General features: G+C 44.0%; 9 protein-coding genes, 1 non-coding gene and 1 gene segment (V, D, J or C); 5 read left to right on the forward strand and 6 right to left on the reverse strand.

Moving 5' to 3' along the window:
• Window positions 1–4,139: 4,139 nt before the first annotated feature.
• Window positions 4,140–36,479, reverse strand: POLR1A (RNA polymerase I subunit A). The gene is made up of 34 exons (XM_051798663.1): window positions 36,315–36,479; window positions 35,467–35,671; window positions 33,674–33,823; window positions 33,476–33,583; window positions 32,452–32,537; window positions 32,232–32,341; window positions 30,575–30,661; window positions 29,832–29,934; window positions 29,242–29,401; window positions 27,878–28,051; window positions 27,561–27,683; window positions 26,747–26,974; window positions 24,558–24,812; window positions 24,023–24,214; window positions 23,143–23,286; window positions 22,491–22,674; window positions 21,217–21,299; window positions 20,946–21,104; window positions 20,532–20,630; window positions 19,498–19,650; window positions 19,227–19,309; window positions 18,315–18,480; window positions 17,581–17,802; window positions 16,136–16,350; window positions 15,329–15,496; window positions 14,520–14,655; window positions 13,384–13,541; window positions 12,326–12,440; window positions 11,602–11,718; window positions 10,617–10,898; window positions 9,815–10,015; window positions 8,951–9,068; window positions 7,611–7,775; window positions 4,140–5,179 (listed from the first exon to the last, which is right to left on the reverse strand). The coding sequence occupies exons 1-34, from the start codon at window positions 36,389–36,391 to the stop codon at window positions 5,079–5,081; spliced, it is 5,127 nt and encodes a 1,708-aa protein (XP_051654623.1). The 5' UTR covers window positions 36,392–36,479; the 3' UTR covers window positions 4,140–5,078.
• Window positions 36,480–36,572: 93 nt separating this feature from the next.
• Window positions 36,573–53,369, forward strand: PTCD3 (pentatricopeptide repeat domain 3). The gene is made up of 24 exons (XM_051798575.1): window positions 36,573–36,690; window positions 38,095–38,144; window positions 38,801–38,840; window positions 39,515–39,560; window positions 40,283–40,351; window positions 40,764–40,868; window positions 41,262–41,385; window positions 42,069–42,187; window positions 42,931–43,004; window positions 43,302–43,389; window positions 43,478–43,538; window positions 43,824–43,906; window positions 44,578–44,722; window positions 45,319–45,369; window positions 46,211–46,294; window positions 47,083–47,111; window positions 47,407–47,510; window positions 48,206–48,284; window positions 48,378–48,468; window positions 49,125–49,210; window positions 49,889–50,037; window positions 50,893–50,934; window positions 51,823–51,981; window positions 52,698–53,369. Exons 1-24 carry the CDS (start codon window positions 36,599–36,601, stop codon window positions 52,774–52,776), a joined length of 2,049 nt encoding a protein of 682 aa, XP_051654535.1. The 5' UTR covers window positions 36,573–36,598; the 3' UTR covers window positions 52,777–53,369.
• On the forward strand, window positions 43,611–43,752 carry LOC127476152 (small nucleolar RNA SNORD94). Its single transcript, XR_007906488.1, has one exon. It is a non-coding gene; the product is annotated as a small nucleolar RNA SNORD94 (small nucleolar RNA).
• An 859-nt stretch (window positions 53,370–54,228) lies between the features above and the next one.
• IMMT (inner membrane mitochondrial protein) lies at window positions 54,229–74,863 on the reverse strand. Of its 3 annotated transcripts, none has more exons than XM_051798569.1 (15): window positions 74,714–74,863; window positions 69,447–69,523; window positions 69,152–69,341; window positions 68,585–68,705; window positions 65,861–65,938; window positions 64,709–64,810; window positions 64,020–64,156; window positions 62,941–63,044; window positions 60,958–61,093; window positions 60,259–60,388; window positions 58,526–58,540; window positions 57,276–57,499; window positions 55,854–55,985; window positions 55,514–55,643; window positions 54,229–55,185 (listed from the first exon to the last, which is right to left on the reverse strand). In XM_051798569.1, the coding sequence occupies exons 1-15, from the start codon at window positions 74,756–74,758 to the stop codon at window positions 54,560–54,562; spliced, it is 2,247 nt and encodes a 748-aa protein (XP_051654529.1). In that variant the 5' UTR covers window positions 74,759–74,863; the 3' UTR covers window positions 54,229–54,559. The 3 variants fall into 3 exon arrangements, with proteins under 3 accessions (XP_051654529.1, XP_051654528.1, XP_051654530.1); XM_051798568.1 differs by having other exon boundaries at window positions 65,861–65,941; XM_051798570.1 differs by lacking the exon at window positions 65,861–65,938.
• On the forward strand, window positions 74,334–78,767 carry MRPL35 (mitochondrial ribosomal protein L35). 2 transcript variants are annotated; one of them, XM_051798657.1, is made up of 5 exons: window positions 74,334–74,339; window positions 75,718–75,749; window positions 75,848–76,010; window positions 78,014–78,158; window positions 78,399–78,767. In XM_051798657.1, coding segments are annotated over exons 1-5 (531 nt in total). In that variant the 5' UTR covers window positions 74,334–74,337; the 3' UTR covers window positions 78,588–78,767. The 2 variants fall into 2 exon arrangements, with proteins under 2 accessions (XP_051654617.1, XP_051654616.1); XM_051798656.1 differs by lacking the exon at window positions 74,334–74,339 and having other exon boundaries at window positions 75,690–75,749.
• Window positions 78,768–79,565: 798 nt separating this feature from the next.
• On the reverse strand, window positions 79,566–154,992 carry REEP1 (receptor accessory protein 1). 6 transcript variants are annotated; one of them, XM_051798628.1, is made up of 11 exons: window positions 154,822–154,992; window positions 127,881–127,953; window positions 124,950–125,026; window positions 123,007–123,127; window positions 121,303–121,416; window positions 114,400–114,450; window positions 108,329–108,497; window positions 99,888–99,923; window positions 84,809–84,948; window positions 83,326–83,393; window positions 79,566–81,065 (listed from the first exon to the last, which is right to left on the reverse strand). In XM_051798628.1, exons 1-11 carry the CDS (start codon window positions 154,851–154,853, stop codon window positions 80,723–80,725), a joined length of 1,224 nt encoding a protein of 407 aa, XP_051654588.1. In that variant the 5' UTR covers window positions 154,854–154,992; the 3' UTR covers window positions 79,566–80,722. The 6 variants fall into 6 exon arrangements, with proteins under 6 accessions (XP_051654588.1, XP_051654590.1, XP_051654591.1 ...); XM_051798630.1 differs by lacking the exon at window positions 114,400–114,450 and having other exon boundaries at window positions 121,297–121,416; XM_051798631.1 differs by lacking the exon at window positions 114,400–114,450 and having other exon boundaries at window positions 154,822–154,991.
• A 15,402-nt stretch (window positions 154,993–170,394) lies between these two features.
• On the forward strand, window positions 170,395–200,860 carry KDM3A (lysine demethylase 3A). 3 transcript variants are annotated; one of them, XM_051798545.1, is made up of 26 exons: window positions 170,395–170,620; window positions 171,320–171,508; window positions 174,070–174,219; window positions 176,332–176,442; window positions 177,953–178,055; window positions 178,918–179,042; window positions 179,504–179,576; window positions 179,661–179,749; window positions 181,922–182,073; window positions 183,066–183,637; window positions 184,854–185,055; window positions 187,155–187,369; window positions 190,368–190,520; window positions 190,739–190,834; window positions 191,165–191,292; window positions 192,585–192,771; window positions 193,266–193,435; window positions 194,233–194,469; window positions 194,875–195,046; window positions 195,565–195,655; window positions 196,224–196,354; window positions 197,144–197,263; window positions 197,352–197,491; window positions 199,241–199,417; window positions 199,518–199,652; window positions 200,116–200,860. In XM_051798545.1, the coding sequence occupies exons 2-26, from the start codon at window positions 171,338–171,340 to the stop codon at window positions 200,194–200,196; spliced, it is 3,981 nt and encodes a 1,326-aa protein (XP_051654505.1). In that variant the 5' UTR covers window positions 170,395–170,620; window positions 171,320–171,337; the 3' UTR covers window positions 200,197–200,860. The 3 variants fall into 3 exon arrangements, with proteins under 3 accessions (XP_051654505.1, XP_051654506.1, XP_051654504.1); XM_051798546.1 differs by lacking the exon at window positions 170,395–170,620 and adding an exon at window positions 170,772–170,796; XM_051798544.1 differs by lacking the exon at window positions 170,395–170,620 and adding an exon at window positions 170,824–170,936.
• A 1,895-nt stretch (window positions 200,861–202,755) lies between these two features.
• On the reverse strand, window positions 202,756–235,680 carry LOC127476098 (charged multivesicular body protein 3). 4 transcript variants are annotated; one of them, XM_051798574.1, is made up of 7 exons: window positions 235,314–235,642; window positions 233,059–233,198; window positions 211,414–211,474; window positions 207,248–207,427; window positions 205,052–205,173; window positions 204,173–204,287; window positions 202,756–203,286 (listed from the first exon to the last, which is right to left on the reverse strand). In XM_051798574.1, exons 1-7 carry the CDS (start codon window positions 235,537–235,539, stop codon window positions 203,153–203,155), a joined length of 978 nt encoding a protein of 325 aa, XP_051654534.1. In that variant the 5' UTR covers window positions 235,540–235,642; the 3' UTR covers window positions 202,756–203,152. The 4 variants fall into 4 exon arrangements, with proteins under 4 accessions (XP_051654534.1, XP_051654532.1, XP_051654533.1 ...); XM_051798572.1 differs by lacking the exons at window positions 233,059–233,198; window positions 235,314–235,642 and adding an exon at window positions 215,578–215,699; XM_051798573.1 differs by lacking the exons at window positions 233,059–233,198; window positions 235,314–235,642 and adding an exon at window positions 215,522–215,635.
• Window positions 235,681–240,978: 5,298 nt separating this feature from the next.
• On the forward strand, window positions 240,979–266,114 carry RMND5A (required for meiotic nuclear division 5 homolog A). Its single transcript, XM_051798635.1, has 9 exons — window positions 240,979–241,278; window positions 245,712–245,854; window positions 252,213–252,347; window positions 252,523–252,623; window positions 256,948–257,114; window positions 257,800–257,965; window positions 260,601–260,703; window positions 262,756–262,910; window positions 264,365–266,114. Exons 1-9 carry the CDS (start codon window positions 241,137–241,139, stop codon window positions 264,426–264,428), a joined length of 1,176 nt encoding a protein of 391 aa, XP_051654595.1. The 5' UTR covers window positions 240,979–241,136; the 3' UTR covers window positions 264,429–266,114.
• A 4,581-nt stretch (window positions 266,115–270,695) lies between these two features.
• On the reverse strand, window positions 270,696–274,234 carry LOC127476129 (T-cell surface glycoprotein CD8 alpha chain-like). Its single transcript, XM_051798654.1, has 4 exons — window positions 274,189–274,234; window positions 273,273–273,638; window positions 272,590–272,679; window positions 270,696–272,084 (listed from the first exon to the last, which is right to left on the reverse strand). Exons 1-4 carry the CDS (start codon window positions 274,232–274,234, stop codon window positions 271,885–271,887), a joined length of 702 nt encoding a protein of 233 aa, XP_051654614.1. The 3' UTR covers window positions 270,696–271,884.
• Window positions 274,235–278,700: 4,466 nt separating this feature from the next.
• Window positions 278,701–284,706, reverse strand: LOC127476131 (T-cell surface glycoprotein CD8 alpha chain-like). The segment is given in 6 exon segments: window positions 278,701–278,761; window positions 280,807–280,837; window positions 282,386–282,502; window positions 283,064–283,138; window positions 283,717–284,082; window positions 284,648–284,706. Coding segments are annotated over 5 exon segments (618 nt in total).
• Window positions 284,707–285,361: the final 655 nt, after the last annotated feature.

Below are 285,361 nucleotides of genomic sequence, written 5' to 3' on the forward strand. Positions count from 1 at the left end.
CCTGCAGCCAGCAGAGTTCTATAAGTACCTTCATTTCCCACCCTACAGCCCTCTGAGTACCCCATTATACCCCTGCATGCCTCCAACTCAGCATCCAGGCTTGGACGTTGCAGTACTGGTGTCCACTTCCCACTGGGAGCATCCTCAGGCCTCACCAAACCTGTACTGCACTGTAAATCAGAATGGATATAGAAAGGCAAGGCTGAAGGAGCTGGGTGGTTGCTTCACTAGGGGGTCACAGTGCTCACAGAGCTTCATAACCCTCTTTTCCCTGAGGACTTAGAACACTTGTCTTTCCCATCACAGGAAAATGCCTTAAATTCTGAAAAAGAGCTGGCTGAAATACTGTTTTGAGGCAGGATTTCTCTCCGCCCTGCTGGATGAGGCTGCACAAACACTAGGAGAAAGGTTTCTCTGGTCTTCCAAGTAAGCCCTAGTTTCCCCTCCCTTCCCCTGGGATCAGAGCTGACCTCCTCCTGCCCTTGTCTCTGTGAACAGCATGTTACTTCCAGAAGCAGCAAGGAGTTTCAGAGCAGGAAAACTGAAGTTTTCCTCTCCTGGGCTGGCGGTTAGTGCACTCAGGAGGTGTATTTGAAGCCCCCAGGGCACTGCAGAGAGCCCAAAGCAGGTCTCCTGTGCCCTCAGTGACTGCCCTCAGCACTGGGCTCATGGGCTTGACTGGCCATGGGTCACTGCCTCTTCCCTGGGTGCATTGTCAAAGAAGTCACATTTGCTCTCTTTTAGTTACATTATCTACAAAACAAAACAAAACAAAACTCAGGAGTCTCCAGGGTGAAGCATCATCCACGCAACATAAACAGCAAGGTAAATCAGGGTCTGAGGATGTACAAAATTCCCGCTGTTCCCTTCAGGCTGAGGTAGCTGGTTGCCATGCAGGAAGCTGTGGGATGCAGATCTCATTCTCCCCCACCTCATACCAGTCATCTAAACACCCCTAGACCCCAGCCTTCACGTGCACCCCAAAGATGAAGACTGCCATGTTCAGCACCGAAACTTCCAGATTACATTTTGGATCTCAGCCCTCATGGGTGATGCTCACAAGTTCTCTCATCTGAACTAACCCCAGAGAAAGGTTTTTGTTTTGGCTTGATCCGCCTGCTGCCAGACAGATCCAGGAGCATGATCTGGTCACCACAATCTGACTTTGTGGGAAGTGTCACTGAGGTCTCACATGCCCTCCCACTTGCCAAATTCCTCAGCAGATGAGGTCGCTTCCAGATTCCAGTACTTACTGGCAAACTTCAAGTGGTTTGTCCAGAAAGGCTCCAAATGATTAAAGGTCTCTTGGACCTGTGTTGTGGCCACTGCCTGGTTACTGACCTACACAAGCATAGCAACATGGGAACCAGCAATCTGGGAAAACAAACATTTCTGCTCCCTTGTCTTCTAATATTTAGTTTTGCTTTGGAGGTGAAAGAAGAACTAATTCCTACTTGTATCCATTCTCATTGCCCAATTTCAGATTTTTTTTATCATTTACTGACAAAAACAAGCCTTCCCTTATGATTTATTAAGCTTGAACATAGCTCACATTCCAACTGCTGTGTGAATAAAATGTGATTCACCATTACCAACACACTGAAAATATTTGCTATCCCTGTCTTACAGATAACAAATCTGGTTCAGAAGTGGGTGTTTTGTACTGTAGAATCATAGAATGGTTTGGGTTGGAAGGAACCTTAAAAATTATCTAGTTCCAACCCCTTGCCATGGGCAGGGACACCTTCCACTAGACCAGGTCGCTCAAAGCCCCATCCAACCTGGCCTTGAATACTTCCAGGGATGGGGCAGCCTCTCTGAGTAACTTGGTCCAGTGTCTCATCACCCTCCCAGTAAAGAATTTATTCCTAACATCTAATCTAAATCTCTTTTAATTCAAGACTTTTTCCCGTTGTCCTATCACTATTTGCCTTGTGCAAAAAGTCACTGTCCCTCTTTTATAAGTCCCCTTTAAGTAACAGACAGATTGCTGTTATTAGTGGAGATAAAGAAAGTGCAGCAGACAGTTAAGAGAAGGGATGGTTACCAGGGAAGAAGCATTAAGAGCGTGGCCAGTGCCAGCACAGCACCTGACTTCTAAACCACCTGCAAATGGAAATGCTGCAGACATACACCAACTAGAGGAAACCACCTCAAGATTTGACTGTTCAGTGTTAGTTTTGCATTATTTCTGACAGTTTTCAAAATAGCATCAAAAGTATTTGAAGAAAGACTTGTAAATAGTGTGGAATCGAAAAGAACCTGCAGAAAGCAGCCAAAAAGAGCATGAAGAGTTTTCAGGGCCATCTGATGTGTTTCTTCACTTCTGACTAGTTGAGCTTGGTCTGCCACCAGAGAGAACCAGGAGGTTTCCTCAGCAGCAAAAAAACACACTGAAATCTTTATTCAGAGCAGTAAGATACTTACTAGAAAAAAAAAAAAACGAAGTCCCAGTTATTAATTTCCACCTTAAAATATTTGCAGAGCTCCATTCTCACCATCCAAAGGGGCTTTCTAGCCCATTCTTCTGGCCTTTCAATTATTATCTCCTTCTCTCTACAAAATCACATTACTGCCAGCTCTTTGGGGTCCTTTATGCCAAAACTGATTCCCATTTGTCTTTTTTACATAATGACAAAGCAGCAAGAGCCCAATCCATTACTGCAGACTTCTCCCAGACCCTGCTTGAGGATAAGTAGCTCACACTTCCTCACAAAACACCGTACAGTGACAGCAATCAGTGCAAGGGGAAGAAATTCACTTTAAAATAGAAGATCTAGATGCACAGAGGTTCATGGCACATGAAAAGAAAGAGAAGTCTTCTAGACACAGGGAGCAGGACTTTTTTCTACTTCAATTTCCTGCACACAAGTGAATTTTAAGCAAATCAAAACTTCTCCTGCCTCAGAAAGGGCAGTTTAGATCTAGATTCCCAAGCCAACCTGCTCACACTAGGGATTAAGAGCAATTGCTACCTCAGCTGCTTCTCCTTCACAGTATAAACTAAAGCCATTTATATGCCAAAACACCTGCCTTTCTCCAGCCTGAAAGGCATGGACTTTCATCTGAGGTTGTGTCTCTCCCCTATCACTTCTGTCCATGAACAGGAGAAGCCACCTACTTCTTTTTCCTGGCTAAGATCTGAATTGTGTTCAGGACTTTCCTACCATGCCAGTTCTTTCAGTACAATCAGAATTGGGTTTTGGATCCTGACCTGTGCCAAAATTTTAAAGGCAACTCAACACAGAAAGGGTAGATTGGCTCATCCTGCCGCAGCCTGAGCACATTTTCCAAACAGCTCTACTTAAAGAATCACCAGTATTAGAGAACCTGGGAGCAGGAGTGACTAACCACCTACTCAGATGAATGAGTTATTTAGGCCAAACTCTTCTGAGAACTAAAGGATGCCACATCTCCAGATAGGAAGTGTAGCACTGATGCTCTTCACTGGGGGATGGTGAACACCTCTTGGGGATTTTTCTCAACCAGAAGGTCTGTACTGGACTCACCAGTACAGACCAGCAGCCTGAAAGCAGAAGTCTTTCTGTACAATGTTTGTTCATCCCCATCTAACCATCTGCCAAACTGTATCCAACTAATTCTCTTACGATCGTCTGCAGAATGACATGTTTTTGAGAAATACATAGCAGGTGCTAAGACTGGAGAAAGACACAAGGAAATCTTTTATGAAGATTTGCAAAGTGAAACCATACCTCTGCTGAGCCAACGCATTTGTTCAGCTTCAGTGCAACTGGCAGGACATGTGACACAGTTTTAAGGGGCTGAGGCAGAACAGTTCATCAAGAGTCTCCACAGAGGCTCTTTCACAGTCCCAAGCCAACGTCTCCCACTCTCTGTTCTGATCCCCTCTGGAAGTGGCCCTTCTCAGCTGGCTAAGGGAGCTCTGGTGCTTTCCCACTGAGGTACCAGTGGGAACGATCAGGCATTGAAAACTCTTAAGAGAACTTGCCTAGATGGTAGTGATCAAACTCTCAAGAATTCATCTACTTGTGCACAGTGCATTCTGATTAAAGTTGAATGCATAAACAAGTCTGATTTCCAAGGAGTGGCTAACAGCTCTGGGTTACACGATTTTAACAGCAACCAGAGTCCAAGTGGTGGCTCCCCTTGGTAACACAGCCACATAACAGGGCATTCAGGATATTTCTTTGCAATGTCCTTTATTAAATATTCTTTTTGATACAGAAGATGTAAGCAAAAATAGTTTACAACCTCTGTTTTGGTAATTCTTACAGGAGTCTTCTGTGTAGTCACTGCCACAGCAGCTCATGTTGGCATTTAAGGAATTAATCCTTAGCAAAAGTCAGGTCTCTCACTGTGTGAGATCTGTTCATCTGTTCCATACAAAGAAGTTATAAGAGTAGGCACTGGAAAATGCCTATAGAAACCATGAAAACTCTGAATTCCAGTGTTCAGGTAATACAGAAATTTAACAACTGTGTCACAGACACATTATTCTTACTAAATGAAGTAGAAGAATAGGAAAATGCATCCTCCAAAGCTTATACAAGTCATGGCAGTGCACCCCAGTGCAGTAAAAGATGAGGAAATCAACACTCAAGCACAGATGCTCCAATACAGTGTAGCAGGTGAAGCACAGCACTGCCCAGCTACACCTGCCAGTTTGGAATGCTATTTCCAGTGCTGGAAATTTGTCATGTTAATGACCATGAGGCAACTGGCACCACCCACCCTGATGGGATTCTGCCCCACAAAAATTAAGACAGCATAAATAGATTCTACTTTGACTTCTGCCTGCCACAGCTGCTGCATGGCCTCTCTGAGATCCAGACAGACTCCTGCATTTTATTCTTTTCTATGTAAACCAATAATCTCGTTTTTTACATTGATGAACAGTAAATAAATGTTTCTTTGGATCAAAGGGTAACTCCTGTACTCATTCAATAGATAAGGCTCACTGGGTATCCAGATTGAGAAGCCTTCTGGCACAGGGAAGATGACTGGGGACACAGCCACGTGCCCTCACTGTGTAGCTGTAGAGCACACATAGCTCTTATGAACATTTCAGTCAGAATCCTTAAGTTATCACCAAAACACTATGTCAGGGGCTGCTTGAGGTCAAACAAGCCAGTCCCTCCTTTGACAACTTTTCCAACCACCAGGCAGGCCGAAGGGGAGCGCAGCTCATCGTGGGTACCTGCAATGGAATTCAGACAAAATCTGTTAGGAGGTGCCCAAAGGTTTTTCGAAGGTCAGTGCTGGAAAGAAAGCACTTCGGTTTACATGCAAGAAGCCATCTGGTCCAGAGAGGCTCTGCCACCTGCTGTTCACACTGACTTGGGATTTCTGGGAGCAGGAGTCCAAAACTCTTCCTACCCCTCCTACAACAACTATTATCTCATCCCGATCATTTTTGTCCAAGCAAAGAATTAGGCCACACATTACTAAATTCTCCCTATTCAGCGTGGAAAGACAACACGTTCTGAGTTCTAAGAGAACACAGATTTGACTTTCCAGTGAACACATTTTGCTGATTAAATAGATCACTAAAAAAAATACATGTGAGGCAAAACCAGAAAGATTCTCTTGTCATTGCTGCCTTTTCCCTTTGTTAGAGTGAATCGTTTTGATGTGGATTTTAAATCCTTCTGGCTAGATAGGAAGAGAACTTTTCACTGGAGAGACATTCCATGAATTCCTTCGATTTTGTGGTTGCTCACTGTAGCGAAATAATGTCACAGAAATTTGGAAGCATTCAGATGACATGTCTGGCTGGGATTGTTTTGCTTCCACTGTTTTTCTAAGCAACCAGGCTGTTTTTCATTCATCCTGACTACAGCAAGCGGGAATTTTATCGTTAGAACAGTTAGAATATTGGAAATAAAACCGTTAAACTTTTAATAAGTTTGGTTCTTTTTATTCTACTGAGCAAAATGTGCTGAACTTTCTATCATGCAGAGGATGTGGGGAAGAGCTGCACCACAGCACAGTGTGCTTGCTGCTATGATCTCAGCCACAGCTGGATAACCAAGTGGCTGCTCCTAAATGTGTGTCAGTTGAAGGAAAAACAGCTCCTTTGTAAGGTCCTTAAACAGGACAGTCGTAACTGCCCTGTTTGCTCACGTGATGCTAACAAAGAGTTGTTCTCCAAGCACACAGCCCAAGGGATCTCACTTGTGCTGCCATGTGCTCCCTGCACACCAAGCCCTGATCAGCAACCTGTGCACAGCAGCCACAAACCTTCCTCTTTCCTTCTTACTGCTCAGGGCCATCTGCCCCGAGGCTCCCTTGCAGTGTCTCTTTAACTGTACAGTCAAGTTATTAGTTACACTACAGCAGATTAGATCCAGGCTGCTGCAATCCCCATTATGACTTTGATTTCCAGTGTGGTGAAATCATTAACTCCCTCTGCTTTGTAATCAGTGCAGCATTCCTGCCAAGTCACCGTGCCCTGCTGTCAGTATGCACTGCATGTCTTTATTTGTAATATTATCCAAAAACTACATTTCACTTGGCAAAAAAGCTCATGGGATTTCATTTCCAAGTCAGTGTGTGATATGACATAAATCCAGGGAGTGCAACTGCACAAGAACATCCTCTTCTCCTCAAATTCACCCTGGATTTACACTTTCCTTTTATGATTTTCAGATGAATTAAGTCAATTGTAACCAACACTGTTCATTAAAACCCAAATTACCTTCCCAGAAAAGGTATAAAGCAGCATTAACCACAAGGAATTCAGTGATAAAAGCACCTCTGGCACCTGTGCAAGGCAGTTTAAGGCACAAGCTGAGGAGATGAGGGCTTTCCCCATCTGTAACTGGGAGGAAAGGAGGCAGAACAGTAGCATCCAAGGGGAGCATCCAACTGGCAAGTGACAGACACCAAGTCTATTTGCAAAAGGGAGATGTAATTAGCATCCAAAGCATGAGATCACATAATCTAATGACAGACTTAAAGTATAAGTTTTATTTTGATAGAAGGCCTTAAATGTGGATGGCTAGTGGTGTTCCAAATGTCCTAAATGATCCACACACCCATGTGATATCTGCACGTTCCAGAGAGGCAACTAGAGGGCAGAAGGATACTCTTGGGAATCTCAAATGGCACACAGAAACCTACCATTAGACAAAGGAGCCTGACCCTTTGTCTGTGTTTGAGGAAAAATGCAAAGATAGTAAAGTGGTAAATCAAAGTAACAACCAAGAGGTCTGTTCTCACAATAAAATGCTGAATAGCAAGTCTAGAGAAGATATGGAAGTTATAAGAGAGGCACAGAAACAGAGCAGAGATGATAATAGCAGAGACAGAAAAAGACAGATTTAGTAGCTTGTTATAAAGCTTTGCTATAACAAACCTTAACAACCTAAATAACAATGCCTATCTAATTCTTAAAGAAAGGAGTCGCAGACCCCACAAATTACATGTGGGAGCTGACTTCATTTAAGCTGACAGAATTTTATTAAAAACACCTGGAACATTTTCCTGGACAAGGGCTTAATTAAAATTTTAGCCTCTGGCATTTTTTTCTAATGCAATTGTGCTTTACTCAAAACAGTGGAAAGTTAGGACGAAAACCAAGCACATGTGAAACGCTGCAGCAAGAGATCTCGAACTAAACCACCTACCCATCATTGTTGCTTCCTTCAAGAACTTGTAGCTGGTTTCAAATGTCATCTGCTGCAGAGGGGAGGAGTTGGACTGAATTCCAAAACGATTCAGCGGTTTATAAATTCCTTCAAAACACATGTAATCTGCCACAAGTGAAAGGTGCCGAGGGTCTACCACAATCCCTTAGAACACAAGAAAGAGCAATCATCAGAGCATTCAAGGGCTAAGTGTGTGGGTTTTTTAAGTAAATCAGATGTAAATTAAACCCCTTGAACCAATCAACATGGAGAACATCTCCATTAACATTCTTCTGGCAGTGTGTGTTTGCCTTAACTGCTCCCCTCAAATATCCAAGAGAGGCAGACCTATCATACAAAACAATATCTCTCCAGGGAAACTGAAATGTCAAGAATGGTGTAAGGCAGGGGAGTTTCTCTACATAAAATCAGTAGGGCCTGGACCATCTCTGTTTATGCAGAGGGGGATCACACATCCATCCATCTGGAATGGACAGAGCTCTATCCTCTCACTCGATGGCCTGGGCTCTGGAGTCAGAAAGGTTCTGATGTTCTCTGTGCATCCACAGAAAAAAATCCTGTTTAGGCTAAAAAGAAATAGCACTGATTTCTAAATAACTGTGTAATGGGGGATCATTAACAGCTCTGTCAACATTTACCAAGCAGTTCTTGAACAACTTGAAGGTGAGACCGTTCTGGGCTGCCAGCTGGCAAATCCGTTTGATATAACTGCTTGCTAAAATTCCCACTGTATTAATCTTCCCTCTTTTCAATAGTTTAATTCACAGCAAGACTCAGCTCACTGAAGGGCAATTCAACATGCCTAACTTGAGCAGCCTAAGTCAGGCAGCCTCCCCAGGCTGAACCCTCTGAATAATCTACGCAGAGAGAACATTCAGACAATGCAGTGCAGCTATTTTAGGGAAGATATAAAATCTCTGGTGCCTAGATTCCCATCATTAAAAAGCCAGAATGAGGCAATATTGATCCTGTTCTCAGGGCCACTATACAAGTCTAACAGTTAGCTTCCTCAGACATCAATAATTAATTCGTTTGGACCTTACAGCTTGCAAAAAATATACCAGAATAGAAAAACTCTGTGAAAGGGGGATAAATTCAAACTCATCTCGTGTATTTTCTGTTGATTAAAAGAAACCTAATAATTAACTAACAAGGTCTGTGCAGAAGACACTGGAATGATTAAAATGATGAAAACCTGCAATTTAAAAATATGCACATAAATGGAATGATCATGCAAAACCACAACTGTAAGCACTGTGGCTGCATTTTCCAATCTAATGGTATTAAAGACTACCTTTAAAAATACAAAGAAATCTTACCATATACAGCAAATACATCTTTTATTTCCTTTATAATCACCCTCAGGGCTGATTCAATTCCATAATTCTTAGCCATGGCATGAATATCATTGGAATAAAGTCTGTTCAGGTCCAAAATCTAAAGGCAGAAAAAAATAGAGATGCAAATTAGGACAGCAGTTGCTCTGTATTTCCAAATAACTTAAGCTAAGCTAAGATAGCTTTTTTCCTCCATTTTTCATGAGCTTAAGCAGCATCAACAGTTACAGAACAACTATGAAGCAGCTCAGAGTCAAACACAGACAAAAATGATTCCAGGGATTTATGTTTAAGCAGTATTATACACATGAATAGGAGTACTGGAATCAAAACTCACCACAGGAGAAAATTAACTGAAATTACAAAAAGCAAACTAACAAACCATCCCAAGAAGCAGAGGAATGTGTTAAAGTCTTCCAAACAACACAATGCAACACCCAGTGTCTCAGACAGCCAGAACTTTTAGCGAAAGAGAAGATATATCTTAAACCAATCCTGTATTTGTTGTGTTATGGGCCAGATGGGGTAACAGAACTATTCATTTCCAAGCACTGCAATTCATTTAGATGGAAGAACTCCCTTGGGTAACATTTAGAGACTCAGTAAGCAGCATGGTGTGAAATCATCTGTCATTAGGCACTGGCTGCTGCACAAACACTGATTTGCAAGATGCCCTTGAGAAAAGGCTCTACTGAGCTCTGAACAGATCTGGGGGTAAAAAGGAGGAGGAAGAGAGTTTAAGAGCTGAAAAGGCTACAGATCAGCCCTGATAAATTGAAATGGCATCCATCATCCCCTAGAACACAAAAGATCATTCAAGTCTGGGATTATAAATAGATTACACACGTCAGAGTATCTGAACAGCTCCACCATGTTTATCCCTTCAGTGTGCAGAACAAATTCCTTCTCTCCTTCCTTATTGGTGCTTTCATTCAACAGGCACCTTGTGATCCCCTTCACCTCATGGATCACTGTGCTGCGTGCCAGGGAGGCGAGCAAGGAGGAGAGATCGAAGTACACCTTCGTCAGCGGCAGCGCCAGAGAAACCTGGCAGGAAAAAACCAACACAGTGTGAGGAAGTTTGAATACCAGGCTCAATAAACAACCCACTTCTTTTGAGGCAAAAAGCAGACAACTGGAATCACCCAAGTTGTGTGTTTAGGAACATAAACATCTGACTGGAATCCGAGCCGAACGATGCCAGTACAAACTCCCCATGCCAAGATCAGTCATGCACATTGCTTTCAAGATCTCTGAACTTACATTCACTGCTTATTTGGGGTGGCTTTCTTTGGGGAGAGAGGATGGGTATCTGTTTGTTAGGGGCTTTATTTGGTTTTTTAAAGTGCTGAGATTTTTTTCAACAGTCCAGCCATCACTTTTGTTCATCAAGAGCTGCACAGCAGTCCATTGCATATTTAAAGATTAAAAACATGATAAACCTGTCAAAAACTTGCTTTTAAAAAGAAGTTTCATCAGGCATTCTGAAAATTAGAAATTACTGAAAATTGTGTCGAGAAGCACATTTGTAGTGCCACTTTCTGCATTCATATGGGATTGCTGAGATAAAACAGCAGCACTGCACTGAAAAGATCCATTTGTTATGGGAGCTGCATGCAACCACCCACAGATGATCCAGGCACCTTACCTCACACCAAAGTTCATTTTCAGTGTCAAATGTGTAATCCTGTATGGATGGGTGGCTGGCCAGAACAGCATTTACTCGCACCTCTACTGCCTGAAGTAATTGATCTTTCCCTTTTTTAGTCTGAGACACGAATGAAAGAGGTTGAGATTCTTCACCCTCTGCTCCATTCTGATCTTCTTCAGCACCAGGAGCCTTTTCTTCGTTTTCTGATTCAGCCTCTTCATCTTCTGGAGTCTCATCAACATTTTCTTCCCCATTCTCTTCTTCGCTCTCATAGTCGACCTGCAAAGAAACAAAGTTGTATTTATTTGAGCCAGAACCTGGACAGAAACAAAGCAGACCATGAACAGTTTAATTCAGGAATACTCTTCACTGCTGATTTGCAAGTACCTCGCCTATGGTACAAGGAAAATGCAATTCTGTTGTAAAGAAAATAATACAACAGATTCAGTTCAGTCTCTATTCCTTTATAATCTTGCCATTATTCCTCAGCACAGTCTGGGATGCTACAAGCTATTGGAACTGTAACAGAATTTAGTTTTCTCCCCCTGCAAAAGTCTCATCTCTTCCCATAATCCAACCCTGAAGATGGGATTCCCTCAGGATTTTCAATTACTCCACCCTCTTGCTGAAGTTAAAGCAACCCATCTTTTAAGCAGTAATTATGAAGTACTGAACCCAGAGAAACATGCAGAGCCAGGGAGAATATTTATTAAGAACAGTAAAGTTTTAAAAACAATTAATGGCATGAAATTAGCAAGAGGTGAAGTTAAGACACATCTACCCAATGCCTGAAGAAAAAAGCTTCCAAGGAGGTCCAAATGAAAACTGATCAGCACAAAGCAGAGATTTTCCTATCTCCTCTCAAGAGGGGTTTGAGCTTTTTCAGCATTTTGCTTCAATGGAAGTTTTCCTTCCCAACTCAATCCCAGGCAGAAGAAAGAGACAATTGAAGAACAGTGCTGAGCACCTATAAAGTCATTACCTCTTCTTCCTGGTTCTTCCTCCGTTTACTTTCTGTAGCATCACCATCCCCTTCATCAGCTTCTGCATCAACAATGTTCTCTTCTTCCTCTGCTACAGCTTCCTCATTACTCTGTCTCTAGAAACCCATGACAGATCAGATAATGAGGCTGTTAGGAAGCATCAAGAGCATCAAAAGGCTTTATATCATTATCTGGAATTTAACAATCCCTCGTTCAGTGTTCTATCTTTAAGGACAAATTAATTTCTATAAGCCCACTACTATACAGAAATGAACTTACAATAACTTCAGCACTAAAAAAGATGAGTATCTACAAGATGGATAAGCTATCAGACTGCTAATGACAGTCCTTGATGGAAGACCAGTGGCAGAAGGAACATGCAAAAGAACAAACAAAGGACCTTTACAAAAGTTTTGACAAGCACTGCTACAACAGGACATTGATCTGGGAGCAAACAGAGTAATATGCTTTTGTCTCAGTGAAGCTAAAATAAACTGGCATTTTCAGAGTACAGTGAATTAGGATTTAATACACAAAAACTTTAATTTCCTTGTTAATTTTATGTGAATGCAAAGACAGTTTATGCATGAAGAAAATATTTAAGTAGCAATTTAGACTTGACACACTTTGTGTACACTGAAACATGCTACACTTTTCCAAACGCTGGTTCTGATAAACAGGTAAAGGAAGGGGTGTTTTTTTTCAGGAAGTGTTTTTCTGTACCTTGTCCTGGTCATCATCTAAATCCTTCCGAGTTGTCTTCCGAGTGCTGACTTCAATAAAAGATGCCATCTTTGCACTCTTCCTTCTAATTGCTTCCAGAAAAATTTTGAAGAACCTGACAGAAGAAGCAACCCAGAATATCAAAGTTCAGCAGCACCACAGTCAATCTGAAGTTGTCAGAAAAATAATTTATTTTGGTTAAAAAGCCAGTCAACTCAAAAGAGGAAATATTCCCTGATGGATGCAAAAGTACTTCTAGGATAAGGCAAATAATTTTTCTTCTCATCCCTTTTCCATTTCTTTAGGAATCAAAGGTTGGTATCAGCTCTCTTACTATCACAGATGTAGCCATGAGTCCAAAGCTTAAAATGATATGCTCATCTGGATATAAAATCTGCACACTAAATTGACCTTCAGAAGAGATGGTTCATTACTGGACTTTTTTTCTTTTTTAGACCAACAAGCACATACAAAATAAAGTAACCTCGCTTGAACTCAAGGAGGAAGAAATCAACGAAGGCTTTCTACAAAACAAAAATAGCTTTCCATAGACCCTTATTAAATATTCTACTTTTAACTAGACAAATTTGGTCAGACATGGGAATAGAAACAGGGGCTAAAAAACAAAGGGGGAAAAATAAGCCAGCATTTTCCGATTGATTTATTTTTTAAAATACTAAAAAAAAAAAAAGAAAAAAAATTAAAATGTTTAGTTCTGTTTAATGAAAGCACCAAGGGATACCTAAAGTATTCCAACATTTCTGCTGGTAATAAGTGCTTAAGCATCCAAAGATAAGGAATGAAATGTTGCTTATTTGGCTCTTCTCTGACTATATCAGAGACATGTGAAAGGTCTGCCCTGATACAATTCTACACTGTCACTGTGCCACAGATCCACAGTTTATTCAAGACATAAACACAACTGTGTAAATGCTCCTGTTAGCACATCCACAGGAAGCTGGTGCTCTGAAAGCCATATCAGCTGTAATAAACAACATACAGAGCTCATAAAAAGACAAAAGAAGAGCAAATATTAAAATACCTGAAAGCAAACCCACCTTGTTTCCATGAAGTGCAAGATCTGCCTGGGCCTCACACACTTCTCCTCTCGGTAATATTCATGGGGCAAGAAATGGAATTTGATTTTGTAGAGGCGATGCTTGTTCTGCTTGTGCTTCACATGCAGGGATTCCTCTATGTCCACTTTCTGCAGGACCTACGAAAGCCCCAAGTGAAAATGTTACTTCTTTGATGAAGACACTTCATTCACTCCCTGCAATTCCACTATTTTCCACTGGAGACCAGAATTATACAAGGCAAACTTTTCTGGAGGTTTTGTGGCAGCTCCCGAGGAACAGGACTCTACCCAATTGCATTGTTTTTGGCTTAAACTCTTCTCAAAAATTAGCTTAAGACAACAGTGGGAGAACAGCCTCACCTCCCACCTGACTTCTTCACAAGACACTACCCTTCTTAGTGGGTCAACAGCTGCATTTTATGACCCCAGCTCATTGAACAGGACAGTATTTCAGCACACAGCTGAGTCTTAACTTTATCCTTGCTGCTTTCAACTTGCAAGAGTAAGACAGAATTGGGTGCAGCATGTAGGAGAGCACAGGACTGCACTCCCAGGAAGAGAGGGAACACAGAACACATCACACTTCAGTATATGGAGTCTCCAGGGAGCCACACATTTTGAGCACAGCCACTTGTTTGAGACTGAGAAGGGGTGGGGGGCAAACAGAAAGGTCTCTATTATGCCAGTCACAGCCAGGTTAGCTTGTTTCAAAGACAAAACAGAACCCCTCCAATTCTAAGACTGTCAAAAATGAGCTTGACAAAAAGCCAGGCAAGACTATGGCAGCAAACATAAATCCTCTCTGCCGTTATACTACTGCTTTCTCTGAACTATTTCCCTTCCTTTACATTTCAGAGTTTGCAGCCTAGGACAGGGTTCTACAGGTTAAATTGAATTTAAGTTTTACACAGCCACAGTCACTGCAATTCCTTCCAACACTCCACTTCCTAGCAGGTATTACAGGTTCAGTAGGTAAAGAGAAAGGACCCTCTCATCTTGCATTCACAGTTAAACCTTCAAATGTGGAAACTCCTACTAAGCCAGAGCTACTGATGAGCTCAAACAGGAGATTTTGTTTTGCCAGTTTTCAAAGGATGCACTGGATAGGAGGCTCACCTCAGCTAAGCAGACTCTTGTGAGCTGTTTCTTAAGATGTTTCACCTTCTTGAGGGCTTTCTTGGTATTGAACACAGGAACACTCATCATTGGCGTTTTAATATTTGCACTGGCCACCATCAGTATTTCCCGCAACCTTTAAACAAAGAATGATCTTTCAAATTAAGCCAAAAAAGCACTTTTTAATCAGATGAATGCCTAGTTCATTCTATTAGGCAGCATGCAGCAGCTGCCAGTTCTGCCAAAGCTGTGTGCACCAAGAGCTGTGTGGTTACCACTGCACTGCTCCTTTTCACTGCTCTGGTTCCCCACCAGGCACAGCACAACAGCAGCTCCACTGCCTCAATGAGATTATTCCCCCCCAGTTGTGGGAAAAGAATAGAAATTATAATAAATGGTTCGAAGAACAGAAGAACTAATGAAGTCCGTTTCCTACAGATGCATAATGGATGCTTCCTCATGTTCTCCCCCTTCCCTGCTTCTCTGAAGTAACACAATGACCTCCCACCTAAGGCATCACACACCCACACGAGGCCAGGTCAGCACCCACGTTATTCAGAACAAACTGATGATTTGCTGTATATCAGATAAAAGTAAGGGGCCTTCACAGATATTTTGGTTCATTTTCCAGATAAAAAGTAACTGTAAAACTTGAAAGCATTAAACTAGTTCTTAACAGGCACAATTTTCTATTAAACTGAAGGATCATTCACCCTCAAGATTACACATATACCTGCCAGTGAGATTAAGCACAATTGTATATCCAAGTGCCTGAAATAAAGGACCCATTGAGGACACAGTTTTCTCACCTTGGAATACCCAATGTGACGTTCATTTCACCTCTGCCAGCAAAGTGAAAGGTGTTCAGAGTCATCTGTGTGGAAGGTTCCCCAATACTCTGAGCTGCAAGAAGACCCACAGCTTCTCCTGGGTCACAAAGAGATCGCTGCCACTTTAAATACAACAAATCCTTTAATCTGAAGACAGGAAATAAGAGGTTTAGCTCAATGTACAAAATTAAGAACTCAGACAAGACCGAAACATTGCTCAGTTCAATAAAGTTACATCTTTCAGCCAATTTCTCCTGGTAACTTATGCATAAATATGCTCCAGAAACTGTAAAATTCTCTATCCCAATTGGATCTGACAAACACAGACCATTAACCCAGAACTGGGGCCTTGGCCAAACCATATTTTATTTCTGCTGCCAATTCCCAGAATGTCAGAAGAGAGTCCATTTACTCCCACTTGCTCTTCTTAACTGCCTTGATGACTCCAAGGTGTGTCAAGAGCATATTTTGGGTTTTAAGGTTACTGTAAAGTATTATTTTATATGTACAGGGACAGTAATACACTGCTGTTGTTCCAGAAGGCCTTTGCCAAAGCCCTCAGCAGCATGGAAAATTCAGGTTTGGAAGAAACAGATAACCAGGGCCTCCCACTGCACACTAAGCACACTTGGCTTTCAGGAACCATTCTGAAACCCACTGCTTTATTTCACAAAGGCCACAACAAAAACAACATGTGGTAAAGGTTTTTCAGTTTTAGCAAACTCAGTTGAAAAATGTATTTCAATTTTTGGCTCAGTTGAGAGAAGTAGAGACAGAAGTTTTTACCTATCAGAAGAAAGTGCTGGGTGCATATAACTTTGGCTGTTCTCAGATTCCCATTTATTGATATAACCTTCGACTCCATTTTCAAATGTTTCTGAAACAGATGCAAAATGAGTATCCGGACGCCAAACACCAAGGCTTGGGTCAGGACACTTATTTGTCTTCTTCAGATACTTTCTTCGTTTCTTCTCATCCAGCTCATACCACATCTTCAATAACTGAAAAGGAGAGGAGATTTTTAAGCAGACTGGTTTCTCCACAACCACCTAACACTGCTTCCAGGAGCAGCAGTGAAGGAGAAAAAGATAATCTGTGTAAAATGTAAGGGTGAACGTAACACAGCAAACAGCTCAGCTACAAATAATGGTGTTCTCCTTTATCTGATGCTTAACACTTTTGAAGCCAAATGACTTCAAGATTCTTTTCAAGCCTGAAATAGTCTGACATATAACCACAGTAACTACTCCAGAAACCAGTGAAATGCAGCCTCTAGGAATGATTTTAACTTGGGAGTGAACCCCCTTGACATACTTAAATCTTTACTTCTAGCTGACTATCACCTTGCCTATCCAAAGCTGGCATGAAAAAGGAGCTTCTCTGATTTTCAGTTCTCAACATTCAAGTCCAATAGTCCAGCAGAGCTCTTATTACGCATGTTGACAGGTTTTATTTCTCTTCTTCAGTCTGTTAGTTATTAAAGTAACATTTCAACTGTCACGTTTGATAAAAGAAATAGCTAATACCAGCTTAAAAACAAAAATCAATTCAGAAAATGAGCTAAACTGATCTTTTACAAGCCTTGCTGTTTCATGAAGGAGGAATTGGCTTGTGACATGGAGATCTGTCCACCGAGCTTTCTAATATACTGAGACAAACAAGTATCTGCATCTACCTATCTACTGAAAGCAAAAAGCAGGACCTGTTTGCATTTTGTGTCCATACATACAATCGTCATTAGAAGCCACACCATATAGATCAGTGCCATGATGTACAAGAGGCTTAAGCCAGAGTATTTTTTGGAAACGCTAGGCAGGGCTGGCTCAGCCCTCTGATCTTTGGTATTTAAACAGGCTCTCATCCAGCTAGCAGATATCTGTCCATGCAAGGGAGACTTACTCTTTGTATATGAAAAAAACCCTATATAACCCACCAGCAAAAAACCAACCAAACAAGAACAATCCCCCCAAACCATCCATGAACATGAGCTGTTTTCTAAAACTAGATTTACCTCAGAGTTTTTAGCTCCTGACCCAGTACTAGGGCCCACAGACTTTAATAAATAATTCTCAGCTTCATCACCCACAGCTGACATATGATTCCTTCAAAAGGTAACTTCTTTAAGTAGACCGTGAAACACTTCAGGACATACAAAGCAATTAAAAAAAAAAAAAACTGAATTCTGAAACTTTTTTTGAACGGTTTGGTCATTTCAGCTGCTTCTGTGTTACCTGTAAAGTAGCAGGATCTCTTCCATTTTTTATTTCACCTGCTGGAATCTGTGCTTTCACACTTGCCCTTTTCTTTTGGGAAAACAACAGAAAACCTCCTTCTCTTTGCACAGAGCTTTGGTGCCTGGCTCGCCACTTTTTGATGGCTTTGAACTGCCGGTTAGCTTGGTGAGACTCCATCCTTGCTAAAGCTTCATCCAGATGGTTTGTCTTCTGGATTACCTACAAGCAAGTTGTGTGTGTGATTATTCTTCTCTCTATGCTCACTGTGGCAGAAAAGGCAAAGCAAACTGAAATGGTCTGCTGCTGCTACCCAAAATGCTCAGTTGCTGTAAAACAACTTACAAAACTGGTTTTCAACTCAACTGAGACAAAACTCCTTATAACTTTATGTTATTATCACCATTCTGTAATAAGCAGTGATGACACTGATAAAAGGAAGTTAATCAAACTTGACAGACTGTAAAGTAATTTTTGCTGAATTCAAGCGCAGAGTTGAAACACAGTGCTTGGTGGTTTGCTGAAACTGAGACTTAAATCATGCTGAAGACTTTAGATCTGCTTCCATCTTTTGAATACAATGATACAGTGGCAAAAAGGAAAATGTAGATTAGTCTGAGAATGACTGAGAGAAACAACTGTTGCCACTGGATCCCTGACAGATAGGCCAGATGTTAACCATGCATATCAGTCTCCCCTTTACCCCAGATAAACACAAGATTTAGGTGTTCTACCTCGTAGTTTTCTGCAATGAAAGGAAACTGCTCTGGCTGTAAGAACTGAGTTTTAGGGATATCAAGCCCATCTTCTCCATACAGAAACTGCACCACGCTGCCATCGCTGTCCCGTACAGTCAGGTCATACTGAACCACCAGTCCTTCCAAGTGTTTTATGATACACCTATTGCAGAGGAAAAAAGACATTAAAAAAAAAAAAAACAAGAAAAGGAAAATGCTATTAAGAGGCTACAAAGCAACACTGATGATATAACTCCAACACAAAAAATACTGTTTTCATTAACCTCTTAAGTGTACTTAAGGGCTGAATGGGAATTCTGGAAGCCAAAAATCCTACAGACACAACAACCAAGTGAAATGCATAATGATATTGGCGAAGCTTTCAGCTTGTTGCTCCCTCCAGTTTCCTTGGACCGACCCGACTTAAAATGAAACAGTAAATTACTATTTCTGCTGTCACTCTTTAACAGTTGTCTGAAAGAAGGGGACATCCCTCTGAAACAATTACAAGCTTCCATCTTCTTCCATATACTGGAGGTGTTGCTTGACTAAAGATGAGGGTCACGCAACGTGGCCAAGAAAAACTAGAGTTGCCTGGAGTTTCTACATCTGTACTTGTACCAGCAAAAGGAGAAGCTGCTGCTGCTATGTGCCAGAGATAAGCTAGAGATAATAAAGTTCCACTTGATCTAGTCCTGTAGAAAATTGGACTTAGAACACACATTCAACATTCAGACAGTAAACAGTTTTGTAAAAGTCAAGTACAGTGAAGTTAGTCTAAGCACTACAGGCAATTCTGGTCTACATCATTCTCCAAAAAATAACCCCCCAAAAAACCAAAAAGAGAAAAATCAACCAACCAAACAAAAGGACCTTTTAAAGGCTCCAGTTCTAAACCAAGCCTCTTACCTTTGCAGGTACCCAGAGCGGCTGGTTTTGACAGCTGTATCCACAAGACCTTCCCTGCCAGCCATGCAGTGAAAGAAGAATTCCTAAATACAAGCACAATACCATCATCATTCTGCTGAGAAGTACACCAAGACTGGAAATTTAAGCTATTCCTCAAAAGCTACATATGAAACTGGGGTGAACAAGTTTATCTATAATTGCAGATACTCGATATTAAAATAACCAAGACTTAAATAAACTTCAGTATCAATACAAGCAGTATTAAACTTACAGAAGGTTTGATCCCAGTGAGAAATCTGCCAGTCACAAATCCTCCTGAGCTGGGGGAAAAATCATAAGGCTGGAAACAGGGCAGTGATTTGCCAGATGCCATCAGTGGGGGTCTCCGACCTTCCAACTCGATCTGGCCCAGCAAACATGAAATCTAAATGTGGACAGGAAAAAAAGGAAACATAACTTTTCCATCCAACTTTTTTGCTCACATAAGCTTAATAAATGTTCTTGAAAAATACAGTAAAAAAAAAAAAGTAAAATGTTCACTACATGCTCAGTGTCTAAATGTTAACTTTTTCATGAAATGTTCATGCTACTGAGAGACAGAAAAGGAATGAAGATTTCATCTGGTCTTATTAGTTATGCTAGCCCTCTGACTTATCCTCAACATTTTCATTCTCATTGTGTATGTTTATTTTAATACAAAGAGATGTGAAACTAAAAATATCATAAATAATTTTTTGAGGGTCCCTACATGATCCTTACCACCTCTCAGAAAGAGAACAAAAATCTCAAACCAAAACACTTCCCCTCTTGAGCTTTGGTCATTCTCTCTCATCAGAGGCAGAAATTTAGATGGTATTTTTATATAGTGTTTTTTGCTTGGTATCTGTGTTGCAGAAAGCAAAATGAAGAAGCATCCTTGCCATTTCCATCAAAATCAAAGATTTCATTGTTCCTATTCAGTAGTGGAAGAAGGATAAAAGGGTCAGTCTCCAACAGAGGCCAGGAAAAATCCTTTCTCCTACAGTTTGCATGAACTGCAGCATTCCTTCTGAAAAGCAGGTCTGCTGCTGCAATAAATCCTCATGTACTAAGAAGTGATTCAAAAATAGATTATAATAAACACTGACTCTCCTCCATCACCCACTGAGGTCTTTATTACATTCTTCTAAAATTTTTCCATGCCACAGTCCAGAATAAAAATCTTGCTTTGGTATTAGATATCCCCACAAGAGCTTCCCAAGAGCTCACATTCTAGTTCAAATCACATCAACATATGTAGTTGCTGAGTATCCTGGCTGTGATTACCTGCATTGTGTTTACAGTGGATCCTTTGGCTCCTGACTGTACCATCAACTGTAAATTGTTCTCTGGAAAGCTCCTGTGGAGACCAAGGGGCATACAGACCTAAAGAGTTGTGGTGGAGGGAAGGGAAGAAAACCAAACATTAATAATAAAATAATGAACCAAAGCAATTCCCGTTGAAGGCTTTAACGAAGTGAAAAAACAATCACAAATATTTCTATTTATAATTTTAAAAGCATCTTGAACATTAGGCCATCTCGCTCAGGGAGGACAAGGCTGAGGTGGAGAGGCAGTGTGTGAAGCCTTATGCTGGGACAGATGGAAAGCTTCAGCCTTCAGAAGAGTCAGGAACCCCTCACCAACTTAATAAGAAAGTCTCCAAACAAGATTAGTATGCACAGATGCCTCGATGCCAACCTTGTTAACTTCGTTGTTGTAATTGTTTACTTCCTCCTTGAATTTCATATCAACCATGTTAAAATCCCTCTGGTCTTTGCAGAGATGGGCATCCTGCCATTTCCCTTGGACCTCTTCACATGATGCTGTTTCTGGCAAATTAAGAGCGGCTCTAACAGCCTGAAAGTAAAATATGGGGGTTTATAGGTGTCAAGCAGTCATGATTAAACAGGGCATGGTTTCAAAAATTTTTAATTATGGGAAAAAAAAACCACCTGCAAAACAGACTTACTTCAATACCACTCTGCTTTGACTTCTCAATGATTTTTTTTCTTTTGTGGTCTGCGTCAGGTTTAACCAAAATATCTTCAATCCCTGTTAAAGAAGAGACCCAGAACACAATGATCTAAACTGAAAGAGAATTGAGGAAGGAACCACATTTGCTGTCAGGGATTTTGAGAGCAAAGAGCTGGAAAAGAAAGTCACAATTAAAGTTATAATTCTGCAGCTTGACAAGAAAAAAAATTGAGTGGCTTTTTCATGGAGGTGTAGGCCATCAAAAAAAAAACATGCAACATCAACTAAGCATTAAGGGTGCAAAATCAACTTCAGAAGTCTTAATTCAACAGTCTCTAAAAATTTTTAATTGGTGCACTTGCACAAACAAATGTTTTATGGGCCACATCAATCTAGTTTTCCTCTTCCATCCACATCAAAATTCCTGTTAGCTGAACGTTGCTCAATCTGGCATTTCTTAGCTTTTTTAAAAAAAGGTAAATTAAAAACGCAGACCCCTCTGATGACAGGACAAGGAGAACAACAGGACAAATTAAAGACTGGAATCCTAACTGCTCTAAGCTATTTGTAAGGAGTCACTAAAATGGTCACTCCTGCTCCAGTCCCACTTCTCATTTTCTATTGTTTTAACTACCTAGTGATCCCAGGTTTGTTACCTTTTCCTAACTAGTTTTTGCACCCTGGCTCTCCTGACACGTGTTCTGTATCTTACAGTCAACAAATCACCTTCCTCACTCCAAAGATATCCTTCCCTTTTCCTTGGCTCACAGCAGTCTCTTGGTTCCTCACTATTGCTGTCTAATAGTGGACTGTGCCTCCACAACTCTTGCATGAGTTTGCAAAGCTGTAATGAAAGTCAGACATTTACCAAAAGTTTTACAGTAGAGTGGTGCAAGACCTGATTAACAACCCCTCAAAGTTCTTCCATCTTGCTTCATCAGTTGTTCTGCTTTCTGTGCAGCAATTCTTTTTCAAAAAAGATAACAGAGATTCATAGGAGGTTTTGATCTAAACAAAATTTCAACACGGGGCATTTAGACTGTGTACACTTTGACTAGGATGGACAGAAGAGAGAACTTGTTGGACATACTCAACATTGTACTTTATGTTTATGCACCAACCAGGAAGAGGAAAGAAAAAGTTCAAAAAAAGGCTGGCAAGCAGCTATACCACTCTAGGGCAGTCTTGCTAAATTTTCTTTACAGAATTAGCACGTATTATGCCCAACAATGTCTGCTTTATATCTCAGGAGGTGCTGCAGTTACTCACCCATTGTAAACCCCCTGTACAACTGCAGGTAAGCAGTGAAGAGGCGTCCCAGGCACGTCAGCACTTTCCCACTGGTTTCACCCCCATAGATTTCATAGCAACAATGGACCAGGCCATAGGCAGAGCTGCCAAAGTGAGCTTTGTCCAAGACTCCACACAGTAACTCCCCATTTCTAATAATAACCTGAAAAATAAAACACAGCCATTCAGGAAAATGGAAATTTTGATCTTACTATGACCTCTACAGGTTTTTCTGCGTAATCCATGTGAAAATAGGTTTAAGTTTAAAAAGTTCACATAACAGTTAAATATGGTCAGATTATCTGTACTTCCAGAATTTATAGCAGAAATAAAACTTCTAACACCATCTGTGTTTTTCCACCCATAAAGTCCAAAAATGAAGACACATGGCCTAACAAAAACAGATGGAATCTGCATCAGTCAGGACCAGATGAGAGTTTTTCCTGACCCCCAGGCCTATCTTTTAATCACCCGCTTCTGGCAGTAACTTTTGCTAAATATCTGCTTTTAACTTTGTCATCCGTCCACCGCCCTTCCCATTCCTCTACTGTATACACAATTTTAGTACAACACAGCCCACCCCAACCTCCAGAGCTGCCCCCTTCTCTGCTGTCCCAGACTTGCTGCATACCTGAGATTCACACATTGAATCAAGATTTAGACATCTGCTTGCAGGTCCCTTCACCCAGGCTCTCCCACCAATCTTGGCTTTCCCAGTCAAATTCAGTGGAATGTGGTTGTCTGGGATGACGTTTATTAGCAACGTAGAAACAACCTATAAAGAAGCAGGAAGAGTGGCAGGAACTATTTATTTCCTATATTCCCTTCTCAACGTATAGAATTTGGCATGGAGGAGACAAGCAACTTCCTGTATGTATTTTCTCCACTGACAGCAAAGTTTTAAAAGCCTGGAAATCTGACAAGACAGAAATATCCTTATGCTACTCTAGCCTGTGAAAGATCAATGAGCTGAGACACATAATTATTTAGAAACGTATGGAAGCAAAGACTTTTCCAATAACTAGATAGATTAAAATTAACAACAACAAAAAAGAGCTGTCTGTTGGGTTTTACATGAAAAACTGGCAGAGAACTTCCTCTACTCTGCTATAAAACATGATACTTGGGCTGAATGTTAAGCTCTCTTAAATAGCACAAAATGGAGCACTCACTTAGGTTTCCCAGATATTACATCAATCTAATGATGATCTCAAAAAATACCAGAATATTTACCTATAGCCTTTAAGTTTAGGCATAACCTAGTTTACTATGACCTTCCTTGCTCCCATGCCTGTCACCTGCACCACTACACTTTTATCTGCAACACCTATTCTAATTCTGCCATTTTAAATGAAAGATGACTCTCCCAGCTCAAGAACATACACCAGGATCTATGTGGTGTGGATCAGATGATGGGATCTGGCTTTTTAGAGCAGCCCTGGTTTTAGCATCAGCATTCTGCTTACTATGGAACCATTGGCATTCTTCAACCCAGTAAATTAATAAACCACCTGCTTTCCTGTCCATAATCGCTGTGGTTTCATAATGGCAGGAGGAAAGGTTTTAATTCTTCCTTTCTTGTCTGTCAGTCCTCGGTAAACAAGCTCCATATATTGCTCTCTGGTGAAAAAGCAGCCCCGGATTGTCATGCTGACTCCAGAAACCATGTGATCCTGGATCAAGCCAGGAAGTGGCTTCCCATCCTAAAGAGATAACAAGAAAAAGGGTTGGGGGTGTTAATAAGCCTCCAGCTCCCAAAACTATTCCCCCTGGATAAAAGCACTAAAGTAATTTGTAAAGAACTCATCATTACAGCACAACTCTACTAAAGCTCTTCTGGACACTGACATTCAAAGGAACAAGACTGGACATGCTGGGCTTCCTTCAGATGAACAAACCACAGATGGAGAAAGAAGAGAAACCAGGAATAAATCTCAGAAGTAAATAAATAGATTTGTTTCAATATTCTCTCATTTATCATTAGAAAAAACAAACAAACCAAAGTGCTTTCAGGTAGGAGTACATTTATCTGACAGTTTCACTTGCCTTTGGCACCAGATACTGTTCATCAGTACAGGCTAAGGTGTAGGCTTCTGCCCTACCCAGCTCGCTCTGTGGAAAATGGGCATTCATCTCATCTCCATCAAAATCAGCATTGTAAGCCTTGCAGTTGGCATAGTGAAGCCTCAGCACTTTTTCTCCAGGCAGGATTCGGGCCCGGTGAGCTTGGATGGAAGGTCTGTGAAGGGTGGGCTGGCGGTTCAGTAACAGGACATCTCCATTTTTAATATGTCGACACACCTGCAAGGGAAATTTGGTTGCTGCCTACATGGCATTTCCATGCATGGTTCAAAAAGGACTGCACCTTTAAAGATACACACACCCAAACCATTTTATTTCTAGTATGCACAAAACTGTGCAGTTCTGCACAAAACTCAGAGAGAATCGAGACTGCTTGCCCCTGAACACCCTCTGCTCTCCACCAAATCACACATTAACTCCTACAAACCACAGTGATCGAATCAATAAGCTATTTATCCAAAGCCCACTGGGTAAATTGATACCTGCCACAATACACCCAGCCCTGGACATCCTAGAATAAGGCAATAATACCACTCAGTAGGTGGAGCAGAGGATTTCTGAGTTATAATTTCAGGTTTGAGTACAACACAATATATTCTTATTTAGAACAGGGTCTATCAAAACAGTCTCATTTTAATTTTTCTGTCAGTAACACCCATATATCCACTAAAGTGATTATCGACAGGAGTATGACAAGTTGTTTGTACAATCTAAATATTGTCATGTTTACCTCTGTGACAGGTTCTGAGAGGACTGACATCACAGCAATACTCAAGTCTTAAATATCGAATCCACTATACCTCTCTTACAGACAGGGTAATACATAACAGACAATGTGAAAAGATTATTCAACACCAAAACCTCTGCCCTAGCAGTTAAATAGTAAGTTCCTAATTCTTGAAATGGAGGGAGATAGAGTTAAGAAGTTTCAAAGGTTGATTAAGCTGAAGCAAAGAGAAGAAACGACGGACATAGCATCAATTAGGTTGGAAAAAACCTCTAAGATCATCTAGTCCAACTCTTAACCCAGCCCTGTCAAGGCCACCACTAAACCATGTCCCTAAATGTCACATCTACATGTCTTGTACAAATCTCCAGGGATGATGATTCCACCACTGCCCTGGGTAGCCTATTCCAATGCTTCACCACCCTTTTGATGAAGAAGTTGTTCCTAAATCCAATCCAAATCTCCCCTGGCACAACCCTTGTTCTGCCGCTTGTTACTTGGGAAAAGAGACCAACTCACACCTCGCTACAACCTCCTCAGGTAGTTCAGGCTCTGCCCTGAGCCTCCTTTTCTCCAGGTTAAACATCCCCAGCTCCCTCAGATGCTCCTCATCAGACTTGTGCTCCAGACCCTTCCACAGCTCCACTGCCCTTCTCTGGACACACTCCAGCACCTCAGTGTCTTTCCTGTAGTAAGGGGCCCAAAACTGAACACAGGATTCAAAGTGTGGCTTCACCAGTGCCCCACATAGGGGAGAGCATTGCCCAGGTCCCACTGTCAACACTATTTCTAATACAGGTCAGGATGCCATTGGCATTCTTGGCCACCTGGGCACACTCCTGGCTCATGTTCAGCCCCTGTCAACCAGCACCCCCAGGTCCTTTCCCTCTGGGCAGCTTTCTTCCCCTAGCCTGGAGCTCTGCATGGGGTTGTTGCAACCCAAGTGCAGGACCCACACTTGGCCTTGTTGAACCTCATTCCACTGGTCTCAGCCCATCTCTCCAGCCTGTCCAGATCCCCCTGCAAAAACTGACTGAGGGTGCACTTCCAATTGCTGAGAACTTGCTGTGAAGGACAGGGAGGAAGGAGGATGTAAAAGCATGAAATGAAAGCAATATTTTATCTTCCATGCTGCTAAACTTCTCAAGAACAGTTAGCTGCAAAAGACTACTCTGCATCTTACCAAGGTGCATATTAAAAGAAAGAGTAATATTCAGAATGGAAAAATGGGGTTTAGAATTTGAAAAAAGATCATGTTTTCCTTCCCACCCCACAACTTTTTCTCAGCCATGAGAACAAGCTGTCTCAAAAAGACGAGACAACCCTGCCCTGGCAGTCTTGGTGAGCAGGACAGTAAGTATTACTATGTAAAAAAAATAGCACCACAGGTGCAGGAGGGCTCTGACAATCCCTTTGTCATACTTACAATCTTCAGTCCTGACTGGGGGGCTCCAGAAGAAGGAGTGAGGAGCTGCTTGGCGATGGCCTCCCTCTGGGTCAGGCTGGTCGCGCTCAGCATCGTGCGAGATCCGTCCTCGTTAATGACCATGGAGGCCCCAGGGTGAACCTTTGGGCCATTTATGACAGCCTGCCTCAGCTCTTTGACATTCCAGGGAGTGACTGGCTGAGGGTAAGTCAGTTTGGTAGCAAATACCTGGACAGGAGGGAAAAGAGATGAGAAATAACATGTTGTTCAACTTCAGCTTGAAACCGAAAAAGCCACTGATAAAACAGTGTCAAATGTTAACTCACACAATGCAAACATGAATTACTTTAAGCTCCTGGAGGCATCTCCTCCTCAGTCTACTCTACTGTCAGATAAATATATTTCTGTTTTAAAAACCTCTACCATTAGAATAGAAAGGATGTTGTTTTTACAATTTCCAATAGGCAACCAGAAGAGATGATAAAATGAAAAGATCAAATTCAGGCTCTGTGTGGTTAAAAATCATTAAGGATGGATGAAGCTAGTGTTGTTATTGTGGTCTTTCTTAAAGGCCACAGCTGTGCAAAATACACTGCACAAAGACCACAGGAGAAACAGGATCTACTTATAAAGTTTGCACCAATTCTTAACCCCGTGAAGCTTTTTCCTTTTTTTTTTTTTTTTTTTTTTTTTTAAATGCTCTTTCTCAGATGTGGTGGTCAGTGTAACTGCTCCTTATTAACACACAGTAGCAACACACAGTAATTCAGTCCCCAGCTGCACCAGAAGGAAACACTCTTTTATCTGTTCTCACCATGGGAATGCCAATCTCATTGGTACCAATGTACATATCGGGGCAAATGACTGATCGAGCAGCAAAATCCACGCGCTTGCCCATCATGTGCTTCCGGAACAGCCCCTCCTTCTTCTCCAACAGCTTTGAAAACAGGAGGTAACGATTAAAATGTGAAAGTATGCAACATCAGACATATTCTCCAGACACTACAGTGATGAATATCATGAAAATGCCCACAAGTAATTCACTTTATTCTTACTCCATCAGGTTCTCTAAATTTAACTGTCTGTGACACACAAAACCCCAGAGTTTTTAAGGTTCTGCCTGCTACCCACCTGACGAATACCAGGGTATTTTTCTTTTATCAGTTTGTCCATGTCACTGTCAAATACAATGTTGACATGGCTCTGAAGACGTATCCAGCTGTTGTACAGCTTATCTGCAATGCTCTGTCCTGGAATCGCTGTCAGCACAGAACGGTCCAGAGGTTCATTATCCCCTCCTATCTCCTGCAGAAACAGAAATTAGAAACTTGGACTTTACAGAAAATATCTTCTATTTACTAGGCTGAAATTACAGTATCAATTAGAGTGTTAAATATAGCAAATAAAACATTCACCATTATTTTGCACCTCCTTAAAGAAACTAGTTTAAAAAAAAAAAAACACAACAAAGAATTAACAGTGTAAACTTAACTTTCAAGTTATTGCAACCAAGAGCCTCAGACAGGTCTGCTGTCAAGCTTTAAAAACTGACTTGGATGGGAGATCTCTAAAAACCACAGTTACATATACCAGTGGGACTTTAAAAGATGATTGCTAATTGATCATCTGCTGTTAAGTGACAGTCCTCTTTCTAAATTAGATGTTACTGGTTAGTCAGTCTGTGCTATGAATCACTGTAACTAGAAAATTCTGTTCTTAGATAAAAATAATGTAAATCCAAGTGCTTTTATCACCTACATCACTTTGTTTTCAGTCTAAATGTCTGTATAGCAGTCACATGGAAATGCATTAACCTCCTGTCAGTCACACACTTAAGAATGGATCTCCACCTAGTGGCTACATTCTGAGTAACTAAGAATGTTTTCAAAATGTTTTACACTTAAAATATAAGCCAAATTCAGCTGAAATGAAGTCCAGTATCAAAGAACTCTCAGTGATACAACGGATGCACAAATAAGGCAAACGGACCTACATTATGATTTGCCATTATACAACCACGTGAACTGGTCAGCAGCAGACAAGCATTGTTACTAACTAAAGTTATCTGGTTCTATTTAGACATCAATGGTCAAAAATAACCACAATCACAACTGGCTCTACTAGGTTCAGAAGCTAAAGGGGTTTTCCCCCCACCCCATTCATTTTTCATGTGATGAGATACTGGCAAAGTTTTATGGTGAGCTGTTTGTGCTGTACATATTTCCTTGTCCAGAAACAGGAGCCCGTTATGTCTCATGTACAGTCATCCAACACCAAAACCCACGACTAAAAGAGCATGAGCAAAATGTTTGTTTCCTTTGCACCAGGCAGATGAAAGAGGGGAGGGGGAAAAAAATAAAACAGCTATGGAGAACATCTCCACCAGCACATGCTCCAACAGCTCAGGCAAAAACTGGGACAGTTTAAACAGGAGCCAACCCGAACGCGACGCTCACAACCAAAAAGCAAAGAATAAGACAGCCAGCAGCTCTTACTGTTTGAATTTCTTCTGCAAATTTTATTGGCTGACATTGTTCTTTTGCCATGAAAACCAAGAGTTTCCGTATCGTTTGGGCATCTTTCATCACAGCCTGCAGGTTCACAGTCTGGCCGTTCGTGAACAGTCGATCTCCAAGGCGATTTACGGGACGGTACCTACAGCAGGTCAAAATCACTTGAGAAGATTAAAGCCACTGAACAGCAGCATAATAAACCTCTAACATTCTAAGCTAAGTCTTCAATGCATGAAAAATAATCCCTGTAAACTAACGGTGAGCATTTAAAAATTCACACGTTCTACTGCGACAGTCATAAAAGAGGAGTGATCCTTAACAATTCTACCAGTACTACAGTTATAATATTCTAAAATAATTTAAAATACTAATACTGGGTTTTTTTCCATAATTAATATTTCAATCTTCTAACAAACTCAGAAAAGTTATGATCAGTTACTGATACAACTTTTTTTTTTTTTAACACTCCACTGACACTTCAGCAGATCAGTGTAATTGTTTGCTAACTCCTGCAAAAAGCATATGTGCTAAACCCTGTGATTTCTACAAAAGCTTTTTGGGGAAAATTTTACCTTGAAGGAGGAACCACAAGTAGATCTAAAAAAAACATGTCTGGACTGAATCCTGAACTCTCGTGGGGATCCATCCCAGGGAAGAGATAACGCAAAAAGAAACCTAAGAAGACACAACAGAAATATAAACTCATTCTCATTGTTTGGGAATCCAAATTCCCAGATGCATTTGGTCAATCAAGTCAAAAGAATCTGCTAAGTTAAACACTACTGAGCTTGTTTAAAATAAAAACTTTCAGGCTTTAGAAAGAATTGCCACTCTGTTTTTGGTTACATACATGGTATTTTAGAAACAACTGTAAACAGAAATACAGATTATAGCAAAAGGAAAACGGCAGGAGGAAAGCTCACAGCAACTAACTGCCAGTGATTCATGAAACTGCTGTTTTTTCCTGGCAACTGCAGACAGATGAAGAGTACAGGCAACTCAAGAGACTGATAAAAACATTCCTGGTCTTTATCTGTGAGGAATTGCAGCACCATACAAAAACCACACTCTCTGTAAACAACAGTCATGATTCGTGGGGAGCCACAACTTGAGAACAGTGGATCAAACTATTCCTTAAATCCAGGACCCTGCACTGACCAGCTACCAGTCCTCCTATCACAAAACCTATCTTGCAGCCACGAGCCCTTAAGGTAAAAGGCAAAGATTTGATAAGGAATTAATACTGGAACATTTGCAGACATTGTCCACCAAATGGTACAGAAAACAAAGTAACACTGCTATTAACAATTATTACCTTCATTCTTCCACAGAGCCAGGATGTACTCTTTGGCAGTCATTGGTGTCAGGTATCCTCTCTTCCCTAACTGGTTTTCATCAATAACTGAAAAACAAAAAATGAAATAAAAATAAAATATTTATTTAAAAAAAAGAAAATCTCAAGAGGTTAATCTGAAAGGGTTTTTTTGCTTACAATGGTAAGTGCTTCTAGCTAAGAGAAGGAATGGAAATACATACAAAGTATACTGGCTGACATTTACATCAAAATTATCATTTAAATGTTTGCTTTGGGAACATGAAATTAACCAAAGAAAGAGCCTTCTCAGAATGGGAAAAAAAGGAGCCATGTCTGTGATGAATGGATATCTATATAAGCAAATGAAACAAGACTCATCCTTAACATCTAAAGTGTATGTTTTATTTGACTAACGGTGAGCTGCACCCTTTCTCATGATGATCTCATCCACTGCCCAAAACACAAACCAGGAGTCAGCCTGCAGCTGGGGAACATTTAAGTGGGCTTCAGGTACTACCAGTGAGATCAAGGTTCCCATGAAATAGCTGCAGCAGACAATAGCACCAGTCAGCAACCCATCCATACTGTAAGTGAGAGTCTGGCTGGCTGTACTTCAGAAAGGAAAGAAAGCACATGGTTTTGCCACTGAAAAGCAAAAAGGTCATTTTTTCAAAAACACAGCCAGAGATTTTAGATCTCAACTTCCACTTCTCTTGCAGGCCAGCCCCTTGTGTCTCAGGAAAGTCAGAGTACACAACTTGATGAAAGGTAATTCTTTCATGACCTCAGATAAAGGTTTCCTATTCTTCTTTTGGCTACGGTCCAGAAAACCAGATTTTTCCACACTGAAACTTCAATTCCCCATTCACCTAGAAAAACTTTCCATCCCTTAGACAGAAATGCATCAACATCAAGGTTAAAAGCACTCCCTCTGAGATTAAACTGTGACACAGGCTATGGAGAATGCACATAACTGTGTGATCCATCCCATTTCAGAAGATAAGACACTTCAGATTGTGCTTCTTCAGCCACAACTCCAGAGATTTAATCTAGTATTTAAACCACAGAGTAGCAAACAAAATAAACTCTCTATGTAGACCTTTTCTAAGGGCTGAATAACACACAAAAATCTGCTTCAATTCTATCTCATTGTGTAAATGATCAAGGATACAAGAGGAAAAAAGTAAGTTTAAATTGATTCAACACTAAATAATTAAACCCAAAAAGTGTCACCTACTTTCTTTTCCTCTTTAAGAGGATATTCTTTCATAAGAGTTAGTATTGTCTGATTTTCTTTCTGAAGTAAGATTGGTCATCTTCCTCCTAGGTAATTTTTTATCTAGTTTCTCTGTTTCAAAAATCTAACAGAAAATCATCTACCTGCCAAAAATGAGGTGCCCCAAAACCACCCTAAAGCTGACACAGCTTATGCTTTTGTACTTCTTTTCCTGACACACAGACACTTGCAGGTGCAAAGCATAGAAGACTTGTCAAGAGAAATTTAATGGAATAAGGTACTCCCCAACCTCTGAGCTTACTCCTTTATTTACGTTTTTTATAAATGAGTCACAAGTGCACAGTCACTGCTAGGAACCTGTTCCCCTTCAATGCAGGAAAAAAAGTGCAAACATGTTTAAGTAGGAGACAAATATTTTACCTGCTGTTTCATCCAGAATGCCTCCCTCTCCTGACTTATGGTACACTGTAGAAGGATAGGTTACTGTCAGCTTGCTGTTATGCTCCTTTCTCACCAGTGATCTCCTGGATCTTAAAGGTAAAAAACAAAAAAATCAAACGGGAAAGGCAGACAAAAGTTAATAGAAGTACAATATTTAACTTCACACTAGCTATTTACTTCCTCATGTAGTTAAACTTACTTGCAGTTTGGGCATTTCTTTGAACCCATATGTGCTTTCCAGAACTGTGCTATCAGATTATTTCGACAGCCACATACATTTTTGACCTGATAAAGAAAAAAAAAAACCCAACATAAAATAATGAAAATAGTAAAATTAAATGAAAGTAATAAAATTATTCATTAAAAATTATACTGTTAACATTTACTATCAACAGGGATGTTATTAGTATCAATGCACACACACCCTTGTACTGATTTAATTCATGCCTTACGTTCATCATCATCTCATATTTGCTGGAAATATACACCCCTCAGTGCTCACCACCCTCCTTTTTAAATTTATTTCATAGTTATAATTCAAAGTTTTTCTCTAATGATGACTTAAGAAGGTAGAAGAACAATAAAAATCACTTCTTTTGACTGCTCATGAATGTGTGATCTACCAAGTGCTTAAGCTTAGATTTGGAACAAGTGATTAGGAATTAAACTTGGCTTATAAACAAATCTGCTCAAAGATCTTAAAACTTTAAATATATTCTTCATTCATATTTGCCTTTACTAACAACGTACATTAAACTACATTCAAATGGAAATTAGAATTCTAGATTCTTTCTAAATTCTAAAGTCTTTCTAAAAATTTCACTGTAAGCAATTCTGCAAGTTTGCTGGATGCATGAGTTCTCAAAATATGTTCTGCAGCTCAAAATAGCTGGAGCATCATACAGAGAAGAATCAAAAGTGTAAGTAATGTACTGACAGCAGTATCAGACTTTTATGTGGTATTTACACCATCAACATATTTCCCTACCAAAAAAAAAATACTGTTTTCCACAAACCCAGCAGTTATGCTAACAGGAAATAAAATCTTTTTTTTAATGTTTAATTTCAGACATTTCACTCAAAAAGCCATCTAAACGTAACACAGTTCAGAACTCCAGGACAAGATCCAGCACCTACACAGTCAAAGACAGGTTCTCTTCTGCACATTACTATTTTAAGAGCACAAACCCCGAGAGCTCAGAAGAAGCACTGATTGTACTTACATTTGAACACTGATCTCTTGTTTGAGAGCTCTGTAATATTTCCTGAACGTGGCGATTAAGCTCCTCTTCGATTTCTGAACCTGTTGCATCTGCACATTGCTCTAAAAACTAAAAGGAACAGAATAACAGAAACGGGCACAGCTTTATAGTTATGGGACTAAGAACTCCAAGAGGGATGGAGCAATACACAGTACTTGCCCTGTTCAGAACGACTTCAAGATCATAGACAGCATGAAGAAACCCCTTCTCCAGCACCTTCAGCTGACTCAGCAGTAAGTGAACCACGGCTCGAGTACATGTCAGCATGTGACAGTTCAAACAAGAACCTCGGATCAGAAGGTATAATTTCTGGAAAGAAAAGGGGAACAAAAGGTTATCCTGGTAGATTTACTAACCAGCACAATAAGCAAGTTGATAGATTTGTTTGGAATTAAAGACAGCGTGACTATAATTGAGAAATGAGACTAATTGTTAATCATAAAGAATTGGACTGGGGAAAAAAGAATCTTTCAACCACACAAACTGATATGCAAAGCATGATCTGTAGATAAAACTACTTGCAGGGCATCTACATAACAGATACATGAAACACCTGTCATTTCTACAGCAGGTCTGGGACCAAGGCTGCTCTTACACAGCACAGTGACTACAGCTCCTCACAGCTCATCCCAAAAAGGACGACGTGCCCGAAACCCCACACTAGTAAAATGAAACATTCTGGTCACAAGTACCATCAGTGTCCTTCAAGATTCTTCACACAATCACATTCTCCTCAAGATCTGGGGAATTATCAGTGGTTTTTATTATTTAACATAGCTCTGCACAGAGCCCCAGTGGCCTCAAGGCTTTGAATTACTGCTGCGGGTCAAATCCTTGGTCAAATACAAGTATTTTACTCACAAGTTGGAACAAGACTAGAAGTGGGATGTACCTAATCTAACTTCAAAGTGTGGTTTTTTACTCTCAGTTAATGCCCTGTGCAGAAGGCAGTAAATGGTGAGATCAGAACCTCAGGAAATTCATCCCAGCTCAGGTTTGTTACAGACTGGATGAATATCCCTCTGCAAATAGCCCCACTCCTCAGAGTCCAGAAAGAGCTAAAAAGCACAATCAGATTATGCATCTAACTTTCAGAAGACCAAAATAAGGCAAATCCTACCCTTACAACCCACGATTCCTTTTATATTTAAGAGATGACCTTTCGGAAAAACACCTACATGAAACACTCGTGAGAAAGCACAGCTTGATCATTCCCTGTAGCTTTCAAAACAAGCTTCTAACACCTGTCCCCACAGATGCACACCAAGTCAAACCTCTGCTCTACAACAGGCATCCCATACACCATGCAAATGCAACACCTGTAAAACTATAAGAAATATCTTCTTGACAGCCTTTATTTTAAATTAAAAATACTGACAGATTTCTACACAGCTCAGTATTTTTCAACTATCTGCTGCCACCAAACTTACAACACTGTTTTCTTTCCTTTAGTTGGCACACCATTGTGTCACAGCTTATTACTGGATAGATTGTTGAGTTCTATCCACATTGATCCAGTTTTCTACAATAAGTCATCTGAATTAAGAGGACCTACTGGGCAGAATGTACAGCACAGCTATTTGGAGCAAAAACGAGCCCTGAATGCCCAGGAAGCACTTGGAAAACCTAAGCTAAAAGAAGTTCATGTGTAGTAGTTTTAAGTAAATGGTAATTTTTACTGTGTCATCCATTTAATTAAGGCATGAGACCCTGCAGTGAGTGATCAACATTCCCCCTCACTCAATACTGAGTAAAATAATAGTTACACCAAAGTGTGTATTTTCCAAAAGGTCTATTCGTATTTAACTACTATGGCACAACAAACCTTTCCTACTACATTTGCTGTGATGACACTTGGGAGAGAAAAGAGATCTTGGCACCTTTACTATTCTCAAGGACTACAACTGTGTGACAGCTTGGGCAGCAGCAAGACAACAATTAACCTTACGTACATCGAAGAACAGGGGGTTGTAGACAGTCAGAGGCAGCTCTATGTGGCCAAAATGACCAGGGCAGTTGCTGAAGTTCTGCATGCAAGTTGCACACACTTCCTTGGAGTCCGGAGGTCCCAGAGCCAAGTCGTACAGTCCATTGGCAGCCGGATTCCCCAAGTTATCCAGGTACTGAGGGTTCGTTATGGGTTTGACACTCAGTTTCCTGAAGTTGAAAGCAAAGAGTAAAAATCAGCAGCAGCAAACGGCCACATGATGTGTCCTTTAATGGTACAGCTAGCATGAGCATTTAGTATCTGCGTGGGTTTTTTTAATTCATGAAAACATCTTTTTGAGGGCACTTTGCACACGGGGAGCTTCTGCATCACTGATTCCATCGTCTGGGCACACTTAACTCATACCGCAGCAAATATTTCTTTTAAATCTTTAGCCGTTCTATTAAGAAGTCACGTAATATTAAGAAGTCACGCATTTAGCAGCTGTATGATTTTTTTCGTTGATGAAAACATCTTTTTCAGGTGTGCATGCAAGGGGAATTTCTGATTCCATCGTCTGAGCACAATCATTCACACTGCAACAAATATTTCTTTCACATCTTTAGCCATTCTATTAAAAAGTCACGCAATTTTGTCTGTGTGTGTCCCTTCGAGCTGCGGGAGAGTTTGTACAAAACTCAGCTGCCTCCACCCCGGGGGCCGGTGTGGGCCACGGCTCAGCCGGACCACATGTCCCAGCACGCCCCGCGCCAAAGCCCGCAGCGGCTCCCGGCGCCCCGCCGCGGGGCACGCTGGGACTTGTAGTCCTCAGCACATCCGCACGGCGGGGGACGCGCACACATGGCGCCTCACCTGATCTCCTCGGCCGTGTACATCTCGAAGGTCACCCCAACCAGCCGCCGCCACGGCACCACTTTGGGCGGCTTCATGGCGAACCAGCGACTCTTTCCCCGGCCGACACCTCGTCCCGCTCTCCCGCCGGGGTTGCCGCACCACTGGCAGCACCACGCGCTCCAAGCCGCGGGGGAGGCGGGGCCGGGCGGCACCACTGCCGTGCAGTGGCGGTACCGCCCACACCCCCCCGGCGCGGGAGTGGTGCCGCCCCGCTCCCAGAGGGCAGCGCGCGGGGGGGCAGCATGGCGGCGCGGCGGGTCGGAGCCGGCTGCTGGCAGCGGGCCCTGTGGCTGAGCCGGGCGGGCCGCCTCCCGGGCGGGCGGGAGAGCTACCGGTGAGGGTCCGCCGGGAGGGAACGGCCGGGCGGCGGCGGCGGCGGCATCGGGGAGGAATCGAGAGGCGGGGGGTGACGGGGGTGTGGGGAATGAGGCGGGAAAGGCTGCGCAGGCGCAGTGCCGGCGTTCGCAGTCCGCATGCGCGGTGGCGCCTGGGGCCGGCATGGCTGGGGCGGCGTGAGGGGAGCGCCTTCCCTGGGGCTCTTCCCTGTCTTCAGTCGCCTTTCCTGGGACTCTTCCCTACCTTTTGACGGCTCAGAGCCGGTCTGGCAGAGAGTTTTAGCTGTTCAGCGTTTCCTAGAGCTGAGTCTTGCGAAAAAGCAGGTGAACACGTCCCTTACGGAGACAGGCTGAGGAAATTTGGACTGTTCAGCCTGGAGAAAAGAATGTTGACTGGAGACCTCGTAGCAACCTTCCAGTACCTGGAGAAGCTGTAGAGGGCACTCTTTGTGGGGGACTGTAGTGATAGGACAAGGAGTAATGGGTATAAATTGAAAGAGGGGAAATTGAGATTAGATATTGGGAAGAAATTCTTTGCTGTGAGAGCAGTGAGGCACTGGAACAGGTTCCACAGAGAAGCTGTGGATGCCCCATCCCTGAAAGTGTCCAAGGGCAGAAAGCAGCCTGGTCTGTGGAAGGTGTCCCTGCCCATGGCAAAGGGTTGGAACTGGATGAGCTTTAAGATCCATTCCAACCCTTAGCATCCTATGATTCTGTGAAATCGGGAGGTTTTGTTCGGGCGTGCCTTAAATGAAAAGGCCTCACTCCACTGGGTGCTCTGTAGGCGAAATATAACTCACATCTGGGGTGGCAAAATCACACTTAGTCAGTTTATGGGACTTCCAGGAGCAGCTGGAATTATGCCACTGTGCAGCACAGAACTGTGAATGCACTTTAACAGCACCTCTCTGGGCCAAGGTCAGAGTGCAGGCACTGAGTGCCAGAGTTGCACCAAGGCTTTGGTGTTGGGTTGCTTCATGAGGAAAAAGAGTAAAAGTATTTTAATAAAAGCCTTAGTTTACGTTAAAAGCACTCGAATGTGAACAGTTGTAAGAAAGACTCAGAGCAGTGCTTTGTGATAGACAGAACTGAGTTTATATTAATGTACCTCATGCAGTTGGGGTTTGTGTGGTTACGCAGCTCTGTAGAGCTAAACAGGGCTGATTACTCTGCATCACAACTCAGGGCCTTCTGCTTGTGTAAGTAGTATCCAGGTCTAAAGTATTTTTTAAAAAATACTTTGAATCTGCTTTCAGTAAGAGCCTGCCTCTGAAACACAAAGTGCCTTTCCTGATTGATGTTCAGGATTTTCTTTCTAAGGTGCACTCATACAGAATTCGATTAATCTGCTTTTGTCTTATTATTGTGATTGCCATAAATTCAAAACTCTGATTATTTTGTAGGTGCTCTTCGAGCAGCACAGCTCTTGGGAAGGCTGTGGACAATTCAGAAGGTGAGATGTCTTCATTGCTAGTTCCTTGCATATGTTTTTTTTAATCTCCAAAACAACACAGTGTGTCAGGAAATAAAGAGGACGGGAATGCCCTCCTTCCTCTGCTTGGATTTCCTTTCTCCCTGTCTTCACTGTGATTTGAATAATTTGGTTCCTCACCTCATCACCAGGCAGCTCTCTGCTCCAAGACCATGAACACAAGACCCTTAAGCTGCCTTTCAGCCTTTGCTACTACTATTGCAATAGATTGTGGCCTACATTAGACTGAGGTTTCCAGCTGGATCAGCTCAAAACATTGATTCTCATAGAATTATTTAGGTTGGAAAAGACCTAAAAGATCATTGAGCCCAGCATTTAACCCAGCACTGCCAAGGCCACCACCAAACCATCTCCATCTACACATCTTTTAAATCCCTCTGGGGGTGGTGACTCCACCACTGCCCTGGGCAGCCTGTTCAGTGCCTGGCAAGCCTTTCAGTGAAGAAATTTTTTTCTAATATCCAATGTAAACTTCCCCATGTCCAACTTGAGGCCATTTCCTCTTCTCCTATCACTTGTTACTTGGGAGAAGAGATTGACACCCAGAGCAATGAGGTCAGGATTTCCCTTGGGCATCTGTTTGTTTCTAATGAGCATTTTAATATTGTTTCTCATAGTAACTCAAGAAGAAATTGTGCTTCCCCGAAGGAAAACATGGTGAGTCTTTACTTTTGGAATATCTCTTGACTTGGAAGCAAATCATTGTTAGACAGCTAAGTGTAGTCTGTCCACCAAATTTAAAAAACAAAAACTCAGGTTCCTGTGTTCCTCGATGCCAAGTCCCACCAGTGGTTTTCCTGCTGACTGACTGGGAACTCTAGGAATATTCTTGACTCTTACTCTCTGTGCAGCCTGTGTGTGCTCCCTTCCTCACCTAAACACTTCCATTGGCCTTTCCTTGTTTGCTTAAAAGAACCAAAGTCTTAAGGATCTACAGTTTTGTTTTGTTTTATTTTTCTTGCAAAGACATATCTTGGAGAGGGCTCTTGAGAGGAGCATTCTGGGGAATTCTTTGTGTGTCTCTTCCCTATGCTTTTTTTTGATAATGTATTACAAGGGCAGGAGTCATAGCAGGAAACACAAATGCTCTTCTGGTTTTCCTCTAAATCTTTTCTTTTTCCTGGGGTGGTTCCAGAACTGAGACCATTTTTGCAGTTGAATTTTTCCTCCCTTTGCAAAAAGTGTTATTTTCTAAGGGCAGCAAAAGCATTATTTCCTAGAACTGAAAATTGTTATGGGTCAGGACAATCCTGTGCTCGTTCTCTGTACAGTGTAACCCATAGCATTCAAAGTCTGCAGCTGAGTATTAACCAAAGCTCCTCTGTGTTTAGGGATAAGCTGGCAGTGCTCCAGACCTTGGCTTCCACTGTGAACAGGGTGAGTAGTACTGTTGGTCATGGAAATAGGCTCAGGTTGTCCATCTCATGCAATAGCCTTGTGCTGAGGAGGCTCTTTATTTCTACTCTGGCCATAAATGATAGAAGGGACTTTTACATCTGGTTTTTATGGGATTTTCACTTTTGCTCCACATGTTTTCCTGTGTCCTTAAAGCCTCATTCTCATACTGAGAGCTGCAGTTTCCAGTGAAAGCTGCAGTACTTTAATAAGTCTTTTGTTAACATCAGGAGCAAGTTCCTTTACTAGTTCAGCCTCCCAATCCAGAATGTCTCTTCCCAATCTCAGTCCAGAAAGCAAGCCTTGCAAAGTGCAGTGAGTGTCTACTCTTGCTGGGCAACAGCTGGAAGTGCTGTGATGCCATTCTTTAATCTTGTCTATCTTGACTTCTGGGAATTCAATCAAAACCTGCAGGTCTTCTCAGCTTCCCAAGGCTGTTACAGTTGGGGTCCTACTTGATTTGCAGAGCACTTGATGCTTACCATGTTATAGTTTTGTTGTCACCATGTTACCCTGCATGTGTGTGTAAAATGGAAATACTTTAAAACTATTTCCAAACAGATTAGGCCTTTTTGAATACGGGGAACTTCTGTAAGATGTGCATCGGGTGGTGGTTATGGTGGAAGTATTTATTGTGCCTTAAATTCCATGAGGCCTGTGAACATAACTGGAAGTCTTTCAGTCCTGGGTTCTTCTTCCTACAGGACCCCACTGCTGCTCATTATATATTCCAAGATGACCCTTTCCTTATGCCAAGAAATGCAACCAATTCTGTAAGTATTTCCTTTCAGATCCTTGATAGCTTTCCCCCCCACCTTTGTCTAGGCTATGAAGACTCTTATCTAATTGGAGCCTGGGTTTGATTACAAAAGAAAATGGAAGTGTCAGATTTTTTCTTCAGAATTTTCTCTCTAAAATGAGAGATGCTTTTGAGCTTGAGGTAGTAGTGCAGGATTTGAGATGTGTGATATAGAACTGTGTCTCTTGACTGAGCAACAAAGAAGTACAGTGACATTTAAGGAACAGACATACTGACATAAATGCCTGTGATTTTAATAAGTTGAAAACAAAGCATGAGTTTAATTTGATCCCATCAGAATGTTCAGAGTTACAGAAAATGTTTCTCCTCACTCCTGGCCTTGTAATTTGTGTTTATTCATGACATTCTCTCTAATTTCTCTGCAGCGTCTGTATTCATTGTCAAAGGAGTCTGGGAGAAATGCTGCAAAATACATCATTAAGAACTTCCCTCAGTATTTTGACAAGACTTTTGCAGAGCCCAATGTACCAGTAAGCTTTTTGCTTTTAATTTTCATTGTATTTGTGCTTTGTCAGTGAATTCAGGTGTCATACTTGTCCAAAGCTAACATAAAAGGATGATTTTGTAAACTGGTTTGCAGACTGCTATGAAAGCAGCACCGTGTTTCTATTATGAAGTGAACATTTTTCCTTGGGAGTTCGATATCATATCAGGTTCTTGAGACAAAAGTAAGAAGAGCAAAGTTGCTTAGATGGCACAAAAGTGAGGGATGAGGATGTGTGTGATCCTTCATTGGCAAAAGGACTGCTGTTGTTAGGCTGCAAGCAGTGTATTGGGTGAAGACTAAGGATATTTGGTTAGTGCTTAAGTGATAGTTCAGGCAAGGTTTGAGCTCATGACTAACTTTCACTCTTTGCTTTCAGTGCTTGATGCCTGAGACTCTTACACCTCAGATTGAAGGGGTGAGTGAGGAAGCTCTGAAGGAGCGTATCCGCCTCAGAAGGGTGAAAGAGTCTGTGGACATGTTCGATCAGCTTGTACAAGCAGGTATGTGGTCACCTGCCAGATTCTGCAGTAGAGCTCTGCTTAAATTGTGCCAAAAATGTTTTAGTAGCTGTCACAGGCTGTGGGGACAGCTTTGTGACTGTGTTTCTGCCTTTCACAACCGACTCTGGTCTGGCAAAGTGGTTCTCTAGAGTTATTGGAGAATAATCCAATCTTAGCCACTGCTTCTCTTGTGTGTCACTTTGGTCATAGGGAGAACAACTGATTTCTTCAACAGGAAGCAGATGAAATCCTTTTCCTGTGTTGGTTTTAAATCTGTTTCATAGAAAGTGAAATGCATGAAATGGTCTTCACAGCAAAGTGTATCCCAGGAGAAGTTCTGTAAAGCACTAGAAATTTCAGACATTGTTTTGGTATTATGCTGCCTCACAGTTCTGGCTACCAGCTGCCACTTCCCTCTTCCACCTGATCAGGAAAACTCTACCCTTTCAGTGGCCTCAGCAGAAAAAACAAATACTCTTAAGTCAGTGTTAAAATTGTCTCCTGTGACAAGTGGGTTCATGACAGTACTGTTGTCACACCCAGTGTTTACAGACTTGCTAGAGAATGTCCTTGTGTTGAAAGAGAGCAAAGTGGTGTAACTGGGTGCCCACATTTTTCTGATATGGCTGCAGAATGTGCTTTTTACTTTCACTGTGACTGTCGTAAATCCTCGTTCTCTAAAGGTACCCCTGTATCTCTGGAGACCACAAACAGCCTTCTAGATTTGTTATCCTTCTATGGAGATGCAGAATCTACTTCTGAAAAGGAGGAAGAAGCAAAAGAGGATTTGGAAGAACCAGAGGTATGAAAAACCTGTTGATCTCTAATAATTTGTTTCATACGCAGTGGGAGCGTATCAAGATGATGTCAAGTTTTTTGTACTTTGACAACTTGCCTGATAGATGGTTTGAGGGGGGTCAGGTGCAGTCAGCATTCCCAGAAGATAAGTGTTATAAAAAGCCTGTGTCTGACCTAGTAACAACAGTAGTTGGTGTAAAGCTGAACTAAGTAGATGAAACCCTGTCTTGGCTTAGTTCTGCTGAGCTGTGCTTAATTAACGGTTTCTCCCTGACAGCCTTGTTTTTACAGTTGCCTGCAAAGAAGACCTCTAGTAACTCTAGTGTAGATCACCTAGGTAATTTTCTTCCAGTCTGAACCATGTTGACTGGATTTTAATGAAGTTGAGGGCTCCTTGTGTGACATCAGAGTATTAGGTTGCAGGGGACAGTAGTAGATGTGCTGTCCCTGGGAAGAAAGGGTTCTACAGAGTATTTGCTATAGTCTAATGATTCCCACCAACTCCACAAATACATGTAATTTATCATGTTAGTACGTTTAATAACATAAATGTTCTTAATCTAGTTACTGTTTCCTGAACATTCTAATAGAAAATATAATAGAAGTTATTTTTATGTAACCTATTAAAAAACACCTTTGGTAATATAAATTGCTGGTGAACTTCTGTGTTGTTGCCAGATCTAGTCATTTGATGTTTAATCACAGTTTTCAGCTCTGAGAAACTTATTTCTACAAAAATCTCTCCAGGTGAATACTTCAGAGCAGAAGGCTCCAAAGAGACAATTCCAAAGAGGTTCACAGTCATCTGGCCCTAGATGGAGGTATAGAAAATGTTGCCAATGTTCCCGTATTCAGTGGGTCGTGCATCGTTGTTACTAAAACAGAATTCAGGTCTTCAGCAGGTCATACTCACAGGTGTTACTTGTTAAATACATCTGTGTTAAAGTGTTGATGGAAATCTGATGACTGTAGAACAGCTCAAAGTATCACAAGTAATTTGGTATTTGACTGTCAGCCACTGGGGGTACAGCCCCTTGTTTTGCTCTACATGTTGAATCCTTTTCATAAAGTTATCCTTTATTTCATTCTTCAACATTCGGCTTATTCCTTGATTCTAGGGAGAACAACCATGCTGAGAGGATATTTAAGATAATGCCAGAGAGGAATGCACACTCCTATTGCACAATGATCCGTGGGATGGTGAAGGTAAAGTTATTCTTCAGTGCTGAGGGATTTTTTTCAGCTTGTGAAATCTCAGTCATAGAGATTGTTTATTTTTATTGGTTTTTTTCAGCATGGGGCTGCTTCTAAAGCTTATGACATGTACATAGACATGCTGAATGAAAGGCACAAGGGTAAGTGTCTCCTGGTTCTTTGTGATCTCCTAAGTACCAGAACCCCATGTTGGGTCCATGAGTGTGTGTCCCATGGCAGTGATGATTGGCGCAGGGGTACGGACCTCAGCTGGATCATGGGAGCTGAGTGCAGACTGGTGGTTTCAGTGCAGCTGGCGTGTGGCTGGCTCACTGCAAACAGGTCTGCACGAGACTTTGCCAAAAGCTGAGCCATGTTGGAACAAGCTGTTTTCTTGTAGGCTTAATAAATTGTCAGTTAAAGTGGATTATCTTACATTTTTCCAGCTGATGTGCACACCTTCAACGCACTGATCAAGGCAGTCCCATATCTAAAGGAGAGGTTCATAGAAAGATGGGAATTAGCCAAGGTAAGGAGGGTAGAGCAAAAGAGGTGGGGAAGGGGCAAGAGTGTAGGATCTGGGTCTGCTTTACCATTAAAATTTTGCAGTTGCTAGAAAAGCAAGAGCTTTGTCCCAAAATACTAATTTCTTCTGCAAAGGAAGTTCTCTAGTTTAAATATAAAAGCCAACTATGGAGGAGTGGCAAATATACAAAATCCAGCTTTGCCCTTGCAGAGTGGTTTGCCTTCTGAGAACATACCTGATCCAAGAACTGCTTGGACAGAAAGTAACTGAGGAAATTATACTGGGAGATAAAATCAACAATTTCAGATGAAAGCTCTTTGGATTGTAATTCATGGTGTTGGGATGGAAATGGAATTTTGAGGGATAACATATGGGACTCCAGTTTTAGTGACATAAGATCAGTAAGGAGAAGTAGTATGTAACTGTAAAAATTTTCTTGATGTTCTAGACACAATTCTCCAAGATCTGATCCTCTGTAATGTTGTAGCCTTGGGTTTTGGTCAAAGTAACTAAAAATCAGACAGTACTCCCTCAATAAATGATCAGTTAAAGCAAAGTTGGTCACCTGAAGGGGATGAGAAGGACTAGGTTGAGGAAATATGTATAACCAATCTGAAAGCTGAACTGCAGCCTGTAACATGTAAAGCACTGAGGATTTGGGTATTTTTTTTAAGGAATTCCTGACTCACATGGCCCAACAGGAAGTGCAACCAAATCTGCTAACTTTTAATGCTTTACTGAAGACTCTGAGAAGATGTGGTGGTGTGGGCAGAAATATGTGTTTAATGGTATTGAAGGAAATGGAAGCACTTGATATAGGTAAGAGAACCAGGGTATTTATTATATTCAATGGTTATTATATTCCAGTGCCAACTGCAGGATAGAATAGTTAAGTAGCACACAACACAGGGATTCCTGGTTGGAGGGAAGATGTACTTCACAAGCCACCCAAGCCAGTTCAGGTCTGTATATCTGCATCTCTACAGAAAAAAACTTTTGATCTAAATAATGTTTTTTGATTTCAAATAAATGCTGCAAAAACCGAGGAAGTATCTGCACAACTGATTTGATGTCCTGTGGAGTGTACTGGGCCCCAGTAATGTGCTTCTTGGTAGGCTAAAGACACATTCATGAGCAGAAGGGAAACTAGCTAAAGAAGTACTTTCTGTTTTAATTTAGAGCAGGGAATCCTGGCTGCTCCCCCCATAGAAATGGGATGTCCTAGCTGGTGATCCACTTAGATACCATCTCTCCCAGTTGGGTGTACATGAGGTCTGCTCCAGCATTAGGGTGGACGGGGAGAGATACTTGAGTAAATTTATGCACACCTGACTGTGAGGGAAGAGACTGAATTAGAGTCAGGCACAAAGCTCAGGCAGGAATGATGAAGTAACTTCAGTGTTTTTGCTTTTCAGAGCCCAGCCTCGCGACGTACGATCACCTCCTGTCGATATTTTACAGAGGCGGTACGTGCGATATCGGCTTGTCCATGGATGTGTCTTGCTCAGCATCTGCTTTAAATGCTTTCCAAATGTCATGGGTGATTGATTTATGGATTAAAAGACAAGCTCCTACGTGTGCGGTCTTAGTGTTACCTGTGCAGCCTGATTCTGCTTGGATGGAAAAAAAAAAGCTACAGAGGATGATGAGCTCATACAGGGAGCAAATGCTACCCAGTCTTGGTGGGGGCTGGATCTGACCCCAGGGTGTGTGATTTCATGGACTGTGCCACGCACAGGGATGAAATTGCACTGGGATTCTCTTTCTGCCACAGTTCTGTGCACTGGAGCTGTAGTGAAAAATCACTGTGTTAGAAAAGCAGGAGCCCAACTGTTCAAGACTCCATGCCCACAGAATTTTGGCTATAGGAAGAGAATAGGCACAGTAGTGTAACTGCAGCCCTTGTGCTTTAAGAAACGTGAAGGAACCGCTCTGGAGTCTGTCTGGGTTTGGTTGTGGGGTTGTTTTTTTTTTCCTCTTTTAAATTGTTTTGTTTGTTCATTAAATGCTTTGCTTTTCCCAGTGCAGCCTTCTAAGAGACAAACTTCCAGCCTATTTGATTCCTTGCTAGAAAGCACTTTTCTCTTTCTAAATCTGCCCTATTCAGCTCTGGAAATCTGGCAATAGTAGGGCAAATCTCAGAGCACACAAAGCTGCAGCTGGTGTGGAGCACCAAGGGAATCATGACACTTGTTTTAAATAATGTTACTTGTTTCCACTTCCATGTTGTATTTGCAGGCTGATGCTCTTCACTAAGGAAGTGATTGGCACAACTGAGATGTGTTGCTTTGTCTCTTTGTCCCACAGTTGATCTTCCCCAATCAGGCATCATCTCTGAGGTGTTAGATGAGGTTGAAAAGAGAAGTTTCACTCCCCAGGACCCTGATGATGGTAAGGTCTTCCATATATCTGACAATCTGCACTGGGTAAGCTTGGGTGAAAAGATACCTATGAATTTCAGGTAGCTTTAGTCAGTTAGGACAAATGCATGCACCTTGCTTCTCAGTCCCTTCTGATACCCTTTGGAGACAAAGAAGGACAAATTCCAGTGCCAGAAATCGTGCTGTGCATTGGTGCACTAGCTTCTGTGGGGAAGTAGGAGTGTAAGCCATGTGAATGAGCATTTGAGCTCCATAGAATTAAAAAAACCCCAAGGCTATCTACAAGATTAGTTTAAGGAGGAACATCAGGTAGCAGCTTCATGATACACATCTGGTGAATGGCAGGTTTTTGTTGTAGTGTGGTGTGAGTTTTCCTATTCTAGTTCTTCCTGATCCTTTTCAGAAAATGTCAGGAAATAAAACTTCATGGAAAACTGAAGCATGGGTCTGTAGAAGGGGTATTAGGTAATTCTACCAGCTTTTTTTTTTTTTTTGGTCTTAGGAAAGAATCATGGAAATAGGCAGAATGTTGTACACCTTTGTTTGCTTCTCTCTGCTATGTGTGTTACACTGTTTCTTTCTCTGCTCTAAGCTGTTGCCAGAAGGATATAAAAGCCACCCAACTCCTGCCCCACCAAAGTTTCTGCCTAGAAAGTGAAAACCTGCTACAATACCAAACTTGAGTTACAAATTGAGCTTTCTAATTGAACATGTCTGTCCTCTGGGGGGGATGGGTTAATGAGCTGTTCTATGTCTCCTTGGAAGTTTGAAGCTAATAGACTGTTTTCTCCTTTTCAGCCAACTTTTTTTCCACTGCCATGCAAGTGGTAAGTGCCTCTTCCCTGCCACCAGCATTCCTTAGAGCTCTCCAGCTGTTTCAGAATTGCCTGTGAGTTTTTCCACCCTGTCATACAAGACTGAGCTCTCAGTATCTCCTGTTTTCATCTGTTTTCATCATTTCTTGTAACTTTCCCCCACAATTCTGCAGTTCTTGGCCTGATCCCTTCCAAATTGGTAACTTGCATGCCTGTGATGAATGTGTGTACCTTTGTGAAAGTGAGTCTCAGAGGGATGTATGGCGTGGTATATTTCTATCTTTAAAATCCAACTGGTTTGTTGCAGTGCTGTGATCTTAAGGATATCAAGCTTGCCAATCAGTTAAATGAGACAATGGCAAAGGGAGACAACTGGAAGTTCTTGGATGTGGACCGGTTAAATGGCTACTGGTGAGTGAGGTGCAGCTTATGCTCAGCATCTTGTATTGTCAGCTTGAGCACAAACTAGGATTTGAACATGGAACACCAGCTGGTTATTGCATGTGCAGCTTGGGAATTGGGTCCCTCTTAAGAACAGTGATTCTTAGGATTTATTTTCGGTTTTCAAACTTGTCTTGGAGCATCAGTTTATCTCAATACCCATCCAGCAGTTAGACCAACCAGTTGTATTTTCTACAGTCCTTTTGTGCAGTTAGGATGGCAGCTTAGGAGGTAACACCAAAATAACATAATTTCTTAGTGTGGGGACATTTTCCTAGTCAATGCAGTGGATCAAGGACCCAGGCTTGTGTTGTGAACTTGACAAGTCACAAGGTTAATTTAGTTCATTTCTTAAAGTGTTTCTTAACCAGAGGTTGTATTTGAGACAGACTCACATAACTCAAACCTGGCATCAGGCAGGGAGATGGCTTTTTTTTTTTAAGATCTTAAAATGCAGTGGTCTAACTTCTGATTAGTTCTGCCAGTTATATAGTGTCAGCATTAAGTCCTCTCATTAAAATCGCTGCTGCTTTTCTGATTGTATGGAGTGTTGAAATCACACAGGGAAACTTCCCTGGTCTGCAATACAAGTCTGATCAGCACACCATCATTTGTTGGTGTTTGTCTAACCATTACTGAATTAGGACGTTCTGTCTCTCCTCTAGGTCAAAGTTCTTTTCTTTGTTGTGCATGATGGAACAAATTGAGGTTGTGTTGAAGTGGTACAAGGAAATGTCGCCTTCGGTAAGTGTGTGCTGGGGTAAATGAGCTTCAGAGCTTTAGTCTGGAGAAATGGAGCAGTTACAGGTGACTGAAATGATTCTCTTCCTTCATCAGCTCTTCTATCCAACTCCTAAAAATATATTGGACCTCCTTCAAGCACTGGATGCAGCCAACCAGCTGGAATTCATCCCTTCGGTCTGGGAAGGTTAGTGATGGCCACATGGACAGTTTGTTTGACAAATGTCAGGAGCAGTGCAAAGTGGGAGTGGGTTTGGGAACTTCCCATTGCTCAGAGTAGCCATGATAAGGTGCACTGGAATGAGGGATGTTATTCCTTAGTGCAGTAGTGAGGCTGTTGTATTAAAGGCAGAACCAATAGCACAGACTATCTTAGAGATCATGGCTGTGTCAGTGTCCTGGGAAACTGAGTGCTTACAGAGAGTAGTACTTCAACCAGCAGCCCAGGTTTATCTTGTCTAAATTATTTTCCTGTTTTTTGCCCCTTAAAAAGAGGAGACAATAAAGCAGATACAGGTTTAGCACACAGAAAATATCCAACTGTCACCAACACTGAGGGGACAGATGGTTCTTTTAGGGATCCTTGGCGGAATGATGACAGCACTAATTTGTAGTTACAATTAAAGCTTTATTTTCTTAACAGGATTTTTTGATTAACATAGCACAGAATCTGTAATCAGAACAGCACAGGATTTCTATAAGCAAAATCAGTGCAGTGAAATTTTACAGGTAGTAAAGGACAAAATTATATAGCAACCCTTGGCCTGAGGTATCTAATCACCTGGACCCTCTGCAGATCAGGTCAAATCTTTATCCTACCAACTACTGCCTTTCTCTAAACAGATGTGAAACAGTTGGGGTTTACCAGGAAACAAGAGCTGTTGGAAGAGTTCTTGTCTTTGATGAGCAGGGACCAGCACCCAGATGAGGTAAGGAAGCTGATGTGGTTTAACCCCTGTGAACAGCTGAGCACCACACAGCTCACTCCTCTCCAGTGGGATGGATGGTGGAAGGAACTGGGACTGGAAAAGTACAAAAACTCAAGGAGCTCATTCCCCACTTCCCACTGCAGGGAGGTGTTCAACCATCCTCAGAAAAGCCGAGCTACTGGAAAGCTCAAGTGTAATAACCCTGTGTTAGCAACATACTTTTCATCCCAAATCCAAAACACAGCCCCATAGAAGCTACTGTGAAGAAATTTAACTCTCCCTATAGAGAAACCTCAAATTAACACAGAGGAGGATCACTTCCTTAACAAGGTTTGGAAAGTAATCCAGCCCAGCCAGCCAAATCTTCGGGGAAGCACTTGGCAGAATTCAGGGATTTTTGCCAAGGATTTCATTGCAGTAACTGGCTTCTCAAGCTTCAGAGTGTTAAAGGTAGGCAGATGTGTACTGCAGGATCCTCTAAGTACCAGCTGTCCCTGCAAAGCCACCTTGGATCTTGCCTAGTGGGGACAGTTGCCCTGACAGAAGTGGAAGATGGTTCTCACTGCTGCTAATTCCCAAATTTAAATCACATACGGAGCAAACCTGTAGGAGAAATTGCACTGAAATGGTTACATTAATTCTAGAGGTTTTGGGATTAACAGCACAATATTTCCCCAGATTCAGCTGGTGTTTGCCAAGTGTGCTGAAGACATCAAAGCTGCCCATGAGCCTGCTGGGAGGGAGCAGCTCCCGTTGGAGTGGACAGGCAGCGCTCTGGGCAATGTGGTGGTGCTGTTCTCCAGGGCTGGGAGGACCCAGGATGCTTGGTAGGTGTGGGCCATGTGAGCTCTTGGCCTGCTGACACTGTGACTCAAGGCTTGATCACAAAAATGAAAAGCTAAAGACTGATTGCCTTGGAATGCTAGTGCAGGCAAAGGGAGGGCATAAATCCTGCTGGGAATGTGATGGGGTTTTTTTTAATGGTATTGTTCATTCTTGGCACCAGGTTACAGTTGTCTCTCTCAAAAATGGTTTAGAAGTTAATGTAGTAGGTGGTGTAGAGCTTCATACAGCTGCTTATGGCAAGGAGGGGTTTGATTATCACCTCCCTGAGTGCTGCTGATTGCCCACAGCTTCCCATTCTCTGATTTTTTTAGAACTGTCTGGATTTCAAACTGCTAAAGTGATTAATTAGTTTAATTAGAATTAACCCTAATTAAACTCTAAAGAGACTGTATTTTAGAGCTCTCCAGTACCTAGAATTTACTGTCCTACATGCTCTGAACTTGGAATGGAGGTAAAAATACCCAGCCTCCAATTTAAGGTTTGAGCTATTTTTGTTAAACACAGATGTTCCCTTTGCACTGATTCATTTAAAACAAAGAAGTGGCAAGTACCCTTCTAAAAATATGTAATATTTTAAAGGAAACTTGCCACCAGCTACATTTTCTATGTATTCTGCACTAGTTTTAGATATTCTGTGTTAAAATAATCAGTGAAGTTAGCTGGTACAGCTTGCACCTGCAAGAATATGGCATGGGCTCCTTTCAGATCTGTGGGGAATATTTCATGAATGTAAGCTTGCTTGTGTTTAAATGGAGGCTCATCCAAGAGATTTAATACCTGTCTGTTCCTTTGTTATGTGGGGTTTATTAATTATTCTGTAATTTTCTTTTGAATAGGAACATGATGGAGCATTTCCAGCAAGCCAATAGGATTCCCACGTAAGTACCTTTGGGTTCTTCAGGTACTGAGTGTCCCATTTGGCTGAGATCCTGCATTTCTGTTAGAGAATCATGGAACAGTTTGGGTTGGAAGGGACCTTTAAAGGTCAGGTAGTCCAACCCCCAGTAATAACTGACAATAGTGGTCCATTTGCTTCCAAAACATGAGTGTGTGTCTGTCTCTGTGAGCATGGCTGTTTATCCAACAGATATATTCCAAGACCTTTCTGTCTCAAAACATGTTGAAAAGTAAAGTGGGAGAGGGGTCAAGTGGTTGACCATTGAGATGTCAGAGAATGAAGCTCTGGGCCATGGAGAGCTGATGAACTCAGCAGTACAGATCAGTCTGAGCAGGACTCTTGAGAACATCTGGTTTCCCATGTGCTCAAAAAAAATCCACTGTGCTCTTAACCAAGCACAGGTGCTTCAGAGGTGCCTGGGTTCCTGAAGACAAGTTTTCAAGTCAAATCCTAAATCTTAGGTGATTTCCTGTTAGGCTACAACAGTTTGCTTGTCTCAAGATTTTGAGGGGGGGAAATCTGTTTGAAGTAGAACACAATTTCTAAGGAATAGTAATGTGTTTTGTGTGGGTGGGTTTTTTAACATAAAAGTATAAAATTGGAGCTTGCCCAAGTGAACACCACGAGCGTGTGTGGTACCAAGGGCCAAACACCTGGTGTCACTCAGTGCCTGCCCTGTTCTGCTAGGACAGGAGTTCCCAAACTCACCACATTGGTACAGGGTGAAGGCTGAGGTGAAATTCCAGGCAGGAGCAGTATTGGGCTGGTTGAGTGATCTGAAAATGTCACCTCCTCTCCTGTCTAAAGCACAGGCTGTAAATTAATGGCCACCTCGCATGAACAGTCACCTGTGCCTTTGCTTTTGCAGTGACAAGGTGATGGATGAGTTCCTGAGCTGTGCTAAACAAACCAATTGCCCAGATGAGGCCATTAAGCTGGTAAAGCTGGCGGCTTCCCTTGGCCTGCCTTCATCCCAAAGGCTCAAAAGCAGAACAGAGGAGGAGTTTGAACTCTCTGAAGCACAGAAGTAAGTTGGAGCACTTCATGTTACTGCTGAAGGGGTACAGTAGAGACAGCATGCTGGGGGGTGATTCCTGTGGAAAGATTTCTGTGGCAACGGAGCAGAGAACTGCCTTCAGGATGATGTGCTGGTGTGTTGAGGGGACTGAAACGGCTCCTCAGTTTTTGATTCCATGCTGTATCCACCCACTTAGGAGGGAAGGGAACTGTCCATGATGAGGAGTTAGCCTTGTCCACTGCTCAGACTTGCTATTACCTTTCTTTCCTAGAATCTTTTCCTAGCTGGGTCTATCCACCTCAGAGACCCTGCTGCAGCCTAGTAAAGGCAGAGGGCTGGTACAGGGAGGCCCTGCACTGGCCCCCAGGTTCTGAGGGTCATGGTCACCTCTGGCCAGGCACCACTGCTCACTGCTGGGCTGCTGCAGCTGAGCTCAGATGATGGGCTGAGCCTTGAGGGACCACAGTTTGGAGCCTGTTCTGGTCCAAGGGAATAAATAAAGAGAAGCCCAGCAGCTGGCCCAGAACTTTGGAGGTAACTGAAGCAGTCTGCTTTTCCAAGAGAATGTGGATGTGCTTCCACCAAACGCTGGGCGGACCTGTCCTTTGAGGACAGTAGGCATCAGACAGCCCATCATGTTCTCCTTGGAGGGTGTTTGCCCTGTGTTTTGGATTTTTCTTTTCAAGCCAAAGTCACAACTGTTTACTGAATGTTTTACATCACAGGAAGACTTTGGAGAGCATCAAGTGGGACAGTGACAGCAGTGACAGTGACAGCAGCGACAGTGACAGTGACCGTGAGTAGCTGTCCCTCTTGCCTTCCTTGGGAAGGCAACCACTGCTGTGACGCCAGGAGGCTTCTGTGAAGAGTGGAATTCCTGAAGGAATGGCTTCTGGAAGGTGCTGCAGCACTGCTGAGCACTGGGAATGTTCTGATACGGGACCTGCTTGGAAAGACACATCCTTGTTGGAGCAAGTGAGGAACTGTCCTGTTAAATCTTTGTGGTCACTTGGGACACAGTGTGGGCTGCACCCAGTTTCCTCCACAGCACACCTGCATGGGCTGGCTCCTGCCTGTGTGAACAGCATCACTGAGGTACCAGGGGCTGCAGGAACAGGGGTGCTGTGCATCCTGGAGGCTGCTCAGCAGTTGCAAGACTTCCTCTGGGCCTTTTATGACTTGACCCTGCAACAGATTTAATGCATTTCCATCTAACTTAAATGAACTACTTAAATACCGAGTTTACTCTGTATGTGAACACTGCAGTTAATGCAATACTCATCACCTGTGGTGTTATTCCTCATCATTTCGGTGTTTTGGGACAGGCTTTGAACTGTAGATATTAAACTACACTTTGTACAGCTGGAGCCTCTGTCTAATAAATGGCTGACATTAAAGCTGGCCGTGTTCTGATAATCCCTTGAGCAAAACTGGTGATTACAAAATGTTGCTGCTGCTCTGTGAGAAAGTGAAGTTCATGCAGAACAGAGAACTAAAGCCACAAAGGTGACTGGGGAAGAAATATGGCAGTGCTGTACTATTAACTGGCCCTCACAGCATTGTGCTGCTCAGCTTGAAGGGTTTCTTTAAGGTAATTATTGTGAATAAAGCAAAGGATTGCTCCTCAGAGAATTACACCATATTCTGGTGAAAAGTATTTAACATTTGATTCTGTTTGTGAAATATAAAATCTTGATGGGGATGATGCTGCAGGTGTAGAGTCAAGAGAAAGGGCTTCCAAGGGTGGTGATAATGCTTTGTGCTTTATCCTACCAACAATTTAAAACTGGGAACAAGTAGCAAAGCCCCAGTTCCTCATTTCAGCAAGTTCTAAGTTGATCAGTCTCTCTTCAATGATGGTAAGAAGTAGGAGAAAAGTAAGAGAAGAAAGGAAGGAAGGAGCTTGGTTTTTATCTGAGCTCTCATGGTTGAACCAAGTCTGGCTTCCTGGTAGAAATAGCTGGTGTTCTAAAACTACATCACAGCAGGTCTGACAGGAAACATTCCAGGGTAGAAATTCACCACAGTATGTGCTCTGACTCCAGCTTCTGTCTATGGATCCTGTCCTCAAACATGGATTTTTTTTTTTTCATTTATTTTTGTTAAAGCTGTACAAATTGAATCACATCAGTGAATTCTTGCTCCTTGAAAGGAGTAAACCGGAGTTTTAACTCTTCTGGTCATGGAAAAAGGCTGAGCTTGTACTGCTCCAGCTGTAGTTTATGTTTAAACAGGAGACTAAACAGCAGAAGCAAGTGGTTGAAGTCTTGTTTTATTCAGCTGACAGTGGCAAATGATTAATGGCAGGTTACAAACATTATTTTGGTTGGAATCACAAGCCCACTTGGTAAGATGGGGAAACATTAATTCTTACACAAATTGTAGGGAAGCTTCCTGAAGTTGGTTGTCATGACAACTCAAACCCAATAAAAATACAACAGATGGTGAAGTTAAATACAGTGCAAGGAAACAAGACGGTACCCGTGCTTTGATTTAACACTTCCAGCCCCTGCCACCAGCTCGGCCTGAACCCTCAGGAGCTCATGGGATTTCCTTCCTGCACAGAATTGCTGAGCTGCCTCCAAAGCTACAATCCTGGCTCTTGACTCTGCACTTGAGTTGTTCCCAACCCCACAGCACTGGCATAAGCTGTCAAGATATCCACAATCTGTTTGGTTTCCAGGGTCATCCGTGCCTCGTTCAGCCAGTCGGTTGCCACCCTCCTGGACTCCCCTCTCAGCTGGTTGACAAACTTGGCCGCCAGCTCCAGGTCTCCGTGTTCGATGCAATAGGAGGCGTAAGACAGTAACTTAAACGTGTCGAGGTCGTCGGGGCTGAGCTCGGCCGGCGGCTTCTGCTGCTGGGGGTGGAACAGCAGCAGCGACTGCAGGTAGGACAGGAAGTACTGATAGAGGCTGTTCCTCGTCTCATCGATCATGGCCACTCGCTTTGCCAGTTTTTGGACTGTGTGGAACCGTGCTCTGAGGGCCTCCTCGCTGTACACGCCCCGCGTCAGGGACTCCTCGGGGAGCGCCGCTGTTAAGGCTTCCGTGAAGGCGTTGTCGGAGCAGCTGGCTTGGATGGCCTTCACTGCACTGCCCAGGGGCTCCGTGGGACTGTCCCCCGTGGCTGTTCTCATGCAGTATTTGAGCGCTTCCACGGAGAGCCACAGCTGGTGGGCCTTCCTGGCCGCCTCCTCTGCTACTGCGTGACCTGCAAGGTGAGCCAAGAAGGGACTCTCAGTTGGGGCACGTGGTTTTGAGCACAAGCAGCAAAAGCTATTCCTCTCCACACTCTGCTTTCCAAAGCAGCCACCCCCTCAGCACCTGCTCTAAAGCAAGTCTGCCCCACAATTCAGAACCAGAACAAAACAACAGGTTTTGGGAGAACCCCTTTATATTCGCTCATCTGGTTTTTGCTGGGTGCTCAGCAGTGTGGCAAACCTGGGCCCCTGAGCTACATGCCTGGGTTTAGACACCCAGGTTTGGGTAATGGGCCTTTGGGGATCAAGTCCTTAAACAAATGGGATTTCAGTGCTCACTCTCAACTGCTTGCTCAATTCCCTTCAGCCTGGCATAGGCAGTGTTTATGTCCAAGGTGAAGTTGTCGAGCTGTTCCTGAGTAAGGCGTCTGAACTGCATCTCCTGCTCACTGAGCTTCTCCGTTAGGTTCTGAAACAGAGGGAGATACATGTATCAGACCAGAAACAGACGGTTAGTTATATTTACCTTACTTTTAAGACATGTTTCTTTAAATCTGTTGTTCTTGCTAGGGACAATGTGTACAGAAAATACAATATACCAGTGAGAAACCTTATTGAGGTGAATTTAACAGTTACTGCACTTATCCCTTTAATTCCTCTGTGCACTCTTCTCCCTTACCTGCTCAAATTCCACCTTCAGATCCTGCTCCTGGATCTTCAGCACGTCCCGGAGGTGGTCGGTGTGGGCAGCAGCCTGGCGCCGGAGCTGGGTCCGCATCTCGCTCTCCATCACCTCCCGCACCTCCTCGATCTGGACACACATGACATGTTGTTAGGACAGCCCTGCCTGTCCCACACCGTGACTGCACCACACACCAGGGATTGCTGAGGGTACATTTACAGCAGTGGCATTGACAAAGCCCATGTTTCATCCTAAAAAGCTGCTGAGGTCCAGTTTTACAGCTGAGCTTTTCTGTAAAGCTGTTAAAGAATAGCTTCACGGGAGGCCCTTAGTGCAGCTATCACAACAGTATGTAATAAATACAGTAACTTGTCCAATGAAACACTTGGGTGTTTATAAACAACTTTCCAAACAAAACACATTACCTTTTCCCTACACAGCCACTTGAGACTGCAGAAGAGAGGTGGTATAGGTTTATCTAGGAGCGGTTGAATAGTTTTTTCTGTTGGTTTTTGGCTTTTTTTAAAGGATTGTTTCATTTCCAACCTTCCATTAAATACAGAGATGACAGTTCAAGCAACTTCTAAAAGAGCTCTAAATCAGTAGAGCTCTTTAATCTGTAAAGTATTGCAGTCTTTACAATGACAGGCTACAGGTGAAATCCTTAGTTTCCCTCATGTGAGTGCAAATTTTTCAGCGTTTAACCCCATTTTCAAAAACAGGAGTATTTGGCAAAAGTGTCAGCCTGCAGCATGGGATCTCAAAAGATAAAACCTCCAATGCCCAAATTCCTACATTTTTAAGTTGCAATTGCCTCACATCCAAAGCGGTATTAAAATTCTGAGGTTCCACGGTCCTTTGGAAAGAAATCAAATAAAGAGTGGAAGAACATGGAGATACCTCCTGGAGGCAGGACGGAGGGACTGACAGCCCCATGGTGGCCATACTGGGTCAGATTAACACTGAAGTTCTTTTCTGTGAGGGTGGTGAGGCCCTGGCACAGCCTGCCCAGAGAAGCTGTGGATGCCTCATCCCTGGGAGTGTTAAAGACCAGGTCTGGATGGCACTTTGAGCAACCTGGTCTAGTGGAAGGTGCCCCTGCCCATGGCAGGGGGTTGGAACAAGATGATTCTTAAGGTCCCTCCCAACCCAAACCATTCTGTGATTTATTCTGACCCAGTGATCCTATCTCCAACAGCAAAGTAACACGACAGTCATTCCCTGTTTCACTGTGTGATTTTACCATTCTAACTTTGCAGAAGTTTCCTTGCTCAACACCTCCTCTCCATGACCTGGGGGTCACCCATCTGAAGTCTCCCACCACTCAGAACACCCCAGCTGCTCCTCTGTGCGCTTCCCCTCCCTTTTCTACCTCCTTTCTGAGCCAGAGATTCAACCAGGTGTGTCAGGCCACTCTACCTTCTTCTCCTGTTCTAGCTCGATCTCGCTTTTGTGACGCTCCAGCGCTTTGGCCACAGCTGCCTCAAATGCTTTTTTGTCTTCAAGTTTCTGCTTCTCCAGGGCTGTCTCGATGTGCTGCTGCTCCCTCACACGCTGCTCTGCCAGCTCCCTGTTCAGCTGGTCGATGCGCCGGTGGGCGTGGGCGATGAGGGAGTTCAGGTCGTCCGGGGACAACTGCCCGGCTGAAGGGAAACACAGGGAGTCAGGGAATCTGCTGCCACGGGGCTCACCCGCCTCCCACCCGAGTGCTCTGAGGCTCCCTGGGGTTGTGACCAGTGAGCTTGTTCTAGGAAAGCTTTCTGAGCACTTCAAGCCCTTGCCCGGTGCCAATGCCCACCCGAGACCACTTTCTGAACCACACCTACAGGCGAGTGCTTTCATTCTGGGAGAGGAATCACCTTACTTTCTTCCAAATTATTCCCAGCTATTTACACTCCCATATATGTGTCAAACTCGATTAGAGGGGACTGATGACAACTCTGTTCGTTTCTTGGTCTTTACACCACCACATGTTTTCCCCTGTGCCAGCAGAGAGAGCAGCAGGGGATGTAAAACCCTGAGCACTGACACCTCCAGTGGGTACAAGCTCATAGAAATGGGTGCCTGAAAACACTGCCGTCAGTGTGAGACAGGCTCAATTATCTCCTCAGATTTCTTACCCCTGAGTTTGTACCTTTCAGGTTTGGCTGCTCAAGGAGCAGGAGGAATCACAGCCACATTGTATCTGCTAGGTATTTACTCTTTTCCTGCTCGGACAGGAGGACCCAAGATATGCTTGCAGCATTTGGTGACCTGAAATGCTGAGGCTCATTTTGCACTGGCTGCCAGCTAAATTGCCTGTATGGAAAACCAGGACTACTTGGGAAAGCATTCCTGCAGGGTCTAAAGCAAGTGAAATTCCACAGTGCTTCAGTTATCCTGGTGCTGGGTGCTGGGAAAAGGACTGGCCCAGGGAGGACTGGGAGCAGCAGTGCTTGTGTCCAGTGGGCAAGTGACCAGCAGCACTAAGCTCAGCTGTTGGACTTAACACTTAAAACAGAACAGAGTTTGTGGTTTAATTGTGCCAAATGTGCAGAAATGTTCTAGGAATGCCACGTTTCAGCCCTTTGTTGATACTGCCTGTAATTTAGTCATGCACCACACAAACGTGAACAGGACAAAGAGAAGAGATGGCATTTAGAGGACAAGAACAACTGGCAGTAACTCACCTAAGTCAGTTATCTCTGCAACAGAAAAGGAGAGAGGTTGGAAAAGTTAATGCACGCTCACTACAGCAAGGCAATCATGCAAAAGTAAAACAGAAAACTAAGAGCTTATCTACAGTGACTTAAACATGAGCCCAAGACTTCAGGAATTCAGGAAGAACAGGATGTCAACTATAAAAGTCTCTGATGTAGCCCAAGATACCCCAACCACTAAAATCACCCCCGGAAACCCACAGATGGATGTTTTAAGTTCAGCCAAAGCAAGGACACAAGTCTGAAGTAGGAAAGTACTACAGGACACTGGAAACTTCAGTCTGATGTTTCTAGGTTCTTACAAACAGAAGCAGATCGTAAAGAAACAAATTCCCAAGTGGCAGTGAGAGCCAGGGACCCCAACGAGTCCGTCCCATATGCATAAGTAGGTCACACCAGTAAGAAATGGAGCACATGGAAGCCACCAGGAGCTCCCCTTTCCTCCCACAGAAGGGCAGTGATCACAAAACCCAAGATGTTCTCCTTTTATCCTTCGCAAGGAAAGGCAGCTCCACCTCCAGGGTGTCTAAATAAGTTGTTTTCTTCAAAACTAACATCCCAAAAGCAAACTCCACAAACGATTTGTTAATTAAAATGTTTTCCCCACATATACTGGGTGTGTGGTTAGCTGTTTTTTAAAAGAAAACTGACCATTCCAGAGACCTGGTGTGTTCATTTAGCCAGGAAAATGAACTGGGGACTAAGGTCCACTTTTCTAAGGCATAAAGTAGCATTAAGAAAGAGTGTTTAATTCTTCATTGCATACTTCAAGAAAAAACATTTAGGCAATGTTAACACCACATTTTTTTTTCAAATGGCAATTATCACTTCTATTAAAATCCCTGTAACTCATAAATAAAGCCATGACAGCTGCCTCTCAACACTGAGGTCAGAAAAGTCCGAGATTACTTAGTGCATTTAGGTTAAACCCTGATTGGAAGTATCTGAGAAGGGGTTTGTTTTTCTTTTGTTTTTTTTTCAGGGAATTAGTTTTTAAATACCACAGGCAGTAATTTCTCCAAGGATATACCACACATGGGTTCTTGCAGTAGCTCATCCACAGTAATGGTGAACACACACACTCCACCTTCTGCAACTCTGTCTTTAAAATCAAAGCAGTTAAGGTGAGTAAGGGAAGCTGTGGGCAGAGGGATTCCTGTGGGTGAGCTGACTGTGAAGATGCCTGTTCACTGCTTTGTGCAGCACTGGCTGTTGTTACAGGTAAGTCACAGTGTCAGTTTAATTCAGAAATAACATGTCCTGGGGCAGGCAGGGTATGGGCAATGAAATCTCTTGGTTTCAGTGATGATGTAGAGAAACTCAGAGAGTTCTTTATCACTCTGTAATAATGGTGTTTTACAATACCTATAATCACAGTCAGCCAGACTTGATCAGTGAGTAACAGATTTGACTCAAATCTGCAGTGACCTGGCTCCCTTCCTGGAGTACCAGGGGAGGGAAGAGATGTTCATAAAACCATATGGTATTCATCATACAAGAGCTACAGTTTATGACACTTCCAATACAGCACAGGCAGTTCCCAGAACTAATCCTCTTCATAACTTCAATTCTGAACTAATTTTCACTTCAAACCAACCAACCAATGTGGAAATTGGGATGCTGGACATTGGGTGGCCGTAGTTACAGAAGCACTACAAACAAAGCGCAACAAGCACGATGTAACCCCACAGTGGGAGACTTACTCATGCCCTTCCAGCCTGGCTTCACGTCAGGGGTGATGCTGTCAAGCTCCCTCTGGAACTCCTCTCTGGCTTTAGCCACCAGCTCATGGTACTGAGCTACTATCTTGGCCTCAGATTGTGCTGCCTGAACCTGTAACAAAAATGACACCAGTTTATTTTTCAAGGCAAGTACTGAAATTGAAGACACACATAATTTAAAAACAGGCCCTGGGTTAGTGGCAGATATTGTTACCCTCCAGCCCAACAGAAGCAAACTCACTTGGGGGAGCACAAAAACCCACCCTGTGCCGTCCTGCAAAGGGAGATAAATTCCACCTTTATGTTTCTTCCCCAGTCTTTTGAACTGCAAAGTGATTTACCCCCCAAGTCATTAGCATACATTGTTCCAACTCCTCCCTAACCTCATGTTAAATTCCTCTTGGAATCAAATTGAAAGAATTATAAGTCTCCACCAGAAAGGACTGACACCAATCAAGCTGCCTGGAGGCTCTTTCAGGACAGAGTTCAAGTTCCACAAAGAGAGGTGTCTGATCATTGGCAATACAACCAGCTCAGAGGCTGAGTGCAGCTACAAAAGGACTGATTTACACTTTATAAATATTTCACCTCCTACAGAGGATTTGGGAATGGGGGCTCTGTGCAAGCTGCCAAGGATTCCCTACACTAATGGCAATTACAAACACTGTGAGGAAATTTTACCTTTTTCACCACATTGTCCAAGTCAGTGATCATATGATGGAGATTTTCTTCTGCAGCAACAATGTGAGGTTTGGCTCCTGCAAGCTGAGACTTCTTGGCCTTCTCGATGACACCTTTCATTGTCTCTAACTCCTCTCTGGAAAGAGAAGCAGCTGCTGAATGTAACACATGCAGGGCTTATCACCCCAAAGAAAATTTACTTTATGCTGTTGGTATTTATAGGAAGAACTACTGGGTAACTCTACTGCTGCTTCCTATCTACCAGCTCTAAGATGCTGTGATTAAAGATATTTTTTTTTTCCACATCCCAAAACCTAAAGATGCCACTGTGGCTATTCCATGTAAAATGAGAATTATTTATACTGGAATTAGTATTTAAGATTTACCTGGAGAGAAGATGAAAGTTCACTGAATGGAGTTAGGATTAGTAAAACTAAGTTAGAATCAGACAGCAGATATTTCCAGCAAAGAAACATTTTTAATATAGATGGCTTACGCTTGCAGAAGTGTTTTGGACATGGTGACTGGTGGAGATTAATGAGGATGGGAGAAAATTTATAGGGCTCTGCAAAGACAGATTATGGGTTTTTGTAATTAGGAAAGAACTGCTTTTCTCCAGCACAACTGGATATAAAGGGAAAAGTGCTCCTTTTCCAAATCCATTAAAACCAATGGAGGTTTCCAGTGATCTCACTGGAATAAGGAACAGGCTTTAAAATAAATACATTAAGAAAATAAATAAATTAGGAAAATAAATAAAAGCAAAGATATCTAGTAGAGCAATAGAGAATGAAAAGTGCATGTGGGGTTTGCATTAGCTTTGTTTTACAAAGTGGAACCTCAGTTACACCTCCCACTAATTTTAGTCAGCACAGCAACTTCAAAGATAAGAGAAGTTTATAATGTAATAGCAACCATGCAACTTCAAGGATGATGTTACCCTCTCAGCCTCAGAAGCATCAAAGGGTTTCCAGATTTATTTCTAACCTCATTACAAGGGCATCTTGGAGATACTGTCTGTCAACTTTTTTCTGCTGCAATGACCCCGCACCCTCAATGTTCATCAGCGTGGTTCATACAGAGACTGGGCACAGGATGAGCTCCCTTTCAGAATTTAAGTTTTTCTTTGACAGGTATTTAGTAAAAATCTAACCTTAAAAGCAATTCTGCCAAGGGATGCTGGAAGGTTTAATTTTTCGTTGCAACTAAAAGAAGCTGGTGATGTCACTGACTCAATACACAGGGAGTGCAGTTGTGGAGTCATTACAGAAGGGTTTGGGTTGGAAGGGACCTTAAAGATCACCCAGTTCCAAATCCCTGCGAGGGGCAGGGACATCTTCCACTATCCCAGGTTGCTGCAAGCACCATCCAAGCTGACCTTCAACACTTCCAGGGATGGGGCTGCCACAGCTTCTCTGGGCAACCTTCTCTCATCACCCTCACAGTAAAGAATTTCTTCCGAATATCCCGGCTTACCCTGCCCTCTGTCAGTTTGAAGCTGTTCCCCTTGTCCTATCACTCCATGTGCTTGTCCAAAGTCCCTCTCCAGCTCTCTTGTAGCCCCTTTTGGTGCTGGAAGGTGCTCGAAGGTCTCCCCAGAGCCTTCTCTTACAATAGGTTTCATATTGACAAAATGATCCAATATAATACTAAAAGGACTGCGGATTGTTTTTTTTAATCTAACTTGAACTTACCAAAACTATGTGGAAGTACTAAGAAGATAAACAAGTTCTTTAAAAGAAGAGCAGGACTGTTTCAGACTCTTTGGTACAGTGAGGACCACATGCACAGGCACCCAAGATTTACACACATCAAATTAAAATACTCATTAGAGTATAAAACTATTTTTTGGTTTGGCACAAACCCGTCAGTTCAGTACGAACACAGGTGAGTCCCTGCTTTGTAGAAACTCCTCTGGTGTTTGCCAGCCCTCACATGAGCAATACTGACTTATTACTCCAAGACTTAAACTAAGCAACTCACTTGGCTTTCAGCAGGGCGTCAGCAGCTTCGTCCACCGCTCTCCTCCGGTCCTTCAGCGCGTCCTCCAGCGTGCGCCACTGGGAGGATTTTTTCTCCCCAGCCTCCTAAGAAGGAAACACAGATTCCTCATTAGGGTCGTTACAACCACTAAGTCAGAGATACTGAAAAAATGAAAGCCTGCAGAGATTCGTGTGTTGCTGAACAATTCACTCAAACTGAGCAAGGTTCTCGTGTTTTTCAACAGCCCAGCTGGAAGCTTTACAAATCATGTTTGTCTTCCCATGTTTTGTTTTGGTCTTATTTGATTCTTAATGGGGTTTTTTTCCCGAGCCACAGAACCTTTGTCCATGCAGAAGAGCTCACATGAGGATCACTGTATGGTGCACAACAATTCTGGGGGGAAATCTCTACATGTATTAAAGTACCATAATACGCTGAAGTTGCTTTATTTTTCAAGCAAGCTTAATAATTAATAATTAAAAGCGAACTCTTAAGACAGTTATTTTACTAACTACTAGATTAAGTCTTGGGTGCTTGGTTAGTTGCCCACATGTCCCTAATTGATTAACAACTGAATTATATCCTCTGCTCCAGAACTGAATGAGCAGCAGTAGTTCCAGACAAACCCCAGTGTGAGCACACCAGGACCACAAAAGGTATCACTTGTACATCCCCATCCCATTTCCAGACAAGAAATGAACAATCAAGCAAGAAGATTTCAGCAAAGGGAATAAGTTCAATGGAATTATTGGGGTGGACAGTGTGATACCCTTAACTAGGTAAAAAAAAGGTCTTGGGAATTAAAATACAATTAATTAAAATATAATGTGAAAACTATTAATGTATTAACTTGAACTTTTCTTCCTGCAAAAATGAAATAAAGGAGTTCAGGAAAAAAAATCAAAACCAGTCAAAACCACTGTATTATTTGACTACACCACATTTCACAAGAGGAAAGATTAGTTAAAACTGTGATAAATGGAAGGACTTTACAAGAAAAGCTTCCAAGTTTAATTGTGAGATTAAAGTTTGCTGAACACAATAAAAAAGAAAAAATTGTCCCCATTTGTCCCGTTTACCTCAGAATTATCCATGGCCTCCTTCAGGATCTGGGAATGAGCATTCACTGCTTGCACAGCTGACTCCTGGGCAGTGATGGCCTGAAGGGTTACACGGGCAGTTGTGTTTAGGGCTCCTTCTAGAGTTGCTGCAAGGGCTGGAAAAAATAATAAAGTCAATTAGACAATAAAGAAAAGAAATTTATAATTAGTAGAATGACATGTTACTGCATCTCTTTACATTGTTTTCTATGACCCAGAAGAGCTGGTCAGTTTGGAACTGCACAGCAGCCTACAGAAGGTCACAAAACATGCTCCTCATTTAGAGCAGGAGCATTAAGGTGCAAGTCTGCACTAAAAGCAATACTCTACTCAGCGGGAGACCTTTCCCATGATTTTGCAGGGGGCTGCAGGTATATCCCATGTTCACTTCTTATAATGGTTCTTAAGAGAAAAACAAGTAAATTTTCCTGTCTTCCTTGAACCATTCAACTGGTTGGTCCATTCCAACCTCAGATTTTCTATTATTCTTCAACTCTCAGTTACTCCTGAGTGGGTGGAAGAAGCTTCCAACACCACTCACTCTGCCCCCTCAACAGGGGACAACAACGAAGGGGTGTGGAAGCAGCTTGGAACTCTAAAGCCAATGCAGTCCCACAGTTCTTCTGTCCCACAGAACACAGACAGGGACACTGACAGTAAGGACTCACCTTTTATCTTCTCTTGCTCCTCTTTGTCTTGCTGGGCAAGACGGGCTGCAACTTCTTCTGGTGACCGTTCCTTTATAGCGTGGGAACCTTCATGTTCTTTGCCTAGTCAGAAGTAAAAAGGAGTTAAACTGTTTAAACTGTTTAGTCCAAATTATTATACAGATTACTTGCAGGGAAATAACTTTCTTATCAAAACTGATTTTTATAGTCAGTGTTGCTTTGTAGATCTGACTTCTGAAACTACCTCGAGAATCTTTAATTACAAAGGTCAGCCTCACATCTGAAAATCAAAGATGGACACCTCACATGCACCTGGAGATTTTATGTTGTCTAGTCACAAAATTACACAAGATTCAGAAGTAAAAGGCAAAGCAAGAAGTGAAAAACACTTATGGAGCCAAGTTTAAATTTTAAGTCAATCTCCATTCTTTTTTTTTTTTCAGTTCCCCTTTGGCACGCTTAGAGAGCCCAACCAAAACAACAAAGGATTAATGAGAGGGCTGTGGTGACTCACAATGCTGAATCACAACTATCCTCTATTCCTTTGCCTACAGCTCCTAAAAATGCCTCTAAGAGCGAGCACTGGCTTAACTAATGCTCTCAAGACCAACAGCAAGTTGCATCTAAACTGAGGAGGGAGCCCACATTGCAAAACCCACCAGGTCACCTCTGAGCAACACTGATGCTACTCTGCAGCATGTACTTACTTACCCTTGGCCTACTTTTTATGAAATGTGTTCATACAGGAAGAAATCAGTATCATATAATCTCATCTGAAAGAGACCATCATCTGGAAGCCAGTGTCTCTTGCTGAGTTTAACAATAAATGCTGTTTCTTCACCTGGCCCTGGGCAGAGACACTTTTCTGAACAGCAATCAAAGAGCCCCCAAGAGCAGAGGCAAACTGGACTGGACAAGTTCAGTTCAGCATAAAGGCAGCATTCCCTCTGGTACTCACACCTACACCTGCCCCAGGCATCAATCTTAGCTTCTTACTACATTAAAAATCTGTGATGAAGGAAGTTTTCTTCTGCAAAAGCCACAGAGACTCACACCTTTAAACACTGACAAATACCAACACAGAAGCAAGAGTTTGTGCACTTGAAATTTGGATTTGGGTTTCCTTCATTGCATTCATGTGATCTTTTTCACCTTCTTCAGTCTGTATCCCCGGAGCTGGCACCGACATGGCCACACCTGTTGCAGAGATGATCTGTGCTGCAGCCTTGCCTGCTGTCAAATACAGTTACAGAACAAACCAGTTAGTACAGGAGGGGCTCATGGGTCCATCTGTCACACAGGGAGAGGTCCAGGGCCTGCCACGCTGGTGAAGAGGGCTTTACACCAAAGCTGCCAGGGGACATGGTGGGATGGCTCCCATGACTTGAGTGATGGAATGGAAGGATGAGGCTCTTTAGGAAGGACAGGCAGGGAAGATGAGGAGAAGGATCACCCTCTATGTCAGTGACCAGATGGGAGTTTGTGGAGCTCTGCCTGGGGATGGATGAGGAGCTGGCTGAGAGCTTAAGGGTCAGGATTACAGAGGACACTACAGTGGGGGTCTGCCACAGGCCACCCGAGCAGGAAGGCCCTGTGAAAGGGGCTCTCCACAGATAAACAGAAGCAGCTCCATGTTCACAAGCTCTGGTCCTCATGAGGAATTTCAACCACTGATATCTACTGGAGGGGCAACACAGCAGGACATAAACAATCCAGGTTCCTGGAATGCATTGGTGACAACTTCCTTCTCCAAGTCATAGGGGAGCCAATGAGGAGAGGTGCTATGCTGGACCTTGCTCTCACCAGCTGGGAGGGGCTGGTGGGGAATGTGAAGCTCAAGAGCAGCCTTGGCTGCAGGGACCATGAAATGGTGGAGTTCCAGATCCTCGGGACATGAGGAGGGTGCACAGTAAGCTCAGTGCCCTGGACTTCAGGAGAGCAGACCCTGGGTTCTTCAGGGATCTGCTTGGTAGAGTACCATAGGATAAAGCCCCGGATGGAAGAGGAGGCCAAGGAAGCTGGCTGATATTCAAGGATCACCTCCTCCAAACTCAGGGAAGATGTAAGCCCTCTCCAGAAGGAAACAGGAGATTTAATTATCTGGGATATGGAGAAGGCTGAGTACTCAATAACTTTTTTGCCTCAGTGTTCACTGTCAAGTGCTCCAGTCTCGCCACCTGAGACCACTTAAGGAACCTGAAGGTGCACAAGTCCATGGCTCCTGATAAGATTCCTCTGTGGGTCCTGAGGGAACTGGCTAAGCCACTACCCATCACTTGAGAAGTCATGGCAGCCTAGTGAAGTTCCCACTGGCTCCCATTTTTAAAAACATAAGTAAGGAAGACCCAGGGAACTACAGGTCCATCAGTCCCATCTGTGCCTGGCAAGATCATAGGGCAGATCCTCTTGGAAACCATGCTATGGTAGATGGAAAATAAGGAAGTGACTGATGACAGACTGATGGCTTCACCAGGGGCAAACTGTGCCTGACAAATCTGGTGACCTTCTAAGACAGGGTTACGGTGTTGGTGGATGAGGAAGAGCAACTGTCACCATCTACCTGGACTGGTGCAAAGCTTGTGACACTGGCCTGAACAACATCCTTGTCTCCAAACTGGAGAGAGACAGACTTGATGGATGGATCACTTGGTGGATAAGGAATTCCCTGGATGGCTGCTCTCAGAGTTGTGGTCAATGGCTCAATGTCCGAGTGGACACCAGTGAAGGGTGGTGTCCCTCAGGGGTCGGTGCTGGGACTGGTGCTGTTTGGCATCTGTGTCTGTGACATGGACAGTGGGATTGATGCACCCTCAGCAAGTCTGGGGATGACACTGAGCTGTGTGATGTGGTCAATACGCTGGAGAAAAGGAATGGCATCCACAGGGACCCGGCTTGAGGGGTGGGCACGTGTGAACCTCGTGGAAGTTCCACAAGGCCAAGTGCAAGGTCTTGCACCTGGATTGGGGCAATCCCGAGCACAAATCCAGGCTGGGTGGAGAACGGATTGAGAGCAGATATGGGGAGAAGGACTTGGGGGTGTTGGTGGACAAGAAGCTCAACACAACCCAGCGATGTGCACTTGCAGCCCAGACACCCCCCATGTGCTTGGCTGCACCCCCAGCAGGGTGGGCAGCAGGCCCAGGGAGGGGATTCTGCCCTGGAAGTGTTCAAGGCCAGGCTGGATGGAGCTTTGAGCAACCTGGTCTAGTGGAAGGTGTCCCTGCCCATGGAACTGGATGATCTTTAAGGCTCCCTTCCAACCCACACCATTCTGTGATTCTATGATATGTTCTATAACATAGAATCAGGGTTGTAAGACTTAATTTTTTTCCTCTGTAGAAACATATTAATTGGACACGGATGTTGTTATTTCCAGAAAAAGAGGATTTCCTGGACAAATGGCAACAAGATATTAGTCACAAAAACACACAGCCATGGGAGGTAAACGTAAAAAGACATGGCAACTGCTCCTCTCTAAACCACTTCCACCTGATCTGGCTCTACAGCAGCTCAGCAATTATCCAAAATTAAGTTTCTTGTGCTTGCAAGAAGAGAGGGCAAATAGCCTCAGAGTCCAGCAGCCAAAGTTCTCCTCTTGCTGAGTCTCATACCTAAACTATGCAGGTTAGTCAGTGTTTATCTTAGACTTCAAATATTCTATATAGTAAATACATTTCCTAAAAAAAATAGGGAAAAAAAGAGCTAAAGCTATTTTAGGCAAATTTTATGGCTCAAAGACAAAATAACATTAATTCTAAGAAATAATAATGTTTATCTTCAACCATTCAAAGGACTATTTTAATCTACTCTAGCATGCATGATACAGGAGATCATTAGGTCATTTGCTTCTCTGTACATGACATTCTGTAAATTTACCTTCTTTTTCCTCTGAAGGAGCAGCAGCTTCTGGTTTGCTTATTGGGGATTTGGGAGCAGGCTGTTTAGACTCTTTCATTACTTCTGCTACAGATGAGATCTTCAGTGGACCTTGCTGTATCTTGAAAAATAAAAACAAGAAATATCATCAATGTTCCAAACTAATAAGAGTTTTCTAATCTTGCAACATCACTAACTACACTAAACCTCGTTAAATTCCAGCCCATCACCTAGCTCTGTCTCTCCTATTTTTGGGTGTAAGCAGAGCAGCTATTCAGTTGGGATTTTACTAGGTTATTTTACTGTAAATAAAAATAACAGTTTCACAACCCACAGACCACAATCACGAGATGATTTGGGGAAACGCACAAGCACCACTTATGCAGCACAAAGTAGCACCTCAGTTCGTAATTCTTAAACCTTCTTAATTTCAGAAATCTGAAAGATTCTCAAATTTTTTAAATTCTTAGCACACACCGAAATTAATCAGAATTTGAAACCTAAGAGCTGACACTCTCTCTAAAAACCAGAAAAATGAACAGGTGGGGGTGAATGGGAAACACTCACTGGTTTCTTTGGCATTGGTGTGCTGGAAGGTGCAGGGCCAAGAGCCATCTCGAAGAGTTTGTCAGAGTAGGGAATGGCCTTCTCCACGCTCTCCCGGAATTGTCTGTCATAGCTGGCATACAGGACGGTTCCACCTATTCCTCCACCCACAAACAGGACACCTGCACCAATGACTTTGCCTGCAGACACACTGAGGAGGGAAGAAGAGTCAAAGCCACGTCCACTGTATTATATGGCAAACATCAAACAGCCTGTGAGTCGTCACCAGTCCCACCCTCCCAGCCCTGGAACATACCCGGACTCTCCCGAGTGGGTGGCATATCCGCGGCACAGCCGTGATGGACGGAGGGACACTCTCACACACTGGTTATTCTGCAGGGGGTGGACGAGGCAAGAGTTAGCAGTGAGCACATCTGAACATCTCTCCACCTCAACAGCAGCATTGGACTGATCTGCCCCATCACCACATCCCGCAAGCGTCTGAAGGAAAGCACGACCGGCGCCAGGACAGCGACGTTGGACTCTCTTCCCTAAACAGAGAGGAGAGCTTTCTCTTGTGCAGCTTCCAGGGAGAGGGCTTTGTAAGAAATAATTAGGCATTTTGGAAAATGATATGGGGAAAAAAACCCCTACCCCAGCCTATTTCTGCATTTATTTTGCTTATTTATGCTCCCTGCCCCCAGTTAGTTCAGATTCTCTTTAACAACCTCCTGCACTAGAACAGCTCAGTGTGAGCAGTGCAGGAGACAACAGCAGCTGTTTAGATACTTAAAAATATCAAAAACTATATTTAACACTTATTTAAACTATTTTTAATTCTGAAGACACACAAGCAATTCTCCCTGAGCTTCCACACCGAGACTTCTCCTTTAAAAGAATTAACAACGCATACACTTTCCAGATAGGCATCAGATTTTAACAGAAATTAAATTAGTATATGAAGAGTGATATTTCATTAAATTCTACTTTACAAAAACCACAATACCCAAGATTTTTATCTTTGTATTTTAGCTGGAAATTAGGATTTACCAGAAGGACTGATTAAGCTACTCTAAGCCTTCAGAAGGAAACGAGCTGTCCCCCTCAAAGGTTTTTTTTTTCCCCACATGGGAATTACTAACAGAGAAATATGGGATTCATGAGAAATCAAAGTACAAGGCACAAAAAGAACTCTTCCCACAGTTGAGATATTTCGCCCAACTGGGAATTTTCTCTTTAAAAAAGAAAAGAATGGGAGATCCTTCACTACAACATAACCCCAGAAGCCAAGTTTCTCTATTTCCTTTTGCACATGGCAACAACAGGCACAACTCTGTGGTTTAGGTCCCATCCTTTTCCAAAAGTGTAGACAGGAAAGGGTAGGAACACTGAATTCTTATTCTTTCCAGAAGGGCAGCCAAAACATTTTTAATTAGTAGCAGGAACACGTGTACAGTAAGAGGAAATGTGCTCCTCTTACCCCTGAGACCTTCAGGAGCCTCCTCTGTACTCCATGGTTGGTTTTCTGGTTTGTGATGGATAAAACAGGTCACAAAATAATAAATAACTTCTGTAATGTTTTTGATTATCTGACTTTTTTACTGAGGCGTCACTGGTACTTTCAAGGGGAATTTCACCAAGAAAAGCCCTGTAAATAATTTTGTTATCAACTGCTGAACACGCTGCTGACTCTCAGTACGTCCCTATTTCACCATGAGTATTTCAGCATCATGCATACAGCTCAACCCAGTGAAATGAGAAGGGAAAAATACAGTGATTTTCTATTAATCAGTTCAGACTGAATTTCCAGTCCCTTCCAACACTTTTGGATTACCCAATTTTGCCTAGTGCTCACCTGGAAATAAGCCATCACTCCCTTTCTGGAGGTTATCCCACCCTGCACCACTGTCACTCCCATCTCCCTGCTCAGGCTGTACCTGCCTTCTTGGTGATCCTGGAGGCTCCCACAAGCACAACCCTCGTGCCTGGGCCAGCTCAGCCATGTCCATGTTGGCTAAACCCCTACTCACACTGAGTGATGGCAAACAACACTTAGTTCTACACCCTCAGTAAACACATCTGTTCCTGCTCCTCGGACCGGGCTGTGCTCAGGGAGCCAGGAGAACATTTGCTTCTCGTAGCTCAGCATTTACTCTTTGCACATCAGGAGGGTTTTTTCAGTGGGATTATTGATTTTAGTCCAGATGCTCTTTGGACCAGATGACCTTTTGAGGTCCCTTCTAAGCTGGGCTGTTCTAGGATTAGACAAATCCTCATTTTTATTTGTTTTTTGTCAAGAGGAGAGGAACTAAAACATAGGCCCTCAATGTATGGCATTGGACTCTCACACGTGTAGCAATGGCAGTGACAAATAAACCCAAACCAAGCCCCCACCAACTTTCTTTCAAGATTTTGCAACAAATTCCCACAGCTGGCCAGTGCAACAACAACCAAAAGTCTGTAGGTATTGGTTTTATGAAGAGGAACACAAGTTTGATTGTCTTCCCTCACATCCAAATACATCCAAGTACAGCACTGCCTCAAAAAATCCCTGATTTTTTAAAAATAATTTTTTTAAAGAAGCCTTGCTCCCTTTTGGCCATCATAATAATATTGGTTTTATTTGCTGTATCACCATAACTCGGAAACTTGCAGGTAGTTTCTAATCTCACCTTTGCATAATTCCCAGGAGTTTGTCATTTTTTACAACACTGTTATTTATTTAGTAATAATGCCTCAAAAGATTTGGAGGAAATACATCACACATGCTTTGCTATGCTGTGTAAAAGGAAGAAATAAACCATTTGCTGTCATGCAGAAGACAGAGAAAACCCTTTGGATGAGGCAGCACAGAGACAGCACAGATCCCCACATCAAGGGCACTGCAGGGGCAGTTGTTTCCATTCCTTCCTCCTCCTCCAGCAGTCCTACATTGTATTTGTTTCACCCAACTTCTTAAATGATTATTATTTTACACTCATTATCTACTATTTAATCACCAAACCAGAAACTTCAGAGGAAGTTTGTTTTTGTTATGACAGAGGTCAGGTGTAACAAGGACATCTGACCACAGAACTCTGATCTCCCATCATTCAAGACTTCTGCTATATATCACACACTTTTACTAAAAGCTCTGTTTCCTTTTAAATAGAACTACAAAAATACTTCAAATAAGAGAAGACTCCCTCTGCAGCACTGCACACGTAGCATCAAACATTTAGGAAATCAAGGTATGAAGAACAACTTCTCTCAAAGCCACAACTTAAATTTACTTGTTAACAAGCTTAGTGATCCTTGACACACAGAGCTCACAGTAAGAGAGAAGTTTTCCCACTCTCCACCATGAGTTCTCTACTGGGATTTTTCATACTTATACCCTCATGCTGCTCTGGCTTTGGGGAGCAGCAGCTGCTTTGCTACTCCCATCCAGCCACACTCTGCTCCAGGCTCTCTAAGGCTGCTCAAGACACCGAGGATCATCAGGGTCCTGTTACCCCAAAGTCCTGACCAAGTCCAGCTGTCCTCAGACAACTGGGTTTTTTAACCTGTAAAAAAGTATCTGAACATCCCAAAAGACAGGCAGACCTGCCTCACTGTCAGCTTCTATATAACAGAGATGCCAACAGCCAGAGGGTCTTATTTCCACAACAAGAGTTTTCACTTCTGTGAAAAATCTACCTATTACCATCTCAGATCAGGCAAGCCCTTCTTGATTAGAGTCCCCAGCTCTGCACCTCTTGCTATAAATAAACACTGGTTTATAATTTCCAGTTTCTGTCTCTTTTTGCTACCCAAAAAGAAACAAGTTTTAGTTGCAGAAAGTGTGCAGGACCTGAAACAGTCTCCATGTGCATGTGCTACAGTATGGAACAAAATTTCCCTTCAACATGAATAAAAAAAAGCAAAAATGTATAAAAATTATGTCACTGTATGCCCACTTTCTCTGTCCAAACTAGACTTCCATTGTACTTGATCTCATCAGGAAATATAAGCAGGGATAAAAGAAAAGTTGGGTTTTTTTAAGTAAGGAAACAATCAGTAAAGGTATAGATAACAAACTCCACGGAGTGCTGTGGCATCTCTGTGTTTGCACAGTTCCCTGGAAGAAATTCTTCCCTGTGAGGGTGGTGAGGCCCTGGCACAGGCTGCCCAGAAAAGCTGTGGCTGCCCCATCCCTGGAAGTGTCCAAGGCCAGGTTGGACAGGGCTTGGAGCAACCTGGTCTAGTGGAAGGTGTCCCTGCCCATGACAAGGGGATGGAACAAGATGATCTTTAATGGCCCTTCCAAGCCAAACCATTCTGTGATTCTTCCACCACTCACTCATAGCCCGATGACCCACTTCCAGCCACAAAGCACCACTCTGGCTGTTCCAGATCCTGTTAAAGGCTGAGCACATGCAAATAGCCCCAAGTGATAAACATCTGCCAAAGCCTGGTTTCTGTCTTCTCAACTCCCAGCTAAAACTTTCCACAGCCCGGCAAACCCGGAGCCTTATTCCAGTGGGCATCAGGTGACCTGGCCCGAGGACTCTCCAGCCTTATGGAGCAGCAGAGGAAAGGCAGCTGCAGTGCTGGAGGGGAGTATGCACAGCTTCTCCTTTGCTGAACGGCGTGAATAGAGGCTAAAGAATATGAGATGGAGAGCAGGGTATAAAAATGATCTGATCAGCTCACTTTTTATTAGTCATGAAGACAGCTGAAACAAAAGTTGTGGCCTTGCTAGAGGAGTCACCCTCGCCACAGACCCCCGTGGCTTCCTAAAGTTGGCCGACTGCTTTAAGAAGGGCTCTGCAGCACATCACCATCCTTATCTCTGCTGATAAGGAGAGGCAAAGGTCCGGGACACAACGCACGGGTCCCACGGGCACTTTCCCCCCGGCGTGCTGTGCCCTCCCGGTGTCCCACCGTGAGCTCAGAAGGATGCCCTCACACCCGAGCGCTCAAATTACTCATTCCCCGCCCCGGGCACAGGAACTCCCGAGCCGGCCCCGACCCTGCGGTGTCGCCGTGTGCGGGCGGGAGGCCGCGCCAGGGAACGCAAGGTCACGTCCTTCCCCGCGGAGGAGCGCGCCCGCCACCCCGCCCCGCGGAGCCAGCGGTCCGTGCGCGGCCCCGCCGAGCCTCCGCCGCCCCCGAGGCCCTGCCCGCGGGCCCCGGTGCTACCCCAGTCCGGCCCGGCGGAGCGGGGCGGCGGGCCCGGCGCGGCCATGGCGGCGGGACTACAGCTCCCGGCGTGCACCGCGGCGCCCCCCGCAGCCCCCGTCGCAGACTACGAGTCCCGGCGCGCACCACGGCGGGGCAGCGCTGTACGGAACGGCGCGGGGCTGCAAGGCACGCCGGGACTCGCAGTCCGCCCCACCCACCAACCCCCACCCCCAGCGCCCATTGGCGGTCGCGCCCGCCAGTCAAAAGCCGCGCAGCCTATCGGAGCACGCGTGTGCCGAGTCATTCAGCGCGCGGCGCGCCGCGGTCACAGAACCCCCCCACACTCCCACCCCACCCCAACCCCGCTCCGCAGGCCAGGCGCGGCCTCAGCGGTGACAGTGGGGGGCGGCTCGCGGGGCTCCCGCCGCCGACGCTCACCTGCTTGGCCACGGCGAGCCCCGCCCGGCGGCAGGCCCGCAGCATGACTCGGAGCGGCGGCCGGCGCGGCCCACGGGGAAGGCGCCGTGCGCGGGTCCTGCCGGCGCCGCCTCCGCCCCCCCTCCCTGCCCCGCCCCTCGGAGCGCACCGCGCCTGCGCGAGCGCTCCCGCGTGACGAGCCGCGCGCCGCCAATCGGAGCGCGGGGAAGGGGTCGCGAGACGCCGTCGCGCGAGGTGGGGTGGGGCGGTGCGCGCGCCGCATTTGGGCGCTCCTGGGACCGTCTCCGTGAGGGACAGAGTGAAATAAAAATAAAAAATAAAAATCGCAGAACCACAGGATGAGTCAGGTTGGAAAGGGACCACAGTGAGTCACCTGGCCCCACTTCCCTGCTCGCGCAGGGTCATCCCAGAGCACATTGCACAGGATTGTGTCCAGAGGGCTTTATTTTCTGCGTTATAACAGAAAAAAAGAAACTTCCCAAAAGAAAGAAAGTAAGAAAGAAATCTGAACGTAACACAGATGTACCGCAGCACATTATATAGCATTTATGCACAATTTGCAGGTGTGATCTTTCACGGGTCGCACAAATAGCTCGTAAACTCTCTCTCCTGAGGAGCCCTGAGGAGCCATTTCCATCCCATTCTCCAGCGGGCCCAGCCAGATTTCAGAACGGAAAAAAAAAATGTAAGAATACATCAGTGACGTTCAGAAATAACAAGTTAAATCCACTTTTTAGTGGACGAGACTTTTTAGTAGAGACTTTTACGAGACATTTTAGTAACAGGCTTAAAAACAGGGAAGGTGGGGGGATAGCCCAGGACAATACAACGTTAACCTCCACCACTGCTCGCGATTAATTTGAGAGTGTGCTGGGGACACTTCAGACCCCCGCGGCTGTGCGGGGCCCTGGGTGCGGGAGGATCCCGGCGCGGTCCCTCCGCAGCCCCGGCACTGCCCGTGGGCGGTCCCGGCGCGGCCCCGCCCGGCGCAGCGCGGCCATGGCGGCGGCGGCGGCGGCTCGGGGCGCGGTGTCGGGTCGGTGTCGGGGTCGGGTCGGTGCAGGGCGGTGTCGGGTTCGGGGGTGCGTGTGTCTTGTCACAGTTCGTGCTGAGGGTCTCTCCGTGTCCCCCCAGGGATCCTGCGGCGCTGGGCGCCCCGGGCGCTCCCGCTCTCCGCCCTCCCCGCCAGGTGTGTCGGGCACGGACCGGCCCCGGCCCCGCTCCGGGCCCCGCTCTGGGCACCGCGGCCGCTCGGAGGGAACCGGCCCCAGACAGCGGCACCCTCGGTGCTCAGCAGGTACCGCCTGCGCGGGTTGTCCCTCCTGCAAAATATCCACTTAAAATGAGTTCTGTGTGTATATCTGGGGCCATTTATATATGTATATATTTATATATATATATATGTATATGTATGTATATATACATATATGTATATGTATATATATATGTGTATATATATATATGTATATATATATTTGTATATATATGTATATATATATTTGTATATATGTGTATACATATGTGTATATATGTGTATATATATGTGTATATATGTGTATATATATGTATATATGTGTATATATGTATATATGTGTATATATATGTGTATATATATGTATATATGTGTATATATAGGTATATATGTGTATATATATGTGTATATATGTATATATGTGTATATATATGTATATATGTGTGTATATATGTGTGTATATGTATATATACGTGTGTGTGTATCTATATATGTGCGTATATGTATGTGTATATATACACTTCTACATATTTATATATACTTTTATATTTTTATATATGCTTTTATATTTTTAGGTATGCTTTTATATTTTTATATGTATATATGTATGCATATGTATATGCATGTATATATATGTGTACATATGTATGTATATATATACATTTTGCATATTTATATATAGTTTTATACACTTATGTATGCTTTTGTGTATTTTTATTATCTTTATGCATTTCAACATCTATTTTTAGATAGAAAATATTTTTATTTCTGTATTTTAATATATATGTAAAATATTTTACTTATCTATTTTAATATATATAAATTACATATTTAAGTATTTTAAATATTTTACCTATTTGCATATGAACTATTTCAAACATATTTATGACCTATTACTTTAAATGGATAGGTAAAAATATGTTTAAATATATATATATTTGTATATATATTATATATACTTATATACAATATATTATTTTATATAAAAATATAATGTGATACATTCATATGTATTATATATAATATACATTTTATGTATTCTCTTAATGTAATAATATTTCCTCATTTATATTTTTAGTATTAATACACTGTTATATATAATTATCTAAAATAGTATGTAATATATATATTACATATATATTATATTGAAACACCTCTCTATATATGAATATAATGAAATCATAGAACATTTAGGTTCGAAAAGACCTTTAAGATCATGAAGTCCAGCCATTCCCCAGCACTGCCAAGGCTGCCACTAACCCATGTCCCCAAGTGCCACATCTACGTGTCTTTTAAATGTCTCCAGGGATGGGGACTCCACCACTGCCCTGGGCAGCCTCTTCCAATGCTTGACAACCCTTCCAATGAAGAAATTTTCCCTGATATCCAACCTGAACCTCTCCTGGCACAAATTGGGGCTATTTTCTCTTGTCTTACTGCTTGTTTTTTGGTAGAAGAGACTGACCCCAACCTGCATATACATCCTTCTGTCTGAGACACTCGGGCACCTTTGCACTCAGCAGCAGGTCTGTGTTAGCCCCGAGCTTCCCCCTCCTGTAGCATTAATGCTTGAAGCAGGAGGTAAAATGGGACATACTCTGCAGCCCAATTTACAATTAGTCTTTTTGTAATCGCTGCTGTTTCTTCTGCTGCTGCTGAGGGCTGGACTGGATGATCTCCAGAGGCCCCTTCCAACCCAAACTGTTCTGTGAATAATGTTCTGAAAGTAATTTCTGAATCCCAGTAACAGCTGAATGTTTGTGCTTGATGTATGACTGCTTTTAGTAGATTTAAAAAAAAAAAAAAAAGGTGTTCTGTGTGGAACAATAACTTTGAGTTGAATTTTAGCAAGACTCCAGCCCTGCAGTTACTGTTCCTCAGTCATCAGGTGCTGTGCTGTAATGTTAGATGAATCCTTGTTAACCTTCATGCAAGCCACAGCCCCTTCTCATCTCTCTTTATGTGAAAAACGCAGTGATTACTTTTAGAAAAAGATGTTTCATTCCTGTTTTATTTTTCCCCTGTTTTGGGGGTTGTTTTTTCTTTAGTGTCACGCCTCTACTTCCAAGTATACTCCAGCAGCCAGCGAGGACTCTCACCTACTATGGCCTACGGAAGGGGAAGAGGAAAAGCGTGAAAGCTGTTGTCAAAAGGTTCCTCCGGCTGCACAACGGCCTCTGGGTTAGGAGAAAGGTGAGACTTTTTTGGGTAGTACGAACCTGTTCTTTACAGTCAGTGTAAAGTCTAATTGTTTTCCTTCCCTTGGAGGGCAGTGGCTGGTATGGAAGTTAAAAAAGCTCTGTAGAGAGACTCCCACTTGCCTGAAAGCGAGGGATTTATCGTGCTGTGCTGAGCAGTGTGGCCCTGTGTGTGTATTTGCAGTGACCTACTTAAAAACTTGTTTTTTTCTCTGTGTGTGTTTTCTTCTGACAGGCTGGTTACAAGAAGAAGCTGTGGAAGAAGTCGGCTTCCCAGAAGAAGCGTCTGAGGGAGTTCGTGCTGTGCAACAGAACACAGTGTAAACTCCTGGATAAAATGACCACTTCCTTCTGGAAAAGGAGGAACTGGTACGTTGATTATCCCTACCAGAAGTATCAGGATCGCACGAATCTTCAGGTGTAGAAACCTCAGGTTGGTTTTTGCCCCTCTCTAGGAAGGAGGAAGTGGTTGTGTGCCATGCTCTGAATGTTGGAACATAAATGTCCAATGCCTGTAACTTTTCTAAATAAACATGTGCATATCATCTGAGCGGAATTATGGGAATCAATGCCCAAAATAAAGGAACATCCAATATTCTCTTCAGCTGTGGTCTGTGTTTTACTTAGCAAAGGTCAGGCTGGTCACCTGTGTGTTCTGATTTTTGGTGGTTTCCTATGATTGTGTGTAACACTAAAAGTGAGTAAGTCAACATATTTAAATTTTTTTGAGGAAATATTTTTAAATAATCCCAGGATCTTTTTTGCTGTGTCCATACCGGATGGTGTCTCACTAAATGGAGTCTCCTGGGGGAAGAGGAGAAAGGAGAGCAGGGTCCATCTCAGCATTGTTGCCTGTCATGATACTAGATAAACTTGCCATGTGTCCATGCTACTAGAAGAGCATAGAAAGAAAAGCTCAAACCCCAGAGTTTCATGGCTACATGCAGTTTTTGTAACTCATTTTAAAATGCATTGGCCACCAAATTTCATTACAGGACTCACATTTTGTGTCCTGTGTAGGCTTTTGAGTAGTAGAATATATTCTTTGGGTCCTGCACGACATCCTCAAGCAGGCAAATATGAGTATTTTCTTGTTTATTCTTTCTTTAAGCCTAACTACACCTCAGACTTCATATTCCTGGTCACATATAAATGGAACAAACCCAAGGGTTTATTAGAGGGTCCTTTTGGAGTGTGCAGAGAAACTAGACCGGTTTTGCTACAGGATACATCAGAGATTTACTTGCAGAAAGTGTATGAAAAGCATTTGCTTCAAAACACTGACTGATAATTAAACCATTATTGAGCAGACAGTCCCTGGTTATCAGCCCCAGAGCTGCCTGTGTAGCAAGAGGTGGTTTGCTGTACAAGGCTGTAGCATTTCAATGAATTCACTAATTACTCAGAGTGTTCAGTAGCTGTATTTTGTTCTTTTTCCAGTTCATAATACAGAAAGTTCTGGAGGACATGCAGCACTTAGTGAATACATCTATATACAGTCAGCCAGAATCGAGATAAAAATAATACAGCAATCAAAGGAATTATTCTGGCCTGCCAGATACATTGAACAGACTAAAGATGTTTTGTTTTTGTTTTTGTTTTTTTTAATAAAGAAAAGATTAAGACTTTATTCAAGATGTATATCAAGCAGTATAACAAAACCAGCAAAACATCAACCTTTGGAATACTGTTGTCCTTGTGAGGCATCAAGTGTGTACCACTGCATCACAGACCTTTTCTACCCATCACAGGAAAGAAAATCACACCAAGTGCACAATTAATGAGCCTTAAATAGTTTGTCTAAACGCAAATCCCAACGTAGTGTTCTCTGCTAGTTCAAATACGGTGCTGGATGCAAAAAGGGGACCCGAAACTAACAGCAAAAAGGAGACTGTGGGTAACGAGCATTCGGTCACGAGGGTTCATCACGACATGGGGACGCGTCAGAGAGCAGCCAGGGGCAGCAGGTTGTTTACAGGAGGAGCATCATCTCTCTCCAAGCAGCTTTTTCCCCTCCTGGCAGGAATAAATTACCTGATTCCTTCTGTGCTGGGTTTGCACTTCTATAATTTAGGTTAGTGTGGGATTCATTCCAGGGTGACAGGAACACACGAGAAGTGTGCCTTGTGTTAGATGTGATCCCGATTCAGCAGCTGGCAACCGCTGGAGCTGCGCTGACACTGGCCCCCGTGGCAGGAGAGGAGGCACTGAGGGCTGCACTGGGCTGCTCTGAGCTTATTCTCTTCATAACTAAGTGGATTTATGGTAAATTGGTGAGGTAATTCACAGGCCTGTTTACCACAGACCATCTTTAACTGCACTTTCCTTCCCCTCAGCCTCAATTTTACGTGCTCAAAATAATGCGCATTTATTTCACTGGAGCCTTGAGCTGGGCAAAGGCTGTTTCCATGGGCTGGCCTCTTCCCTTCAGGGTTCCACTCTCTCGGCCCTCCCTGAGACATCAGGAGGTGCCTGCCCTACAGGACTGATGGTAGGGCCCAGCTGCCTGAAAGGTCCCAAAACTGGGCTGGTTTTACCTAACCCAGATCTGTTGCTATTTTAAACCATCTGATGAAAGATGCTTGATTTTAGGAGGAGAGATCTGGAAGTTGTCAGCTGGCCTTGCACCCTCAGAGCTGGAGCTGGGAGGGAGCTAAGAACTGCTGCCCCCTTCCATCCATCCATCCATGCATCCATCCCTGCGTCCTCTCCTTGCCGGGTCCTGCACACCCCGGTGTGCCAGGAGGGGTCAGCAGCAGCGCAGGAAGGCGACTCGCCGGGATCGGGCTTGTTCCTCGGCAGAGGATCCAGAGAAAAACTGGAACAAAAGACTTCACTGGTGTTGTTTATTCTCGTAGCCAACGGGTGAAATGACAGACTTGGGGAAAGACCTGTGAACAACCTGTGTGAGGAAGGTGAGGAATCAAAAGCAAGTGGCCTGTTCTCGTCTGTACAGAACACGAGAGCACAAGTGCACGTGGTCAGGCATTGACATGTCTGTCTGTCTATACACAAATATACAGCTCCGCTGATAAACTGATACATTTTTGCCAGAGATATGAAAAGGTTTATTTTTCTCATTTATACAGTGAATGTTTTGAGAGATATAAGGCAACTCCCTTGTCAACATTTCACCTCAGCACTTAAGAAATGCTAAACAGTCAAGTTTACAGTAAAACAGCAGATTAGACGCACATTTAATAGTTTTAGTGAGAATCAATGTTAATACAGTGTGTCTGAGATTAGAACTTGTCAGATGTTTTGCAGCTCTATGTTGTTGGGGTTATTTGGCATAATTGAGTGCAAACTTGTCAGCTTCTTTTTTTTATCTTACAGCAGCCCATTGCATAGCAGGGAAACATGGCTTGCTTGCAACAGGATTTTATTTTCTGCTAACAGTGCAGGCAGTTTTTCTATTTATTTTTAATGTTTGCCAAAAGAAATCAAATAAACTCTAAAGCCGCTTAAAAACAAAATACACAAGCTTAGCTCCTCAAAGCTTTTGCTGAGTATCTTCCAAGGATTGACTCTTCTGTAACTGCTATTTAGACAGTTTTGTTGGTTTACTTTTTGAAGAATTTTTCCTTCTTGCACATTGCAAAATATGACTGAATCAGCACATGTAAAGGAAACAAAATTCTCAGGTAATGAGGCCAAATACTGTGGCAGACACAGGAAATACCTGCTTGTTTTTTCCATTTCCCAGCCAGGTCAGATACACATTTGTGTGTGCACGTAATTAGTTTCTTCCTTTCTTCCCCACATGTGTAGGAAGCTGTGGGGGAGACCTCAGGGACCCATTGGACAGGAAAGGTTTCAAAGGCCACTTCAGAGTTCTCTCTGAGCCTGACACACTCCATCCTGGGCTGCAACACCTGACCTACATGAGCAGTGTTCACCACGGAGCCCGTGTGCTGATCCACTGGTGATGGCACGTCCTAACATAATGCTAAATGTTTTTCTAGTCTATGTGACAGGTTCAAGAGCAAACACAAAGGGCCACGTAATTAAATTATGTGTGAATCTCACATGCTTAACACTCACAAGAGACACCAACTTGAAGCACAAATACACAAACCCTACCACGTCTTCCTCTTCCTTTTATATGTCTCATTTATATATGGATACAAATACACCACTCCATCTGGTTCTCGTGGTTCTAACCAAACTCCATGCTACAGGAGAAACTCCAGGCTTTAAAAACCAGCTCAGACCCAGCGCCCTCCTCTGCTCGTGCAAGCAGAACAGCAGCCCCTCACCAGGAGAGCAGAGTGCTGGGAATGGCACTGTTGCAGCAGGGGAGAAAGGTTTGTTTTCCCCTGGAAATGCATCACTAAAGCAATTCTAACTTCTGTGGCTGCAGCTGGCACATGCCTGGCTTGCTCACACTTTAAAACTGGCAGTAGAACATTGGCCACAAGCAGTGGGATCTAGTTCTTCTACCCGCCATTGTTTTCCACAAAATACTCTCCTGGCTCAGGCTGATCAAAATTAAGACTCCTCCTTCATTACATCGTTGAAACTATTTATTTTCTCTTGCACATCTCTTCCTCATCCTCTGTAAGTGGTTCTGTCTCTATGGGTTTAGCACAATGATTTTCTCAGAACACGTGATTTACTTGCAGAAACAGAATCGCAGTTGCAGCTCAGCTTCCGCTAACGAATCTTGGACATTTTGTACAGTCAAAGTACTTTGACATTTGTTACATCATTCACAGTCTTGAGGAGGAAGGGAGGAAAGAGAAATCCACAGGTTCTGCAAATCCACTTCATCAATGATAAAGCCATAAATAAATACACTGTCAATGTATCATCGTGAGTAACTGATTACTGTTGCTTCTGCTGTGCATTCACAGAGCAAGAGCTATGCAGACACAAATGAAATCACGAAGGTACAGCGTGGGTGGGGGCACACTCTGCAAACTAAACCAGGACCCCTCACCTGCAGGTGTGTGCCAGACTGTCCTACCCACGTCACGGACCAACAGGAGCAGCGTGGCACAGAGGGATATGGAGAGGGGAGAGAGAAAGGCCATGTCTACAACGCTGGACATCAAAGCACATCCATCCCACTGCTGTTTCCTACATTATTAACGAGTAGCTCTTTAAGGCAGAAGAGAGACATTCTGTGGATCTTGGTGCTATTGGTTCATTGCACTCACATTGTTTCAGTGGCAGAGGATGAGGTACTTTTCTTCCTGAAGCGAGGTCTAAGGGTCCTAGGCGGTGCCTGTGGAAAAGCAAGACAAAACTTCAGTGGCATAATAGGAAAACGTATTTTCTTTCCTTACAACTCACCCATCTTTGAGGGACCCCTGCGGCAAAGATCCCATTCCAGGCATGAAGCAATGGAGAAGCAGATCTTGGCCTTGAGGATCATTAATGAACAACCAGCTGAGGACTAACCCCTGTTGTAGCCCTTTACTCAGGTTACACCGACACCTTCCCCTTAGGTGCCTGGTTAGAGGTGTGGCTAAGGATTGCTAATAACACAACAGTTGAAAGAGCCAGGTCAAACTGGTGCCATGTACAGCAGCTCATGGGTCAGAATATCCAACTGGTGGCAGGGAGCCAGCTCTGGTGTCTCACAGTGCATCCTGCACTGTCCAACCCATCTGCAGCACCTCAGAGGGCACAGCTCATGGGCATTACAAAGCTGAAGGGGTCCCCAAGGTGAAACACCTGTAATTCTCTGAAAGCAGAACTCTTAAAAATCAGCCTCTTGCTTGGGAGACAGGCCAGACACAATCCACAGAAATTATTTTAGAAGGCAACTATTGGAATTCTGCCTTGCAGTCAGCTGACAAAGAGAGCTTTAACAAGAAGGAGCCTTGAATGCCCAGGAGGAGGCAGACTAACTCCATGGAATTGTTTACTGTGATTAACCCTGTTCTCCACACTGAGACAGAAAGTAGTTAGACTAGCAAACAAACAAAAGAAAAACCCTTATCTGCAGTGCCTACTTCTCTCAAAAGAGTGTGTCTTGCAAGCTTCACAACAAGAAACAGTTACCGGGTGTTGTAAAGGAGCACGAATTCTCAGCGTGGAGCTCTGTCACAGCACCAGGTAACACTGCAAGGCCTGGTAGGCTCTTCTACTCTATTTACATAAATATCCAAAGCCTTGTTTTCTTTAGCAGCATCAATCTATTTACCTGTAAGGCTCTGAAAGGATCCTACCATTCAAAAGCCAGGACTCTGTCATTTCTATTTTATAGGACATTCAAACCCAAGACTGTGCCATGTTTCTGCATTCCCACAATGCAGCAAGGTATAAATATTCATATAGATAAGGAACTGCAGCACTGTGAGGTTTTATTTAGACCCCACCTAAATCTCCTTTTTTTCTAGTTTGACCATAAAACAAAGTAGTTTCTGGCCCCCAGAGGTAGGATAATCCATTAGAAGGGATTGCAACTGCTGACCAAACCCTGTATAACTAATTTTTCTACAGGCACAAATTCAGACTCCTTTAAGGAAAACCACACATGGGAAAAAATTGAGCAAACCCACAGCAAGACCCACCCTCGGAAAAAACAGAAATGTATTGCTTGGACTGTGTGGTTTTAGACCAAAGAGAGATATTTGTTCAGTTGAAGGTTCAAGGAATGTCATAGAAGGAGAAGCCTAGACAATATGGAAGTACCTCAAGGGGTTGATCCTTCTTTTTGGGCCTTTTGTTCATGGATGCAAAATCGTTCTCTTCATCATCTGAGAACACTGAGCCTTTTGTTTCACAGTTTGTCTCAGGCGGCTTCTCATACCTATTGTCCACACCTATTTCACCTATTTAACATGGCCATTTACAGTCTAAATGTGAAGACAAAGGATGGAGAGATCAGTGATGGTTTGATTCACAGGCTGCCAAATGTCACCTCACTGCAAAGCCATGCATCTCCCAGGGATTAATTGGCAGAAGGTTCACACACACACTCTAGTAATAGCAGCTCTGGGGTTAGAAACCAAAACACTCTTGTTTACAAACCCATTATAAGCTCTGTTTTTGTTATTTTACATAGAATTGAGACTAAATTCACAGTCCCTGATGTTTGGGAGGTTGATTCTAGAAAGAGAGGTTTTTTTGTTTGGCTCAGGGATAAACAAAATAGCTGATTTCTTGAATTGCTGACTCCATCCATAGCTTCTGCACACTGACTGCTTCCAGGAGGAGTATCCTCTAGAAGACTCCAAATGGGTGTTGAAGCCCTCCAGTTGGCACAGAAAGCTGCCTGGGATGCAGAAACACGAAGCACAGAAGCACTAACACATTTGAAGCTGAGAGATCTCAAGGCAAGCACCCAGCCTGAGATTCACCAGAAGCTTCACCAGGCATGGAATGGACCCTCAGCAAGTGGGTGTGTTGCTGCAAGATCAGAGCAGGGAAAAGTCTCTCTTCTGTCACTCTGAAGTAAATGTAAATGTGATGGAGCATTAACTCCACTGATAGATCTGAAGGCAGATTATTGCCCCATGACTACACACCTAGTTGGTTTTATCCTTGTACCTTACGGCATGATCTTTGTGGGACTGGTCACGCTCCACAACCAAATTAATCTGCTGCTTTAAATCCAGACAGTGGAATGAGACAGCATTTTTAACAAACAATCCAAAGCAAGAGAATAAGAGGAAACCCAACATGACCAAGCTTCCTGCATCTCCACAGTTTCTTACCAGCAGGGCTGGAGCTTTCCGAGGCGGCTTTTTTTCATTCCGAAACATGTCAGGACTGGAAGTGTTTGCTGTGTAGATGGCACTAATCACAATTACTGGGTCTATATTTTGACTGTTGCATGAACACACATAGATATAATGTTCTGTGCTTCCTGTCTCACTCTGACTGCAAGAGTCTGCTGGACCAAAGACTAAAGCCCAAAGACTGAAACCAAAGAGGATTCTTAAACATCGAATACTTATTAATCCATTTTGATTCTTAAAGCCCAAAAGAACTGAATTCCCCAACTGCTCTTTCAGTTGGGTAACAGAGAGACAGAGGAAAGTGATTTGGCTACAGCAACACCACAAGTCACAAGCAGGTCACTGGGGCTCCCTCCAGTGCCAAACTGAAGTCAGCAATTAATCTCCTCAGCCCACAGGATGCAGCTGCTGCTGGAGATGGTGGTCTGTGCACACCATCCTCTGCCCACTGACCCTGTGTTGGGGTGCATGGGCAGGGTGGAAGACACCAACAGAGGTCTCCAGGAAGAGGTGAAAGTTGATTTTTTTCCCAGTTGTACTTAAGATGTTGACAGTCACGTTGCAGAGAGGCCAGGGGTAATGCTGAATTGTTTTTCTTCTATGTGTGACTGCTGTGTGAAGATTACACCATGGGGAGAATTAAATGCTCTCTAGACCATAGGGCAAAACAGTACAGGAATGTTTTATTCTACTATTTTATCTCTCCACTTGGGAAGTGAGCTACTCGGGAGCAGCCTAGCTTAGGCCATCTTGGATGTGGAAGCTGGTCATTGTTGCCTCTCTATGCCAAAAAAAGGAGACAAGTTTAGTAAAAGTGGTTCAGAATTTCTTTCAATGACCTCACTGAGGTTTGCACAGTGGCATACCACCACACCTCCAGCCACGTGCCATTGTGAGGGGACCAGGGCTTTCCCCAGGGAAAAAGGACTTTGAATGGGACAGGATGGAGACGTGTTGGAGAACCAGAGTGTTCAGGGACTACAGTGATGAGACACTGGCAGCTGAGGCTGAGAGCAGATGGGATCAGGAAAATGTGCCCTGCTCCCCTTCTCTTGCAGCCACTGTGCTGCAAAAGGAGACAGAAGCAGCTGTCAGCCCTGATAACACTCCTGTGTTTTTTCAGCATACATTACTTCCTTACTTATTGTTCTCTCTCTTGATTTGGGTGCTGGGCAAAAAAGATATCCAGGCAGCTCTGCCATCCGTGTCACCTGTACCCACTGTAGGCACAGCCTCCTGCAGGCTCTTTCATCTCTTTCATTCTTCCCATCAGCCTGAGTAGTCACATCCACGTCCTGGAGCTGCTTCCGTGAAGACCAAGAGGAGAGCTCAGCCTCCAAGCTGGCACATATTGCTTTGATCCCTGTACCTGAGAGGCCTGACACCCTCTTCCCTGCTCCACCTCACTGTGAATGAGGCACTGCAAACAAGCCAAATGGGAAACAGTTTTGCTTCAGCCTCATTGAACTGGAAAAGGGAAGAAGCAGGGCTATCCCAGGCCTTTCCACTACATTTCTGACCATTGATGAGAGCAGACCTGGAATACATAGGGCACGTTCCTTAAGACCCGGGACAAGAAGGGAGGATTCCCTGTGCACTCTGCCTCTGGAAGGACATCTGTATTCTGGGCAATCCCAACTTCGTATTGATCTGGGGTGCCAGACGTTGTCCCATGTTTATGGAAGTGTTACGCTGGTGTGGAACTGGAGAGAACTCATCTCTGAAGGGAGGCTGCTGTGTGAGCCAACTCTGAAGTTGTTTATTTTTTGTGACTAGGGTCATGACATGACAAAAAAGTAATTTTCTGACATCAAGAGAGTGAGCTCTCTGCAGGAGAAAATGTAAAGCAGGGGATTAGCCAGAATAATAAACACACATGTGAGGCATTGGTGAGAAAGGAGATGGAGGCGTAAAGTGAATGGATGGGTTCTGGGACACCAAAGTTTGTTACTGGAGAAGGTAAAGACTGAGGAGCAAAACATGTTGTCAGGACTGGCATGTGCTTCTTGAGGACAGCACTTGGCCTTGAGTGACCTCCTGAGTGTTTCTAAGAGACACCTTTAGGATCTGAGACTGTGGGGCCTCAGGTCACTATCAGATGTCCACAAAGTAGCAGAGCCAGCAGTGTGTGCTGCTCTAGGGAAGCAGCCAACGGCCCCAGGGACTGTGCCACAGCCAGGAGGTGGCTGTGTAAAAACATGGATCACACACCAGACCTTTGCCCTGGATCTCTCTGGGAGACACTCTCTCCCATCTCAGGGCAGGCTGTGCTTCAGGTGTCTCCACCTGTTACATTTGTGGCTCCACACCTTTGTGTGGATGGGCTGGATTGCTGCAGAAATGGGAAACGGGCTTGTGTGCCAGGACTAAAGCTGCTGCTGCCTCTGGCAAACACCTTTTCAGCACCCAGACCAGACTACTCTCCTCTCTCCACTAAGGCAAGACAGAATCTGACTATAAACAGTCTAAGGAAATGGACCCCTTAATTCCAGTTCCTATCATTATATCTTAATTCCTCCAAAGGGCACTGATACAGCACAGTATTTGCCACATTGTGTGGGAAGTCCTGAAACTGGGCACATTTCAAGTTAAAGTAGAAATTCGAGTGCTCTGAGAGTTGGGATCTAAACTGTTAAATGCACCACAGGGAACAACCAAGCACGGACAGGTGAATGTGGGGCCAGGTCATCATCATCTTTAATCTTGTGATTAAACAAGGGCTAAGAAATCTCACTTGCAATGCTCTTTCTACAGTAACTACTTGGATTCAGTAGTGAGATTCAGCAATCACTTTGATTCAGACTGGTCCGTGCTGCTGTGAAAATCCAGAGTAACTCCTATGGATTTTCGTGGGTACAACTGAGATCAGGACCTGGCCCACTCTAACTACAGGTGACCAAATTAATTGGATCTAGACCCTCTGAAAAATCTGGATACTTAAATACAGTTACAGTAGGAATCAGGCAACTTTGAGAGAAATTGGACCTCCCCTTATTTTGCTGGGCACAATACTTCTTCCTCCCATCACTGTAATTCCTCAGGAGCAATGGGGAAAACCACAGTCACAGACTACACAAGACAGGAGCAAGGTATTGTATTATTGTAATGGAAGGTAAGGTCACTCCAAAGTTAAGCCTTTCCAGGGGATAATTCACATAAAGAGGTTTGCACACCAAGTAAAAAGCCAGGGAAAACAGATATTTATTATACGATGGCCATCAGCTTCTTTCCCCTGCAACAAAGATAAATTCACCATCATTTCCAAAAGACATTGACCCAAGTCCTGTACTTCCCCAGCAGTTTCCATTGCCAAACCAAGAAGTTAGGAAGGAGCAGGCAACTCCACCAGCACACACTGCCCAAAAGCCACAAAACAGAGGCAGACATCCTTTCCAAAGCTGGAGTCAAATGCAACCAAAGCAAACAAGTCTAATCACATCAACAAAGTCATCCGTTAATGAAAACACATCCCACAAATGAGTAAGTTGTTAAATGCTAGTCTATTCCAAACACCTCAGAAGAAAATTCATGCAATCTGTAACACTTACATCAGAGTCCCATAATATTTACATAGAGAAAAGGAAAGAATAAACTGTTAGAGGAAAACATTTGGGTGCAGAGGGGGAAGGAACATTGTTTCAGAACACAGAAACATTCATCTTTGCTTTTATCATATCTGTGGCTCAGCTGGAGCTTATTAAACAACAATTAATATTTTAACTTACTGTTGGTAAAACGCAAACGTACTTAAAGAACCTACTGATTTTTGATGAAATTTTTTTCTTCCCTGAAATAACTAAAATAAGTATTAAACTCTTTTTAAAGAGAAACTCCCAAATTGCCATTCAGAAGTACCAGTGCAAAGTGATGCAAATCAGCCCTGTAAAAATTTGATTCAGTATTTAGTAAAGGGAAATTTTAAGGAGAAAATGCCTACAGCAGCAGAAAGTTGTTGTTTGTTCTTTAAGTTCAATAAGAGAAAGGTTAAAAAAAAAATCCCCCTAATGAGAGCTGGAAGCAAAACTGGCTAAGAACAAAAATTAAACCACCCACAGCATTTAATTGAATTAGTTTAGAAATGTATGATCAGCCCCCTTGACACAAAGCCAATTAGTGTTTTTAGAGCACTTTCCACTATAATAACTCATGTGCAGTTTGCAGCCTACCACAAAGGGGTTGGTTATAGCTAATAGACCCATAAGGTGATTCTTTTAAAACACCAGTGTCCATCAAGGTGCTCACTGAGCTGTGCTCCTGGTTGTGTGTGATCTGTCACCTCATGGAGCACAACCTTGCAGTGCACACCCAAAACCAGTCCTGCTCATCCCTAATGTCCTTGCACATCTCTTACCCTGCCTAAGGCTCCTGACCAGCATTTGAGTATTAAACTCCTCCTCAAATACTTGCAGCCCCAAAAGTTCTCCTGATATACAGCTGATTCTTCAATTCCTGCTAGATATATTTACTGTCTGCAAGGATTAAAATTGTTCCTCCCTCTCACCATGCCCCAGGTCTTCGCAACAGCACCTAAGAGACGTTAGTTGACAGAATACCACCACACATAATATTTGTTACTTCTTAAATGCCAGTCCCAAGCGAGATTGTTTAATATTGACCAGCATTAAGCATTTGCCAGGCACTGCCAAAAGATAAACAGATATCCCTGGAGATTTTCACTCTGTCCTCTCTGAAAAGAGCTCTTACATAATTGTACTGTTGCTCCTGAACGCTGCAGCCTGACTTTCCACAGAACACAGAGGGGATAAATCAGAAACCTGTGTAAAGACCTGGAAGGAGTTTCACCAGCAAAGTCCTGCCACTGAACTGGAGCAAGAGGAGCTGGCACAGGAGCTGTCAGGAAGATGTGCTTGAGTACATCTGGTAGAACACACCTGTATTTGGTGAAGCTGCCCAGGGCAAAGGAGGAACGTCCTGAATTGCGTCAACGCTCTGTCATGTGCGGACTGTGAGGCCAGTGGGAGTGATCCAACTGGGCTGGAAAAGGATCTCCTATGAGGGAAACAGCTCCAGCACAGAGAAGCCACCACTGCTGACAGGGACAGACCTGCTCCAGCTCAGGGGCGCTCAGGCTGTGCTCAGCCTGGCCTTCAGGCTCCACAGAAATGCACACTCCATGGCACCTGCAGGTCACATCCTCACGAAACCTCCTCTCAGGATGCCATCTAGGGAGTGGAATGCTCAGACTTTTGCTCCACCAGCCTGTGCTCTCCTAAGAGCTGTGGGGGTTTCTGTGAGTCAGAAACAACTGAGTTCCACCTGCCAGAGCATTAAGGCAACTGCTCCTGCCAAAAAGGCTCTAAACCAGCCTTTAATACTCCTCCTTGAGGTAAGGCTTGACTGCCTGCCCATTTAGATTATAAACTCTTTGGAAATGAGAACTGTTGAGAACTGAGACTCTGAGACTGGCTACAAAAAAGTTTGTGCCAAGGAAAGATGAGTGCCAATAGCTCAGGGCAACTTAGCCCTAGCTAAACAAATTCAGATTTTTTCTTCCCCCAGCTTTTCGTGGCATTGAAAAACGTTCACATGACGTAGTCAGCTCTCCAAGCTACCAAAGTTACATTTACAAAGGAGCACTTTAACGGCAGGCCAGTGTCTGAGAGTGCATTAATGCATCTATTGCCTTGGAGACAGAGAAAGGGCGGCCTGTGGAGACAAAATGAACCCTCTGTGAGATAGAGCCTCAGCACATCCCTATTGACATGGTCTAAGGGACTGGATTATGTTGGAGAGGGGGTGGGAATAGTAAGACAAGCCAGTCTGAAAGAAAGGGCACACAATTTCAGCCAGATCAGCATGATTTTGGGTCCAATTTGTAAACATATTGGACTGATCGTCGCTTTAGCATCATTAAATGACTTTCCTAAGATTAACTCATGACTATTAAGCCCATAAGGATTTAGTGATTTTTTTTATAAATAACACTTCTAAGTCAAATCCATAAAATTGGTTTAGGCTAAAATTAGAAGGGTGCTAATAAAATGCCCTGTGAATACGAGTGTTTCATAATTCCTTAAAAAGACACCACCTTAAACAGGCCTCGTTGCCCTGCACAGTGGCACACTCACACAGAAAAGGACAACAGGGAGGGTGACAAATCAAACATGAGGGTGGTTTGCCACCTATGCAGGGTGCAAGGAGACTGGGATCACCAGCCTCCAAGCACTGGTGCTGCACAGGGCTGTGGCACCAGGTGCAAGGCAGTGGGATGGCACAGACGGCTGCAGCACAGCACGGTGGCAGCACTGTGACCCTCTAGTCCCTCTGCTGCCGTCCCCAGGTTGATTGGTGTGCAAAAATTAACAAAAAGCACATGAGATGAGAAGAAAAGGAGTTACAAAGGTCTTTTGCCTCCACCAACATGAGACACTGTGTGCTGGTTTAAAAGTTAACCAGCAGGGGGAATGAACTCAACTCAAAGGAGAGATTATAAGTCAGAATAACAATTTATTAAAATAATACAGTAAGTACAATAATACAAACAAACAATTGGTCTCAACCCACAAAACCCCAAATGTATAACCCAGTGCCCTGGGGCCTGAACAAAGTGGTGTTCCTTGGGCCCTGTTTGAGTCCAAAGTAAAGGGAGAGGGGAAGAACCTGCTGGTGGGAGAGCTGCTGCAGTCTGGCCAGAACTGGTGATCGCAGTCCAGTGGTGGTCTAAGTCTGGTTGAGAGCGATGAGATGCAGCCGTCCTCTGGATCCCACGAGTGGGTTGAAAAATGTTCCAAAACTCCAGAATTATATATCCTCCAGTTCAGGCAGGAATGCTTGGTACTCTCCTCAGGGCGGGGAGTTCACAAAGGGTGTGAGGACAGAAACATCCTTCTATCTCACAGGCCTCTTAACACCTAGTTTATAGCCTGAGGAGTCAGGCTCTATGGGCAGAGGGTGCGAATAGTCTATTGACAACAATAGTCTAGTTTCTGGGAAATGACATGGGAGGCTATAGAATACAGTTTTGGGTTACACCCACCATGCTCTATGGGCAGAGGGTGCGAATAGTCTATTGACAACAATAGTCTAGTTTCTGGGAAATGACATGGAAGGCTATAGAATACAGTTTTGGGTTACACCCACCATGATGAACTGATCTCAGCTGTCCTAACTAGGACATTATCCACCCCTTATTCTATGCCATCCATGTCATGCCCAAATTAACCCCCTTTAAAAACTATATCCCTTTAAAACTATATACATCTATCTATCTATCTATATATATATATATATACAATGAAACATTACAGACCATTCTCACTCAAAATTAGGTCCCCTTGTGGTACACAACGTGTCTCCCCATCTTTTTGCATTACCCACCAGGTGGAACCAGGTCCCTGAGCAAAAACAATCCCTCGGATGGGTTTGCCTTTGCTTGAGGTGGGACTAATCCAAACAGTCTTCCCTAACATTCCTCTCATATGTACCACGGGGACTTTATCTCCATCTACAGTATGCAAAAGTTCTGATTGGGCAGGGCCAGCTCGATTGATGGAACCTCGGGTGTTGACCAACCAGGTGGCCTTTGCTAAGTGCAGCTCCCAGTGTTTGAGAGTCTCCCCACACAGTGCCTTCAGAGTGGTTTTCAGCAGTCCGTTGCACCGCTCAACTTTTCCAGCAGCTGGTGCATGGTAGGGGATATGATACACCCACTCAATGCCGTGCTCTTTGGCCCAGGTGTCTATAAGGCCATTCTTGAAATGGGTCCCATTATCAGACTCAATTCTCTCCGGGGTGCCGTGTCGCCACAGGACTTGTTTTTCAAGGCCCAGGATGGTATTCCGGGCAGTGGCATGAGGCACGGGGTATGTCTCCAACCATCCAGTGCTTCCTTCTACCATGGTCAGTACGTAGTGCTTGCCTTGGCGGGTTTTGGGGAGCGTGATGTAGTCAACTTGCCAGGCTTCCCCATACCTGTACTTTGACCACCGTCCACCATACCATAGAGGCTTCACCCGCTTGGCCTGCTTGATGGCAGCACATGTCTCACAGTCATGGATGACCTGTGAGACAATGTCCTTGGTTAAGTCCACCCCTCGGTCACGAGCCCATCTGTATGTTGCATCTCTCCCCTGGTGACCGGAGGCGTCATGGGCCCATCGAGCCAGAAATAATTCTCCTTTGTGCTGCCAATCCAGATCTACCTGAGAGACTTTAATCCTGGCAGCTCGGTCCGCCTGCTCGTTGTTATGATGCTCCTCATTAGCCCGTTTCTTGCCTACATGAGCGTCTACGTGACGGACCTTCACACTCAGCTTCTCTACCCGGCCAGCGATGTCCTGCCACATCTCCGCCGCCCAGATGGGTTTCCCTTGGCGCTGCCAGTTGGCCTTTTTCCATCGCTCCAGCCATCCCCACAGAGCATTGGCCACCATCCATGAGTCAGTGTAGAGATAGAGTCTTGGCCACTTCTCTCGTTCAGCTATATCCAAAGCCAACTGAACGGCTTTAAGCTCTGCAAACTGACTTGACCCACCTTGTCCTTCAGTCGCTTCTGCAACTCGCCGTGTGGGACTCCATACAGCTGCCTTCCATTTTCGGTTTGTCCCTACAATGCGGCAGGAGCCATCCGTGAAGAGCACATATCGCCTTTCATCTGCTGGTAGCTTGTCATATGGTGGGGCCTCCTCAGCCCGTGTCACCTTCTCCTCCTCTTCTTCAGAGGATAGTCCGAAACTCTCACCTTCGGGCCAATTGGTGATAATTTCCAGAATCCCAGGGCGATTAGGATTCCCTATCCGGGTTCGCTGCGTGATCAGAGCCATCCACTTACTCCATGTGGCATCGGTGGCATGATGTGTGGAAGGAACTCTTCCCTTGAACATCCAGCCCAGCACTGGTAGTTGGGGTGCCAGGAGGAGCTGCGCTTCGGTGCCGATTACTTCTGAGGCAGCTCGAACTCCTTCATAGGCAGCCAGGATCTCTTTCTCAGTTGGTGTATAGCTGGCTTCAGATCCTTTGTATCCCCGACTCCAGAATCCCAGCGGTCGTCCTCGGGTCTCCCCAGGCACTTTCTGCCAGAGGCTCCAAGAAGGGCCATTCTCCCCGGCTGCGGTGTAGAGCACGTTCTTCACGTCCTGTCCTGTCCTTACTGGCCCAAGGGCTACCGCATGGGCAATCTCCTGTTTAATTTGTTCAAAGGCTTGTTGTTGTTCGGGGCCCCACTGGAAATCATTTTTCTTCCGTGTCACAAGGTAGAGAGGGCTTACAATCTGACTATACTCGGGGATATGCATCCTCCAAAAGCCCACAGCGCCTAGGAAAGCCTGTGTTTCCTTCTTGCTGGTTGGTGGGGACATGGCTGCTATTTTGTTAATCACCTCCATTGGAATTAGGCGGCGTCCATCTTGCCACTTCACTCCTAGGAACTGAATTTCCTGAGCAGGTCCCTTGACCTTACTCCGTTTAATGGCAAAACCGGCTCTTAGGAGAATCTGGATTATCTTCTCTCCTTTCTCGAAGACTTCGCCCGCTGTGTTCCCCCATACAATGATGTCATCAATGTACTGTAGGTGCTCTGGAGCCTCACCCTTTTCCAGTGCAGTCTGGATCAGTCCATGGCAAATGCTGGGACTGTGTTTCCACCCCTGAGGCAGTCGATTCCAGGTGTACTGCACACCTCTCCAAGTGAAAGCAAATTGTGGTCTGCACTCCGCTGCCAAAGGAATGGAGAAAAAGGCATTGGTTATGTCAATGGTGGCATACCACTTGGCTTCCTTGGACTCCAGCTCATACTGGAGCTCCAGCATGTCCGGCACAGCAGCACTCAGGGGTGGTGTGACTTCATTGAGTCCACGGTAATCCACTGTCAGCCTCCACTCTCCGCTGGACTTACGCACTGGCCATATAGGGCTATTAAAGGGTGAGCGAGTCTTGCTGACCACCCCCTGGGTCTCCAGTTCGCGGATCATCTTATGTATAGGGGTCACAGAGTCTCGGTCGGTGCGGTATTGCCGACGGTGCACTGTTGCTGTGGCTATCGGTACCAATTGTTCTTCAACCTTCAGCAGTCCCACAGCAGAGGGGTCCTCTGAGAGACCAGGCAAGGTGTTCAACTGTCTAATTTCCTCCGTCTCCACAGCAGCTATGCCAAAAGCCCAACGAAGTCCTTTTGGGTCTTTGAAATACCCACTCCTCAGGTAATCTATGCCAAGGATACACGGGGCCTCTGGACCAGTCACGATGGGGTGTCTGTGCCATTCCTTCCCAGTCAGGCTCACTTCAGCTTCCAGTACAGTCAGCTGTTGGGATCCCCCTGTCACCCCAGAAATGGAGATGGATTCTGCCCCTACGTATCTTGATGGCATTAATGTACATTGTGCGCCAGTGTCCACTAAAGCCTTATATCTTTGTGGCTCTGATGTGCCAGGCCACCGAATCCACACAGTCCAATAGACTCGATTGTCCCTCTCCTCTACCTGGCTAGAGGCAGGGCACCCCTAGTCCTGGTCATGGTACTCATTGTGCTCTTCTTGTGGGTATGACCTGGAGGTCCCTTCGAGAGGATCATTCCTGTACCGTCTGGAGTCTTGCCCACGAGAGACTGGAGCAACGTTTACCCTTGAAGAGTTCTTTATGGTATTTGTTCCTCTCTTCAGTTCATGTACCCGGGCTGCTAAGGAAGAGGTGGGTTTCCCATCCCACTTCCTCATATCTTCTCCGTGCTCACGGAGGTAAAACCATAGATCGCCACGTGGAGTGTACCTTCTCTCCTTAGCTGGGGGACGCTGGCTCCTGATAGCAGAGACTCTTGTTTGTCCTGGCGAGATATGGGAAATCCCTTCCTTAATCTCTTCTCTTAGCTTCTGGTGTCCCTCTTCAATTTTCTCTTCCAGGTTTCGGACGTGTTCAGCCAGTTTGGTTTCCACAGTTGAGACGTGGGCTCGTAATGGGGCGGTGACAGTGTCTTCATAAATCCTGAGTTTGCTAACCAATGCTCCCACCTTGTCCTCTCCCTCCCTCCATTGCAGCGTTGCTAAGTAGCGGGAATACATTTCTGGCCCGAGTCGTGCAAACTTTAACCACATTTGGGAGGTGCACTGTACGGCATCTGGACTCTTAGGGAATCTTTCATCCTCTGAAAAGATTATCTCCAGTACAGCTAACTCCCTTAAGCACCGGATACCTTGTTCCATCGTGTTCCACTGTCCTTGCTGTACGTGGAGGTCCTCCTTGCAAAGGTATCTCTCCCTCACACTGGACAACAGTCGCCGCCAGAGGCTGAGAGTTTCCTGCCTCCTTCCAATCCCCTGATCAATGACTACATCTCTAGACAGGGATCCCAGCTGTCTGGCTTCACTCCCATCTAGGATCGTATCGTTAGCTGCGGCATCCCAGATTCGGAGCAGCCAGGTCAGAATGGACTCGTTCGCCTGTCGTGTGAACTCTCTCCGGAGCTCACGTAGCTCACCCAGGGATAGGGACCGAGTGATTATTTCTGGCTCTGTCTCCTCCGGTGGATGTGAAGGTCCTGCCTCTTCGTCATCATTTGCTATACGGACTGATTTAGTCTTTGATTTCCTTTTCTGGACAGGGGCGACTGCTATTGGTTTTGCTTGTTCTTCTGGCTCCTCGATGGTTTGTGTGGACACGGTGCTGGTTGGTTTATTTCTTTCTCCCTCTGACTCAGCTGTGGTTTGGGTGGACGTGGTGTCTGCGGATTTGCTCCTTCTCTCCTCCCCCTGACGGTGCTGTACTATGTCAAGTAGTGCCCGGTAGGCAGTGGCCAGGGCCCAGCAGGTTGCTGTGAGCTGGCCATCTCTGGAGCTGCCAGAGCATTTTTCCTTCACCAGTCTTATCATGCTAACAGGATCCTGCAGTTGTTCAGGGGTGAATTTCCAGATCATTGGAGGAGAAAACTTTTCCAAATACTGGCTGATGTCCTCCCACTTCCCGTGCCACTCAGCATTATCTGCTCCCAGGGCAGGTGTCCAAACAACCTCCCTAAAAGGCACTTTTCTGACCCTAAACATGGTGTACACAGTACAGAGCAGACAGAGCAACACTAACAATAACATTATGCTGTCCTTAACATCAAAAGGGAACTCAATATTTTCAAAAACTGTTGTAGCAGGTCTGAAGGGGAAGAAGGAGGTGAGAGGTTGGAAACCATCCACCCCTGTTCCCCCAAAAAGCTGGGTACGATTTTTAATGAGGCCCCAGAGGTAGCAACCCAAACCAGGACAGGCAAACAGGACTGAATACACATTTACCATGAAACTCATTGCTTCTGATGTTAGAATGACATAAACATAATATACTAATAAAACAATTTGGATCCCTCTCCCTGGTCTTAAAGAGAGCATCAAAACAGGCAAAAAATACCCCATCTGTGGAAATATGAACAGGCTCAAATACAACATCCATGTGAGTGCATCAGACAACATTGTGATCAGGGAGTTTCTATATTCAAATAGACAAATGCTTAAAATGAAATTGTGATTCTGACTTCTCTCTCTCTGCCCGACGTTTGGGCGCCAAAATGTGCTGGTTTAAAAGTTAACCAGCAGGGGGAATGAACTCAACTCAAAGGAGAGATTATAAGTCAGAATAACAATTTATTAAAATAATACAGTAAGTACAATAATACAAACAAACAATTGGTCTCAACCCACAAAAACCCAAATGTATAACCCAGTGCCCTGGGGCCTGAACAAAGTGGTGTTCCTTGGGCCCTGTTTGAGTCCAAAGTAAAGGGAGAGGGGAAGAACCTGCTGGTGGGAGAGCTGCTGCAGTCTGGCCAGAACTGGTGATCGCAGTCCAGTGGTGGTCTAAGTCTGGTTGAGAGCGATGAAATGCAGCCGTCCTCTGGATCCCACGAGTGGGTTGAAAAATGTTCCAAAACTCCAGAATTATATATCCTCCAGTTCAGGCAGGAATGCTTGGTACTCTCCTCAGGGCGGGGAGTTCACAAAGGGTGTGAGGACAGAAACATCCTTCTATCTCACAGGCCTCTTAACACCTAGTTTATAGCCTGAGGAGTCAGGCTCTATGGGCAGAGGGTGCGAATAGTCTATTGACAACAATAGTCTAGTTTCTGGGAAATGACATGGGAGGCTATAGAATACAGTTTTGGGTTACACCCACCATGCTCTATGGGCAGAGGGTGCGAATAGTCTATTGACAACAATAGTCTAGTTTCTGGGAAATGACATGGAAGGCTATAGAATACAGTTTTGGGTTACACCCACCATGATGAACTGATCTCAGCTGTCCTAACTAGGACACACTGCCAGTCTGGATTTCTTTTTTCTCTCAGACAAGCTGCTTGGCAGCACCATCCTCTGGCATGCCCAAATTGGAGGTCTCCCACTCCTTTCATCTGCCACAGGGACAAAATGCAGAAGTGACACGTCTCGGCTCTTAGCAACCAAACTAACTGGCACAGCACTGAAAGGACCACCAGCAGCTAAACCATTCACCGCATTCCTATGTTTGTAAACACAATAAATGCTGGGGACAGTGGGGACATTTTTCAAAAACGGTTGTAGTGTAGACTGGAACAGGGAGAGTCTGTTCAACCCTATCTTGTCATACCTGAGTCTGCTACTGGGCTTTGCTACATACTCTGCTTATCCCAAATACAAATGTCCTCTCCACCAAGAGAAACACATGCCAACCCCTAGGGAACAGAGCAAAACAGGGCTAGGACTGAGGAGGGTTTGCTCTTGCTGCGTTCCCAGTGGGTTTACACTAGCACTGGGAGACACATGGCAGAGGAGTTACACTGCACAGCAAGGACATGGCACATCCTCTAGAAGAGAAAGGAATAAAGTTTTTCTCCAGAGAAAGATTCCCCAGCCTTGGGTAACAGATGTCAGTACGGTGAGAAGCACTGCAGCACTTGCCATCAGCACACACACAGCTGCCAAACCCTGGCCTTCCCCGGTGTTTGTTTCCCTGGTGTTAGGAAACCCAGTGAGCAAGAGCAGTGGGAGCAAGCCAGGCTGGGTAACACAGCCATGCCCAAAAGGGATGCATGGATACCAGGGCACAGGAAATCCAGCACTCACCTCTGAGGAGTCGGCACACCGAGCAACACGTGCACACTGAAAGAGGAGCTGAGCGTTAGGAACTCATCGGGCTAAGCCACTGACTCCCAGAAAACACTTGGCATCATTTGGAAGGGGGACTTCAAGGCCCTCGTGTGCACTGTCTCCACTGACAACATGGAGCACAGACTCATCCCAGGCTGTGTCCCTCATGGATGTTAAGGATGGGATGAAGTACAGCTCCCTGACTGTGCTCTCAGACCACTAAGCAGAAATAAATCCTGACTGGAGGGACCTGGGAGTGTGGGTAAGAAATGGGTAACACAGTGCAAAAAGCTGTATGATAATAAACATGGGGTGGGCTTGTTTTGCTACGTGCCTGGATCTTTTTTCAGTACATTTAGACTTCTGGTATAAGTCTGGCTGCTGCAGTCATTCACACAGCTTCTAAGGAAAATCATCCACAGATCCCTGATCTTCCTAAATCAGGAAGGTCCTGCAGCAATTAAGATCTTGGTGGAATTGCCATAAGAGTGAAAACAACCAAGGGAATTGCACTGCACCCTTCAGTGCAAATTCAGGTGATTCATAGCTGTTCATGAAAGTGTGAACTTTACAACTTCATCTTGTGGACACCTTATGTTCCAGGAAACAGCCTAGAAATAATTTCCAGTTGGAGCCTTTCAATTTAATGCTCACACTGGCATCAGTGACTCCATATAAAAAAAGTTTTTGAAGAAGAAAAAGGGTTGAGCCCTGTGTGATTTTTTTGTTATGATTATACTGCACTGTAGACACTGAAAGTTTTTCCATAGTTTCACAGTCATTTTAAACCAGCACAAACCAGAGCTGCTGTTGAGAAGAGACATCCCACTGCACCTCACACTCTGGCCTCCACCTTCCTTGTCCCTTTACTGATGTCTGAGCTGCTGCTCTCTCCTGGCTTGAGGATCTGACCCAGGTCAAGAGCAACCTGGAAGCAAGGAACAGCATTTAACTTGAACCAGCTCCCTGACTGGGGCCAATATGTAAAAATAAAATTTGAACGTGTCCACAGGAAAGGCCAGTATGGGCCAAAAGCAAACAGATGGGTCACACCCTTTCAGTATGAAACTGCTGCCTCACACTGGCTGGATGCTACTGTGAAACTATGGGCTTCCTCAACCAATCTTATGAGATCTGCTGTGGGTTCAGCCTCTGATTTTAGACAGAAGGGAGTTGATCACAGTTTTATGACAGTTCATTCTGTGAGAGCTCAGACAAGACATGCATAGGGGTTGTTCTCACACACCTTTCTGGTTTGTGCTGATTGAACTAACCAGACTCGTCCTGACTGTTGATGTTCCCCCACCTTTGTTCTGTCCTGAAAAGCCTTTGGTTCTTCAGTGCAAAATCAAGAAACAGCCTTGACTGTCTCCTGCTCAGAGGAATGGAGAGTGTCAGAAAGCACACTGCCCGTTTCTGCTTCAAAATCATTCCAGGTGAGAATGATCTCAGCCTGGGGAGAGCTTAAGCAGAAAGGATACTCGGTCTGGGCAATACAGAGGGTGGTTCCATTGCTTGTGATCCTCTGGCCCAGGCAGCATCAGCTCTGGACACTGATGGTCCTGTGATGCAACGCAAATTAAGGCAATCCTGTAAGATTAAGAAATGCAAAAGCCCCTCACTGTTAATAAGGACATGTCTTGTCTGTGATTGTTACTGGACATTCGCCAGAACAACAGAATTGCCTTGAAAAATACATGGAAATATTGTTCTGGAGTTTCCAGTTTTCCATAACAATGAGTAGCCACATGACATTTACAGTCTCCAAAGGAAAGGGGCAGTTCTGCCTGTGGAAAAAGCACAGGTTGGAACAGGCACTGAAGCTAAAATATCACATTCTATCATCAGGGTGCCAGGACACTAAGTCAAGAAATGCTGAACTAAGAGCAAAGCAAAGATCAGATGAAGAGGTGGTGGGCCTGCTGCGTGGAGGGAGGGGATCATTGTGTTTCCTTGGTGTGTGTCAAAGGAAGGTGTGCACACACTTCCCGGGAGCAGTGGTGATGACTCATGGAATGTACTTTTGGGGGGGTCAGCAGCCACTTCCAAATCATGGCAAAAGCAGCCTCTGCCCCTTCGTGTCATCCAGGTGTGATGAGGAGGAGAAGGGTCTTTCTGTGGGATGGGTGTGAATACACCTGGAGTAGCTGGAGCCCGCTATGTGCTGAGCAGATCCACACCTGTGGAAGAACTATCCTCACAGCAGGACTGCTCAATGTACAGGCAGCACTGCAAGGCACCAAAGACAGCAAAAGGTAAAGGTAAAAAAAAGCAGGAAAAGGCAGAGGAAAAGGAACAATTCCCCTTGTCTCAAAGGCAGCTCTTGCATATTTTATTTCTTGGCCTCACAAGACACTCTTCAGCAGGCAAAAATAAACCTACTGCTGTGTCTGCATGAGGTTGTTACTGAGTGTCAAGCTCTTCACATGGTACTTTGTTTCAAGAGATTCACACAGTCACAAATCCGTCTAAACCAGCACCATTCACATTATAAAAATAACAACAATGGAAATGAAACAAGCCGAGCAGTTATTTATTGCAGAGTGCAGCATGGTCCTGCTGCCAGCTTTTGGCCAAAGCCCACCCATGTCAGCAGAGCCTTTTCACATGTTTTGGTGGGCTTGGAAACACGCCCAAGAGATGTGGAACCAGAACCTGAACTGCTCCTGATGCTCACAGGAGGACTGGGGGGTTACACATCAACAGACCTGAGTTTCAGCAGCCTTCTCTGTGCAGGGAAGACAACAGACCTCTCTCTGTCCCCCATCTTTCCAACTCACTTTCTTTCAGATATCACATCTGCTCTTAAACACAGTCATGCAACAGGACTGGAACCAGCAACACCAAATTCCACACCAGATCTGGCTGTGTTTCCATGTCTCAGGAAATGGGACCCATCTAAACTCCTGTAACCTCATTCTAAGGAGCCCTCTCTTGTTTTTACCTCATTACTCTAAGGGAGGGTGTGCTTCCACACACCATTTGTTCAGCAGCAAAGCTGGCTTGAGGAGCTTCCAGCTCCTGGCCTCTTGATCTTATGTCTCCCAAAACATCTTGGAGGCTCCCAATAAGGCAGATTAGCAAATTGGCCTGAGCTAAAAATAATCCCTCAAAAATAGTACAAGAAGTACTTTTAATCTGGATCAAACTCAGGATTTCTTCCTCAGTTCACAGCTCTCTACTACTGGACAGCTTGACTGGCCAGAGCTGGGCTGTTCCTACACCTTAACACAAGGCTGCTGTTCTCTCTCTGATGTGACTGTCCCTGATGTGACTGTTGAGAAAATTGAGCCTTTTACATCCCTGACAGACATATCAAAACATAACAAAAGGGAGTTATACAAGCAGCCTCTTATGCAATTTGTGTTTGTACCCTCCCACCAAACACTGTGACTCCTGTAGGAATGAGTGATGCTCACACACACTCCTGGGCACAGGAATGCCAGTCCCAAAGCAAAAAGGGTTACAACTGCTGCAGCAGTGCTTGGCTTTTCCACCTGTAAGGTTGGCTGTGGTCTAGCAATGCCCCTTCCTTAGGAAAATCCCATGTGCAGCAACACTCCTCAACACATTCAGTCAAAATAACATTTTTGGGTTCCTGTTCCTGCCACAGTTACTGATCAGTTGTAAATTCAGGCAGTGACCTTGAGAGCTGCACTTGTAGATGTTGGAAAACATCCTTATCACCAAGAGATCACAGAATCACAGCATGGTGTGGGTTGGAAGGGACCTTAAAGATCATCTAGCTCCACCTCCCTGCCATGGGCAGGGACACCTTCCACTACACCAGGTTGCTCGAAGCCTCATCCAAGCTGGCTTTGGACACTTCCAGGGATACTGGGCATCAGGTGCAACCTGAAGCCCCTCCGATAATACAATGATAAATATAGTAATAACAATAATAACATAAGATCCAAAGAAACCTTCTTCAGCCCAAAAGAGTGCCTGAAGAAAGGGACCACCACAGCACAAAGCCACCACTTCCAGGTGGCGACCCAAGTGGGGTCAGCTCTCAGCATCCTACATGACAGGTCCCATATGATGACAGGGTTTTAGCTTTTATTGGCTGATTTAGTTAACATGCATTTTTATGTTGAGACATCGTTGTTCCAGCTATACCTGAATTCTAACCATAAGCATCTCCACAGCCTTGAGGAGTTTCAGAGCTCTGATTAAAAAGGGTTGGTGGTTTCCACTTGCTTTTCCTTCCCGAGTGCTTCATCTCAAAATTCCATAATAGCAGGGGCTGTTACCCCTTAGAAATTGAGCTATGCTGTCTTGTCAGTCAAAGAAAACACACTGGGTAAGAACAGAGCTCTGTGTTCTTCATTATAACCATAACCTTTAACTCAAGCCCTCAGCTAATTCTCTTAATTAGTGTGGTCACAAAGAGATCAACGAGCAGGCACAATTCTAGCTGGCAGCAGCCAAGGACAATTAACATAAGCCTTCTTTGAATCATATAAAACTTTAGTTTTTGTTTGGGGAATCATTAATCTCCTATTTTAAGGTTTCTCTTGGCAACACTGGGAATAAAACACTCGCAAAAGGCAAGGACGTTTCCTTTTTTGTCGGATTTTTTTTTAATGCTGCTAACATAATTTGTGGATTTGCCGTGGAAGTAGGACAGAAGGAAAAAGAGGGAAACACTTCTAACCAGCAAAAAACCCTCAAAAAAAAATCTAAGTCAGCTTTGGGTGCCAGGTTGCTGATGTAAGAGGTAATTGAGCATCAGGAGAACAGAGGTGCAGCACAGGTTCTGTTATTCTTAGGACAAGTTGGTTATTTAAACTGTGAACTGATACAGTGAGTGGTGAGTGAAAACTTCTCCTTATCAACACTAATTGGCAGAAACTGCAGATAAAATGCCCTATTTCTGGAATGCACTACTGATATCCTGCTCCTGGGTAACTACAGTGCATGGATGGAACTCCTGCTGGCAGTCGGTCACAACTGGTGTTCCCCAGGGCTTGGTACTGGGGCCAGTTCTGTTTAGGATCTTTATTCATGACCTGGACAAGGAGACCAAGTCAGTTTGCAGATGACACCAAGCTGGGTGGCAGTGTTGGTCTGCTGGGCAGCAGGAAGGCTCTGCAGAGGGATCTGGACAGGCTGGATTGATGGGTTGAGGCCAACGGACTGAGGTTCAAAAAGGTCAAGTGCTGTGTCCTGCACTTGGGTCACAACAACGCCCTGCAGCACTACAGGCTGGGGGAAGAGGGGCTGGAGCAGCTGAGGGAGCTGGGGGTGGGGGATCAGTCTCTTCTCCCAGGGTACGAGCAAAAAGAAACCAAGAGAAGAGAAAAGGGAGCAGCAGTTTTGCCTGTTCCCAGGGGCATGTAGCTCATTTTTGTTTAACGTGAGAAAGAACTTCTTTATGTTTAGGGTGGCAGAGCACTGGAACAGGCTGTCAAGGGCGGTTGTGGAGTCTCCCTCTCTGGAGACATTGAAAACTCACCTGGATGTGCTCCTGTGTAACCTGCTTTAGGTGACCCTGCCTTTATCATAGAATCATAGACTGGTTTGGGTTGGAAGGCACCTTAAATATCACCTCATTCGAAACCCCTGCCATGGGCAGGGACCCTTCCAAGTACAGGAAAGCCACATAAATCTTGTAAGGTATTGACCTTAAAATACACAAATATCTACCATCACATGGCTTTCAAGACCTGGTCATGGAAAATACAATTCCTTCTCTTTTACAAACCAAGGAGCAAAGATACCAGTGTCATACCAGTGTTTTGCAATACAGCAGGTTGTGGACTGTGTCCTAACTCAGTCTTGCATCCTAACCACCACACTGTTTCTGCAGACACAGGATCTGCTCCTTCAAGCCTTCCCCAAAAGTCTCCATAAAGCAGGATTTCTACTCTGAGTAAGGCTGCAATGCCTGCAGCCCCAGACAGGCTCTCCATTCATGTTTCTAAAGTTGATTTTTGTATCACAGCTACTGCTGCTGGGCTTTCCAACAGCTGGTTAGAAAGACCTTTTACAAGAAAGGTGACGTCTTTGGTTGAGTCACCCTCATGTCAAACACACAGTCTGGGGTATTTTCGCTGACTCCATCTGATGTCAGACTGACTATGTCCCACTGTCTCTAAAGCAGGAAAAAAAGAGGAGTCTAATGTTTCTGTGAGGGAGTGGGGACTGCTGACAGGAACATCTGTGGCATCTGAAGGCTTTGAGACAGGAGAAAGAGCTGTGTGGCAGCTGTTCTGTAGCGACAGCTCATGCACACACTCATATATGTATATGTTACACATATATATAGCACACTTAATAGGCAGAGACAAATTCTGTCTGCCCCTTGCTTATGTGCAACTCTCCAACTAAACAAATATGAAAGGTGCAGTGATAGAACTGTGTCTGGGCTTGGTGTGCCTAGAGCAGTGTCATCTCACACGAACACCGCCCTCAAGATGTGACAGTTTGGCTGACAGATCACATTCTTACACACACACACAATAGTTGTGACTCTGATCAATTCACCCCTCTGGACATTCTGACTATGCACAAAATTGTATCTATGAAACAGCAGAAGGACTGGAGAGATCAGGACCACATCTTTGACTTAATACGATTCAAAGTGAGAGCAAAGCTGGAGTCTTCCACACAGCACGATACTACCACCTGCAAGTGGTGTCTGTCCCTATCTTTGCAGGTAGAGAATTAGGGAACTCAATGAAATCACTAAGTGAGATGGGACAGATGGAGGTCTCAGAAGATTTTGCAAATTTGTGCAGTTTTCATTAGAAGAAAAAAAATCAAAATCTCGAATTACTTGGATCCCGAATTTGTGATCAACATTAGGCTCAGTTTGAAAAGTTCATGAACAATTTTTCAGAGATTCATTCTGAGAGATCCTTGTACAGTGTTGATATGAAACCAGACCAAAATAAAGTACTTTTGTGTGTTGAGACAAGGGTTTGTGGCCAGGTGAGCCGACCAGGTGAGCTGTCTTAAGAGCAAAACTACAAAGGCTGTTCTACACAACATGGAACTAAGATAACTAAATTATGCTTTCTTTATGACACCAGTTATTTTGTTCTAAATATGTGACTCTTCTAAGAGTTTTATATTCTGTGTGTGAACACTTTATTTTTGGATTCATTACTTCAAGAGAAGTGCATACGAGACCTTACAATAAAGATGAGAATAAAACCACTGGGCAACAACATTAGCTATTTCAATTTACCTGTAAAGAAAATCTATTCAACAGATAATATTAAAAAAAAATAAGAGAAGTCTGTGAGCTATAATTCTCAGAATTTGCAGAGGGCTTGATGGATACTCTTTAAGAAGGATAAGACAAGACATTTCTAATACGTTCCAAAACTAAAGCAAACTAGAAGGGGCAGCAACTACATGGACTTGAATGTTTGCACAGACCTCAACACACACAAGCTGAAACTGCTGAATTGCCAACATATGTTTCACAAGCTACCAAGTGCAACTTTCCATGGCTTCTCATCACAGCAGTCAAGTTGTGGGATCTTTGGTGGTGTGTGGGAATCCCAGAAGCCATCTGGAACCACCTGCTTGAGATCACCCTCCATGCCTCAACTTTTGAGATCTAATCTGCAAAGCTATCTCCAATTAAATGTTTTGGATTTGGACTCACAAAGATTTCTTTAACCAAGCTTGAAATATTCTTTTATAACTTAATCCTCAGGAATGGATCTTATTCACACCATGATGTTTCTTCCCTTTGTTCTTTCGGAATTTGAAAACAAACCATTGTCCCTCAGAGACACATTTTTTCCATACCAGTGCTTATGTAGTCAGCCTTCGTATCATAAAGAGTTGTCAGATCTTGGTCTCTGCTCCTAGGAGTGCTTTATATGGGTTTTATTTCTCAGTAGGCTTCATCACTGATAAAATTTCTGGAACCACAACTGTTCAGTGTTGGAACAGCTACTGTACAGCTTAGGAGGAGTATAAGTGGGCCTCATTCAAACCAGATATCCATTAGAACTCACATTTATGTTTAGATGACATAGGGCAGAGAGACTGTATCACCATATGGGGTCTCTGATGATAATAATGACCTTGTCCACTACTGTACGTTGTTATCCCTTCTTTTTGCACTTCCATTAGCCCCTCTCATGGAAAGCCCAGCACACCTTGCAGCCCCCAGACCAGAGCCCAACTTTCCAGCTCAGTTTGCAAGGACTGAGTCTGGCTCCCTTGCATGCCCAAGTCCCATCTCTGGTACCAGCCAGGAATAGCAACCATCAAATGATGATCCTGTTTTGCCTCTTATGTTCCAAGAGACTCGACAGCATGTCTGTGTCCTGTGAATTTTGGTATGTGCTGCCTGCAGTGTCTGTTTCTGTCTGTTCCTGCCAACAGCATGACCTCATTGAACGGTGTGATATTCCAGACAACACAACACTGAAAATAACACTGGCACTTACCTGAGCTGCCAGTGCCTTCTGATGCACTTCTGGATGGTTTTGGGAGGCTCTGTTTGCTACTTGTCCGTACGGTGACCGAGGCAGGAACAGTGCTGCTGCTGTCTCCGCGGATCGTCGACAGATCCTGCATGCTAAAGCTCCGTAGTCTCTCAGACAGGGCTCCCTGTCCCTGGTTGAACAAGCAAGTAAATAACACAGAGTTAGACCCAACAGTGTACTTTGAGCCTTTTTTCTCCCTTCCTCATTGAAATCCATCAGAACAATAGGAAGAGAAAAAAACTGCCCTGTCCAGTAACCTAGAGAGGACAAAAAATGAGTTGTTAAAAGCATCATTTCCCTCTCTTTGCTCTTCCTTTTGGAGTGATTCTGTGGTGAGTACCTCTGAATCTTCAGTGCAGTCATTTGGTCTTAGAGCAGCCTTGGCCATGTGCAAAGGAGCAGGATGTTGATGTATCTTTCTAGCAGGTACTTTTCTCTATCAGAATCTGAGTCAAAGAGCTGCTTTGCTTCAGAATCACAATGAAATGGCCTGTATCAAAATTACTCCCTTTTAAAGTTAAACATCTCTCTAATGGTATTCACCCAGCTGTTCTCAGCCATACACAATATTTTCAGAGCACAGAAAATTTGAAATTTTAAAGCAATAAAAAGATATTGTTATATTGCAAAGAAATATTCCAGTGCTTTTTTTCTACGCAGCTTAAGGAAGAAGTAAAGTAGCACAATATTTTTCTTTCTTTTTATACTAGTTCTCAACCAGGCAACAAACATATTCCTTGGTGAAAGGAATGTAACTATCCTTTGTAAAGGATAGGATGGTTAGAAGACATCTTTCATTAAAACTACATCCCATCAAAAAGCTGACTTTAAGTATTCTGTGACCCTCATACTACACCGCTGCCATAAAGTAGGAACACCAGAAAATTCAATCCATACAGAATCATAGAATTGTTAAGGTTATAAAAGGCCTTTAAGCTACCTCAAAAGACATTCAGAATACAAATCGCTTAACTAATAAAAAATATATTTAGGTTTTAACAAGTTGTTGAGGGAGGAGGATCTGAAAGATACCTCATGGTATATAGTCTTGAAAAAAAATACTGAAATTACCACATAGAGCCTGATTCTAAGGCACACAGAAAGGACTCATCCTGACCATCTACAGTCAAAGGCAAAACTGGACACATTCCTTGCTAAAGCTGTTAGGCAACACTATCTGTCCCCTATTGCACTGGCACTGATCCACTGGGAAGGCAATACATTAATTTACCTATTGACTTACCAACACCCCTTCAGAAATTTCACATGTGCAGTAATGGAAAATCAGTGCCTCTATCCCATATAAATTCCTTAGCACCTTACTTCTAGGGAGCATAAGTAAAGACACCAGGTGCTTACAACTACAGCCACTGGGACAGTTTGCACTTTCTACGTTCAAGGAAACTGGCAGACCAGTAATCTCCCAACTTTTCAGCCTGAAGCTTTTTGTACAAGAAAAATGTACAAAATTTCTTCTCACCTCCACAGCATATCAGTTTAACCACATCCACCTCCTGGACTACAGAGCTTTTCTGCATCGGCCAGAAGCAACCAGCACACAAGGAGAACTTCCTCAGTGCTGTCCCAAAGCATCAGCAGTAGACTTTTTAATTAATTTTACTGAACCTGTGGTTTCCTAAGATCTCTCTGTGTATGCTGTGTTTGGCAGCATTTCACAGAATCACAGAATGCTGTGGCTTGGAAGGGACGTTAATCTAGTTCCAACTGCTCTGCCATGGGCAGGGACACATTCCACTAGGCCAGGTTGCTCAGGGCTCCATCCAGCCTGGCCTTGCACACTTCCAGAGATGAGATTTTGCATTTTGCTTTCCTGCAGACTGTTACAGAGAAGCAGTAGACTTGCTTTGCTCTTTCTCATTTAGCCTATTTTGCTTTTGAAAGTGTTTTAAATGGATGGGGCTTCTTTGCTTGTATAGCAAGACATTTTATGTTGCTGATTTTATATGTTTGGCAGTGGAGTCCTGAAAACTTATGTTTTGTTAAATTGTCACCTCTGCCATCTCATTCTCCAACCTGCCATATGATTTCATACCTGAATTTTGGCTAGTCCTGCCAGTGGCTGAGCTACTCCTGGGATATGTTCTCACTCCAAGAGGAATCTCAAGGTAATCCTCTTAGGCCAGTGTAAGGTACATTTACCCTTCAAATGAAGTTTCCTTGCATGGCTGCTCAGCTGGGTGCGATCTCAGCTGCCCAGAGCTCAGGGCAGTTCTGGATGGGTTTTGGAGCTTGCACTGGATTTCTACACAGCCACTCTATTCTCAGTGACTGATTTAAAGCCAACACAACACATCCTACCTCTGCAGTCTGATGACTTGCCCAGTGAGGGCAAGCTGAGAGCAACCAGATCACTAAATAATATTCCGCTGTTGCAGAATGGCTGGGCCAGCAAAGCCAGGGGGTTAGCAACTGATGAGCTGCTGTAACCTGAGTGCTACATTCCTCCTGCACCCCCAGCTCAAGTGTCAGCAGTACTCAAGCTTTTAACCTCCTCCAGCTGCTCTGCTCAGCCAGCTAACCCAAATTCCACTTCATTCCAGATTTATGTATGTGGACATGAGTCAGGTTAGAGACCTGGCAGGGAAGATGACACCAACACACCCTTTTGCATGGAAAATGAAGAAGATATGTTAATATTCTTGCATTGCAACTTGTGATATAGCGGCACATAATCATCAAAGGCTCCAGAGAGAGCTTTGAAGCAAGGGTCTGATACGTGCCTGTCATCTGTGGGTCCGTTATATCAGCATACAATACACAACCAGGCCTTGAGCACACACTCACAGCACCTCTGCTAAACAACTTCACCTTCCTCCAAGAAAAAAAAAATTAAAATAGTATTTTCTTAATTTTTGCTTTAATTTAACCTGAGTTTCTAACAGCAAAAATAAAATCTGTTGCTCACCACACAGATAATAGCAAAATACTACTGTTACTGTTTCAACCATTCCACAAAACAGTTTATCCAAATCTCAGCAGTGGCAGGAACAGCAAACGACTGGGCTGAGTGAGGGCACTGAACAGCTGTGAAAACCTGCAGGTTTCCCTTTCATTTAATTTTTTTCCAATTTCTGCACCTTCAGTATTTTTAGGGATAGACTTGATTTAATTGCTCCTAGGGCACAATGTAACACTCACAATTCTCTCCCAGTTACCACATTTTTACCTGACCCAAAATAGAAACATAACAGTAATTACCACAGAATCAGGATGGTTTCAAGGTGAAATGGAAAATGTTCTTACCAACCTTAATTTCCCTGTCAGATAAACAGCTGCTGTATATGAAATCACAAACATTTGAAAAGCCAGCACTGTGAGGGTTTGCATTGCTGCAGCTATATGTTTTAGAAATAAAGACTTTATCCAACCGTAACACTTATTATTCCACAATAAGACTTATCATTTGTTAGCAAAAGGAAAAAACAACTTAATAGCTTTATTTCAGAACAGCACAGATTTAGCACAGCACACGTCTCGGGCCATGTTTCATTAAAACAATCACGTGGAAGATGAAGAGCAGCTGTTTGGGGGATTTTTGTTTACTGTCTTGGCCGTGATCATGCCAGTGTTCTTCCAACTGCTACAAACATGAGAGGTATCCCAGCAATTTCAGTACAGTGTGTCTGCACAGAGAGAGGATCCAGGTCCTGAAGCTATGCCTAGGCTGCAGGCCACAGTCATGTTTGCAGCATGTCCACACATATCCAGGCTAGTTTTGTCCAGGAAAGTGTGACAGCAGCAATATCATGACAGTAGCTGTGTCAACAGCAAAATGTTATTATACAGCCTTTGAAAATGGGGACTGGGAGGGCTGTGGGACTATGGATGACACCATCTCCCTCTCTCCCCTCACTGAACACCAACTACCCTGTCAGGATGACTGTGCTGGCAGTGTGGGACCTGTGTTTTGGGGACTTTAGAGGATACAAGCATGATGAGGTGCTGGAAGACCCAGCTTTCATCTCCCAGAGCACAAGACTCCCTGCCTAGACTCAACTTCTACCTCACCCAGCACAAGACTCCCTGCCTAGACTCAACTTCTACCTCACCCAGCTTCTCCTAGGACTGTCCCCATGGCACTTCTGATTTTGTAGACAGTGAGTTTGCTAGATCATGAGGCTCTGGTGACCACAAGTCAGAAGAGGTTCTCTGTTCTTTCCAAATTCATCTGATCTTCTTGCCCATAGGGATGTTTGCCCCATAAGAGAAGATACAGCTCAAACTGAAAGCAGAGCTCTTCAGGCTTCCTTTGCCTTTTCTTCCCCCAGGATCTTCCAACCTCACAAGGTCCACATAGGGACAGTGCTCTTTCTCTCAGGGCCAGAGCTCGGTGCTAGTGGAATAGGATAAAAGACAAATACTAGAAAGGGCACAGTAATATCACTCCCCAGTCACTGCTATCACTTGGTATCAACCTTATTTAGATGCATAACACCACCAGTGGTATTGGGGCATTGCCCATCAAGACATGGACATTTGAGCTGCAGAAGTTCATCTGTGATTCTAAGGGAAGTTAAAGCTCCCATCCCTGTGGCAGAGTAATTAATCTAAAACTAAATTAGGTGCCTGCTTTAGTCAAAATGACAGCTGCAGTACAGACATTCCTTCCTGTCCCAAATCTAGCATGTTCTCTCCTTTTGGATTAAAAGAGTAGGACAGAACACTGAGCTTCTAAAGCCAGCAACCTGAACACTGCCTTCCTCTACACGGTGTAGACATCATCATCATCATCATCAATCATCATCATCTCCAGAAACAAACATCAAGTTCTGTGGGCCCAGAGCACAAACACTGATGTAAACTGTACTTGCCTGGACCAGAAATCTTGATCCTTTCAAACAACTGACACTGCAGAGTGACAAGCACTGTAAAAGGTACTCCATCAGAGAGCTGGAACTGTCTTAATTTCATTACCTCTCTATTGTTACTCTCTGCATTCATACATGAAGTAAAGCTTTTTAGAGGGAGACGCATTTAGGAGTATAGGAAAAACTGTGTTTACATCTAATGAAATTATTCATTATAAATACTCCATATACATAGGTAGCTAAAGCTAAAGTAAATAAATTTAAGCACGTAATTTAAAAATTTGCCATTTATATAACAGTCCCACTAAATATAATCTAAATATAAACATATAACAGTGTCTAGATTTTATCATTCCTTCAGCCTGAAAATATGAAAGAATTCTGTACACATTATTTAGGCTTCATAACACCTCTAATACCTACAAATTCCATTTGGCAGCTGTGGAAACTATGACACAGCATGTTGAATTGAAACAAACCAGGAACCAAAAGCTGCCAAGTCACAAAAGAGAAGCTTTTAATACAATTACTGTTAAAGCAGGATGGCACCTCCTGGCCTTTTGCATCTTAGGATCAGAAGTTAATGGACAAGCAAGGGAACACTAGGGAACACTAAGTCACGCTCAGCACACTTCCAGCACAATACTAAACCTGTTAATGTTCTCCCCTGTTTTTGCTGTAGCTGTGGTTAGTAGTTCTCTTCCACACTAGCAGACATGTCTGCATGCATGTTACAGCCTCCATCCTGCCAATGTCCACTACAAGGTGTAGTTCATGTTCCCAGGATGTCAGTAGGACTGCCCCAACCAGACCTGTAAGAGATCCTGGCCTCACAAGTTCCACTGCAACCCCAACCATCCTCGTAGGGATCAGAGCAGTGGGAGACAGGCTCCCTTCATCCATTAGTGAGAACACGACAGCAAACACAGCAGCTTGGCCAATGCAGCAGCAGCAACCACCTGAGTTAGATGTGTTTTCCCTGCCTGGCTGCTGGACTCTCTCTGATTGCCAGCAGAGGACTTAGAAGGCATTTTGCTGATAAGATCAAGGACAGGCTTTTAAAGCTCAGCACTGCAGGATCTACCCACTGGAAGGGAGGAGACAGCACGTGGCCTCAGACCAGCCTCAGCTGAAAACAGTTCAAACTAGTCTAACAGGGAGCAGACATTAGTTAGGGTTTAGTGCAAGCACTCAGCAGATTACCTGCCCTTTTTTCTGGTCCAAATAGAAGGGTAAATGAAGTAGCTGAGAGACCTAGCAAGGAAAAAAAGAGAGCCATTGTGGCAACACACATAAAAGCTTTGAGAATAAGGTCTATTTGAAGCATAAGTAATCAAGGTGAGACATGAGCATGACACTGGGCACCATGTGCAGGGACTCACATACACATAAAAAGCAGGACACCCACCTGTGGACTACACCTCTAAACACAGGTTCTCCCTTCCTCAGCTTTCCCACAGAGATAGAGAAACCACTCCCTAACCCCAGCTGACAAGGTGTTACCCACTAAGTGTGTTTAAAGAGTAAAGTGGATTATAAACACAATGGGCTGCCACTCCACTCCTTGCACTTGACTGATGCTTCCCACTGGAGAAACCCCAAGTGTCTGGCCTAATGACTAATTTAGACAAGGATTAGCTGAGGGATACATGGCAGTCATTTTAGTCCTGGTGACTGACAGGTCTCTCGAGCAGTAGGGTAACACTGGGGAATTACTCATGGCAGTGAGCAGAAGTTTGCACACAGAAGCTTTATCGTGTCTGGCTGCAGGCAGGCCCCGAGCAAAACCATCAGCACAAGGCCTGAGTGAAGAAGGGAACTGCCTCTGCCACCATATGAACACAAATATCCTACAAGCAACATCCTTATTTATGGCCAGGGCTTGCGTGCCGTGCCTAGTCTGGAACAACTACCTGGTTTGGAGATGCCAGACAGTATTAGAGACTCAAAGGGAAACCAGCTGACGTTAATGTTCATGGTGGAAACTTATTTTCATCCACCCTTTTTGTTTGTGCGGTTCATTTCCTCTCCTGGGAACTGTTTGTTATTGTTTCTCCCAGTCTGGTCTCTCTGTACAAATTTATTGTTTGGTTCTGCTGTCCTGTGCATTCACTGACTGTTGTCTGCTTCTCTGAGACACCAACCAAGGAGCCAAAAAGAAAGGGAAACTGGGAACGGCTACCTGGTTTGTAGCTTTAACAGCATTGGGATTTTATAGGTCTGTGAAAAACAGATTCTTAAGGACTTCAGAATAAAAGATACATCACACCCTGACAAGAATAATTCACTAAATACTGTGATCAGTGGCACACTACCATAAGTTTCAAGAAAGCAATTTGTAGTTCCTCTTTAATGGTGCAACATAGCTCAGCCATGAGATCTTTCATTTTGGATCCCAAATGGAAATCCTTTAAAGGAAGCTGCTTTCAAAAGCAACAAGCTCAGCCCCTCTGAGATAACACTAATGTGTCCCCAAAGGCTTCTCAAACTGTGAACTCTAAATCACTCCTGACTTGTGCAGCTCTTGGCCATGTTACTGACTGGGGCACATGGTGTGACCATCACAGGCACAGTACTAAGTATACTGGTCAGAACTGTGCTCCCATGTGTTCAGTAAACACAGGAACACTCTCCCTCTAAGCAGTTGGATCTAATCATTACAAAGAGGCTTTATCCAGTGTCTTAAAGGAAAGGATGCTCCCCACCCCCTGCCTCCCTCTTTCCCAATTCAAGTAGAAGTGCAGTTCTCCACTGCCATGCCACAAAAGCCAGTGTGTGTCTCCCACTCAAGTTTTTGCTCCAAACTCCCACAGTAAAAAAGTCTCAATTCCCACGGAAAATTAGGGATCTAAATACTGACTTTCAGGCAGTTGCACTAGCTACACCAACCAGATACTAGAAATTAATTAAAAGATGTTGTTTGTCCACAGAGGAAAAAACTTAAATCATCACCAGCATTTCCCTTCCAGTGCCCTGGTTTAAAAAAACCAGCAAATACACTGGGAAACTTCATGCTAAATTTCTTGGGCCCCTAAAGCAGTGGAGCTGCAACCCCTCCAGGGGAAGATGAGGCCCAAAAGTGGAAATAGGAGTGACATGCCGGCCCAGACAGGTGGTTTGTGAAGTGTTGAGGCTGCACCCCAGAGCATTAGCTAAGGAGGAAGATGCACTCAGGGAACCCCTCCTGCCTGTCCGCGTGCCTGCTCCTTTTAACGATACCCGGAGTGACTGCTGGCTCCGGCAGCACCACAAGCCATATTTCCCCACGCATGAAAGGCTCCTGGACTGTTTCTCAGACTTATTAGGCACAAATGGGCTTTTCACTGACACCAGTCATGCGTGTCTGCTCCCTCCACCTCATTTATCTTCTCCTGCCAAGGCACCGCACTCACTGCCAGCGCCACGCTGTGCCCCACTCCCCTGTGCACAGGGCGCACGCAACGGGCCACAGCACCAGCTGCTCTGCACCAGTCCCTGCCCTGCCCACAGAAGGGCAGGAGAAAGGCAGAGGAAGGAACATTGCCAGAAACCCCTGGGTTACACTGATCTGCTGATCTGTTGGCAGTGGGATGTTTTTTGCAGACCTCCTTTGAAAAGCAGAGTTGGGGTTGCAATTTGGGGATGGTCAAGTGGTTGGAATCAGGGTGGGGAAACACACTGTCCTGAGTGGCAGAATTGGTTTGTTCAGCGTGGGGAATAAGGATACATTCAAACAGGATCTTGGAATCCCAGGAGCTTGAAAGAGAGGGTCAGAGAGCTGGGGAAGGGTGTAAAACTGGTGATGGATGGGTTGTAGAGATAGAGTAGGCAATGTCAGGGTTCGGCAAGGAAGGCAAGCAGGGATAGAAGAGTTGGGGACTTGGGACAGGGCAAGGCAGCAGGTTGTAGGAGGCTCAGGGTGACAGGTGGAGGACAAGGAAGTGCTGAGACCATGGTGGCTGCAAGGGAGTACATACAAGTGTGTTGGGGAAGGCTGGTGCTCCCACCAAGGCATCGGCACCTCTCCTCGCTGCGGACGCGTCCCAGCTGCTTACACTGAAACCTGACTGGTGCCAATGAAAATCCCACTTATGCCCAGGATCCATGTGATGGATCCACTGCCTGGCCAGGGCCGTGTAGCTGCCCCACTGCTTGGGCTGTAACAGCTTGCTGCTGCTCCCTTTCCACTGTGGTCCAAAAGCAGGATCCTTTCCTGCTTCTCTCCTCCCCAGAGGTGAGCTGGAAAGATGGTGGCAGCCAGTGCCCAGGGCCCTTTGGGAGTGGGAATGGCTGAACTAGCTGGAAATAATTGAAAACACAAAAAAGAGCAGCAGGATTTACTGCTTGGTCATCTAATCCCACCCCTTAGGACTGACCCACTTGAAGTCACCACATGGGATAGAATCACCAGGCAATGAGGACAGGATTAGAGTCCCAAATGAGATTATGCTCCTTGGTGGGGACATGAGCTGCTGGGGGCAGGGAAAAGATCTCTGCTGAGCCCCTAGCACGGGTAATAAGACCAGATATCCAGTGCTCTGTCTGCTTAGTGAGCATCAAAAATAGACTCTCTGGAGAGAGAGAAAGCCCCCAAGTGAGCCAGCCGGGCAGGCTCGGGGTGCTTGGGACACTGGCAGCTCCTCAGCCTGTAAAATGACCTGGCAGAGGTTTGTGCCAGCATTAGCACAACTGTGGCTTCAAAACAAAACAGAGCTGGGAAAGGGAGTGGGGGGAGGGGGAAGGACAAGCCTGCAGTTGGCTAGCTAAAACCATAGGCTATTTAAGATAGAAAAGGGAAAGGGCCAGAGGACTGGAGATAGGGAAGGTGTGGCTGTGCACAGCTTGCAGCACAGTCTGCAGTAAATATCTAAGTAGCAGCATGTCACACACAAGTGGTAATCAGAGAGCCAGATGCATTGTGCTGCATGAATAAAAATGATAGATAAACAGAATGGATTAAAAAAATATAACAGATAAAAAGAATGAAGAGATGGGCCTTGCCCAAAGATCTTATCATGAAAGACAAAAGATTATGATGGATCCTGTGGGAGCACAAGAAGATCAGTTACCACAGCTCAGACAGAAAGGAGAGGACAGGGCTATCCACAGTGGGAAACTCATGTCCAGGCACAGGAGCTTTTAGATTTAAGCTAATTTACTGAAAACAGGTCTGTACAGAGTACCCCTTCAGCCCAGAAGCTCACTGTGTTTTGCCACTAGAAGATGCTGATTTGCAAAGTCTGAGTCCATTTCTGAATATAAAAGCATCTTTTCCTCATCCATTAATCCAAGTGAAGCAGGAAATAATCCTCACATTCACTTGTTGGTAAAAGCCACGTTTTCCACGGGAGCTGCAGGAGCTCAGTGCTTCTGAATAGATGGTCATCTCTAGAGGTTCCAGTTTTAACACAATCCTTTAAAGGCTGAACCCAAATGAAGGACTCAATTTCCCATCTATACTCAACACTCACCACAGAGTAGGTGGATATCCTTAAATCTTGGCACTGGGAAAGTCATGATAAGCCTCAGAAATAGTATTCTATTTCCTCCCTCCATGGAAACTTCCCCCTGAGGACAGCACTTCAGTCTGGTCTGGCATCTGCCAGCTCAAAGTGTTTTCCTGATAATTAGTCACTTAAACTTCTCTCACGCAGGACGATCTGGCTCTGTTACATCTCCTCAAGTGAGCAAGTAAGGGCGTTGACATCTATTTGACAGCAGCTGAAAACCAGGGCAACAGAAACTGTTCCCACCCATGCCTGTTGTATCACTCCTCTCTGGGAAACAGCTCCCTCCACAGCAGCAGGGACAGCTACGTGGAGACATGTCCACACCTGCCTAATCACATCCTGAATACCTGAGGAACCCCAGCTCAGCACTTCTGTACTGCAACACATCAGGCTGTAACTCACACCAGTCAGTTCTCCCTGCCAGAAAGACAGCACATACCACCTGAGAAGGGCAAGGGACAGAAGTTTCTTTAACCATTCCTGACCATCACACTGTGGAGAGTGTAAATGTATCAAGGGTGTAGTTCCATGAGCAGCACAGTTAATCTGTTTGCTTCCCATGGCCAGGAAGGGATGATCTTGCTTTCCTTTCCTGTGGCCATACTCCTCACAACGTAGCTCCATCCCTTCCCTTACGCTGGCTCAGGCACTTGAGAAATATTTGAGATAATCTGAGGAGGTTCAAAGTGCTGGTGCACACTGGGAGCAGGAGCATTACTCCATTTTGGAGGAGGAGAGCTGTCAAATAGGCTCACCCTCTCTGCTGGGTCTGCACCCTGAGGCACACAGAAACCAGCAACTTGTTGGAGGCCACAAGCCGAAGCAGTGTAGGAAGCCAGGAGTCCTATTTTCCCTCAGACACTCAAGAGTAATTTAAATGTCAAGGCTGAAGGAAATACATGAACACTCCTTGCTTTGGTGTAAAACTCAATCAATCTATTCAATAACAACCTCTTAGTCTTATTAACATGTCATTTTCCCCTCCCCAAAATAGTGTGCAGGAAAGACTCTTCTGGTCCATTTACAGGTTTCAGTGTCTTAACAGTTTTCTCTCCATTTGGGCTGGCAGATGTGCAATATAACAATACCACACAAGTCACAGGGTTGCTTTCTTCCACCACTGAATGGGGAGCTTCATCAACTCATGCAAGACAACAGCTTCCTTATACCATTGAGACTCTTCCCCCTCTTCCCCCTTGCCACTGGAGCCACATTTCAGGGCAGGGAGATTCTTAAGAAAAACACCAGAAAAGCAAAACAGTGGGAAGTAAAATTATGATGCTGACTGTTCATTCCAGTTCCACAGCTGATGAAAACACTGTTGCAGTCCTGGTGGAGAAACAGGTTGGTGCTGTGGGTTTGGGTTACTGTTGAGCTTCTCATATTCAGGAGCTACCCAAACAAGAGCCAGAATTCCATTGGCATTCACATATAGTTTCTCACTGTGTCCTAAAAACAGCTCTAGCACAGAGATTCTGCAGCTCCTTGTAGGAAGGGGCTCAGAGCAAAGGCAGTGCTGCAAAACAGGCATTCCCAGAGCCTATTTATGTCCACAGTGTGACTTCTTCAGGCTTCCATAGCAGCAGCAAAAGTGTTAAGTGCCATGGAGGCATCACACAAATGTGGTTTTATTCAGCATACAATACACAGCTCTGCCTTAGCTCCATGCTTATCCCAGGTTTCAGTCCAGGTTTGGGTTATCTAGCAGCCCCTGGGTCAGCAGAGCCTCCCCACTGAAGAACAACAGTTCAGGAGAAGAACTGTACCAAGCCTGACAACCACAGTCTGCACAGTGCTTGGCAGTGAAAAGGGAGGTAATTTTTGGTTTTGGTTTGTGATCCCACATGAACGTGGCACACCCCTTGGGCTCCCCACTTCTATAATACCTTGCATTCAACAGGCTTTATAGACTTCATGGTATTTGGCCTCCTAAGGATGTATTACGCATTTTTGCAGAAGGAAAGGCCAAAACATACTAAAATGATGTGCCTGGGGTGATATGAAAAGCACTTGGCAGAGCAAAATAATTTCCTTCAACTCCCATTCTCATATTGTTTCTAACACAGTACCCACCTTGCCCATATGTTTCTACTACCCTTTTGCAACAGGTGTTGTAGCCATGTCTTTTATACAAGTCTCACCCCCAAAGATAAGGATATAGTCACTGTGCACATTGACCCTAAGCCATGACAGCCCATGGCCAGAGGGCAGGACCACAAAATGCAGTTATCAAGTCCTGGCAGCTTTTATGCAAGCAAACAAGCAAGAGATGACAGCTATTTTCTGGGTTTGGCTCTAAGCCAGGAACAGAGCACAGGATATAGCCCTTCAGATGAGACCACTCACACAATATCTACCCGTTCCCCAAAAGCAACTAATGCCACTTCCCATTCACTCTTACACAAACATGTCTGCAGACAATTATACACCAGGCATGCTGCGTGTAAGCCTTTTAGCCTTCACGAACTTCAGAATTACACACAAATTATAGGTCACTATACAAAACCAGTGGGAGGATCCCTACGCCCACCACCTCTCCCCCTCCACACTGTGGCTGCTGTGGGCAGTGGATGCAGATGAGATGTGAAGGAGTCACCATCCTGGCCCGCACCTTTACCTTTGAAGCTGCCATGACGGCTGCCGTGGCCGCGACGTTCAGCCCCCGCTTCCCGAAGTGCACGAGGGCATCGTAGCTCCGGTCCTTTGCCTGGATGAGGCAGTCATCGATCTCCTGTCACAGCAGACAGCAAAACAAACAAAAAATAAGCACAAGAAGGGCAAGTTCAGACTATGCTCCCAGCCTTGTGCTCTTGGCAGAGCCAGGTCATCTTTTAGGGAGGAGCAGATACCCTCCATCTCCTCCACCATGGCTGGAGAGAAGTTCACAGTCAGTGTTTGCAAAGAGAAAAGTTTGCAGGGGAACAATAACTCCCACTGCAGGCTTTGGGAACTCTTTATTCTGTGAATGGAAATTTGGGACCCAAAATTGTGATAAACTTGCACAGTGCAACCACCACCACCAAGTCCTGGAAGCAAGAGATCCACCTGGGCAGCATGGACCACGAGCTATTTGAAAACTATGGACTCTAAAGACATATTGGATTGCCCCATAGTTAAAAATAATCATATGATGGCTCTGGGCAGCTGAAGCTGTATTGCCCTGTGTCCAGGACTGGTAGTCTCAGAAGTATCCAAGTCATCTCTGCAATCACAGCAGTGCCCACTTTCAAATGCCCATGGAACTGGTAGGCCCAGAGCTTCTGGACTTTGATGCTGCTCATTATACAGTGAAACAGTCATAGAAGTTCCTTCCCTCTCCCTCCCTCCCTCAAGACACAGGAGTCTGGATGATAACGATGACAATGACTTCAGTACTCAGCTGCTGGATTGATGGGTTAGTGGGGACTGGAGGCTGTGAGGAGTTGTTGGCTGCTCAGTGATTCTCTTCCTATTCCCAGTAACTAAGAGGTGGCAACCCAAAATGCATGAGACTACTTGTGAGAAGAGTGAGCAGAAGTTCACAGGAAGCAGAGAGACAGGGGACTGATCCCCACTGTCCTTCTTGGATAGAACTGAGATACAACTGTTCATGCATTGCCTGTGCCTAAACAGAGCTTTCATTTCCAAAGCTGCCAATGTCGGAAACTCAGTAATTAGCATGTTGATATGTGACCAATAGCTATACCTGGCCCATGTATTCACATGAGCCAAATGGATTTGCCTGACAATGCCCCATTCGCAGCCACAGGAATCTCCTAGGCAGGCAAATGATCCAAGCTGTAATGTCCCCCTCCCATAATTGAGGAAGACATTTTTTTAACCCAGGACCTCAACATATTACATGCCTTACTTCACCATATTATGTCTCCCAGCCAGGCATGTGTTTGCTAAGCCCATTTTAGACTGCCTGGGCTGTTTGTCTCATTACTGCACAATGTTTTAGGCAGAGCTGGGAACAAAGTTGAGTAGTCCTGGCTGCCAGACCCTGTTTCTCTATTTGTCATATCCAGCCACAACACAGTTCTCCAGCTATATTCAGCCAGTACATGCAAAGCAGCTCAGGAGGTATTTTTATCCCCCTCCCTCCCAACTTCAAGTGCACAAAGATGAGTTAATACATGTGAGTGCACTGAACTGATGCCAGGATTTAAAAACACAACAACCATGAAAAACAAAAGCACCAATGAAAAGGAGGTGATCAAATGATGAAGGAAGAGAATCGGCAACTCTCAGTCTTCCAGGAAAATGAGTGATACAGAGACTGGAGTAAACACACTGTAGTTCTGCTCCACCCAGAGAGGACCAAGGCACCTGTGATTACCTTTTCTTTTGAAGATAGCGTTGGATGGACAAATTTCCTGTAGAGGAGGCTGGAGCCTTTTGTGTACGGAGACAGCAGCCAAGCTACAAAAGCTATTTTGAGTTCATAGTAGAATGGAAACCTGGAAGAAAAAGAGCTGTTACTGTCCACTCCCAATTTAACCACTGCCCTTAATTAGAGATGCTCAGCATAGGAAAGGACTGGCCAGTCTAGCTCAGGGCAGCTTTTGCTTACCAAAGACTCCAAAGACCAGAACACGTTCACTCACCTTTGCACACATCTCAACTAAGCATGTGGGTGAATCTTTACTTGGTTATCAGGACCATTATTTAATGGTCTGGAAGAGACTCTAGGTGTGATAAGAGAAGCTTTCTACATGCAAAAAGCACTGGTGTTGCCTTCATAGTATCCCCAGTCATTGTAAGGGAGCAAAGACCAAACCAGCAAATCAACATTTCATTGATATATTTAGGCACATTTCACCTCTCTGCCTTTCTCCTTTTAAGATAACACTTATCTGACTGAAACTGAACTGCAAGAACTTTTGTTGGGCAGATCCACGCTGACTTTTAGGTAGTACAGCAAAATACAGAGGACACTAACTGACAACAGGTCATGCTTTAGCTGTCACAACAAGTCAGGGACACCCTGAGATTAAACTATCCAGACTCTTTCCTGGAGGACAAAGCCCAGAGCTCAAGAGTGGCCAGTGAGCAGCATCCTCATGTGAGCAGGCAGGTTGCTGCCAGCAGTGTAATGAACAATTGTTACCCTTTGTAGGCAGGGACCAGCAAGAGCAGCACAGAGACCTGTGATGGCAGGGGCCCAGCCCAGCTGGACCCAGACAGGCTCCTGCTGTGCTACACAGCACTGTCACTGAGCCAGCCAGGTCTGATCCAGTGGGCCTCTGTGATGCTCCACTCTGAGCATGGATGTGCCAGGTTGGCCTTCCACCTCACTGAGGATCTCTACAGCACACTTGATTTCACAGGCTGGACAAGCCCTCTGTCACAACTCCTGAGAGACCCACATAATACATCCTCCAAAAACCAAAGTTCCAGATGAACAAAGGGGAGGTAGATCTGCATGCAAATTAGATAGACAGTAATGTCTTTTATCTCCTTTTCAAAAGATCTGACATGTTGCCAAGTACCCCCGATTCCCTTTGTCTGGAAGACTCACTGGAGGCATGCAGGAACAGCCTGTAAGTGAGGGCCATGCTCTGCAGTTAAATTTTTATCCTCAAGTCTAATTGATCTCACTGTTTTCCACTAGAAAGGCCTTGCTAAAAAGAGCAACCAAGCAACAAACACTTCCATACTTGAGCATCCAAATTTAAGGAACTGAATCTGATAACTGGGCATTTATGCGCTCTGGTCTTGACAGATGACCAGGAATCCTTTCACTGGTACCAGAAAGCCCACATCAGTATGGACTGTTAACTGCCCCCCATCAAACCATAAACCCAGCCTAGCCAGGAACAGCAAAACATCCCAGGAACAACACCCACACAGCAACATAAAAAATCCTGTGTTGCAGGGCTGTTTGTGCCTGACTCCCATAGTCTGTGTATTTACTGTAGGATACAGCCAGGCAAGTCCAGAACTATGCCTGTAGCTAAAGCCACTGTTATTTATGTGATGACCTCTGCAAGCATCCAACGGGGCAATCAGCTGTGCCTTTCTCTGACAGGAAGGGACTGAGACTCCTGTAATGATTTCTCACTAATGAGATATCACTGAGCACTTCCACTTCTTTCTTCTTTTTCCTCTGACAGCACTGGGAAAGGAAGTGTGGCTCCTCCAGACAGAACACCTCTATGCACCTGAAGCTGTTAACCCTGTGTTCAGGAGTCAGTGCACCTTTGTGTCCCTTTTCCCCCCCTTGTAAACATTTCCATTTTCTTTCTCTCTCATGCCAAAGATCCTCCCTTTGGTGCTCACCAGCAAAGAAAGATATCCGTGAAGGTCTCTGCTGTCGTGAAGAGCGCGAATATGATCCAGTACATCATCCATTTGACCTGGGGAACAAAAACAGTAGCTGGCTCATTTTTCCCCAAAGGCCTCAAACTACCTCTTAGAGGCACAAGTGCACAAAATAACTCTCACAGAAATTCTTACCCACCCCTCCTCTGCCTTCCCTCATGTATTTAACAATCATTGTGGACTTGAAGGTGCCAGAGTGTCCTTCACTTCAGCACATAACCCACATCAGATTTCCACAGCCCTTGGGAAAGCGACTGTGGCTTTTAGGACTGGTCTGAGGAGAAGAAGAGCAGCCTGACTCTGTCCTTACAGAAGCTCCACTGACCAGCAGAGCACCACAGCCCTATCACAGGGCATTAAAAGTCTCACTTGGCTCATCTTAATGGCAAATGTTATTATTAGGGTGTTGGCCAAACTACAGTTAAGATAAATTGTAATTACTCACATAATATCTATAGCCTGGAAGAGGTAAAGAGGTGAGTGCCCATCCCATGATCCAGGGCTCAGGAGAACAATCAACTCACTACAATTCCTAAACCAGTGTGCAGCACTTGAGTGGCTGTGCCTGCTCCCATCCACACCCTGGGCACAGGGCAAGGATAAGGGCAAGGGGGCATTAGCTCAAATCCCTTACACGGGGCGTAGGTGAGAGTGTTTCACCTCACACTGGCAGTGCAAGCATGTGCTGTGCTGTCTCTGTGTTCAGCTAGGGAAACTCCACTGCGGGGTTGATGCATGTATGGTGTCCTTTAGGATGACACCAACAGAGGGACTCTCTGGGGACCAGGTCAGGTGAACTGTAGTATCTCAAGGAATTCAGGAATCTGGGGATTTTTGTCTCTGAGCCCTAAATGGCATTCAGAAGCACAGCTCAACTATTCTGATGTATGCAGTTTTGGTTCTTCTTGGGATTGGAAAGAGATAGTATGACAAAGATTGTTAATTTAAGTGAAAATTGTCTTTTAATTAGGTATATTTGAAAACAGAGTACCCCAAGCAGCTTTGCTGGAATGTTGGAAAGTTTAAGGAAGCAAAAACCATGAAAATCCATGAATTAAAGAACTGGACTGTGTTATCTAAGGCTGAGATAATTGCAATAGAGCAAGGGAAGGCTGGAAAGAAGGCAGTACAAGCAGGTTTCCTACACCAGATGTTGCTCTGGGGGAGGGAGGATGGAGGTGTCAACAAATCTGGATCTCACCAGCTCAGAAACAGCTTCTCCATCTTCTCCCCAGTACAGTGGGGACAGTACCTGTAGTCTCTCTCCATCTCCCTGTAGATACTGGAATTATTTCCTGAGCACCAGTCACTCAGCTACATAACTGCTCTCCTGGGATTTATATGTATATTTATATTTAGTGTTACAGCAATAATGGCATTGCCAAATGCCTGAGAGCACTGTCTTCCCAGGGCAGCTTCTGCCAGGCTTTTTACATAACTGCAACTCCTCAGAGCCTCAGTGCCAGCACGGCTCTCTCAGACATTACTGCCAGCAAAACTTTAAAACATAAACCAAGACATGGTGTGGATGGTCTTGGATCAGCTTAGAACAACATTTATCAAAACGACTATTACCAGCAGAAAACAATATATCCTAAAGTGATATCAGTTTTGACTAAAAAATGAAGGCTCTGACTGTCAGTGTAAATTACTACTTCATTTATTATTTTTTTTAACCGAACCCTAATGGACATAGTGCCACAACTGGTGTGTTGAACTAAAATCAATTGTTAAGTGCAGAGCAGGTCCTACATCAGCTGTTCTCACATTTGGGTCATGACCTCATGCGTCTGATGTGAGTTCCTCTTTCGCAACTGAATTTCCAACAGGAATTGGACCCTTCAGCAAAATACTTTCTGGAAAGGGACTATGGAAACATTAAGTACCAGTAGCAGACACTACTTGGGGATGTTCATGCACGTCTCCAGCGTTTTCAAGCAAAGAGTGTACAGACCCTGAGAAGCATAGTTGTGCAAGGGCTGCAGGGATATTTTGCCTGAAGTCTCTGCTGTGCTCTGTAACACTTATGACCCTCAAAATATCCAAAATAATTTTCTGAAGGAGGAGAATGATTAAAAAAAAAAATCTCAGCAGCCACAATGAGTCCCAGTTTGAGCCTGCACTAAGGACTTAATGGGATATCCATCTATGCTGTTACCCAGAGGAGAAAATGGGCTTGTCATCCCTAGGATCTTGAGAGGATTGAAGAGTCAAGATCTGGAGGCTGAGCTGGGTTCAATGAAGTCAACAGAGCTCAGATTGTGAAGGGCACTACAAATCCTACAGGACCCCAACAGCATGCAAGTGCTTTTGATTCTCCCACACATCACTTTCCCTGATGGCCCCAATGTGCCTTTAGAAACCGGGGCCCAGGGAAGATTTCTCAGCAAAAGGACAAGAGAGCACACCCAGCTGCCAGACCTGCCTGTAAATAGGTCGCTCTGCAAGGCAGGATGTTTCCGTCTGAGGATTCAGTCGTATGTGCTTCCAGTTGCCTCCTCTGATCCTTGTTTTGAATGAGCAGTTAAAGCTTCAAGGCTTTTTGAAAAGGCTTTGATTTATGCTGCTCTTCAGAAACAAAGGAGAGCACACAAAGCTCTGGATGCCAAATGCCTTTTAAGTCGGCTGTATATAGCTCAGCTCGCACCACCAGAGGAACAGCACACACTTGTCAGGGAGCACATCCACTCAGCAGAGGAGCCAGAAGCACAAACCCAAGGCTTCTTATTTGAGATCTGTGCCCAGCAATCAGTCAGTTCACCTTCAGGCCAGTCTGCCCCTTGTACTGGTTTATGAGATTTCCCAGAACCTGGGCAACACCTTCACAATGTGGTGAGGAGCAATCTTAGAAAACAAACCCACAGCACACCCACAAACCTCATTACTCACATATTCTTTGATGTCCTTTGATTTCACGGCTTTGTAAGAATAATATGCGGGGTAAAGTGTGCCAAATATAAGCCTGGAAAAAAACGAATAAACAATAAATGGATTAAATTGATTTCCTGTCACAGAGAACTGTTTTTCCCCCTGTGTTTTAAATGTGTTCTTTCCACTAGTAAAAAGTGTTAGGATTTGATTTAAGCTTGAGTGCACTAAGTACAGTACAGGAGTGATTTTGCATCACTGAATTCAGAGAAACTATTGCCAGTGACATGAATGAAGAGCAGGGATTCAGGATGAATTTCCTTTCAGAATGGTCTCCACAGGTCATACTCTATGAGTTACACACAAAACAAAACAACCAAACCAAGGCCATCACACTTTAAAAAGGAAATTAAGAATCTGATTTCAAAACAACCTACTGTGACACCAGGAATGTAGGAGTATTGCTTTCAGAGGCAGGGTAAAATGAGAATCATTTGTCTAAAATCCCTTCCACCTCTATTCAATACTCTGAAATGCTGGTAGACAATAAAGAAGGATCCAAGTTCTCCTGGCACAAGGGTTTGAATGCTGAGGGTCTTATCCTACATTAAAACTGATAAAGGGAAGAATCCTGCACTGTTCACTAAAGTCAATTTGGGCTCTTCCTCAAAGGAGGAAGAATCTGCCAACCAAGATATACCAACAGAATCAGGCCTAAAAATCCCTGCTCTGCTGTTCTTTCAGACAGTTTCCTTTCATTTGCAAGTCTGAAAGGGATGCTGTCAGCTTCAAGATTTCATGTAAGAAAGAAATAAGGATCTGTATGTTAAAAATAGCACTACTGAGAAAAAAAGGTTGAGAATTTTTTATACTAACTCCTCTCTGCATCACTGCCTGCATGCTTATTCACTTGGATTATTCCGGACATAAGCATAGGCTTGTCAAAACCACTTTGCCCTGCCCAGGTTTCAGTCGGTTTTATTCAGTGCAGGAGGATGATGCTGCAAAGTCTAAATTTAATAGATTGCAGGGGGATGTTTATTGGCTTGCAGGTACCCATTTTTCCACTAAAGCTTTTGCTTTAAATTCATACAACTGTTTCCACTGCTGCTGGGAATGAAAATGATCAATGTTTCAGTCCCTAATTGTGGAGCCACACAGACCTGCAGTCATCCTTTCCCTCCTGCCAGCAGTGACTGTGTGCCGTGGGACTCACAATTACAGCCAAGTCCATTACGTGCATAACACATTAAAAATTAACACTCTGGGATATGGTGTTCCACGGTACTTCCCGTAGCTCAAGAAGGTATTTATGAAAGAATGGGGTGAGCCAACACACATCTTGATTTCCAAAGCAGTGACCGAAGGCAATTTGCCTGCTATTCATCATGCTCACCGTAGCACAGCTTAGCAGAACCTGGAGCACAATGAAGACTTCAGAAAAGCAGCTACTGAGTGAGGGGATCTGATATTTTACAGAGGCTTCACACTGGCTTCAAAAAGCTTTGCAGCAAACAGCCAGCTCCGAACCTATTCCACCCACAGGGGCTGTGCTATCTGCAAGGATCAGACACCAACACTCAGAGAGGATCTGGGAAACCAAGCGTGTTTTTGTCCCTTGCAGTATCTTACCAAACAGCAACAGGGGTTTAAGGCAAGGACAGACAGACAGACAATGGTCTGATCCTGTTCTCACTGAGGCTAATAACAAATACTCCAAGTTCAATCGTAGCAGGACCTAATCCAGAGAAAGTAGAGCTCACAAAAGGAAGAAAGCTCCACAATATTCAGAAAACAGCTGAGCACATGGATAATATTTTTGGCTCTCCTTATAAAGAGCACCGCAATGCTGTCCTTCCTTCTTGGCCTGGGCTGGCTGCTATCTCACGCTTTTATTTCCTGCAAATAATCACTGAATGATTGATATTCATTTCCTCAGTTTGTGCTGGCAACAGAAAGTCACTGGATCCTGAAGAAAAAAACAGTTTACAGCATCACTAGAAAAGAATTAGTTGCTGACAATAAAAATAGAGGAAAAAAAAAACTAAGAAAAAATGCTGTGAAGGAAGGAAACTGTGCAATAATTTTGCATAGGCAGAGCAAGGGACAGTTAAGAAGGTGATGTGCTCTCCCTAAACTGGAGATTGAGAGTTTCACTGATTTGCCTTGTGGTGTGTTGTGTGCATATATGGACATTTATTACTGCTATGGTCTACCAGACTGAAAACTGTTTCAAGGAATGTTGGAAGCCAGTCTTGTCACTGCTGTGGCTTACTATGTGGCTTGGGATCACTTAACCTCTGGGCACACCCTACAAATGGAAGATGAAAGATGTCTGGGCATTTTTCTAGAGCATACTCAAGGTTTTAAAGACAAATACTTGCACAAAGAGATATTTCAAATAGTCTCTTGAACTTACTGTCTTCACTTGGCTTTGGATCAGGGTTGAGTACAATTGATTTAATTCAAACACACACATCAATCCTCTATCTCTTCTCTCAGTTCCTCTCCCTTGCTGAAGACAATGCTTCTCGCTTCCCCCTCATCCAAGCTTCCTGTGTAATTCAAGTTATGGTTGATTCTTGCCTTCCTTCATCCCTGTGCTCAGACTGTTGCCAAATCACTCCTGCACGCTATACACAAACCCAAGGCTGATCTTTTGTCCCTCTGCCCAGGCCACGAAATCATTCCTTGTCCAAGTCTCTTTTCTACCTCCCTTGTGTGGTCTCTACCCCATCGGGATGAACCAGTGTTTAAACTTCTCCCCTGCTCCCTCCTCCCCCACCCCTTTGGCCTACCAAGCTGAAGTAACTTCACTTTGCTTTCTGTGCCTGTTCCTAAATGCTGTTGATTTGGCCTTTTGTCACATCCCACCTCAGTCCCTTCTCTCCTTTAATGTTTTCAGTGCCACCAGCTTCTTCCTCTGCTGTTCCTTGTGTGTCTTCTCCCACACCCTGGAGGCTCCTGTGCTCCTCTCCCCCCACTGCAAATCAGCCCATCACCTCCAAAACAAGCTGTTCCCTGGCAGTTATCCTGACAGCCCACAGTTTGAGAGGTCCAGTCATAAAAATTTCAAATGTATCATTCCCTAGTTCCTCCTCATCTCTATAATCTCCTGCAACACTCCTGGTGTTTTCTGAACCACACCACAGGACCTTCAGCTTTCCTCACACATCCCCAAAATCATAGCACAGGCCCTCAGTTCCCTCCCACAGCTGCCAGCTGCCCTGGGACCCACACGTGCTGTGACTCCAGTGTTACTTGCACCGACTGTCTGCCTGGCCAGCCAAATCAGGGACCTACCCATGGAGTCAACACTGCAGCTTTCACCTCCTGGTGGACACTGCTACGAGACAATCTCTTATTCAGCAGCTAATTCTCAGAAATAATGTAGAAACTTAATATTTGAGACTTCTGTAACCCATCTATTTTGGCCACAATCACTTTGCAGATCCAAAAAACTAGCAGCAGTGGAAAAACAGACTGCTTAAGTCTCATTTCCTTAGGAAATCAGAGTTCAACCCACTCCCCACCCACTTCCATCTTTCAAAGCTCCTTTGAATGAGCATGTACCCAGGAAAGCCTTGGCCCCCTTACCCTCTGTGCAGAAGTAGATATCCTGACCAGCAAACCTCCTAGAGCTGGAGGTAGTAATTGCTACATTTCAAGCTACAGAAACATGTTCTGCAGCCTGGGCTAAAGCAAACACATACCCTCGGGGTAAGGGGAAAGGCAAAGGAAGTGGTGACATCCATCAGTGAGGTAGGAAAAGCTCACTTGCAGCACTAAACAAATAACCACAGCAGCCTGACAGCCCTTACAGTGCTCCATGCTGGAGGTCTACACCAATTACAATCGCCTTGAAAAAAGGACAGAACAGCAGCTGTAAAGAAATTACTGAAGAGTCAAATAATTGTGCAACAGAAGGCAAAAATCTAAGGAAAAGGTTAGTCTGCCTAAAGAATAGGATAAGGATTAATGCTGAAAATCTTATAATCCTATTAGGTACCTCAGCAGCAGCAATCCCCAGTCTGGATCGTTACATGCGCTTCTGGTCATTCTTTGTCAAAAGGGACACAGTGGAGGCAGGAGGGGAAAGGAAAAGGGCAAGGAAAGTGTCTGGAAGAGCACTGGGGAAGATCCATATGAGGGATCTTCGTATTGTAGGGCTGCAATTGTTTTTTACAACATAAACAAATAACTGAAATTATTTTCTCCTTCTCCCGATGCAGTGGAAGGGGATGCTCAACTCAGTCAAGACAATGAAACCAAAAGAAGGTGAGAAACCCAGGAGGTAATTTGTGGAACAGACTAACTGTATTTGTTTATATAATTACATTACGTAGGGTTTGTGGTTTGGTTTTGGTTTTCATTATTCAAGTTTACCACTAAATAAGACAGGAGAGGATGAAGCTTACCATGTTGTGGGGTTTACTATTCAGGGGAATAGTAAAGCAATTGAACTGTTGGCTCCTCTTTAGCAAACCCTGTCATATTCCAGGGAAGCAGCTGCACCAGCACCAAAGCTCCTTCTGTCTCCACTTACCAGTACAGCCACAGCCAGCCCTGGCTATTATATCCTTCTATTCCTTCTCCAGATCTGCTGGCACAGGGATCTGACCAGCACATAGCACAGGCTATCCCAGATGTGACAATATTCCTAACAACATCTAGGGTATAGCCTGGGGATCAGCCTCAGAGCTGCTACCCTGGCCTGGGAGGGCCCCCATGAGTTCTCATGATTTGGTGATGCTGCTTTCCCTAAGGAAAAGTTATTTATCTGCAAAATTAACTCTATCATTCCATAAAGCAGCCACTTAAATAAATGGAAAGACTCTCAGAGATTCTCAAGAGTACTCACCAGGACTCAGGTTACCTCCAGAAACGCCTGCACTTCCACTCCCTTGAGCATTTTTAACCACGGGGGTATTTTCTGGGTTTGTGTATTTGTAACCTGTTACAAATATACCAGCACGGCGCCGTCTACATCCCAAGCCATCCAAGTTTTGCTCCTCTGGTTACCATGCCACCAGTGGTGTTTAGGCTGCCCAAACACTTAGAACATTTTACTACCCCAACACAAATAGAACAGCCCTTATTTTGCCCATAAATAACTAATGTTTCCATTTCATTGGCACACAGCAGCCAAGACGACAAACTTCTGCTCCCAGAGATGGACACAGTTGGGAATCACTGAGATATTTCCTGTTTCCTCAATATGTTCACTGGCTAGGGTGAGCTTCTTACACATGGAGCAGCAACTGAGCTGTCACCACACCAGGATTCCTCGCTGAAGCCACCAAGAAGGGTGCCAATAGGTTTGTGTTCCTTATTATCAGTCCTAATTAACGTTCACACAGTGCCACAGACTAAAAATAAATGTCACTGTCTTTGCACCACAGGTTCCCAGTTTAAATCCAGCAGCCGGGGATGTGAAAATAAGCAGTGCACAAGGCCAGGGAAAGGGTTAATGTGAGCCCCTGGACAGGTCAGATGCCTGATATTCAAGAAAGGACTGGGGTGGAGGAAGTACCAGCTGCAGAGGAGGTTCTGGGCTGATACTCCCTGAGAGGTGGCTCCTGCAGTTTCTTTGTGGTCATTTTGCAACAGAAAGGTGGCTCCAGGGAAGTTGGTGGCTCCAGGGAAGTTGGGAACTTGCCTATTCTCCCTCAGGGTGACAGCTGACACCATCCCCACCCTGGGCCCCAGGAGATGTGGATACCTGGCCATGCAAGACCTACATCCCAATACGCTCTGAAAATATCAGTGACAAAAATATCCCCCAAGGAAAGCGCTGGGTCCTTACACCCCTGAGACAGATCAGGCTCACTCGTTTGCAGCTTGAATCAAATATCCTTGTGGGGCTGGTTCAGTCCCCAAACACAACTGTGCAGATGTGCCCATGTCACTCAGCCAGTCGTGCACTGACTCCACAGGTATCAACAAGGTGTAAAGCTCCACTTAAACAGTCACCCCGCACATCCCTCTGCTTCAGGAAACACTCCTCTGTACCATCTTGGTGGGTGATCTGCTCAGTCCTTGTCCTCATCAGCGCTTCCAAAGCACCATGCACACCCACAGCGCCAAGGCAGGCCAAGGAGAACTCGGTGTCTAACACAAAAACTCTGCTTTCCATCCAGATCCACCTTCTACTAAGGAGCAAACTGAAACTTCATCTTGGTTAATGTAACCTAACGGCTGAGGAAACCCAATCGCTTCTCCTGCTCTAACTGCAGGGCACAGGGACCCTGACTGTCCTTCCAGCAGAAATAGCAAGTCAAGGGCTGTCCTTGGTGCTTCTAATTTAAGCAGTCTTGATCTTCCCAAAGCAGCACATACTGCTCTCCAGTTGATATGGCCCTTTTTTGTTTTTCCCATCCAGGGCACTCCTCACATGGGAGCTGGAAGATGGCCAGGCACAAACAGGTGAAGCAACGTGGCAGCAGGGACGGGTGGAGGAAGCAGCCTTGGCCAGCCTGGAGCTGTCACACAGCTGCATTTGGGTCGCAGCAACCCCATACAGTGCTCCAGGCTGGGGGCAGAGTGTCTTGAAAGCTGCTCAGCAGAAAGGGACCTGAGGGTATTGGTTGAGAGCCAGCTGAACATGAAGCCAGTGTGTGCCCAGGTAGCCAAGAAGGTCAAGGCATCTTGCCCTGTATCAGCAATAGTGTGGCCAGCAGGACTAGGGCAGTGATTGTCCCCTTCAACTCGACACTGGTGAGGCCACACCTTGAATCCTGTGTTCAGTTTTGGGACCCTCATTTCAAAAAAGGACATATAGGTGCTGGAGCATGTCCAGGGAAGGACAACAAAGGTGGTGAAGAGACTAGAACACACATCCTATAAGGAGCAGCTGAGGGAACTTGGGTTGTCCAGTCTGGAGAAGAGAAGGCTCAGGGGAGACCTCACTGCTCTCTTCAACCACCTGAAAGGTCTCTTCTGCCATGTCTCAAGTGAAAGGATGACAGAAAATGGCCTTAAGTTGCACCAGGGGAGGTTCAGATTGGACACTAGAAAAAAAAAATTCACTGAAAGAATGGTCAGGCATTGGAGTAAGTTTCTCAGGGAGGCGGTAGAGTTACCACCTCTGGAAGTTTTCAAGAGGTGTCTGGATGTGGCACTTGGGGATATGGTTTTAGAGGTGGTTATGGTGGTGCTGGATTGACAGGTGGACTAGATGATCTTGAAGGTTTCTTCCAATCTTAATGATTCTGCGAACTATTATGTTTACTCACATTGAGATCCTATGTTCATATAGGTCTAAAGAAGACAAACTTGTCCCCACTTTTCCCTTCTCCCCCACTTCTTGTTACAGGAAGAAGACAGAAATGCTAAAATAACACTACTGCTGAGGGAGAGACCTTGTAAAATATTGGGTTTATCATGATAATGCACGTGATGCCTATTAAAATTTGACATTCCCACTAAAACTACCAGCAATGAAAGGTCTCACAGGGTTATGTTTACACTGACACCCTTAAGTATCATATTTAAAGCCCAGTCAAGATTAGGCAGGTACTTAACCCTCCCCAAGGTTACTGTTCCAGGCTCTCTTCAAACTCAGGCAGAACCGCATCAGCTTACGCACAAGCCAAAGCTTCAAAGTTTTCTTTACAGTCCTTCAGGACACAAAAGGCCTGTGTAGCTGCTATAAAAATACCCCACGGCTCTGCAGCTATTTTAGGAAGCAAATTCATCGCAGGTAGAGGCTTACTAAGCTGGTCTGTACTACTTCACGCTGCCTTCAGTGGGGCTGCCAGGCCCAGAGCGCTGACAAACGAGGGGAGTGTGTCTGTCACCGAGGCAATGTTTTAAAGCGGGTCTGCGTGGAGGCTGTGCAGGGCTGGTGTGGGGCCCGGCCCCATGGAGAAAAGCTGCGTTTGACAGGAACGCTGTGCCTGGCACACGCCCGAGGCTCCGAGCAGCTGCCCGCAGGAGATAGTGTTTCGTGGGCCTCCCCGGAGGCATTTGCCCTGTCGCTGCTCCTCCCCTCTCGGTGCTCCAGCTCAGCAGCACGGCAGGAGAAAGCAGCCCGCGGATCTGAGCCCTCTCCCAGCGCTGGCACAGGCCCTTCCGGGGACGGAGAAATAATTCATCAAAGTGTGATACTGAGAGCAGTAAAATCTGTGCCTTCTAGAGAAGAAAACACTCTCTTGCTGTGTGACCGGGTCAGATCTGCACCCAGCTTCGCTGCTCCAAAGAGCCAGGGCTCAGCACCTGTGAGCCCCAATGGTTTCCCTAATCTGTGGTTCCTGCTTCAAGAGCTCTGCCTTTTCCCAAACCAAATAAATGGCAATTTGAAAACTAAATGGTATGTTTTAGATGGGAAGGGCTGCTTTTCCTGACTCTGGAGAGGGGGATGTTTATGTGGGAAAAAGCTTTTTTAGCAGCACTGACATTATATTCCAGAAATGACAGATGGTCTAAAATCTGCATTGTGAGTTAGCCTACAGATTTATGGTAGGCTCGTGATATGAAAAGGAACAGAAAGAGACTTATAACCTAACCAAACTAATTTCTAGGCTAAAAAAGGTATGAAACATGGACTGCATATCAACAAAGAAGCTCTGCATTATTTTCATAGAATACCCCATCATGCTGCAAGTATTATTCTGGAATTATTTTGACTGATACTATGAATCACCTTTTAGGAAGCGTAACCACATAGAGAAATCTGAATTTAGAGCATAATCCTACTACATTCTGTGTATCCAAAACCTCAGTTCAGGTTATGGAAGACTTCCACCATCAAACCATAAGTGGTTTGATGTCTGAGGAAGTGGTGAGAAACACTAAAGCTCCTGTTTGTCAACCCCTCACTGAAAGACAGGTTTAGACTTTCAGTGGTGTACTCATGGGATAGAAAACAGGAATAAAAAATTAAATTAAACTATAACCCATCCAAATCAATTGCAACATAACCTCCTTAGAGTATTGTTACCTCAGCTTCCCCGGGACAGAACATTACTAGAAGTGCTTAACTAAATGCAAGGAACATTTCAGCTCACCAGTGTAATTTGAAAATCAAACCAGAACACCTCTTTGGCCCAAATATTCAGCTAAAGCCATGAAAATGTTGACTTCCCATGGATGTCAAATGATTTAATCCACTGAAACAAATCTAGTAGTCCCAAGGCTGCTTCAGTAGGCTTTGGGAATCTCCACAAGCTCTTGGAGGAGGACAGAAAGCCCGGGCAGATCTCTACACTAGCCAAGGAATGCAGTTCAGCACAGGAACAGCTATCAGGCACAGTCATGGCCAGCTTGGTGCAAAACAGCCTGAGGAGAAAATCTTACTGTCTGGGCATTTCTGTAAATACCACAGAGTCACAGAATGGAAGGGACCTTAACAATTATCTTGTTCCAACCCCCTGCCATGGGCAGGAACACCTTCCACTAGTATGGTGGATATGGTGGATGCTGGCAACTTAACAATAAAGAGCATAACTCCTTCCATCAGGAACTGACTTGCTTACATCTCTGAGGACTCCAGAACATTAACCAGAAAAACCAGAAGACCAAATATTTGGAGGGACCAATCACACTGAAACGTGTGGGACCCAACTCAGTTGTAAGCTCTACCTCCTAGTTAAGTAAACAAACAAACAAACAAACAACCCCCCACATCCATGTTTAAAACATTTCTTCTCATTTTGATAACACATTTCAAAGTAAAAATATTATTGTCTTTAATACCAAAGCTGATGGCACTACTACTGATTTCTGATTATTTCTACTTCACAGAGTTTTGTGTCTATTTTAAATTACAAGAAAGTGAGATATATTACAATGACACGGGAAGATCATGTCAGGAACATGAACTGTGCCCAGTTTTCAACTCCAGTTTTAAAGCAAGAGTGTAGAAAAACTAGGGTAAGATGATTCTACAGGTAATTTCAGAATATTCAGCCCATCCTCATGCTGTGGTTGGCAGGGGTGTCAGAATGCCACATGCTAAATATAACAGCTGTGACATTGCTGGGAGTTCATGGGCCATGCAAACCACGCTTCTCTTTCTGGCCTACAGACACAGATTGGTATTTCTTCTGGGTGCTATAAACATTTCAGGGAGGGAGGGGCTGGGCACCTGCTTTTTTACTTTTTTTTTACTTTTTTTTTCTAAAGGAAGGAAAATGAGACACTGTCACCCAGCTTGAAAAAGAAAGACTTCTAGTCTTTTCCCACATGCATTTGACAAGGATTTCTAGTGTGAATTTAATAGAGTTCTTTCCTCCAGAGTCTTTTCTCATTTCATTCATCTTTTTTAATCCCTCCATTTTATACAGCTAATAACAGCATTGTAATGAAATGCATGGTGCAACTGAGATAAACACGGAGGGAGAGATCTCCAGCTGGAGCTAAACTGATACAGACCAGCCCCCAGTCTAACCCAGACATGAAGGAGAGGAAATCAGAGGGAAACAAGCCTCTGTACTGAAGCCATGGATCACTAATGAATAATCAGTCAGAGCTGCTGGCTACACCTCAGAATTCAGCTTCAACTACAGTAAAATTATTTGTCTCTAATTAAAATTAATTAGAAGAAAAATGACCATTTAGTGGCTAATCCTAAACCATAGTGTTAGGATAAGTGGTTCAAAACAGCAGGTAGGGGAGCCTAAACAATACACTGACCAGTCACCTCTTAGGGCTGTTCCAGGACAGCATCAGTCCTGTGAGAGTGACACCGATCACGACAGGTTAACGGGAGAGGCTTTCTAGAGCACTTCACAGACTGGGGGTGCTTAGTACCTACAGGGCTGTGAGACTCATTATGGGATGCATGGGCAGACAGTGGACTAGGGCTCACACACGAAAGGAGAAGCACACCAACATGACTAGGAGTGGCAGCCTGCTTACTCTTGTTCCATATCTTGCTCCTTCACATACTCGCCCATGATGGTCACCACATTAAAATACCTACTGAACCTCCTGGAGTTCTCCTGAAGGAGACAGCCAGCACTGTGGCTTCTGGACTTCTAAGGAGCTTGATCGATAGTGCTCAATAGAGAGTAAGAGCACTTCCTCCAGGGTTGACTCTGGAGGAACAGACTCACCTGGTAACTAAGCAGCAGCACTGACCCCCTGCCAAACATAAATTGTGAGCCCATTTTCTCCCATATCAACGAGCAGCAGGTGAGATATTTAAAAAGCCCGTCAACACTAAACCAAACCACTGTAAACACCTTTCTTCCCCACACTCTCCCATCTGAGAAGAGAAAGAGCAAAACCTACATGACAGGTATCACTTAGTGTGCTACTGGAAACTGTCCAGTGAATGTACAGTAAGAAATACAAATGTGTCCTTTAGACTGGAATCACAGTAATTTTGGTAGGAAGTGGTCTCTACAAGTCTTTAATTCAAAATAGGACTAACTCTGAGTTTCTATCAGGTTGGTACAGGCCCTGCCCAGTCAAATTTTCAGTATCTCCATCTCTGGACTCCTGTTCCAGTGTTTGCTCACCCCCTTTGGAGAATTTTTTTCTTTATATTTAAACAAAATTTCCTTTGCTGCAACTTGTTTCCATTGCCTCTCACCGTTTTGCTGTGTGCCTCCACAAAAAGCCTGGCTCTGTGTTCTCTGTACCAACCCACCACATTTTTGAAGACAGCAATGACACTTCCCCTTCACCATCTCTTGTTCAGGCTGAACAAACATCCCACTCACCTCTCCTGGAGCACCATGTGCTCCAGTTCTCTTCCACTGGATTCACTGCACTTGGCCAGCGCCGCCTTCATACTAGGGACACCCAAATGGGACACACTGCTCCAGACAGACACTCCCTCACGCTTTCCAAGCAGAGGGGAACAAGTACTTTCCTCAACCTGCTGGATAACCCTCTTATTGAACCAATTCTGTGTCAAGATCTGGAGAACAACAACACTGCGCCATGCATATCATGAGAAGTACAGAAGCACAAGGGACCCACTCCCCAAATGATGAGGAGACTCTTCCTTGCTGCTTAGAGAACCTTCTTGCTCAGCTACATCACCCCCTTTGCTTTGCAAGTGGTGCTGTCCCCAAAGAGATAAGCTGGGGAATACCAAACTTGGCTGCTAAGGGAAGCACCACACTGGTTTAACTCTGTGACTTAACATAGACTGGGTTGCTGTTAGCAAAGAGCTTCAAAACAAGGGGTAAGGAGATGAAATGAATATTTACAAACACTGCTTTGAGTCTCTTGCTCAGCCATTGTAGGGGAGCTAGAAGAACAACTGGATTTCCCTTATCTCTACAGCCACATACTCACAGGGTAAGGCTTTGTGTCATTAACTGTGCAGTTTAATATAATGGTTTTATGGTAATGCTCTTGCATGTTCTTTTCTTACATAAAGCCACTAGTTACTTCCATGCCAAACACCATAACCCACGGTACATATCTGGAGATAAAATGACACCTCCTTTCTTCTGCTGGGGCTGGGAACCTCATAGGGAAAGTAAATTACCCATACATGGCTAATAGTCATGCTATAAACATTTTTAAAAGGATCAGAGGCTACAACGTCCAGCAAAGCCTTGATCAAGCTAAAATTGATTTAAAGGGCTTTCTTAAATGACAATCTCCATCAGAGCCCCTAAATTCATCCTTTAGAAGTTGGTGAATTCTATTTGCAGGTTAAATGAAGAAAGATTAAATGGAATTGATCATAAGAAGTGTTATATTCAGCACTTTCAAAGGGTTGATCTATGTTAGTAACAGGACAACTACACACTCCAGGGTTCAGGACGCTTTAATTTCTCTGACCTTCTAATTCCCAGAGGCTTTTCAGGACCATAACTGAGTGCATAGCAGGACTCTAAGCACAGAAACACCAGGACCTCTGTAAGTTGTACCATCCTCGATTATTTCTCTCCAAGCCTTTGGGAAACAGTTGAGTTCTCAGATCCCCATTGTACATTTTGGTTCCTCGTGGGCCCAGCTGAGCATTCCCCTGGCTGGACATTCATCATGCACTGCTGACACACAACAGCTGCATCTGTTGTGCCTTTAACTTGCTGGGGTTGGGAAGGATATTGCTGTTTCTGGCTCAGACCATACCAGCACACAGTGTGGGTGGACCAACATACTCCCAGGAGGAGATGCAGTTGCACAGCCTCCAAAATTCATGCCGTTCCCCGAGTAACACTTGCATATTGCCCAGAACCACAGCCCAAGTTAAAACATTTCTGACTTGCAATTCACTTTGCAGGTGCATGTGACAGATATAACTCGTGCAATTTGTACAGAGCATTCTAAAATACCTTTGGTTTCGCTCAACAAAGAAGATATACGTACAAGTGTACATTTCAAGACAGAAATACTGGAATTTAGACACATTTCCTTAGCCACTCTGGGATGTTTCTTAAAATGCAAGGCTTCTGTTCTGAACTTTGGAGTCTCTTTACATCTATTTAATTTTCCTACATAATGATTCATCCCACAACTGAATATATTCTGCTACGAAAAGACAATTCCTTCCCTGTTCCTCCCAAATAATTTTATCTCATTAAGTATCCCCAGGTTTTGTATTTCTTGACCAACATTCATTTCCTTTTTCAACGTCTGCTATTTTCCAAACTTACCATAGCTTCTCCTTGAAGCTTAACAGGTTAAACACTTTCCTGTTACACCAAATACTCTAAATTTCAGTCCCTGTAGTGTCCTAGTAAGTGACGTTTGGGTCTTTAACTAAAGATAAGACAGAGGAAGGGATTTTTTTCCACTTCCACCAATTTTCATAGTACAACTACTATTCACCTGCATTACAGTTTTTAGCAACCAGCTATTACCTTAAGTGCAGGGGGGACTGAAGAGCGAGGACAGGGATATTACTGAAACATCTCACATCACTTCAACTGAGAGCTTCACAATGACATCTGGAGATTATAGGTTTGGGACAGAGACATTCTTAGGGTAAAAATCTCTAGAGAAACCTGAGATGGCATGTATCTACAGGTTCCATTGACCATGCTGGCAACTAAATGGTTTTCACTGCAAATAGCAGCTTGGTCCAAGCCCAGGCAGAGCCAGTGCGAGAGCTGGAGGGAGAAGTCGCAGTTTCCACGCTCTGTTTCTGTGCCAGCCTTTCCCACCTCCACATTACACCCAGACAATCTCACTGGGAGCACAGCTTAGCAAAGCAGGACTGCCAATCCCCACATTTGTTCATTTAATCTCATCAGGTGATTTCTTGGAAGCTATTTGGGGAGCATCTCCGTTCAGAATAAAGTATCAGAAAATGGCTTCTCAGAAAAGAGCACACAAACAACCTCGCAGGTTCAGAGTACAGACCAAAGAATCTGATGCCGACAGATATATGCAATATATGCACATATTATAAAAGCTGAGATTTAAAATCCAGTTTCACGATTTGGTGAAGAGATGAAGGGGGTTGACTCAGTTATTTTTAATGCCTCCAGACAGCAGTATTACTACCCAGATACTCAATCCTCCTCCTGTCAGAAGATGCCATGTTCCCATTTGCATTCAATTTTGATCTCTCCCACACTTCTCACATCTCTCTGAATTTCAGGCTTTGGCTGAGAGCATTACAGAGGGATAAGCCATGCCACTCTCTTCTATTCTGCATTTCCCCAAACACAAATGTGTTCAGATCAAAGCCTGACATAGGCACAGCTCCATTCCTACACCATGAGGAATACCACTTCGTTTCAGGCTTGGATAAAAAGCCAATGCATTGCACAATTCCAAACTATAAAGGCTTTGCCTCTCCCCTTTCTATTGGCTTAGTGACTTCACCTCTTTTCCGTTCTCACCTTCTCTCTCACACATACACCTTACAGCTACTTAAAATATAAAATAAAATATAAACTGAGGCTCAGGAGCCAAATGGAGACCTCATAGAAATAACTCGAGAGGAAAGCAAAGGGGAAGACAGCCAATGCTTCTAGGACCAGTACAGAGATTTCTAAGCAAGCAGCTGCTTGAGAAGGCAGCTTGTACTTTTTGTGGGAACGCCCACACTGCCTGCTAGCTTATGTATGCTTTTCCATCATTTCTTATTCATTAATACTGCTGGTTTAAATGCCACAGTCCAGTGCTTGTTCTCCTTCCCAGGCAAGAAGATTCACACGGAAGGATGACAGTGTTGCAAGTGCCATTCTCAGAAACAAAGCATCACTATTTTGAAATTAAATGGTTAAACTGCATCAAGCACAACACACAGCTGTATAAAATGTGTCTGAAGAACTGAGTCTACACAGACTTCAGCCATTTATGGACTGACTGTCCAGAGTGAGTTTTCTTGGTTTCAAGAATATACCTAAATTATAATACTGTTTGAATAGGGACTTGATTTGTTACAGCCAAGTATCTGCAAACCTCAGCAGAATAATAATTGAAAAAGAATGCTGAGCTATTCCAGTGGTTTTATTGCACATCTGAGGGCAAAAACCTCAGGACACACTATATCAAAGAGGAAAAAAATATCTAATTTATAAGTAAAGCCTTGGGGGTGGGGGGTGGGATGGTGGTTTTACAGAATGGGTTTACATGAGATTAACTATGAATTACCACAAGCTACACAGAAAGCAAAGTGGTTCACTTTCAAGTACTCTGTAAAATCTGGCATAGTATTTATATACTTAAAATGCATGTCCTGCCTCATGGACAGCAGGCAAGATCTTTCACTGGCTGTTCAGTCTCTCAGACAGCTCTGCTCATTCTGCAGAGATCTAGGAATAATCTGTGGAAACATGTACAGGGTCTGCATCATCAATCACATCTGTCACATCCCCTCAGGCCCTGGAAATGGCTGTCAGTGAGCCCTTGGGATACCCAGGTCTGGAAAGGCTGCAAAGCAGCACTGATTTAAGACAGCCAGGACCAGGGATGCAAGCTAAGAGCAGGCCATGGATAGCCAGCACCCTCTATAACAGAGCTTCACATAAGGGCACATGCACAAAGCATGAGACATTACAGTTTCTACCTGTCTGATATGATTAAAAAGTAGCTTTAAAAACACGTGGTAGGGTGCAATAAGGCATTAGGGTTCTTCAGACTGAATTTAAATATGAGATGGTCATGCTCTTCATCCTCAGCTTTCAGTGGGTATTAACACTTGGTAGAGAAAAGCTGGAGAGTGAAGCTCAGCAGAACTTCAGAGCTGAGCTTAGAGGTGTCTTGGTTAGAGGCTTTGGGACGACCCAATCAACTGGCTTTGGCTGCTACAGTGCAGGTAAACCCCTACTCCTATCTAGTGATGAAATTCCAATACTAAAATGAAAGGATTAGGTAACTGTCCTGACAGAATCGTGCTTTTAGGAGCCCTCTATCCTCAATCTGTCAACACTCAAAAGGCAGTTTAACTTGAAGCTCATAAAGGACAGAAGTCCTCCACTGAACAAGCCAACTTCTGTCCTGTAATATTCAATTTTCTAGGATCCAGCTGGCACCCTCTACAAGGCCCTCACCACTCCAAGCTACAAATACAGCCTTGGGATTCTGACCTGGGTGGATTTACACTGCTCACTGACTTCAGCAGAGCTGCACCAGCTGACACAACTTGTAGCCCGGGTATTGCCTTAGGGATGAGAAAACAACCGAGGTTTGCACTGAACCAGCATTTTCCAGCTCTTTATTCAGTCTGCCTGCAAAATATCCAGCCTTGATCCTTCAGGTTTACCACAAGCCAGGACTTGGAATTTTTGTGGCAGTTCTCATTAAAATTGGGCAATGACCACTTAGTCTATTTCTATGGGCAAAACAGAGAAGCTGTGGTTATTCCAGAGATGAACTTACTTTTTTCCCCTCATATACTGTGGGGTTTTTGTTAGAAGGTTACATCAAGAAGCTTTCTATTTAATTCCATCTTTTCTGTTTGGATAATCACACTTCATTTCACAAGGATTCTGTAACTCTGATCATGTGCCTGTAAGGCTTTTTTTGAGCACATAAAATGATACACTTAAATTTGATTGCTAGACTAAAGAAAAAGACTTGGTGCAATTCCTGATAGATCAAAGAATCTCCAAATCTTCTAAGTGAATGTGTGGTTTCTCAATTATCTCTAAGTGTTCAGGTGACCACAGCAGCCTATGTTACAGACTCATGACAGTTATAGCTATATATATCCCTAGGTATGGATATATGTATGAGATAGATGATATCCTGAGAAAGGATCATTAGACCTCAGTTTCCCCCTAAATCATCAGAGTCAGCAGGGGATTGGTTTGACTGATGGCACTCTGACAGCTATGAAAAGAGGTGAGCACAGTGTAACAAGCATGAGAAAATTCCTACAACATTTATGCAGGAAACCATTTACTCTTAGTTCAGTGTCTGGGTTTTTAAGGTATGTTTTAAATAACAGCTTCCCCTCCGCATCTGATCCTATGAGAAAGACCCTTTCTGTATATAGGACAGCAGAGTGTGTTGCCATGGAAATTATTATGATCTACTTAAATTCAACAAATCCAGCCTTATGGGGTATATTCCCTGGAGTATCTCAATTTAATTATTAATGTTCTTTATAAACAGCAACATCCTTCTGCTTTGACTGAAATCCTTACAAGCAGAATGAAAACAATAAACCTGGAAAGCAGCGTCCTTTGTTCAGCTGCAAAACAGGTACAATTAAACCAGAGAAAAAGCAAGCAGCCTCCAAGCTACCCTGTCAATGTGCTTCAACTCAGACCCAGACAGATCACCTGCTAGCGGGAAAGTCTCATTCAGTGCCTGTGTCCATCATGCCCCAGCCTCTCTGCTGTGATCTCCAGCAAAAAACACCAGCTAGGATAGAGAGCTTTTTTGTAGAGGGACATGTTTAGTGGAATCTAAACACTGACCATCAACTTACTTCTGCAGAACCACCTGTCTTGTGCTCCTTTTCCAGTCTAACCTCTCAATCTTCTCCCATGAAATATGTGACTAAACCCAAAGCCTTTCAGCCTCAGGGCAGCTCCAGCATCCATGTCTCTCCTTCACATGTCACCATGAATTCTGCAGGTAGGTTTTAGGAGCCAGATGGTGTTATTCAGGCTGACTTAACACTGGGGATAGTTTCTTGTGGATCACATAATATGGGTGGCTCACAGGTCCAAGTTTAGACATGCACAGAACATGTTCTCCCAAGTCCCCACCAGAAGAGACAGCAGGATGAGCAGAACCCTTCCATGAGCAGGATGAGGCTCAAGAACCTCAAGCTGCTTATCCACAGAAGAGCCTAAGGCAGAGCATGGCACAGAGCAATCCTGTGGGAACTGCCTGAGGCAGAACAGCAACCTCATCACTAGGGCTGTTTGCTGTGACCTGCAGCCTGGGGGAGCTGCTCTCCCCAATGCTCACAGCAAGTGTCAGAGCACTGGTGCTGAAGATATCAAGACAAAGGTGACCATGAAATATTGTGATGACCAGAGAAGCTCATCTTCCTATCATTGCCCTGCTCTTTGCCTTCATCAGGTGTTTCCCATTTATTCTCCCTGGAAGGGTGTCCTTGAAATGCCACCCAAGATTCCTGCTTTCACTCCATCATGAGTGCTCCTCAGGGACTGACAGTCAGGAGAGCTCTGCCACAAACATCCCAGAGCATCCCTGGACTTTTGACCTTTCGCTTGCAAATTTCAGCTCAAAACTCATATTTACCCTGCCCCTCCAATTCTGATCCAGAGAATGTGCCTCATGTCCACATCAGGGTCTATCACATGTAAAACAGAACTGGTAGCTTAGATGGACAGAGATTATCTCTAAGACTACTTTACAGATACCAAATTAAGAAAGAATAAATAACTTGCCCTCTTCCCACAGGGAATTTACAGCACTGCTGAACCCAGTGTTCTCATACAAAATCTGCCCTTTCCTTGTATGAGGTTGGTTATTGGTCATAAGCCTCCCTCCAAAACAAGAGGCCAGAAATGTCTGGCAGTTTTTGGCTTTCCTCTATAAACACTTACTTGGAAGCTGGAAGCAAGAAATAGAATAAATGAGCTCAACTGAGCTGAATGAAAGGAAGCAGCAGTATGAACTCAACAGAAGTGTTTCTTGTGTAGGAGCTGCAACTGTTTGTTGATGCTGATAGCACTGCATTGGCTGGTAGACTCACAGGCAGGCTACACACATTGCTCTGGCATCCCTGGGACCCATCCAAAAAGGCACAAAATTCCAGACATGAGGGGCATTCTTTGTAGTTCCTCACAAATAGGTTCTTCAATACTGGTTTTGTTGTCCTGTAAAATCTGCCATTTTGGAAAACAAAATATTACCATGGGCTCCATAAGAGAAAAAGGGGAAAGAGAGACTGCAGTTTTATTGACCTATTGATTGATTCCTTCTTCGAAACCGGATGTTTATTTATTAACAATTAGTGCATTAGCAGTAAGGGACGCAGCAAGTAGCATTTGAAGGAACAAGCCTTTGCTAAGTGTGACACCAGCTGTCCCCCTGTCACTGCCAAGAGTAAATCTCCAACTTGACACCTAATCCTCTGCCTCCATATAAATGTGCATCCCTTCTGAAACATAATCCCTGCTCTTCATTTCTACTTACTGTACAACCAGCTTCTCTCCTTCTTGGGTGCCATCCTTGCCCTTCTTCTGGCTCTGCACTGCTTTTACCAGCCTGCAGGTCGCTGCTTTACCACGCAGAGCAAATAAAAGTCCTCTGTCCTCCCCTTCTCTTGCAAAATGTGACTACAGGAAACAAAAAGCAGGGTACTCTGCCAAGCAGTTACGCCTGTTCCGAGGCTCATATCCAATGATGAAGTGGTTCTGTGTACAAAGTTTGGGAAAGTACCACCCATGTTTCTAGCTCTGGAATGGCATTCCAGGTCTGGAGTGTCTTCCCAAGTCCTGCCTGTGGAATGAGCAGGCGTGTCCTGTTATCTCAGTCATTCTCTTCAAAAGCACACAAGTCATGGGAAGATAAAACACAGTTTTCATTTTGTCACTTCTTTTAGCTCCTTCTCACCACTCTGCTCACCATCTGTTTTGCCTGTATTTCATCCATTTAGATTTGGAGTTCCTCAGAGCAGGAATCTTGTCTTACTACATGCATGTGAAATGCCAAAAAAAGAGCATGAACTCTCTACCAGTAATGGTGTCACAGAGGTATTATGAAGGAGCACAGGATCAGCCTCATAAATGATTCACCCAGAAGGCAGAGTCGTATGTATTCAGACCTCATTTATTTTTCTATTACTAAGAACTTAGGAGAACCAACTAGAGACTAACAACCGTCTAGGTGCTGTAAAATAAAAAATACTGAGACTTGCTTCCCCAGAGTTTGCAATCTAAGTAGCATACCAGTGATAACAAAAGTATGTGGTACCTTCCCCTGCAAAAAGCAGTACATGATTAACTTCAACAACACAGGTGATTTAAGTGAGATTTTGCCACATCAGTGTTTTGCTTGCAAAGAGCCCGATGACATGGATGCATCCCTCCATTAGCCATTTCACCTCACAAGACCTACCTGAAATCTGAGTGGCCCTGATCAAGTCAAGTGGACAAGTCAACAGAAGGAACTCTTAGACTCAGATCCTTGCTACCTAATGAGGACATAGAAGGAATTTTGTCATACAAAGGTTTTACAGCAACCCAAACTGGCCAGTACTTGTGCAGCACTCAGGTCTTCATCCATCTTTATGATTAGCCTGAAAGTTCCCAAGATACCATCCCTGTCTGCTGAGAACACGGAAGCAGAAAGGCGAATGCAGTGCTCAGTACTCAGAAGCAACTGCTCAAGTAGGAGGCACAATTGTACATCCTCCTTTGTCCCATCTGTACCAAGCATCTCCTCTTGACCCAACAGCTCCCTGTGCAACACACTGCCTCTTCCAATGGAAGCTCCTTGGAGATGCCAGTTTCCCTCTCAATTGCAGTAAGAACATGGAAGAATGTTTCTCAACCTTTCCTAATCACTGGACCACCCAAACCTCTAAAAGGAACTCAAAGCTCTTTTTGCACTGTTGCTTAAGCAGAGATGATGTCACACAGAACTGGTAAAATGTCAAAATATTAATATTTGACAAAACTTCAATTCGGTAGATATAATTACAAAACTTGTAACTAAAAAAATAAAGTAAAAAATTGTGTCTTCTCTTTACATCAGTCAGTACATAATTGCCTGTATAAGGGTTTCTGTTTCAGAGCTGAAACATTTCCATGGACTGTCTGATGTTTTGTGGACTGCCAGTCATCTGTGCACCACAGGTTGAGTACCTTGAATATAAATCTTGCTGCTGGGACCAGGAAACCAATTTTAGGCAGTGTAATGCCTGACTTAGTCGCCTGAATTAAGCAGTCTGGCTGTTGCATCCTACTGTCTGTGACACAGAGGATCTGGAAGGGAAGAGGTGATCATTCAAAATACTTCAGCCTTTGGTTGTTTAACTGCTTCAGGCAGCACGTGTTTAAGTCTGTAGGTTTGCTCTATCCCTCTCACACCCGCCACAAATCCATAAAAAGAATCACAAACATGTTTCTAAATTCCCTTCATCAGACTCCCTTTTATTAATTTATTGACCAAGGAGCCTTGGAGGAAATCTTGTTGCCACAGATTTTCTGTGGAATATTGGACACATCACTTGATCTCCCTGTGCCGCAGTGCACTTACCAGTACAATGGCAGTAAAAACCATTGTGATGATCCAACACTAAATTAATCCTTCTAAGTGCTTTAATACAGTGAATGGAAAGGGTCTTACAAGGGCAAAATACTGTACTAAGGCAGCTGCGAAGATCAAGCCCCTTGGCTATATTCCATGACTTCCAGTTTGGTACAACGTCCTTCCTTACCACACCAGCACCAGCAGGATCTGTGATCTGCACACAAGCAAACCTCCCCTTTGGGGCCAGGAGCATTTCCAGCACATCTGTGCCTGGGCAGGAAAATCTGGGTCACGGCTGCCAGAGCAGGAGGCAGAGCTGTCCCCTGCAGCGTGATCACAGGGTCACATTTCACACCAAGGGCACGGCAAATGTCGCACCTGCGCTGGGCACTGCTCTGTCACTTACTGTCACCAACAGGTTCTGCCCCCTCAGCAGAGCCAGAGGCTGCGGCAGAGATGCACATGGTGGATGGAGCCACAGAGACCACGTGCTCTTCACGTGAAGGACAGCAGCAGTGCAAGGCTGCAGCACGTTTGGGAGGGGTTATATCACCATTTGTATAGTAAAGTTTTGTAGCAAACTCTGCAGGTATGGCAAGTGGTCTGCCCTTCACACTTCCCAGCTCCAGAGCACCTGAGTTTACTGCAAACTTGTCCCACAGCCTTAGCCAAGAGCTCAAGCCACACTTTGGGTCCTTTGCTGTATTTTCAGATAATTTTACATTGCTGCTATGAGGCCTTTACAGAGCAGCAAATACCTCAATCCTTCGCCTCACCTGCCAGCACCAAATAAATAAAGCAGCTTGTAAAGAAAGGACTTTCACATATATGACACATATCAACTGAAACACTAATGCTGACATATCAGTAACCAACAGCTCAGGGCTGTGCTGTGCTTTCATGAGGGCAGCCTTCGCCTACTTGAGTGGATCCTGTCTTTGCCTCTCATTAAGACGACACAAATTATCATTTCCTACCATCAGATAATGACTATGATACGACTTTTCAGGTTCTGTTTCATTCATAAATTTCTTGAGGCTTCCCGTACACATGAAAAGCAGGAGGAGGAAAGATCTGCTAAGTTTCTCTAAAATGGAAATTCCTTACTGATGTAAAGATTAAATCTGTGTCTGACTCAGTAGCACTGTGGATTGACACCAGCTGAGGATGGGGGTGGTCAATCTCACACACCCTTGCTAAAACAGCATCACAGTAACCAAGAAAGAGAAGGCTGACAAATTGTGGCAGGGAAGGGAATTTCACTTATCAATTTAAAGAATTCTTTGGTTTCTCTTTGATTTTGTTCAGACCTACCTACTTCCAGGGACAGCCAGAAGAAAGGATGCCATCCTCTTTCACATCAAACCATAAGAGATCAACCAGGCCATTACTGATATTTTGATTTAAAAGGAAACAAATGCAGGCGAAAAAAACATAATTAAGGCTGTGGAGTTTCACCACTAAGAACATATTTAACCATTTCATAGTAAGTTACTATGCACTTCTAAGCTTCTCACAGCAGGAATTCAAGTGTTTAAGTAACACAGTACCATCTCAACCACTGATGATCTGTCTGATCCAGCCTCATTCCTACTGACATCTCCTTCCTCTGCCACATGTTCCAGAAGGCTTTCAACAAGCAGTGTGATGTGCCTGACCTTCAGAATCTCAGTCAAAACCTATATTTCTGTTTTGCATGATCCCAAGCACAAAAAAACCAAGTTCCATGTTTCTGAGAAAGGACAGGATTTCCAGGCCAATACAACAGGTTGTATTTACATATACCACTTTAAACTCCAAAATGCCTGCAGACAACAGCCAAAAAGTAGAGCAGACCAGTAACCTCCCAGGATTGCCAGTGCTGTGCACTGTAACTGAACTGGACAGCAATAATTAAGACAGATCCCAAACCCTTCTCCTAGAGAGGCCTCCACCACCTCCTTTGAAATGAATAACAATAAAGTGCAGATGGTAGGACATGCCACTCGTCCCTTCTGGTCGGTCTCAGGAAAGATAAATTCAGCACAGTTCATTACACTCCACAGATGAGGAAACCAAGATACAGGTGCTCCAGGATGTCCTTTGAGATGTACTCAGAGATGATGAATAAAAAAGGGGCTGTAATTAATCCACAAGTAATAATGTTATTGTATTCCAGTTATTGTGAGAGACACAGGAAAAAGTAACTCCAAGATGCAACAATTGCAATTACAGTGATCGCAGACCCCCCTTGGTGGAAAAGTCACCTATGAGCCACTACCACGAGGAAAAAAAATTCCAATTTTGTTCTCACTGAGGTCAGTGAAAAAAAAAACCTACCTGGAACCACAAGACAATGAGAACTGAGCTCTTAAAGGAAAAAGATATCCAGGGGCAGGATTATCTTTTTGTTTTGCATTTGTACAGTACCTATTGCAGATCCTAAACATAATAAAGTCTTCAGCTTTAACACACAGCTATGGCAGTATAAGATGCTGCTCTGAAGTTATGGTTTCTCTTCTGGGGGTTCCCAACACACAGCTCTGCAGGCAGAACAGAACCAGCCAGCACTCTGGATACAAAGCCCAGACACTAAAGGTGAAATGAGGTTTGCAGTAAACTGCCTGACTTCCCACTGAAATGGGTGAGAAGTGCTCACAGGCTCTTCTCATTCAGCAATATTTTAGAAATAGAAATTGCTAGGACAGAGTCAGTAAAAACAAATTAGAGACAACAGAAGCAGCAAAGCACCCAAGACCCAAAGCAAAGGTTTGCCTTTTCTTTTAAAGCCCTTTTTGTTAGCTGAGTCATATCAGACATAACCCCTGTGGAGATCAGCAGAAGTCATAAGAGCACAAAGCAATATTCACAGTGTGACTAAACCACACCACAGCACTTTCCTCATAATCCTTATCAGCTAACAAGATTTAATGAAAAAAACAACTAAATAGACAAAAGCAGGGGGGAAAAAGCACAAGCAGGTGGCCATTCTACTGAAAGCACAGCTATCTGTACTGATGGATCAACTAGTGATTCATAATGAGATGGGGAAAACCAGATTACATAGATTAAATCTTTGCCATGATCCTAATCTGCAGACCACTGTACACTAAGGAGTCAGTGATCCACCTAAACTAACCTGGATGGGTGGAGGTCTGTGCTGTGCTGCAGGTGTATCCTGGCCTGTATGTCTGGCCAGTGTTGGGATGTACATACCCCTTGGATGAAGGATCAACTCACTCATCACCTGAAATTAAACCACCTGCCTGTCCTTGTTTGCCTTCATCTAAAAGTGTCTCCTGTGAACATCCTTTTCATTTGGCAGTAGAAGTGATGAATAGAAATACCTTTAGAAATAAAAAGAAAATGCTCTGAGAGCTGAAAAGACAAAAGTGTAAGGTAACCTTTCCACAGACAGATCTGCATGGTGTGCTGCATCAGACTGGAGGGCTTTTCCATGTCAGGCAGCCTGGGGTTTCCAGCATCTGATGGAACGTAAGACTACTTATACTCTCCTCTTTTTCTTTGCAATGTTAGCTCTAGCAAATGGTATTTTAAGCAATACTCTGTGAAGTCCAAGTTTCTTGCTGGGATCATAACAGATGACCATTTCCTGATGCAAAATACTTGGATGTATGGAGGCATACTAAGCAGTGCAATAAAAGTGGTGACCAAGCTTAGCTTGCCCTAGGTTTCCTTGCAAAATTCTTTTTTAATTATTATTCTGGTTACTAAATTATTAATATTTACACTGCATATTCAAATTCTTATTTGCTATTGAAATCGTAGCATAACAAATAATTGGTACTGCCCTCTACACAGCTGATTCCATGCTGTGACGTTATTCAGACAGCAGGACTGTGTGTTCAGGTAATTACCTGACTGGTCAACTGCTCCCTGTCCTGCCCCTATCAGATTTTCACTCAGTTCATGTGTCTTAGATGAAATGACCCATGTATTGTGCATGTGCTGAGGCAAGTTAACTATCATCTCTGTGTAGACATTCTTTGTTCTTGAGCATTAGCTGGGTAACACAATGACAGGGTTTTTTCAAAGTGAGAATTAGTCTAGTAGAGAAGAAAGAAAAGCTGCCTTGGACAATACATGCTATCTCTCATATTGCTGACAGAGATATCTGCACAAGTTATACTGTTCAAATTAAATCTTAAATATTTAACACGCTTTTCCAGAAGGAAGTGCAAGCCCAATAATGCCCAGCAACAGCTGCAGCTGAATCCAGATGACAGACCTCCAGCAGCTAAATTCAACTCTAGAGCCCCCAAAATCTCCATATCTGACAGCCACCCAATGTCTTAATGAGCTAGCTAAGATCAAGGTGAGTTTTCCTTTTGATGTTTCATCTCATATGGCAAAACAGACCTTGAAAATGCTTTCTCAATGCTGGAACTATGCTGATGGTGCAACATCATGGCACGTTTCTTTCAGACAAAGAAAGTGACAGGCCCTCCCGGACCCTCTGCAATAACTTAAGGGCACAACAGATGACCTCCTGAGTCTGCAGATATAAGTATGAAACACGTAAAACTGGCAAATGTTTCATCTGATTCAGCGTACTAACCTCGCCCTGCCACATTTCCAGAAGGGAGATCAGCCATTCTGCTGCCCCACCTTAAGCCTGTAATCCCCCTTCCCCGAGAATTTTCCTAGTGGCATCAAAAATGTCCTTTTCTCAATAAACTTCTTCTCAGGTTGGCCAGATGAACATATACCTCGAGCTTGGTCCCTCTTCCCCTGTTGCCTGGGAAGAATTTTCAGGGAATCGCTACCATGTATTTCCACTTAGAGCACTTCCATCCATGGAAAAGCTGTAGGACGAGTGCAAAGACCCACACGCTTCTTCTCTCAGGCTGACAGGTTAAAGGGAAATCGACACCGTCTTTTGAGAGGGTGGGCGGCAGGTTGCAAAGAGGAAAGGAATATTTGATATATCTTTTGCAAAACAGAGGGAAGAAAGCGGTGGCGGCGGCCGGGAGACCCCGCGGCCGCCTCTCCCACGCCCCCTCGCGAGCCCCCAGCCGCGCCGAGCCCGCTAACAAAGCGCCGATGCCCAAATCCACGTCCGTTTTCCCACCCGCGGATGCTCCGTTCCCCCTCCCGACCCCGAGCCCGTCCAGTGCCGAGCTCCAGGCGATGCCACCCGCCCTCCTTCTCTGCTGTCACCTTGCGCTGGTACAGCGCGGCCGCGCTTTGCCCTCCACCCATCCAGTGGTTTTCCCACGCTGGAAAATCCCGCCTGACCCACCTGCCTCCCCCGCCGGGCAGCCGAGCGCCCTGGCCCCGACAACAACCTGCTAAATTTAGCTCAGTGTCCCCGGCAGGGGCGAGCGGGGCGGGCGGCGCGGACACCGCGCACACACACGCGCGGACACGCGGGGCACAAGCCGCAGGTGCCGAGCTTGTGCAGGCGGCTACTCACACCACTAGCCTGGAGATGATCCATGAGACCATGGCGCTGCCGGGTGCCGCGGGGCTGGCTCTCCCGGCTGGGAGGGCTCGCCCGGTGTGCTCGCCCGCCGCCGGCCGCCGCCCGAGTGCGCGGGGCGGGCGGCTCGGCCATCCGGCCCCGCAGCCTCAGCGCAGCCTCACTGGCGGCGCCGCCCGCAGCCAACGCGCAGCCGGGCCCGGCCGCCCACACTGGGCAGGGCCCGCGGCCGCCCCCCGCGGGAGGAGGAGGAGAAGGAGGAGACCCCTAACTCCCCGATGCCGACCCCCGGGAGGGCGAGAGCTGTGGGGTGCGGAGGGAGTCCCTGCCCCACCCATGGCATCGTGCGGGTTACGCGTGAGCTTCAGCACCACCGCAGCCGAGCAGGGCACGGGGGAAACCCTACGGACTGTTCACATCAAAGTAAGGGCAAAGCTAAGGCGCGGGCTCTTCGATATAAGGAAAGAGACGGATTTCTCCATTTCCTCACACACACCAAAGTTTCCAGGCACAACTGACAAGGGATTAGCCACACAATCCAGGTGAATTCCCATCACTGCCAGCAATCTCTCCTCCACATCACTTTTCATTAGGGGGTCTCACGGCTGTCAAGACCGATCTCCATGAGGAACATCTGCCCACACGCAAAACAACAGATGTTGGCTTGACCTACAGGTTGTTTTTTCCCAAGTTTCCCCTGGGTCCTTCTTTTCCTTCACTACACTGGCACATGCCAAATGTGGTTAGATTGACAGAAATCACCTTTCCCTGCTTTGGTTCTTCCTTTCTATTGGAAGCACAAGCGCCCATGGCAATTCATGATGTGGTTTAGTCTTGTGGCAATCCTGAGAAATCTCAAGGTTGCCACCAGTCTACGCCCAAGCTTCACTTGGAGGCTGGTCCATGGAGCAGCTGGCCTGGTTTTTGGTAATAGGACCAGGGCTCCAGCCACCCTGGTTGCACTGCAGGATCCCTGCCTCCATGCCTCACACATTGTTCTTTTGGAGTACTTGGCATCTGCAGCAAATTTTCCCTGTTATTCTGAGACAGCGTAGTTGAAAGAGGCTGCAAATCCCTAACGTATCATGAGTAACCTGTGAGGAACCCTTGTAGGGGGAGACTGAACATTTCAAACAGAGGTAGCAGAGCTAGGAGCTGATCACAGACCTTCCTGGTCCCAGATGGCCACAGATACCCTCACAGTCCTGTTTCCCCACGATATCCAGCCCCTATCAGAGAATCACAGAATGGCTTGGGTTGGAAGGGACCATGTAGATCATCGAGTTCCAACCCCCTTCCATGGCAGGAACACCTTCCACTAGACCAGGCTGCTCAGAACCCCATCCAGCCTGACCTTATCTAACACCTTTCTTCTGTTCAGCTCGAAGTCCTCCATAACAGGATCACCTTTCCTTATGCAGGCTCTCTGGATCTGGTCCCCAGAAAACCAACACGTCTGGGGACAGGCAGAACTAACAACTCACAGTCTTCAGCTAATGCTGCAGGTGTGGACGCACACGTAGTTAAAGTTCAGCACCTCTAAAAATTAGTTTCTCGGGCAGTATCTACACGGCCGCATTGCTCCCCTCGCCGCAGTGGGTCTGTTCTTCCACCAGGGGGAACTTCCACCCCGCGCTGTGACCCGTAACGCGCCACCTCCGCACCCACATCCCGGGTACAGCAGCGCTTCTGCTCCAAACACCGGGATTTTGGGTTACAGATAGGCTGGGAACCACAGCTGCAGGTATGGGGCCAGCACCAGACACTCCTGCCTCAGGGACTGTAAGGGCCGGCAGCAGCAGCATCGCTCCAGCCAGCATTCTGACTGCGGTACAGGCACACAAGGCAGGGCTGGGTGGTCTCCTGCAGTAAGCACGTGTAAATTAACTGTCTTTGTCTCTGCAAGATCTGCCTTCTCTCCAAAAGAAGCCATTAGGTCATGCAGCCAAAACTCTAAGGCAGTGAATCATACTGTGACTGTCTTGCTTTGTGTATCATAGCCAAATAAGTACTTGGAAGTCTGTTATCCAAGACTTTTCTTGTATCAGGACTATTTTGTGTGAGCTTTTAGACTGCACGTTGGCAGACACTCCATAACACTATTGCAGTTGACGGTGAGATATTATCAGCTACAAGGCACAGATCCCCCTGCACCAATATTTGTGAAACCACCACAGTACACAGAACTTGCCACTTAGTACTTGCTGCATGTTTCAAGCATAGAAAAATGGACCAACAGGAGAAGATACTGGATCATGGAGATACTACACGGTGGCTAAAAAGGCCAATAGTCACCAGTGGAAGGGTGACAATGCCCCCTATCTACTCCTCATGAGCTGTGTCTTAGGACAATTCACAGCTCTGTGACTGTAAGCTCGGCATGTGACACCCCAAGCATCCTGGAAGGAGGCTCTGATTAAAGAAAGAAAAGGGAACTTTGCTGTTAAACCACCCTATCCAGTCTATAAAAAACAACAGAGAGACACAAGAAGAGTTAAAGCTGTAGGAAGAGCTATGAATTAATTTACACAGCCAGCTCAGCAGAGATGCCACCCAATGTCAGCAGAACATTTTGAAACAGCTTTAGCAGTGGAAGAAGGTCTGGCAGTGAAAAATCCTACACAGATTGCACCATTAGATGGTTTGATCTCTGTTCCCCAAATTAAAAAATAAATCAGCTTTGTTAATGATGGCAGAGCCACCACCCTCGCCCTAAATACCACTTAACCTTCTCCTAGCAACTACTTTTCCTGAGCAGTTCACAGCCATGGAGATGTCAGACCCCCCAACAGCTCTCCCATAATCAGACTCGTTCCTCTCTGGCCCCAGGGAGGGGGGATCTCTGCCTCACAGCTGAACAACTGCCAAGCCAAGACTTCTCAGAACAAGAAGAGTCACTGGCATATATGCACAGTTACCAGATCTAAAAAAGGCCAGGAAGTGGCAAGTGCAAACACCTCTTAAGTCCTCCAGTGGACCGAACCTACACTGGAGGCATTTCAGAACAGCTGTAGGACTGACAACCTAGCCAGGAAATGCCCCCAGGGATAGACAAAAATATCAGACAGAAAACTTGTGGTGATGTTTGGGTGCTGAAGTTCATGTGGCAAAACCAAAACAACAAAATGAATATAAAAATAAATAAAATACACGTGATAGCCAGGGTGCACACATATATTGTGTAGTATTGCTACAGCACCTAAAAAGTATCAGAAGAAAAATAGTTTGATCAGGAAATAAATATTCTGCATTCCATCAAGGAATACACACACATACATAAATATATAAACATATATAGATACATATACTCAACCTCCTGAAAGGTAAATATTTGGTGTTCCACCCACTGGAACAGAATAGGTGATTCCTTGCATTTATCTTCTGACTTCTACTTGGGAAGCAAAACAAAAGAAACAAATAAATGAAAACCTAAAGAGGTAACATGGACATTAGAGCAAATATCCAAGAAGAATGCAGCTCCTGCACACAGTAATGCCCATCTCTAAAACTACTTTACTAACAAATACAGAGCAGATAGGAAAAGGTTAATCCTACTCTATGGGCAGTATTGTTAAAGCACAAGGAGACAGTCAGCATTTCCTGGCTGCCATTTCCATCTTTATTATTGAATTACTTGCTTCAGAGCTATGGCCATTAGCAAAGAAAGATTAAGAAATGCCTATTTTGTCTCAAAAGTGGTGTGGTCTGGCATTTGGTCTGGAACAGTGATTTCTGAGAAATACTCTTGATTCTCAATGACTCACTACAAGAGCCTGGAGGAAACACGGAGACCAGCGGGTTTGAATGTATCATTTGGCTTTAGGTAACCAAAATGGGTCAGCTTAGCCTCAAATATCCCAATGCAAGACTCTGCAGCACAGAGCTTAGTCACTGGTACTCAGTATCTCAAATATTAAGCTCTGAATACCTGACGTTGTGCATCAAAAGTGTCTTCTGAGTCACCTGTTTTTTGCTTCCCATATCCTCTTATGTAACTTACATGAGACAAGATGCCTCTGTCTTGGAATAAATCCATGTGTCTTAGATTAATTCATTAGTGGCTCTGAGGCATCTGCAGACCCTCCAGTTCCATGGGAAATCATCCCAGTTCAGCATGTTTTCCTTTCTACTATTTCAGAATCATAGAATATACTGAGCTGGAAGGGACCCACAAGGAGTGAAAAAAATTCATGGATTACATAAATTGGTGAAAAAAAGGATGGTATCTTAGACTGGGACTTATTTTTTCAGCCTTAAAAGTCAATAAAGACACTAATAAATTACCACTATTGTTACAGTACTTCTGTTACTCAGATTAGTTTCCTTGTTAGGTGCTACCATCTTTTCACCTCATGTCTCCAATTTATGGCCTGTCACAATTTATGTCCTAAATGCACTCTGCTATGGACAGTGTACAACTGAAATGTAAAAAGAAACAGTTCAATGAAAAAAAAATAAATTAAAAAAAGAATTACAATAGTGACTTTGAATAATAAGGCATCCTGTCAAAACTGGAAACCAGCAGCAAGACCAATCCTATTTTAGCTTTAAAACAGGACACTGCATGGCCATGGCAAGTTTCTGTGGATGATGTACACTGAGTCAAGACCAAGACTCTTTAAATTTGCCCCTCTGGGCCCGAATCATCAGCTACCACCAGGGAGGACATACTGAGATGCAGAGAGCTTTGGTCTGATCCAGTGGGTCAGTTCTTATCTTCTTGCACTGGAAGGACGGGCTGTTTTGAATTTTATTACTGTGTAGTGTTTAATGATGACAGCAATAGTAAATGTACAGAAGGATGACTCGACCATGTTCTTGTCCTTAAAGCAGACACAGAGAGAAAGGAGGAAGGCAATTAAGTGCCAATGTGAACGTGACATTTGCTAAAGAGGGATGTTGAGAGAAAAATGGTCAATGCACGGCCTTGAGGTTTCACTGAGGCGCCATGGAAATGGGAATGCTGACGATAACAAGAAGCTGTAAATAATGAAAGGGGCCCCTCTGATGAGCAGAAGGGAAGCTGCCTTTGAGGAAACAGAGAAGTAATGTGCAGGAGGCTATCGATAGCCCTAATCTTGTCAGGAGAAAGGCAGGGGACTGGCTGCAAACTGGCTGCAGACTGGTCTTAGCAGTGTCTAGAGACAGGCTGACTTCACAGAGTGGTGTAATGAAAGAACTGAAGGCAATAAGAGAGGAAAGCACAGTGGGCTTCTTCGCCATCCCTTGCTGAATCACCTTTAACCAACTAATCATGAGCACTGCTTTAGTTAGCAGTATCCTGTACATAGATGAAATCACTGAGCAATTACTAGGCTAACATGGCTGTGTAAAAACATATTTTAATAACTGTATAAATACTACTTCATGGTAAGTTTTAATAAAATGCTGGTATTGACTTTCAGGATCAATTTAAATCCCAGCACAAAGTGGGATGTGGTTTCAATTTTGCACAAAGCCCCCAGGGAGGCAGAAGGAAACGAGCTGCACTGGCACACCTGGCAAAGATGCCTTCCCACAGGAGCTGCTCAGAGGTACTTGCAGGTGAGCAGCAACCCCACTGTGACTGCACTAATTTCTCCAGGGGTTTTCCCATGCCTCTACCAGGACTTTCCTTCTCCTCCCATCTGCCACAATGTACCTGTGTCTCCCATGTGTGTCCTCTCAAGGTGTGTAAACCACCCACTGCTTTACAACTGCTTTACAACTGCCTTCTCCTCAGTTAGACATACAAAGAGAAATGCTGAGTGTCAAAGCATATTAAAGACACCGACTCTCACATGATGCATAGTCATGAACATGAAATTCCACCACACTAAGCTACTTCCAGTTCTATTTAATTCTGGAAAAAATTAATGGATGTCAGGGAAAAAGATGCCTCTTTATATGGACAAGTTATATAACTAAATTTTTCTCTGCAGGCAGGGTGTATGAAAAAACTTGCAGCATCATCCTGCTTCTCTCCCTCTCATTATGGTGCAGTAGGGACAAAAATTAATTGTCTTCCCAGGGATAAAAAAGGCTACATTCCAAAACTGAAACAGAAAAAGAAGCAAACCAACCACTTAGGGGCTTCAGGGGAAGAAAAAAAAAAGACAAAGGAAAAATACAACCATTGTGATAAGAGTTTTCAATTTACCTTCTACAGGCTATTTATAGAGGCCCCCATCCCTGTGTTACTCCCTTTTGAAGCCTTACAATATCTCACTTTAATGCCACTACTAATGAGATCAGATAACAGTTTCTTGGCTGGTACCTGCTTACAGCTCACAAAGGCCAGTGAGTGGCGTGGCAACTGCATAGAGAGCACTCCCAACACTTGATGTGGGAAGTGAAGATATTCTAACATGTTTCTGAACCATTTGTGTCTGACTGAGGATAGCAGCAGTAGTTTCTCCCCACAAATAGTGATCCAGCCCATCTGCTTAGCACAAGATTTGAAAAGGCTGCAGCTGAAAATGGAAATTTGAACTCCAATACCACAAGGTACTCTGATGAAGAGAAAAAAAGACAACAGCCAACTGCTTGGGAAAAAACCCAATATTGCGCTCAACCCTATTTTCTATATTAGTCTCCATCCAGAAAACTGCAAATTCCAACCTCTTGAGGTGCTAAAAGAAGCACTTGCATTTGCAAGCACATGTGCTCCCTACACACCCCAGTAAGAGACTCTCAATTGCACTCTAGGAAGGTAATGGATGAATGGTATGAATGTCTTCTGTGCTCTCTTCTCCCTCAGACCCCAGCTCGGCCATCCTCTGTTGAAAATACTTCCAACATCTGGTACAGCCCAGAGACTCTCCAAATGCCACCAAAATGAAATGGACAAAATACAGCCACAGAATAGCACTGCCAACAGCAGGACTGGGAAGGTGTATCTGTATCCCATGGGAAGTGTGCCAGCACATCATATGGTCTTCCCAGAACTACCCTGAAACCAGTCAGGGTGCTGATAAAGGTGTTGCTGTAGCAACACAGAGCTTAGTCTGAGACAGCTACACAGGAATGTCCTCAGGAGCCAGGGTGTGATTTTCAACTCCTGCCAAGCTCCACGATGCTGAAGCTACACCTGACTGTACAATAACTAATGGAGGTTGGAAGTAGCCCATGGAGGTCATTGGGTCCAACCTCCAGCTCAAAGCAGGGCCGTTACAGTGGGGAGGACCCCATCTCCAGCTAATATTTTACAAAGTAGTCTACACATGACTTTGTGAGCTGTGGCACTTAAAGTGCAGTGGGAAATGGGATAGTTTTAACCTTACAACAACTCTGCAGAGCTGCTGTGGTGGGCAGAGACCTGAAGCTGTCTTTGCACTGAGGTTGTCTCCCCTGGTGCCAGCAGCAGAGCAGCTATCAGAGCACTGTGCAACAGGTTGTGTTACAAACCTCTGAGGTCAAGACATTGTTCTTGTGGATGGAAAATTGGTTCTGCAGAAGTCAAGTGCATTCCTTCTATTCACTAAAGACAAGAGGATTTCCAGCCCTGGTTTTGGGCTACAGTAAACACACATGGTGGGCAGCTGCAGCCACTGCTTAAGAGTTAATCCCTGTAATATCCTTTGTTAATCTAACTACAATGATCAAGTGGCATGGAACATATTCAACATAAACACAGGGTGCATGTCAGATTAACAGGATTACCTGCTGTTGAGGGTAATACTACCCTATATTTATTCAGCACTTCTCTGAAGAACAGGAGGTACTTTTTAAAGGTGGGTAAATATTTGTTAATCCCAGAGGGGAAAATGTAAGTGGAAAGAGGTTAAGTAGTAACACCAGTTGCACACAGTGAACCAGTAGCACTATTCCCAGGCACATGCTTTTACACAGCATTTCTTGAGCCATCAGTTGGTATGACCTGCTCATAAAGTCCTAACAATGACAGCACATCCTGTTCTCTCATGCAACATTTCTATTGCCAGTTAAACCTCTGTTTTCACTACTTGCTTTTTACTAACTTTGTAAGAGTCTACACATTTTTGGGGAGCAAGCACATAGTTTACAGTGGTAAACCTAGAAAAGGGCTCATTCTCTCCTTTGCACTGTAGCATGTCTAACACACTGCTTTGGAACAGCCAAATGTAAACATTCTGAACCATTGAGAACTTCTCTGAGGTCTTTTCTATCCTGTGCTCATAAGTGATTATTTTGCATTCTTCGTGTACAAACAACAGATGTGTTTAAAGGAATCTGATAAAATAATGAACCTGAAGAATAAAGCTGTCATTTTCCTCCCTCTTTAAAAGATCCTTTATGCCCACAACCAAGTCCTGTGATTCCTGACTACAGACATTATTACTTTAATGAGCAGAAGGTCACAGGTACCACAGGACACCTGTGAGCCCTGAGCATACACTATACTCCTTGTTACCTCATTACTGCCTCATACCAGCATTCACTTGCAGTAGCTTTCAGTAAAGAAAAAAACCCAAAACTTCAATGCCTACCTAATTTGGGTAACAACATGCAAACCAGAAAAGCACAGATACCATCCCACTTTATGTTTGTATCTAGTTCAGCATTTACTCTTACAGAAAGTGTGGAACAAAAGGCAATAATCAGAGACCTCTTCAGCAAATGAGGAAGATCAGACATCTCTGAAGGATAATTTGTCCCACTTATTCTAGACATTTATTTTAGTATGAATCTCCTTCTGGAGATGCCTTTCTTTGCTCCCTGAAGAGTAGGCCTAGACAACGAGATGCCTGCTGGTGGATGAAGCTCATTAAATGCATATTTTCTGTACTGCCAGTTTGTGACCTACATGTTATACAAAGTGAGGCACATGCTACCTCTGCTGCAACCAGAGGCACGATGCTAATCATCTCATGGGGTGAGTCAGGGAACCAAACACCTGACATGCAACCCATGCCTGCTAAAATTCAATGAGCTCCAATGAGCTGCTGACTTTTTTTCTCTAACACTGCATTTACAAAATCCCTTTCAGCCTTGCCAATTATTTCAATTACCTAAAATATTCTCCAGCTTGCTTTTAAAACAAATCCATCTCCAGCCATCCCGAGGTAGTCGTACAGGTTTTAAGCTACTCTTCATGGTTTATAAGTCCAAGTTTGTTGGACAACAGAGACAGCCTGGAGTAACTTGGCTGTGTCTCTTACATTCTCATTAGAAAACTGCAGCTGTAAATTTTATTCTGTTATAATGTGGAAATAAGAGTAAGGAGCTGCACTGGAAACCTATGCTGCAGCAAAAGTTCCTCTGCAAAGGAAACTGGAAGATGTAATTTCCATTTTTTGGACAACTGCAGTTAGATAATTATGCTGTTTAGGGTAGTAGATATTGGGAAGCAGGAGAAGTTCAAATTTGCCTTCTTATGCTTTTAAGAAGAGATGAGAGACAGTACAAATTGCAATTTTTCTCCTACAGGAAGTCAAGGCTGACATATGATCTCTTCAAAAAATCAGTGGATGAAATTCCTAGTTTCACTGGAGTCAGGAATCTGCTTCAGAACCACTGTTTTTATTTTTGGCAAACCTCTACTGGGGTTTGGAGAGCAGCCATTAGTCTGTGACAGCTGCAAAGAGAAATGGGCAAGGAAAGGGCACTCCTAAGTTTCACTGACATGTACTTGACTTGGGGAACTTTACAGAGAGCAGAAAATTACTGAGTGGTTTGCAAGGACAAATACAGTGAGTGATACAATTACCAGTACAGCTGTAGTGCAGGCTTCAGCCTGCAGTCCAGCTGCCATCCCAGTGGCCTCACAATTGCCCAGTTCAAAAGCAATGCTGTTACATTTCTCTAAGCTGAAGAGAAATTACAGTGCCCATTCCAAATTTCTGGACTGAGAGTACAAGAAAGGTGGGAGCCAGTTTGATGGCACAGGTGTGTCAGCTGCTCTGATTCTGCTTTGAATGTATTTTACTCAAAATCTCAACTCTCACATATTGTTTCTTGCATTGCCCCTTTATCTGAAACTGATGACTCAATCCCAATTTAATATTAAATATCTTCTGGGAAAAATTCTTAGCAGCTGCTTCACAATCATGCTTTTTTCCTCTCTGGCATTAAGGGAGCATAAACACTTATTAAAAAGTTTAAAAGGGGAAGGAAATTTGAAGATTAAAATAATGTTTAATTAGTACCTATAATACTCATCATCTTTCAGGTGCATAACACAAAGCAATTCATAAGAATGATTATTGTTATCTCCATCTTACAGAGAAATGAGGTGAATTAAATTATCTGCCTAATGACACAGTGTTAGATTCCAGATTTGGCTCCCAGTTCCGTGTTATACCAACTAGGTCACATTTAGCAACATACAATTTTTAAATATTCCCAGTTCTATATTCACCAATATCTGGGATCTTAATATTTCACTTTTTTTTTTTTTAGCTTTAGTGATACATTACTTCAGCTTTGTTAACATTATATCAGTACAATATACAGAATTTAAAAAACCTTCTTTTTAAGTGAATACACATTCAAGAACAGTCAAGATTCTTATCCAAATGGCACATACTCACAATGGCACATAACTCACAGCAATCACCACTTCTCCCCATGTTCAGTCAAAAACTACATTAAATTACCAAAGCTGAGAGAACTTTCAAGAGAAAACACGTGATTTTGAATAATCAAAAGCAGCACTGCGAATTTCGTCCAAATGATCTTAGAAAAGTAGGTAGCAGGCCAGTTCAACACTGGAACAATTCCTATCACCTAGTCTAGGACTCACTGGCCTGACACCTACACATGCCCAGGAGCTGCTGAAATCTCCTGCCAGATCCAAAAGAGAAAGGTGTAAGATTTCTCTGGAGGGAAGACACTCAATCACAAGACAGGTTTGTTTAAAAGGAAGAGCAGGATGCACTTGTAATAAGCTTTAAGATCCACTCTGGCAGGGAACGGTACAAAGGCTAACTGGTCTTTGCCTGAGCCAGGTTATGTTGTTTCAATGATGAAAGAGCCTGGTTGTTATTAAGTACCAAAATATGACCAACATGTTGTGCTTTCAGTTTTGTTGTGAGGCTTTTGGAAATACAGCAAATTAACAAAGAATGGTTTCCCACAGCTCATTAAACAATGTTGTTTAAAGTTCACTGTGTTACTTTACCTGACTTTCAGTGGCTCCTTTTGCACATCACGGAGACGTTCCTGTGGTGGTGGTTTCTAAGACTTGATTTGGGTATACCCATCAAGATTATATAGATTTGCATTCTTTTATTAAAGAATGATAACCCAAACCCTTTGAATTATTAACTGATAATTTATTAACACCTGAGGGGAAGGGGTTTTTTTCTTCCAAAACAGGCCTTCTTCCTCTGAAGCAGCCGAGGAAGAACAAAATCAGCATGGAATTACTCACCACACCTTATGTCTAATGTTTATTCTGTAAAGGTTATTGCATTACTCTGCCTATAAATACCTGTTTGACTTTAGAATTAATCTGCAAAATTTAATATCCAATCCCAATCCCCAGACAATACTTAACATCCAATTAAATAATTAAATCATTAAATGTTAAATTAATATTCAATTAAAATTTAATAATTGATCCTGATTTATCATCCTAAGAGTCCTCTCATGATTTCCTGTTTCTACAGCTGGGATAGCAAATCTATGTCCCACTAGCTCATCACTAGCAAAAGAAAGTTGGTCCCCACTGCAGAGTATGTATGGGAGTGGAAAAGAGTAAAAGTTCAGCATTTCTTATGGAGTTTTTCCTTCAGCAAGTAAACTTAATTGCATAAAATTATAACGTACTTGGTGTCAAAATACGTGCTTCCTTCAGCTTCAGACAGGGAGACAATATTAACTAGTGTGAGACACAAAATATTTCATTTTAACTTACGGTAAAGAGATAATTGTGGAAGAAAAAGACCCGGAACTAGTCCTGCCAGTCTTGCAAAGCTGATCCAGGTGAGGTGTGCTGAGGAAAGAGCTCGTACAGGCTTTTATCTTTTCATGCTGTAACTAGAGCTCGGCTGGATATGAGTACTAACTGATCTACTTTAGCTACCTAAGGAGTAACTTACCTCCATCAGTTTGGTGCTAGTGAATAGGAAAGTTTCTGGTGGTCTGTTTTCAGTCATTCTTTAGCATCACATCTCAAGACATACCAGAGAAATGAACTGTTGGGCATCTCCCAAAGCCCCCTTCCTAGTTAGCACAGCTGGTATTTTTGTAGCCTGACCATAGGCACTTCCAACTTTAATTACACGTCCTTACACCTCCATCACCAATCACTAGAAGATAAAGGACTCCATATTCTCCCTCTCTGCTTGTACAGCCTCCTGTCCAAAGGGCCTTTGATTGAGAGTGGAGACCTTTAAAATGTTGCTACAGTAGAGATTTTAAAAGCCAGTGCCCTGATCATTGTTTGCTGTAGCTGCACAAAAACTTAAGAGGTTTATCGTGGAAATGCAGGAGAGCCCTGAAAAACAATCTGCTCCCTCCTATCATGGAAAACAACTTCTGAGGACATAATGCCATGACAGTTAACTTACCTGTGGGCCCTACTCCAACTGAAACGTCCATTTCTTGCAAAGTGCCTGTGATTGGTGATATCAAACACTTTGGATAGTGAGAGGCCAATTTTAAAGCACAAATATTTGAATAGCACACTCAGATTTTATATGCAGAGAGGTAGGCGTAAATGCCTGAACGTGCAATTATTTAGGCATAAAATTGGCTATAGACTTTTACTGCTGAATTCAAATTTAAACTGAATTGTTAAATTCAAAGGATTAAATTCAAAACTCAAAGCCTCTTCTGCTTTTTCCTAGCGGCACACAGCACAAGAGAAATGTTCTGTTACTTACTGGTGGCTGAAAGGACGAATTTATTCAAGTGTGTTCTGAAGTTACTGTTTAAAGAGCATCTGTTTGCAGAGATTACTCCTCTCCCATGTAGGAGCTAAAGGCTTACCTATTACCAGTTCAACCCAGCGGGTAGAGCCAGCTGGTAAAAATATGCTCAAGACTTCTCCTTGCAGGCAGAAGAAAGGGTTGAAATCTCCTGCTTTGAGGTTTAATCAGTTCTGCATATTTACAGCACTGCTTTGTTTTGCAGACATTGTGTTCTGCAGAGGTAAATGCAGCTGTGCCGTTACCACAGTGTGGGTTTGAAAGTCATTTCTGAACATGCTGATGTTTCTATCGACACGCTGTGAGAGTGAGGGTGGGCATATGCACACAAAATATTCCCAGTAGACATTAGTTTTTTGTGGAGACTACTGTGAGTGGTGATAAAATAACCAGGTAAGAAAAACAATAGTACTTATTTTTCAGTATGGTATGTTTGTAATCCTGGGAAAAATAAACTATGCAACAAAGTCAGAGACTTTAGAGTCATAATTTTAAATTTTATATATTTTGCTTTTTGACCCAGGACTTTACTGGTTATCTTAAATGTATAACTTTTAAAGAAGCCAGATAGTAAAAAAGGATATTTGGTCCTGATCTAATTTCAAGGAATAAGGAATCCTAGGGAAGTGTAGCACGTAGCTGATTATCTTCCCTGCTTCATAAGAAAAAAAATCTTACATTATGTGGCTTCTACCCTTAGGTTTTGAATACCTCTACTCTTTCAGGACTGAAAACTTGTTTCTACTCTGGCTGCTTGAGTTTTGTCCAGGCTTCTGTCAACTTGTGCTCTGTCTGCTTCACCATCTTCTCTTCTGGTGTCTGCCAATTTGTTTTACTTTATGCACATTCAAAATGTTGCATTTTGACTGCATGATCTCCAAGTGTAAGTTCATTTTCAAGGGCATTCATGGACTATGTCATCCCATGCTTGCTCACTTACTCTCAGCCTTTTAGGTCAGTACCTACCCAAAACATTAAATTTTAAACCAAGTTTGACCAACCTTCATGCTCCTCTTCGCACGTGGGAGCTGCTCATTCACAAAATTCACGTCGTTGTCATTGAAATCTCTCCTTAAAGGTTTCCTTTTTTCTGGTGCTAATGGGAAAAAAGTTCAATGGAATGCCTAATGAGGCAACTGGAGTGCTACCAACAGCTTGATTTATTGGGTTGACTAATGTTGCTTCCTTATTGCCTGACATCCCTCTCCCTGCGTGTATTAATCAGCTCCTTTTTGAGGCAAAGAGTTCTGTATGCATAAAACCCAAGGGTTTTAAATAAGGAGGTTATGCAACACCAATATTGTGTGATGTTTACGTTGTACAGCTGCTGTTACAAGAGTCTGATGCCTACAATTAAAGAAGTAATTTGGTGTTTTCAAATCTAGCTTGCTTCGTGAAATACCTTATCACAAATTCCACTTTGTAGGTCTGGTCTACACAGTAAATATTTAAATCTGAGAAGCAAGCATAGCTGTTTCTTCTTCCAGTACCTGCTAATGGGTAGTTCTTCAGGCTACAAGCAGTTGCTCATCTATTAATTTTCTATTATTTATTTTATATCCTTGTTTTTCCCTGCAGAAAATACTGCAAATAGGTTCATCCAACTGATAGAAATCACTGAAGATTGCCTACAGTCATCAGGAAAATTGGGCTGCCTGAACAAGAACAGCATTTCTCTCATCATGGCACATGGGGAAGCTTTAGTGCCTTTTGATTTCATATGTAAATGTGTTTGTCTGAACGTAGTAGACAAGTGGTCAGTGGAGAGTCTTGACACAAATTGGTGAGAAAGGCTTAAAAAATGAATTTAACACAAGTTTTTGGCTCGATTCTTGGAGAAAATGGAGTGTGAGACCAGAACGTGGCACAAATATCCCGCTGCTGTCTGATGGAGATTTCTGGCGCTCAGACATCTCTGATGATGGATGGAGCCATGGAGAAAGCACAAGCTGAGCACTGAGGGTTTCCAGCAAACTGGATGAGTCAACAGCTTCTTGGCCTTAGGTACTTTCTTCATTTTTGGTCTTCTTCCTCTCACACGTTCTGGTGGGAAAGTCTTGTGGTAACGAGGTGTATGTGGGTCCTGCTGGGTCACTGCTAAACACTATCAGCCAGCCACTGCCATATTCTAACTACTTGGTTCTCATAGCTTAAAGAGAGTAGGGTTAGATATTAGGAAGAAATTCTTTGCTGTGACAGTGGTGAGGCTCTGGAACAGGTTGCCCAGAGATGCTGTGACTGCCTCATCCCTGGAAGTGTTTAAAGTCAGCTTGCACAGGGCTTGGAGCAGCCTGGCGTAGTGGAAGGTGTCCCCGCCCATGGCAAGGGGTTGGAACCGGATGGTGTTTAAGGTCCCTTCCATCACGAACCATTCTGTGATTTTGTGGCCTTGGCTTGTCTTTTTTAAGAACACACAGGTCTAGTGTTAAAAGGCACGAGTTGGTGGCAGCCATTTGCCTGCAGATACAACCACACAAGCCGCACCAACCACAACCAGAGCGCCTCCACAGCCTGCCATCCTGCCCAGGAACCTCAGGCACGCCTTATTTTTGTCCTATTTCGCCTTATGCCGTTCTCTGAGCAGGGAGGGCCCGTCTGGACCCATTTTCCCTCAGCCCAACAAGATGGCGGCCTGTGGGGCACTCCCGCAGGTGACGGCCCCGCCCCCGCGCGCATGCGCGGCAGCGCCCCGCGGGTGCCACCGCCCCCTGTGCTATATCTGAGTACGCCGCGAGCCGCACGTATAAGCGGTTGTCTCACACCCTCTGGCCTCCCTCGGATTCTTCCGCCGTCCCCGAAGGCGGCCCTACAGCTGAAGGGTCGGCACTCCCGAGGAAGGAACGCGGACCTGGAGAGGCACCGCGGCCCGAAGCGCGTTCGTGCGTCCCTTGGGGCCGGGCTGTGAGCGCCCCGCGGGCTGCCCTCCTGAGGGACTCCTTCTCTCGAAGCTCCCGCGGAAGGTTACAGTCTTTTTTTATTTTTTTTATCCGCCATCTGCTGAGCAACGGTTTCGGGGGCGTGGCCGGGCGCGCGGGCCCCGCCCCTCCGGTCCAATCGCGGCAGGAGGCTCGCCGCGGGCCCCGCCCCGCCGGCGCGGCGCAGCCAATAGGAGCGCGGGACGGGGGCGCGCGCACGGGTGAGGGGGCGTGTGCGCGGCTCCGCGCCGACAGTGTCGTTCGGCCGCGGCGGCGATCGGGGCGGGGGGGGCGGAGGGGAGCGGGACCCTCGCCCGGAGTGACCGCGGGGTGCACCGGCAGTGGGGCCGGGGGGGAGCAGGTGAGGGCAAGGACAGGGCTGGAGGGCTGCCCGGGCAAGGCAGGACGGGGTATTGGTGAGGCGGAAGGAGCTTGGCCCGGTCGCCTGCCTTCCTCCCCTTGGGCTGCCGCCCGGCGCTCCGGCTGCTCGGAGGAAGGAACAAAGAGGCGGCGGGGGTGGGAATGGCCGGGAGCTGCGCTGCAGCCATTCTGGAAATACGTTCTTGGTGTTGCCTTCCACCCACCCCCGCCGGGCAGTGGTTAACAGGACGGTGGGCAGGGGGGTGTCAGGGGCTCGTCCGGAGTCGCTCGGAGAACCGGGAGGGGCCAGGAGGGGAAGGAGGAAGCGCTCACCGCCCCGCTCTATGTGTTTCTCTCCTCCTCCCCTCGGTTTCCTCCCCGAAGGCCTCCCGATGAGTTAAAATGGTGCTGAGGCTCGAGGGGAGCTGGTCGCTGCTCGTGGGGAAGAGGTTCCTGTGCCTGTCGGAGGAGGAGGACAGGTCGTGGGACGCCACCCGCATCTCGGAATGGCCCTGGAAGTCGGGCAGGATCCGGGCAGTGTCACACACGGACATATCCAAACCAGACCTGAAGGTAACCGGGAACTTTCACGGCGACCTGCTAAATCCAGAGTGCCTTACCTGCGCCCTGGGAACCCCGTGGGTGTGTGTGTACACGTGTGAGCACACGCTGCTCCCGGTGGGGGGAAGGTCTGCTTGGCCAACGCGCTTGGAATCATGTGCACCTCTGCCGAGGGATTCCCCGGTGTGCTCCTGCTAATGCCAGCAACTACCTCAAACTAATTATAAATGTGCTTTTCTTCCGCCAGCGTTCTGAAAACCAGGTTTTTTTGCCGCACCTGCCGTGCCTAGGTTTTATTTCTGTAGTTTTAAGGTCTTGCCAGTTGGGAACGGGTTTCTTTTCCCCCCAGAGATGAAACTGAAACCTTCCAGTGTTGTTGGGCTTGGTGACTTTCCTGTCCTGCTCTTTGGAGTAGCTGGTCATGGACAAGCACGTAGGTCTTGAAAGACGTGCCAAATTCGTGTCTGGTGTTGGAGGTTTCTCGGACTCCTCTTGCATGGTGGCCACTTCTTATTAATGATTACCAACGGGGGTTTTGAACACGGAGTTAGTGGTTTGCAAGTGTGGTGTAACTTGTTAGCGGTGTATTTTGTGTGGAAGTCAAGGGACGTTTTACAGTTTGACTGTGAAGTTCTTAAGAGGCTTTATTTGGCAACTGTAGTCAGTAAAAGTATTCAGCCGTGTCTGGGTATACAGCGAGTATAGATCGAGTTCTTACTCCCCAAGGACAAGACTCCATTGTAGCAGTGGCGTCTTGTACATTGTCCTGGTTTCTCCAAGGGACTTCCGTGCCTGTCCTGTGACAGCAAGAACAGCACCATCTTTCCATTTTAAACTGTTTCCTTGCCTCTTTTTTGTAATGGGAGGAACTTGGTGACCTCTGAGTAGCTGCAAAAGCACCTCTTCCTTGTCAAACAAAAAGAAACCGTGGGTGTTTCTAACTCTTTCTCGGAAGAGCAAACTTTGTTGTGAGCTTCTTGTTGTGGATCTGCGGCGGGGGTGGAGCTTTGTCCATCTTTGGGCGCGGGGCTGTGCCTGTGCCTGTGCCGTGCCTGGAGTGAGGAGGAGGTTGGTGCAGAAAGCTCTCCTTAAGGACTTTCTCTGCAGAAAGGAGAAGGAGCAGGTGCTGTTCGGGACTCTATTGTGAGCTTTGTGACTGGTTACGGTTCTGCCAGAAGCGATTGAGTTGATGAGTTCTCCAGTTCAAGTGTTAAAAGAAGTTGCAGGGCGGACAATGGAGGCGTGGAGGGCTTTGTACCAAAACACGTCCCATCTCGTTTCCTCTCCTGGCTCTGTGGAAGAATGATTGATAGACCCAAAATAGTAATGGATTGAGAGGGGGGATTAAATATTTGTACTGTAAAGGAGTAGAAGTACTTACTTCTCAAACTTTACGTTTTGTGTAGAAGGACTGTCAACTGCTGTTGAAATTATTGACTCAACTGTATTTTCCTGTTTGTGCAGTGCTGATGCTGTAGACAAAACAAGCCCTTCTGGTTCTGTTACTTGTTATTTGCTTATCTCTTTCATTGTTTCTGTGCACCTCAAAATGACTAAGTTCATTTCTGCACCCATTAGTTCGATGACTCCTGGCTGTGGTAGTGCTGTTTTGTGTGCAGGTTTTCACTTGCCTCTCCCCTGAGAGGGAAGGTAAACATCAGGAAATGTTTCTAAGATTCACTCAATTGAGATTTCTCTGCTGTTATTTAAATGTATTTAGACTGGAATGTTATGTTTTATGAAAAGAGGGAATGATTATTTTTTTCCCAGAGTAGAGTCCTCTCCCACATGTTCTGATTCCTGTATTCAGGCGAAGTTTTATTTGTGGTCTTTCCCAATCATTTGCTGATCTCTGTGTTGCCTATGAAAGAAGGGTAATGCCATGCCAAAGAAATTTGTTAAACCACCGTGTTTTTGCCATGAAGTGACAGTTGTTTTCCCTTTGGAAAGTTTTTATGGTTACTTCTGAGATTTGTAAGGATAAAAAGCAGTTAAAAGCAACCATTATACAATTTGGTCACCTTTGCTGGTTTACTGTCATTTGTGCTGTCAGTAAATTGGCTAAAGGTATTCTTTGGGACTGTTATTCTTAAAATATTTCTGGAAAAAACAACTTTTTTATTCAACTGCTCTAGAGTTTGTGGAAAATCTGTGTGTCCCTTTTGTTGGTTTTAGTAGTTTTTATGGTTGTGTTTTTCCCTGCTTGTGAACAGTGGTGACAGTGTTAACACATTTAACTGTCCTTGGGCAGCACTGGACTTTCTGAGATGGGAAGTTGTAAAGTGAAGTGGGAATATTACTGTTTTATGTGACAGTAATGATGATAAGCCAGTTAACATTGATTATCACTTATAAAACACCAGGTCAGTCTTGGGATGCTTTAGCAATTGCTTGATTGTGTTGACAGAAAGGCAATAATCATGCTTGTGTAGTAGCACTGTACAAGTAGTATTGTAGTACTGGCAATGATTTCTTTTTTTTTTGAGTAAATTGGTGTTTGTTTCTCCTTTTCCATGTTGACTGTGCCTGAATTTTATGGTTAGTCACTCCTTTGCTTTGCTTCCTTTCTGTAGATTTGTGTGGAATTTGATGATGAGCCATGGGAAAAACGAAGATGGATAGAAGTCTACAGCCATACAATGATAGCATTCCTGGTGGAGCAAAAGCTGGTGCTGGCTGAAAGAAAATCCCAGTCCATGCCTGCTGTCCAGTGGCCTGCAATGGCAAGTACACATTGGGTCGACTCACTTTGGTTCTGCAGTTCCACCTTCTGGGGATGGTCCTGTCACAGGGGTGGATTTCTCCGGTACAGCCTCACTTTTAGGTGCCGTGGGAAGAGAGACTAAATGTCTGTACAGCTGGAGCTGGACAGAGCTTGTCAGCACTTGAAGTTGGTGTGTTTTGCCTGTGGACACAAGAATGTATTTTTATGACTTTGCTTCTCTCCCAAACCACTGTTCTGTACAGTGTTAATTCCTTTTCCCTCTGGTCTCGTGGCTCTTTCCTTCTTGCATGAAATTGCAGATAAGAATAGAGAAAAAGGGTAAATAATAGGTTTTTAAGGATAAGCCTGTATTTTTACTTTAAAATTCTTGTTTGGCTCTGCCTCAAGTAGTGTTAATTCTACAGTGGTTCTTGATCCTGAGACAAAAATAATTCAAACAGTTCTTATGTGATGTCTGCCTGGCACAGGTGACTTGGGAGATTTGGATTTTTTGCCTGTAAAAACGTGATATACACTGTATAAGGCAGAGAACTAAGCTTCCTGTAACTGCTATGCATGGCTGGATAGGCAAATTACCCAGGAGAGGTGAACAGGGAATGTTTCTTAATGTATTCAGCCAGTATAGTTCTACTTGACTACTTTGGATATTGCTACTCAGGAAAGTAGTCGTGAGATAAATGAAGATGCAAACATGTGAACTTGCTGAACATGAATTATGCTGAACTTGTAGTTCATGTTTTAATACTTTTTGCTAGGTGTAAATTGTGCAGTAGAATTCATAGTGCTGTGTTTTAGCTGATTTTATTTTTCTTATGCAAAGCTAATCTAAGCAAATATTTATTGGAAATAGGGCCAAGTGGGATGAGGGAGGAAGTGGAAATAGGAATCCTTAATTTTATTTCCTGAGCTGTGGATTAATATCAGCAGTTCTGCTGGTGATTTTGCTGATAAGATGGTCTGAAAACCTGCTTATTTAAACTTAGCTGTTGTCCATTTCCAAGTGTCTGAACAGTTCTTAGTGGAGAATTTGTGCATAAGGTTTTCTTCCTGGTGTGTTTGACATGCCAGTTCGTGCAGGGTGCATATTCCAAAGCTCATTTAGCAGAGGGACTCTGTAGGGTAAAGTGATTCCCAATTCTGGAGCTTGCCTTACCAAAAAAGGCTTCTTCTCCCTTTACCACCATGCAGGGCAGGAAAGAAAAGGTCATAAAAGAGGTTGTGTGGGTTTGTGTTCTGACAAGTGGAGTAGCTCTGTAGAACTCTTGTAATGCCCAATTGCTCCTGGAGAGACTCTTGTCCCTCCTGGGGTGATCCTGCCCCTCTGCCAATGCTGACCTAACTGAGGTGAAAACAAGAAGGGGGAAGAAGGTCTTTCTTTGATCAGTCCTTAGAAAACCCAAGTATATGTTCTACCAGAATGATTCTCTTTTTTTCTTTTAAATGGAGCACAAATATATCTTATTCTTGGCACTTCTGTTGTTCCAGGCTCCTGATGCCTTCCCACTCAGAGCTGTTACTGCAGGATTAGGCAAAATTTAACTTTGAACATATTAGGAAGTGTTCAGAAGCTTTTAAAGGAAATTTTTTTTCCTTGTCTGCTCTTGAAGCCTCTGGTATACCTGAACACAGCTTCATCATTGCACTGCAGTGGTATAACTATGAGGCTGTCCAAGTCATCACACCTGCCTAAATTAAGATTTCAGTATATTGCCAGTGTACAAGTTATGAGACCTTCATTGTAAACCATTTATTGATTTACTGGTTATTCCCTCAATCTGCTATAAGGAGGGTTTTTAGTAACACATCCACCATTAGAATTATTATATCAGTAAATTGTTCATGTTGAGATGAATGAATGCTAATGACAGCCACCTGCACTGAATTCCAAACTCATTCTAATAGATGAAATTAATTTCAAGTGTAGTCCAGTAACTCCTTCATTAGGCATGTATTAGAAGTTTTATTAGAAATTTGCTTTCAAGAGTTGCATGTAGATGTAGTAGCTTAACAGTGAAATAGATGCAAAACTAAAGTAATCTTTTAAATGCAAATGGTGAATGATGAGTTCTTCTTAACTCTGTTTCTAAGAACATGTTTATCACTTCTGTAGACTTACAAGTCCTTGGTGGACAAAGCTGGTATGGGATCACTGGTTTCAGTGCGCTATCTGGGCGAGGAGAGATGTATTTTTCTGTCTAAGGACCTTTTGACACCCATCCAGGTAGGTGTTTATTGCCATAACTCATAAATATCTGTTCTGAATGTGATGTGTCGATTAAAAACCTCCTGAAGCTGATCCAGGACGTGGTCACTGAGGAGAGCTGGATGAGGGAGTGTGCTGGGACAGTTACTCAGCTCAGGTGACAGCAGTTGCATCATGTTGATCTTGGGGATAACCTGGAATAGTTTCCCTTTGTTCTTGTGAACAGGACTGTCATTACCATGAAAGGAGTTGCAGGGGAGTCAGGAATTAATCTTGCTATTTAACAGAAGCACATCACTGCTAATCCTAAACAAATGAGGAATTGGGCAGAATGTAAATGAGATGGTTGAATTACAGTCCTTTCATTGAGCACCATGAGGACAGTTTATTAGTGAAAATTAGGTACAGATGGGTTGAAAGATTGCCCTGTTTGACTGGCTGGTCAGGTGTTTACAAGAATAGTATCTGCTAAGGATAAAGGATTTAGCCTTTTCAGGAAACTACTCTCAGGACCTATAAACAGGCTGAAATAAAAATAGTAATAGATGTCCCAGGTTGAGACTGCCAGTAGTGCCATCATTAGTTTCTGCTTTGGCTTGTAAACAGTCAGCAAATGCACAAGTTCTCTTGAGAAACTAACCAAAGAATCACTAAAAGCTAAATTTGAGCTGTATGTGGTTGTCTTGCCTGTGTTGGCTCAACAAGCAGGGTGGAGGTGTCTTTATGTAGAAGCCTTATCTCAACACTGCAGAGGAGAAGGTTGCTTTGCTGGCGTCTGGAATAAGTTTATTGACTTCTGGCCCTTCAGTCTTTTGTCTCTTACAAATACCAGAGCAGTGCATGGGACAAAAAAAATACCCAAACAACCAACCCCAAAAAACCCTAAAACTCTTTTCTTAACAGCACTCTTTGAGCCTTGGATGGAAATTTGGTCTGAACTTTCCATTTCAGAATCAATTCTAATTCAAGAATTCAACAAGCAGCTTGTTTTACATACCAAGGAAGGGAAAAAAACCCCTCAACTGTAATATAAATACATGATTGCCCAATAATTATGGATGATTTAGATGTAGCTGACTCTGTTTTCATTCATATGTACATTTTATAATGGTATCTTGAGATGGATTGGATCTTGACATCAATGTCATAAATAGAAACATAAAACTTAAATATTTGCATCTGCTCAGGACAAATAATTTACTACTTCTGAGAACTTAAAATCTTACATTGAACCATCTATTTCTTAATTTAACTTAGCAATCTACTAAAACAACTGGATTGTTTTCAGAACAGTGTTAGTGGACTTGGAGAGCTCAGTTCAGTCTGCCTTGCAGATGGTTGATGCAAATTAGTGGTAAGAAAGTGGTGTCTGCTTCAAATCTGACATCCTGGAGCTGAAGTAACACAGTAACGAGAAACTTGTTGGACTTGTATCAGTTGCTTCCATCTTGTTTCTAAATATTATGGGGTTTTGTTAGTCAAAAGCATTATCCTTAATACAAACTTATGCTCTTTTTTTCATCAATAGGATGTGGACAGTTCCAGGCTTTCTCTTAAGGATGATCAACATGTCAATGAAGAAATCCAGGCTTTGGTTAAGAAACACCTGGATGAGACACGCTTGGTCCAAGGTATGAGCAGACTCTGGAGCAGAAAACTGACAACAAGTCCAAAGGGAAATCTCTTCAGTGATGGTTTAATTCATTGGTAACCTGTTCTAGGGGATAAAAGCTTTTTAATAATACTGATTCTGCTTTGACAGTGAATGCAAAATGTGAAGGATTGTAGAGATTTAAGTTTCAAGTATTTCCCTTGTAAGAGTGAGTGTGTAATTTAAGTGCACACAGAAGGCCTGCTACTTGTGAAAGAGAAACCAAACTTGTAGAAATTCTCAACTGAAGTTAGCTGGAGTAGTTTATTGTTTCAAGTATCTTGATTTTTTTTTTGTTTGCTGCTTGTTTATAAAAGCCTCCAAAGCTTTGAATAGAGACTTCCTTTTTCGTCAAATTAAATTTGTTGGGTTTAGGTTTGCCAGCTTCCAGTTCTTAATTACTGGGTTCATACGAGCATATTTGTAGTCATGTGCTTGCATGTACAAGGAATGTCTTGCTTTTATGGAAAGGCAAATATTGCAACTTAAGAGTTGCTATTTCCAATACTGGAAAGGAAGGAAAAATTCACATCTAGTCATTGAATCTTCATTTCTGTGTCCACTGATCTGCCTCACAGTCTGAAATCTGGAGGTTAGTCTGGCCTCTGCTGTGTGTCTTAGCCTCCACACAACTTCACTGAACTATTCCAGGATGGAGGTAGCTGGAACATAGTTGTATAATTTTTCTTCCAGCTTATGTGGAAGTTGTCTAAAGGTTCTCAGTTTGTTTTGCTTTCTTGCATTTTGCATGCAATACTGTTGGCAAATTCATATTGATAACTATGATGATCTTCATGCCTCCTTTGTCTCAAGCTTTTTTTTTTTTTTCCCCAATTTTTAAGGTGGAAAAAATATCATTGGTTCAAAAATTAGAATTTATAGCCTGGATCCATCTACTCAGTGGTTCACAGCAGTTGTTGTCAATGGCAATCCAGCTACCAGGACTCTGGAAGTCAACTGCCAGGAGGTAGGAACCAGTTGCTGTGGGTTTACAAACAGCTATGGGGAATGGGTAAGAACTTGTATTTATATCCCCACCAACACCATTTTTATTTCTGTCTTTACTGTAATCTTAAAACACAGGGATTGGTGTAGTGCAGAATTACCCAAAGTGTTTCTGTGTGCTGCTGTTAGATTAAGTAACAAATGTCCTTCTATGCAAAATAAGGGAGACCTGGAATTTATATTTGAAGAGTGAAGCAAATGTGACTCTGGTTTCTTTGCTCTCTGTGCTGTGCAGACAGTGCCCTGAAACACCAGTTTGTGTGTGTTTTCCTGCAGAGACACTGTCACAGGGCATATTGTTAAACTCAGCTTGGTATTCAAAGATCCTAGAAGTGTCTTAAGTCCATACCACAATATCTGAGATAAATATATTCAAATAGTAACTTTCACCTTCTAAAGACTGCTTTTGTTTCTTGTTCCAAGATTCCAGCTTTAAAAACTCTTGATCCAGAGTTAATTCATGTTGAAATCATATATGACAACAATGGGAAGTGTGGTAAGTGTGGTACTTGTTTGTCCTTCAAACACCAAGTAGGGTATTTGTGATAAATAGACTGATCCTGATCACCTTCTCTTCCAGATAAATCAAAAAGAATTGGGGGTGTGAAAAGGAAGTCATCTGAGAATGGTGGAAGTGGTGATGCTAAACACACAAAATCTTCTCCTGAGGTAATGTCTTGCTGTGTTATATATGACTGTTATGTAATGGTTATGTCACTTCTCAAAACAAATAAGGATTAGATTGGAAAGTAGAATAATAAATCTCTTGGAGGGTGTGTTGAGTCCTTTCAGACTTGTCTGGGCATGAGTAGAACATCTTGCCTTGTGAGAATAGAAGCAAAAGTTACTAAGCCTTGAAGGTTGGTGGTGTGTTGGTTTTGTTTGGTTGCTTTATTTTTTTTTTTTCACTTTTTGCCCCCTCTTTCTGCTTAGGAGTTGGCCTGCCTGGTCATGTATTCTGTAGTGGGAGAAAACACAGAGCAGTTCTCAAGTCTATAACCTTTGCTTTTCATGTTCCTTCTTAAACTGTTTTGTACTTGAACCCAAAATCTTCAGCTACACTTGCATCCTTTGGGGATTCAAGCTACATAAGCAGCAGTGTAGAAGAAGGTTTTTTCAGTACAGAAAGGGAGTGTGGCTGCTTTTCTGGTACTTCCATATCTACTCTCATTTCTTTTGTGAGTGACCTGCCAGGTATCACTGAGGTAAATAAACTCTCAAAGGTCAAAAGACAATGTTACTAAGTGTAGAAATGCAAATGAAAAATGATGGCTTGGCTGAAGAACAGTGCATCAGACTTACCCTCTTATTTTGACCCACTGTTTCAGGCCAAAAACTGCACTTCAGGCAGAAGTAGCCAGACTTCTGAAAGCTCTGGAATGGTGGGGGTGTGGGAGGGTTGTGTTTCTCTGCTTCTGTGCAGACTCAGCTCTGTGTATTTCATTTATCAGTGGATATAATTATTAGCAATCTTCCGTGGCTTCACAAAGATACAGCATGAGGCAGCAAGTACAGGAGAAGATTTCTCAATGAAGAGAGTGTCCTGTCCTGTATTTACCACCAGCAAGTCAGAATGGAGTAGCAGTGCATTGCAGTCATAGTCTGCTTGTGTTTCTACAGCTCGTGCTTGAGCACCTTTAGCAGCTTTGGGGTGTTCAGTTTGCCTTTCTTCAGCTTTCTGCACATCCAGCCATTGAGCAGCCTGCTTGATACACACAAAGCTGGTCTTTATTTCACATTGCAAGTGCCCTGCAGAAGATTTGCCGTGATCTCCGTTCAGAGCTTGTTTCAACATAATTTTTCCTTAAAGTAGTAAAGTTAGTTACATTGAATTTTCCAGTCTGCATTCCTTTGAAGGACTAGAACCCTTATCACTTTTGTACTCTTTGGGAAATGTTTTGCAACTGTTTTCTCAAAAGGATTACAAGTGAGTGTACTTTCTAGAAAGGAAAGCATGAGCTGTGTTGGTTTCTCTTGTTTTGATGGGTGTGAATATATGGGAGTGATAAGCTGAAGTAATGTTGTTTTGTTTTACTTGGAATGTGATAGTGCTGGGATTTCTGATGTGGAGTTAATTATCTCCAGCATTTGTTTTTGAGAGCTTGACTTGATGCTTGACAGCTGTGTAATACCAGAGCAGAGAGGAAATATTTTGGAGTTGATTCTAACAAGCCTGTAGTGTAACTTCCAGCAGTAAGTTGAGCATGTGGGAGTAAAATATGGACATTGGAGCTGAGGAAGGACCCCCACAGAAAACTGCTGTTTTCAAGACACTTGCTAACTTGGTGGGCCTGTTGTGTTCCTAAATGGATTATAGATTTGTGAGGCTGGTGATTTAATCAAGACAGGATTTCTTTGCTTAACACTTTCTAGAATCCTGGTACAAAGATCTTTTTGCTACAAGGAAGTTCACATCTAGATTTTTGGTAATGCTGTCAGACTAATTTCAGAGTTTTCATTTTCTTTGGGGTTTTCAGAGGAGCTCAGAAATCTATTTCTGAATTCCAGCTACTGCAATTACTTTAGAAACATTGTTACACTGGCAGTTACCAAGAGCAGAGCTTTCTGCCTTCCTTTCCACTTGCTTAATACACTTCCTTTCCCCCAAAAAAGTTTGTTGTTTATTGGGGGAAAATGAATTGACATGAACAGTCTTTCATGGAACCTATGAGGTCTAAAAGGACACTCTAAAGTCTTTATGTCTTAATGAACTGAGTCTTTAATTTGCTTTATTAAATATAGTAGGAAGACCATTAATATATTTTTCTTTTTAAGCTGAACCCTGCAAAACAGTATTTCTGTTATCCTGACTTTTCCTAACTGTCTGTGTCTCCCTTGCAGGTTTCTCCCAGCCAGGGACATGTGCAGTCAGTACCAACTGTGCTGGGTGAAGCATTGCTGGGATGTACTCCTGCAAATAAAGACCAAAGGCACCCAGGGCTGCCCCTGCCAGCAAACTCACCACCCAACCTTGGTGCAGAAACTCCTCAGGGGTAAGCAATGACTTTGTGCTTATGCAGATGTTTTTGCCTTCAGAAATAACTCCAATTCTTAGCACAACAAACTCAGAGGTCATTTTAAATAGCTGTAGTGATTACTCTTCTGTAAAATTGATGTAGAAAAGTGTTAGACTTAGTTGCCCTGGATAAATAATTTACTTTCTGATGCCATGTTCATCTTTATCTTGGAGGTAATGGCCCTTTCAGTGTCCCAGGCCAATGTCACTGCCTTATTGAACCCATCCATACATGGATGCACAAGTGTGGTCCCTGCTTGTCAAATGCATTCCTCCCCTGCCAGAAAACCAGAACACATTCAGGCAGGTGTCTGCCTCCTTGCAGATCAAGTACTCCTACTCAGCTGTATTTCTGCTGAACACCAGTGGCTTTGAACTGTTACCCCCAGTTCTGTCACAAAATGGACATAATGGTAGAAATAGTGTGACAGGAGAACTCAAATTTGAAGTGCTTTAGGGTTGGTTCTACTAGTTTTGTGTCTTGTCTGACATGCTAAATGTGGAAAACATGATTTTTCTTCTTTTTAGCTTTTTGTTTGAGAGGTGTTGCTGTGTCCAATATAGACTTGTGGTGTCAGCCAGAAGTTCCTTGAGAATCTTTTCACACAGACATGCAAATGAAATGCATTTGGTTATTCAGCAGTTGCATGGGGAAAATGAGAAAGCAACTATTTAATTGTGAGAAAAGGTAGCGGAGTAGGTGCAGCACCCAAGTTTGTGTGTGCCTACAGAGGCGTAGAGATTTATCATTCTGTCTAACTCTGGAAAAAAAAATCAACCCCAAAAAACCCACCTCAAAAACACAAACCTATTTGGCCTCACACAAAATTTAAAATCTTGAAGCATCAGAATTCAAAGCACATAATTAAATAACTAAATTTACTCTTTCAAGCTTTAAGTATGACTCGATTGAGCAGCTGATGCCCTGATTTGTTTGACACCTTTTTCTCTGCCTGTCGTGTGTTTCAGCACATGTAGACGGAGCTTACCAGAAACTCATCCTTCCTGTCTTAGTACTGGAATTAAACCACTGAAGGGAGATCTGACGGCCTTTCCTAAAGTGGGGTTTGTGTCTAAGGAACAAATGCAAAATCCTAACGGTAAAAATGGTAAATACACCTCTCTGAAAACCTCAAGATCCTCACCTTTGACTGATCCAACCAATGAAAAAGGAACCAACCTGAAAAACGCAAACGAACCTCTCCTGAAGCCCACAGTGAACTTCCCCAAGGAATGCATTTCTGTGAAACAGTTGCAGAATCCCAACTCTTCCATAGCAATACCCAGAAGCAGTGGCACTGTTGAACTGCAGCGGACTTTAGACTGCAGACCCTCGACCTCAGATGCTCATCTTCTCTCCTTTAATGAGTCTGGAGCTAAATCACAGAGCCCCTGCAGTGGCCAGAACAGCCACAAAGGAAACAAGATCGATGAACTTGCAGACATGGAGTTTTTTATTAGAAGAAATTCAAATGAGATTCTCTATGACAGAAATGAAAGCGAAAGTTTTTGGACTGGAAGTGCCAAGGTCCAGGATAATAGTAAGTTATTTTTTAAAATTTCCTGTCACTTGAAAACCCTTGTGTTTTCTGTCTAGCTACGTACAGATGGGTCCTTTGTTGCATATGCAAAATCAGTACTTTAAATTGTTTGAGTGAATCAGGAATGTAAGTCATTTTGTGCATTCTTTTACAAAGAGAATGCAATAAACTTGAGAAAAATGTCCCTTTCTGATAAAGGAAAAGGACTGATCATTAGTTTCTTAGAAATAAGTTGTTACAAAATGTGTGCAGGGACAGAATGGCAAAAGAGGTTACAAAATCAAGGTTCTGTTTGCAATACAAATGGTGATGGCATAATGAGACTGCCTTTTCTTAGCAGCAGTCCTAAGTTTTACAAGCATGGTGAGAGATGGAAGTTTTTTTCAAAGCTCTGTTCAAGAGGAGCTTTCATTTAAAAAAAACTGTCCTGAAAGCAAAACAAACAAAAACCCAGTAACCACCGTCAAAAATCAAGCCCCGCCCCAAAACAACCCACCTTGTTTCTCTTTTCCACTTGGTGAACTCTTCAGTTTTTCATATGGGACAGAATGGGAAAGGCTGTTGTTGTTTAAGGAGCCACACTCCTGCTGTCCTGTGTCCTGCTGGGTATCAGGTGGTGTAACTGATCCTTCAGGATTCTGGGAAATCTCCCTTTCTTTCCAATCTTATGTTGCTTGGTCTTGGATTACTGTGTCCTGTTCTATAATTAGTACATGTACATAGCCAGCCAGGCAGGCACTGTTGTGCCCTGTGAGGCCTCACTGGAGTGTGGGAGGAAGGGAGATGTTTGGCATGTTACAGAAAGATACTGAAAGCTGTTGCATCATGAAGGGTGAAAACAGGACTGAGGAATGGCCAGGTTTTACTTCTGTCCTCATTTCTTGTGAAATGTTGCTGTGTGCTCTGATCTGCTCAGGCCTCCAGCTCTAATGGCTGAGGAACTTCCTTTAAAAGCAGATGGTCTTTCAAAGTACGCCTCTGTGGAAGACTAAAAGAAGCTGTGAAACTTGGGTCCACAGACTGTGTGACTCCAGTGGAGCTACGACTTGAGGCTGTGGGGACTGGAGAAGAGGCTTCTGCCGACTGCAAATATTTTTAGCATAACTTTGTTTCAATGTAATGTGAAAAGTTTATGTGGATCTGTCGCTAAAATAACATTTGCTGGCACCTGTGTGTGAGAAGCTGAAGCTTTTCTAATCTGTGCTCTTCCCCACAGTAATTGCGCGCAAATCCATCTTATCCGATGCTGCCAAAGTGAAGAAGCTGCAGCAGAGTGGGGAGGCTTTTGTGCAGGATGGTTCCTGCAATAACATCGCCCCTCACCTGCACAAGTGCAGGGAGTGCCGCCTGGACAGCTACAGGAAGAACAAGGACCAGAGAGACTCCACTGTCTTCTGCAGATTCTTTCACTTCAGAAGGTAAGAACAATTTGGATACTCTGTAAATGTGAAAAACATGCCTGTGTCTGAGCTGGACATCTGACCTTTTCTGAAAGGGGGGCTGTTGAGTGCTCAGTGTTAGGGATGACATGGATCTAATCTTCCAGGACAGACTAAAACTCCAGTTATTTGGACAGAATGGTCTCCTGTAGGTCTGTGGTTCAAAGCTGCTCGATATCATGTGTAGCTATGAGGCCAATATACCCAACTAATGAGCGGTTGCCCATGGTTTTTTTAGCCCTTTGAAATGTTACAACTGCTTAATTTGAGTAGAAAGTATTTTGGCAGGACTTTAAGCTCTTTATTTTGCTGTTCTGGGCTGAGTGCCAGCGGGATAATGTGAGTTTAGTTTGGAGATACTAGTGAGAGGGTAGATTCTGTGCATCTACCCTGAAGTATTCTGTCTCCTGAAGTTTACTGGTTGGACACAAAATGTTACCCATGTATCCACAGCTATGGAAGAGTTGCAGTAAGTGGCTGGGTCTTCTCAGCTGGAGTCTGAACTGCATTTAAGCTTGCCACAGAAACATTTCATCACAGCACTCACTAGATTTCAGGAGGGCAGATGGGGAGGAGATAACATCAGGGAAAACAGTGAGTGATAAATGGTGGTTGCTTTTCCAAACCTAATCTGCAACTTCACTCGTTTACTCCCCCACCTACTTCCTTACACCCTCTCCACCTACACCCCAACCCTCCTCCAGGCCTGATTCTTGAGTTAACAGTCCATCTTTTGATGTTTGAACTCTTTAGTTCTTAAGACACCATGAGGAACAGTTTCAGAAAGGTGTTAAATTGTGACTTGAAACCCACGTGTAAGCCCAGGCTGGTTGTTGTCAAACTGCAGTGCCTGACTGGTTTTTAACATGTTCTTCCTTTGTTTTCAAATACCAAAAATACTAGTGATCTCAAGGGAGATGGGAACCTTACTTATTATCATATTTTTTCAGAGGAATTCCTTTCTTTTGGGTCTCTGGGTAGAATAAAACACTGTAGGCCTGTAGACCTTCTGAAGAGAAAAGCTTGAAAGCAGAAAGATTACAAAGATCATGAAAAAATACTCTTCCACTCTTTCATTTGTTTATTGAGGTTTATTTTATCACTGCAACACTGTTCCCTTCCAGGTTTTGTTGCTAAAAGTTTAAAAAATTGAAGATGTATTAATAATCTATTATTTAACCTCAGATTAGAGATTGTGCCATATTAAGTCTTGGGATAACCTGATGTGTGAGACCAGAGTAACAACAGTCTGTGCTAATTCATCTTCTTAGGGTAACAATCCAGACTTGCAGTGCAGTTCAAAGCAGTTGAATCCTTCAGTTTAGACCTTGAAGCTGGTGGAACTGTCCCTTTTTATTGAATGTGAAATCTCCCAAGTCTGGAGATGGCATTTGTCTGATGATGGCAGTTGCCAGCACATGTTCTCATGCCACACTTAACACTCTAAGTGAGCACGTGTTGTCATCAGAATCAAGTTTCCTCTACAGCATTTAGTAAAAAGGTTCCTGAAGTCCTGAGCAGAACTTTTCATGTTTTAATTTAAGACACTACTAACAGTACAGATCTCATTCTCTCCACCTACTCAGAATCACTCAAGAATCTCTTACTCAAATTTTGCTTGGTGCTTTTTGACAGCTACTTCCAAGTGAATTGTTAGTGAAATATATTCTATATTTAAAGCATTCTCACTTCTCTTGTGTTGTACATAGTTCTGGATTAAAGTCTTGCTGTTGCCTCCTCCTAGATGTGATCTTAATGCCAGTGCACTTTAAAAATTGTTAACCTGATTTGGTTTTATGTGAATAAAAAACAAAAAAACCCAAACATTTTAGTTAGGAAATCTACCTTACTACAAAACCTAGATATTTTCAGTCTTTTTTATTTAAAACAAGCAGTACATTAAACATGCCTCATCCTAGTGACCAGTATGTTTACCCATGTCTGTTGTAACCACTGAGTAAACTCATTGGCATACAGTACACATGTTTGCAGTTCAAGCATTGACTGATTGGAATGAATTTAAACCAACAAAATGTTTCAGATTATGAGTTTTTCTCCTTCTCCCCCTCTTTCCTCAGGTTGCAGTTTAATAAGCATGGAATACTGCGTGAGGAAGGCTTCTTAACTCCAAATAAGTATGACCCTGAGGCTATTAGCTTGTGGCTGCCTTTATCCAAAAATGTTGTGGGTCTGGATCTTGACACAGCCAAGTACATCCTTGCCAACATTGGAGACCACTTCTGTCAGCTGGTGATATCTGAAAAGGAAGTTATGGCAACGATTGAACCACACAGTAAGATCAGTTTGTGTTGAAATAATGGGTGTTTTCACAGCTTTATGTGAAGCTTTAAGCTTCTGACTTGTGTGAAAATACATTACATGTATTTGTCATATAAGATTTGAGTGTTTCCTTCTTAGAGACAGGGAGTGGTGAGAGCCACTGTGAACTTGTGTCAACAAGTCTTTGCTTGCAGGCAGAGGGAAGGGGAAAGGTAACTTTACCCTTTGTCAGAAGACATTTCTCAATTTCTCAAATTACTTTTCCTGTTAAAGAGAGTGTAATTCTGTTATGAAACAAAGTGTAAAGAAACCCCAGAATTTAAGGAAACCAGGAGGTAGCTGACAATAAAACTTGTTCTTAGCATGTAAATGAAATACAGCTTTGACTTTGACCAGGTTTTGTTAAGTTGCTTTGGTCCTATTTTGGTAATGCATCATGGACCTAATGCTGCCTGTCAGGACAACAAAGAGATATTTTTCCTCCACCTGCAAGTTTCCAGTGGCACTGTTAGCAGTGATCATGTCCAGTCCTACTGGGCACAGACCAGAGAGGGGCTGGTGATGGGGTGACTGACTGGGAACTTCATTAGTGCAGGCAGGGCAAACCTGGCATCCCTAAACACTGGGTTTGGCCACATTGAAACTTTTCTGTAGCAAATGTGAGCAGGCAAAGGGGGAAGTCTGTGATCTTGCATAATCACTTCTCAAAGTAGAATGACTCTTATAATCCAGAACACAAATACGGTTTTAAGTGCACAACTGAGTTGCAGTGCAGATTAGGAGACTGTCTGCCCACTGTCTGCTGTGTTTGGGTGCTGTTGACATTAGATAAAGACTGTATGAGTTTGGCAGCCCTGAATAGAAGAGGAGGAAAGCTGAACAGGCTTAAATGCCCTTCAGAAGGGGAGGGAAGACTTGAGATATTCCAGAAATGCTTGCTGTGGGGTCTGATCCTGGGCTACTTGGAATCTGTGAACTCTACTCTTCCCTTGAACTGGAGGATACTCTGGCCTGTGGAGCCCAAGTATCCAGTGATAGAGTGAGAGGTGCAGACTGGAATACTGGGACACTTTCAGAAAGGTGAATTTTTGGGTGGAATTCATGCAACAATGGGGAGAGGTTTCTTAATAGCAGCTACCAGAAACATCCTCTGCTTAAAAAAAAAAACAGTCACATGTGAGTTCTGGTGTTGGTGTGAAAGGAGCAAAATCTCATTAATTCCTTTTTGATTGTTTATTGCCCTGGGTGAGAGTAAGGAAACTCAGTTTGGAGGTTATTTTTAGTGCCCTGCATAGGAAAGAAATAATTTACAGTCTAGATGTGTTGTTCTTTGAACAGTTCAGTGAAAAAGTGCTCACTCAGCACAGGGAAAAGGGAGATTTTTCTGCCAGTGTGGTTTGAAGTTATGATAAATTTTTCTTGGTAGAGTTCACTTGAAATAATACGTTTTCATAAGAACTCTCTCTCTGACAAACTGATCTTTTCAAAAATGTGACAATATTTTGTTCAGCTACTTTAAGGGAATCATTTGTTTGAGTATTTTTGCACTTTACAGTGTGTATCAAGTCCAGCCCTTCTCTGTTTTACCAGATAGAATTACAAGGGACAATTTTTTAAACACCAGTGAGTGGTAGGTAAAGCCACAAGACAAAGCAAGTATGAGGGAGAAAATTTTTTGGGAGAGCTTCCTTAGAGAGAGTTCCTTTAAAGGACTGGTAGTAAAGCAGGAGTGAAATTATCCCTGTGCAGTAAAACATTGACCAGTGTAGAAGGAACAGCTTGTTAGGTCACACTGCTCCTTGGCCACCAAGTGCCAAAAGGAGGGATAGGATCAAACTACAGAGGAGAACCAAAAGAAACAGGAGGAGTAGAAAGGGACGAGGTTCCAAGAGCTGAAATATGAAGTGACATTCAAAAGATAACAAATTACTTCATCCTGTTTTGGGGAAATTGGAGGGTTGACCTCTAAAATGGTAAATATCCTCTATGGTTTCAGAAGGCAGAGAAGAATGGAGCTGGTGGTATTTAGACTTGTGTCTCCTGAAAGAATTTTGAAGCAAGTAGTCAAACAATTTTTACCTCCTACTTAAGAACAAATTGTGCCAAGCTATTCCAGTGTTGTTCCATACATAGTTAATAGGCATTATTCAGAAGAAAAGCAACAGATGTCTTGGATCCTGGTGTGGTTTTTTTTAGCATACATTAGGACATGGTCTCTCATAACTTTCTTTTAAAATTAAGAAATGTTGTGGGCAGGAAAGTTTCAGAGAAATTGCAAGTGTGGAAGGTGGTAGGAGGAGGCAGGTGTGTGCTTTTTGTCTAGTCTGTTTTTCTGCCTGGCAACATAATGAAATGGAGATCAAGCTAAAATCTGTATATAATCACAGAAAAAAATAATACAGCCCTGTATTGCCATGTGGTTTTTTTGGAGGATACTGTCCATGTTTGGAGTGAGCTGAAAAAGTGACTTGGAGTGAGGAAAGTGGAATATAATGGGTATAATAGGAAACCTGAACAGCAGTGCTCAGTGCTTTGGGGAGGAAAATTCACCATTCTGACACAGTCAAATATACACCTATAAACACAGAAAACCTCCTAGAAGGAAGAGAATTACCTGCCCACTGTGCTGCTGAATAGAGAACAAGGACAAGTTGGTTGTGGCAAGCTAGACACTAAGCTTAGCTTGCTGCAGTACCTTAATTTATTTCCTAGAGTAGCTGTGGAATTCCCACTTAGGAAGGTGGTAGCAGATGACTTGTTAACTCGGGCAAATACATGTCAGGAGTAAGAGATGTGGTTGGTTCTGCACAGGAGGAAGCAAAGTGGATTTGATTGTTTAGACTCTGTCCCGGACTTGCTTTTGTGAGTCTGTAAGGGCAAAGGCTTTGTTTCGGAGTTCCAGTGCAAAAAAAAAGCCTGAGTCATATCTGTAGTTTTTAAGTAACTGTGTTTAACATGCAAATACTGAGTTTTGTTTGAGCTGACAGTGACTGAGGTGTCTCTGACCACAGGGCAGGTGGCCTGGAAGCGCGCGGTCCGCGGCGTCCGAGAGATGTGCGACGTCTGTGACACCACGATCTTCAACCTCCACTGGGTCTGCTCCAAGTGTGGCTTTGGGGTCTGTGTGGATTGCTACAGGATGAGGAAAAAAAACTCACATGAAGGTAGGAATGCTTATTGCTACTGTAGACAAAGAGGGAGGAGGGGAAAGAAAAATCTGTGTTTTGAACTTGCAAGTCAGTAACAACTTTAAACAAGACAAAAAGCCTTCCCAACAAAAAGAGCGTGTTGTAGACCTGTGGTTTGATTGATCAATAACAGTAAAATATGGGGCTTTCCAGAGCAGGGTGCACTAATAACAGTGTAACGGTTTGTTTTACAGATGATGACTCGGATACTTTCTCCTGGTTTAAATGTGTGAAGGGGCAGGCACATGAACCGGAGAATCTGATGCCTACACAAATCATTCCCGGAAAAGGTATTTGGAGTAATTGGTTGGGATAGAAACATTCTGTAGGCTTTGCTGTCTTTTGTACGTTGTTGATGTTGTACTGAGTGAGGTTTTATTTTAGTAATAATGTTAATAAAAGCTTAGTATTTATTATCTGAAGACTGGAACAGCCTGTGTGTTTGGCACTATTTTATTATCTTTGATCTTTACCAAGAAATAGCAGAACTTCTTGTTTTAATGATGAACTGTATTCACATGCTATTGTTTACTTGCACAGCACACACAATTTCTTAAAAACTCAGTGAATGCTGGATGTTCTGGTTACATGTGAGCTCACTAATGACTCTCTTCCTCCAGCTCTCTATGATGTTGGTGATATCGTTCACTCAGTGAGAACAAAATGGGGAATAAAAGCAAATTGTCCTTGTGCAAATAAGCAATTCAAAGCACTATCAAAGCCAACTCTAAAGGAGGATTCAAAACAGGTATTGTTACTGCCTCTCACTATGTCTGTGCAGTATATGTTTGTGTCAGTCTACTGCATAGGCTTGAAGCCACTGCTGATTTGTCTTTGTGGGTGTGCCAACCCCGACCTCTGTGATAACCCCACCATGTAGGGACAGTTTGTATTCACTGTTCATCTTTCTGGGTCTTTAAGTCCTTCCTTAAGTTTTGGGGAACGTCTCGTTTTGTGCCTTTGACACACTGATGCCTCGGTAGTGACCTGTCCTTGACAAATGCTCATATACTTATTTGTAAACTTATTTTGAAAAGAAATGTATTATCTTAAGTCTAAGGAGTGGCTGAACTTGATTTTGGTGTTGGTAATGAAGAGAAGAGATGAAAAATACTGTGAAGTGTTAAAAGTGAGGGAGATGGTTACATGATTCAAAAGTTAACCTGTGACTGACTTGGCTTCAGTCTTCTGCATTGAGATTTCCTGTGACTGGGCAAACAGCTGTATTGGAATTTATTGATGTCTCTGTAGAATTAGGTACTGCTCTAGTTGTGTGAGGATAAGCTCATTAAAGTTTGAAACATTTCCTATTATGTCATGTTTGGGGTTCTTACTGAGCATCAGCAGTCAATAAGAGATGAAATATAGAACATAGCAATAAGCAGACAAAGGAGCAGAATAATTTCTTGACTTGAAAGCTTTTGAGTAGAGAGAAGAAACATCACCAGTCACACAGGAATCTCAGGGCAAAGCAGTAGCTCTGGTTAGCCTGTTACTCAGAATCTCCAAACAAGCACATAAATCAGCTGCAAAGGGGATGTACAATCTTGTGCTTGGAATTTGCTGGCCAGGCTGGTGCTATGCTCATGCAGGTGGAGTTCAGACCTGGCAGGTGAGTGGGCTTCTACTACCACCTTAAGATAAAAGTTTATGAGAGCTAAGTATCTGTTTTAGTCCACTGAACTAGAGCTCCAGCTTAGCCCTGGCTGAGCATCAAATACCACTAGAATTGTGAAAGTACTGCTGTTAAAAATGCATTTGGTTCCCAAAGCAGTCCCAGAAAATGCAGTTGGGAAACTCAGCATTCTGTGCCTTCTTGGCTGCTCCTGAAGTTGGGAGATCCCAAATCCTGCTGAACTGTCATCCCTGGGTGACACTGAGCTGCAGTGCTGACCTCTTGTGGACATCAGATTTTTTTGAAAGGCCAAACCATGTTAGTTTGTTTTTTTAAAGAATGTATTTGGACATGTTATTGCTGCTTTCCCTTTCTGAGTAGAGCATGTCTGTGTCTGATCAAGTTCTCACTTTGGTTTTTTTCAGCACTTGGCATCTGGAGACAGGCCCAGCCTTCAACATAACAGTTTTGTCCTGAGCCCACAAGTCACTACGCATGATCCTCCTCTCAAATCAGCACTTGGAAGCAAACAAACTGCTTCAGTAAATTCTCCTCCTTCATTTAACTGGTTTTCAAATCTAACAAGTGGAAATGTGAATAAAGAAAACAAAGGTATGTGCAGAACCATGTGAAGAGTAAACCCTCTGTGGCTGTTTGTCAGAAGAATATAGGTCAAGACCCAGCAGCATCTTGTGCCTAGAATGATGTCATCTGCCTGCTGGGATGGATGTTCAGTGCCTGTGCTGCAGGACTGGCCATGGCAATGGCTGGGAGTAAAACCTGCCAGGGTTATCATATTTTGTTCTGAAAACTGGATTAAAATCCCATTGATGCAAGTATTCTTGAAAGTTCAGTTTGAAAATGTATTTATTTTAAATGTGTGATTTAAAAAACTTTGGAGTATTGAAGAAAGTTAAGTGAAAGGAGTATTTCGTCTGTATGTATTGACAGGAGATTTATATATATGTGCATACATACCTGTATATACATATAGGAATATCTTGTCTTAAAAAAAAAGGGGGGCAAAAATCCAAAGTATGTACTTTTCATCCTTCAGAGGATTAAGCCTTGCTTCATTGTCAGTTGTCTTCTTTCCTTCACTTCAGAGAAACTCCTCGTACCAATTTCAAAGAATGAAAACAAACCTCTGCAGACACTCCCCAGCTTAGCCAAGCCAACTGCAGCCCTGCAGACATTCAACAGTGCAATATTGACCCCCGTGAGCAACAACAACACAGGCTTCTTGCGGAATCTGTTGAACTCTTCTGGAGGAAAGGTACAGGAAAAATTTTGTTCTACAGGTTTGAGTTCATTCCAGGCTTAGGGAAGTGTTCTAAACTTGTGAGCAACTGCCACAGGCACCTGTCACAGAAGGTGAAATTCTGTCTTTGTTTGGGAAAAAGGACTAGTTCAGTTTCTGTGTCTCAGTGCTCCTGTCAGTGCTTTCCAGAGTAGTGGCTTAGTGGTACTATCAGCAAGTCTTGCTTGATAAGGAATTGGGAACCAAGTGATGAAGCAAATTAATTTCCTTAGGCTAGAATGTGACAGGTGGATTGATTGGGGTGTCCATTAGACTCAAAAAAAAAGAACTTGGAGCTGGAGGGAGGAACATTCTGTGGTAGGTGACTCTTCCACATGTCTTTTGCAGGCGGGTTCACTTCAGATGTTTCTGGGCTTTGTCTTCTCTTACAGATGTGACTGGAAAATGGTGGGGTAAAATACTGGCCTTGAGAGTTCCTTGCTGGAACTGCATTTTTCTTCTTTCATATACAGCAGCTTCTGTTCTGTGCTGCATCTGCTGGGTTTCTGCAGAGTTGCTGAAATGTAAATCAGAGCAGAACTTGTTATACCAGAATTCTGTAGACAGTGTCAGAAATGGCACTGGCATTTAATGATGGTGCTTTTCTAGACAACAAAGTTCTGCATTGTTTTTGTTTCTCTGCACAAATGTGAGCTCGAGTGAAAAATTTTGGAAGTGGCAAATACCTTCTTAAATGCCTGAAGGACAAGGCAAAAGAAAAGTGCACCAACTTTTTTTTTGTTGTTCTTTCTCTTTTCCCTTTTTTTTATCAGACAGACAATGGACTCAAGAGTACACCCAAAATCCTTGATGACATTTTTGCTTCCCTGGTGCAAAATAGAGCCATTACAGACCTGCCTAAGAAGCCTCAAGGACTGACTATAAAGCCCACAATAATGGGCTTTGACACCCCTCACTACTGGTTGTGTGATAACCGCTTGCTGTGTCTTCAAGATCCCAACAACGAAAGTAACTGGAATGTCTTCAGGGAGTGCTGGAAGCAGGGACAGGTACTTTAAGCTTTGTGTTTTTCCATTTGTGGTTAGTGTGCTTTGCTCTGTGATTGAAGCACAGGTACCAGCTTGCTGTGATGATAAGCAACACTAAGCCTTCATCAAAGTACAACATGAGCACTGGTAGAGCCTTTGATAAAAGGGTGTGTGGTTTACTATTTAAATCAGTTTCTAAACATATTGGTGAAATTATGGCTCTATATAAAAAGCTGCCTCATTGTTTGAAATAAAGAATGATCAGATGCATGGCAGAATTCTGGTTAAGGCAGGCTGAGCACTTAGTTTGGAAAATATGTTTTCAAAGTGCCAGCATTCAGTTCAGTGTATTTTATGCATTACGCTGTTGTAGTTAGAATTTTGGGCATTTAATAATTCTTCAGAATATGTTCTTTTTCTTCCTAGCCTGTAATGGTGTCAGGAGTACACCACAAATTAAATGCAGACCTCTGGAGACCAGAGTCCTTCAGGAAGGAGTTCGGCCAACAGGAAGTAGATCTGGTTAACTGCAGGACCAATGAAATCATCACTGGAGCTACTGTGGGGGACTTCTGGGATGGATTTGAAGATATTTCAAGTAAGTACCATGAATCATCATTCCAATAGGTAAAATATTCAGCGGCAATAATGTTGCCCTAGGACAGATTTGTGACCCTTAAGCAGCATAAAAGATGTTCCAGGCTTCCTCTTCACCTTGGACAGTGTCTGCAATGTATTCTCACAATTTATGCTTGTGGGATTGTGGACTGGATAGAAACTGTTGTTCCCATGGAGGACTCTCCTTCAGGAGTATGTTTGGCTGCCTTTAGTCTTTTGGGGAGGCATTCTGAGAAAGTCTGGAATCTTCCTAGCAAGTAGGTTCATCTGGTCAGCTTTTTCCCTAGTTGAGTGAAGCAGAAGAGCCAAGAAGGCAAGTTCATGTGACACCAGAGTTTGTTATCAGTGTTGTGACAAACTTCTGTGTCTTTGGTTCTGGATTAATAATTGTGGGAAGAACATGATTTTAAACTAAGATGAGAGTTTCTTTGTCTTGAATCTTTGAAATTTGAGTAGTACAAGTATTAAAAACTAAGACTTACTAATATTTCAAATTAGGTCGCCTGAGAACAGAAGAGGGAGAGCCGATGGTGTTGAAGCTCAAAGACTGGCCTCCAGGAGAAGACTTCAGAGATATGATGCCTTCTCGGTATGAATTCCCAAAGGAACTGTTCATTGTGTGGTATACCCCCAAAATAATGGAATGTAGGATTACTGTCACATTTGGAAACCTGCTTCAACTTTGAGCAGCAGTTGGCCATATGTGAACCATTTTGTTTTTCAGAGATACCTGACATAAATGGAAATCCTAAAAGAGTTTCATCCTAAAAGTTTATGTATTTGGTTGTATTTACTGCCAAGTAAAGTGAGCACCTAAAATTGCTAAGGAGAGGTTAAGTTTTGGAAGCTTCCTAAAAGCCTGGATCATTTTGAAGTCCAGAGTTCAGTTGAAGCTTTTTTTTTTTTTTCCCCAAACATTTTTAAGTATTTTGACTTAGTCTGAGTGGAATTAGTTGAGATGATTACATAAGGAAAATAGCATTAGTCCAGAGAGGTTAAAGTTGTTTATCTGCTATACTGCTATGCCTTTTTTTGTTCCTTTTCATGACGTCCAGTAAACTCCCTGAGGGAAGGAGTACAGTCTCTTGACTGGAGAAAGCTTTTGTTGCACTCTTTTTTATCAGTTCCTAATGTTATATTTTGTTGTATTACATTAGGTTTGATGATTTGATGAAGAATATTCCATTGCCAGAATACACCAGGAGAGGTGGGAAGCTCAACCTTGCCTCTCGACTTCCCAACTATTTTGTGCGACCAGATTTGGGTCCCAAGATGTACAATGCTTATGGTAAGGAATCTTTCTAAAGGTCATGTTGGCCACACATTTCAAATTGAAGTTTACTGTAAATTGTGTGAATCCATGCTGTTGTAGGTAATTTGATTAATCCCATGGATCTGAAAACCTAACTTTGGCTCACCTATAGGTATTAGTGATATCCAGAGCATGATATGATTTATTTTATTAAGTGTCTTTTTGTCCACTTGGTTTCAAGCCCAATAGCAGTTATTCCCAGTCTTCCAATCAACTTGCTCCACAGCCTCTCTTTCCTGTAGCTGGCCACATGTATTTGCTGTTTCTCTACTTCTGGCTGTATAGCTTTTGTTACTCTCCTTTTTGAGCTGTGTCATTTCCTTTTTAATCTCTTCTTCAGCAATGTTTTCCATGGCTGGTTCCTTTGCTATCACTTGAAAGACATTTGAAACTAATCATCATGGCCAGTATAGAGATTGTGGCTGATAAATACTGCAGCAGCTGCCTTTTAGAGTGAAAGAGGCTGCTTTATTCTAAACTGCTACAGAAACCCTTTTCTAGCAGGACTTAAATATGACTTCCATATATCATACAGGCTAGATATAGATCCAGATCAATGGTGTCAGCTTGTCAGCAGATCACTTGGGAAGACACAAGATGGGGCAAGGTCCTGGACAGAAACTATATTGCTGTTCTGGAAGCATTTGTTGGTAGAAGTAAAAGCTCTCTGATCTCTTCAGAGAGTGCTGCTGAGAGTGGTGTAATGTTTATCTCTGTCTTACTAATGGATCTGCTTCTCTTTCTTTGTTTTTTCCCCCCTCCCAGGCTTGATAACACCAGAGGACAGAAAATATGGCACAACAAACCTCCATTTGGATGTGTCTGATGCCGCCAATGTCATGGTTTACGTGGGGATCCCCAAAGGCCAGGCTGATCAGGAAGAAGGTGAAGTCTTTGCTGTGTTCTGAGGGGGGTATTTCTGTGGTTGGAGGGAAGGTCCTTTAGTGTAACTGCTCATGTTGACTCTCAACAGAAGTGCTCAAAACCATACAAGATGGTGACTCTGATGAACTGACAATTAAACGTTTTACTGAAAGCCGAGAAAAGCCCGGAGCTCTGTGGCACATCTATGCTGCTAAAGATACAGAGAAGATCCGGGAATTCCTTAAAAAGGTAAGTTGTTACATCTTAGAGACTGATCTTCTGTGTGGCCCTGCAAGTATTTATATCCTTGGGCTTTCCCCCTTCCTATGCCAGCAGTTCTGGAAACAAATATGCTCGAGTTGTATCCAAGACAAAACTTGTGTGCCATGAGTCTTGTAGGGTCTGAGGAGGGTGAGGAGTTGAAGCTTAAAGTCACCTTGTATGTAGATATACTCCTTTTACCCACACTTCTTACATCATGGTTAATGATGTTCTGTAATGATAAAGAACTGTTTTCTTTAAAACAAAACCATAGTTAAATTTTAAAGTAGACCCTCCTTAACAGCCTGTGAGATGTTCTTGAGAAATGTCAGAGCAATATATGCTGCATAAAGTTCTTCCTTATTCCATCCCTCTTCCTACCTTTTTTTTCCTCCATACCTTTATAAGGTTTGGGTTAAAGGAAAAATGAGGTATTTTGGGTGATGTTTTCATGGGAGTTAAGGGTTTAATAGAGATGTGCTACTACATCCAAAGGGCTTGTTTCAGTGTTTAAATTCACCACAACAGTCCAGAGTTCTCTGTGGTCTTAATTCTGAAACTTCTTTGGTGCTCTGAAGTGGAAAGGGACAATATGTTGAGTTTAAAAGGATAAATGGGATGATCTTAACAACTGTTGGCGTGGTCAGCCTGACTGCTGTCTTAGTGGAAGCTTGGAGAGGCTGCAGCAGATCTGTTTAGTATTAACAAATGAACAAATCTTAGAGTTGATAAAACAGGATAATCAGTTTGATAAGCATTAGCACTTGGAGTTTTGACATCTGTCTCACACCTCAGTCCCTTGTAGCTCACTCAGTGGCAGGTGTGGGGCTCTCAGTATCTTGTCATGGAGTTAGAACCAAGCTGGTAATCTCCTCCCAAATGAGTTTTTGGGCTATGCTCCTGGGTGTAAATGACTGCTGCACCAGGTTGGATTTATACAGGAATTTTGTGCAGAAACTTTCTCCCTAAAGCCCTAAAATTTCTGCCTTGTACCTCCCAGCCTTGTATCTCCTGAAAATCTGGTTTGTATCATGTGGGTCAGTGAGCATGCTGACTGATTGTGGCCTCCAGGGCAGACACCTGCTGAATTCCACACTTGGGAGTTTCTTCCAGTTACAGGCTATAGAATCAGGATGGTTTGGGTTAGAAGCTTCAAGATCATCCAGTTCCAACCCCCCTGCCACAGGCAGGGACACCTTGCAGTGGACTAGGTTGCTCCAAGCCCCATCCAACCTGACTTTGAACACTCCCAAGGATAGGGCAGCCACAGCTCTGGGAAACTTGGTCCAGTGTCTCACCACTAATTTTTTTCCTAATACTTTAATCTAAATCTGTGCTTCTTTGGTTTTAAAGCCATCCCCCCCCCCCCCCCTTGTCCTGTCATTCCATGCCCTTGGAAACAGTTCCTCTGCAGCTTTAGTAGCATCAGAACATTAGTCCCATGTGTGATAGTTGTTCCCACTGTGAACACACCAGTTCCTTAACCCTTCTGTTCCTTTCTAATATCAATTGGGATTACCTGTATGTCCTGTATCCACATTTGCAATGTCTCTGTGAAGCCAGAGGGACCTGACAAATGTAGAAACCTGGACAAACAAAGAATCCACACTTCCACTGTGTAACTCTCCTACTTGAACACATGGTGCAAGTCACTCTGGCACATGTGTGTGTGGAATGCAGCTGGACTGTGCAGTCAGACTGGTGTGGTAAAATGCCTGTTGTCTTGTGACTCTCCAGGTTGCGGAAGAACAAGGCCAAGAAAACCCCGTGGATCACGATCCCATTCATGACCAGAGCTGGTACCTGGACCGACCGCTGAGGAAACGCCTTCACCAGGAGTACGGAGTTCAAGGCTGGGCTATTGTACAGTTTCTAGGAGACGTAGTTTTCATCCCAGCAGGAGCTCCACACCAGGCAAGGACCAAGGACATTTATGGCCTGACTGCTTGGGCAGCCCTTTGAGCATGTGGCTAATGCTCGTTTGTTCTCTCTAATGCTTGTTTGTTCTCTCTAGGTTCATAATTTGTACAGTTGTATTAAAGTTGCAGAAGACTTTGTATCCCCAGAGCATGTCAAACACTGCTTCTGGCTCACTCAGGAATTTAGGTATCTGTCGCATACGCATACGAACCATGAAGATAAACTGCAGGTAACTTCCTAGTGCTCAACAAAACCCTGTCCCCCTTGACCCTTTAAAAAAAACCTCCACCAAAACCCAACAGACAAGCCCCTACCAAACCCAGAAGGGCTGTGGCCACACAACCCAAATGCTTTTGTGTTCAGATCAGCTGTAACACATTGGACCTCGGAGAGGAGTTTCTATAGTTTTTGAACTGTTGGCTTTTTTAGTAGTTTTGAGGAAGCCATCTGAAGCTTCTCCTGAGCTTGTTTTGAATTATTTCCTTCTGTCACTTCTTGTTTACCCCCCCAGCTGAGCTTGCAGCACTCTCCTCAGCCCACAGGGCTCACTTGATGTCCTGTTAAAATTTGAACCTTGTTTTCACAGGCTGGTGATTTATGCGAAGGCTGTGTCTGAACTGAGTGGCACAGGGGGTGGGGAGTGACCTGTGCTGTTTGCTTGTATAACCAAAGACCTCTTACTTTCCTGCCAGGTGAAGAATGTCATATACCACGCTGTTAAAGATGCAGTTGGGATACTGAGAGCTAACGAATCCAGCCTTAGCAGACCGTGACGTAGAGCGCCTTAACCACACACACTATGAAACAGAAGCGTTGGCAGCTGTTTTACCTACTCAGTCAGGACCTCTGTGGACTTTGAGATTATATGAATGTTACCTCATCTTCCTTTCAGCAGTACCAGAGGGTTGTGGTACTATGTTCTGTGTATTCTTCCAATGTTTACAAACCTGATATGTATATGTAGTAATATGTATGGACTGTGGCATACTGTGAATGCTCAGTTGCAATAGAACTTTATATGGAGTTGCTCTCCAAACTGTACAAAATACCTCCTATAGAACTGTTGGGAACTATTCCAAATTACTCGTTTGAAAAATATTACTCAAGGCATTGTAAAGCTTCAATTTTCAAAATTTATTTTGGGGTGGGAGGAAGTAATGGAATCACTGAATTCAATAACCAATTTACATAAAGAGTAAGAATGCAGTTCTGGAATTTCACATTAACATAGAACTAGCATTTAAAAGTAGCTTTAAGCTATTGTATAGTAACATAGAGATGGGGGTTAACCATCTTTAGGTAAATGTATTTAAATTTCTAAATGTTAAAAGAAGTTTTTGATCAAATGTCTTCTGTTCGAAACTGCTCTTTAATTTGAACTGTTTGATTCTCTGGTTTTTAACACTGAATGGTCTACATAAAAATTCTTCTATTTCAGATACTGTTCCTTGCCTGCCCTTTTCAGTTGACTCTTTAAAGTGTAATTAATTTGATGCAGTGCTTTGAAACGCAAAAGAAAATGGTGTATCATAAACTGTTCACACTGTGTTCTAAAGTATTTGAAGGCTTAGGGTACTGAATTTAGTGACAGATCTGTTTATAGCTACTTTTGGTTAACCCAAGAATGACTTGGATGACTGACTGCTGCTTCTCAGCTGCTGCCAGTGCTGTGTGGTCTGTGTCAAATGAGTTTCAGTGTGAAACGGCACAGACAGAACTCCAGAATTACTTGGAGAAAGACTGAAAACATCACAAAACTTAAAACAGGCAGAGGGGACAAGAGTGGAAAAGTGCATTTCTCATCTGCCAAGACAACCCTGAGACAAAACAAACCTTTCTCTTCTTCAGTTCCTTCCTGGCACTGAAATGTGCTGGATGGCTGTTGGGAAGAGCCAGGCAGGAGAGGAAACCTCCTCCTAGATAGCCAAAAGTCCCTTTTCTGAGTTTCATGCAACAAATTGATGAACTCTGTAGTACTTCACCTGCTGATTATCATCAGCATTAACTGATCTTAGTCTGTCTCAGGTGACAGGATTCTTTTTCAGAGAAACTTCCTCTGCTCTGTCCCTCTGAAATGGGGACAGGCTCCACTGACACACAAGGAGTAGGAATCTCTTAAAGGGGATAACTGAAGTGGACTTGAAGGAGGTTTGTCTGCAGCAACACCTCCTCACTGTGCTTAGTGGAGCTTCCCCCCACATCCATGTGCTGAGGCCTCTGACAGTAAATACCTTGTCCTAGTCCCTTCAGCTGGCTTGATTTGGCATTTCATGCTTGAACTGGTTGAGTATCCTTAAAGGCAACACTTCAGCTGGACGTTCTCTTGCAGTACCAAGTTGAAGTAAATGAAATAAAGCAGGCTAATTGCTTTCCTTGGAGCCAGCTGGAGCTTTGTGGGCAGCTGCAGTACAGGTACTGCCCAGAGAGTGAGATGAGTCACATCAGGAAGGATACATCACACCCTGTGTGCATGTCTGTTAAAAGACTCCTTGTTGAATCTGGATTTTGAGCTCTTACCAAGGCGCTGGTTCAGTCGAGTTTTATTGCAGCTGTTACCCACCCCACTCTTCAACTGCTTTTGTTTCTGATATGTCCTTTCTGGATTTTTCAAGATCACAGGAAGTAAACTGTCCCACTTGCCTGTTCTTGTTGCATTGGGGGTGGAGATGGAGCACCTGGGTTGCACAGCCCTGAAGCAGTGGGGATGTTTTGCCACCCCCTGGCACAAAGGTGCTTTTTATGGCTGAAACTGGGAGCAGTTGGACACCATGTGAGAATCTCTGCCTCATCTGTTTCTCCACCCTTGTTGTTGTGATACAATTATTTATAGACTTAGTTTTCGTTAATTCTTCCTTAAAATTAGAAACTCTGTCCTTTGCCTGGGAGGGGCCTGGGGCAGTGACAAATTCAGGTGAAAGGCATGGTTGGCTTTGCAAACTGCCTTTTGTGAGCCACAACATCCATTTTTCCTGAAGCTTTCCCTTGGGAAGACACACCTCTTCTCTGACTTGAAAATGTGTCATTTAAGCAGCAGAGAGGGCTGGCCATGGCCAGAGGGTCTGGAGAAACCTTCCCAGCACTGCCAGCTGCCCTGCCCTCACTGTGACACTGCCTTGGCTCAGACAGGCTCCCCTCTGATCATACAGAGCTGGAACGGAGCAGCTCCGTAACAGCTGCTCTGACTGAAAGCTTCTCTTTTCCTATGCAGTGAAAGGCCTAAATGTGTTAAAAGAAACAAAAGAAGGGTCTTATAAAACCAAAAGGGGGGTGTAGGAAGTAGGTATTGTTTGTTAAGAGTCTGAAGTGATGCAAACTAAACTGATGCATGGCAGTGACCGTTAGAAGCAGCTTTAATAAAATCTGTAGTGATTCAGGAAAACAAAGATCTTACACCACTGAAGGGTAACAGATTAAGCCAAAGTGCCTTTTAGGAAGAGATGCTGCTTGAAGCTGAGAATATATTTCAGGACTTTATATCTAAAAATATGCAACATCACACCACCAGTGCCATGTCACCACAGCCCCTCCCGGGAACACGGGCTGAACAGAAAATGGGAAGCAAATCTCACAGACTGCACTCCCCAAGAAGTATATTACAGTAGTTTCTTGGAGAATACAATCCCCAGAAAGAAAAAAAAAATATATTACATAAAGTATTCTCACATAAGTTTTGCATTTTGAGGGTAGGACAGAATCAGGCAAAGCCAGCTGTACACATCCCTCCTGTCCCTAACTCCGGAGTGTGGCCAGCCGGGACTGCATCGCTTCGATATCTTCCTCCTCATCCACAGCAGCGGCTGCTCCCATGGGCTCAGGCTCTGGGAGAGCATCTGTGACTTTACTGGGTGCTTTACCCAAGGCCCCTGCAACAACAAACAGGCTTGTTAGTTGTGCTGCACCTTCATTTAATAATTAGCAGCTTTCAGGGACAGCAGCAGCACTGACCTGCCAGGCCTTTGGAGCCTCTGTGCTCCCACAGCTGCTGGGAGGACACTCCCGGCTCCCCCCACAGCCCCACTGCTTGCCTGGGAGCATCCACTGCCTGCCAGGCAGGAGGGGAGCTGCTCCAGCCAGGAAACAGGGTGGGAAAAGCAAACTAGGATGCAAGAAACAAGAGAGGGCAGCGTGCCAGGCCCTGGGCAGGAGGTGCCAGCAGGGCAAGAGCCAGAGAGCTGCATCTTCACTGTGGTACAGCTGAACACAGCCCTGTGCTTGTCACAGGAAATTTGGATAAGCAGCATTCTAAGCATTAGCTAAGTCAAATAACTAAACCAGCAGATCATTACTTCATGAGCTGGAAGGCAGAAGGTGTGGTTTTGGGAGGGTTTTTTTGTGTGTTTTGTTGTTTTTTCTCCCCCAACAACTCAAGATGCAGCATTTTAGTGCCAGGACTCACCCCACAGCCTACAGCTGAAGGCAGTGCAGCTGAGTTTATTTCCTGGCTTCATTAATAACAGTATCTAGTCAATCATATAAGTTTCACCTTGTTAAGAAGATTCACTGCACAAACCAACACTGATCTGTTAAGAGCCTCAATTACAGAACACCACAGACAGCAGCTGATGGATATTAGTTCTGGTTTTACTGAGCCCTACTGGGCACCTCAGCCAGTATTCCCTGAGAAACCAGTTTGTCAGAGCTCTCTGCCCATTACCAAAGGCAGAGATGAGAGAGCAGAACAAGATTGAAATTGCTGTGTCTTACTGAACAGAGCAGGGGCTCCGCTCTCAGCAACACCCACAAACTCACCAGCTGTAATTTCAAAAAGGATTTTGTCGATTTCCATCTCAGCTTCCTCTTCCATCTCCTCCTGATCCTCCAGGCCTTCAAAGGTGTCCTCCAGCATTTCCTCTATAATTCCAGCCTAGCAGAAAACAACATGGCAGTATGTGATGCCCTTGGAAACATCAGAGTAAGAGGACACACTTCCTGCTTTGGAAATCAAGTTACACCTATCCAGGCATTTCATAACCCCCTGGTCACTCCTCCAGCTTTTTGAATCAAGGCTGTCCTGTTGCAGGAGGGTGGCCAACACACCTCAGTGTAAGCACATATCTCTACAACTGCTGCACAGGAAAAGCAGGAAGAAAACTGAGGATTAAATACATGTGTTCTCACTTTGAAACCCTCAAGCTGTTACTCATTGTCATTGCACATCCAAACACCACCAACCAGCTTTCTCCAAGCATATGAAATACAACTGCAAACCTCAATCATGCAGCATGAGCTGTGTAACACTCTGTGAAAGTGCTGTTTGACACAGCTTGCCCTTTTCTCTATCTGCATTTGAAGACACTCCTTTGCAGGGCCTGCAACCTGGAGCTGGCCAAACTGCCTGGTGCACAATGATGAAATTATTTGGAAATAAACTGATTTGAACTAAACAGTCTGTAGTGGTAAGAGGGGAAAAAGCAAAACAATTTTGGTAATTGAAAATGTAACAGTCATGTCAGAGGCTTGGTATCCTTTCAAATGGGAGCACTTTCATCACATGGAGACACTGATGTGTAGATGTTTTAAACCCAGTATCAGACTGGCCATAGAATCACACAAGCCCTCTGTCAAAGGGGCCACCCAAAAGGGACCACCTCTTGTTCCCCTAAGCCTGATTTGTGTGCTAGATCTCACCTTCATCATCTCTTTGGACAACTCCCTCATAGTTGCTTGGATTTCAGGGATTTTCACTAGATTTTGCATAGCTTTCATGACTTCTGTGCTCTTCTGCAATGAACCTGCTACTCTGAGGACAGCTGTGAAGGAGAGGCATAGAAAAAAAGTTTAAACAATCTGTGCACTGCTGAAAGCAGAGAAATTACATCCTCCCTGCATGGAAATTTTGTTTACATTCAGCCAATTTCATTTAAAAAAGAAACAGGCATCCCACTTCTTCATTTTTCACTGTCTTCCTGGAAAAGCCCAGCTTGTACCCACATTGGAAAAGCCACATTTACAGCAAATCTACTGGTCCTGTATGATTATCTGGAGCAACCCAGATGACCTGCAGAGAGATTTCAACCCACCAGTTCATCAAACAGAGAACCCCAAGCTGCTCCTGCCCAGGCCCCTCAGCAGCCAGAGGCCTTGCTGAGGGTTTCACCAGTGGAGCTGCAGTCCAGCCCCACATTTGACTGCTGGAACCTCCTGCCCAACACTGGGTACTGGAAACTAATTCTGGCAGAAGTTCTACTGCAATAGTTCCACAGCAAGGAGTAAGCTAGAAAATTAATACTGAAGCAGTTCAAACTGAATTTAACAATACCCTTTCCAGAGGCTATTCTCATAATGTAATTTATAGGATCTCCTCATATGTGTCGATACACCAAGATCAAAAAGCAATAATTAAGGGAACTTTGAGGTTTTTGAATTCTGCCATCTAACTTTGTAGCTTCCTAGATATGGAGAACTTACCTGTTTGTATATAAAATGGTCACTCCTTAACGAAGCAAAATGAAGGTACAGCATATATTATTTTTCATTTTAATAATGTCTTTAAGAGCCTTACACTTGTAATGTTAACAAACTGACAGAAACCTTGCCTTGAGTGGTCATTTCCCAAGTTAATACAAATCCCAGACTGAATTCTAGATTCCTTCCTATTTCCTCTCTAAGCGTATCAGAACATTTCCAGGAAGATAAAGATTCTGGCAGTTGTTACAAGGAGGAGGGTGCTTTGAGTTTTTTCCCTTTAAGGGACACCTCAAAGCTGCAAAGATACTCCTGCTTCCCTTTCCTGAGTGAAATACATGGGGAGCCACATCTCACCTACTGTAAGATTACACTGAAGGTTCATGCTACAGCTCCTGATTTATCACTCAGCCAGTGTTAAAATCTACTTTGAGAATGCTGGGGTGGGAGAATACTTAGACATTTCAGTTGTATGTTAACCTCCATCAAGTCTTTCCCTTTTTTAAAGCTTTCTGCTCTGCTTGTTACAGGCTGCAATGTTTTCAGCTATGGAAAACACTGCAAGAAGTCTCATTACAACAGATTTCTGATGTGGGTAAGGAATGAGGGAAATACAATGGTTCTGGAGGTGCACAGAGGACCAAGGAGGGTTTACAGAGAACAGGTATTAAGGCAAGGGGCAAATGGATTCATCCACACCAAGAAAATCAAACACTGTTCACCCATCTCCACTTAACACTTGTTAAGTGTCCCCAGACTCTTGCTAGAGAAACAATCATCTACAAGACAAAGGGAATTCTGTGGAAGGAAATTAACCTCCTGTTACAGATTCTGTCAAAATCAGTAACACAGGCTCCACAAGGATAAAGGAATATTAGGAATGCATTCACACTGTTTAGGAATGCACACTAAAAACGTGCCCCAAATTCTTGTAAGGGAGTTCAGTTTCAGCGCACAAGATTCTCACATCACTGCAACCCTCAGGCTCTGAGGAGAGGTGTGAGATGATCTGCTGAGCAGCTAATCAGAGGAAATGGGGAGCCAGCAAGGATCTAGGGAAAAACAAGGGGCAGGAACCCCAGGAAACTAGAACTGGGAGCTCCCTGACTACTTCAGAGCTCAGAGTGGGACACCTATCCAGGCAGGGGAGTGGGGAAACAGCCTCCAGAATATCCTGCAAACTGACAGGGGTTATTGCCTATGGGAATATACCACTCATCATGAGATGCAAAGGAATAGAGCATGTTTGAACTCAGGAAAAACTTATTATGGATATTTTAAGGGGATTAAAGGAGCGTGACTGAACTTTAGGGGAACTACCTCTGCCTGCATGTGACCTCAGTTCTGAACACAGAAACCTCAGACCTCACCTCTAACACTGAAACAGTCATTGTGCTTGGGCTCAGAATTTGTTCTTACCCAGCTGGTTCTTCATCCCCATGAGAACAGAGTTCATGTGGGCTTTGGATGCATAGAGTTTGCTTACGGCCTTCCGGGAGCGGATCAGCTCCTTCGCCAAGATCACACACACATCCTTCTGACCCTTCTTGGCAGCATCCTTTACTGACCTCTTCACCTTCTCCTCTTCCCTCTGGATATCTGGAGCACAGAAAAACACAGCATGTAGTGACAAACTGCTAAGGATTTGGAAGAGAGATCAGTCATTTGTTGGGGTGTGTTTTCAATGCCACAAAGAATTGTTTCTGCTTGATTTCAGATTCTCTCTGTTACTCCACGACCTTGTTCTAGGCTTATTTGCATGTTAGCTGGTGAATTCAACTAAATATTAATAGGAAAATTCTCATTACTGAACATCCAGCTCTGTAATTTCCTAAAGGACTGTCTGGGAATATTACTGCATGACGCTTAGCTGACTAAAAGGAATTCTTAAGAAGCAAAAAAGGTCCAGCAAGAACAAAGCACTCTGAGATGACTACTTGACTTACAAAATAACTTCCTGCTGATTATTAAACTGGTCTGATATAAATATATAAAAACAAATGCACACATATGTAATATATACATGCACAGTTTAAGACTACTGGACTGATTTTCTGCTCACAAGATTTCCTCTTCTCTGTCCCTCACCAGATAAACCCACTTCACCAGGAAGGAACAAAGCTGTCACAAGGAGTTCAAACTATCAGTCTCAGCAGACAGACAGGCATTTTACTAGCAAAAATGTCAGACCACATTCAAATCCTACACCCACATGCCCACCTTCAAGTGAATTTGAGGGCTGTTGTAGGCAAAACTGTTGACACTTTCCTAAATCCCTGAATCGTGTTTTTCTGAAAAAACACACGTTCAGTAAGATTGTAGGAGGCTGATCTCTAGAAAGTTTTACATATACACTGCTTTAAAAAAAAAATAAGGCATAACCACTTGTATAGTGAATTTATAAGGGTGTATCCATAAATTCAGGAGTTACTTAGAACCACAGATTTGCTAATTACTGCCAAAAAAGCCTTAATCCTTGCAGGTAAACTTAATTATTCCCCTGTCAGGCCTAACTTATTGAGCCTCAACTGGACTCTCAGCCAGTACACCTGCACTTAAGGAGTCAAGGTCCTGAGTTTCTACTGCTCATACTTTAAACCCACATGCATTAGGTGTTCCTCTAAACTGGCACACTCATATCACAGGCTGGCCAGGGCTGAAGCTATGGATAATTTATCAGGAAAAACTAGTCTGGCTGGAGAATCACTAGATTTGATTCAAAACAGCCTGTTCAAACTCTCCTGGCATCCAGCTTTGTTCAATAGCTTTTTTTAAGAGAGAGCTGGAGCAGGACTACTAAACTAAGCATGAGCACCAAAGAGGTGGGTTTGAACTATTAGACCCTAAATAGGCTTCCTTAAATACCATCAGTTTCTCTAGCACATCTGATGTGACTGTTCACAATTCTGCCCTGTCAGGTAACACTGGCTGAGAACAGCAGGAGCCAGGTACCCCAAAAAGCCCAGAGTAAATAAAGAATTGAGACAGTAAGGGTTAGGCTCACCTTCCTGCAAAGAGTTGATGGAAATGACCACAAGAACAATTATTTCTAGAAAAGGCTCTGCTCAAATTTAGTTTTGAGTCTTCTTGGTTTATGCCTGACAAGTTACACGTTGGCAAGAACCAGAAGTTGCCCTTTTATAAAAACAAAGGCATCAACACACACTTTTTGGCACAGGCCGACCTGGAGACTTTGATGCAGCTTTTCATGTTGGAGTTAATGAACCCTGTACTCAAGACCAGTCATTCTCTCAATATCAAGGGGGCCTTTATCCTGAAGGACTGGCAGAAAACTGTAGGATCATAATTAGAAAAACATACCCTTGCTTCTTCCTCACTAATATTTGCAGTAATGTCACAAGCTTGATGACATTTGTATGTCAGACACGGGACTGAGCCAAGTAGGTAGGAAAGAGCTGAAGTGGCCCAGCAGGAAGCAGAAAGCACCAGAAGAACCCCAGCAGTACTGGGGAATTACAACATTCACTCTGTCAGGCTGAGAACGACCACAAGTATTGTGTTACTACACCAGACTCGAGTGCTTTCCCTGGCATGACCAACAGCTGAATATGAGATTAGAGGCACAAGAAGGCAAGAACAATCAGCTCCATCTTTGAAGGTCAATGCCAGCTACGCCCCTCAAGTGAGCCAAAGTCACCACCCCAGTCCCTCTGCAGCACAGAGGGACAAAGCAGCTCAAAGCACCTGCCAGAGGGACTTGCAAGCCCAGCAAAGTACAAAGTTCCTGCATTACTCCAACTGCATCAACTCAAAAAATTCCATTCTGAAGTAACAAGGACACCTTTCATTTCTCCAAACCTTCTAAGCCCTCCAAAGCAGCCTACACACAGGAGCCCAACAACAGATGGTTCCAAGCAGTGTGTTGCTATTTTAGTAACTGCGCTGACTGGGCGAGCCAAGTGTTCCAGTGATCCAAGCCCACTCAGTTCATCCCAGGTGGATCTAGTTTTGCCATATCCAAACACATCTTGCACAGCCTTCCCCAAGGAAACTAAGACAGGCCTCAGCTGAGCATCCTTAGTCAAAGACCGCAGGGATTTCCTGTGTAAGGCTCAGCTGAAAGGACAAAGCACAGCAGAATCCAACTACAGCAGGTGATTTTTGAGAAAACCTCCAGTGGCACGTGCCTGTCACCCTTCAGGAGCAGCCTGCTAGCCTGGGAAGTGTCCAGCAGAACCACAAACTTCTATAGCTGACACTTGGTAAGACGTGAAATCCTGGCACGAAGCTGTTCTGTACTTTAATGGGAATTATCAGAATAGTAGGTGGTTGGTGATTGGTGCTGAACTGTATTTCTCTGAGTGTAAGACTCTGAAATACAGACATGTTTAAAGCTGTTACAATAACCACATTTACATCCACACCAAAATATCAGATTACCCCATAACTCAATACCTATATGGGCCATTACAAGTATTATGGCATGGATAAAGTTAAGAGAAAACAAAATTTCATAAAACATCAATAGTGAACACGTGGGTAGTTTGCTCCTTTGAAAGATGTGACTTCTGAAACATATTTTGCTAATAAGATCAGCCACACTGCAGTTCTTCTGTGCCTGGTACAGCCACACAAAGTGCCCTGGAGAATGCAAAACAATTCACAAGCATAACGAACATCCCTGTACATCAGTTTTCCTGGAAAAGGCATAAACTCTGTTCCTCATTTTACAGATAACGAAAAAGACAGACTCTGTACTCCACAAGCATCTTTCTCCAACCAATTCATATAAATCCACAAGTGGGGGAAGACACAAACCCTGCCAGGCTACTGCAGAGGCATTGGCTGGGGATAAACTAGGAAGAGAGAACGTACTCCTTGAGGAGTCACTCAAAGCAGGCATGTTCCTGGTAACCAGATGCTGACACAAAATATCCTTTACCAGCACATCCTATGGCAAAGCCTGAAGGCAGGGTCGAAGACAAAAAGGGGAAAACAAAACCTAGCCCCAAACCCATTTTCAGGTTCAGGGAAGGCAGGCAGAAGGGAGAACAAATTTTGAACAAACAGCAGTGTAATACTAAGCAACTCCTCTGCTTTTCAGGACACCTTCAGCAGTGCAATGCTCATAATTTAAGAGCAAAACACCCACCCACTGAGAAAATACTCTTTTTTTCCCTCCCTCACTTCTGTTTGTAATTTTCCCAAGCTGCCAGCAAGCTACTTTTGTTTGGCATGTGCACTTCACAGCAGCACATACCAGTGGAACTTTCTACCTGTGGAATTACATACCACACTGATACTACTCATTAAATCAAGGTGGGTGAAATTCTGGACAATAGGTCTGATTCATGTTATCCAAAGGGATTTAACAGCATTATGTCTTAATGGGAGCATACAGTTTCAGGTTCTTTTGAAAATTTTACCTGGAGAACCTCACAGCAACACCATTTTGTAACACAGACCAAGTCTGGCCCCAGGATCACATTCATCTTTATTCCAGACATGAGAGAGTACAGCAGGTTATTAAATTTCATAGCCTGCCCCAATTAAAGCAAAAAAACCCCAAAACCTTGGAGGCAGACAAGGAGAGGAAAACCAAAAAATGAGACACAAGTACAAACCTCTGATCTGTCTATCAATCACTCTCATTTCTTTCCTTATCTTCAAGGACCATTCATTGACCTTAAAAAGAGAAAGTGAGAGTTACTTGAAATTCCAGCTTTAAAACTATGCTTTTATACTTTCATGTAACCTAAACATTCAGTATCAAAAGCAGAACTTCAAAATGCCCAAGCTTTAAGTGATTTCATTATTCAAATAAAAAAAACCCCAAAACATTGCAGAGATACCACCAGCTACTGCACTGCTCTGAACATTCAGACAAGGAGTTAAGGAGGCCCTTTATAGATCCCTTCCAAATGAAATGCTTCTATGATTCTATGAGGTGATTTGTGAATCAGACACTCCCTGCTGAGCAAACTTCTCACATCACACCCATGCCACTGTGCAGAGGGAACTTGCCACAGGGGATTTCAGCATAAGGCAGAGAGAGACTTTGGTGCAGGATGACAGCACCAAGAGTGCTACCCCCTCAGTCAGGAGGATCCACAGGAGGTCTCCAAGCCAGCCCTCTCCTCAAAGCACAATCAAGTTCAGAGTTCAGAAAGGTTGTCTGGGGCCTCCTCCACTGAGTTTTGATACTGTTTGAGAGCAGAGACTTCACAGCCACTCTGGGCACCTGTTCCAGCACTGAATCTCACCTGTAGTGAAGACCTTCCCTCACGTCTGATTCAAAATTCTCCTCTGGCCCCCTGTGGTTGTAGCCCCTCTCCTGTCACTGGGCACACCTCAGAAGTACCTTCTCTGTCTTGACTACAACCTCACTGGAGGCACTGAGAGGCTTTAGACCTTTAGAGTACAAGCTTTGGTGCTACTTTTATTCTTTGCAGCACAGATTTTGCCCCATTATCTAAACAAACCCCTAAGTATTAAATGATTTCTAGTTGATGGACCCACTGGCACACTGTTCCTGCCCGTGCCCAGGCCACTCAACGAGTCTAGTTGGCTGCACAAGTAGTTTCCTATGAAAACCACCTCGATGTTTATGTGATTATTTTTTTTCAATTCAAATGAAAAGCTTTGTCTAACTGAATAAACTGTACAAAAGAACTGTAAAACAAGTTCTCTTCAGTGCATGAGCCCAGCAGGGCAACAGATTTAGACTTCTACCGGTCTCAGAAATGCTCTTGGTCACAATGAACAAGACTGTTTGTTTTGACTGCAGAACAACAACCACCAGCTGAGGTGCCCAAGCACAAAATCTTCTGAAAAAAACTCAACAAACCCAAAGCCCTGTAGAGATCTGTGCATATACAGAAGTGCAGAAGTTTCCAAGGGTTTCAGAAAGCTCCTGAGTCTTTAGTTAAATTGTGGTTTTATAGGGGTAAAAAACCCAACCCTTGCAGGACCAACTGCAGCCTCCTCTCCTGTTCTTCAGAACAGAGGAGAAAATGTCCTGTTGAGTCATTCCTCACCCTGACAGGAAGCTAAGAAGGTCCTTCTTTTGAGTATAGGCTATGTGAGGGAGGAAAAAAGCAAGGGGAAGAGACTGAGGTAAAACAGAGATTTGCTCTACAACTTTTATTCTAGAACAAACCAACACATATTAGGCCTTCCTGCAGGAGCACAATCAGCAAGTGTCACATGAACCACAGCAGGACTTGCAGCCTCTGTCTCTGGGATGTACAACCCAGCACAAAGACACCATTAAACCACAACTGGCTCTGTGCTGTCACCAACCCCTGCTGACTCTGACAGCAGAAACCTCTTGGACAGCTCATCCCTAGCCCTGCCCAGCTGCTTGGCAGGACTGTCCTAAAGGCAGAGCTGGGTGCTTCTGCCTTCCCTGGTGCTCCCAACACTCATCTCCTGTTTTGTGTGCAAGAGGAGGAGGAAATCCCATTGTCTCTCACCCAGGCTACTCCATGCTTCCAGTTACATCAGACACAGCAATTTGCTGAGCTGTAAAAAAGCCATTACTGCCCATCTCACCCAGGACACAGGGGCCCAGAGCACAACTCCACACTGATGACACTGTTCTGCTTCCACTCCTGATCTAAACAAAACCATCGTTCTCACAGCACTGCACCACACCAGAGTCAGCCAACAGAACACTCGGCTGGAAAGAGCCAACTTGGACTACAGTGGAGGGAAAACCACTTTTTAAACTCAAACAGTCCCAACGTGGCATTAAATGTATAGCAGATCCCCAGCTTTAGGCAGGCCAGAATGCACCAGCCCCTCACAAGGAATGAAGACATTTGCCTTGTATCGTTCATAAACTAATTATCTCCCATCAACAGAGTGGGCACACAAATGAACCCAGGGCAAATCACTGCCACTCCAAAAATCTCAGCCCCTCCCCATCATCATCCAGCTCCTGCAGTGCTCAAATCACCCTCTCCAGCCCTACCCTGGGACTGCATCTTGTGCAGTCAGACACAAGGTAAGTGGTGCTGTTCCCCCACCAGCTAGGGAGCAGAAACAACTACTTCTGCTTCCTTCTAAAGCTGCTGTTACACACAGGAGGAAAGGCATTTCTTATTAATGGGTCTCTCACTCTCAGGGCCTGTGAAGTGCTCAGTCTGCACCCCAAGGGAGTGCTCAGGACAGCCAGAGGACCCACGTCACCTCTCCCTACACCTGTCCCACTGTGCCTTTGGAGGGTTTTCTGCAAAGAATCCCAGAATTGTCAGGGTTGGAAGGGACCTCTGGAGATTACCCAGTCCAAGCCCTCTGCCAAGGCAGGGTCACCCAGAGCAGGTGACACAGGAACACATCTAGGTGGGTTTGGAATGTCTCCATAGAGAGAAACTCCAAGACCTCCGTGGGCAGCTGTTCCAGTGCTCTCCCACTCTCAGTGTAAAGAAGTTCTTCCTCATGTTGAGGTGGAACTTCTCGTGCTTTAGTTTATGGCCACTAATCCTCATCCTGTCACTGGGCACCACTGAGAAGAGTTTGGCACCATCCTCCAAGAGCTCCAAGGTGACCCACAGACATGCTGTGCTGCTGGGAAACACGAGAAGCTCATCAGTCAGGAAAGGCAAAAGAGTGGCCATCAGACATGAGCCAAGAACTCCTCAGTGCAGCACCACCACGTGGTGTGGGCTGCTCGGTTGTGTGATGTGTTACATCAGTCTCCAATCCCAGCTCCCTCTGTGGGATCTTGTACCACCACTTGGGAACAGAGGAGACTATGACCAGCCCATGTGGTGCTCCAACACAGGCAGAGGAGGAAGGGAAAAGACATTCCCAAAGGAACATTCCTCATCCAGTTCTGTCACCCAACAAGCAACAACCACAACCTGCTCTCCTGGGACTTGGCTGCTGCAAAGCAGGGAGATCTGGGAAATGAGATGAGGGAAGATCTGTGACACTGCAGCTTTTCTGAGCCCTCAACTCGTGTGCCTGCCATCCTGCTGCTTTTCCAGCTCCTCTAATGTATTTGATCTGCCCTTCACCATATAGCAGACATTTTTTATTAACACCATTTTTTTATTAACACACTGTTTTTTTAAAATTAACATATCAGTAGTGATTTATGAAAGGCAACAATGAAATCCATCCGTGGCTTGACTATTTCATCTCACCGTGACATGAGAAAGTTGTTGGCAGAAACAAGGCTCACTCAGTTTGTCTGCAGACTCACCTTCCCCCTCCAAGTCCCAATATTGCAGTTGCTCCTAATTGTGTCTGCAAGGGGAGCTAAAATTACAGAATCATGGGATGTTCAGAAGTTGGAAGGGACCTTAGAGGCCATCCAGTTCCAACCCCCTGCCATGGGCAGGGACACCTTCTACCAGACCAGGCTGCTCAAGGCCTTGTCCAACTTGGCTTCGAACACTTCCAGGGATGGGGCAGCCACAGCTTCCCTGCATAACCCGTTCCAGAGCCTCACCACCCTCACATGGAAGAATTTCTTCCTAATATCGAACCTAAATTTCCCCTATTTCAATTTGCACCCATTCCCCCTTGTCCTGTCACTACGGTTCCCGACGAACAGTCCCTCTCCGGCTGCCCTGGAGCCCCCTCACACACTGGACGGTGCTGTGCGGTCTCCCCCCGCCGCCTCCCCGGGCGTACCCAAGCCTAGGCCGGGCCCGGCCCCTCTTCACCCCCGCCCGCCGCCATGGCAACGCCACACACCCAGGCCTCCGCACGAAGCCTCACCTCCCGGCAACCTCCCAGCCCCCTCCGATCCCCCCGGGGCGGGTGCGGTCCCTCACCAGCTCCTTGGGCGGTTTCTCGGGGGTCTTCCCGAACAGCCCCATGGCGGCCGCCCCGCCCGGCGCTTCCGGGTTCCCCTGACGGGCGGGGCCCCGCACTGCGCCTGCGCCGCTGCCACAGCGGGCCCCGCCCCTTTACCGCGCGCAGGGCAGGGCCCGGAGACCATCGCTCCGCCCACTGCCGCGTGCCCTCGGTCCAATCACGGGGCGGTGCCCGCGGCCCCGCCCCGCGCGTGAGGGGCGGGAACGGGCTGAGGGAGGGGGCGGGGCGAGGGTCGCTTGGCACCTCGCACGCTGAGGGTTTTTGTAACGTATTCACAGAACCAGTGCGGTTGGAAAAGACCTCTGAGATCACCGAGTCCAACCTATGACCCAACACCACCACGTCCAGTCTTTCCTTAAACACCTCCGGGGACGCTGACTCCACCACCTCCCCGGGCAGCCCATTCCAATGTCTAATCACCCTTTCTGTGAAGAAATGCCTCCTTAATGTCCAACCTGAACCTCCCCTGGCGCAGCTTAAGACTAATCTAAACCTCCCTTGGCACAGCTTTGAGGCTGTGTCCTCTCGTCCTGTCGCTGGTTGTCTGAGATCAGAGCCCGACCCCCACCTGGCCGCAACCTCCTGTCAGGGAGCTGCAGAGAGCGAGGTCTCCCCTGAACCTCCTTTTCTCCGGACTAAACACCCCCAGCTCCCTCAGCCACTCATGATAGCACATGGGCTCCAGACCCCTCCCCAGCTCCGTGGCCCCTCTCTGGACTCGCTCCAGCACCTCAGTGACCTCCTGTTCGTCCAAGGGCTCACTCACACCACGCTCCAGTCCCACGGGAGATCAGATGGGAAAGCTCACAGAAGCCGGTGCCCACCTCGCCCCCAGCTGCTCTTTCCGAGATATCCCACCGGCCAGGCCTGGCTCATCTCCACCCTCCACTCCGCAGGGTCACCTGGCCGAAATGAAGGGACAGCTTGGAGCCGCCCCGCTGGAGCTCCAGCGAGTCATTCCATCTAATCACGCCCCGGTGCACAAGCTGAGGCAGAGAGGACTAGAAATAAATCACTGATGCACAGACTGAGTGGAAAAGCTGAGGAAGAAAAAGGTGCTATTAGCTTAAACATAACTCTCGATACCTCACAATTATACTTACCCTCATCATTTAATTACCAGAGAAAGATATTTTAATGACAGTTACAAAAATGCACAGCTCACCTTTGTCTTTTTTCCTTCCAAAAGTCTAACGCAGAACAAAGATCTAAACAAGCTTTGTAAAAGGGAGCTCTCGTTTTGGGCTGGGCACCATCAGTGGGAAAGCCAGTGTTAACAAAACGGGAATAGCTGAAATTGAGACTGGCAAAGACCTTCAGAGATGATTTAAATCCACCCTCTGTAATAGCAGTACAAAAGCATCCATTAGCCTCATTAAACCTTCTGAAATAGGTAACCTCACCTAAGTCATCTGAAATTTTCTGTTTATAATTGGTCTCCAGCTTCCAGGCACGAGACATCAGGGAACAAAACACCACTTCAGGAATGTTTAGCATCTCAGTTCTAAGATTCTTCACAAGTACCAGCACAGCCCAGCCCTGCGAGGCAAAACAGGCGAGCAGGGAAAGTGCTGACCTTGTTACAGGCACAGTCTTTGCTTCCTTCTCCTTATGTGAAACTGTCAACGTGTTGGGGAAGGGCGTCTGAGATCCTGAACTCGGTAGAAAACAATCTTACTTGGATGCTTCTGCTGCTACTGACATGAGCATTTCGTAAAATAAACACATCCAACTGCTTTTTCTTTCCTGCTGGGACTCCCAATACACTACACCAGCTGCTGTAGATTCTGAAACAGATGCATCGCCAGGAACTGGATCACAACAATTTATATAACCCAGACACGAGGGGACCGAAAGCTACCTATGGTCATAATTACCTGCTCCTACGGATGTGCCCTCAGTGGCTCTCCTGCTAATTAAACAGCAGGTTGGGTCATCCATCAAAAGAATTTGCGAGTAAAGCAACGGAGGTCATTAAAACAAGCCTTCAGCTAAAAGCAGGTGTGCACGAAGGTTTGCAAACAAGGCTGAGCCTGTGCAGAGGAGCGGAGCTGCTGGGGCTGCGTGTGAGGGTGAGGAGGTGAGCCTTCAGCAGCAGAGCTGCGCTCCACAAGCACCCAGTGCCCCGAGGACACAGCCTTGCACTCACAGCGTTGGGCAAATTGCCGAGATACCGGCAAAACGCTACAGCGGGGCTGTAACACAGAGGCTCGTCAGCACCTCGGCTACAGCCTTATTTATACTCACAGAACTTCTCCCCCTTTCCCCTGGCAAGGCCTCATTTCAGTGCAGGTTTCAGAGCAGTCCTGAAACGAGGTGGATTTCAGCTACTCATGACAGGCACATACGCCAAACTGCTGCACAGACTGGAAGCAGAAATGATCTTTGCCCTCATTATGCCTCTCCGCTGCTCTGCCGAGGCTGTAATGACAGAGACAGGGCATGTACTGGCAGCCCACAAGCGGAATAAAAATGACTTTCTGGACCACAGGAGAGTTGCTGATATTATGCCCCTTCCACCTCCCTCCTTCAGTGCTGCCACGGGGAAAAAGGAAACAAGAAGAGGAAAAAGGACTCACAATTAAAAACAGCTCTTCTGATCATTACATGGATATCCTCTTGGGAATACACCTGGTGACAGGAGCCATGAAACATTTGTTAATAAAAACAAGAATGCCCAGGTACCCTGGACAGATAAAACAGTGCCAGAGCTCTGTGAACAGCCTTCCAAATCTATAAAGGCACAGAGAGATGCGTTGTAACTGCAAGAGGAACCTGTGCTTTTATTTCCTATTATCATCTTTATTTCATTATCCTCCTTTCATACCACATGGGCAAGATCTAGGAAAGGAATAAACAATGAAACAACTGAAAAAACACCTTTCTAGTTTGGCCTTTTCCTCTGCTTACATCATCATCTGCTCTTCCCCTCCGCAACTTTTTCTTTCCAACCAACATTTCCTCTGTTATTTTCAGCCAGATGATTTCTGAAAGGTACAATCAAACCCACAGTTTCATGTTGAAGTATAAAGAAAATAACAGAGTCAATTTTTTATGGCATTGAAGAACTATCAAAGAAATCATAAATCACTTCAAAATACCAGCACAGTAGGAACCTGGAAATTTTTACCTTTACAAGCCACTTTTCTCACTGTATGCCAATACTGTGCTCCCCCACGACAGTCTACTTTGAGGCTGTAGAGGAGCTGCCCTAAAGGCTTCCTACATATCTGCAAATGAGGCTGCTGCAGAGACAGCTGGTAGAAGAGGTTTCCATGTGGAAAAGCAGTTTGTAATCAACTGGAAAACCACTGGTCAAGCAGAGAAGCACCTCAATGCAGCAGACTTATGAAGGAAGTAGTTCCCAGTGAAACACCATTGCCTTCTGCTTGGCCAGTGGATAACCCTGGAGCAATGAATTCCTGTATCACTAGGAGATGATTTATTAGTCACAAAAGTTGTGTTATATTTTTATTATCTTCACAGATAAATCAGGCCAGCAAGACATCCGTAACCATACACACAAAATATTTATCAAAACAATTAACATTACAAATCTCCTTTTAAAATAATTTATTTCACTGATTTCTTTTTTAAATGGTACTGTCTTACAACATACATTATTCAACAAAGATGTGCTGAACAGACTCTAAAATAAGAAACACTTAAATTAAGCAATTGTCTCCGATTAGAATTTTGATTTCACCTACATCCTAACTTGTAAACGTTTGCTGGAATACACTTCTGTTGTAGGCTTGATTTTTTTTGTGCTTACAAAAAAACAGCATCAAGTTTCCAGATGTTGAAAAGAACAAGTTATTGTACGGCAAGTTTGCATTCAGTTCAACATACAAGGCAACCAAATGATTCTGTCGTTAACGTTAGCATCATGTATATTTTAGTTCACTGCACTAACATTTAAACTAAAAACTTCAAACCACATAATCTCTTAAGTGACTAACATTTAAAAGGCAAGCAGTAATACCCCGAAAGCTTACGCAGGACACACAGCTAAGATGGGGGGTCGCTCGACAAAGGCTGAGGGTGTGTGTATGGCTGCTTTTTCTTGTAGGAAGCCCACCTGCAGACGGGGCAGCAGTGCCGCCCCCCCGCCAGCCACATCATGATGCAATTCTGGTGGAACACGTGGCCGCACGGCAGGCCCATGAGCAGGCAGCCGCTCGCGAAATTCTCCAGACACACCACACACTCTGTACAGTGCAACATCTCGGGGGGCCAGGCCGACCAGTCTGGCTCCATGTCGCCTGCGGAGCTGCACGAGCCGTAGGACCTCGCTTTCCGTCCGCATGGCTCGGGATGACAATATTTGTTGGCACACGGGCAGGGCCCGGCGCCGCACCGATGCTCTGCTCCGCTGCACCTGTGAAACGTGCTCAGCTCATCGTCCTCTGAGGCCTCCCTGTCGCTGCTGAAGACCTCTTTGTTTTCACTGTCAGAGTCACTCTCGCTGTCCGGAAAGGTTTCCAGCATCTCCTCATCGGAATGGGTGCCGAGACATTTAAACCTCCACATGGGTAAGTTTTTTATGTAATCGGTTGGTATCAGAGGGTGAAGCCAGAGATCGGGGAAAGCCAACCGCTCCAAGAACAAATCCGGGTCTTCATCCCAATCCGAGTCGAAAGGGAAGTGTTGAAAAGAAGCAATAGGATGAAACAAGTAGCTGGTGTACCAGTCCCACAGGCTCGACAGCCACTCCAGATTATTAGCATTTACTTCATCAGTGTTGTTATTGCGTCTTCTCTTCTTCTCAAAGTAATCGATTAGTAAACCATGACCAAGGTACGTGCTGAGGAAGAGGGCTGGATGTGAGGAGTAGAACATCCAATCGGCTCTCACCCAAGAAGCCAAAGTAGTTGTGTTAGAGTACCTGAAGAGTTTTAAGCTGTACTCATAAAAGCTGTCTAGGTAGGGTAGTTGCAAAAAACCTAACACTGGTAGCCAGGAAATAATTAACAATGAATTATACGTCCCTAAAGTGCTTATGAGAACCACAAAACGCTTTATAGTGGCTCCTTGGGTAATAAACAGGTCCATCCAAGCCATCAGATTAACCAAAACTAAGCTTAAAACAAATAAATCGTTAACTTCTGGTTGTAGCGAGCGCAAAAAGGAATCCATGGCACGTAGTGATATAAATTCACCAGTGTTATTTCCATACCTGTAAATCCCCTCAGGAGTCCTAAGTATGTACGATGGCGTCTTGTAGACACCAATTTCTGCCATGTAGCTTTTGTTGTCCCAGTTTTCCACGTTCACAAAAATAAACTCTACTCTCCCAGTAAACTTTACACTTAGTGCAGAGAAGAACGCCGGGGGCTGGTCCAGGTTGGCAAACAGGTATATTTTCACCCGGTACTGGTCACTTCTGTTCCATTCTTCTTTCAAGTGCTCGGAGTTGTAGATGGTTTTGATCCGAGAAGCGGCGTGGGCTGTGATCCACTTGAAAATGTGCTCCACTTCGATCCTGTGCCCGCTGTACTCCTTAATCATGACTTTTCCCTTGGAGGTACTGGTTTGTGGAACCGACATGATGAGGGTGGATTTCAGCCAACCCCTCCTCTTGCAGTATCTACAAAGAAAACGGCAGGTTAGACCACAGAGTTTCACAGGCCTGGAGCTGTCCTTGAATCTGTGTTCTGAGCCCAAAAATGAGACATGCTAAGCACCTGGTCTGTTTGCAGTTGCTTTAATGAAGCTGACACGTGTCCACTTCCTACTGGGGCATTTTGGCAGGATGCAGACAGGCTAAAGGGTGAGGTGAGGGAGCTCACCACAAAACCAGCACAGCAGGAAGCAGACACATTCTGCTGGATTATTTGGCCTAAAAGAATACCCACACTGTCTGGAAGGCAGATGGCTGAACCCCAAATCCACACCTAAAAGAAGAGGATCTTCACGGCTGAACCCCCAGTCATGGTCCAGACCTCCCTAACTATGAGATGAACCTGATTACTCAGAAGATCCCTTCTCTCCTACCAGGATCACTACACCCAATTTATGTAGTCCTCCTTTTAGGAAATGCCTGGCAAGTTTCAACAATCAAAGCATGACAGAGTCAACAGGCACCCAGACTGTTCCGAGAACCCTGCATATGAAAATAGGAACCACCAGCCTCATTCACCATCCATCTTACCTACACTCTCTCTGGTTTTGATCTGTCAACATGTGTTTAGACAATGACAACTCCTCACCTCAGGAATCTGAATGTAACATTTTTAGAAAGAGCTGTAAGATATTACCCTGCTAATGAAGGTATCCTGACTACTGCAGGGTGCAGTGTTCTGCTGAATTTCAGCTCCAATCTGAATAAAACTATTCACGAGGGTTTACTCAGCAAAACATTTCTTGTATTAAAAAAAATCTAATTCATTTAAAACATAGTATTTGATCAGAACATTAAGACTACTTACAAGCTGTGCAAAGAGAAACACTGCCAATTTTTTAAGATGTTCAAATACCAGCGTTTTGATAAGACAAGATTATTTTGCATAAGCACTACAAAGCCTAAGAATTTCCTCTTACAATTAACTCTGAGATTTCTGTAAGCATTTAGGACTTAAGCTGTGTAAGATGTGCGTATCCATACATGCCGCTGGAATTCTAGACAAAGTCTCCAGTCATGTAAAGCAAATGCCTCCAGCAAAATGTTCAAAAAAAGCCTATTTTTACAGCAGCAGAGATTTATTAATAGCTTCTCTGGCTTTCCTCTTCTTCCTTGTTTGAAATCATATGCAAACACAGTGACTCCTGCACAGCACACTGCATGTTGCCCAAGGGTGTGTGCCAGTTTACATATAAACATACATTTGTCAGGGAACAGGATTTGTCAGTAACTCTAGGAAGCAGGCACTGTTTCCAAGGTTCATGCTAACCTGGTCTCCCCTTTCCAGATGGTGATACAACAACTCTACAACTGATATATTCGCCTTTGTCCTGAGCAAGCATAGTTCTGTTGCAGAATAATTCGAATTTAGTAGTAGAATGGCTAAGGCTTAGTAGGAGAGTAGGCCCAGAAAGCAATGCTTCAAAGTAGTAAGCTAGCAACCTTGTTTGTGAGTGTGGAATGTGCTGAAGAGATGGCAACAATAATCAAAGGATTAAGGCAAGCATGTATATAATGATTTGTTACCTGGGATGTGGTAAGGGTCTGTTAATCAGTTTCTAGGGGTAAGACAGCTTAAGTAAAATTTATGATTAGAATAGATGATTATTAATTGTTATCAGTATGAAGTATGAGCTTGCTTGTAACTGTTTTGTTGTAGAAATTGCTATGAGCTTGTTTGTAACTGAATGTAACTGTTTTGCCGTGGAAACAGCATGTAAACTTGTTTGTGTATAAAAGTTGAACTGAGAATGGAGGTCTTCGGAATCCTGACTTGGGACGCTAGTCCTCAGGTTCCCGGGGCCCCGAATAAAGCACCGCATAAACCGGCACTCTGTTGGTTTGTGTTTTTATTTGTTACGGGCAACAGTTCCAGTCCCTGAATGCCTGGACTGTAAGGCCAAACTCTCCTGTTCATTCTTTTCCATTGCTGTGTCACGCTCTCCATGGTCTAATCATGCATTTCCCACACGATGCTTTAAGAAGCTGCAGAACTGTGTTTATGAGGCTGATAAATAATGTAATGGAGAATTGTGAGCAGACTTTAGTAGAGATAAAAACATGAATAAAGTCACCTTCTGTCACAGGTACTTTTATAACACAGTGAGCCCTTGCTGTAACAACAAGGGAACACAACTGAGCCTTAAGATATTCTCGGGATTCAGAAAATCCTTTAAGGATATACCTGGGGTCACTGGAACAGTTAAAAGTGCCGGTACGTATTCCAAATCTTGACACTTTCTTCACCATTTTCTCCCAATGGACTTTACCCACCAGTGGGCTTCTGTCATTTGCTATGACCTGTTGCCAAAAGGAAATATTAGTTTAGTATCACAGTCAGTTTGCTTCCTGAAATAAAAAGGAAATTCAATGAAAACAGAGAGCTAGTCACACTTGATACTGCTTTCCCCTTCTCTCAGGACATAGAATAGATGTGTACAACTGGGAATCACCCTAAATGTCTTAGGAGAGTGAAGCTCTAAGACACAAATACAGTTTCTGCAGAAAGACAGAAGTGCATCAAAATATTAAGTACCTAAAAGGAGCGGTAGTTACTAAAACCCTTGTGAAAATAACAAAACTATCATTAACCAGTTCATAGTAGGGGAGAAAGGAAGAGGATGCAGCAGGTTCCTCTTCTGTGCAATAAAAAAGACCATAATTTTATTATAATTCTCCATCAAAAGTTACAACATGCCAAAGAAATGTTGTCTCAGAGCAACTAAATGAGTTGGATAATGTATGTACCTGGTACCAGATTAAACTGCCAACAGCCACTCCTGAGTGGTGGAAAACAGTGATTAAACTCCCAGATAATGCCTAAAAATCTTGACTCCTTCAAGCTTTGCCAGTGACTCACTCTGTAACTTTATATGACTGTTCCACCAACTCCAATGCCCCATCTGGCCATTTCATGATGATAATCCGCCGTGATATATCCCAAGGTTTAATTTGTTCTAACCCAGTATATTAAAGTCGTACTTCAGGTTACCTCGCCGTGAGCTTCTGCTGACACAGATGATAAAGAAGCAGCACTCATCCTCCGACCTATAACTGTACAGGGAAGGGAAAAAAAATCCCACAAGGAAAAGAAAACCCTGCCTGTGCCTGCAGTTGGCAGGTAATTTTGAATGACATGACTGATCACGCACTATTCCATCGGCCGTCGAGTTATCTATTTTAGAAGCGCCTCACATGCCTCTGCAGGCTTAATGGCAACCACTTAAAATATATTTTTAAATTAAATTTTGAAAGTTCCATTTGTTAGGTATTTGTTTACCCGCCATTAAACTTATCCCAGTCGTCTTCTGACTTAATAACCTCAAATGTCAGTTTGCCCCAGGAAGTTTGTCTGTCACCATGATTAACAGTTCTCTATGTACAGACCTGGAAAGTGTGCCTGGCCTTTGAGACTCAGAAATATTATCTGCTTTGTGGTAAGTAACATCCTCTCAGAAACTTAAAATAATTCACCAAGCAGAACGCTCTACAAAGGGAAACAAACTGAAGTCACAGATTACACTCCCATTCCACTGAGCCTAGAATGTTTAAATAAAACCAGAGGTGAACATCTAGGTAAGAATCCTTCAAGTTATTCTCAAAACACACATATCACATAGAAAAGCCTTTTTGATTAGCTAAATGTAACCTTCAAGCACCAAGACGACCAACTGGGAAATCTGTTGTATTACTGAGGCTTCTTTACATCACCCAATGTAACTGAAGCAATTACTTCATATATTTTAAACTTCTTCCTTTCATACACTTCAATTAAAAGAGAACAAATTCATAGACACCTTAAAGCCAGAATATCCTCAGAGCTACTACTGAGAGCATTCTAATGTTATGTACAGGAAGACAGATCCTGCTCACTGTTTCTTCTGTCTGACACTAAAATATTCACTTAAAGTGTCAAGAGAAGGAGATTTATTGCAAATAAGAGTCATCGCTATGTTTTACTGTCATCTGGCTGTTTGTACTGGTGAATTTTTTGGCACCAGTTTAATTCCTTTCCTAAGAAAAAGTCTTTCCTTCTGGAGAAAGTTATTTATGCTGAAGGACAATGACAGAACCAGCAGTCTGTATTTTGTAACTACACAGAGGAACCCTACTGGGGTTTTGCACACTGAAGCTCTGTAAAATTCCTTGGGCTCATGCTTTTTTATATCATTATGGAAAAAAAAAATCCAAATAAACATATCCACTGCAGCTGCTCCTCGCAGGCAACACCCACTTACAGCACTGGGAGTTCACCACATGGAGGCAAGGGTTTGGAATTTTGGAAAGCAGTCATCACCTCTGTGGATGAGGGAGTCCAAGAAAATACTGCAGGTTAAGCAATCACAATGCAATTCAGTTTAAATTAAAAATAACCTGCAAACACTTGTAACAGATTTTATTTAAGAAGTGTGAATTTTGATAAGAAAGAAACGTAGCTTAAAAACCTGTGACTGAGGAGTCCGGGAATTTGAATGTGGAAGAGGCCTGGAAAATTCTTCAAGTCCATAATGTTAAAGCTATGAGGATTTTAAATAAGGGGAAAAAAAGAAGGGTTGTCAAGTCCTGTACCTCTTCCTAGCAATCACTTCCAGAGAGATGTTAGAAGTAGTTTGACAATCTACAAGGATTTAAAGAAAAGGTCAAAAGGAAGAGCTATCAAAGCAAGATATGCAAGAAAAAAGAGTAAGGAGAAATGAGCAATTCAAGTTAGACTGTACAAAGACTATTACAAGCTGTACCAAAAGGTTCTTCAGTCATATGAATAGGAACAGAACTGGGGGAAAAGCAGCAGGATCACCATACAATGAAGACAGGATAGGAATGTAAGATAATTTTCTTTTTAAAGTTAAATTATTGCTATGACTCAGCTTTCAATGAAGAGGAGATGGCTGGCCATGGACCAGTGAGCAACTTCATGGGAAGAGACTATCACCCGAAGATGGAAACAAAACTCAAATAACACACACCAGAGTAAGCAGGAAACCTCCATCCCAGGACTGTAACACAAGCACACGAAATCACAGGAGAACCTGTGAAGATTTCTTATAACCCCCTGTCAGGCTAATTCACATTTTGACAGCAGAACAACAAGTTAGTAGCTATATTTAAGAACAAATGAAAAAAAAAATCCCACCAATTTGATCTCAGTAGGATGCAAAACTACAGAACAAATTTTAAAGTTGCAGAGATGGTTGCATTTTCCACCCCATTCCAGCATGCAATTACTGAAGATGTATCATTCCTGACTGAGAGCTAAACATCCCTCTTTTCCTGGAGAAGAAGAACCGCATTTCAAGTGTAAGAAAATGCAGTACCCCATTTGTAGTTTGGTAGAGTATCATGAATTATGCCACATGGAAAATTTACATGAGAACTAGAGATAAACTTCTATATTGAGTAAAAAAAAAAAAAAAGCTTTAAAGTGAGCAAGAAATTGGCTATGGCAAGAAGACATCAAAATGCCAGCAAGGTGCTAACAGGCTTCTTAACAGATTTACCTTAGAGCTCAGTTCAGCAGATATTCCTACTAATGCCCTTCCTGCGGGAGCCTGAAGTCTCCCAAAGCCATTTGTGCACGACATAAAACTGGGAAGGCACATCTGTGTAGGAAAGAGGATTATAACACCATGCAGGAAGAGCTGCACAAATCTTGTAATGCAGAGTGTCACACATGAAATTGAGTTCAGTAATGAACAGGACACTCGGGGAGTTCATCACTCAGGAACAGCAATGGGAGGAAAAGCCTGGGGCTATCAGTTGCTCCACAAGAAAACATGAGCCATCAATATTAACTGGCTGCAAAATAAGCAAAGCCCAGGATATATTATACCCGACAAAACACACTGGTTGACTGACTGCACATACTGGGAGGAGTGGGACTGACATCAGGAGTCAGTGAAACTAAAGGGCAATGTCAATTTATGCCGGATAGGAACAAATTAGCCATGAATACACCCAAGCCAGAAGTCAGACACACATTCCCAGGAAGAGAACAGTCGACAGGAGTATTTGGACAATTTACAATGTAAGAGAGACACACTATTTAATGTTATAGAAATAAAGCCCGAGCTCACAAGAGCAGGCTGGCACAGCTGAGAAACAAACACCACCTCTGGAGGAACACAAACACAAACCCTTCCAGCTTTTCTTATTATTAGCTATGTTCACAATCTGTAACGTATCACATGTCAGAGTGACAGGTAAGACAATGAGGGTAACTCAATTAATCCATTAATCATCTTAATGGGCTAAGAGAATCCAACAGGATCACAGTAACCCTGCCATTTAACAACCTGACATCACAGAACATATCTGCTCCCGAAACTACACCTAAAACAGGCCAGAGGACTGGCTCTGACTGCAGGGTTTGAACTCCCATCTCTGTATTTGAATTATTCACTTCTTTAGTAGGAGAAGATGCTGGAGAGAAGGACGGGCTCTCACTGAGCATCCACCCACAAACTTCCTCTGAAGTCTCAACCACGAGTTTCTTCATACTCCATCTGTGAATTTGGGAGGACCACACCATATCCCAAGAGCTTGGGAGATTCTCAACCAATGACTATGAAATTCTGCAGGATAAGTTATGCCACTAAGATGTGCAAAGTAAAAATGGAAAGGTGGGGGTTTGGAAATCTCCTTTATTGCTACATGTTCTGATTGAGATTTCTTGTTTAGCTTCCACAAATCCCAAAGAAAGTGGCTTCCAGGTGCCACAGAAAACAAAATGCAAATAGAATTTGACTAGGGACACACAGCACTGCAATTGCTGAAATCCTGATTTCAACCAACATTTGAATAGGGAGCTTTTGCACTGGAAGAGTTCTCCTGACATTCAATTACACAGAATTATCCCAAAAGAGATTAATTAAGTAATGAATAGAATCGTTTTGATCTATATGTTAAAGCAGTCACAGTAATGATCTTAAAGAAGCAAACAGACTTGAAGAGCAACTACCCCAGACACAGAAAAATACAAACACTTGGAAAAATAGGACAAAGTCAGCAAGGCACTCTGCCTCTCTTGCCTAATCTAAAACCAAAGTGTATTGTGTAGGTGCGTTGGTATTGCAACAGCTACTTTAGAACCATCATCAATCCAGCTGCTCCTTAATTTGCAGTTATCATTAAGCATTTTTAAAGATTATTTTATGAAACATACATTGTTAAAATAAAAGTAAAAATTGAAATTGGCTCAAGGAAACAGAGCTTACGTTAAGAGTTTGCTATAACAATGCAAAATGCAAAGACAGACTCCTCTTCAGGTACCCCTGAAGGACTTCAGCATGACATGATAGTGACCTCACTTGAGCATTCTGCTGCTTTCTGTGCATTTAAATCAGATCTTGTTCAATCTCTTTCAGGCAGGTATGCAGAGAACTCAAAACAGGTCACAGTAACAAGATTTGGTCTCAGTAAGTTTTGAACCTCCCTCACAACTAAAAATGCTAAAATATCACAAAGCATGAGAATGAGTCAGAGAGGGGCAAATGTAGAACAGGCTCTTCATGGTATTCCAGCTCTCATTATTTTAACCAATTCTAGCTGAGATACCAGGTGTCAGAAACACCTGCTCACACCAAGAGCACACAATTTTCAATACACATGAACAGCCAAAATGTGGGTTTACAGCTTAGCCACAAAGTGCTCCTCAACTCTGGGCACTAGGGCACTGTGACAGGCTTTAAACTTTCAGGAAGAACAAAACCTATGAAGTGAGAGACACTATTCCCTGTTGCATACACACACACACACACATACAGAGGGTTCTCCCAGATGCAGTGAGTCCTCACCCAGCCCCAGCAAGTCACTCTCTGCATGAAGCAATACAGACATTCGAATTGGAAAAAAACTATGGCTTTGCCAAAGTCAAAACTGATTTCTAACTGATTTAATGAACAGGTAAGGTTGTATGTATGTGAGAACTGTCAGTCTGGCTCAGCAGTTTCCAGTTTGAGATACCCACAAACTCCTCGTGCCTGCGGAGGGTAAACGAGCAGAGAAAGCCCAATATTACTGTACAGAGTCCATGCACACACTGGAAGATTTTTAGGGCTCCACAGAGATTCAAAAACTCTAGTCTATTAATTAATTAATTCTTATGTGCTTTTCATAGAGCCCTTTCTAATCAACAGCTATGTTGCCAACTGTGCTCCCGTAGATAAAAGAGAAGTAAAAGTTCTTGGAAAATTCTCATTCAGAATACAATTAATTACAAATGGACTGGTGAGTTACTTATTAAAAGTTTGGAAAAAAGTTCACTTATTCCAGAGAATGTCAATGAGTTTCTACATGACTGTCTGCACTTTTATTAACTCTGAGACATCTCACTCTCTTGTTTATTATCTTTCATTGTGCTGATGGAACTGAATTTCTGCATAGTTGCTCTTTCCTAAGAACTCACAACTGGTTCAGAATCCACCCATATGGACTGGAGATATCTGGAGATCTCTTGCTTTTCTGAGAAAAGAGATTTTGAGAAATCAGATCAAAATAGGCAAAGGATGACATCCATCACAGCACACAACAATTAACCACCTCAAAATTACGTGGAGTTTCTCAAGGGAGGTGGGGTGATCTATGCACCTGATCTGAACAGCTCAGTTAAGCTGTCAGTTAAGTCAGAGGTTGAGAGTAAATGAGCCTCTGTAATGAATTAACACCGATTCACAGGCAGCATGAGAACTATTACATTCCAGCTGATGGTATTCTGCACCCATGGCTGGATGTGAAGCCTCTCAAGAAGGAAACTGAAAGCTAAAAATCAGGTATCCTGTGGTAAATGATCCTGAAGGTCTATTGGAAAAGACAGAAATACTGAATGATGTATTTTGAAATGAATAGAGTGTTTCTACTTCATTTCCTTTTAGCAAGAACAGCTAATCACCTGGCAAAATCCAAAAGGCAAATATAGCAATTGCAAGCAAAAGAAAGAACGAACAGACCACCACCACCAAAGTGTTGTAGGCACATCCCTTGCACTGTGACTACACCACTTGAACTAGGAGCTGAGACGCAGAATAGCCTGCAGCATTTTACATCCATAATAATGGTCTTTTCACTTCTACTAGACACAATCAAAATGTTTGTTCCCGTAATTCAATGCCAAGAAGAAAGTTCCCTTTACTTCTCTCTACCACTACGTTACAGTAGGGACTTTTAAAATAAAAATATACATTAACTTAGATTTTAACTTCATTCAAAGAGGATTTTTATTTGCAGCTCACTTACTGCAGGTTTTTAAAAAGTCACAATGGCTATGATACTGTTGGATGTTACAGGTTTCTAGAGACTAACGAGAGAGCACGAGCCATACCAGAGTCTGGAAAAGTAAGAACACTCCGTGTTACTCCTCTACCAACAAGAGAAGCAGCTCCACAAACTACCACTCACCCTCCCTGCCAGCCAGAGCAGTGCACAGCAGCAGCTGGCAAGCAAGAAGAACGGCATAAAGGGAAAGGTGATGAGATCATGAGCTAATAGGAGAAAGAACATGCTGCTGTCTGTGGCTCTACGGAAGCGCCACACAGGAGCTGTGAACAGCTACACTGGTAAACAAATTACCACTGAACAGGGATGCTTTGCATGTGGATTTCCAGAAAATAAAGAAACAAACCCACAAACACTGATTCCTTGTGTACTGACTTGGACTTTCTTCAAGGAATTCATCTCGCTGACTCTGGATGACAAATTCACATCTCAATTTGTGTCACACACATCAAGAAGTAGAAATTGTTTCCTCTTTTCCCTTTGATTCTCTGCAGACAGTGACGGCTATCACACTGCCAGCCTGTGCCACACCAGACATTTCATTTACAAAATAAAAATCATCTTCAGAGTCCCAGTCTTCCCATACAGAGTTATGAAGTGTTCAAAACCAACTCAACCAACAGCCACTGCACCAGCTGAGCCAGAACTGCTCCTCTCCTTCTGCTCCTGAAAAGGATCTGGAGATCCCTTCTGCTTCCCAGTCAGTAGCAACAAAGAAGGGGAATCTCTGACCTTGCCTGTGCTCCCAAGCCCATCCACGAGACATCCTCACTCTCCACTGTTCCCTGCCTAAATCATCGAGCTGGTTAATTAGCTGTGAACTTTCCACAGGATGCCTAACGGTAAAGGAGGATGGGCAAGGGTTAGAACAGGGAAGAGATGGTAAAAACTGGCTCTGCAGGGACAAGGCCTAAGAAAAAACAAGGAAAAACCTGTGGAAGGACATGAAGAAACCCAGCACAGGAGTTATCCAGACAGGAGTTACAGTGGGGAATGGAGCAAATGAAAACTCAGAAGTGATGAAAACTCGAGAAGCAAGAATGAAAAATAGGAATTTGACATGTCTTGTGGTTTTTATTGTAGAGAAACAGACAAATAGCGTTCAGTAAATTATTCAGTAAATTCCACTAATTTTTTTTTCCACAGCTATTGTGACCAACTGAATAGCTGTGCAAATATTCCCAGAATGATGACAACATTCATCACACTAGAGATATCAAAGCACAGCCTATCTGATCTGCTATTAGGAAGCCAGTGGAAAATATATTACAAGTAAAATTCTGCAAGCAACAGACAACAACCATATTTTACTCTTTTGAGCTGCATGGGGAGAAGGGAAGGTTTTTCATAGCATATTCATGCTTGTACTTATCAACTAGCTTGGAGACATGTAAACTTCCTTTCAGCACTCTGCTTCAAGAATGCTCTTCTGCATGATTTAAACCTCAAGCTTGGATTCAATAAACTGCAAATACATCTTTTCCAAAACACAACTGCCATTTCTAGTCTGAAGGTAATCTGTTCTCTCACTGTCTATTTGGGGGTGAGATCTGATGTGGTGACAGTGCAGGTCTAATAAATGGATTATCAAGATTTAATGACTTCCTGTTACATAGAAAACATGAAGCGAGACCAGAAAAACCAGGTGGGAGCTATCAACTGAACAATTAATTGCCTGGTGGAGAATTCTGATTGCCTGATGTGACTGTTAGCAGGAAACTTATGCCTTAAAAAAAAACAAAACCCTCTTACTAACAGAAAAGTTGACACAGAAAATAATTCTACGTTTTGGTCTGGTTTACTTATGTTCTCAGGAGTGATGATGAATTGTTTCAGAATCCAATCTGAAAAAGTCTTTCTTTCTTTTACTAATTGATCTCTTATTCTCATGCAGCCCTGGGGGAGCACACTCCATAACTGGTGGGCCCAACAGGTTTGGGAGAAGGTTAACTTTAAGCTCCAAGAGTGTGTTGTAGAAGCAGCCTGCTAAGCCTGGGAAGCAGCACACTGAGCTCTTGCCTTTGTGAAAAGCCAACAGAGATTTTACAAGTGCTCTAAGCCACTTAGATAAACAGAAACTTAAATCGGTTGGGTCTGAGCCTGTAAGGCAGCCAAAAGGAAGAGCAGCACCAGAAGCACCTCTCCTGTGCCAGCTGGGAGCATCTGTGCTAATGCACCTACTTCACATCACACAGGCTCTCAGAATACCAGGGCCAAGGACTTGCATACTCTGTGTACTTAAGTGTGTGCTGCTTTGCTTGTTTTCTGGTTCTAAAGTGCCTGCTTTTCAAAAAGCAATCCACAGAATAACAGGCTTTATTTTTCTTCCTGATTGTATAGGAATTCTGGCACTTCCAGCCTCTCCTGCGTTTTTTTTTAACAGATTTATTCCTCTATTCCTTATCTCCCGGATATAATTTATCTTTGTCACCAGATCTCTCTGTTATATATTTTTACAGCTAGTTAACTACCCTCATAAACTCCTCCTTTGAAACACATTTGGAGTGTGATAAATATATAAAAAGGAACGATCGAATTTCTATACCTGTACCAGCCAGATCCCATCTTTTGTGTCTTCTACAAGCTCATAGAAGTGCATTTCACCACTAAAGTTTGTACTGGAAACTGATTCAGAGGCCTCTTCCTCCTTGAGAGCTGAATAAAGCTCTCCTTCCATGAGGTCTCCTGAAAAAGAGACAATTGGAGAAATTCAGTTAAAATGGCACTTGAGAAAGATGACTTTATAAATTCTAGTAACAGTTTAACTAACTGCATTTGCGTGGTTGCTCAGAGAGCCTTTTCAGTGCAAAGGTAGCTAAACTTTAAAGTTATTATAATTCCATCTCTAGTGATATGACTATGAACAACCTGACTTCATCTGTCAGACCGCAGAAGACATGAATGCTCTGCTTCTGATTACACAGAGGTACCACACATGCAACTGAGCACACAAAGGAATAGAAGAACATTTTCTAAGCCTTGTTCTCTGCACATAACAACGTTCAGTGGCTGAGAGCAATTCAGTTTGATGCATCTTTGCTTTCGTTTCACTGGATAGCAGTTTTGCAGCAAGCTACACTGATAGTTCAGACTTCCAAAATTTTAATCAATAATTTTGTACCAAAACTCAGTGTTGCTCATCCTATTGCAATTAAGAATCTCAGGCAGAATAATTTAGCTGTTGGCTTCTGTTTGCACAGTTGGGAAAAGTTCCCATGAACTCCAATTGCAGCGACCTAAAGAGCTCACAGTAAAATTATCCGATAATGTTTCCTTCATAATCTCATTTCCTTCTCATGTCTCGTTTCACAATCATTACAAACGCTGTTAATGACAACCAGCATTCTAGTAACTAACCTATTAAGCTTTAAGAAATGAAGTCTCGTCCAAAAATGCTGTTTCTTTCAAAATATAAAAATAAGTGTAACAGCTGAAACCCTTGAGGGGCTTCCAAAAGAGGAAAGGAAAAAAAAAAAAAAAAACACGGAAAAATGCTGCAAAGCCTGCTGGTATGAGAAGTGTTTCCATGACATTTGAAGAAGTTGGTTAATACAATTTATTTGGAGTTAAACACTTCCCTGCAGCATATGCAACCCAAACATCATGACATCATGAAAGTACCTGACAGCCAAGGAGTGAAAGGGATTGGAAACACCTACCGCTTTTTTTTACTTTTGCTTTTTACTGTTGTAGCAGCAAAGCTAGTAAACAACATAAAAACATAAATAAACAATGAACAATAACAGCAAATTGGACTTAAATGCCCAGGATTAATATCAATTATTTAAACTAGCATTTTTAAAGTTAAATGGAACTCACTGTTATCCATCCAAATCCTTCTCCCTTTCTGTCCAGACATTAAGAGACCCTCACTGCCTATCCTGATTGCTGGGATTTCTCTCTCTTCTGGATCAGCAGCCCTTCGATCATTGATTTAAAAGCAGCTACTCACATTTTCCTGCTTGGCTGGCACTACAGCTATTACATCAGCTCCATCTCCCAGTCCTCGGGGCCAGCTCCCCCCTGCTCCAGGCAGCACCCTTACTTTCAGGACACTTCTGTCATTCCTTGCATCTCCACTGCTCTTCACCCTCCACTGTTCATCACTCCCCCCAGAAGTCCACCTCCTTCACCTGGTTTTCCCTTCTTCCCGAAACGCCTCCCTGCTTTTTTTTTTTCCAGGCTATTTTTTATATGCAAGATCTAGTTCTGCTCCCCCTGTATAAAAACACCTCATCCCTGGGTACCCAACCCTTCTGCTCCTCATCTATGAAACCACCGCTTTCCTCGGGGCCCATCTTGACAGCCGTACCTGTAATAACCCCGGGAAGCGGGCAGGAATACAGGGAAGGGACCTGGCCCCAGCTGTAAACAGTGATCCACTGCAGCTATTGGGGTTCTTTCCTCTGTTTTTCACGGCAGGCGACATTCGCTCCCATCTGTGCCACCCTGGGTGACCCGACCGCCCGCAGCGGAACCCGAAGGGAAGGGAAGGGAAGGGAAGGGAAGGGAAGGGAAGGGAAGGGAAGGGCCACTGCTGGTGCCCCGTCCAGCGCAGGCCTTTCCCTCCGCTCAGCCCGCCCGGGCTCACAACGCCGCCGGGGTCTGACCGTCCCCCCCCGAGCTCCCCGGCCTCCCTCCACTAATCCCCGAGCTGGGGGGTCCAGCCCGCTCCCCACACCCGCCCTGCGAAGGGAAGCAGCGCCCGGGTCTCCATCCCAAGGGCGCCCCGAGCCCCGCGGGGGTGGCCGGGGACCGACCTCCGTCCGTCCCTCCGGGTCACGGGGGAGCCCCGCGTACCTGACTTCTCCACCAGCTCCCGCACATCCTTCTTCTCGGGCAGCCCCGAGTGCCCCAGCCCGCGGCACTCCAGGATGGTCCGCAGCTTCCTGAAGCTCAGCGCCACCGGGTCCACCAGCTGCGTGGCGAGGAAGCCGCTCTCGTACCACGCCACGGCCTCGAACACCCGGGCGAGCACGAAGAGCGCCAGGAAGTAGAGCAGCAAACAGCACAGCTTCACCCACATCTTCCCGGGAGCGCCGAGCCGGAGGCCGGGCCGGGCAGGGAGGGAGGGAGGGGAGCGGGGGCTGTCAGGGGAGCGGGGCCGCGGCCCCCCCGCCTCCAGCCCGCCGCTGTCGCTGTCCCCGCCCCGGCGGAGCCGCGGAGACATAACAATGACGTGAGCGGCCGGCACCGCCCCCTTCCCCTTCTTCCCCTTCCCCTTTTTCCCCCCTTCCCCTTCTTCTTCTTCTTCCCTTTTACCCTTCCCCTTCCTCCCCCCCGCCGTGATTCAGCACCGCGGCGCGACCCCGCATCGCCGCGCTCGGGGGGCGGCAGCGTCCCTGCCCCCCGCGGCAACTTTGGACCCTGCGGCTGCGCCTCCTGCGAGGAAAATAATATAGAAATACCTCGGATATCGGGGAGGGAGGGGGCAGGATCCGACCCCGACCCACGCGGCTCACGAGAAGAAAAATATTTACGGAGCCAGAACGGGGACGATTTGTTCGGGCAGTTTTAGGACAGCTTAGTGGACACAGTTTATTTGGATTCGGGCTGCTGGGTGTAGGGATGATCCCTCCACTCCTCATTCCCGCAGGCTAGGCTTGCTCCCAACCCTGCTCCCAGCCCTTGGCTGGCGCGAAACCAAATTCCACAGCGAGCTCCATCTGCACGGGTCGGAACTCGGACTCCGCAGCTTTGCATTGGCGCTGGGAACTTGTGCCAAAGCCCGATGCAACCTGCGAGCACCACTGCGACTTCTGACACGACTCTAAGTTGGGTCTGTGCTCACATGGGAAGCGTTTTGGGCACAGTCTGGATCCCCGTTTAAGTGGATCCAGAAAGAACCATCCCAGGCTGTACACGGAGCGTTGGGCTGCAAAGATACAATTTAGCCTGCTACAAAAAGCATGCTAAAATCAAGCTGCTGCGTTGACATGAAGGCTCTCCTCTGAAGGAAACTCAACATTGCTTTTGTATGTTTAGTTATTTTAAGAATCCATAATTTGCATGAAAATTGGCAGCTCATAGAGATGAGCACAGAAATAGCACAGCTTAATTTTAAAAATACTGACAAACCCTCCAGAGTGTACGCGCTGTAATTCTGTACTATCAATTTTCAGAAAGGCACGCTAATATTGATCTGGAAAAAGCATTTAAACCGCTGTGCCCCTCAGAGCCTTTAAAACACATTTACAGGGTTCTCAGTGTGCTGATGTGATTTAAAAAGGAAAAAAAAAAACAACCAAGGTTTAGCCTGTTTTGTCAGGGAGCCACCACAGCCTCTTCAAGAAGAAAAATCACGACTGTATGTTCTTCAGGAATGGGCTCATTTTGGCTCCTGAAAGGGGAAGAGTGGAAGGATTGCAGACATAGTTCCTCACAAACAGCCCTTATGGGCTGGTAAATGCTGTGCCTCACACCGGGAGTCACATACGACTTTATTGTTCAGCCTTTTTGTGTGGAAAAGATAAAAGTGGGCTGCAAACCCTGTCCCTGCTGCCACTGCTCAAGCAAATGCAAAGGGATTTCAGCAGCTCTGCTGGGGTTGCAGCGAGCCTCAAGTGGCAGGTCCAGCTGGGAGGGAAGGTACTGGAGGCAAGTCCAGGTGAGGTGCTGCTCTCTCCTCCACAGCCACTGCAGCTTGAGAAGCTCTCCCTGCAAAAGCCAGGGCCCATTCCCTGATGAGCAGGTGGCAAAGCATCAATAAGATGAATCCTTCTCTCGTGGCAAAATACAAGGGAGTGGCTTTGTCCCTGCAGCTCGTGGAGCCGGGGCACAGTCAATAAAACACACACTTAGAGGGCCCCAGGCAGGCTCTGAGCCCTGAGCTGCTCCAGGAACACGGTTCTTTTTCAAAAGCTTTGTGAAGGCCCATTGCTTTGGTCACACCTTCAAGACGTTGCCTGATTTCTCTACCTTTTGTTTCAAGTGAGCGGCAAAGTGGCTCCCACCAGTGTGAATGATGGGTGGGAGTTGCATATTTGAAAAGGAACTTTGTATATTTTAGTTAGAAAACATTGTTTGTTGGTTTGTTTCTCAAGAGCCCCACAGACCCGTCTCCACCCGATCCGTGTTTCTCTCCCCTGTAACTCCTTCGGGGATGCTCTCGCTTCCCTCGGCAGGAAGGCACCAGGAAGGTACCTCACAACAATTACAGCTGAACTATTTGCAGCACCGCCTGCTGGGGAGGCTGTCACCGGTGTGTCACTTCCCAGCGCTCACGGGCTGAGCTAAATCCATCAGCAACATTCCCCAGTGGTAACTGCTGACGAGGCCCCTGCAGAGACCAAGCCAATCATCAGCCAGAACTCAAAACCTCGGAGTCGTTTCAGGAAAGTAAAAACAATGTTTCAGGCCTCTACTCGACCCCCCCCCCCCCGAACAACCCAAAACAAAGCAGCTGCCAACAGAGAAGCACCTGGGTGACAGGATGGGCCAGGGCAGAGCTGCAAAGGAGGAGCAAGAATTGCAGGTGATGAGTTCACCAAAGGCGTGGCAGAGCAAAGCCAAACGGATCCGGTGCCTCTCCCAGGCTCTCTGGTGCTCCTTTCCCTCCTCACCTTTCCATCCCTGATGCTCTAAGCTAACCCTACCAGAAAATGTGCTGTTTTCTAGATATTTGGGTTCCAGTTACAACTCAGAATGTCTTTGACGTGTCACCTGCAAACGATCTTTCAGGGAGTTTTAATTATCTGGAAAATCTAAATATTTTAACAGTGACTTAAAATTCATTTGGGCTGAACACAAAGATGACACACAGTGACATTTTTAAAGACCCCAGGGTTAACACTACTAATTAACAGCAGTAAACAGTCATCACTCAGTCAATTCTATGATCACAGAGCAAATGTTACAAATGTGAAGCTAATGGAGAACATAAATTCCACCTTTAAACAAAAACCCAAAACAGGGATCTGGTTTTAAATATTTTTGGCAGCAAAAGTATTTTTACTATGATTACAAGCAAACGAGCCCAAATCCTGAGAACTGGGACAGCCACCTTCCCTTGTCAGACAGCCAAACCTGTAGTCTTTTTATCTGCTGCCCCTTGATAAATGGCAAGGATTCCCTCTCCTCCCCCACCCTCTCCTAGGAGCAGTTGCTGACTGTGCAGCCTGGGAATTCAGACAATAATCTACTTTCCAGACTCCACAGGGAACATTTCAAAGTCAGTAAAACCAAGGATTTAAAATCTCAATTTAATCCTTTACCACATTAAAATATTATACCTTTTTTGTCTTAATTTTTTTGAGTTTATCAAGATGTAGTTCAGCAAACTAACATTTAAACGACCTGAAACCCAGTTTTCCTAAGAGCCAACTTTGTAAATACAATTTACTTCAATGACAGGGTTTGGACCTCGATGATCCTGGTGGGTCCCTTCCAACTCAGGATATCCTGATTCTATGAATTTTTAGGAGCTCACTGACACAATCTCTTGAGGTGCCTCTTGATCAACACGGGCACATCCTAACACGTTTTTATGTGTGCTATGAAACTGTGACTCCCTGTCATTGCCTGGTATTAAATAAACCAACAAGCCTATGTGAGTCTCCAAGCAAGACAGCAGCAGCTCAGACACTACTGTGTTGTAGGCAGAGGAATTTTAAATCAGATGTTTCCTACTAGGTACAAGTGGCCAAAGATTTAACACAGAGGGTGACTCTGTGACACAGTGACCAGCACCGACACCTCAGCCAAGGCGCTGGAAGTTCAATCATGGAGCGGTTTGGGTTGGGCGGGACCTTAACGCCCACCCACCCAGTCCCACCCCCTGCCATTCGGGTGAGGCGATCCCGGTGACCTGGCGGTGCTTCACGCAGGAATTCGGGGAGGTTCTGAAGCTCAACCCCCCCGCTCAGGGTCAGCTGCGACACCCCAGCAGGTGCTCAGGGGCTTTTTACAGTCGCAGCTGCACCTCGTGGTCGCCCCTTGTGGCAATTTGATTTGCCCATAAACACGGAGTGATTAACTGCACAGAAACGGACACCATTCGAGGACAAAACAGCTTTCAGAAGCAGAATAGATTAATTAAAGCTTCAAATAAAGACAATTTTTTCCCCTAGGCAGTTCAAATTTTCTGTTTTTGTAACAGGGAAAAACGATTTGTTGCCCCCTGGAGAAGATAAAGCTCTGTTTAATGTTAACAAATAAATAAACAAGGAGACCCTGCTTGAGTGTGCTGAGATGAACAAGGAGCCCACAGAACTTCACAAACTAAACCACTGTGCTGACCTATGAAACCAGAAGACGTGTGATGTGTTTAAACATAATTTGTGATTAAAACCCATCCAGTTCCAACCCCCTGCCATGGGCAGGGACACCTTCCACTATCCCAGGTTGCTCAAAGCTCCATCCAACCTGGCCTTCTAACCAACACTTCCAGGGATGGGGCAGCCACAGCTTCTCTGGGCAGCCTGTGCCAGGGCCTCACCACCCTCACAGGGAAGAATTTCTTCCTAATATCTAATCTAAACCTCCTTTCAGTTTGAAGCCATTGCTCCCTGTCCTGTCATTACATGCCCTTGTAAATAGTCTTTCCCCATCTTTGCTGTAAGCTCCCTTCAGGTGCTGGAAGGGTGAAATTTTTCCCCAGAGCCTTCTCGTTTCCAGGCTGGACAATCCCAGTTCCCTCAGCCTTTCCCCACAGGAGAGGTGCTCTATCCTTCCGATCAACTTGGTGGCATCCTCTGGAGTTGGCGTTCACCAGGTGGAGTCCAAGCTCAGACATCTCCTTGAGCACATTTTTTCACAAGACGCCGCCAGTCCAATAAGCCACTTCAGCCTTTAACTCAACACAAAAACTTTACCGCCCGGAAGTTTACCGACCAATTAACAACCCGATGAAGGGCTAAACGCTTCGCTTCCGGCACGGCGCGTTTCCTGGCGTTGTTTAGAGCCGCTGCTCGGTGTCACTTGTGCGATGTCTGAGGGGAGACGCGCTCCTCGGAGCCTGGCTGGGAGCGAACCCTCTGTACCCCGGGGGGGTCACCTCAGCGCTGACACTGCACCCACCGCACGGCCCTGAGCCCCTCCCCGGCCGTGACAGACCCGGAGGGGCCGCTCCCAGGCCCCGGGGGTGGCCCAGCCCGATCGCAGAACCCGGAGGAACTGCCGAGGCCTCCCCAGGCCCGGCGCCCCCTCAGGCCTTGCCGTCGCCATGGCAACGCCGCCCCTGAGGCCCCCGCGCCGGGCTGCCCGCCGCGCTGCCTGACCCACCACACCCCGCCATCCCCGCTCCCCGGGTTAACTCCCCACGCGCCGCCGCCGAGGAAGCGCTTCTCGATCCCACTGGGAACACCGGGAGCAGCGGCGGGCACAGAGCGGGGGCTGCCCGCGGCGCCGCCTGACTGAAAAAAAAAGACAACAACAACCCTCCGGAGGTTCGGCGGAGGTTCCGGGGCGGGGTGTCCGCGGCGCTGCCTGCGCGGAGCGGCGCGAGGTCCCGGCGTGCCCGCGGCGGTGCCTGTGTGGAAGTGCGGCCGGGGCCGCCCAGGGCCGGGGCCGGCGCTGGCGGGGGGCCCGGCCGGGGGGCGGCGGGACGGGCAGCACGACCAGGAGGAGGAAGAGGAGGAGGAGGAACAGCAGGAGCAGCAGCAGCGGGAGCGCGGCCCGGACGCGATGGACCAGTGCGTGACGGTGGAGAGGGAGCTGGAGAAGGTGCTGCAGAAGTTCTCGGGATACGGGCAGCTCTGCGAGCGCAGCCTGGAGGAGCTGATCCAGTACGCGGGAGGGCTGCGCAGGGAGATCCTGCAGACAGAGAGTACGTGGAGAGACCCCTCCCCCGCACCCCTCCTTCCCTCCCCTGCGCCTCCCCGGGGGGGAACCCCCAAAATTTTGGGATTTGTGGCCCCAAAACTTCGGGCTCTGTGGGGTGGGGACCCTTCCAGGGAGAGCCCCTGCCCCGAGGGTTCTGTGCTGCGGGGGCTGAGCCAGGACCACCCCACGGAGATTTGAGGCTTTTCTGGCATGGAAAAGTTAAAAAGTGGGAGTGGGGGAGGTTTGGGTTGGGTATTGGGAAAAGGTTCTTCCCCCAGAGGGTGGTTGGGTGCTGGAACAGGCTCCCCAGGGAAGTGGTCACAGCACCAAGTCAGCCAGAGTTGAAGAAGGATTGGCATGCTACACTCAGGCACACGGTGTGACTCTTGGGGATGGTCCTGTGCAGGGCTAAGGCTTGGACTCGAGGATTCTTGGGGGTTCCTTCCAACTCAGCATATTCTGTGTGATTCTGTGATGGGTCTCGGCCCTTCCAGGCCTTCCCTGCCTTGTCTGTGCTGCCCAAGAGGTTCGTTTGTTCCGGGTCAGCAGGTCTGGCGTGACCCTAGTGAGGGTGTTCATAACCCTTGATGTTGGGTGACAAAGGGGTTGGTCACCCCGGGGGAAACACAGGGCCGGCCTGACCTGTTTGCTTTTTTTTTTCCTTTTTTTTTTCCTTTTTCTTTTTTCTTTCTCTTTTCCTATGTCCCCTAAGTTGTGTTCCTTTGCCTGGGGGGAGGGTTTGGCGGTGTTTAGGGTAAAGCCACAGCATACAGCAGGGAGTAAATACCGGCCCTGTCCGCGTGTCAGCTGGTGTTGGGCACTTGCTGGGGCTGTAAACACAGGACATGTAAAGGTTGTGAAATCCCAGAGGTGGAGGCAGTGCCGTGTTTTGTTGATGGAGTGGGAGGGAGTGGAGAGGCAGCTGAAGTGATTTACCCAGGACCACGCAGGAAGCCGAGGATTAAAAATAGGAACTTACAGGCTCCTGAGCCCAAACTTGAGAGCAAATGTGCTGCTGCTCTGCTTTTTGCTTTTGTTTGGTTCAAAGGAAACGTGTTTGCTGTGGTTCTTGTGCAAATACAGGTGCAAAGCTCAGTCAGGAGTGTGGATAATTCCAGGAACTCCAGTAGGAGTGTGCTGGAGCTGCTCTGTGTGTACACAGCAGTTTCTATGGACAGCAAACATGGAATTCTGATTCCAAGGCATTTGTTTGGGATGAAAAAAAGTTTGGTCTTTCTGACATTGTTTTGAACTGTGTTTCAAACTGTTGTTTGTGCTGTTCGAAACAGTCTGGGCTTGGGCATTGAGGACAGTCAATAAAATGTGTGTCTTCACAACCTGACCTGGCCTGGAATGCTCATGGTGCGACCCTTGCACTTGTATTGGCCTTTGTTGGGCTGTAAAGGTTTGTCTGGGAGAATCCCATTGCAGGTCCAGAGCTTGTACTCACGTTGTGATAAAATTAAAAGGTTCCAGTGTGTGATTCCTTCCGGGTCCTTGTTGGGTTTTCCATCCAGGCTTGGATCAGCAGTTTTTGGGGCTGTCCAGTGAAGGCCCTGGAAATACTTTCAGCACTTACCAAGTGATGCTGTCCCAGAGAGCACATTGCAAACTGAGCTTCCTTTTAGTAGAATGAAGCCAATATGTTATTAGTGCACCCTTAAACATGTGGGGACTCTTCCAATTTTGGCATCTGAGGGTGAACTGGCTTTGTAGGTGGCAAAATTCTTCTTTGTTTTTTGTTTTTTGGTTTTTTTTCCTTTAACATGTTATTTATAACTTTCTAACAAGAACAGGTATTTGCAGCTTTTATACACTGTGTCCTGAGGATTTTTGAAAATTGGTAGTGTTGAAAACAGCCAGATATCTCAATGTGGAGGACTAATTTAGGGGTATGGACTGCAGAAATATACTTTAGTATGCAATTTTAAAGGAAAAAAGGAAGAGAAATGAAAACCCTCACTGCTGAAGAAGAAGTTAATGCTGTAGGACAAGATCTGAGAGCAAAGATGCATGAAAAGACCTTAAATAGGCAGTGGATATAAAAAGGAAGTGGGTGGGGACAAAGAAACCATTAGAATCTGCTTTAACCTCTAAACTGTGGGGTTCCTTCCCCTCTCCAGTCCCTTAAAATGTCTTTTTTCATGTTAAAGCCTGAGGACAGACCAGCCCTATCTGTGCTCAGTCCTGTGAGTGGGAAGGCAAAGTTTGTTTTTCTTCTCCCTTCCCCTCATACATCTGTCTTTCTGGAGCCGCCAAGGCAGGGCTGCACGTTCCTGGATGATATAAATGTGTCTGGCTGAGTAAACTTGGCTTTGGACTCTGCTTTGTGCCCAGTGTCTGCTGGCCAGTGTATTTATTTCTTTTTTTAATTGTGACTGTACGTGCAGGGCTGTGGTGTCCTGTGAACCCCGAAATACCAGGAGGGCTGGTTCCAGGCTTTCTCCTGCTGATTTTTTACAAGCAGCTCGTAGTTTGGTTGAGGCTGGAAGAGAGGGGTGCAGAGGGGAAACCTTTTACAGCTCTGATGACTTTTCCCGTGTAGACATTTTCATTGATTTACAGGAGTTGGTTTCTGCTGCAGTAAGTGTCAGGGGCCAGTAATTCACTTATTTGCTTGGCGTAAAAGCAGTGAGTTGTTTGGGTTTTAGCTTAATGGCTCTTCTTGCAAAAAACTCCAGAAGTGTATTTTAGCCTCTCTGTTCATTGCAGAATGAGTGTTTCCATTTTGCGTGTTGTGTAATCTCTGGCTGATCATTTTGTGGTGGCAAAAGCCACGAGATAGTTAAAGATCCTTGATGTGATTTTACATGTCTGTCATAAAATTTAAACAGCAACTGAGAAATAGGAATTATTCTTAAAATAATTTTAGGAGGTGAACTCCATGTAATAGTTGAGTGAATTTTTCATTTTTAATTCAGGATGCACAGAGTCACAGAATTGACTGTTTCAATCCTTATTACTCCTCACTCATCCACTAGAAAAAAAAATAGCCATTTGCCTGGGAGGTGATCCTTGGCTTCATGGGACTGGAGGGAGTTAAAGCTTTTTTCTTTCTTAAAAGCTGTGGCTGTTGCAAAAACGCTGCTGAAGCTTCCTCAGCTGGGGATTGTGGGGCTGGACAGGAGCTGTTTGCTTGGTTAGAGGTGAGGTGAGATAGTTCAATGTGCAACAACGGAGAGGAAGGTATCTAGAAAAGGTGTCTGTGGAATCATTATCTGTGATCACAGTTTTTTCTGGATTTCCTTTGCTGTCTCCAGAAACTGTGCTCTTAATGCGCTGCTGAAACAAAAAAAATGTGTTAAAATATGAAATCAAAAACGAACAAACTTAAAAAACGAACACATTTTCCATAAAATCCTCCTTCTAAAGAGATATTTCGATGACTTTGGTTTTTGCACATGAGGGCTTTGGGCCCAGAATACCGGGGAGGCATTTCTGGGCTTCTCTCCCACTTAAAGTAGCCTTCCAGCAGCTGAAGGCTGCAATGTCTGTGTCGCTAAAGGAAAAAACTCTTCATTTAGAATGAACTTTGTGGAAGGAGAGACCTTCACAGGTAAAATTCTCTTTGTATTTTTGAATCAAAAGCAGGAAGAAAGGACTGGGGTAAAGCACTGAAAAATGATTTTTTTTTTTCCCCTGACTAAAGCTCCTGAGCAATGTTTGATGTAAGGCACAGAGGGTGTAAACTGTGAAGTGCTGTGATGGGGCTTGTAAACCTTCCCTGTTCATTATTTTGTTCACAGAATGGGTTGTTGGACATCAGCTAAAAATGTCACAGTTCCTAGAGAATAAATCTCATAACAATGTCCACTGGTCCTTCATGGGCTGCTTCTTATCTGTAGAGGGGAACTGGAGGCTGGTTGGCTGAACTTCCAGAGGTGTTTCCACGAGTCAGGAAGCAGAAGTTTGATACAGCTCAAACACAGAGCCCAATAGAAGTGGGTGGTTTGTGGGGTGGGAATTAACTGGACTCTGATTAATCCACATTTTGTTTTCACCTTGTTGTAGTTAAAGGTGATGTTCTCATGTACCTTCAGGGTCTGTCTGAAAGAGAACTGATCCTGTAGTAGCTTCAGCAGCTTTCTGTTATTCTGTTATTCCCTGAGACATTTGTGGATTGGGTGTTTCTTTGAGATGTTTATTTGTATACTGTGACTGAGACACATGAGAACTTTACATCAATTTTTTAAACTGTTGCCCTTGTTCACTGTTACTCTACACCCAGCTGGATTCCTAATTCCCCAGGTGAGTTTTCACAACAGGTGAATTCCTGTCTTTCTGCCTCCTTTTACACTGATCTTGCTTTGCAAATACTCCCTGGATTGCATTTCTTTCTTTTAATACCACTTTTTGTCTTTATATGTGGCATATTGAGAGATTGGATGTTACCATTTGTCTGTAGCAAAGTGAGTAATTTTCCTCTCTTTTGTCTAGATCAAGATGGAGACTTGTCAGGGACGATTTCACTTGTTATGACACAGTGTTGTAAAAGAATAAAAGACACAGTCCAAAAACTGGCCTCCGATCATAAGGACATTCACAGCAGTGTATCCCGAGTTGGAAAAGCCATTGATAAGGTATTTATTTTGTGGTTTGATTGTATTATAGCATTAGTTCTGTGGTGTGTGCTCTGCTTTAGAAAATCTGGATTTGTGCTACAGTCAATCTTAACTAAATCATCCTGAGAACTACAGAAGCAGAGGTGATTCAGGGGGCTGTACTTGCTTTCAGAACTCACTGCAGACAGAGTATTCCTTCTGGGGCAGCTCAGCTCTCCTAATTTCTGAGAGAACATTCCCTATTGATACTACAAACCTTAGTATGTTTTGTGTTTTATTGGTTTAGCAGGATGTTTGTTTCAGTATCTGTCTTGGTAAGAAATACTGTGGTTTATATATATAATGTTTACTTAATTGTCAGTAGCAGGTAACTCAGAAGTGGCATTTTGTTCTGGAAAGCAGGACAAGTGGCTGCCCCATACCTGGAAGTGTTCAAGGCCAAGTTGGACTGGGCTTGGGCCAACCTGGTCTAGTAGGAGGTGTCCCTGCCCTTGGCAGGGAGTTGGAATGAGGTGATCTTTAAAGTTCCTTCCAACCCAAACCATTCTGTGATTCTGTAAGATAAGAGAATTTTTTAAGAAAGGCAGTTTGTACATATTTCAGGGGTGTTGTTGGTTTTGGGGCTTAATTTTATAACACAGCCTTAATGTGAGTAGAGTAGATTCAACATCTTGTAGTCAGCGTGTCTATGCCATAACAAATAAGGCAGCTTATCTTTGGAACTTTGCATGTGAGATGTTCTGAGATGAATTCCAGGTTCAAGAATAACTGGGATCTGAATATTTTTGTAGGTAGATATTAACAATTCTTTGAAATGATACTAAAGTGGTGCTATATGTGTACTTTCAGGCCATACTTTTCTCCGTCTGTGTTCTTTTCTGTATTCAGGGAGTCTTGTGCTTTAGAGGCTCCCTGTATTCAGGGAGTCTTTTTTGGACATTCTTGTGATAGTTTCACATCAGAACATGCCTCTGTTGACAGGATATAAACATTTGGTTTGAGGTGCACCTTATAATCTTATTAAGGAAGATCCTGTAAATGAATCTTTTCACCTGGACAAAGACATTTGCAGCATTACCTGATACTGATTTATCCTTTGGGAATCTCATTTAAGCTTTGTTAGTAATGATGATCTGTTAAAGCACAATGTTACAATAGTGTGATGAAGGAACAAAGTACTTAATGCTGTGTTATTGGGCAGATTGTCCATGAAACTGTTGTATTTTTTGTTTATATGTACAGCTGACCATCATGGAGAGCTCAAACTTTGTAGCAATAGCTTTAATCCACACGTCACTTATCCAAAGCTTAAGGATGCATCTGTCTCAAATCCTTGCTGCTGTACCTAAACCAATTAACTAGAGTAAAATTCCATCCTTATTACCAGCTTGAAGCCTGAAATAAATCTGTGTAATCTTGTCCTAAGTTTTAAACTTTCCTATTCTGCTTTAGCAAGTGGACTTTGTACAAATACGCTCTAGAGTTTGGCCAGACCTTCTTCATTTAAATCCTCTGAGGTAGAACAGCCTCAGGTCATATATAGAGGGTGTGAATGTTCAGTGGAAATTGGTGATGGTATTTCTTACAAGCCAAAAAAACCCCAACACTTGCAAGCTTAAAGAAGTTTAGGCTTGAGTCTAATCTCCAAATTGCTGTTTTAGTTTTCATGGAAATAGAGTTTTTCCAGTATTATTTCTGTCCTGCTGTTTAAGTTTATTTACTATTTATATTTGAAAAGGGACAGATGTAAATAAAAATTACTTTTTAAGTTTCGAGTGTGTGGTTTTGTGAAACAATAGAAAGGATCTGAATAATCCTTTCCTGCTCTGAGCCTGTTGAGTGTCAGAAGGGCTGCTTAAAAAATGAGCTCAACTTGCTGTATTCAGTGTGCTTCTTCCTCTGGATTTTCAATCTCAGTGTCTGTGGTGTTTGCATCAAAAGATTGGAAGCAGTGGGAACTGTAGGAGTCCTCAGTTCTGCTTGTAACGAAGGATGTAGTTTTATGAAGTTCAGAGCACAAGTTAGGATTGTCTCCTTAAATATGAACTTGGTTGAGCTTTTCTTTTTAGTGCAAGCAGTTTGAATATTGTTAGTTTTCCCCAGCTGCTAGTAAGGGAAGTACTTTAGAATGTGTGTTGGCCTCTTTCTCCGATGAATACGTGAAATGTTTAAATCCAGGTGGAATTCAGCGTTTCCCTGAACAGTGACATTTGAAGGAAAGCTTCCATATGTACTTAATGCAGTTTCCCTGTGCTGCTGGAAAATATGTTTGAAACCTGCCAGCAAAGTCTTTGTTGGCACCTGAGTCCCATAACCTACTGGAATTGCCCTCCCCCATCCCTTCACCATAATATGCTTAAGCTTAAACCAATAGAAGTAATTAAGTGTAATTGATGTAGTGAATTGATTCTCAACACATTTCTGGACAAAATACTGCTGCTTCCAAAATAAAACACTCATTAGAATATAAAGAAGCACAGCCCTTGCCTTGATTCATGAGATTTGACTTTTGTTTCAAACTTATTTTATAGACAGATTAACATCTCCAGAACACTGCTTGTGGTCTCCCTAGCTGTGTGTGCTCAGGCACAGATAAATGTAACTCATTATTTTGCTGCCTGGTTTGAGATTGGGAAACGTGGTAATACTGGTGCCAATGTTATGTGACACAGCCAAATGACAGCTGTTGTTGCGTGTGGAATCCACAAACTTCCTCCTTAGCAAACCTGGATTGTGGAAGAACTTGCTGTATTGTCTGCTCATGGCAATTTCAGGTTCAATTTATTTTTTCCCCTGTATTGAGGCAGGGTTATACCTACATATAAAGTTTAGTGTGGTCAGGTTTTAAGTTATTGTAGTAATTGCTTGTGAACTTGGATGGGCCCTAGATTTGTCTGTCTGCAGAGTTCACTCTGAGAACAGAAGCCCTTAAGCAAAATGAAGTTCAAATTTGGCATCAAATACATTGAAGTCTGAAATGCCAAAGCTTTGTGTGTTACTTTTTAGTTAATAGTTCCTGGAAACTTTATCTAATAAGCTAAACCTTTTTTCGTAGTAGCTCTACATGGATCACATGTTTCTGATCCATGAAAGGTTGCCCTCTCTTCCAGAGGGCATTTTCTCCTTTGAAAGCAATTGTTTGCATCCAGTTTTTTTGTATTGTATGAGCATTTGCTCTGCTTCCAGAACTCACTGCTGTTCAGCAAGTTATCAGGTACCTCACTCATCAGCTCTGTAAATCATTCTGGAATGATTTGAATTCATCTCAAAGCTTTTGGATGGGCTGGTAAATGTTTTCCCTCTAGCAGCAATCTGAGTAGTGGTTAAATGCCTTCATTTAGGAATAAGAGGAGTAAATGGCAGCTCCTTTCATTTTTTCCTCCAGAATTTTAAGCCTGTTAAAAGGCCAACATTTTAAGTGGTGCTTTGGGAAGGCAAACTTTCACCTAAGTTAATGTTTGTTTCATGTAAAAACTTGTATATGAACAAACTAAAAACCTTTACTGAACTTCATATAACTGTGAAGAATGGGGCTAAATGAATGCAAAGTCTTGGCAAGTTGTGCTTTATTTTATGTGCAAACAGATTTAACAGAGAAGGTAAACAAATATTTTATTTGTATTTTGGATCAGACTTCAGAATGGAGGAATGGACAAAGTAATCTCAACTGAGGAATAAAACTGTACTAAATCATCATCCTTCTTCATATTGTGTTGTTTCAAATAACATGGAGGGTTGTTATGTTGGTTAAAATGGTCCATCTTGTGTTTGTGTGCATCTTGAAGTCCTCACGTTCTAGCAGTTATTAGTTGTGTGTTGTTCCACTGGTGTTTCATTGTTTCATTGGTGTATTTAGCACATAAGATTTCTGCATTTTGGCCCTAGACTTATTAGTTAGGCTCTTAAAAAAAGGTTTGTTTCTCAGGAATATTAGCTGACACTTAGGTTATTTTGTGCTTTTCAGGTTTTAAGCTTTCCGGAGTTTTTAACTTACAGAATTTATTTTAACTTTTGAAATCTTATTAAACCCCACGTGCTGTCAGTTAGCATACTGTTAGCATTTAGAAAACAAAACTGAGGGGTGTGCAGTCACCAGCAGATCATCCATGCGTGGCAGTTATGAAATACAGAAGCCAAAGGCAAGTGGTAATTTGTTCTGACATGTGACAGTCACTCACTGTAATATGTGCAGTCAGTTCCTGAAGCTCCTCAGGGCCCAGAGGTGGCAGAGCTGTGGAATCCCACATATAATACATACCTCAGGAACTGTTTAAAACAAAACACAAAAGTTATTGGAATGAGAACCTGATCAGAGTGACTGAGGGGAAGTGAAAAAACTTGAGGTCCTCAGGTTGTACCATGTGACTTGAATCTGCATCATGTCCAGGTTGATACCACTCGTTACCACCCTCTATGAGAATTAAAAGTCTAATTTATGATGGGGTTTTGAAAAGGTTCACAACAAGATTTGTTGTTTCAAAAGAAAATGAGTATTTTGTGAGGGCACTGAGCTAATTAGCTCCACCACCTGTGCCCCCAAGCAGCGAGGAGGATGTGACAATGTTTGAGGCGTGGGTTCAGCTTTAATGTTTGGTAACTGCCCAGAAGAATAAGGTTTCTGCTTACAGGGTTATACAGCTTAAAGTCAATTACTTTTAGATTATTGATGATCTCCACCCTGGAAACTAAGTACCAAAAGTAAACCTGTGTGTTCTGAATACTGCCTCTGATATTCCTTTAGTATGTTGTTGATGGATTTGTTACCTGCTGGTGGTGTTTGGACACTGATACCAGGAATCAGCAATGGTGGTGAGCTTGTAAGGATTCAAATAGTTGGTACGAATAAGAACAGTATTATTAAATCTTTAAGATGCTTAAGTTTTTCAGGATACAGCTTAAAGATGAGCAGCATGGCAAGGAGCTTACAGGTTAAGATACCCAAGTGAAAATATTGTTAAATGTGAGACTTGAATCAGTGGTGATAATTCAAATGCTCATCTTGCTCCACCATCTCAGAAGAGATGGAAGAGATAATTTGCTGCACTTAACGTTTTACTGAAAGTTTGCTGAGAGACCTGAAGGGAGTGGTGGCTTTGGAGCCGTGTGTGCAGGGATGAGAAGACTGCCCCTTTCTCAGGGTGGCACAGAGCAACATCAGAGGAGATGTGAAGGTGCTGATGAAGGAAATAATTACGTGGTGAGTAAAAGGAGGGTGCAGTGTGAGGCTGAGCTGTGCACAGGAAGGCAGCTCGTGCCAGCTGTGTGTTATCTGCTGTGACAGAACCCGGTGTTTGTGCGAGATCGGCGTTCCCGTGATGTGCAGGGCTGTGGATCCTCACTGAGCTGCAGCTGAAGCACTGCTGTTTTCACTGAACTCCTGATTTCTGAAGTTCCTTCTTGGGAGAGAGCCCTCGAGAGAGAGAGCCATAGAGAGCCATCAGGCAGCAAACAAGGAGCTACTTTTAGGCTTTTTATTTTGCAGCAGCTTCGTTTTAGGCAACGGAGGAGGATTTTTATTAGAGTTAACCTGCCTGCCCTCATCATAGACCATGTTAGCAGTTAAAATCCTGGTTTATATCTTGGATTGGAACAAATGTTTCTCTCCTGCTGCCAAGAGGCACAGTGCCAAGCAGTGCCAAGTGTTACCAAAGAGTCACCGTGACAATATCTTTAGTTATTCCTGGAATATGTCCATAGGCCACTGGCCTAAAAATACACAGCAGTAGGATCATCTGGGTTAGAGCTGTAAAAGATCTCTTGGACTTTCAAAGCTCATCCTGTTGCTGGGATGTTGAGGTCTTCAGAGATTTGAATTTCATTGTTGTTTGGGGGTGGGGAGAATGACCTTTTCCTTTTTCAGCATTGTCTATCTCCCTTCTCCCCAGTTATGTAAAATAATCTTGAGTTAAAACTTTACTTCCAGTTTGGTGTGCTGCAGTGACAGTGATGCACTGATAACTCTGTCTTGATTCTGGTGTACACTATTCTTCTGTTCCCTGTACATTTTCACTTTTCACAGATGGAAAAAGATTTTTCTGCAGGTACTTCCTTCAGAAATTCACCATTGGCTTGAAAGCCATGTTTAGTTAGTTAACTAGGTTTCTAAATTTCTAGCTAGACTTGTAATTTGCCAGTGTAATTCCTTACAGTGAATACTATTCAGACTTGAAACAAGGAAGCCAAAGGATTTGTTCTTCCATGCACAGGAGATAATGAAGCAGCTGACAGATACATTTCACTTTGGAGGTAATTGAGGGCCAACTGAGTAATAGGCAGAAGGCATGAGGGTGGAGAGACAGGTGTCCTGCATAATTAAGGAAAAATGATGTGGGGTGATTTGTTCCAGCCCATTAACTGATAATTTTATGTGTTTCAGAACTTTGACTCGGACATCAGCAGTGTGGGCATAGATGGGTGCTGGCAGGCTGACAGCCAGAGGATCCTCAACGAGGTGATGGTGGAGCACTTCTTCCGGCAGGGAATGCTGGATGTAGCTGAGGAACTTTGTCAGGTAAGGATAAGTGTGGGTGTTGAAGGTTATCAACTGTGGAAAAGATGCTTTGTGTTACCTTCCTTATTTGAATGTTCTAGGTCAATATTTAAACTGTCAGAAAACCAACAGATCAATCCCACTGTGTTTTTCATGCTTTCACTAAAAACTGCCTTTTTTTTTTTTTTTTTCCCAGGAATCTGGTCTATCAATAGATCAAAGTCAAAAAGAACCGTTTGTGGAGTTAAATCGAATATTGGAAGCATTAAAAGTTAGAGTTCTGAGACCTGCACTAGAGTGAGTCTACTCATTTTTTTCCTTCACCCCCATTTTTTTTTAATGCTTTTAACAAAAGGGACACCTGTTAGTGAGATTTTCTTCTGAACAAAACAATTCAGTTAGTGCAAGTCAGTGGATAATGATGACTGACTGTTCAGACCAAAACCAAGTCTGGGAATTGGTAATGTCTGGGATCTGTCAGTCAGCCTTAGACCAGGATATTTTCTCGACCTCAGTAGACTTTACAACCCTTAGACACGTAGGCTCGTGCTAAAAGCAACATTGAGGAGGGAAAGGTGATAAATGTCTCAAGGGCTGCTGCTTTATGATTTACAGTAGTGGATACATAACTGTATGCCATTTCAGAATAGCTTTTAACTTAAAAATAAGAAAGCCCCAGAAAAACCCTTAGCCTAATTTTTAAGTTTTCATAAGCCTGAGTTGGTCTCAGAAGTAAGCTAAAAAACAACCACAAAACACAAAAACCCAAAACAACTAAACCAACTCTGAAGTGACCTTTTAAAAACAGAAACCGTGAAACAAAAGCAAATTCAAAATTTCCATGTTTAATTCCTGAGCATAATTCACATACTTAGGATATCTTTTTTGCATTATTCAGTTAAGTACATTTTTGTATTAACAAACATTTTCTTTTCCCTTTAACATGAACCAGCAGAGGTGTGTCAAGTCAGTGCTTATTGGCATTTAGGTGCAGGGACACTCTGACACTCAAAGGTCATCAGCTAAATCCTGCATTATGCCTCTGAGTCATGCAAAGTTTGACCTAAATAGTTGGCCTTCGAATAGAGTTGCACAGGTGGAAAGGTGGGGTGGTTTATTGCAGTTGAATTGGCTAAATTGAAGGGAAGCAACACTGCTGTTACAACTGAAACAGGATTTACTGTCAGCTACACCATGTATTTCTTATAGTTCAAATAGTATCAGAGCTGTTGTGAAGGATAATCCCCGAGGAACAGTAATTTGCTGTTCTATCTGTTCCCTTGAAGTCCCTCAATTCATTTTAGCTCGAGTTTGCAGGGCTTTATGCCTTACCCATTGCTTCTTAGTTATATCTCGTAGTTTCTGCAATGAGTTAAATATTTTTCAAACAAAGGAGAAGGCATGGTTGTCCTTCAAAGGAATTCTTATTCCAGCTGAATGGGCAGACAATAGGGTGTATTGTCAGCATAGTTTTTGTGCTGGTCTCCCTCCCCCACCCTGTCTTATTTCTGTGTATAATGTTTATTCTGTTTAAACTGGACAGTGCAAAAGCTGTCTGCTTCTCTTTGCTGCTGCTGGGCACAGAGGGGCCTTATTTGTAGTGATGTTTATGTGAAAACCATAGGGAGGATGATCCACATGTGACAAAATGTCATGGTCTGGTGTAGAAGATAACCCATGTCTTAAATGCCCAGTTACTCCACAGAACTGCTGATGCCAGTGAAGGGATTTCCCATATTATTTCCTAGCAGAGGTGAGTGTTCAGGAGGAGGGATGGAAACCAATCCTGGATGGATGATCTCCATATGACAGGAGCTTGGAGAGTGGCATTGTGCTCTTTGGGCTAAAACTGGCATCAGTAAATACAGCTCCAGGAATGCATAAAGGAGTCCCAAACTGGCCCATGGCAGGGTCAGACTGCTGACAGTGGTGTTGAAGCAGAAAGGTGTCACACAAAGATGATTAATTACAGTCCCATGAACCAGGAAGGGGAGTATAGCAGGGTTTATCCATGCAAAATCGTGGAAGGTTGGGATTAAAACAACAATCAGTCTCTCGGGCTCTGCCAGTGCTCTGTGCCTGTGCTTGGTTTAACTCAGTGTTGAAAACAAAACAAACACAAGTGGCTCCTGGTCACTGCCATGGGAAGGGAGTTGTCAGATTAATGACTTTTCCAATAGACTTTCAAACCCTTGCTGAGGTGATAGAGAGAAATTAGTATTTGTGTCTCAGAAAAAAACAGACCCCAATTGTACTTTTTTTTTTTTTCAGATTTTCTTTTAATACAAATTCCAACACCTAAAAATATGTCACTTCAGATTTAAACAGAATATGACTGGCCATAACTTTTTTGTTTTCCCTTGTGGGCTGTGCAGCTTGACTTTTGTAGATGCCCAGTCTGGCCCTGCACCATTAAACTGTGTCATCTCTGCACCTTTTCAGGATCCCATTAATTTCCAGTGACTTTTCTCACTGTAATTCGGTGATGGGGAGGAAAAATACATGTGTTTTTTTTTTTTCTGAATGGATTCTGGCCCTTTGGAAGTCAGGTTGGGTCTCCATGTGAAGGTCTGGTGGGAATGACTTCCAGGTTCCAAGCTTTTGTCTGTAATTTTGTCTTCACCTCTGTCTGTAAACAGGAGGGTACACAGGTCACTCAGAAGTGAAAACACTTAGAGTATCATTTTGAGAGGAGGTAAGAAGACAGGTGATGTGATTACCAACAGTTTTGGACAGTGCTAGAGAGTTTGTAGGTTGGATGTTTTAAACCTCACTTGCTGGTTTTTTGTTTTTCTGTTGGAAGTAGGAACAGCGTGTCCCAGACCAAACACCTCAGGCCTTGCTTCTGTGGTTGCTTTCTTTTGATACAAATCTGTGCTGCCACTCAAAGAACTAAAAATGGAAAGGCTACCTAAAAGCTCATTTGGAAAAATAGTCTCGACCTCAGCAAGATGAAGTACTCTGTCATGTGGGTGTGAATATTGGCAGGGAGAGGACGGAGGCTCTTTTGATGCAATAGAGATTAATATCTCATTGATGGGACTGTGGACTAGCCTTAGTGTTTATTTATAATTTTTTTGTCCTTCAGCTGCTTATTAGTCTGTGGTTGTTAACTTCAGGCTCTTGTTTTTGTAGCCTGGATTGAACTTTATTGCCACTATACCTGGTTGAAGCTGGGCACACTGATCATAAAAATACAGTTAAAAAAACCCAAAAAAACTTATAAAACCACCCCAAGCCTCACTCACAACCCTTGGTTAGCGAGTGTGCTCTTCCCTCCTGGTGGAGATGACAGTGCTGACAGTCTTCTGGGGCTGCTCATCTGAAACTGCTTGAAATTAGGGACAGTAGGGCTTGTTCTTAGTTCAAAGGCTTCATTTTTCACTCTTTCCTACTGAAAGATTCCTGGGTCTTTACAAAGCCTTGTCAGTGAAGTCAGACCACTGACACTTCCACCACAACAAATTGAAAGTGGATACTTGCTCATTAATGCTCTACCTTCTTGCTTTGAAAGCTTTACCAATAGTGTAAGGATGCTTAATTTTCTTATTTTAGTATTGATTGAAGAAAACAGAGGCCTCACATACCCTTTTTGTTTTGGTTTTGGCTTTTTTTTTTGAGGAACAGAGACTTCCTCAGTTTGTTACTGAAAAGTGAAAAGCTTTTTTCTTAATGGGGCCCCCACAGTGAAAATAGTAGAACTAATTAACACTAATGAGAAACAGATGTACTGGATACCATTGAGGTTCTTAAGAGAGAGATTGGATTGATTTAGGCCTGGCTAAATTGAATTAAGGAAAAAAAATCTGAAACAACACCCAAAGAACCTCCCAAAAAAAACAAGAAAGAGATGGATGAATTCTAAATAATAAAAAAAACTTCTTATGAAACACTTAGAAAATTCCAGTTCATTTTACTCAATGTGTGTTTAAGAATTCTTTCATGGTATTTAGGAGCCAAACATTAGTGTTGTCATGGTGAATGAAACACAGCAAGTGAGAAATATTCTTATTGTCCAAGTTGAAAATAACACAGAAAGCAAAGTTTATCTAGGGTAAAGTATGATATTTAGGCTGACTTCCCTTCTATTGTGAGGTCTTGATAGTGTCTATCTTTGAGGTCCCATAGATGCAATTCCTCTCTCCAGGGCACACATATAAACATAGTGGCTTGGAGAACATGTTTGTTGAATGAGGACATAGGAAAATGTTCTTGAAAGTCTGGTCAGACTTCTTCAGTGTGCAGCTGAAGAACTGTCAGTAATTGTTAAAATTAAGATCAAGTGTTACTAATTTATATACAGTAGATTCTAGCTATTTCCACCTTTTGTTGTACCTAATTTAGTCTTGTCTTCCAGCCAGTGAGTGTTGAATTTTGCAGAGTTTAACCTCTACAGCAGCACCAGAAGTACCACAGTCCATATGTTGTGCACCCTGTGTAGCTCCTTTGCTTGTAAAAGGTCCTGCCATTTTCTCTGCTCTGTAGAGACTCTCAAAAGTTCAGGGAACAGTCATACTTCCCTTGAAATAGAGGGTAGATAATTGTGATAATTTCAGAGGGTGTAGGCTGACACTTAATTACTCTTGCGTCACGTCCCATTGTGCCTCCTCGTTTCTTCCAGGTGGGCGGTATCCAACAGAGAAATGCTCATGGCACAGAACAGTTCGTTGGAATTTAAGCTGCACAGATTATATTTCATTAGTTTATTGATGGGGGGAACAGCAAATCAAAGAGAAGCACTTCAGTACGCGAAAAACTTCCAGCCATTCGCCCTAAATCATCAGAAAGGTACATTTTTGGTCACATTAAGGGGATTTAAAGCACTGGGATATGGCACCTTGTAGTAAAATATTAATCATGTTCCAAATGTGCCTTACTCCATTACTATCAGTTTGTTAAAGGCTTCTTATTTTTGTATTTAATGTATATAACCTGAATCCTTACGGTTTGAATTGTCTTTTTTCTCTTTTTTTAAGAAGACACACATAAATGTGAATGTTTGCACGTTTGCTTAACATTAAGGGTTTTGACTCTTTAAATAAATGTGTAGATTACATCTGTAATAGGTCTGTGCCAGGGTAAAGTGTTAAAAATGCACAGAAATGCTCTTGGAATAGTCATCTGCTACTTTCTGCTGCGTGGGGTAATACAAAGAAGTGAAACTTTTGAAAAATGGGGAACATGTGAGTTAAATGAATGATCTCAATCTGAATCCAACAAAGCCTATTTTTTTAGGCTAGTGTGTATGTCAGAAAGCTTACAAAAAGCTAAACCTGTTTGCAGCAGATTCCCAGGCAGCACACCCTGCCTGTGGTGGGGCAGACAACTCCCCAGTCAGTCCGTAGTGGAATGGAGTGTCCTGTAGAGGTGAGGGTGTGTGTCATTGATTCTACCTGTTTTCTGTGTGAAAGAACTGCAGACAGGAGCTTTTATTTGTTGCATAAAGCATCTCCCTGCTCCTGGTCTCTCCCAGACATTCAGGTGTTGATGGGCAGCCTGGTGTACCTGCGGCAAGGCATCGAGAACTCCCCGTACGTTCACCTGTTGGATGCAAACCAGTGGGCTGACATCTGTGACATCTTCACAAGGGATGCCTGTGCTCTCCTGGGCCTCTCAGTGGAATCACCTCTCAGTGTTAGGTAATGCTGCTTTTCCTTTGCTTTTGGAGCCAGGTTCGTTATGGTTTGGTTTCTGTTTCTTATTGAGGACCAAAGAAGTGGCCTTTGGGAAGTAGTCTCATCTAGCTTGCATTAAATAAAGAATATAATTACATTTAGCTCTAACCAGGTTTGCAAAGGTTAGAAATCAGAGGTTCCTGTGTGTTGAGCTTTACCCTGCACCACTGCAGCTCAAGAATAAGCGTTCCTGAATGGAATTTGGCTTCTGAAGTTTAGACACAAGTGTGAAAGATGAGGATGGCAATCAGCCAGTTACTCTCAGCAAAATTGTGACAACTGTCCCTGCTGTTTAACTGAAAAAAAAACCCTAGAACTGTGGCCATGATTCTGTCAGCATTTGATAATTTTGGTTTTTAATCCACACATTACTGGTCTTCTTAGAAGAATGCTTAAGAGTTATGTTGTAGTTTCAGCTGCTAAAATTTCTGAATTGTTTGCTGGACCTCATTTGCAAAGAAGAAAGAGGCACTTTTAAGCTCGGTAGCTAACCTGACAAACTGCAAATCTGTAGGAGGCAGTTGGAAATGTGAAGGAAACCCAACCTAATCTCCTTTGAGCTCCAAAGATAAAACAGATTAGCTGCTATTTAGCCTTTGCATGTCAATACCCCCAATAAACCCACCTGGTGTTCTCATTTTTATTTCAGACATTAAATAGAAAATAAATGATATATATCTTTCAAGGCTAGATTTGGTACTTAGCAGAAGCTTCACTACCTCCTCTTTTTGGGGGGGCTTTTTTTTTTCCTGTTTCTGTTTACTGTTGTTAGGCTTCTGTGCTTAGTTTAGAACTCGTAAATTGTCAGGCCTTCTGTTTGCATCTCAGTCACAAAATACAACAGAAAGAACAAAAGGAGCACTTCAGATTGTCTTTCTACAATAGACTTACAAGTTTCATTTTGAGGTTTTTATAGATATCCGAAGCTTATATCTCTGTTTTATGGCTTTCATCTTTCTCCTGTTTCATTCAAATTAACAACAATCCTTTTCATTTTTGTTGCTCGTGCACTGATGCTGCAATGCAGTTTTCAGTGCAAATGGCCAAGAGATTTTCAGTGAAGTGGAAAATCCCTATTACTGATGTTTGGAGGGGTTGGACATTTGCTTTGCTCCTGATGTGGAATTGGTTGCTCTGATATGTATTTACTGTATGGGTGGTATCAATACTCTTGTCATAAATAAGACTGTTCTAAATGGGTGTGACCTTTGAGTGCTACAGATCCTTTAGGAATTAAACCAGCGTGAAGTGAAATCCCTGCTATAAAATACATTCTTTCTAGAACATGAGCAACGGGCACTTTTTTAAGGCTGATTGGTTTCTCCAGTATTTATCTAATCCTATACAGGCTCATGGTCTGAGTTTATGTGTGGAGACAGTGGGATAACTCTTGTAGTATGGAGGTTGTGGTTCAGGGTCTTGAAGGACTACAGGACAGCATTTGAATTTACTGTTTACTTGAATTGTTACACTTTTAAAGGGCTCTTGGGAGATGTTTTCTTACAGAACCATTGAAGCAGTAATGCTTGTCTTTCTACAAATACTATCTGTCTGAACTTTTTCACAAGGTTAATACAAATTACAGTCAGGGCTGAAGTAACCAGAAAGCAAAGTGTAAGGATTGAAATGGCCAGTTGGTGAGGATATGATTTTTAAAATTTTTTTTTTTGTGGCTTAGGCAAGAGATCCACAGGTTTCAGGCATATCCTTCCCAAGTAAATCAGCCAGAATGTTCCTGCAGAAATACAGAAACAATTATCTGGAAGGATAGAGCAGAGCAATAAAACTTGCACAAATAGTAAAATAATCTGCCAAACAAACAGAGCAGGCTGATACCAATGTCAAATCTTCTGTTGCTGGTGATTTCCAGGCCTGTAGCAGTGTCAGTTGGACTTAAATCCATCAAATCATCTGTTAATTTTTTGGAAACTCAGCATCATATTTTCTTTTGTAACATGCTGAAATATTTCCAAATGATGTGGTAAGTTCCAGTAACGGGCAACTCCCAGAGGAGGCTGCACTGTTGGGACACAGACTCTGGGCAGTTTTATACTGCTGTTCTTGTCACAGGGCATGCTTTCCCTCCTTCACTTACCTTCCTAGGGTTCTTCTACGTTTCTTTTCTTGATTTAAGGTGAAGGTGGAAAGACATGTTTCTTTACATGGTAATTAGGTATAATTAAAGGATTTTATGGGTTGTGTGTACGTGTGGGTTACATAGAAGCTCTTAGGCTGCATGTGCTCTTCCATAGCTGAGAGCAACCACTTGTGTGAGCTGAAGTGGTGTCTTTCTCCTGTACAGGTCAAAGTCAAAGTAGGTGCTAGAGAAAATCAATTTATTACAATACTCAGAGGGGGGGATTAACTGTTGTTTTCTGTCCAGAATGTAGTACCTGAGGGCCTCAGCCTAAAATACAGGATAACTGATAACCTGCTCCAGAGCCCTTGCTTGTCTCTATTTCTGAGCTCCTTCCAGGTATAACGAGATCTGAATGAAATAGTACAAAACTCTTGTGTCCCAGTTAACCTTTGAAGCAGAAATGTGAAAAATGCACGTTTCCTAGCAGGTACTTTATGTTAACATTTCCCTTTTCTGCAGTTTTTCAGCAGGTTGTGTAGCATTACCAGCTCTAATTAATATCAAGGCAGTTATTGAACAAAGGCAGTGCACGGGCGTTTGGAACCAGAAGGACGAACTCCCGGTGAGTTGATGCTGAGCTGTCCAGGACAGATTTCTGATGGCAAATGCTGTTTTCAGGTTTCTTTAGTGCTGAATGTTATGGGATGTCATACATGGCCTCCACCTTCAGCAGCCTGGGGGTTTGCAGGGCCCTGGGGCTCAGACACCCACACACACAAACACAAAGGACACTGACACGACCAGACCAGCTGCACAGGCTGCCACAGACACAGCTCTGCCTTCAGCAGCACCCACACACAAGGATTGCATAAAACATAAGTACAGATAGCCAAGGTCCCTTCCTCCTCTTTGGCTGGTAAAGATTGAAATCCACTAGTGAAAGCAGAAATGCACCACTCCAGATTCACAAGCAGGTATGTGTTCACGGGCACTCAAATATTGGCCTGTTTTATACCCCTTTCTGGCCATTCCTTCCCTATCCCCTTGCCCTGCACTTTCTTCCTGCAATTTGTATAGTTCTGCTGACCCCCTGTCCTCTGAGACCCTCAGGTTTGCATTGATATTTCTTGCAAAGTCCAGGTTTGGTTGCAGTTTATTGATGACCTCTTAGTTAGTGTGGCTGTCAAGGTTGTTTCTTGTTATTGTCTCTATTCTCTCTCTTTGTCAGGTTTGTACCTCTGGGTATTGTTTGATGCTCCCCCTTTCACTTGTTATCCCCTTTCACATTGAAAGTGTCTTTGATCAAATGACCTTAAAGAAACAGGCACTCTCTCCTTCCACTTATTCTGTTTCTGTATAACTGGAAAGAAAATGGATCCCACAGGGAAACATTAACTTCCCCTGCCTGGGCTTGAGCTTAGTCCAGGGCTTGCTTTGCACTGGCTCTTTATCAGGCAGACAGGAGATGAAAGAATTAGTGCTGCATCTGGGGACACAGGAGTTGGGATCCAGTGCATTATGCTTCCAGCACATCTCATTTATATCAGTTGAAATGAAGTTCAGTTGTTATGAAACCCCAGTTTCCCTTTATAGCTCTTACCAAGCGTGTGCAGCTCTCCAGTGACCTGCTCCTGATTTGGAAAGGAAACCTATTTAGTGCAAACTGGGCATGAACTGAGTTACCCTCTTCGACTGCAGCTGGAAGAGATTCATTTATAGTGTAAGGATGTGTGTTGAGTTTCTCCCAGCTGTGTTTTCTGTAATGCTGAGAATGTAACCTCCAAGTGTGACAAATTCCTGCCCTGCTGTCCAGATAGGAATGATTACCTAGGGAGAATTTGGAAAATGATTGCTGTCTGATGTAGAGCAGTTAATAATACACGTGTGTCTCCTTGCATTTTCTAAACTGGAGGATGTGTTCTGCTGAGGCAGTAGGGGTGTGGAAAGCCTTATTTTCATTGTGCAAAGACAGAGATTAAGTAGCATGAAAAGGTCACATTGTCAGGTTTGAAGGTTAAACCTTTTGGAACAGAGGATCGGTCAGAGCCAGCAGCTTTAGGTACACAGGCAGTTATTTTTGCAGTTCCCAGTTAATTGCTGAAGCCACAGACCTCTTTTTCTCTGTTACATGCCCCTTCCTGAAATAATTTTTTTCTTGGGGCAAGAGTTGTGCTGCACCAGTGTCTTCTGTGTTGGTACTGAAAATTAGTGATTCTAACCCACTTCATTAGTCACAAGACATGAAGGCGTTGGGAGAGTCTTTTATGAAGCTGTAGAACATTAACGTAGTCAATCCAAGGATTTTTCTCTTTTTTTCTTTCTCCCTTAAATAAAGTCTGTCATCTAAACCACTTTGTATTTCCTAGCCAGTGATTTCCAGAAAGTCTTGCTGGGTCACAGCTCAGTTTTCCTGCCAGGGCATAGATTTGCATTGACATATGCACTTGTCCCTTGGCAGAATACTCTGCTTTGTTGCTTCTGCCCATGCCCAACATAAATCACCATTTTAAGATCACAGTTAAGTATTTTTGGCTGGGAAATTGTCAGGCATCCACACAATGGGTTTTGCTGAACTGAATTGAGAAATCTGTTAAGTAAGGGCCATGACCTGAAGGGATAATTATCTGGAAATGCAGTTTCCCAAGATAAATTTTTCTGTTGATTTCTTTCACAGATTGAAGTGGACCTTGGTAAAAAGTGCTGGTATCATTCAATATTTGCCTGTCCCATCCTTCGTCAGCAAACAACAGATAATAATCCACCTATGAAATTAGTCTGTGGTCATATTATATCAAGAGACGCTTTGAATAAAATGTTTAATGGCAGCAAGTAAGTACCATTCTTTTATTTCAAGCAACATACAGACAAAGGCCAATCTTAAGACTAGAATACTGTGCTTTGGGAAAACTGAGTCCATAATTATATAATCAGTGGAAGGTTGTTAATCTTGGAGAATGGTTTAAAAGCCAGATAAGCCAGGTTGATGCGCTGGAGAAAAGCATAATAAACCCTCTGGTGTTGTGAAAAGCGAGTTTATGTGAAGGAATTTAATGAACAGAGTAATTTTTCAAGTTATAAGTCCCAATGTGTTGTCTTAAATTCAGAATGGAGGCCTTTACACACACAGTTTTTCCTTGGGAGCAAGGTTAGTAATGCATGAAACATCCCTTAAAAATAAAATCAAACCTCTGGGGAAATACAGCTTAGTAATTGAGCAGGTAGGGGAATTATCACAGTGAAAATACTCCTCAGATATGTGTGGTGTACCTGCAGGCTTTTGGGAAGCAGAAAATGGGAGAGAGAAAGCTATACAGATTTTCTTGAGGAAGAACTGGTGGTTGTTTGGATGCAATAGATGCAGCTTCCGTGGAGGCTGTCAGCTTAATTTAGAGCTGTGAGTTGTTTTGGGAAATTCAGTGTGAAAATAAGTGAGGCCATGAATGAAAATGCCGACTGATGTTTGTGTTCTGTGCCCTGTTAGAGAAGCCTGAAGGGATGCCTTTCTGGGTGACTTTAGCCATTTTAAGCCAGTAAACTTGCTGCTCTATCATTCCTGTGCCCCATCACTCATTCCTGATGCTTTCATTGATCAGCTTTAGTGACAGCACAGCTCTGACAATATTAACTCAGGGTGAGGGTGGAAAAGGTAAAAGGCCCAAATGTGAGAGATGGGGGGGAAAATGGACCAGTGCTAGAAGAGACATTATAAGCAAGTAGGATTGTATCACTGGAGACCTCAGCAGGGAGGCCAGGCTGAGCTCTTCAGTCATAACCTGCAGGAGCTGATATAAATGGGTTGTAAAATCACAGCGTTTTGAGAACCAGACAGTAAAATGCACTGGGTGCTGAGGGAAACCACCAGCTGATCTAAAATTACTGCAGGGCCAGACTGGATGGGGCTCTGAGCAACCTGGTCTAGTGGAAGGTGTCCCTGCCCATGGCAAGGGGGGTGGAACTGGACAGTCTTTAAGTCCCTTCCAACCCAAACCATTCTATGACTCTAAAATACAATGAGAGAATCCAGAAGTAGAAATAATAGCTACGAAGAAATTCCTCTTCATGATTAATCTAATAATTCAGAGGCATGTGGGTGGAAGGTGAGAAAGACTAGAAAGAAAAACATCATAAGGTCTCTCTCAGCTAAAAGTGACTTTCAGTGGAGCCAAGTAAAGTGTTGTGGCTTAAGAATGCATTTGTTTCATGCTACAGTGGTAAAACTCGATACCTTCAATGCTCAGTTGTCACACATTGCCCCGATTCTAACACGTTATTTTTGTCCCCAGATTAAAATGCCCCTATTGTCCAATGGAACAGAGCCCTGGAGATGCCAAACAGATATTTTTCTGAAGAAAAGTTTCATTATGCAGTTTGTAAGTGACACTCTGGATTTCAGGTGCATTTCAGGAGAATTAAAACACATTTGTTCCCTTTTATGCAGCAGACTGAGGACTCCTGTGTTTGTATAAGCTAATGCTACAGAAACTTTGCCAACATTTAGTATATACATACCAAGTGGAAATGCTACAGAAATATTATTACCATAGGGCTTTACTATACTCTTGGTCTCCATACCTGATCAAGTTACTACACCAGCAGTTGTCATTCAATGCAGGTTTTTGTACTTATAATTATATGGTGACTTTTTACTTTTTAAAGGCAGAAATTGATCACCCCCATTTGTTTAATATTCTTCCTGCTATTATTCTATCATTTTATTGATAACTGTCATCTTAGAGAATGTTTGTGGACAAAGTTTTATTTCCTGTAATGTGTACATAATTAAAGGTAAATACTTCAGAAAAAAAAAAAGGTTTGATAAATTGAATAGTCGTTATAAAACTAATTTGTATTTTTTTCGCTGAAAATGCTGTGATATATTCTGAGTTTTTCTTTCAAACATTTTTTCAACTTTTACATAGAATTCAAAGTAAATGTGCATATATATAAAGTATATAAAATATAGCCCCAAGGGGCTACCTGTTAAAATCCATCACTAATTTATAAGGGTGATGTGTGGCTAAACTAGTACTGGGGCAGAGAGGGAATAGGAAATCCTGTTCCTTTGGTTTCACGATGGAGAAGTGTTTGTGTAAGAGAACATTCAATAAATTCTGAAGTGGAAATGCTTTTAGTCGATGGCATTTGCTCTCTGGCCTTTGTAGTCATGTTCTTTGAACTTTGTATTCAGGATTAGGCTATAAATGTCATGTTGCTGTATAGTTTAATAGTCCTTATAGTGTGCTATTTATAAACAGTTATCAAAACCAAATAAATTGTAGAAGTATTCATTGTTAAATGGGGGGAAAGCATGTTCTGATGCAACCTACTGATCACAACTCTGCACTTGGCAGAACTGGGCCCTACATCATATATTAGGAGGTAGCAAGTTTTCTGTAGCTTGAGAACACTTTGCTTCTAGCCTTGTTTTTGTAGTAGAATATTACTGCCATTGTCACTTTTTCTGCTGAATTTGTCATATTGTTGACTAGGTAAATTTGTACTCATAACGGAGACGTAGATCATGGCAGTTAAATCTTTTTTAGTGTGCATATATTTGTATTTATTGCACTGTCCTATAGTAGGGCAAGCAGCCATAAGGCATGCAAAGCTACATGTAAAATTATATTTCTGTATTGTGTAGTTAAAAAAAAAAACAAAACAACCAACCAACCCCAAGCTTCTGTGGTTGAACACTGACACACTGGTTGAATGCACTAGCACAAATGCACTACAGAGAAGACCGTCTTTGGGAAATCTACACCTTTTGAATTTGTCTGTCACCTGACTGGAGACACTGAGTGGGACTCTTATCGGATCAGTGACAATGGACAAACCTACAGAGACATTAAAAAGAGGAGCGAGTCAAGGCACACAAATTTTAAACTTCAGATGTGTTTGATAACATGTGAAAAATACAGGTGTGTGATTTTTTTTTTTTTTTTTTCTCTGCAAAACTTACATTGTATTCACACTGAGTTCAAAACAGCCGCGTTACCAAGTGGTAAAATCAACAATAAACGGGTGAGGATATTATTTTCCATGTAGGTTTCCTAGTCTTCCTGGAATTGCTTTTAATCTTTTCTGTTGACTGCAATTGCTTAATGCTTTGGATTTATAGAAATGGCATATGAAGTATATAAAAAATAAAAAACAACAACAGAAAAACAACCAGTAATAACAACCTCCTCCCCAAAAACGGCCTGAAATATGAGTGCTGCATCTTTCTCTGTTACATTGCTGGTATTTTGGCAGTGGTGTGAACACCAGCCACTGTTGATAGCTTAGAGTCCAAGAATGGCACAGTTATTAAATGGAAATAGGGTACAAATTCACCTTAGGTATTAAATATCACCTGAACTAGTGCATGCTACAGATCCATAGCTAATTCAAAAGCTCAGCTGCTTTTACCACATGATTGCAATTCTCTTCCTATCTGCCTGTGTGTTACAGAGTCAAAAATCCTTGCCTGCAGTTGTGTAGTTCCACCAAGAGATGGTGCTCACCGTTCAGTATTGGGAGCTTGTGTGCTCATCATAAGGGGATGCTGTGCTGGGTGGGCATTTGGGAAACAGCTCTGCAGTTTGGTTGGCACAGATTCCCAGTTTGCCCTGTGAGGTGATGGGGGTTCTGTCCTGCTGCTGCCTGATACGATTCTGGTAAATGGAGAAAGTGCTTGCAGAGGAGAAGTGAATAATACTCTGAGGTTTTTATTCTTTGTAAAATATGGTGGTGTGCATGTATTGTCCCTAATAGGGTTTGGGATTATCCATAGTAAAAAAGTACTTATTTTTAGAGCCACAGTGGTACCTGAGGACTCCATTACACTTTTGGACCCGGTTGTGAAACCTTTAACTAGTCTCTGTGTGCAGCAAGTGCCTTTTAGTGAGTGTGTTGTGGGAGGGAAGTAAAGAGGCTCAGCAGATTTCTGTCTGTATCCAAATCACCGTTCCACTCCTGTGACTGCTGGGCTTGCTGCTGGTGCTTCCTCCCTTCTTTGCAAACTGTGCCAAAACTTCTCTGCAGCAGCAAGAGCACAGTTAGTTGTGTAGATGGGCCTTAAGCCAAGAAGTTTTTGACCATGCTTGTAGGAACATTTTAGTTTAGCTTATGGGCACTCTGAAAGTAATGGATATTTATAAACTTGATTTTCGTAGTGGCAGCTTGTTAGTCGTGTTAGTTCTATGCCTGTTAATAGGCTGAGTTTTAGTTTTTAGAAATACCCTGAAATAGGAAATCTATTGTAATATGTTCTTGTGGGGTTTCAAGTCTGAGGTGTGTTATAAAACATAATCAAACCTTAAAAATGGATAGTAGGAAATGAAAATAGTGCCTTTTTGATCTCCAAAGGTAATGCTCATTTTTGTGGCACTATGACTGTCATTAGCACAGAGCTCATATCCTCAGCTCCTGTTAGTACTCTCGATGTTCAGCTGCTCTGTGAAGTATTTTTAAATTAAGTCTTTTCCTGCAGTGACCTTGTCACTGCACATTGCAGCTACATATGGCTGAACAAACGATCTTCCCTCCTGAAATCAGTCTTCCTCTGTGGAAACACTGTATTGATTTCAGTCTCCTATTTGTAAGTCAGGTTAATTAACGTGTGGAGAAGCTGCTGTGAAAACTGTGTGTTACCATTAACGAGTCAGAGCTTTTGATCCCTGTTCCTGTTGCTTTGATTCTTTCTTCTTGACACTTTACAGGATGGCTGCTGCTAAAATTCGAGGTTGAAGTTATTTATCACTCAGAGCCAACTTGCCCAGTTTAATGCAGTAAGTTTGGGTTAGGTTTTCTTTGCAAGGTTTGTTTGCCCACTGCAAGATACAATTTTTCTTTCTGTGCTTATCACTTCAGAGGTTGATTTGTCTCTTGAGTGGGGAGGGATATCACGCTCCTTAATCCATCCCAACTCGTGCTGTTTTCTTTTTGCAAACAGGAGACTGCAGTGTAGGGAACGAAACTTTGAGAACAAGAGGAAAAAAGTGTGTGGCAGCAATGATTTATAGTGAGTAAAGCTGTAATGTGGTGTCACATCACTATTCTGAAGTTAATTCAAGTCCTAATATATAAAAAGGAAGAGTGGTTTACAAAAATGGGACTTAATCTTCCTTTATGACTTCAAATTTGCAATAAATTAGGAGTCCTATAGAGAAATAGGGAAAATGGAGTTGTTTACAGCCTCCTACAAACTCTTACTGAGTCGTGCTGTGCCCGTGTGTAGGAACTGCTGTTTTGGCTCACACTCACTTGTAATTTTTTCAGGACCTGCTGTATCTGTGTATTCAAATGCAAAAACCCTGGAAGTGTTGTCCAGTTCCTATTCCACTGTAGAACTAACAGTTTTTCACTTTCCAGGGCATTATTTTGCAAGAGCACAGTCCCAGTGCAGGCTGGGACAGAGACTCAGTGCTGAAGCTGGTGGGTGCTGTGACCTGGACTGCAGTGAGCAAACCTTACCCGAGTTCAACTTTTGAAATGGAGATCCCCTTTTCTCCTGCATTTCCTCTTGTTTGCAGCCTCGGTGACGCTGCTGTTGGTTTCTTCCTTCTTACTAAGTGTCAAGTTATGGCTGTGACTTTTCCTTTACTTTGGCTAATGAAACAAAGGCACGGGGAAGGTGCAAATAGTGTCTCAGTTCAAGTCTTAAGCATCATCCATGAGACATTTGGTTGTAGGGAGAGGAAATAAATATACAAACACAATCCCCCCCAGTCCCCCTCAGAACCAAGAGCAAATTCAGTATTTTCCAAGGTTTCTGATTTACACAGGAGGTTTCCAGGAATGTGGAGCACAAACAGATGTGATCGATCTCCTGTGACAAAAATTTACATGTATTCAATTTAGTCAACACAGCTCAGGATGAGAATCCACTGATGGATAGCTCATGCTGACCCTGCATGTCAAACAGATTTGATGTCAGATGAATCAGAAGGAAGAAACCTATTTACAGGAAGGTCATGTTGCACTGCCTCTTTACTGTTCTTCCAGGATCTGTGTACTGTTTTTACTTGCCTAATTTGATTTTCTGTCCTGAATCTGCAGAAACAGCAGCAGGGGTGTGGTTTCTGGGAGTGGCTTCCAAGCGTTTGCACAACATGCAAGTGCTTAATCTGAGGAGTCTGGGAGGAGCTCAAGTGCCTTCCCTGTGCCAGGTCATCTGTCAAATACAGACATCGACAGAGGAAGTGACTTCAACTGACCAGTCCAGTTACTGGCTCTTCTGGGGTTATCTTGGCTGTATTATGTATCTGGAACCTATTTAACTCATCAAAATCCTTTATCACCCAGAAAATATTACTGGGCAAGTGAAGCACTGGAAGGGATAGAAGCAGGGGTCTATAAACACATTCTGGATGCTCTGTGTTGTGGGGGCATCCCTCATCTTCATAAGCTTTCACTTGACTTTGGGGGCTGGGTGGCTCTTTAGGGAGGATGTGGAGAGGCTTAGGTTGGATGTTAGAAGAAGGTTCTACACCAGAGGGAGGTCAGGCACTGGAACAGGCTCTGCAGGGTGGTGGTCACAGCACCAAGGCTACCAGAGTTCAAGAAGAATTGGGATGATACTCTCAGGCACATGCTGTGACTCTTGGGAATGGTCCTGTGCAGGGCTAAGGCTTGGACTTGAGGATCCTTGGGGGTCTCTTCCAACTCAGAATCACTGTGTGATTCTGTGACCTTGGATAAAGAGATGATGCTCAGCATCTGTGGCAAAATGCAGGGGAAAAGAAAATTCCTGAAGAAATTCAGTTCTTGTTCAGAATTTGGGCTCATTTACAGTTATCAATTCCTGATGGTGCCTCAAGAATTTTTCCTGGATGACTTCCCTAGAGATCCCGACTGATGCTGCTCCTGCCTGAGGTAGGATCAGGCACCCCAGCCTGCTGTCCCCCATCCCTCTGGGGGTCCATAGCAGCTCCCTCTTCTCAGAAGTCATGCACAAGCCTCATCCTTTGTCTGCAGGCCCCAGGTTGCATTTCTTGGCAGGGATTCTGCATCCTTCACTTGAGCACACTCAATAGATCTGATGCTGATGGCAGAGCCAAGAATATGTTCGTACCCAGCGAGACACAGATGGTTCATGGCATAGATCCATGTGTATAATTTATCTCCAAACACAGGAGTTGCTGGCACACACCTGGGTTCTTCATTTGCTGGATTGTTCTCTTTGCAATTCTCCTTTGGTCAATTCTTCTTTGCAATTGCTCAGGAAGAGCCATTTTGTGCAAGGAAGGTGGTCTGTGAGCTGAACTGCCCCATACCCAGGGGTATGATTTATGTTTTCTTTGCTTTTACAACTTGTGGTTCTCTTCTCTAACCACAGGAGCTTCTGCCCTGCCAAGAAAACCCCTTGTATGTGTCACCGGAGGGGGCTGTGTCTGCTGCCTCTGGGTGATCACTGCCACATGGGGATGGGTGATGCTTCCTGGAGCTTTGCACATATGGGCTTTCCTGTTGATTATTCTTCAGTGTAAGGTGGGGGGTTTTCTGTGTGTGTGCGTGGGGTTTTTTCCTAATTTTTTTTTTTTTTATTACTCCTTCACAAAGAAAGCCCCTTTTTCCTGGGTGTGTCAGAAAGAAGGTGCTGCTGACTTTGGTGCCATTGCTGTGGGGCTGCTACTCAGAGCTGAGTTATGGAAACTGGTTTAGGAACTGGGTTTATTTATTTGGGTATCACACCACGTTGGTGAGTGAGGAAAGGTGCTGTTAGGCTGCTGAGAGGTGTGAGGCTCTCTGGTGCTGTGTGACCTGTGCCCTGTGGAGGGTTGGTTGGAGGATCAGTGTGAAGATGCATTGAGGGACTCAGGAGCCATCCCAGAGCCTCCTGGGTTTGGCATTGGGCTGAAAAGAGACCAGCTGCGTTCTTGTGATTGTGAACTAGAGGTCAAAAATCAATAGATTCAACTGTGCAGCTGTGTACAGGGGGTTAATCACCACTGTAAGTGTTGAAATTCTTTTCCTAGATGTTGATTTCCTGTTCAAATGGAGACTTTTCAAATAGCAACAAACAAATCCCCCTAAAACAAACAACAAAAACGCCAAACCCAAAGATACTGTGCTTCCAGTTCTTCCACACATTCATCTGCAGTGTCAGGAGGGCTTTGGCTGCATCCATCTTGCTGCAGGAGTGTGATCTTAGTGCAGCAATGCACAGTGGAGCATCACTGTTAATACCATCAGCTAATAATGCCCAAATACGTGTATTTTACATGGCTTAGGTTTTATTTTGATCTGTTTATCCTACATTAAGATTCCATGCAGTAGTGAGAATTTTGTTGTACATGTTGTACATGTTGTACATCTTACTGGAGCAGTTTTTGATTTTAAATACCCATATCCCGTTTTTCCCTACAGGATTTACCTCTGTAGGCTCTCTTAGAAATACAACCAACTCAAAATATTTAATCTGTGGATACTGAAAGAATAATGGAAGTATAACATAGTTTACAGGGAGTACAGAAATACAGAAAAACGCTGCTGCTCAGTTTTCTGTTCAGCGTTTATACATGAAATTTTGTTTTGTGTCACAGTCCACGTTCAACTCCACTCAATAGAGAAAACACATTTTCAAGAAAATGCTTCCCAGGGATAACATGAGGCTTTTTGGTGGGGAAACAACCCCTGATGCCTGCAGTCAGATCATTGCACCTTCTTGACACAAAACCATTTGAAAGAGCTGAAGTGGGAAGGGAAGGTCACTGTGGAAATATGGAGGCAATTTGTTGGAAGATATGCAGACAGTCATTTTAACAGTGGTCCTTGTCTTGTCTTGCCTGTGTCCTGGTTCTCTGATGCCTCCCAAAGCAGATCACTGGAACATCCGTGGCCCTGAGGGACAGGGCTGTGGTTTCAGGCCAGAGGTGGATCTAGAGGGGTTCTGGTGAGTCTTACGTTGACACAGCACGATGGTGATCGTCAGGAGCTGGAGGATCAGGAGGCAGAGGCCTGTCAAGGGGGCCCAGATGAAGATGTGACAGAAGGAATTCAGCTCTTCCTGCATTGTTGTCTCTGTAGGAATAGAGAAGGGGAAAGATCCATCAAGTGCTCAGGGCTGGTGTTAAGGCCAGTTGTGTTTTAGCCAAGGGAGCTGCCAAGTGCCCTGCCTGGCATTCCACAAGGCTGGTGGTGAGGCAGAGGGCTTCCCCTGTGCCTGTGGGGATGTTCTTCCTTAGTGCTGCTGCTTCCAGCATTTTCCTGGGCACTTGAGGGAGGACATGTAGCCAAATATTTTCTTGTGTCTCCTGAAGAGGGTAAAACCTGCTGGAGCTCGCAAGGCTCTTCCCCCTCTCCCCCTCCTCCAAGTGTGCCCAGGTGTGAAACGTACTCCTGCTTTGTACCTCATCCTGGGCCTTTCCTACTTGAGATGAAACTATGTGGTATTTAATGTTTCCAAATCTGCTGAAGTGCTGTGGATTTTCACTCTCCCCCCATCCCAAAATGCTTGCAAGATCCCCCTCAGTATCAGTGGATGCAACCCCAACTATTCCCCTCTCCCTCCGTGTATCCAGGCTACCTGGATCCAAGGTCTTGAGGCAGGGGTCCTTTTCAGTGATGCCACGCTGGGTGGTGGGTCCTGGTGTGCTTGGTGCCACTGTGGTAGTGACTGTGAATGAAAATGGATTAATTCAGCATGTGGGGAAACACAATAAAACAGGTCTCTCCTGACCTTCTATTCTCCTGTCCCTGCCCAGGGCACAGCTGTTCCTGTGCACAGCATAGGGCTCAGCTCTGGGGGGACTTCATAGAGCACATTTTGGATGAGGACTCCCCAAGGGAGGGTCTCCTAAGATCTAGTAAGGAGCTACAGCCTCCTTATGTCTTGCTGTCTGCCACCATCCTCAGAAAGACTGAACACTGAGTTTTGGGACCTATGTGTGGTGAGGAAGGAGAGAGAGGTGGTGGACTTTGCTTTAGTCTTCTGATTTCAGAGGCATGGATGAAATTAAGAAGTGGGGATAGGGAGTTGGTGCTGGGTCTATCTAATCATCTTTGCCTTTGGGCAGGAGGAATACCATGGAGACAGCAAGCTGGGAGCCTCTGGCAGGAGCACGAGTGTGTTGGTCACAAGATGCCTTGGGCAAGCAAGCAGGGAAATGGGGTTTGTGGGAGAGACAGCTGGTTAAAAATGGCACAGGCAGGAGGTGCTGGGGATTTTGGCAGAGCTAAAAGAGGTTGAGTAGTGGAGGTGTTGCTGACCTGGGAAGAAGGCAGGCAGGCCAGGGCTGAAGTACAGCATTTGGTTGATGTTCGTGAGGCAGAAATAGTTCCCTTCATCCTCCTGTGTGAAAGACTTCACTACCAACCAATAGATAGTGTTGTCTTTGCTGGCCTCAAAGTGTGTGGATGTTCTCTGATTCCCCTTGAAGGTGACCCCTTGGGACAGGGAAGAGATGAAGACAATGAAGTGAAGGGTCCCATTCTTGTCCTGGTGGACCCAGGATACTCCACTATCACTGTCAGACTGACACTCCAGTTCCAGCCGCTGTCCCACCCAGAGCTGGGTGATGGTGTCACGAAACCTGATCTTCATCTCATACATCTGGCCATGGATTCTGGGACAGCCTGGAGGAGAGAAATCCTTGTTGGAACCACTTGGGAAGAGCCAATGGTCCCTTTGGGAAAAAACTCCTGCTCTGTCCATGGGATGAAAATACAAATGCAAAGGAGGACCATGGTGTCTGGATGACTGGAAGGTTTTGTTGGAGTCCTTGCTGGGATCGTGCATGGAGGGTGCTCAGCAATCAGCCATGTGAGCTTTACAGATGGTTGCTGCCCTTCCAGCTGCCTTCTCAGGGATGTTACTCCTTCCCAGCTTGTCTGAATTGACTCCCTAAACCCAGTTACTGCTAAGTCCCCTTTTTTCCTGACCTTCTTCTGCTCTCTTGAACTCCTTGTCCAACCAGGCTCCCTTCCCGGTGCTCATGGCTGCCCTGTGCTGGCTGAGGTGATGCCACCTTTCCCTCTGCAATTTCTGAGCACACCTCAAAGTCAGACTTTTTGGTTTGCTCTTTTTTCCCCTTCAACTGTTTATACAAATTTGTTGGATTCAGTGGAAGGATTTTTCCTTGCTTCTCCCAGTGAAGGAGCTGCACCACCCTGTGTCCATACTCACAGAGTCCCAGAGCGAGCAGGAGGAGCAGGGCAGGAGACCCGTCCATCTTCTGCTGGGGGTGTCTGTCCTTGGAGACGGTGCAGTGCAGCTGAGATGATCTTTGTCACTTGACTTGGGAGGCTGGGTCACACTTTGGGGAGGATGTGATGTCATCAAGACCCTCTTGGGCAAAGAGACGGTGCTCGGCATCTGCGGCAAAATGCAGAGGAAAAGAAAATTCCTGAAGAAGTTCAGTTCTAGTCCTCAGTTGGGGTTATATTTCCTTATCAGTTCTTAATTGTGCCTGAAGGAATTTGCCTCGATGACTCCCCTAGAGCTCCTGACTGCTCATGTCTGAGGTAGGATCAGACACCCCAGCCTGCTGTCCCCCATCCCTCTGGGGGTCCACAGCAGCTCCAGCTCCACAGAAGTCACAGACAAGCCTCGTGCTTTGGCTGAAGGCCCCAGGTTGTGTTTCTTGCCAGGGATTCTGCCTCCTTCTTTTGAGCACACTTAGGGAGTCTCGTGTGGATGGCAGAGTCCAGAGTATTATCTTCCCCAGCAAGTGAGACACAAGTGTTTCATGGCATAGATCCACATGTATCATTTATCTCAGAGTACACTCATTCCTGACACACAGCCGGGTTCTTCAGGTTCTCGATTGTTCTCTCTTCAATTGCTCAGGAAAAGCTGCTTTGTGCAAGGCAGGTGGTCAGTGAACTGAACACACTGAGAGTGCCCAATGCCCAGGTGGATGATTTGCTTTTTCTTTGTTTTAACATCTTGTAACAACTTCTCTAACCACAGGAGCTTCCGCCCTGCCCCAAAACCCCTTGTCTGCTTCACCAGAGAGGGCCCTTGCTGCTGCCTCTGAGTGACCACTTGCACATGAGTGATGCTTCCTGGAGCTTTGCACATACAGACTTTTCTGTTGTTATTTTTCTGTGTGTTTTTTCTTTCTTTTTTTTTTTTAACTCCTCATTTGCAAAGAAAGCCCCTTTTTCCTGAGTGTGTGAGAAAGCTGGTGCTGCTGATTTCAATGCAATTTGCTCTTGGGGCTGCTACTCAGAGCTGAGTTATGGAAAATGATTTAGGAACTGGGTTTATTTATTTGGGCCTCGCAGCATGTTGGTGAGTGAGAAAAGGTGCTGTTAGCTGAGATGTGTGAAGTTCTCTGGTGCTGTGTGCCCTGTGCCCTGTGGAGAGTGGGTTGGATGATCAGTGTGAAGATGCACTGAGGGAGGCAGGAGCCATCCCAGAGCCTTCTGGGTTTGGCATTGGGCTGGAAAGAGAGCAGCTGTGTTCTGTGTTTCTGAACTACTGATCAAAAATCAGTAGATTCCACCATGCAGTGGATTTTGAGCTTACAAGTCAGTGGTGTAATTCTTTTCCTAGATGCTGATTTTTTGTGCAAATGAAGACTACTGAAATAACAACAATTGAACCCCACAAAACAAACAAAAACACCCCCCAAAACCAAAGATACTGTGCTTCCAGTTCATCCCTACATTCATCTGCAGTGTCAGGAGGGGCTTGGCTGCATCGCTCTTGCTGCAGGAGTGTGATCTTAGTGCAACAATGCACAGTGGAGCATCACTATCAGTAATGTCAGTTAATAATGCCCAAATATATGTATTTTACATTGCTCAGACTTTTGTTTTGCTCTGTTTATCCCACATTAGGATTCCATTCAGTAGTGAGGGCTTTGCTGTACATTTGTTCCTCTTGTTGAAATGCTTTTTGATTTAAACACCCATGTCCTGTTTTTCCTTACAGGATTGACATCTATAGGCTCTCATAGCAATAGGTCTAGCAATAAATGTTCAGTCTGTGGATCATGAAAGAATAAATTAATTTGAAAGTATAACAAAGTTTACAGGGAGTACAGAAATACAGAAAAACGCTGCTGCTTGGTATTCATTTAATTTTGTTTTGTGTCACAGTTCACATTCAACTCCACTCAGTAGAGAAAACACATTTTCAAGGAAATGCTTCCCAGAGATAACATGAGGCCATTTGGTGGGGAAACAACCCCTGATGCCTGCAGTCAGATCATTGCACCTTCTTGCTACAAAACCATTTGAAAGAGCTGGAATGAGAAGGGAAGGTCACTGAGGAAATGTGGAGGCAATTTGTTGGAAGATATGCAGACAGTGATTTTAACAGTGGTCCTTGTCTTGCCTTGCCTGTGTCCTGGTTCTCTGATGCTTCCCAAAGCAGATCACTGGAACATCCGTGGCCCTGAGGGACAGGGCTGTGGTTTCAGGCCAGAGGTGGATCTAGAGGGGTTCTGGTGAGTCTTACGTTGACACAGCACGATGGTGATCGTCAGGAGCTGGAGGATCAGGAGGCAGAGGCCTGTCAAGGGGACCCAGATGAAGATGTGACAGAAGGAATTCAGCTCTTCCTGCAATTTTCTCTCTGCAGGAATAGAGAAGGGGAAAGATCCATCAGGTGCTCAGGGCTGGTGTTGGAGCCAGTTGTGTTTTAGCCAAGGGAGCTGCCAAGTGCCCTGCCTGGCATTCCATGAGGCTGGTGGTGAGGCAGAAAGGTCCCCTGTGCCTGTGGGGATGTTCTTCCTTAGTGCTGCTGCTCTCAGCATTTTCCTGGGCACTTGAGGGAGGACATGTAGCCAAAAGTTTTCACATGTCTCCCACCAAGAGTAAAATTCCTCTCCCCCCACTTCCCTGTGTGCCCAGGCATAAGACACACTCATGCTTTTTTCCTCATCCTTAGCCTTTCCTACTTGAAGTTTAATCTTTCTAGCTCTGGTAAATCTCTATGGATTTTCACTCCCTCCCCATTCTAAAATGCTTTCAGGATCCCCCTATGTATCAGTGGGCCAGATCCCAGCTCTTTCCCTGTCCTTCCCTACATCCAGGGTACCTGTATCTGGAGTCTTGATGCAGGGGTCCTTTTCAGTGATGCTGTGCTGGGTGATGAGTCCTGGTGTGGTGATGACTGTAAATGAAAATTCAACATGTAAGCAAATACAGTGAAACAGTTCTCTCCTGCCCTTTCTGCTCTCCCAGCCCTGCCAGGGTTTGTCTGCTCCTGTTCACAGCAGAGAGCTCAGATCCACGTGGAATTCATAGAGCCCCTTTTGGATGGTGACTCCCCCAAGGAGGGTCTCCCAAGAGCTGGTAAGGAACAGCAGAGTCCTTATTTCTTTCTGTCTGCCACCCTCCTCAGAAAGCCTGAGCACCCTGATGTTGTAGGGCTTCTGGGAGCAATGTTTAGGGAAAAGGATGGGGTAGTGGTGGACTTTGCTTTCATCTTCTCCTGTCAGAGCCATGGATGGGATGGAGAAGTGAGGATGGGTCTCCCCAGTCATCGTTGCCTTTGGGCAGGAGCAATACCATGAGGAGAGACAGCAAGAAGTAAGCCTCTGGCAGGAGTATTAGTGGGTTGGTCCCAAGATGCCTTTCCTGACACACAGCCGGGTTCTTCAGGTGCTTGATTGTTCTCTTTGCAGTTCCTTTTTGGTCAATTCTTCTTTGCATTTGGTCTGAAGAGCTGCTTTGTGCAAGGCAGGTGGTCAGTCAGCTGAACACACTGAGAGTGCTCAATGACCAAGGGTATGATTTCCTTTTAATTTTGTTTTAACAACTTGTGTTTCTCCTCTGTAACCACAGGGGCTTCTGCCCTGCCCAAAACCCCTTGTCTGCTTCACCAGAGAGGGCTCTGGTGCTGCCTCTGGGTGACCATTTGCACATGGGGATGGGTGATGCTTCCTGGAGCTTGCAGATCTGAATAAACAGAATTTACTGCAGTCAATCAACATGTCCCTAAATAATCAACATGTTAAAAGGCCCTTTATTGTTAACCAAAACAATCGACAGAGACTATTTTTGTTACCCCTCATCCATTTCTTTTAGAAACAAACAAATCCCACTTTCCTTACTCGGGCCAAACTCCTGCTGAAATTGGTGGAATTGGGGATAAGAGCAGAAGAGGAATAGCATGAGGGAAACAAAACATTGCCCACAGAACTGTAAAAAGACAAGAAGTAAGGCCCTTTAATCCATATTTACTTTTTCAGTCCAGCCTTGTAATAGGTTAGACAAAACAGTACAAATCCTAGGAGAGAGGTGGCACCACAGACAGAGGATGTGTTAAGTGAGAGCATTTATTTCCAAGTCACTTTGTAGTGAATTCAAAGCCTGGCTGCATTTTAGAAAGAAGTAGCACACACCCTTGAGTAGAGATTTATTCCTTATTCCTCATCTGCTTGTCACTGATGCCTGTCAGCATCAGGATTGACCTGATTCCTTTGCCTGAACCCTGTCACTGGGAATAGAGGGCATTGGGCCTTGGGAATTGATTTGAAAAGCTCCAGTTTTGGAAGGAGCTGTGCTTTAGGGTGCAGTTCCCAGAAACAGTGCTGCTTGTTGTCTGGGTGTCTGTGCTCCATCTTGTCTTTTCCAGTTTGCCAGGGCAGAGTGCATGAGGTGCAGTCACAGCGTAGAGAACGTAGGAGATGGGTCTGTGTGCTGACAGCTCCCGGGAGACGATCCAGAAGCCCAAAGGTGTGGATGCTGCAAGGTGTCAGTTTTTTGTGCCGGGTTTGGTGTGGGGCTTCCCCTGCCCAGGCCTGGAGAGAGAAAAGGGTTTGATTGACTTTGATGGGAAAGGAAGAGAAAGGCAATTAATGTGTGATGAGCTGATGATCTTGTTTAGCCTTGGTCTGCAGCCAGGGACCTGCAAGAGGAGGCTGCAAAATGTTCTGAAATCATCTTTGTGCTAGTGAAGGATCTGCCAACATTTCAGGTAGTGACAGCCAGCAGAAGGATGTTTTTAAGATACACTGATGATGAGTTCTTGCACTAATTTAAAAAAAGGGAGAAGGTTCAATTTACCTCTGACTTCTGCTCACTCCTGTCCTCTCATCAAGCCTTTCTCCACATTCAGAAATGAATAAATAAAGAAGACCTCGTTTGTGTTTTTTTTTTGGAGTTGGACAAGCTGTTATCAATTCCTAGAGACTTTTTCTTATTGCAACCTGTCTCCTGCAGAGGAGTTTGAAAGGAGGCTTTCTAGACAGGCAGAGTGCACCCAAAATGATAGAAATTACTGGTCTCCAGGACCTGAGAGTTTTATGCTGATCTAACAAATTGGAGATTTGGCACCCTTCTTTACTGAAGATTAATTTGTGGTGGAAAATGAATCATTCTGCTGCCAGCAAGAATCCCAGGCCAGATCCTTAGGTGCTCTTTCATGCTGTGAATTGCACTATTAACTTCTAAAGAGCTTCATTTCAATAATTGGGAGTTGCTCAGAGCAGCAGAAATTTCCTCTCTAAATAAAAACTGAAATATGCTACAATTTCTTAAACCATGTCATGTTAGTGCAGCTGAAGGAAAGGTGTCCTTGAGGAGGTGATTTCCTGAGGTCCTTGTAACCCAACCACTCCTTTGGTGCAAAACTGAAGAGCTGGGCAGATATTTTTTCTCTGTAGGGACAGAACATCCCTGTCCAGGGCTAGCAACAGGGGTTGAGATAAGTGAAGAATGCAAACATCATCCTAAACAAGGTAGAGCTTTTCATTATCATTTCTCCCTTGGAAAGGCAGACAGGGATCAGAAGAGTACTGGCTATAATAAATATCCATTGTAAAACTGACAGACTGTTCCCTTTTTCAGATGGGTAAAAAAAATACATTCTGCCTTAAAAAATTGTAGGGATCTACTACTGTAGGGGAGGGTGGTCTTTCTGTGAGAGATTGTATTAATTTAGACAACTGAAAGACAATTACCTTTCTTACTATAAGCCCCATGGATGTATAACAAAGAACATGAATTTATCTGATTTAAAAGATGCTCTGATTTGCAAAGAATGAGGCTCCAGAGCTGTGAACATGCTGTCCAAAACTTTCTTGGCTACCCATCTTTTCCAAGCACTAGCCCAGCACTGGCTGCCTGGAGCAGTAGCAATGATTTCTTAGTGGCTCTCTGGCCACAAGCCCCAGAGTGCCCAAGGCTTGCAAAGCTGCAGAAGTGGTTTCCTGCAGAGCAGGGGAGGTGAAGAAACTGGCTGCAAGGAGGTCTTTTTGCAGAAGGATAATGCACGTGGGCAAAAGCATTTCTTTTTCCAAACTGGCAAATTGCAATTCTCCTTGTGATGGAGTTTTCCTTGTGACTCAGGATGATGGGTGGGTTGGGGTGGCAGGAGGGAAAGCATAAAAGAAAGATCTTCGTGTGCCCTAGAAACTGGGTTACTTTTAAGTCTGTTCCTGTCTGCAGTGCTGTTTCTCAGGAAAGTCATCCAAGTTTGCAGCAGCCTCCCTGCTGCTGTTCCTTAGTGCCTGTAGGGGAAATAGAGGCCTGAAGCCGTGGTGATTTTTTTGGTCTGCCACAAGCACCACCTGTCTTTATGTTTTATATCTACTGGTGTGTCAGGGCCCAGTGATTTGAATTAATTAATCATAAAAAAACCCCAAACAAAAACTGCAAACAAATCCAAAAACACAGGACAAGAGAATCTTCTGTCTCATTTTTGCCCTTAAGTAATTTCACAGACCCCTCCCATCCACCGGCTGTTGGATGAAGAATTTTTAGGTTGCTTTTGGGCACCTTCCTGCTTTGTTGCCTGAGGGTGCCAAGTTTAAGAGAAAATTGCCAATGCCTGTCACTTACTAACCTTTTACACCTGCACCTTCATCTTCTGGTTTCTAAAATAAGAAAGAAAATGTTTTAGTTTAAAGGTACCAAGTCACAGTAAAGAAACACTGCAGCAAGGTGGGTCTGGTGTTCCCCAGCAGCTGATATCTTTAAAATTAACCACGGATAAACCTGGTTTATTTTTAAGCAAATCCCTGCCAGGGAGTGGTGCTGCAGCTCATGTTACCTCAATATTCCACTTAAACATTTTGATGAATTAAAGTGTGAGGTGAGTAGCAGTAGCAGGGTCAGCCTGGGAACCCCGTGGGTGAATTATTTCTGTTAACTTTGGCACACTGCTGAAAATCCCTCAGCAGCAATTGTTTCTACAAGAGGTGAGTGGCAATGGTGCCACTCCACATGCAACCAAGTTGAACAATGCTCTTCCCCATTTTCGCATCTCTGTTGTTACTTTGGGATGTGTCCAGCAAAATACAGTGTTCTGCCATTAATTTTAGCCCAAGGTATTAATCTGTCCTTCAGGTCTTAGGCTGCTGCAGAAATTAACTGCAGCTGATGGCTTTTCACTGATCATTTTACATCAGTGTTAAAAGGCAGAAATAAATCACTGAGGGGTGTTTGTAGGTTGTGTGTTGCAGGTCACCAGGGAATGCCACTGTATGTGGAGGGCTTTTGGCTCCTGATGACTTCAGAGGGAATTTGGACCAAGTCCAGGCACTCTGCTGCATCATCAGCTACTTCCCCCGAGGAGAATGATTTTTGGCTGTGTCTCCTTAATGCTTTTTCATGCATTCCTTCCTATCTCTGCAGAGTGTGGAGATTAGTATTTTTCAGGGCTGAAGGATGATGACAAATGGTACTTTTCTAGCTGGGTCAGCTGGTAAATTCATCTGGCATCAGCTCCAGGCTGCAGGGTCAGGGAGGATCTAGTTAGGTTAATTCAGCAGCAGAACTGCTGGTGTTCAGGCAAATGAGCAGAGCTGGATTAATGAAGTCATAACTTCTGGGGGTACTGGAGAGTCGAACTGATTTCAGTGAGCTAAGCTGAGTTGAATCCATTTGCACTCATTGCTTGCTCAGGGTAGTTCAACTTCATTTCAAACACGAAATTTCACCAAAGGACTTTTACTGACCTGCATTCCTGCTTAAACTGTGGCAGTCTCTGAACCTGTGTAATGAAGTTACTTTTTTAGTTACAGCTCAAGCTGCTACTGGGAGTCTCAGCATATGCTGGAGCATATTTACCCTGATGTGTCAGAATGTTTCAGGCCCTGGTACATTAATCTCTGACACACCAATTTAAAGATAGTAGAGCCAAGACAGTTCTGTCTGTTTCTAATCAATTTTTCTTCCTTGAAGGTCTTTTTCAACCTAAACACATTTCTGATTCTATGATTCTAAGTTGTTAATTATTTTTCAGCCTAAGCCTACTGATGAGGAAAATACAGACAGTGATTCTAACAGTAGTCCTTCTCTTGCACTGACTGTGTCCTGGTTATCTCATGCCTCACAAAGCAGGCAGAACATCCATCCCTCTGAGGGACAGGGCTGTGGTTTGAGGCTGGAAGTGCATCTATAGGGATTGTGGTGAGTCTTACTTGGGCACTGCAGGATGGTGATGGCCAGGGCGATGAGGAGCAGGAGGTAGGCACCTGCCAAGGGAACCCAGATGACACCATCACAGAAGGAATTCAGGTCCTTCTCCGTGCTGGACTCTGAAGGAATAGAGAAGGGTAAAGGTCAAAAAAGCACAGAAACGTCAAGTTTGTAAAAGACCTCCAAGATCATTGAGTCCAACCTTTGAGCATGAATGGAGAAGGGGAGAGGTCCAGCAGGTGCTCAGGGCTGGTGTCACGACCAGTTCTGGTGGAGCCAAAGGAGCTGCCAAGGGCCATGCCTGGTGTTCCATGAGGCTGGTGGTGAGGCAGGGGTCTTCCTCTGGGCTGCCACTCTCACCATTTTCCAGAGACTTGAAGGAGGACATGTAGCCAAAAATTTTCTCTTTCCCCTGATGAGGCTAAAACCACCCTCAGCCCCCAAGGCTCTGCCCTCCCTCCCCCTCTTCTGGGCATGCCCAGGCATGAGACATGCTCGTGCTTTTTACCTCATCCTAAGCCTTTCCTGTGTGGGATGAAACACTGGAGTTTAATCCTTCCAACTCTGATAAAGCTCTGTGGATTTTCACTCTCCTCCCACCCCAAAATGCCTGCAGGTTTCAGTGGTATCAATGGGCCAGAACCCAGCTGCCTCCCTCTCCCTCCCTGTACCCAGGCTACCTGGATCTGGGGTCCTGACGTCGGAGTCCTTTCCAGTGATACCACGTTGAGTGGTGGGTCCCGGTGTGGTGATGACTAAAAGTGAAAATGGATGAATTCAGCAAGTAGGGAAATGCAGTAAAACAGGTCTCTCCGGCCCTTCAGTTCTCCCACCCCTGCCCAGGTTATAGTTTTTTCTGTACACATATTAGGGCTTCATAGAGCCCCTTTTGAACGGGGATTCCCCCAGGGAGGGTATCCCAAGAACCAGTGAGGAGCTGTAGGCTTCTTATGTCTTGCTGTCTGCCACCATCCTCAGAAAGACTGAACACTGAGTTTTAGGACATATGTGAGGTGAGGAAGGAGAGGGTAGTGCTGGACTTCGCTTTACTCTTCTCCCTTCAGAGCCATGGATGGGATTGAAAAGTGGGGATGGGGAAATGATGCTGGGTCTCCCCAGTCATCTTTGCCTTTGGGCAGGAGCAATACCATGAGGAGAGATGGCAAGCAGGGAGCTTCTGGCAGGAGGACCAGTGGGTTGGTCCCAAGAGGCCTTGGGCAAGCAAGCAGGGAAATGGAGTTTGTGGGAGAGACAGCTGGTTAAAAAAGGCACAGGCAGGAGGTGCTGGGGATTTTGGCAGAGCTAAAAGAGGTTGGGAGTAGATATTGCTGACCTGGGAAGAAGGCAGGCAGGCCAGGGCTGAAGTACAACATTTGGTTGATGTTTGCGAGGCAGAAATAGTTCCCCTCATCCTCCTGTGTGAAAGACTTCACTACCAACCGATAGATAGTGTTGTCTTTGCTGGCCTCGAAGCGTGTGGATGTTCTCTGACTCCCCTTGAAGGTGGCTCGGGATAGGGAAGAGATGAAGACAATGAAGTGAAGGGTCCCACTCTTGTCCTGGCGGACCCAGAACATGCCACTGTCCTTCTTGTCAGTCTGACACTCCAGTTCCAGCCGCTGTCCCACCCGGAGCTGGGTGATGCTGTTGCGAAACCTGATCTTCATCTCATACATCTGGCCAGGGATCCCGGGGCAGCCTGGAGGAGAGAAATCCTTGTTGGAACCTCTTGGAAAGAGCCAGTGGCCCCTCTGAGCAAACCTGGTTTCCTGTTCTCAGTCTGTGAGGTCAAATGCAAAGGAGGACCATGGTGTCTGGATGACTGGAAGGCTTTGTTGGAGTCCTTGCTGGGATTGTGCATGGAGGGTGCTCAGCAATCAGCCATGTGGGTTTTACAGATGGGTGCTGCCCTTCCAGCTGCCTTCTCAGGGATGTTATCCCTTCCCAACTTATCTGAAGTGACTCCCTAAAGCACTGAGTGCTAAATGCTCTTTATTGCCTCCTTCTCCCTCCCCTCCATAACCACCTGTATGACAAGGCTCCCTTCCTGGTGCTTGTGGTGCTGCAGCCACCCCTCTGGCTGCCCTATGCCGGCTGAGGTGATGCCGCCTTTCCCGCCACAGTTACTGAGCACATCTCAAAGTCGACCTTTTTATTTGCTATTTCCCACGCTTTGACTATTTACCCAATTTCTTGTATTCAGTGGAAGGTTTTTCCTTGTCCCTCTGGGTGATGGGGCTGCACCACCCTGTATCCATACTCACAGAGTCCCAGAGCGAGCAGGAGGAGCAGGGCAGGAGACCCGTCCATCTTCTGCTGGGGGTGTCTGTCCTTGGAGATGGTGCAGTGCTGCTGAGACGATGTTTCTAGCTCAACTTGGGAGGCTGGGTCACACTTTGGGGAGGATGTGATGTCATCAGGACCCTCTTGGGTAAAGAGGGGATGCTCGGCATCTGCGGCAAAATGCAGAGGAAAAAAATCCTGAAGAAATTCAGTTCTAATGTGCAGTTTGGCTCATTTTTCCTGATAATTTCTAAATGGTGCCTCAAGGATTTTGCTTTGATGTCTTCCCTAGAGACTCAGAGTGCTGCTGCTCATGCCTGAGGTAGGATCAGACACCCCAGGCTGCTGTCCCCCAGCCCTCTGGGCATCCACAGCAGCTCCAGCTCCACAGAAGTCACAGACAAGCCTCGTGCTTTGGCTGAAGGTCTCCGGTTGGATTTCTTGCCAGGGATTCTGCCTCCTTCTCTTGAACACACTCAGGGGGTCTCATGTGGATGGCAGAGCCCAGAGCATTTTCTTACCCAGCGAGACACAGATGTTTCATGGCATAGATCCATGTGTATCATTTATCTCAGAGTACACTCATTCCTGACACACAGCCGGGTTCTTCAGGTGCTCGATTGTTCTCTTTGCAATTCCTTTTTGGTCAATTCTTCTTTGCATTTGGTCTGAAGAGCTGCTTTGTGCAAGGCAGG

This window comes from Manacus candei, unplaced genomic scaffold (assembly GCF_025592945.1).
Source record: "Manacus candei isolate 608988 ecotype Guabito, Panama unplaced genomic scaffold, ASM2559294v1 h1tg000048l, whole genome shotgun sequence".
NCBI classification, from domain to species: Eukaryota; Metazoa; Chordata; class Aves; order Passeriformes; family Pipridae; genus Manacus; species Manacus candei.

Coding starts and splice junctions, on each gene's coding strand:
- RMND5A (XM_051798635.1), top strand. CDS start 241,137: ATGGACCAGTGCGTGACGGTGGAGAGGGAGCTGGAGAAGGTGCTGCAG. Junction 257,966..260,600: donor GAATCACCTCTCAGTGTTAG/GTAATGCTGCTT, acceptor CCTTTTCTGCAG/TTTTTCAGCAGGTTGTGTAG. Junction 262,911..264,364: donor AAAATGTTTAATGGCAGCAA/GTAAGTACCATT, acceptor TTTTGTCCCCAG/ATTAAAATGCCCCTATTGTC.
- POLR1A (XM_051798663.1), bottom strand. CDS start 36,391: ATGAAGCCGCCCAAAGTGGTGCCGTGGCGGCGGCTGGTTGGGGTGACC. Junction 26,975..27,560: donor ATGAGATTGGCATTCCCATG/GTGAGAACAGAT, acceptor CCTCCTGTCCAG/GTATTTGCTACCAAACTGAC. Junction 10,016..10,616: donor AAAATGAACTTTGGTGTGAG/GTAAGGTGCCTG, acceptor TTTTCCTGCCAG/GTTTCTCTGGCGCTGCCGCT.
- IMMT (XM_051798568.1), bottom strand. CDS start 74,758: ATGCTGCGGGCCTGCCGCCGGGCGGGGCTCGCCGTGGCCAAGCAG. Junction 69,342..69,446: donor ACCCACTCGGGAGAGTCCGG/GTATGTTCCAGG, acceptor TTCCCTCCTCAG/TGTGTCTGCAGGCAAAGTCA. Junction 63,045..64,019: donor AGGCCATGGATAATTCTGAG/GTAAACGGGACA, acceptor TTTCCTTCTTAG/GAGGCTGGGGAGAAAAAATC.
- MRPL35 (XM_051798656.1), top strand. CDS start 75,713: ATGGCGGCGGCGGCGGCGGCTCGGGGCGCGGTGTCGG. Junction 76,011..78,013: donor GCACCCTCGGTGCTCAGCAG/GTACCGCCTGCG, acceptor TTTTTTCTTTAG/TGTCACGCCTCTACTTCCAA. Junction 78,159..78,398: donor GCCTCTGGGTTAGGAGAAAG/GTGAGACTTTTT, acceptor TTCTTCTGACAG/GCTGGTTACAAGAAGAAGCT.
- KDM3A (XM_051798545.1), top strand. CDS start 171,338: ATGGTGCTGAGGCTCGAGGGGAGCTGGTCGCTGCTCGTGGGGAAGAGG. Junction 199,418..199,517: donor CAGCAGGAGCTCCACACCAG/GCAAGGACCAAG, acceptor TGTTCTCTCTAG/GTTCATAATTTGTACAGTTG. Junction 199,653..200,115: donor ACCATGAAGATAAACTGCAG/GTAACTTCCTAG, acceptor CTTTCCTGCCAG/GTGAAGAATGTCATATACCA.
- LOC127476129 (XM_051798654.1), bottom strand. CDS start 274,234: ATGGACGGGTCTCCTGCCCTGCTCCTCCTGCTCGCTCTGGGACTCT. Junction 273,639..274,188: donor CCTGCTCGCTCTGGGACTCT/GTGAGTATGGAC, acceptor TCTCTCCTCCAG/GCTGTCCCAGAATCCATGGC. Junction 272,085..272,589: donor CCTCAAGACCTTGGATCCAG/GTAGCCTGGATA, acceptor CTATTCCTACAG/AGACAACAATGCAGGAAGAG.
- LOC127476098 (XM_051798571.1), bottom strand. CDS start 235,539: ATGTGGGTGAAGCTGTGCTGTTTGCTGCTCTACTTCCTGGCGCTCTTC. Junction 233,199..235,313: donor GGAGCTGGTGGAGAAGTCAG/GTACGCGGGGCT, acceptor TCTCTTTTTCAG/GAGACCTCATGGAAGGAGAG. Junction 221,211..223,428: donor AACTGTTCCAGTGACCCCAG/GTATATCCTTAA, acceptor TTTTCTTTGTAG/ATACTGCAAGAGGAGGGGTT.
- PTCD3 (XM_051798575.1), top strand. CDS start 36,599: ATGGCGGCGCGGCGGGTCGGAGCCGGCTGCTGGCAGCGGGCCCTGTGG. Junction 43,390..43,477: donor TGATCCGTGGGATGGTGAAG/GTAAAGTTATTC, acceptor GGTTTTTTTCAG/CATGGGGCTGCTTCTAAAGC. Junction 47,511..48,205: donor GACCGGTTAAATGGCTACTG/GTGAGTGAGGTG, acceptor TCTCTCCTCTAG/GTCAAAGTTCTTTTCTTTGT.
- REEP1 (XM_051798628.1), bottom strand. CDS start 154,853: ATGGTCTCATGGATCATCTCCAGGCTAGTGGT. Junction 127,954..154,821: donor ATCATCTCCAGGCTAGTGGT/GTGAGTAGCCGC, acceptor GTTTTTTTCCAG/GCTTATATTTGGCACACTTT. Junction 121,417..123,006: donor CGCTATCTTCAAAAGAAAAG/GTAATCACAGGT, acceptor CTGCTGTGACAG/GAGATCGATGACTGCCTCAT.